Source organism: Mytilus californianus, unplaced genomic scaffold (assembly GCF_021869535.1).
Source record: "Mytilus californianus isolate M0D057914Y unplaced genomic scaffold, xbMytCali1.0.p SCAF_6, whole genome shotgun sequence".
NCBI lineage: Eukaryota > Metazoa > Mollusca > Bivalvia > Mytilida > Mytilidae > Mytilus > Mytilus californianus.
The window spans coordinates 71,418,437-71,678,803 of NW_026262712.1; the positions used below are offsets into that span (position 1 = coordinate 71,418,437).

General features: G+C 32.4%; 5 protein-coding genes and 1 long non-coding RNA gene across 11 annotated transcripts; 4 read left to right on the forward strand and 2 right to left on the reverse strand.

Annotated features, from left to right (window-relative positions):
- Nucleotides 1-13,625: 13,625 nt before the first annotated feature.
- On the forward strand, nt 13,626-44,999 carry LOC127706597 (uncharacterized). Its single transcript, XM_052211252.1, has 9 exons — nt 13,626-13,893; nt 15,298-15,378; nt 15,773-15,967; nt 40,861-40,874; nt 42,554-42,643; nt 43,316-43,460; nt 43,949-44,177; nt 44,466-44,559; nt 44,892-44,999. The coding sequence occupies exons 1-9, from the start codon at nt 13,626-13,628 to the stop codon at nt 44,997-44,999; spliced, it is 1,224 nt and encodes a 407-aa protein (XP_052067212.1).
- A 237-nt stretch (nt 45,000-45,236) lies between these two features.
- On the forward strand, nt 45,237-51,689 carry LOC127704612 (uncharacterized). The gene is made up of 8 exons (XM_052208733.1): nt 45,237-45,361; nt 45,864-45,907; nt 46,127-46,232; nt 47,096-47,257; nt 47,540-47,690; nt 47,972-48,091; nt 49,066-49,117; nt 49,903-51,689. Exons 1-8 carry the CDS (start codon nt 45,285-45,287, stop codon nt 51,111-51,113), a joined length of 1,923 nt encoding a protein of 640 aa, XP_052064693.1. The 5' UTR covers nt 45,237-45,284; the 3' UTR covers nt 51,114-51,689.
- An 11,857-nt stretch (nt 51,690-63,546) lies between these two features.
- On the reverse strand, nt 63,547-109,059 carry LOC127704608 (uncharacterized). The gene is made up of 15 exons (XM_052208726.1): nt 108,933-109,059; nt 101,900-102,031; nt 97,997-100,555; nt 95,428-95,522; nt 94,405-94,484; nt 89,557-89,710; nt 88,763-88,903; nt 85,523-85,668; nt 84,431-84,546; nt 80,749-80,846; nt 79,682-79,747; nt 78,177-78,290; nt 76,615-76,710; nt 67,096-67,182; nt 63,547-66,278 (listed from the first exon to the last, which is right to left on the reverse strand). The coding sequence occupies exons 2-15, from the start codon at nt 101,988-101,990 to the stop codon at nt 66,240-66,242; spliced, it is 3,882 nt and encodes a 1,293-aa protein (XP_052064686.1). The 5' UTR covers nt 101,991-102,031; nt 108,933-109,059; the 3' UTR covers nt 63,547-66,239.
- Nucleotides 109,060-109,073: 14 nt separating this feature from the next.
- LOC127704607 (uncharacterized) lies at nt 109,074-166,691 on the forward strand. Of its 3 annotated transcripts, XM_052208723.1 has the most exons (24): nt 109,074-109,357; nt 109,489-109,577; nt 111,009-111,115; nt 112,913-113,096; nt 113,664-113,803; nt 115,325-115,465; nt 116,240-116,365; nt 117,034-117,150; nt 125,651-125,770; nt 127,710-127,805; nt 128,180-128,314; nt 129,959-130,219; nt 131,548-131,637; nt 134,008-134,344; nt 150,915-151,004; nt 151,271-151,409; nt 154,036-154,159; nt 155,371-155,411; nt 155,744-155,835; nt 158,342-158,468; nt 160,162-160,367; nt 161,640-163,529; nt 164,469-164,576; nt 165,385-166,691. In XM_052208723.1, the coding sequence occupies exons 1-23, from the start codon at nt 109,351-109,353 to the stop codon at nt 164,565-164,567; spliced, it is 4,758 nt and encodes a 1,585-aa protein (XP_052064683.1). In that variant the 5' UTR covers nt 109,074-109,350; the 3' UTR covers nt 164,568-164,576; nt 165,385-166,691. The 3 variants fall into 3 exon arrangements, with proteins under 3 accessions (XP_052064683.1, XP_052064684.1, XP_052064685.1); XM_052208724.1 differs by lacking the exon at nt 164,469-164,576 and having other exon boundaries at nt 109,080-109,357; XM_052208725.1 differs by lacking the exons at nt 109,074-109,357; nt 109,489-109,577; nt 111,009-111,115; nt 112,913-113,096 and adding an exon at nt 113,142-113,178.
- On the reverse strand, nt 137,375-144,019 carry LOC127704615 (uncharacterized). Its single transcript, XR_007983416.1, has 3 exons — nt 143,875-144,019; nt 142,867-143,711; nt 137,375-140,818 (listed from the first exon to the last, which is right to left on the reverse strand). It is a non-coding gene; the product is annotated as an uncharacterized LOC127704615 (long non-coding RNA).
- Nucleotides 166,692-184,265: 17,574 nt separating the features above from the next.
- LOC127704611 (serine/threonine-protein kinase BRSK2-like) lies at nt 184,266-252,835 on the forward strand. Of its 4 annotated transcripts, none has more exons than XM_052208730.1 (20): nt 184,266-184,655; nt 196,905-196,999; nt 203,117-203,202; nt 208,840-208,980; nt 211,009-211,125; nt 212,927-212,960; nt 216,403-216,471; nt 221,027-221,173; nt 221,625-221,659; nt 223,035-223,086; nt 226,576-226,688; nt 227,270-227,370; nt 228,747-228,807; nt 231,735-231,803; nt 233,404-233,609; nt 238,157-238,199; nt 239,216-239,339; nt 240,527-240,704; nt 241,051-241,226; nt 246,570-252,835. In XM_052208730.1, the coding sequence occupies exons 1-20, from the start codon at nt 184,565-184,567 to the stop codon at nt 246,687-246,689; spliced, it is 2,058 nt and encodes a 685-aa protein (XP_052064690.1). In that variant the 5' UTR covers nt 184,266-184,564; the 3' UTR covers nt 246,690-252,835. The 4 variants fall into 4 exon arrangements, with proteins under 4 accessions (XP_052064690.1, XP_052064689.1, XP_052064691.1 ...); XM_052208729.1 differs by lacking the exon at nt 223,035-223,086 and adding an exon at nt 224,256-224,307 and having other exon boundaries at nt 233,404-233,657; XM_052208731.1 differs by lacking the exons at nt 223,035-223,086; nt 231,735-231,803 and adding an exon at nt 224,256-224,307 and having other exon boundaries at nt 233,404-233,657.
- Nucleotides 252,836-260,367: the final 7,532 nt, after the last annotated feature.

The window sequence follows — 260,367 nt, forward strand, 5'->3', positions numbered from 1 at the left end:
AAAATCATACTAAATATTACACATATGTACTTTCATGGTACTACAATCTATCGATACTTAAAGCTTGGCATTGCACAAGGTCATGTTTTTCTCTGACTGTTAATGACATCTTTACGCTAAAGGTAAAGGATAGGATGTTGGATGTTAACTTATTGATATTTTAGTCTTAGATACTTGATTTTTTTTATTAGTTGTTATTGGCTTTGAACTAGCTGCCAGTAACTGCAAGTACTCTCAGATCTGTACTTAGTGTCTTTTTGTTTTGGGGATGTATAAGTACCCGTCCACGTCCACTCTGTGTTTTTGTTAGCTGTATTTCTATTTGTACCCATCTGATGAGTTAAGCCTTTTTCAACTGATTTTCATAGTTTGTTCTTATGTTGTACTGTTACACCACTGTCCCAGGTTAGGGGAGGGTTGAGAGCTAAAAAACATGTTTAAACCCGCCACATTCCTTATGCGCCTGTCTCAAGTCAGGAGCCTGTATAGTTCAGTGGTTGTCGTTGGTTCATATCTGTCATATTTGTTTTTCGTAAATTGGTTTGTTATAAATAAGGCCGTTAGTTTTATCAATTGAATTGTTTCATATTTTTCATGTTGGGGCCTTTTATAGCCGACTATACGGTATGGGTTTTTCTCATTCTTGAAGGCCGTACGGTTGCCTATAATTGCTTACATCCACTTTATTTGAACTTTGGTGGATAGTTGTCTCATTGGCAATCATACCATATCTCCTTATTTTTATATTAACATCTTTGTACATATTGAGAATAACATGATATATTTTCCTTATTATACCATTGGTTTCAACTCCCTCAGGCAAAGTTGACCTTAGATCAATTTGGCTATTTTTTTATGTACTTTTTGGTTATAAAGCTCTGCAACTGTATCAGTTTTATACATCTTCGGCTTTCAAATATTCGACTTTGAGCGTTCCTGATAAAGGGAAATCCAGAAAAGCGCTTCGGACGCATGAAATTAATAACGTGTTGTTTTCATTTTTTTTTTTAAAGTAGTTTATCCCAGAGAGCTTCTATCCAAACCGTGTCGAACGCCTTTTCAAAGTTGACGAACGCGCAAAACAAATATTTTTTTTAAATGAATATATTTAGCTAATAGATTATCAGTTGTCGGGTGCGATTTGCGGAATTCAAATTGATTTTCATTCAGAAAGAGTGTTTCTTCAAGGAACAGACATAATTTTTCATTACGTATAGTAAATAATTTACTAAGCAAGATTAAAAGTTATTCAAGTATTTGGTTGCTTTTTATTGTTTAACCCTATTCAAGAGATTCAAATACTCTTTTGCGTCGGAAATTTTCATAATTTTAAGTTTATTGTATGCATTTGCTTCCTATACTGTTTACTATTCGCATCGAGTGTCTTATTATCTCGTTTTTTTTCTGCTTTTTAAACCTCTTGTTTTGGTGTATCTGTTTTCCTAAACTTTAGCTTTCTTTTAAGTTTGCGATATTTTTATCTTGCAAACTTAAATTCTTCGTATTCTTTATGTATAATAAAAATCTTAAACCATGATTATATATAATATTGCACCAGATAATTTTTTTTATATTAAACAAGGCTTTTAAAATTCTTAAAAAATATTAAAAATGTTATACTTGTATTTTTACCACATTTTAAAGTTTCATTCTACAAATAAAAGTTTCAATTAATTACTTAAAATTAAAATTAATGCTAATATTGTGGTCATTCTAGATAAATAGTTGCACACGACTTTGAGCGCTGTGAATACCAATTATTTAACCCTATGTTCTGTTGTGTTTTTTCTCTTTTTTTTCTCTTTTTTCTTTTGTTGTTGTCATAATCAAATTTATATGAATAATCTAATGAAATGATACTTTTATGACATACCACTACATTATTAAAATAAGAAGATATTGTATGATTGCAAATGAGATAACTATCAACCATATACTAAAGGACTTTTATGTAAGCAACAAACAAACTAAAGGTCATAGTACATGACCCATACCGTATATAGTAAGCTATAGGAACCGCTATCTTGACAAATGGGAACAAATTCAAATGTAAAACCTACGGCTTAATTCATGGTAAAACAATAAGATAAAAACAAATATGGCAGACAGCAATCAACGACAACAAATTTAACGACTGACTTGGGACAATACTAGAACTATCTTTTTATTTGTTCTTCTATTTTTTCTAGTAATTATAATAAGTAATGTGAGCTACATGTGTATGCCATGTTTTAGAAAAAAATCTTTTCTATATAAAAAGCTTAATATTAACATATTATTTTTTTATTATTATTATTATTATTATCATTATTATCATTATCATTAAGTTACCTATGATTTGTACATGCATAAGAATACAGTGCATTAGCTTTTCAAAGATGAAATAGAAATTTGGGTAAAATGTCCCCAACCTCCAATATAACCTAAAGACATCTAGAGGGAAACACCTGGTCAATATTAATAGCCGTGTGCCTATACAATGTATCAAGCTCTAAATCGCCTTAAGTTAATGAATTTAGGGAATAAATCAAACAGATACATTTAAACATCTGACATTTCAAATAGCTAAAAATAAGTGATGACATATAAGATTACTAATAACGAGGTTCATGATTAGGCACAGACATATGAATATGTCACTTTTTTATATCTAAATCTTTCCTTTTCAATCTAGATCAGTGGTAAAACAAAAAAAAGTTGATAAAAAGAAAAAAAGAACAAGAAAAGCGTTTAACTCACTTAATAACCTTTCATTGGGGCATGCATAAGAACAAGGTTAATGAGCTTTTTCAAGAAATGACATTTAAGTTATGTCTCAATGAGACAGGAACCAGACTACAAAGTAAAAAAACAGTTTAAAAGAGACAAAAACACAAAATGATACGCGATGTCATACCGTTTAAAAGATTTCAAGCAGAAAAAAAACTATTTATAAATAAGAAGATGTGGTATGAGTGCCATTGAGACAACTCTCTATCCAAGTCACAATGTATTGTATAAAAAGTTAACAATTATAGGTCAAAGTATTTGTATATAACAGTTACTATAAACAAGCTCATGGATGCTGTAGAATGTGTCCCCGTGCTTGTAGTGTATGCCCTTATATTTCACAGTTATGTGTTTTTTGCTTGTGAGAGAGCTGTCTACTTATAGTTTTGAACTTTATTGGATATTTTTCTCATTGGCAATCATACCACATCTCCTTATTTTTAATGTTGATTGCAGGGTTTGTTGCTCGTGCTGTGTGGATGCTGTAGAATATGTCTCCGTGCTTGTAGTGTGTGCCCTTATATTTTACATGGCGTTGTCAGTTTGTTTTCGATCTATGAGTTTGACTGTCCCTCTGGTATCTTTCGTCCCTCTTTTACAGTTATGGATTTTTTGCTTGTGAGAGATCTGTCTACTAATAGTTTTTGAACTTTGGTTGATAGTTGTCTCACTGGCATTGATACCTCATCTCCTTATTTTCATATTCATAGAACTTTTCTGTTATTAAGAAATTATGCTATCCTAAACTGTAATATCGATTGTTGTGCTTCAAAGAAGATTAAATACGACAACGTGGAGAGGGGGGACTTGGTCGTAACCTTTGGCTAGCGAAGATGAAATAGACACGACCTTGTGCAATGCACGGAACAAACTATATAGCAAAATAAAGTAGCAGTTTACTATGATCGCTATGAATATAAAAACATTTGGGATATGGTATGATTACCAATGGGCAAATATCCACATAGACCAAAGGACAATGGGCAAATGTCCATGGACCAAAGGACAAAGATGTGAAAAATTAAAGATCGGCCTTTAAAAATGAACAAGAGATACACCTTAAAGTAAGTTTTGAAAGGCCCCTGTATGACAAAATGTGAAACAATTCAAACGAAAAAAAACGATGGCCTGATTTATACTACAATAATTAACGGAAAACAAATATAGCAGACAGCAGCCCAACGACAATCACTGGATTACAGGCTCCTAAATATAGCAGACAGCAGCCCAACGACAATCACTGGATTACAGGCTCCTAAATATAGCAGACAGCAACCAACCACAATCCAGGCTCCTTAATATAGAAGACAGCAACCAACCACAATCACTGGATCACAGGCTCCTGTCTTGGGACATTCACATAGAGAATAGGTAGTGGGTGTATCATGTTTGTGGGCGATTCACCCACCCTCCCAATCTGGGATATTGGTGTAGAAGCACAACATTATAACAACTTAAAATCAGTTGGTAGGGCTGGACTCGTCATTTCGGTAAGGACAAAAGACCCACAGTACTGATCTAAGGGTACTAGAAGCAACTAAAACTAGCAACATTAACCCTGTCAAAAACAGGTGCTCCGGAATAGTGAGTAGCTTCTGCTACACATGTGGCACCCGTCAAGTTGCTCATGGTAATTACAAACTCGCTGATTAGTCTCAACCGGGAATGTCACAATCGAGGAAAAGATGTCGGGTTGGGGTTGGAACATATCCGTGTTTATCTGAGACACAAATATTCCATAACGGTCAGCCAAAATATGGGTCATGCTGTTTTATTTTTTACGTCGTATTATGTGTTTGTTCGTTGATATTTTTGTATTAACAAATCTTGATATACTTCATTTAGATTCGTATTTTTCTCTCTTTGAAAACTTTTCTTCGGTGTCTTTTTCAAATGATCGCGTCAATCGTACTAAGCACATCAAACAATATTTTAGACTATTTCTGACAGTAGTAATTTAGTCTAATAGCATTGTTTTAGGCATCCTTACGTGCTTTGGTTCCAACGAACCTTCCTATTTGTTATCAGCCGCTATACAGTGTTTGCATAAAATCATTGTATGTAAATGCCTTTATGACAATGATGTCTTCAAATTTTTACGAAAGTTAAAGAATAATCACGTGAGTCATAGATTTTAGTTTGAAGTAATTCATCTGTGTCAATATCGAGGAGAGATAAATCAGAATCAGACGTTCTAGTTTCGGTAGTTTCCTTAATCTCAAGTTCAATGGGATAAAACTTACTGAAATGTGCGTTATTGAGTGACAGGACATCATCTATACATCTGGAAGTGAACTCAAAGAACCTTGCAAGATGATATTTCATATGAATACAAAACCAAGTCAGTTAGGAGGGGCACATAATTAGTACCGGTCGGCATTCCGACTGTCAGTTGAAATGGAAAATCCACCAAACTGAACAAATGTGTTGCCAATCAAAAAGTTCAGCATCTGAACGAGTCATCATTCAAGAAAGATGATGAGCATCTTAGTTGAGTAAGAATAATATTCAGTTTCCTCGGTCAATATAAAAAGTACTTCGGTACAATTTTATCATGACAACTTTTAATTTGCTTTTAAATAAAGAGGTAGAATCTGTTTTTCGAAACGACAAATCAGTAGCATTCCATATTCTTATAGCTGACGGTATAAATGATTCTTTTGTAAGTTATAATCTACAGAAAGAAACAATAATATTATCGCTGTGTCTCAAAGAATATAATATTGTGCTCTGTTTAATATACTGCTTTGTTCTGTACAATACTATTGTGCTCTGTGCAATATACTGTTGTGCTCTTTACAATATACTGTTGTGTTTTGTACAATATACTGTTGTGTTGTGAACAATACTATTGTGCTCTATGCAATATACTGTTGTGTTCTGTACAACATAATGTTGTGTTCTGTACAACATACTGTTGTGCTTTGTACAATATACTGTTGTGTTCTGTACAACATACTGTTGTGCTCTGTACAATAAACTGTTGTGCTCTGTACAATATACTGTTGTGTTCTGTGCAATATAAAGCTTGCTGTGTGCAATATACTGTTGTGCTCTGTACAACATAATGTTGTGTTCTGTACAACATACTGTTGTGCTCTGTACAATATACTGTTGTGTTCTGTACAACATACTGTTGTGCTCTGTACAATATACTGTTGTGCTCTGTACAATATACTGTTGTGTTCTGTGCAATATAATGTTTGATGTGTGCAATATACTGTTGTGCTCTGTACAATATAATGCTGTGTTCTGTACAACATACTGTTGTGCTCTGAACAATATACTGTTGTGCTCCGTACTATATACCATTACGTTCTGTATAATATATTGTTGTGACCTGTACAATATATTGTTGTGATATGTACAATATACTGTTGTGCTTTGTATAATGTACTGTTGTGATCTGTACAATATACTGTTATGCTCTGTACTATATACTATTGTGTTCTGTACAATATACTGTTGTGCTCTGTACAATATACTGGTGCGATCTGTACAATTTACTGGTGCGATCTGTACAATATACTATTTTGATTTGTACAATATACTGTTGTGATCTGTACAATATACTGTTGTGCTCTGTACAATATACTGGTGCGATCTGTACAATATACTGGTGCGATCTGTACAATATACTATTTTGATTTGTACAATATACTGTTGTGATCTGTACAATATACTGTTGTGCTCTGTACAATGTACTGTTGTGATCTGTACAATATACTGGTGTGCTCTGTGCAATATACTGATGTGCTCTGTACACAAGGTGGAATAAGTTTACAAAGTTAACCCAGTGCTTGCTTCTATTGAATACAATAAAACATTTATAACGTTCGTCTCTCCCGTGAGCTAAAGATTTTCTTCATACACACTTTCTAAAAAAACATTCTAATAAGTAGTTATGCTAGTAGATCGATCGCACCAACTTCTGGTCAAGTAAATATGCTGTTATAATCTTTTTAATCAGAAACTATAGCCCTTCCGGACCAAATGTACGCAAATGGTTGTCACAGAAATTGTTTCATTGACCACGCCTATTCTATCTTATACAATCAACACTATTGATATTTTAATTTTTGAAAATTTACGGCCACAAATATGAAAATATTATTGTCAGTATTGTAGTAACTCATATGTTTTTGTTTTTCAGTAAAAAAACGAACCAATCATTTTCAATTTAATGCCAGGTCTAACCTCTCATATATGACATAATGAATATGTTTATTAAAATGATAATGAACATGACGAAAGCGATTTATAGTATAATCTACATAGTCTAAAAGACATTGAACTATTCTGACAAAAATACTGTCTCTTAAAGAGATTCCACAAGTGATTAATGACATAATAACAAAAATGATAGATTTCCTATCATATCAAAACATGTTATGATATATATACATTATAAGTTCTATTTAAATGATATTTTGTATGTAAATTTCAGATCATGAAATTATGTAATTGTTATAAATGTAAGGCTGCAATAACCTTAGGCAACATTGATTTAGACAGTTAAAAGTTCTCTGTTATAACGCCCTTCTGGTTTTTATCCATAATATCAAACCTTTAATGCTTTGCGCCTTTCGAAGTTTTGGCCTTCATCGTACATGGTCATGTATAATCCAGACTTTTTCTAACATAATCTTCTCATCATATGTGATGCTGCTTCTGGTGCATGGTCAATAAACACAAAACATACTGGTTTATGTGACTACATGTATTATTAACTAAATCTATATTTCATGTTTTTTTTTGTCAGTTGTATTTTATTTTTTATTTTCTTGTGTATTGTCTATTGCAATTGTGTGATAAAAAAAATCAATGTACTGATTATGCCTATAATGGGTCCTCTATTGGAAATAAAATTTATCTTATCTTATCTCTTTATCTTGTAAGGTGATGATTTAAGCATTATTGATAACTGGATAGCGTACATTGATTAATCATGCCCAACTCTTAAACCTCTTTGGTATTTATGTTTGCTTTGGGTGTTTCTGGTGAAGGTAAATCCAAAAATAGGCATCGAATGCTGCAACGTCAGTCAGGCACCAATACAACTAATCAAAACCAAAAGATATCTGAAGATAAACTATCTAATTTGTCAATCCTGAGTCTAGAATAGCTAGGAATGACTTCTACGAAAATCATTTTTCAAATTCAAATCTCGTTAGACACAAAACACATTAAGATAAATGTATAAGTTATTACCGTTGATAAGGTTCCTATTTGGAACAGAGATATGACATACATCAACATGTGGCGCTGTTAAACTAGATTTTTAGCACTCAACCACCTTTTGATCTCAATCATTTGAATGAAAACAGTCATATGTAAAATAAACTATCCTCCTTTTTACGGCAATATTGTTTACCGTGCCCGGAAATTTAGAAACGATCCTGGTAAACTTATCGATCCTTTAAATAAACTTATTGTAAAAGGTTACCAATTCAACACTGTAATTAGATTATTAAATATTGTATTTATTGGTACTAATATTGATTTTGTTATCAGTAAATTAAAAGCAAACTAAATATTATTGTTATATACATATACACATTCATGGATCTACAATATGTCGATACCTGTATCTTGGCATTGCACAAGGTCATGTTTTTCTCTGACTGTTTATGACGTCTTAACACTAAATCCATTTGATGTTGGATGTGTACGGATTGATAATTTAGTCTTAGATGCATGATTTTTTTTATAAGTTGTTAATGGCTTTGAACTAGCTGTCAGTAATTGCGAGTACTCTCAGATCTGTACTTAGTGTCTTTTTGTTGTTTGGATGTACAAGTACCCGGCCACGTCCACTTGTATTTGTAGTATTTGTATTTTTACCCATCTGATGAGTTAAGCCTCTTTCAACTGATTTTTATAGTTCGTTCTTATGTTGTACTGTTACACCACTGTCCCAGTTTAGGGGAGGGTTGGGATCCCGCTAACATGTTTAACCCCGCCACATTCTGTATGTATGTGCCTGTCCCAAGTCAGGAGCCTGTAATTCAGTGGTTGTCGTTTGTTTATGTGTTACATATTTGTTTTTCGTTCATTTTTTGTACATAAATTAGGCCGTTAGTTTTCTCGTTTGAATTGTTTTACATTGACATTTCGGGGCCTATTATAGCTGACTGTGCGGTATGGGCTTTGTTCATTGTTGAAGGCCGTACGGTGACCTATAGTTGTTAATTTCTGTGTCATTTGGTCTCTTATGGAGAGTTGTCTCATTGGCAAACATACCACATCTTCTTTTTTATATTAACAAACGGACGGCATTAGTATGAAAACTGCAAGCATGACAAAACAAAGTTATGGCAAAAATGTTTTGATTCCGACTATGTTAATTTCGTTCTTTGTATATAAATATATACTTCAGCTTCGGTTCTGGTATTGTTTTATTGAAATTTGCTATTATAAAATTTTGGAAATGATTTAAGAATGAAAGCTTCTTTTTTGTAATTTTATTGGGGTATAAAAAACTCCTTAAAGATACCCGGCTTATAATTTGGTACGCCAGACGGGCGTTTCGTCTACATAAGACTCACCAGTAGGGCTCGAATGAACATAGTTTGAAAGCCAAATCAAATACAAAGTTGAATAGCACTGATAATCTTAAATTCCGAAAAGTTTTATCAAAACGACTAAGGCAATCTATACCTTGGGGTAGAAAAACCTGAATATTTGAACATTTCATAAACAATAGATTTACAAAAAATTAAGATTTCAATGATATTTTATGTCATGTCCGCCACAATGTGCCATATACTGGTCTAGTGGCACCCTCCGAGACGAAACGTCAACCAGCAGTGGCATCGACGTAGTGGTTGTAAAAACTCATCTAAGACACCAGGCTTATAATTTGGTACACCTGACGCGCGTGTATATATAAAACTCATCAATGACACTCGAATGAAAACGGTTTGAAAGCCAAGTCAAATACGAAGTGGAAGAACATTAAAACTCTTTAAAACATTTAAACTAAGAAGCATTGACCAAAGCATATTTAGTATGATGAGCTGAAGCTCTTCTTAGTAAACATGTACACACGATCAACACTTTTACAACCCTATCAAAAATTACAAAAAGCATTCAATTCTTATGATAACATTTGTATGCCAGGACCATGAAATTACAAGTTACTTCATGCTTTTTGTTTGTATTCCTATGCAGTGTTGTGACGTTGTCATAATTTTATTGGGGAAATAGAATTCTACTTTAATGCCTCGCGATTGTTGTCTGCCAATCAACACTACGGATTCTTATAAACATACATGTTATGTCATTATTTCAAATTAAGGAATGTGTCTTCCATATGCATATCTCATAATCTTTGTCCCGGTTATATAGTCATTTCCCCCCATGCCAGTTTATCCCCCGGGGGAAAAACTGGCATGATCCAATCTTTCCACCGGGGAAATTTTGGATCATTGCCATTCTTCCCCCGCGGAAAGTTGACAATACGTATACACATAGCCACTTTTCCTCCATGCCTATATTTCCCCCACAATTTGGTTTCATCAAAATTGCACGGCCATTTATTGCATATATTTTCCGTATTTTCTCTGGAATGCCAAAATAATCTGTTTGTCGGCATGGGTTGCATAGTAAAATGTTTGATACAAATTGTGTTGGTTTTGTCGACACGCGTCTCACTTTAAAGGTATAGGGTCATGGAGTGGGGATTCGGCCCTATATTTTGTTACAGGGGTGCTGTTTACATTCGAAAAAATACGTTCATTCACATATTGACTCTGTCCAAAAATCCGACCTATTCGTATGGCTGACATAAAAATGTGTTCCTATTCATATTTACTGTGCATGATAAAATGCTACTGTGAAAATTGGATATTAACACTTTCATCGCAAAAATAAATTCATTTAGTATTCATAAAGATATTTTGACCCATTGATATATGATTGTGTAATAAAATTGCCACCCTTTGACATATGATAGGCTTAAAATTGTATCTATTCATTTATTTAACATCTGAAAAACGGACATCGGTATAAAACTTATTTATAGGAATTGACCCCGTGGTTGCAATAAAACTCATTACGCGGGGTATACATTGTAGTTGCTGAATATTTAGTTATGCGTTTATATAGGGCATTCCAAAGAAAATCCTTATTGGTGAGATTTAATTCTAATTTTGATTTTTCTCAGCTTAAAAGTATTTTCACACTTGCGGGTCAAATGTGAAATGGAACGGATATGGGGCCATGATACGAGGACAGCACAAAATTACCAAATGCAACACGCAAACAAGACCTCAATTGATTTTTTAGTATCTCCAACGCGATGGGACCCTCCTATAATAAGCAGTCATCTCAAGGCGGTCCCGAACAGTTTTTCTCTACGGAAAAATTGGCATCGGGAAAAATGGCTATAGGACACCGGGTTGGCTATTCTTTTGGACCTTTTTTTTTAAGACAACAGCACAATATAGTGAATAACGAATTCATAACAAGTTTTCAACTGGAAAGAAAGAATATGTGATGGATTTATGAAACAAAAGTCTCAGAAAGATTAGACCTTATATCAAAAGCAACGGTTTTGCTGCTGTTCTTCCGCATGAAATTTTTCTGAAAACTCTTTAATGAGGTTCTGAGCTAACAACGTGTCGTCGGCTTGTTCATTACTCAACGGTAACTAATATATACATGTATATCATATTATGTGTATGTCTTTCAAGGAAATAAGCAAATGTAATAGATAATTACAATTAACACTTGGACAATTTTCCAACAAATTTTACCATTCGTTGCAAAACTAAAGATCTTATAACTATAACATTTACCAATAGATTATCTTTAAGCATCATCAACTGACATCTTTTCGGACAATACAAAGCTAAGAGTATTTATATATTTATTTGACATTCAAAGAACAATGTCTGTGTTATTTCAAGAACGTTTATAAGTTCATTGCATTATTGTGTAGACTTTATCACTCGTTCTGTGTCGGTAATTAAGTTGTGTAGATTTTTTCACACGTTCTGTGTCGGTAATTAAGTTTTGTAGACTTTATCACACGTTCTGTGTCGGTAATTCTTAAATATAACGGTTGTCACTTGTGAAGCAGGAACTGTTTACTCATTCCCATTCGTACCACATGAGTTCACCGCAGGATTTTGGTGGGGTTGTTGCTCAACATTTTGTTTTTTCTGTTTAGAATTTTGTGGACTCTTGTAATTCTTTATGTTAATTTTCCCCGAATCTTTTTACCCTTTAATGACAGAAATTATAACAAAGGTTTGTTACATTACAGAGACGATCAAACTCCTTCTAAGAACATACAAGTAGTTAGTGAATCCTAGGGATTTTTTTAAATAATTCAAATCTTGTGTTGTTTTTCACAAGTCAAACTAACAGGTAATTTTAAGGTGATCTAAATAGCGTCAAAAGTTCAGCGGTCGTTTTCATCATGTTTATATTTTTATCATAATAAATAATAATCCTCCTACATTTGTTATGGCTTTTCCATGACCTCATCCAAATCTAGAAAATATTTAGGGGACTGTCAAATTTGAAAAATGTCTAGTTAATTGTTTAATGTTGATTAAGATAGAACGTGACAATTTTAAGATCTTTTATTCCAATAACGTGTATTTTACCTGTAATGTAACAACAAGATTTAAAAATACATGTATGTCATCAATATAGAGCATTCAAGCATGGTTATTGTGTATGGTCCACCTGACGTAATATTCGCCACGGAATTACGTCAAGGTGTGCTAAAATGACTGGACTTGTACAGGAACAAGGAAAAAGAAAACTGCAAGCTAATTGAATAGTTACTGATATAAATTTCTCGCCCAAAATTCAACCAAATCATATTCTACTTATAAGTGAAACTTAATACATCATTTTTCCATAGTAGTAATTTATTTTATTTTTACAATATGTTGATATTTCAATATATGAAAGTATTGTTTTTTTCTTTAATCTTTTTATATGGTGAAGTATCTTCAAATACATTACCATTGAAAGGTAAGATATACATATATATATAATTTTTTTTATAAAATTTACAACTTCTCTATAACATTGGCAATAATTCTGAAAATGACAAGTTCTTCTCTCGCAAAAGATTTTCAAAAATAAATATAAATTTTAGGTTTTTGCTAGTTTTTTGTTTTTTGTCTTTTGTTTTTGTTGTGTCGCAGGGTAGTTGTTTCGTTAACATATACCACATAGTTCCTTTTATCCGTATGATTAAAATAAGAAAATACAGTGATTGCATTGTGAATGTACGAACAATCTGATGGTTGTTTGGTGTTCTTTGTAGAAGCAAAAAATCTATCGTTTTGCCGGTTTGGAAAGAACAAAACTCGCTTCGCATACCTTAACCATTTCTTCGTTCTCACTTTTCGTACAACAATTTTTAAAAAGATTCAAGAAACTAATGCAGATCATACAATTCAACTTCTGACTTCGATTGTAAGTTTTGATTTAAAATGTGTCCACTCGAGAAAGGTTCTTTGGTTGTACGACTCTTTATAAGCAAATTTGTATATAACCATAAAATATGTATTTATTAATAAAAATAAGCTTATGTCGTCAATCTTATTTCAGGATGTCAAGGAAAAATGGATATGATATTCGTGGTAGATGGATCTGTACACAATACTCCATCAGACTTTAACATTCTTAAAGATACCCTTATTGAGTTAGTAGAACGACTTCACATCGGCCAAGGCGGAGCAAGGATGGGACTTATTGTTTTCAGTCAGACTGTAACAAAAGAAATCACAGTCACTGAAGACCAAACATTACTTAAACGGGAGATAACTAACCTTAAACAGATCGGCACAGGAGTTAATACAGCTACAGGACTTCAAACTATGATCAAAATGTTCACAGATACTTACAAAAGTGTAGGTGTACCTAAAATAGGTATTGTTATTGCGACCGAACGTTCTACTGATCCAGGACAAACAATAGGAGTTGCATTTGAAGCTAAAAATGAAGGAATCCGTATGAATTCTATTGGAGTGTCTACTTTTGCAGATAGGACGGAACTATCTGGAATAGCCAATGCAGATGACAAAGTACTGATGGTCAACACATACCAGGAACTAGCAGATGTTGTTGGAAATGTAGTCACATTAGTCTGTCCAGGTAAGTCTATATGTAATAGTCTTTTTAGATATTGATGTGTTGAAAAGTAGTTGGTGTTAGATTACATCTGTTCATTAAAAAGTTATCACTCTTGAAAAGTTTGATTCAGTGTGGATTCACACGAAACAGCGATAGTAGGTAAAATAAGAGATGGAAATAATCAAAAGTAAGAATGTAGAGACCGAGACAATTCAAAGGCACAGAGACTGGTGAATAGAAAGTTGTATACAAACAATTAATATTTAAACCCAATCTTATGTAATGCTAGGAGGAAATAATGTGAAAGAGAATATGGTATATCAACTAATTTATAATATATTAATATATGTAAACTATATATCATAAGAACAACACTTGTATAGCTATATGGTCTATTGTTTCACTATCGTTTAAGCCATTGTTCCTTTTATTTTCGTTTGACAAGTGTATAACTTACTCCTGTCCTTTCATTGGTGGAGTTTATTTTTCGACTAAATGTTTTAAGTGTTACCAATGATTGCTATTTTTACTTTAAGGTATCATGTGGATAGATTTTATGTGACGTCTATAAATGTATTCGAAAATGCCATTTCAATTGGACAGATTTCTTCTGTTGAAAATATAACCTTTAAGCCTGTGAACAAAGTATAATAAGTGCCACTCGTAAAGTGCTCCTGTATGATGAGAAAGTTTCAAGTAAAACAATCTTATTTCGGTTTTCCCTGTATATTGCCATGTTCGTTTTGTTTTACTTGTATGGCATGTTCGTTTTGTTTTACCTGTATGGCATGTTCGTTTTGTTTTACCTGTATGACATGCTCGTTTTGTTTTACCTGTATGGCCTGATGGTTTTTGTTTTACCTGTATAAACTAACCGCGCTGAAGTACGTCCATTATTTATTTTACTGTTTGTTTTACATGTATGCAATAGTAGTTTTGTTTAACCTGTATGCCATGATGTTTTTTTACCTATATGTCTGGATGGTTTAGTTTTATCTATTTGCCATGATGAGACTGTTTTATCTGTTTATCATGACAGTTTGTTTTACCTGTATGGCATGATGGTTTAGCAAATATGGTATTATTTAATCTGTATGCCATGGTGTTTTTGTTCTACCTGTAAGCTATTATGGTTGTGTTTTAGCTGTATGCAATGATGTTTTATGTTTGCTTGTTTACCATGACAAATTTGTTTCAGCTGTATGCCATGGCTGTTTTGATTTGTCTGTATGGTAATGTGGTCCTTTTTACCTGTATAACATGTTGCTCTTATCTTAAATGCATTCTGTGAGGATTTTCTGTATAACGGAGTTTCTGGCGGAGAAGAAAATCAACATTTATATTATACAAAGCTGTTTTCAGAGATAGATTTTCAAAAATAAAGGAACTGTATTAATTAAAATACTATGTATATTTTGTTTTTAGCACAATTTTTAACCACATGGATTCCCACAACGACTACATCGACGACTACAACACAACTTCCTCCAACAACAACAGCTTCACGTACCAAACGGTCACCTATATCTGGTGAGTACCACATCAATTGTAAGATCCCGCTGACTCGTCAAACTCTTTGAATTCGTAATGCTATCCCAGATATTGAGTTAAGACACACACAAAAGTAGCCAAACATGTAACTTAAATGTATATTTTATGAAATTACATAAAATCTTCAGTGACTTAATTATGTAAATTATATGTAAACGACAGTATCACAAGATACAGCGCGGATTTCGTTTACACATACATCCATCTATTAGTCCAAAATATAAATGTACTAACCATTAACTTGCATAAAATCATTACAATTCTCATAATCATCTACAATTATTATAACACAAAGTAGTCACTATTAAATCATGTATATAGATTAATTCAACTTTGTCTTATGTCATAGGTCCGTGTGAGCATTGCGAATTGAGGAATGGAGTCGGCTACAATCCACATCCAGAAGACTGTGACAAGTTTATCCAATGTTACTTTGGTGAAAACAATGAGATAGTTGGTGCTTACAGACAGTGTCCATGGGGACAATATTGGGACCAGGAAGTCCTCACATGTAGACCTGCTGAAAATGTTGTCTGTCAAAGAGGTATGTAAGTTACAAATATACATTCACACAAGTTTAACCCCGCCAGATTCTGTATGTGCCTGTCCCAAGTAAGGAGCCTGTAATTGGGTGGTTCTCGTTCGATGCTGTATATCATATTTGTTTTTCGTTTACTATTTTGTACATACATCAGGCCGTTAGTTTTCTCGTTTGAATTGTTTTACATTGTCATTTCGAGGCCTTTTATAGCTGACTATGCGGTATGGGTTTTGCTCATACGAAGGCCGTACGGAGACCCATAGTTGTTTATTTCTATGTCATTAGGTCTTGTGGAGGGTTGTCTCATTGGCAATCATACCACATCTTCTTATTTTTATATTAAATGCTAATTATCGTAACTTTTTCCATGCAAATTGTACACTTGGGAAGCGTGTTAATTTATTTAGTCATTCATGATTCATGTTTTAAAGTAAATACTTTGGACGTTCTGCTTAATCCTGACTTCATTTACAAGGATGATGTATACTGCGCACGTTATTTACGAGAATGAAAGGTTAATTTCTTTTAATTAGTCGAATTCATTGTTCTGTAATCATATATATTTATTACAGAGAAATGCAGACTGCCTGGCCTGTTATCTTATCCTTACGGTGCAATTAAAAACAATCGTGCTTATTGGAAATGTAACCTTGGAAAGTCTGTTTCTTTGTGTTGTCCAAAGGGATATTTGTACAGACCATATCAAGGATGTGTAGAGTACAATGGAAGAACTGAAACCTGTCCTCCAATTGTTTATCACGAAGGAGCCTGTGATATGAGACCAGTGTTTGGAAATGCAACTTACTACGAAAGACTAGTTCACGGATCATGGATAAGAATGCCGTGTGCACCCGGGACTCACTACGATCCAACCGAATGTGCATGCAGTTTGTTCTATCCAACATACATTAGCAATGGTATGAATTATATATATATATATGTTTTTTGCAGTAATTACTTTGTAGGAAGTACCAACATATTGATGTGTTACATATACCAGTGTCACGACATATGTATCTAGTTATTGACAGTTTGACTATCGAAATTCATAAAAGGTTAACCCGTCCATCAAACCTCGATTATATCGTGCGTTTCTATATCTTCACATGTGCACAATATGCCTCTTAGGATCTACTTTCTTACAAGGTGATAGAAATATTTCAAGATAACGACAAAAGAATTATATAAAGTTATCGTATCTTTATTCTTATAAGTTTTCAAACCTAAATCATCATTTGTCTAGTTTTTCATACTTTCTGTTCAATTTGCTTTCAAGTTGGTTTAGTATCAAGTTTGATATATATGAGGTCATTTGTTTTCTGTTGGAATAAGGATTTTATCACAATAGCACACTGATTGTGACATTATTTTTGTACTATTTCTTAGTTTTGTGGGCGTAATATTGTTATGATTCTTGATGTTTATAATTAGTTTAACGCGTCTTCATTTGCATTAAAGAAAACAAGTAGAAAAATGCCATATATTATATCTTTTTACACCAGTTGTCGAAAATATTTTATTAAAAGCTGATTTGATCTAGTGATTGACATTTATCGATTGGTTTCACATGGTACACATCGCCGCATTGAAAATTTCATTCTTGTAACTTTGAAACATTTCGTATATAGCAATCTATTTTAATCATAGACTGAAATAAACATAATAAAACTGTTATTTTAAGAGCATATTTGATATACGTTTTCGATATTTCATAAACAAATAACCTTCAAATTTTAAACATTTAATTATGATTATTTAAATTCGTATGACTAAACACTTGTATTACAAAAAAACTCGAGATATTAGCGGTGAATTGTGTCGAACTTTATCAAGTTAAATAAAATATGAAAAACAATAGAAAATACAATAGCATTAAACGGTCTTTTTATACTCAACTTTAAATCATACATTTGACCAAAGAAAATACTGATGACTCTCAAATAAAATAGCTTAACACCTTTCTAAAATATATGTATACTAGTAAATAGTTTTTATATTTTTGACAGAATGTAAACCCGAGTTGTTCATATCATTTGATGGTTCAGAAGTCAAAGATGATTCCGGTAAAAACACTTATATAGAAAACCATAACGTTGCAATAAAGAAGATAAACGGGAGTAGTTATGGTTACTTCGATGGAAATGCTAAAATTGTTATTCCAAGATTTGCCAATTTTGAGTCAACAGATTTCGTTGTAAAGATGAATTATTCACACAATCCCAATGACAGATTAGAGTCCCTGATTAGTAATGGTGATGATTGTTGCGATAATATTCCGTCCATGGCATTAGTGAAAAGTAGACGTAATGTTCATTACATGATAAAGACGGTTGATGCAAAGACTGGAGACGATTCAGTGGCCACCTTCCATCTTCCATCAATCGTAAGTAATCTATATTTATGCTTGCGTGTAATGTACAAATATCCTTTGAAAATTATATAGAATAGCAAAATGCAACATTTTCTTGGAAAAATTTGAATGAACCGAATTATTTATTTCTATGAGAACATGCTTCATGTTCTAAACCATACACAGCCACCTTTTATGCATGCTTGCATATTTAAATGAACATCTTTAATTTGACATCGTAATAGAAGTTCTTGAAAGATGTAAACTGAGATTTATTCGTGGTAAAAATCTTTTAAAATTCAAACAAGTTACAGTACAGTGAAAGGAACAATAGTGCAACTACACAATGAAATAAGCGTGTAACTGTACGTGTTTCGAGATTATCTATCTGCACGTGCGCTAGAGAACATTAGCTTTGTTCTAAAAAACATAACTGTTCGGTGTGAGCCAAGGCTCCGTGTTGAAGGCCGTACTTTGACCTATAATTGTTTACTTTTTACACATTGTGACATGGATGGATAGTTGTCTCATTGGCACTCTTACCACTTCTTCTTATTTATTTTAGCAGTATCAAAATTTTAAAAACATTGTTCGAACAGAATATCCACAAGTGTTTGTTTTTTGTTTGGCGAGTTTGCGTGCATAGCACATTAATGCAATTTCGGGTGAGGTCTTACGCTTTGAATTTAATGAGGTCAGCTATACATTGAAATTTTGACTACTAGGCAGTGACTTTTTATCGCCTCTTGGTAAATGTTGTGTTACTTTTTGCATATCCTTTCATCATATTGATAGATCGATCTATTTTTTTTAATTTCAGGCGAACCCTAATAACAACTGGAATGAAGTTTATTATATACATGATAGTCTAAGACTAGAAGGTAGAAGTAATGGTATAAGACATGAGGACTATGCAGTTGGTAAAATAAAGAAAACTAAGGCTGGATTACAAATAGGGGCTGGAAGACTTTTTCAAAATTTCACAGGATTAATAGACTATGTAGCAGTCTATCTATGTAGACCTTCACATCTGTAAACTAAATCAAGATAAATATGAATGAGTCTGAAATACTATTGTTTCGCTGGTAAAGATGCTTTGATGTTAAAAAGTATTAAATTGGATAAAGTTTTAGAGATTTGATGAACCTATAAAATTGCTTATATATAGATAGGTAATGATCTCATTTAAGTTAATTCCAACGTACACGTCTGTGATATTCTATTGTTTATATGTATAAAATGTGCTTTTGATTTATGTATTTATTTATTAAAGTTCAATGCGGGCATAATGTAACAAATACTTACTGTTGTATCTGATTATTGCAGTCGACCATCCTGATCGATTGATTATGTGTCACAAGATTCTTTGCTTCGTTTTAGTCCAACATATTTTATTTTGTACCCCATATAGCTGTAAATAGACCATTAATATTATCATATCAACTATAATGTTGTACAAGTATCATTTTAGTAAATACTCTGTTGTAGAAACTTATTTTTTGTTGATTTTTTTAATAAAAATACATGATATGATTTGTGATTGTTCAATTTGCATCAATATAATCGAGAAAATTTACACCAGGTCCTGTTACTGCATATCCAGTATTTCATTCCCTTTTAGTCATATACCTCAAGTAATAAAAAATCAATGGCTTCAAATCCTTTGTTCTGAGCGTTCCTGTTTAAATCAAACCCAGAAAGACTCTTCGGATGCACCAGATTTATAATTTTATTTACTAGCACGTGGACGCTACCGTTGATGTTGGACTGTAATTACCCGATACCATCATTAGCTCAATTGTCAGTGCTTTGCAGCTTACTGGATTGATACCATCACTGTTCCGTTGATAAGTTAGGAAATAATTAAGAAGTTAAGGTCCCAACTCTCTCTTGCAATTGGCCTTAGACGGTTTTGGCTATTCTTAAGCTCAGCAGTATTTATCTACCATTTTCTTTCAAGCCTTCCAGGTGATGGTTAATATAGAAAAGCGCATTGAAGGTACCAACTTTACAAATTGCAATTTTTATTCATGATTAAAAGTTCCCGCATCTATAGATATCACATTTTCTGTTTTGTTATCTATATTTTAGTTGCATTGCAAAGTTTGTTTGTGTGCGTGTCTGCGTGCTGGTGTCTCATAAAGATATAACCTTAATGCCCCCGTCATACTAGACCACGATCGCACCAAGCTCACCGCGATCTTGAATAAATTCAGATCGTGGTGAGATCGCGGTATGAGCGGCATGAAAATGTAAACTTTCGTTGTTTTCACGGTGCTACTACGTCCTCATTACGCTTCTACAACGATCCCGCTACGATTATACTACGTTCTAACCACGCTTTTTTCTGCGACCTCACTACGATTATCATGATCTTACTACGATTATCACGTTCTCACTACGACCATACCACGATTTTTCCGATTGCAACACGATCTTACCACGCTTTTATTGCGATTATAGCACGCTCTTACCACGATTATACTACGTTTATACCGCGATCTTACTGCGCTCTTAGCAATAACGCCAACATCGTGTTCCATATAAATACTGTTTCATTCCTTCTATTTCTCATTAATACGTAGATTTCTCGGAAACAACACAGTCATGCCACCAAAATCGACCAGAACTCGTTGGCGTGGTGGTAGGGGTAGAGGTAGAGGGAGAGGGAGCTCTTATGTTTTTTAAAAAGAACCCAATCAATTATGTTTACCGTAAACGCCATGAAACAAATACTGCGAGAACCTACTGTTGTCACATGAACATGTTTGTTTCCTCCTATTTCGCCACAGTTGAGATCTAAACAAAAGAATACAAAATAGGTGTTGTATTGTAAAAGTTTTTCCTTACCACAAAACCACCGACGTGCGAAAATAAAATTCAAATGAAGCTTTGTTATTTGAAAAATGTTTATAAAAATCGAAAAACCACAGAAGAGCCATATTTAAATCTGACCTTCTGATCTGCGAAAAGTGAAGGAATTGCTAAATAAAGCATGTTCTGTGGGTTACCACAATGAGACATTACATCATTCACCATCTTCGTCATCGTGGTTATTCTTAGCATGATGCTCTACTGCCATTTAATCATGGAATCTCTGTATCGAACCTGAATAATTAGGCATTATTGGAGACATTATACGTTGGCGGTGTATAAGGATTATTGGTATATCGATAGTTAATTTAAACTTTACTTTTAAATTACGTCAAATGTTAGTTTTATGCATCACTGTAGACACAAAAAAAAGTAAAATGATACCAATGAGAGCGGATCAAAAACCATAAATCATAGAAATACAGACAACACAATGCAAAACAATCCAAACAGCATTCAAGACACAGTTTAGATGATTAAAGATTGAGAAACAACAACCCACGAATTAGTTACATTTATAAAGATGTGATTTTAAAACTAAAATCCAAATACACCAGTAACAAGTTTGATAAATGTTTACTTCAAATAAAAAGAGACCTGATTTTTAATCAGACAACGTACTTTCATTGTCGTTTAAAACGAAGTCCCATCATGTAAATAAATCTTCATACTCAAAGTATAGGTTAAACATTAAATTATATGGATTTCTAGATTAAATGCAAAAATAGATAAATTTCTAGACTAAATGCAAAAATATATAAATTCCTAGACTAAATGCAAACATATATAAATTTCTAGACTAAATGCAAAAATATATAAATTTCTAGACTAAATGCAAAAATATATAAAATATATCTCTACTACTTATTAGATTTATCCTTCTCCTGACCTGTTGATTATTTTTATCTAATCAACGTATGGTATGTTTGATATCATTTCATCATTGGTCAAAATTCAATTATGACGTCAAATGTTCTTCCTTTCCGCTGAATTTTCCATTGTGACGCCTCGGAAAAAGGCAACAATGTCTGACGACGTCACATAGAAAGAACACATGATTTTGCAGATCATTGCAAACGAAGGATTAAGTTTGTATGAGTATCGTCTTACAATCATTAGAGAACAGATTCCACCACCAAATCTCGTGTAATAGGATATGTCTCAGTTCTCGACAGTTAAATTTTAAATGTTCGAATGCTTGGCGAGCCTAGCGTTTTAAATTTGAAAATTTAACTGTCTTAAGTGGAGAAATATCGTATCACACTCGATGCAGTGATATAATCTATAAAAAAATAACAAATATTTATTTATATCTTAAAGTGAATTTCAATGTGTTTTACAAATCAAACTGCTATATGATTTGGAGATTTTGTAAATGAATCAACATCATTTCATAACACGAATATTTGAAGATATCAATAAAAAATAAATAGACTATGATACGGGTTATGTTCTTTTCATATATTTATGATGGTATGATACTATACCCCTAACGGGAGGGATTGTACCTGATTTTCATATAATGAAGACATAATCTATCAATCAGTTTAATTGAGGTCTGGAGCTGGCATGTCAGTAACTGCTAATAGTCCTTTGTTAATTTATGTATCATTGTCATTTTGCTTAGTTTCTTTTGTTACCTATTCTGACATCGGACTCGGACTTCTTGTAAACTGAGTTTTACTGTGCGTATTGCTATGTGTTTCTTTATTCTACATTGGCTACAGGTATAGGGGAGGGTTGAGATCTCACAAAACATGTTGAACCCCGCCGCTTTTTTGCGCCTGTCCCAAGTCAGGAGCCTCTGGCCTTTGTTAGTCTTGTATGTTTTTTATAATTTTAGTTCCTTTTTATGTTTTGGAGTGTAGTGTGACGTCCATTTTCACTGAACCAGTACACAATTTTATTTAGGGGCCAGCTGAGGACCACCTCCGGGTGCGGGGTTTCCTCGCTGCGTTGAAGACCCATTGGTGGCCTTCGGCTGTTATCTGCTCTTTGGTCGGGTTGTTGTCTCTTTGACATATTCTCCATTTCCATTCTCCATTTTATTTTCATATATATTGAAAACGATACTTCAAATGAATATGTCCCTTTTTGTTGTCTTTGTCTTTTAAGTCTCTTTTGAATTATACACAACTTTTCTACACTTTGGCGATTTAGAGCCTGATATACTGTATAGCCATTTGTCGGTCTCGCTAATTTTTGAGTTTAAATGATTCCCAAAGTTTTTGTTTTTTTAGGTTAATTTGTGTCTTCCTAATAAATTTCTGAATTTTGAACATCAGTAAATCACTGTTGCTTCTAATTCATATTTCAAATTGATTTAAGCATTATGAATTTTTGTCTTTTCATTACCACAAATTTAACAATGTTATTGCACTTTTACTGCTAACACTCTACCTAATCTACAGCATCGATTAGGTATCTCTAAATATGAGTTATAGGATATCTAGGAAAAGTATTCAACAAAGTAGACAAAGTTAAATACATTCATAAACTAACCAGATTTGAACAGATTTAGCAATTGATTTGTCAGTTTATTTTCGACTTATGAATTTGAATGCCCCTTTGATATCCTTCGCTTCTTTTTTAATTTGACATTTGTCAGTGAATTAGTATCACGCTTGCATAGAATGATGATAATATTGCTTAAAAGTTAATATTTACGAAAAATATTATGCAATATCATGATGGTTTGTTAGTACTATAAACTGGAAATATCTGTTGATATGATTCATATCTATGTTTTTGGTTGCCAGTAAGGGATGTCTCTTTGATCAAAAATCTATTTTATTGAATTGATTGAAAGATCTAGGACGCCTGATAATTGCGGTTGAATTCCCCTACATTTAGTCATACAGTTGATACATTACACAAGTTATATTTGAGAAAATTATTAATGATAAAAATAGTGATACCTTGCTTAAAATAGATTATAAATTATACAAGAAAACACCTACGATCTGACTAAATATAAAAACAACAACAGGTAAGTTTTTCCATTCTTGTTTGTTTTTATTTCTATCAATTCATCAAGACTATTTAGTATGAATATAAAAATGCATCAATGGTTTATGTTGAATTTAAAATTTATGAACATTTGGATATTGTTTACGACTTGTTGTTTTTATTGTTTATTGCTGCCATATAGAACCAACTAAGAAATCCAAAATATATAATTTGACAAGCTGTAACTATTTAAAAATTAAAAAAAAACAAGCAATAACAAATACCGCAGACATACACAAAAACACAATTTAATGAATTGCTATCAATTTCATATGTGTTCTGGAGTCATCTGAAGTTTAAGAAATTTTACTTGTAATTACAATCAATTTATATTAACTATTAGACTAACAATTAAAACTTTGCAACTTACCTTCTTTCAAATATTGTAGGTCGACATGTCAAGATGAACTGAATTACAATACAAGACAAGACAAAAGCTTTATTAACCTCTACAATATAAACATAAGAAGATGTGGTATGATTACCAATGAGACAACTCTCCACAAGAGACCAAATGACACAGAAATTAACAACTATAGGTCATCGTACGTCCTTCAACAATGAGCAAAGCCCATACCGCATAGTCAGCTATAAAAGGCACGCTAGATGTGCACAAGAGGACAATATGCATATAAACAATAGAGAGCTTTGGAAGCAGAAAATTTATAAAATGATATTTTCATAAACAACATGCATCCATTAGTGACAAGAAAATAAATGATGACTCTGATACGATATATTGTTCTTCTAACAAAATATTTCTAGCATTAATTATAAATTTAATTCAAAATCAAATAAACAATATCCAGTGTCGTATATGTACGGAAGCATTAAGAGACACTTACACAGATAAAATAACTCCCTCGGCCAAAGATGACCTTAGATGGATTTTGTTATTATTGTAAGGTCAATTTTGTTCAATTGTTTCGAATCTTAAAAATTATTGGCTTTAATATATTCGGTTTTGAGCGTTCCTGACGAAAGTAAATACAAGAAGCGCTTCGGGCGCATGAAATATATAAAGTTTTGTTTTTATTTTATATCGGTTTTCCAATCCGATTCTCAAATCAATAATCCATTATCTCTGTTTAATAACTTGGGATCTCGAATAACTAATGCGTTATCAAGTATTACCAATTATTTATCTTGGTTTAATAATCTATTGTATCGGATAACTAATCCGTTATCTCGAAATACCAATCCGTTATCTTTATTTTTGCATTGTCTGAGAAATGCTCTATGAACGTTCAATATTTCGTGCCGACGCGGCTACTAATATGACCGCCACACACACAACCATTTTTTGATTGGTCGAAATTTATAAATAGTTTCTGGAACTATCATGACAAATGAAATGCAACTTTGTTGGAATTGTGTATTTAAGGTCTTCTAGAAAGTTCATTTTACCACCGCCCTATGTGGTTGGGGTATATAATTAACTTCATGTCTGTCCATCCACCCGTTGACTATTGGTTTGTTTTCACCAGCATGTTATGGACTACTTAATAACGTTCCAGCTTACGCGCGATCGATTTCACTTTTATCCAATTATGGCTCTTGATAGACTTGTAAATTTATGCATTTTAGTTTTCGGTGATAAAAAGCGTACCATATTGATAGCCGCGTCAACACGAAAGGTTTGTAGAGGTCATCACAATAAGAAAACCAAAGTAACAGATTGGTTAACGGAGATAACGGAATTGTTGATCAGAGAAAACTGATCGGTTCATCGAGATATATACAAATTCCTTGTTTAAGGTGATAAAAATGCTTGCTTTGGGAAGAACCATACTTAGTCTAACAAAAGAGAGGAGAAAGATACCAGAGGGACATTCAGACTCATAAGTCAAAAATAAACTGACAACGCCATGATTAAAAACGACAAAGACAAACAGACAAACAATAGTACACAAAACACAACATAGAAAAATTAAGACTGAGCAACATAAATCATTAAAAAAACTGGGGTGATCTCAGGTGCTCCGGAAGGGTAAGCAGATCCTGCTCCACATATGGCACCCGTCGTGTTGCTCATGTTAGTATAAACCCGGTGATAAGTCTAATTCGGTAGGTCACATTCGGGGAAAAGGTGATTGTAGTTAAAACAATTAGAACATATCCGTTGTCATCTGTGAAACGGATATTCTATAACAGTCAACCAACTCGTGATGGCGTCCCTAAAATTTACGAAGGGATGATTTCAACTTCACCACTTGGAACTCTTGGTTTAATAGCTTCCTTGTGAGCAGCAACCCCCTTTCAAGGACATTATGATAGGAAATGCAAGTCCTGGAATATCGTATTAACTGGGAGATATATACCCCGTATGCAGGCGCTGCTAGAATGTGGCCACATAAAAATGGAAAGTTTACAATTGGGAAGCTGAAATCATCTCTTTTGTCGTAAAGTTGTGTTTTCAACCGACCCTTATTGTCAATTTCTAGATGTAAGGCAAGATATGAAGCAAACATAACTGTATCTGTTAAATCCTTTATCTCAAGTTCGATGGGATAGATGCGTTCAACATAGTCACCAAATTTTGAATTATTTAGTAAGAGGATATCATCTATATAGCGGAAAATGAAGTTAAAGGATACTGCTAACTTTTTTTTCTTCCTAAGAAGTTCCTGTATGAAGTCAGCCTCGTATGAATAAAAGGACAAGTCGGCAAGAAGAGGAGCATAGCTGGTTCCCATTGGAATGCCGATTGTTTGTTGAAAAACACGTCCTCCAAACGTAACAAATGTGTAAATTAAGAAATCAAGAATCTTGATAATGTCAGTTTCAGAGAATGTTTTGTTTAAATCTGAGTGATTTTTACAAAGTACGATGTATCTATCCTTAAGACAAGAAACTTGTATCTACAAATTTTTATGAAACAAAGCAATTTCTTTTGATTTGCCTTTTAGTTTGGAATGAGGAATACTTTGTGTAAAGTGTAGAAAAGTCAAATTGTTTGATACTATTGCAAGATGAAAGAGTCTTAGATTGTATGTACTCTAAAAGATCTTCGGAATGTTTTAGTATCCACATCTAATTCACGCCACCTCTAGAATAGGTAGGTTCACAATAATTTTGAAGCCCGGCTTTGATTGCTGATAAAATTGATGTTAATAATTGATGTTAACAACAAATACATCAAAGATGATAACATCAAAATACGTGACTTTTGGTCGACACCATATTTGTTGATTTTTGTGGGTAAATATTTCAATGGACAGTCAGTATTCAAATGGGTACTAATTGTGCACCTCTACTAACCGACTTGTTTTGTATTCATATGAAGCAGCATTCTCACGAATTCTTTCACCCTTCGAAAAGACTAAACGAACAAGCATCTTTCAAAGTATTTTTAATTTCTCTTTCAGATTTTTGGTTATGCTCCATGACTGAATAACCCACGTTTCAATGAATGCTTGTATCTCATATATCCCAGTAAGCATGAGATATCTTAAATATTCTTCGATATTGACATAATTGTACGACTACAAACGTGATTAAAGCAACCTTCCCAAATGTCAAATTCCCATTTCATATGCCCAATCGTTTAGCGTTTACATTTCTCAACAAATACGTTACGCTCGTGCATGCTCGCTCTATACGGACTTCTTTTATAGGATTGTGTTCCTTGCACAAAAAATGCTCAAACAGAGTTATAAAGAAGAACGACCTAAATCGACAATGAATAGGTTTATGGTCACTACCATGAATTTTTTGACCGATACTATGTGTCTGTGTCTCAAATCACTATAGACATGTTTTCGTTGTCTTAGATTTTGATACCAAAATATTTGTTTAATCTGTTTGTACCGATTGGGCCTATTCCTGATTGTTACATTTAAACTGAGTGTAGTTTCTACATGCGGGAAATGCATCCATAGCAGGAGACGCGTACCTTGCCACGCAATTAATACTTCATGCGATTCCCTCAGCTTTTTGTGTATTACCTTGGTTAGTATCTTTTTAATCAATTGATAAAATTTTAACATCTATAGACTTTTCTTGTCTGTTGTATTTATCTGTATTTAGTTAATTAACATCAATGCTATTTTGCATTCAAGAAACCTGAACTTTAGCATTTAAAACAATTCGGCACATCGTATCCGCGGTGGATAGATTGTTGCAAATGATACCATAGATATCAAACAGAACTCATGGTTTATAATCTCTCACAATACAAAGTTTTATTTTCACTTATAAGACTTAATTCTCAGATTAAGTAGAAAAATATCAAAATACATACGTAAAATAAACCGAAGACTTACCTAAAGTCAAAAGTCCTGAGGCAGATAGATAATTTGAGAGCAACAATAAAAAAAAAACAAATAGAAGATCAGAAAAATCCAGGAAACGAATCTATTTTAAGCACCGGCATTTACAAAAGACATGTTACACTTATGTCTTTGAAAATATAAAAAGATTGGAAGAACAATTATGCATGAAACTACCAAAAAATGTACTTTTCCACCAATGGTGTGGAGTTCGTGTTGCTCAGTCTTAATTGTCAACAACGCCGGAGATCAAAATGTACATTTGAGTTGGTGTTGCTCGCTAGGAAATTCTAAAAGTAAGTTTTTATGAATCTGATTATTTTCAAACCTAATGAAAAAGATGGTTCTTTATAACTCTTTATCTTCATCAAACAAAAAAGGCTGCCTTTCAAACGTGTCTATATAGTTCACTACGAAATACAAGAATACTATTTTTCTGATAACAATCTAACGAATTATGTCATGCTATACAATTTATATGTCAATATTTTACACCTTGATAACGCTCGGTATGAAGATATTGAAAATATAAAACTATCCATGTTAAAATGAACATAGAGTATGGCATGAAAGAATAATTTCTTAAACAAAATACAGATTAAGCGGAAACACATGTATTAATTTGTGCACTGTATCGTCTTTATATGTAGCATTAAGACCTACATACATTAAAATCTGAAAGACATTTGCTTTATTCAAAAAATGAATGTACTTCAAAAGGAAAAATAAAATGCAAAAACCTTTTTATTCGCAAAGGCTAACTAGCATAATACTTCAATCTGATATACTGGAACACAGGGTTTCAAATCAGACTATAATAAAGCTGAATCAGAAATTACTTATTCGACGACAAATTGACCTTGCTTGTTAAATCAGACGACATAAATTTGAAAGAATTTATTTGATATGTTATATGTATTCTATCATAGCAATCATTTATAGATCATTGTATTTAACATCAATCAATGTCAAAATTTTTAAATCATAAAATATAATGTTTTCAAAATTTCAGTTTATGATTCATAATTATTTTAAAGCGACAGCCCCTTAACGAAAATGTAATAATTTTGATAACTATTTCAATACATAATTGATTACTTTAAATGAAAGATGCCTCTTTACGTCACATATTAATATGTATGCTGAAACATGGAAACTATAGGAAAACCCTTAAGAGTACTTTAAGAACCACTGACCAGATCGTTATATTATTTTTTACCGCAGATATTGTCGTGTGCTGGCATGACGATGTTTATGGTCGAAACTTCAGAAAAATCATAGCATGTGATAAAATGCAGGAAATTAAAAATAAAACACCCTTGCATTTACCCCTTAACCACAGTTACAAAATATTTGTTCTCGAACATGACGTTTACATCGACCTTATTTGCGTTAATCACGTACAGTACACATGGGATACTACACTGCTTGTTTCAGAAAAAAAAGTTAATACTTCATATAGTTAACTGGCGCATTATCATTTTATACGAGTATTTTTAGTCTTTTTAATGAAATTTTTGAGTGATACCCAGGCAAGATTCACGTACAAACACACAAATTCGTTTTTGTCTTTAAGATAATATTTTTAAATAGGTATTAGTTGTTCAAAGATTTTCACGAATGTAAGCTATATACATACACTTTGCATTGTCATATTTTTGCTACACATATAAATATGTAATCACAAAATATATGCAATCGTTATATCTATCTATAACAATCTTTCATGTCATATTTCTGGTATATCCACTGCAGAATAACGCTGCCGGTGGACTTACTATATGTCCCCCAGATGACTTTCCACCTTGTGGTCATTGCTACTGAACAGACACAACTTAAATCATAATTTCTAACTTTGCATCTCGATCCGAAGCTTAAAATTCAATATAGATATATACAAAATCTTCAAATTTAGTACTCAACAAAAATACTTATGATTGGCTTCCTAATGATGTGGCTGATATAACAATTGTTTCAATTTGATGGAATGGAATTTCTTATTGGGAACTGAAACATCGTAGGAAACACAGAAATTCTGATAGTACTACTAGTACTAATAATGGCTGATTCATATCAATACATATTAATGCCGTAGCAACGAAACGTAATAGTCAAGAGTTGAAAATGTGTATAAGGTGAGTTCCCGGAAAACCCTGGATATTACATTCCTTCGTAATTTATAAAAGAAATAGAAGCTTGAATTTAGATAAATAAAAGTATTACACTATGTGTTTGTTGGTTGTGATTAACAGTCTCTAAAGTCTCTATTGTTTGTCTTATGAAATTTTCACATTATCATTATCACAATACATAGTCGTTGAATTGTTTCGGTACCTTATGTTCTCGTTGGGGTCTCTCATTCGATAGTTGTCTATTTTCACACGGATTTAAATTTTATCCATTGTTAATCTTGTTCTTGTATTCTGTTTTTCTGAGTAGTTCCTCTCTTCAATCTGCCCCCTCCCGCGCCTGTCTTGCGGGGGGAGGGGGGCATATTCATCTTCTTTTTACAAGTGTGTTGGCTATTTTGAACTTGCTAGCATCTCTTCGAATCTCCCTTCCATCCTTCTCACCCTTCTAGCACCTACGGTTGAGCCGTTTACTACAAATACTATGTAGAATGCTGGTTCATATGCTGTTGACCATTTGTCTCTTTTGTTATGCTCCAACAAGACGTTATCGCCAATCTTGAAATTGTGTTCCTTTGTATTTCTATTCTCAGCTTGATGTTTGATTTTATCTTTGTAACATTTGTCTGTTTTGTTCATCTTCTTGTCATCAATTATTTCTTCATCATCGTTCGTTCTCGAAATATATCCTAATTTTGTTCTAACTCGTCTTTTCATGAGTGCTTCGTATGGTGATACACCTGTAGCTGGATGAGGTGTGGAGCTATATCCAACAAGCATTTCCTGCACAGCTATTGCACTATCCTTGTTTTGTAAATTTGCTATTTGTTCTGTCTGATTCAATAATTTCATGAATGCTTCGGCTTCTTCATTCGCTCTCGGACGTAAGTGTGTAGTTTTATGATGTTCAAATCCTTGTTCGGCGACAAAGTTGACAAACTCCACAGCATTGAAAGGTGGTCCATTGTCACTTTCTAGTCTTCTTGGTATTCCATGTGTTGCAAAGATCCTCATTAGTTTGTCCTTTGTTTGTCTGCAAGCGGTTGTGTTCAGCTTTTCCACTTCAGGATATCTTGTTCTTTTGTCAATTACTACCAGATTGTAGTGTCTGGATATGGTCCTCTAAAATCTACTGAAACTACTTCCCATGGATTCTCTGGTATTTCTGTCATCTTCAGTGGTTCTTTTCCGTGTTGTTTTGTTGTTACTTGACATTCAAAATAGTTTTTAATTGTTTCCTCGACCATAGAATTCATTGTTGGAAACCAATATTTCTCTCTCAACATTTGCTTTGTTTTCGTCATTCCAATGTGTCCCATGTTGAGTGCGGCATTTATCACTTTTTCTTGCAATGCCTTTGGAACTATTATTTGATTCAGTCTGAATACGAGTCCCTCTGCTACATATACTTCATTTCTAATATGGTAAAACGGTATAATGTCCATGTCTTTCTTATTTCTTTCCCAGTTAGTTTTCAATACACAGTCCTTTAATTTGAATAATTGTTTATCCTTGTTAGTTTCTTCTTGTAATCATTCTAGTATTACAGCATGTTCATTGTGAATAATTGCTTTAATCATCCTCTCAGTTTCATCGTTTTCCTTCTCAGGCAAAATGATGTCTTGATAAGAAGTCTAGCGGGTCAGCTTCATCTTTTCCTGGCTCATACATTACCTCAAAGTCTACATCCTGCATATCCATAACCCACTTTTCTATACGTTGCGGTAGCTTGATCGTAGTCTTATTAAACATTGGTATCAACGGTTTATGTGCTGTGAATTTTGGCGATCCCAGAAGATATATACAGAATCTATTCTTTGCCCATCGAACAGATAATGCATCTTTCTCGGTATGGCTATACCGCTTTTTTGTATCTGACATAGAACGACTAATGAAATGTATAGGTTGTAATCCTTTATGTGTCTTTTGGAATAATCCTGCTGACAGTCCCTCATTAAAACTTGCTTCACAACGTAGCACTATTGGTCTCATAGGGTTGAAAAGTACCATTGTACTCTCTTTTGTAATGCTATCCTTAAGCTTCTCAAATGCCAAATTCTCTTCATGTCCCCATCTGAACTGTGTGTCTTTATGCGTTACTTTTCTAAGTGGGGCTGTCGGTAGTGTGTATCTCGGTATAAACTTTGATAAATAGCCGATCATTCCCAAGAAACTCCTTACTGCTTCTTTTGACTCTGGTGCTTTTGCTTCTTTCACAGCTCTTACTTTTTCGTGTGTCGGCTTTAATCCATCCTTTGTGAATTTGTATCCATAGAATTCTAGCTTATTAACTCCAAATTCACATTTGTCTCTATTAAGTGTTATTCCAAAGTCGTTTGCTCTTTTTAAAACTTCTCTCAATGCCTTGTTATGTTCCACTGTATTGGCACCACCGATGAAAAAACAATTCAAACGAGGAAACTAACGGCCTAATTTATGTAGAAAATGATGAGCTAAAAACAAACATGATACACAGAAACAAACGACAACCACTGAATTACAGGCTCCTGACTTGGGACAAGTACATACAGAATGTGGCGGGGTTAAACATGTTAACAGGCGCCCAACCCTCCCCTAACCTGGAACAGTGTAACAGTACAGCATAAGAATGACTATATTTCATAAATTATGCTGTGTCTATTTGTTATGTATCATGCTGACTTTTAATAAAGCGTAATTTTATCATTATTATTTCTGTTTTATTTGTGGATCTGAATTATACTTGCTTCCAATATTGTGTACGGTATTGTTTTAACTCTTTGTGAACTAATCTATGTCGATTAAACAGGGCAATGGAAAAAAGAAAGATTGAATGCTCACCGGTTTAATGTTAAATTTAAATTCTCTATTAACCAACCTGACCATTCAATAGTACCTATTGAGAATTAAAGAAAATATTTCATTCGACAAATTACCCTTCATTGAGTACAACATATTGCTAAAAAGAGAAGATTCCATTATTGGAGCATTGGGAAAAGATATTCCTTACGGAGGCAATGACTTATTAAAAAATTAAGGTATTTTGTCCCAGATGCGGTAAAACCAACAAATTACATTATTTAACACATCTATTTGACTTAATAGGGAAATATTGGCATCGTTAACATTAAACAACTTAGATTGTTACCCAAAAGCCCGAAAGTTGAGTACTATGATATAAAAATTAGTTAAGTGCGATCCAGATGAACAAAAGGATCAAAGCTGTTCGGCCATGCATTGCAAAGCGCACTAAAATATCTGATGAACCATGAGCACAAGTGTTTCTTACCCATTCGAGAAGCTCGAGGTTGTAGGTGCTTTATCTTATCTTCACAACAGTTGCTCCAGCAGACAAAGTCTCAAACAATATTGTTTTTAAATACAAAAATCCTTTTTAGGAAAGTCTAACTAAAGAACTTAGAATTCACAACAAAACTAAAAATCCCATGGGTACACATACAATATTCACTAACGAATGTATGTTTGAAAATCAAAATTCCGTCTTCTCTTCTTTTGTAATAACTTGAAAAGGGGACTATGAAATCTCCCGTCTATATACTGTATACCTTAACTTCATAAAAATCCTTGTAAAGATTTACACACTTTATACCTAATATTCCTATGCTCAATTGAAAGATCGATTGCATCCTCGTATTAGACGGAGCTTTTTCTGCAAAAATGCGAATCGTAGATTTCGTGTTTAAGGTGATGAACAATCTTTGTTTGTAAAGAATATCACCGACTCCAACAACAAAACACAGACGCCGATATAATCAAAATGTTGGACGATCGACAACATATTTTTTGAGTTTGATAGATTGATATTTCAACAGTCACTCGGTATTCCAATGGGTAACCCCTACTGACCAACTTTATTTTGCACTCATATGAAACAGAATTCATAAAGAATCTTCTCAAGGACAGAACGGAAAAGCAACTTGCACTTTTCTTTAATTAAACCTCCAGACTATTGATGATGTCCTGTCACTTTAATAACCCACATTTTGCATATATCACAGGGAACTTGAGATTAAAGATTCTGCAGTAACTATCATATCTTACCTTTTCAACTAAATTGAGGATTAACGACGGCAAACTAAAATCTATGACAAAAGTTATCACTTTTCAATTTGTCAACTCTCCATTTCGCACCAATTATAATCTCTCTGTCCCATCGTATAGTGTTTACATATTCTTATCAAACATAACGATGGTGAATGTTCACACTATACGGATTGCATTGTCAAGGGTGTGCTCCTTACAATAATTGCGCCAACAGAGATATAGGAAGAACGAATGAAATCGACACCCAACTAGTTTTATGGTTTCCATCAGAAATTTGTTGACCAATACCATTTGTCTGTTTCTCAACTAACTAGCGACATGTTTTTGTTGGCTTAGATCTTTAAATAACAGCATTCGTCTGTTTTGTAATTTTACCCATTGTGCACTTTTCCCGATTGTAACATTTTGACTGCGTTTGTTCGCGTACAGTGTGATGCATGCAGATCAGGAGACGGTTATCCTGTCGACGCACCCGTCATGTTCCTTCTTGAATTCGTGCAATTCCCTTGGACTTTGTTTGGTACCTTGATTGTAATCTTCCATTTGATTATTGGGATTTGAAAATCGATAGACTACTGTTGCCTGTTTTCTAACAAATAATCATTCGTTTTTACATAATATACGAAATGAGATATATAAAGCTCTGTTTACTATAATACGGAGATAAGTATGCGTTTACTTCTGACAAATATACAAAACTATTTATTGTGATAAGTTTTCTGGCTCCTTAGGTTAACGATTAAGCGACAGGCTAACAACATATCCTCGTAAAAAATGTTACAGAAACTTAAACTTGAAGACAGCAAGCGCTAATAAGATTTGTAAAATAAATCTATGTGCTCTACGCGTAATAATTTCAGTTAGGTAATTTATATTAAAAGAACCAGTTTTTATTTTGGGGGTAGTATATAAAGAAAAGAATCACGGTTTTTCAGTTTTCAAGGTTTGGCGCTAACCACGTTGATTACAGTAATGTACACATATTTACAGTAGTGCAGAATTATTATGTAATTCAGAGATCAATTTATTGTGTACTAATTATGATATTTGCTTACTTATAGATATTCTGTAAGGCCAGTGTACTGTAACAAAAATTTTATTTAATGGACGTTATTTGTGTTTTCGGTTTTAAGTATTTTATGTTATATTTTTCTTTCACAGGTCCTTACATCGTGACTCTAAGCATGTTTGGCGCTCATATTCACTTCACACGCACCTTGTGTTATTTAACTTTTTATTTATATTTATATGAACAATATAACTGAAACTTAAATGAAAGTATCAGATATATAAAAACTTATACATACTAATGAAATAAAGACAAACTCTCTAATTTATCCTAGAAAAAAACACGAACACACAACAGTTAACAACAATGTATAATACAACGAAGCAGCCATACCTTTTTTAAAAGGTGACGATTTTTTTATTGTCGTGTTATAGATTAAAAGGCTCTGTACGGCCTTGAAATTTTAGCAAAATCCAGACCGTATAGTAAGCTATCAGAGAGTCCGTTGGACAAAATGTGAAACAATTCAACAAAAACAAGCCAACGGCCTGAGTCATGTTGATGAAAAAAAAAATGAACAAAAAACAAATGCGTAGAAGCAACCAACAATGAACATTGAAATACATGATTCTGACTTTGGACAGGCACATAATGAATATGGATAGGTTAAACATGTTTGTAAGAGCTCAAATCTTTTTGCCTCCCAAATTTTATCTCAGATGTAATCCGGAAATACTTGCCCTGCACTCTTAAATAGGTGCTAAACTTTAATATTGTATTGAAATAAGAAATGTTATGTGAAATTATATAATTTTATCTAAAACGTTCCAAGCATCACCTGAATATTTCCGTCTATGGTCGTTTGACGTTAAAGGGAAATCCCGAGGTTACAACAGAAGTACGTGTTACCTTATGATTCAGAGGAAACCAAAAAATGAAATATGATTTACGTAGTATATATCTATTTACTTGGTTTACCCTAGTTTCCTTTCAAGGTTTTATGAATGCACTACTTATTTGCGTAATCTTATTGCATTAAGACAATAAAAGTATCGTATACGGAAACACATACCACATAATATATCTAGTGTGCATTCTGTATTGTCTACTGCTAGTATTTTTGATTTATCATTTGTATTGACAGATTTATTGAGAAAAAATGTTTGTATCGCATTTCCGTTGGAAAATATGAAATTATAGACATGTTAAAATCAATAAAAGTTTCCTCTCTAACGTAAATTTCTTTTTATTAAATTCTTTATCTTTTGCACCTTCATCTCATTTTTATATTTAATTTAAACTAGAAATTATGAAATAATTATCTTACATGTCAAAACATATCCATTAATCAATGAGAAGTACTCAATCAGTATTGTTTATGACAAAACTTAAATGCTTTGCACGCAAAAGAATTCATTAATTCTAAACGATGAACAATGCTGTTTAAGGGTTAAAACTACGCTATAAATTTATAATAATATATATTGTGTGAAAATTATCATTAAATTAAAGTTAGTATTGACAGTTTAATGCAAAACAAATGTGACTTAAGGGTGAAGTAATGGTATAACCCTGAAATGTCCTATGTCCTCCAACAAGCTATACATTTGCATTTACCTGAATCATTTCAGAGGACCGAAATTTAAAAGTTAAAAGAAAAGTTAATTGCTATCAAGAAAATTAATAAATATACAAAGGTGATTGTACTAGTGGTAAGATTGCAATTCATGCATAGAAGATATTAGACGTAGATGCTTTATCCTTTATTTAAGATAAATATGTTGTAGTGCCAGCAGACAAATCCTTGCATAATATTGTTTATATACATAAATCATTATTTGGATTGATTGTCTGACAAAAGAATCACCAAATCTAGGCACGCCACTTATATGCAGACATCATTCACAAAAGAAGACACTAATCCGTCCTTTCTCCTTTGGTGTCAAAATTTAAAAAAAAGACGATAAAAATCTCCCGTCTTTATATTTAATACCAAAACTAAACAAAAATCATATTTAACAACAATATATAACATGCCGGTTAAAATGTTTTACTGAACATTTTTCTAAATTTTTTACTACCATTCGTTCTACAGTAAAAGATGGAGGTCAAATTTATACTCATATAGCGGTGTCAATCAGAGTGGATTCTTTAAAGTTCAATAGATCTTCTCCGAAAGTTTACAGCACAATAATTACATTATTGAAATAATGTAAAAACTTTTGCTTTTTTTCTGCACTCTTCACTATTATTTCTCATGCTTAATTAAAAAAACGACTTCATCTTCTAATTATACAGTGCTTTTTCTACATCGAAGATTCCAATTTGAAAGAATTGTTTAGGATTAAAAAAAAAATAAGAATATCACATTGTGAAAACCACACTGATTCAACAACAAAATCACCGAGGACGATATCATTAGAGTGATTGGGTTTTTTTTTTATCGGCAACATATTTGTAGCGTTTTGTGGATTGATCTTTCAACAGACAGTCGGTAATCATATGGATACTAAATTACTAATTTTGCACTCTTACTATTCGAGTTTGTATTCAAATGGAACAAAGACAAAAAGCAAAAATTCATTAATGTTACGTTCAGTTGTACAGATGATGTTCTGTTGCACAGTAACTGACATTTCAACAAATGCTTGCATCTCATATATCACAGTCAACTTGGCATTAAAGATACCACTGACAATAGAAGGTCTGCTTCTGTCTGTATCTGTTTTCTGACATTGATCATAAATGGAAGACTTCAAATTAGGACCTATGACAAACAATTTAATATACCCCATTTACAACTACCCCGCTTTCAGTAGCAACATACCCTCTGTCCCGTATGTCTATGGCGTTTATATATTTAGTTGAAACGTTATGCGCGTGAAATAAAAGCAATAAAAGACATGATGAATTAAAGAATTTTTAATTTTTACTTTTAATGTAATTAAGAAAGATAGTGTTTTTGGTTTTTTTTTTTGTCTTTGAGAAGGTTTCGTATGGATTCTGTCTCAAATGAATAGAAAACAAGTCGGCCGTCGGTCAATATGGATACACAATAAGTACCCACGGGTAAACGAAATATCAATCCACCAATCTCGACAAACACTTATATCTCGTCGATCAAACATTTCCAAAAATTCAATAATATCGTCTTCGGTATATTAGTTTTGTTGTTTGAGTAAGTGTTGTTATTCAGAAAAGATGTAAATTATATTCCATTTTAACTGCAATGATGAATTATTTACAGTCCAAACTGTATATGTTGTAGCTTATATTTTTCTTATTTCATACAAACTGGTATTATTAACAAGAATTACTTGATATTTAGATAACAACAGTTGCCAATAAATTCTATATAGAAAATGTATTTAAAATAATATCAAAAAAAGTGGACAACATTCAATTACTTCTGAATAAGTGAAGATAAACTTTATAATAATGAATGATTCGAACATATAATGTTTAGTGATTTTTTTTTATTAACACTAAAAGATCGTGATAGGTATTAGAGACATTATCTTCACAAAGAGTTCCTTTTTAATGTATGTATTAGTTTTAGTTCCTTTGATATTTAATAGCCATTATGTTTCGGTTTTAAAATATCAGCTTGTTGTTTTGCGTTTAAAAGACTTCATGGAAATATTTACGTTTCATTAACATTGTAGTTAATTGAAACGTATTACATATGATCATTTACATGGCTCAATGTCTGGTAAAATGTCATACTATCCCGTCTATATATGTTTTAATTCAAATCTCGATTATGACATTTTTACAGAGTTTAAATTCGCATGGCGGGTAATGCATGCATACCCGTCGACACACCAGTCTGGATCAACTTGGAATTCACCAGATTCCCCCAGGTTTATTTAATTTCTATTTTTGCCTTGATTAGTATCTTCTTAATGGATTTATGAGATTTGATCATCAGTTAACCTCTGTTGCCCCGAATTGCACATTTAAAATATAAAATTGTGATGTCAGTGAAACTTTGATGAAATCCTTGGAAACATACATGAATGCAAAAATCACGGAAGTTATTGCTCACCGCCTAATTATTATTTTGTTTACATGATTACAACATTTGTAAATTATTACAGGAAGGGAACTATATCGTGTATTTTGTAAAATTGAAACAATGTAGCACGTATCGCATAAATTAATATTTTGAATGATGCTTTTATTGTTTGTCTCATTAAGGTAAATCATAAATGAACATACGACTAAATGAATTATAATAAGTAGTGAGGAAATATTTACAACATTTAAATAAAATATGTTCACATTTGATTGGATCATGTGGGTGTTTCAATTCAAGACTATATATATATTTATATGATAATTCAAATCGATAATTAGTTCTGGTTTTAAGTCTGCACAAACTGTGGCACGTTTCTGATTTGGGAATTTATTCTTTATTCTATATTTATTCTAACCTAAATTTGGCAGACTGTTTTAATAATCCATTTATAATCAGACATTCTTGAAATTATAAAAGATTTATGACTTTTGTTCATTAGTGGTTCACAATAAAAGGCGACTATCGGTACAAACGTTTTTGGTGTCAAGGAATGATAATGCTAGGTTTCATTACTTTATTTGGATTTTATACTGCCATCCTTGGCTCTTCAGAATTTGAATTTGGTAAGATACTTTATTTTAATTTATATTCAACTAATTATGTGACTTTTTTTCTGCTATATTATTTTTTAAACATGATAAATGCATGTATCTAGAATATGTAGTTTCCATTTTCTTATAAGTAAAACGAATTAGCTTAACGCATCGTTCAATATGCTTTAAACATTAACCTTAAATCATTAAAGGTTTTAAAATTTTCATAAGTTTATAAATTTATATGAAGATGACGTGTAACTGGTATTGATTTAAGCCTGGAAAAAGGTTATTGGTAAATCAGGTGCCTTCCGACTTGGAAATCCTATAAACCAAAGCCTATTAGACCCCTTTCTTTAAATTTCAACAACAAAACATTGTAACAGGCATTTTTCTACTTATTTATTTCTAGATTTTTTTTATACATTGTATAAAGGCGTCTACTAAGCATGTTTCTAAATTGAATCAAAGTACACAATATTGGTTACAATGTAATGATATGCTTAATATGCTTTTGTTTGAAACTGTACTTTGGTTACAAATACGCCTAGGGTCCTATTCATATATGATAGCAACACAGAATTTTTATATTAAAGCTCTGGAGATATCAGTAATTACTAAATGCATGCATATTCTATAATCTTAAATGTCTGTTTATTTATTATTTAAGAAAGAAAAAGCATACACTTATTTAACGTTCATAATAGTTTATCTTATTTGGCAATAGATTTTGGGACCAAACATGGAATAGCAGTAGTAACACAAGTACTATCGAATAATAACCAGCATTTAGAAAATGAAATGCCTGAAACACTGGATATTAAATTAGACCTGTTGTCAGATGAAGACGGTCCACATGCAATGCGACTTGAGTTAAACAAAGATGATCTAGAGTCTAAAGCAGTATATGTCGTTAGAGAAAATTCGGACGGTCAAAAAACTATTTTAAAGGAGGACATTGCTATAGAACAGGTAGCTTTTTCTAGTATTGTTATTCTTTTTTCTTAATAATTTGCTATTCGTAATTGTCTGTACTCGTTCAGAAATTAAACGCTTGTTTTATTATATGGGATATTTGATATATATCAGAGTTTATTAACTCATAACGATGGTTCGTTAATATTGATGTTGATAATATATATGAATATAGAAAATCAGAGTTTTTCTTGGTCTTTTGACATTTTGTTTCTTTCCTAGAGTATCGCTTGTTACAGCAGCGATTCACTTTAATAGATATATATGATTGCGACGGTTCTCAAACGTACTAATTACCCCAGAAAAAGCTTTATAACGTTTGACTGCTTCTATTGCTTTAACTTTAAAAAAACGTGTTTAACCGTCAATCACCCTCATCACCATGACAGACATATCATAATTATGTCGATATCCGCCCTTTTTCGCTTTTAAGTTTGACTGATGCATAAAATTTTGTGTAATATATGAGTTTGCGGTTATAATAATACTGACTTCTGATTTAAGCTTTACAGGTCGTACATTTACTTGATGAATTTATTGTAACACTAAAACTTGTAAATGTGGTTTATTTAATTAATTCTTGGCCACCTGTGTTCAACATGATTTAGTTACTGAATGTCTTTGTATGTACTCGTTGAAGTTCATTTTACGAATTTCCCAAAAAACTGCCGCTTACTTATCATGTTTATCTCCTGCACATATATATTCCTTATGATAAAGACTAATCTCCTGCACATATATATTTCTTATGATAAAGTTTGTATGTCCAGTATCTTTTACTAATTGTGCCCAGGATAAGGCTTAGTTGCAAAATACATTTTTAGTTTTGGCTTCAACTCCAAAAGTGCATTACTGAAGCACCCAAAATCGACAAAAGCGACTTTGTCCGGACTGTTTGCAATTTATAATAATGTTATTTTCTTAATATTATAATTGAATATTTAGCCTGTTTCATTCATGCAAATGACGAAATGCTAAGCTGGTAGGCTTAATATAATGTTAATAAGTGTTTCATGTTCAAAAAAACAATAAGATGCCATAAGTGCAATATAAAATATAAGACAGACAGCAACAGAAAAAAAGAAAAAGACAAAAATGACAAAACACAGATTACTTAACACAAGAAATGCATGCAAATTGGGCAACACGAACCAAACTTAAACTGGGGTGGACACGGGTGACAAGTCGTTACGAATGATGTCATAAACGAGGGAATAAGAACGGGATTATTTCTACAACAAATGAAACAATTCTGTGGTGTAGTTGAAAAAACATCTATAAATATAGAGATCATATATCTGTATGAATTTTCAGAATGTTGGATTATACCAGTGTCCTGATTCTCTTGCGTCTTTTACTGTAACGTGTGAGGGATTAGAATATGGAATGTGCAAACCTTATATTGTGAGCATTTATTTTACTTATTTTATTTAAGTTTTTATTTTCTTCAATGTTTGTTTTTTCTTTGCTGTTAGTTCGTACGCTTGATGTTAGCCTTGAGAAACCTCTTTTAATATTACCATTTACCATAAATAATAATAACACATATGACATTAAAAGACTGTAATTGATCAACAAAACCAATGTTGAAAAATATTTAGAGGTCGAAATGCGGTCTTCAACAATAAACAAGGTTCTTCAACAAAAGGCGAGGGTCTTTAACAATAGATAGGGGTCTTCACAATAGACAAAGCCTTAGTTCTTTGACATATTTCAAAGTCTGGACAAGTTGTGAATAAATTGAACAGAGAATGAAAAAAGATCTGAATTAACACCTTGTTCTCTAAACGGCAAAAAAACGATGAAAAAAACAAAGGCAGCCACTTTCGTGGTTTTTGACACGGACATAACACATTGCGGAAGTGAGTGGTTTAACTGCTATTTGTGTACTCAAATGTTCATAGATCCTATGAATGTCAATTATGATAAGTGTGTTCAATTAATCTTTTTTTGAAAGTCATTTGTTACGCATCTTAATTTTTTTTGTGATTAAACTTTCAACAATCAACACAGCAACCTTTGTTGATATTTATTTTAATTCAAAATCATAACATTGTGACATTTATCAACTTTCAGTTAGGATCAATCAACCTGAATGGAACGGATTTCGACATAAAGCCAAACCATGACATGGCAAATACTGGCTTTAACAGAAACTATATTTATAACGTATACAACAGAAAACAAGTAGAAGTAGATGGAAAAACTTGCACTGCTGGAGGTACTGTTTGTTTGGTAGTTTTTTAATTTTACAGCTGATGATGATTTCAATGTCAAATAATTGGTTTTTGGTGACATTTGTATGGCCACTCAAAACCATATATATTCTGTTCAACATGTGAATTTCTTTCATGTGCACATTAGATTTTTTCCCTGCAGGTCATACAAATTCTCCTCATGTACAATTTGAAATGAAAAAATAGGATACGAAAAAAAAACCAATTATTTTTTCTTCTTTATGCTTTGTTTTATTTTTCTATATCAATTATTAATTAATCAATTTATGTATTCAAATTATTTCATTTTAATTAATTTGAATTTATATTCTTTTACTTAGATATATTTGTATGTATCGTACATTATTTTCCACTTCTATCAAGGCAGAACAATATGTGTTTAGTAGTCATATTCTATAGATCTTAGTGATATTAATCAATGGAAAATGTACTGAATAATTTTTTCAAACGTTAATTTTTTTTCTTTTATCAGAGGATCAAGAAATTGCAGCTGTTACTACGGCGTTTCAAAATGAGGAAACACAGACGGAATTTGAACATTTTGCAATGAGAAAAAGATTTCGAGTTATCAATAATTCCGTTGGGTCTACTTTCACTGGGCATCAGAACATAGGAATGGGACATCATGGACAGATGTCCGGCTCTTCAAATACATATGCCGTCGGACTACTTATTCTAGTTGATGATGTCATATATAGAAGGTAATGAACCAATTCTGTGTTTTCTATCAGCAAAACGCTACTTGTTAAAGTAGTAATTCTATGTAAAAGAATAATATGTGTGGGTTTACATCCACGAGACAGCAGTGCATTCCAAGAAGATATTCAAACAATAAAAGACCGAGATACTTTTACTATCAATATTAAATTGTATTTTCGTACCTATAACTTATGTTTAAGTAGCATTTTAAGATACTTGATATGGAACCCTTTTGAACATTTACATAAGTTTTCAAACGATTGCTAATTTTTTTATATCTTCATTTTTAGGTTTTACACTATGAGTAAAGGTTATACGCATTCCCAAAAAGAGACTGATGCCAAAGCATTGATTCGACAATATTATGCTCATGTTGTAAACGCTGTAAGTAGTTTTTTTTAATTTTGTCTGAATTTTATAATTCTATATTTATAAACATGGACAAACAAGAAAAACATTTTAAGATCAGTAAACAATGGAAAATAAATTTTAGGTAATATTAACTCCAACAAAGAGCGGTAAACATATATAGTCCACATTCGTAATCTATGGTATCGTAAGTTATCAAAGGCGGTAAAGTTCAAAACGGTTAGAAAAATCACCTTAAAGGGCGTGAAGAAATTAAAGGTACAAAATTATTATTTTGGTATTTCAAAAATAACTAGTGACCCCACAAGAATAACTTGTATCGATATCATATTGTTTTTATTTTTCAGATGGACATTCGTTACAGAAATATCAGGCATCCTGTATATGAAATCCGAATTATTGTTTCTGGATACCTCATCGATGATGTAAGTTTATATATTTTCCAGTTGATATAAAATGAAAATTACATAAATTTTACTTATTTTGTTAGTCTCCTAACCTTTTTAAAGCAGTATATTGAAAAAGTAATTCATTTAAGAAACCAGTTCTACATAGCAGTAGAAAACATATATTCTTGTTACGTTGTCGAAAGTTCATTTCTTTTTTTCTTTTCATATAAATAACTAGTGAAAATAAAAAGCGTAATGTTACCTTGCCTATATGTATAGTTTTTATTTTGGCTCTAGAATCGGAATGTAAACATATGGAATGATCCAGCAAAGGCCGCCGTAGAAGATGCCATGTATAGAGCCATTGAATGGAGGAAAATGATGATATCAGAACTACCTCCACATGATCATTTAATGATTTTCACGGGGTATGTGATAATCAGTTGGAAATAGTTTTCCACTTAGATTTATGATTTTAGAATATTAAACTCAGATATAATGTGCACATCATATTCCGGATTTGTTATAAAACTTTGAACTAAAATGGGATTACCAGTAAACATAGGAAGAACAAATTAACTAAGTGGCTAAAATAAACTAAAGGAGACCAAAAGCAACCAAATTCATTACATAACATGATAAAATAAAATGTAAACATTTATTCCAAAACATGCCGTAATTGATGGAAGATGTCAGCTTTTCCCAAAAATTGTTGTATAAATCTTACATTCATTAACACCACGATACAACTAATGAAACAAAAGCTTTATTTTTTGCGAGTTGGTATTGCTCAATCATTGTTTTTGCTGTGTATGTTTTTGTTTTGTTTCGGTTGGGTTTTTTTATTCTTTTTGTCTTAAGCCACATATTTTTGTATTGCCTTTGCTGTTATTTTTGTACTTTCAAATCATGTTCTTTTCTATTTTGTAGGAGAGACCTTTACACCAAAATATCACGTGATTATTCTGTTACTGGTAAGTAATTTTATGTATTATTGTATTTTGGGTAAAATATCTAATTTGTTATAAAACTTAAAAGAATGGGGCATTTAACCTGCTTCATTTGTACTCTCTTGTCTATGCCTTTAGTATTTGTTTCAATAAAGAATTTCAGCGATTAGGTAAAGATATTGAACTCCTTTCCTCTATAATCTGTTAATACTGCATTCAAGATATTTTCTTATATATGTTTAGGATTTGCCAGTCTCGATTCGGTGTGTAGACAAGATAGTGTTTCCATAATAGAAGACAGAGGCGGATTCGATTGTATAATAACAGCAACTCATGAATTAGGTCATAGGTGAGTGCATTCTATTCATCTAAATCTGTTCATATCCTCCGCTTTTCATATTTTGGTTTTTGACACTGTTCTTTTTATATTAATTTTTCCATTTATTGTCAGCTTATTTCATATAGGTTCAATAAACAAATATTGCAACTTACTACAAATCTTTTTTTAATAATAAAACTTTATAATCATAATTTCTCGATTCATTTTTTACAAATGACATCTGATAACTCAATGCCACGATATTTTATTCTACTATCTGGCAACTGTTTTAGCATTAATATTAAGTATATAATATTTTTAAAAGTGTATGTGTGTTTCATTGATAAATAAATAGGATGATATAACCTGGACATTTAAGCGCAGAAATGTCAGTTAAAATGTCAATTGTGATGCCACTAATATGTCATAAAAATGACATGATCCACCTAAAACTGTAATTGTTTTTGGCAAAATTAGATATGATCCACAACATTACCCAAAACATTGTTTTACAATTAACATTGTTGTCTAAGACATCTTGGAGCAAATGTTTTTTTTTTTTTTTGGAAACTTAAAGGCTGTGGTGCATATCTCAATACAAATGACAAGATATCAACATGAGGCTGTTTTAGTAGTTTTTGCTGTTTTGTTTTAATTGCAAGAAGTTTTTAAATCCTAAGCCAAATATGTTCAGTTTCAAAATGATGATTGAGTGATATTTGACAGACTAATGTCTTGTGAGTATCAGAAGGATGTTTGAAAAATTAAGGATTATTTTGATTTCTTATTTTAAGACACAACAAAAAAAATACCGTATCATACCTTTTCCTTTGAATAGAATTACTATGCTTTTTTACCTGTCATTCAGTTTTTTCATTTGTACTTTATTTCAGTCTGGGAGCTAGACATGACGGGGATAGAAATATCTGTACTCCACAAAACAAGTTTATCATGACATCGATTGGTGGAGGGGATGTAACAAAGCAAACCGTATTGAACCCATTTCGTTTTTCTGAATGCTCAAAGAGTTATTTTCTAGACAGATTGCAGACATTGTAAGATATATTACTGTTTTCTGTTTACTATGCATATTCAGTTTTTACATATAAATAGCTCAAATTAACGGACATAATGGAATCTATTAGTGTCATCTTCATAAAATAAACAGATATTTATCATCAATAAATGTTATGCAGTGTCAGACTCAACATACAATAACGCAAAAATAAGTGTGGGATAAACACTAATAATAAGAAAAAGTAATCTGAAAACATTAAAATAAGAAAGACCTCGATCTCGGTCATTTTTTGTCTATAATTCACAATTTCTATCTACAGAAACAACCAGGGACACAACTGTCTATCTGTGCGAAAATCCTATTACGATCCAAGAGAGTTTGCAGGGTTAACAAGTGTAGCAACTGGTCAGTTATTCAGCCCGAACAAGCAATGCCAAATGAAACTTGGCGATGACTCTTTCTATGGATGGGTGCGTATAAATAATACTTTTCAAGCTCGGACTGCTTGGCATATTAATTCTTATTATTTTATTGATTTTAGCTTTATCCTTTTATTTATTCGTTTATTATCATTCGCAAATTACCAATTACCAGAATTTATTATATTACATTAAAGCTGTTATTATTCATATCCAAATTATATGATCTCATTTGAGATATATACGGTAGAGCAATATCTTATTTATTTATCTTGTCGCAGTGTGTCGTTCATGCACTATATTCTAAAGGTCCGTGTTTTTATTTACTTTAGGGAGGCAATCTTGGATCATTCAAAGATGTATGCACACATATGGCGTGTAAAAGTAACAAATCGTCAACCAGTTATAATCTGTACAATGCAGCAAGGGGAACGTCATGCGGGAATAAAAAGGTAATTGTTTATGATAATGATACCATTCAAAATACAATTCTATGTTATCATCTTTCTTTGTACAATAGCTTAGAAAATACCTGTCTAGCATGGGAATTGAAAATCAGTTTATTAAATCATAAAATGAACTAATGGCTGCATTCCATTAACCTTGTCAAATTTTAGGACACCATACCAAAACTAATAAGACAAAAGTGAAAAGTTTATGAACACCTACTGTCTATCAACACATTCATGTGTTTCGGAGTCAGTCAGCGATGGCTTTTATAGAATTGCTGATAAAAAACTAATGTGAATGGTACTGAAAAATTGATTGGTCAACATTTCATTATGCGAAAGAAAAAAACATAAGCTATTTTTCTTAAAATCAAAATAAAAATAAAATTAATATGGAAGTGATAATATTTTTTTGTCATGTATGACTTATCAGAGACGTAAAAATATCCAGCTTTCGTGTTTAAGTCTATTAGCAATAATAGTATGTAGAAACAAATGTTTCAATTTGGCAGTTAGTGAATAAATTATTTTAACTTTTATATTTTAAAATATACTGGTGTTAATTTGAACAAGACAAAGGGAACGACGCATTTGAATCAACTTTCGTTATTTGAGTGGGATAAACCAGAGGCATATTAATTAAATTGTATTATGTGTGATCGGATAAATTTATCCTTTTATACTTCTTATTTTAAGTAATAGCATGACATAAACAGTATAAAAATAGTCAACCTTATTTTATGCATACTTGCATACTACTGTAAGTAGGGTATATTGAATCTTCAGCACTCGACATCATGAGATTCTTTTATGTTCTCTCTTAGTTGTTATTTTATCTATATCGTTGAAGCTCGTGTATTCCGCTTATTGATTGTTAAACATATCATCTCATAATACCATGATCTACCAATAAAAGTGAAATGTGAAACTAATAGTTTCATACCACGTATTTATTAAAAATCAATTTTCGTTTTCAGTGGTGTATTAATGGTGAATGTACTTACGACCAAAAAGCTCCGGCAAAAGACGGTATGTTTAAATACTTGAATTTCACTGTTGCTACTGTTTCTGCAATTCGATAAAAAATATTTACGGCACATTTTAAAATGGTTCAATAAATTTGACCCCAGCTTTAAATAGAATTGAGCGTTATGAGCTAAATCCACACTTCCCAGACCCTTTGCTCAGCTATAAAGGTTGGGTACTAAATATGATTTAACTTCATACAAAGAATACAAGCACCAAAGAGGTGCAAAGCTATTAGTTTCCTTAGATATTTACGTCAACCTAAAATGTATAACTCAGTAAATATCGGTTTGATGATTGGTTGCCTTAAGGTGTAGCTAAGGTTCTATTGGCTAGAAAGAAATATACAATTGTTAACTTGTGAGACGATATTAAATACGGACGATAAGGATTAAGATTATATTATGGGTACTAGTATTCAAGACCCGATAAACAATTATTGTTTCCTGTTGATGTAACTTATAATACTGCGATGCACTCCGTGCCTTTAAGGAAAGCATTTGTCTATACAAGCGTTTGACGCCTCGCCTCGATTGTATACGTTAATGAGACAGCATCCCAAGATACATAAAGCAAGAGACATTTAGATGTCTTACTGCAACTAAACATACTGACACAAAAAGATGTGTTGTTGAATAAATATCCTTAATAAATAAAAAAAAAATGAAACTGTATTAAGATAAATTAAGTTAAATCTTAGTAGACTTTAATGTATTAAGAAATTCAAAACAATATTCGTAATGTTATGGACTTCTACTAGTATAAAGTCTTTTATCTTTTACTTTCAGATGCATGTATACACGGAGATTCCTTACGGTCCTTTGCGGCCTACTATTCGTGTGCCAATATGATTTCTTCTGATCCATCTAAATGTACGGATAGATATTATCGACAATTTTGCTGTGAGTCATGTAAACAATATGGGTTGAATACATTTACCCTGCCTGGAGTAAATACAAGACGAACGGCACCAAATGTTATGTCTATTCCTATAACACAGCACATGCAACGTGTTTTACCAAATACCTTTTCCGTGAGAGGGCGTCAAGATGGATTCGGAAGACCAAGGGGTTCAAGTCATCACGTGTTTTCAGCTTCTCCGGTCAATAGAAATTTTAACTCTGTAAATCAAATACCCAGGAATCGTGGAAACACCAATGATAAATTTAGAATATTTTCCAGACATAACAACATGCATAGTGGTATATCAGGTCAAACTTCAAATCATCATACAGCTCCGCAACATCATCAGCAACAATATGACCAGAATCATTTCCTATCTGATTCTAACAGATATGGCCTCAAAACCGATTCTAACCAATTTGGACAACGTACCGATTCTAATCAATTTGCACTCCGTACCGATTCTAACCAACTTGGACTCCAGACCGATTCTAATAAATTTGGACATCAGTCAGATTCTAATAAATTTGGTATGCAAACATCTAGAACAGATCCATCTATCTCTTTACCTGACCATCAACGTCTCAGTGCTTTGCAGTCATCATTTTCTTCTATGAATCCTGGTGATTTGTCATCTTTCAGAAATTTAATTATGCGAACATTACATCTCCTGGCGAGAACTGATGGCTCACAGTATAATCAGTATAACCAGGTGCCTTCACATAACCATGATAATTCATATATGCAAGGTACACATCATGATCATATAAATCCATCAAATGGATTTTTCAATATGCGAGAAGTTCCGCGAGTGGTTGTTGAAGAAGTAACTATTGATACAAACGACTCTATCTCCATAGAAACAAACAGTACTTCTAATATGACGGTTAGTTCTAACACGACCGTCGAAACAGAACCATTATCTTTTTCAAAATCGCAACTAGAGGAGGAACTGCGAAATTTTAATTTGAACATTGCTCTGCCAAAAACTGAAGCAAAATCTACCTCGAAAAAAATTCTTAATACCAAATCTCATAAAGATAAAACGCTTTCAAACAGTTTATTAGATAACATTATAGACCCGTTCCTTAAGTGAAAATGTAAAACACTGAAGGGTGAAAATACTAAAAGATAATGCTACCTTCTCGAAGACGATCGACAACCCAGTCGAAGCAATCATTCCGATTGGTTGCCATAACAACGATAGACCAGTCCGTGTTACAAGTGCACGAAGTCAAGGTTAAGTGAAAGGTCGATAATAAGACAATCAGTTACTAGAAAGGAAAAGAAATTCCAGTGATAACATGAATTTTCTAGCCATTGACTATAAATTGGTGATTTTGTTCTGAAAACATTTTAGAACTTTACTGAAATAAATATGAAATATGATGACGTTATTTCTATCACCATGTTCCATCAGAAGTTGAGAAAAGTGCCACATGAATTATCAAAATATTTAAATTGAGTGCGAAATAACATTCTACATGTGGCTATCACTGCAATTTCCAGAAAGATCGAAGTAAGACAAAATTGAAAATGTCATCTGGCAACCAACAGCGGTTTAGCGTTTTGTTTAATCTTAAATGTCTGTGATTTCTATTTATTAAAACTTTCTCTTTGTTATTCTAATTATGTTACATTTTTGTATATTTCTATTAAATTTGTTACTGTTTGTGTTTTTTCAGTCGCCATCATCATTTCTTGGTTTTGGGGAAAAGAAGCCTTCTTATGACCTTTACTGTTGACTTGAGTTACTTTTTGCTTTCCAAGACTCTCACGTCAACCGTTTTGTGTTTTACGTTGAGGAAAAACTCAGATTCTTCATATTGTTTTGTTTCAGGGAGTAGATCAAACAAACAGATATAATCTAAACAACTAGCCATTATGTTTTTACTAAAAATCATCATGTTTTGATTTCTCCCTTTTTAATTTGCGTTTATTTTTCAATGCGGAAAATCAGTATTATGCAATATCTATATTATGCATGACGTCACAACGGGAATTCCCCACTTTGACTGCCTGACTAGCCTGGATTTCGCTGTGTTCTTTTGTAAAATGCAAGCGTTGTTCCGAAATGAAACTATTTCCATCAGATATGTCATTTCGTTAAAGTCCTGACGCGGTGATATTCCCAATCAAAGAGGTAACTTGTATGAAACTTTGATATTGAAATTCCACAAGGAAATGAAAAACCTCATTAGCATGTTGTCCTAAATCGGTTTGTTTATGTAATTAAGCGCATGCGTAGTTTTCTTGTACTTATGTTATACTTTATGGTGCACCTGTCAACGGGAAAATCGACTGAGAATTGATTTGCAACTCAATAGATCGTTTTTGTGTTTTTAATGTTTTGACAGCTCAGCTTAAAAAGGTTTTTTTTTGTATCTTGCTTTTATATCACGAGTGCAGTAATGTCCCTAACATTTAACACGAATAGTATTTGTGAACACCCCCTTAGACCAAATAGAATCTATATTATTGTGAATCCATCTTCGTATTAAGTGTTCACTGTTGATCAATTTTTTTCGAAGTCAAATGCATTAAACATGTTTAGATTAATAAATAATTATCAGACGTATTTTTTTTAATTATTTCTGTTTTGATAAGAGTCCGAATGAATTGGTAATGTAAAAGAAAAGAAAAATAGCTGTGGCCGGACTATTTCATTTGAAATTCTTAAAACTCGTAATTATGATTTCATAATTAATTGCCAACGACCCCGCTCACTTAAAAAGGATGCTTTAAAAACAGTACCATTACCAGAAAAGACCACTTGACCACCAAGGAGAGCTTCTCCCATGATCAAGAAATAGAATCTGAAGAAAAAAGGTTCTTTGTTTTTCCCCGCAATTTAACTTATAAATGGACTAAGTTTTGGAAGTCACTACACTTTAACGCTGACTGCAGCAAACGCCAGAATAAAAGAGATACCAGGCTTATAATCGGTTTACCAGACTCGCATTTTAGCTACATAAGCTGCCTAATCAGAGGTGCTAGAATCAAAACAGAAAACCAAAGCATACACGAAGCTGAAAAGAATAAAATTCGAATTTTTGTGATACCATTTTGTGGCAATTGTTGTCTAGAGTATCAGATAGTTTAAATGTGTCAGCATTTTTCAATGTTTAGTTATTCCTAGCACGTAATTTATTTTTAATCACTCTATAACTTGAAAAAGTAAAAAAAAATCATAAATTTTATAGAAAGGAAAGAAAGGCTCAAAAGTTTATTAGCAGTGTATACCAAAAGGTGTACCCATTATGGATATTTTACAAAGTATTTTCGTTTAAAGATATAGATTAGTGTTGTAAGATGAAACTTCTTGGCGAGTGGGCGCAGAAAAAGATCTGAATTGGTTCACACTGTGCCAATCAGCTGGTATTATACAAGTTATCTATGCAGGAAATGTTATAATTTGTTCTGTTTGTCGTGTTCTTCATTCAAAGATGTTTCAAATTTTACAATATTCTAGTCATGATTAATTTTGTCGGGTCAATAATAACTCTTTAAATCCTATGCTATGAAATTGAGTGGCTAAAATGCAGTCAGTTTGATGAAACAATTAAACCTTGAATAGTATATCAATATATGGGTATATGAAAATTCATCAAAGATACCAGGCTTAATTTGGTACTCCAGACGCGCAATTCGTCTACATAAGGTTCATCAGTGGCCCTCCAATTAAAACATTAGTACACGTGTGCCCTGAATTACATCTTTGACCATTGTTTTCAAATTGAAACTTTAAAATGAAATATGAAAGATGGGGAATATGATATGGGTGAAAGGCGCAATTTGAAGACATACAAATGACCTTTGCAATAAGCATATGCAAATATCGCTAAGAATAATTTCAAATCATTGTGATAAAAGCCAAAACAACTATAGTGGTTTCGCAGATGTAACAGGGCAGAATGTTCAGATCTTAAACACAAATAATAAAAACCTCCTCGGTAGTTTATGGACTCGCCTCCAAGACACATCTAGAACAAGAAAAACAAAAGATTTTGATACCTACTACCTGATAAATGACTTAATGTTGAAATATAATTATCAGTCCCAGTAAGTTCAGTTATCCAATCTTATTCTCGGCGGCAGAAAAGTTCTCCAGTGGAAACTGTCCATCAGACAGATTAACCAAGCAAAAGCAATATATCCCTTTGAAACGTTATGGAGAACATCGATCGAATGAACAAATAATGTGTAATATGAACTATAGAGGTATTGGCCCTGTATTTATTAAATAATTCGATGAGTGTATATGTTGTTCGTAAACAATGTTCGAACACTTTAACTCAAAATGTTAGTATTCTATAAATTTCTGTTGAAGAAAATATCGCAGCTTTTACATGTTTTTGTAAAATTTGAATTGAATGACATATTTGACTAAAACGAACATCTGTATCTGAAATACAACATTTAGGACTACTATCAGTAGAATTTTGGTTTTAAAAAAGAAATTTTTATGCATTTTTTAGATCAACACTCAAGTTTTGCTAAATACATGTGTATAAAAATTCAAGTTTTGAGCAATCTCTAAACATTTAAACTTTGGTCACATCTTTAAATTACGCATTAAGTTGATAAAACCTTGATAAAACACCACCTATGAATTTATAATATAAAAATGTTAATTAAAGTGAAGCCTGTCGACATTAAGAAAACTGATGTGACAATTCAAAGGAAATTCGCCGTTTATAAAGTTGAATCAAATGCTTTAAAATTATCATAAATTCGAAGTATCTTTAATAACGTTAAAGGGTACCAATTTTAACGCAACAGTTTAATATTCAAATTGCAGAAGGTTTTGACATCTTTTTTATTTTGTCCCTGCTGGTGAAATAAATTCATGAGAAATGGGAACACCTACTTTGGTCATTATATTAACTAATATCAAATAAATGGATACGATGATACATGATAGTGTCAGCCAGGGTCATAGCATTTTCATCAGTCACAAAGTGCCTCCTCATCTCTAAAAAAAATGTTTGTTTTTTTTTAAAGTCTTAACAATGAACAAGGTTGATAAAGTATACCTTAAAATATTATTCAGTCCCGGATGTGAACTATGACTTCAACAAATCTGTCTTCAATCATGTTAAACCATGGTTTTTCATCAGATGTATTTGATTTTGTTTACGATAAAAAGAAATAAAAGAACAGCGTTCCAATGTCACCCACCATGAGCATGTTTGTCCTGTCTAAGGGCAAAAAATCCACTTTATTTTTGGCTTGTTCTTTTAAACTCAACTTTCTTGTAAATATCCTACAAGAAATGCAGGTGTCAGATGGCATACAATGCAATTTACATATAAATTTTATTTCCAAGGGCCATAACTCCAGTAAATATAATTTATCGGGACTGATTTTCAAAGTCGCTGATGACATAAAATTGAGAATGGAAATAGGGAATATGTCAAAGAGACAACAACCCGACCTAAGAGCAGACAACAGCCGAAGGCCACCAATGGGTCTTCAACGCAGCGAGAAAATCCAGCACCTGGAGGTGGTCCTCAGCTGGCCCCTAAATAAAATTGTGTACTAGTTCAGTGAAAATGGACGTCACACTCACCTCAAAAACATATAAATGAACTAAAATTAAAAAACAAAGGCCAGAGGCTCCTGACTTGGGACAGGCGCAATATGCGGCGGGGTTAAACATGTTTTGTGAGATCTCAACCCTCCCCCTATACCTCTAGCCAATGTAGAATAAAGAAACACATAGCAATACGCACAGTAAAACTCAGTTCAAAAGAAGTCCGAGTCCGATGTCAGAATAGGTAAAAAAAAGAAAATAAGCAAAATGACAATGATACATAAATGAACAAAGGACTACTAGCAGTTACTGACATGCCAGCTCTAGACCTCGATTGATTAAACTGATAGAAAGATTATTTCTTCATCATATGAAAATCAAGTACAATCCCTCCCGTTAGGGGTTTAGTATCATACTATCATAAAATAAATGAGAAGAACATAACCCGTATCATGCCAACAACTGGTTTTAGAATAAATGTGTTTATTTCCGATGCAACGACCCTATGAGTGAATCAATATTAATACCAAAATATGTAATCCTAAATGACTTGACAACAGTATCGTAACTATATCCTTTCCGAATAAGTCTGCAAAAAATCCACTTTATTTTTGGCTTGTTCTTTTAAACTCAACTTTCTTGTAAATATCCTACAAGAAATGCAGGTGTCAGATGGCATACAATGCAATTTACATATAAATTTTATTTCCAAGGGCCATAACTCCAGTAAATATAATTTATCGGGACTAATTTTCAAAGTCGCTGATGACATAAAATTGAGAATGGAAATAGGGAATATGTCAAAGAGACAACAACCCGACCTAAGAGCAGACAACAGCCGAAGGCCACCAATGGGTCTTCAACGCAGCGAGAAAATCCAGCACCTGGAGGTGGTCCTCAGCTGGCCCCTAAATAAAATTGTGTACTAGTTCAGTGAAAATGGACGTCACACTCACCTCAAAAACATATAAATGAACTAAAATTAAAAAACAAAGGCCAGAGGCTCCTGACTTGGGACAGGCGCAATATGCGGCGGGGTTAAACATGTTTTGTGAGATCTCAACCCTCCCCCTATACCTCTAGCCAATGTAGAATAAAGAAACACATAGCAATACGCACAGTAAAACTCAGTTCAAAAGAAGTCCGAGTCCGATGTCAGAATAGGTAAAAAAAAGAAAATAAGCAAAATGACAATGATACATAAATGAACAAAGGACTACTAGCAGTTACAGACATGCCAGCTCTAGACCTCGATTGATTAAACTGATAGAAAGATTATGTCTTCATCATATGAAAATCAAGTACAATCCCTCCCGTTAGGGGTTTAGTATCATACTATCATAAAATAAATGAGAAGAACATAACCCGTATCATGCCAACAACTGGTTTTAGAATAAATGTGTTTATTTCCGATGCAACGACCCTATGAGTGAATCAATATTAATACCAAAATATGTAATCCTAAATGACTTGACAACAGTATCGTAACTATATCCTTTCCGAATAAGTCTGTTTAAAGGTTTGGTTAGCTTTTGAGGTGAATGCCGACATTTTTGTGCTTTGTAAAGAATATTTCCATAAAATATTTGATGTGAAATACCTGAACGTATAAGATGTCTGCATGTTGATTTATATTTACGAATGATGTCCTTGTACCGATGATAAAATTTAGTAAATGTTTTGACTAGTTTTTGATATCGAAAACCCTGGTGTAATAATTTTTCAGTAATACAGAGATTTCTTTCGTTGAAATCAAATACGTTGTTACATACACGAGCGAATCGAACAAGTTGAGATATATAAACACCATAAGATGGCGACAAGGGAACGTCACCATCTAAAAATGGATAATTAACAATAGGAAATGAAAAATCATCTCTTTTATTATCTGTACATAACAATACAGCTGATATAAACCTTTAGTATTAATTTCATAAAAACCTAAACAAGAAAGTTAGGCTTGAGAGTTTATATGCAATTTTCTATAGATATCACATTTCCTAGGACCATAACTCCTGTTAAGATATTTGTGTGATCAGATCTGATTTTCAAACTCATCCAAAACATTGCAGGTACAAACCTATGGTATTAAATTTAATATTACAAGAAATGAAAACCTGAGCGGGCTTACAATGCAATTTTCTACAGAATTTTTATTTCAAAGGGGCATATCATCTTTAGAAATAATTAATCCACACTGATTTTAAAACTCAAACGAGACATTGCTAGTGTGGCAGTTGTGGTTTTGCCATCGATATAGTTTTCTAAGCAAATATTAATTTGCCTACCGCTAAGTTTCTAATCTTATAGTTATCAGAATTTTTACCTGTGCTTATTTTTATCTCCTGTCATTAATTATTAGGTTTTTAGGTCCAAATTTGTTCTAAATCTTTAAGTTTTCATTCATTTTTTTCTCAGCTGATTATACCATTAAACCGGAAGTGGGAATTAGCTCGTTTAGAAACTTGAACTTTTAGTAATTTAATTTCATCGGTCTATTGATAACTATTTTTGTCGATCAGAGAATACTATGTAAAAACTATTCTAGCCTTTCGGTTAGATAGTTATTTATATATCCTAAAAGCTAGGTATTTTTCGAAGTTTAAACCTGTGAACTGAAGAGGGTTCATTTAATTTTAAAATTTCAGATTTTTTCTACTATACGAGTCTGTATATTTCTCATACTCATGGGTACATGTCTAAAGGCGACAGGTATGTTACCCAATGAGATTGTTTTCAATTCTAGTTTTTGAGACTGTTTACTTGGTTTTATACCAGAGAAGATTGTTTCTATCCATTTTTATTGGTATTTCAACCTGCGCAATTCTGTAGCTTATAGAGCTTTTTTCTGCTGGCATATTTTTTGTTAGATTTTTTATGGAAACTCCCGGTAGGTAAACTGTCACATGAATCCTGGTTTAAAGTTTGAAAATAAATTAAATAAATAGAATTGTTCAATAATTGATGCTGATTTCTTAATTTCGTACTTTTTTATAATAAAATACTTACTTTATAAATCTTTGTTTTCAATACATTACATGGTCCAAGGACTAGTCCCTACCGTACTCCATCGTGTACTGGTACCTGCTCCTGTTACACTAGTATAAAACCTTGATAAAACTTTAATAAAAATGTGGCATGAATTGTGCATGTAAAAGCTCTTACATTTCCAAGAGGCACAACTCCTTTAAAAATAATAAGTGTTGCCAAATTCAACATTTTTACCTATCTGATTACTTAGATTATCTTTCCACCGATTCACCAGTATAAAAGTTCAGACGTTCAAAGAGAATTTTAGAATACTATACAAATAACACATAGCTGAGAGGGTGATAGAGCAGATTGTTACCCCGAGAAAACATTGTCAACTGAGGCAAATCCAAGGTTGACAATGTCTTTTCGAGGGGAAACAATCTGCTCTATCACCCTCTCAGATATGTGTTATTTAATTTATTATACTGAATGTTCTGTTATTACTGTCTATTAAATTTCAAGTTCAAAGTAATAAACTGTTCTGTTATTACTGTCTATTAAATTTCAAATTCAAAGTAATAAACTATGTCGTCTTGTAGTGAGTTGTACAGAACAACCATTCGTTTTTAATAAAGCGCACACTTGATCAAGCATCTCAGTGAAGGGTAATAGAGTATTTGCAATAGGATAGTATATAAATAACACATAGCTGAGAGGGTGATAGAGCAGGTTGTTACCCCGAGAAAACATTGTCAACTGAGGCGAAGCAAAGGTTGACAATGTCTTTTCGAGGGGTAACAATCTGCTCTATCACCCTCGCAGATATGTGTTATTTAATTTATTATACTGAATGTTCTGTTATTACTGTCTATTTATTTTCAAATTCAAAGTAATAAACTATGTCGTCTTGTACATGACATTCATCCGTATTTATTAAAGCGCAAACTTCAGCAAGCGTCTCTGTGAAGGGTAATAGAGTATTTGCCATGTGATAGAGTAAATTGTCTCCCTCGTATTAACCAATCAAAATCTGGCATTTTGACGTGAAGTATAATAAATGGTTATATGATACGAGATATTGAGGTTTATCAGGACATCCTTTCCAAGATCATTGTGTATTGTTCAAGTCTGCCTGCATGTTACTGGTCCAACCAGACTACACTAGATTTGCATTTCACAATTTTTTAATCAGCATTTCACTTGAAAGGTGACCACGATGTGGATGATTGGCATTTTTACATTAACGTTCAAACTATATTAAGTTGAAGTTGAAATAATGAACTAAATTGTAAACCAACAACTGTTCAATTTATATTTATTTCACACAAATATACCTTGTAAATAATTTTAAATTTACATTTACCCCATGCTGATAGGCAAGATATGTCTTAATGCTAATGTCAAACTGGAATGTTTATTGTTAATCAAGTAATCAATACTTGACAATATTGATTCATAATAATCATTTTAAAATTTATCATAACTATTTATGATTTCAATAACAGGGTTTCAGCTGGCAGTCGCTATTTTTCCCATTTTAGGGAAAAAATATAATTGTGGCCATTAAAAATCATGATTGGCAAAAGAATTTGGTGAAAGAAATATAATGTTTGACTTCGTCCATTTTTTTAATTTTGTTTCAGGTTTCTCAGACTTTTTCCCTGATAAGACAGTACTCAGATTTCACCTTGAGCTGGTATTGATTTTGTCAGAAAATCAATTAAAGAACCTTAGTGAGCGCGCTCACATACCCCACGTCCCCACATTGTCATTGTCATTGAAATAAAATAAGTGTAAGAAAAAAAATTGTATAAGAAAAAAAAAAGAATCATAATTTCCTGTCAATATGCAAATCTACATAGTATGTCCTTATTATCTACAAAGTTTCATGAAATTCTGTTGTGTGGTTTCAGAGGAGTTGTGATGACAAACTGTTGCAAAAGTACATTGAAGCAAATAAGTTCAAAGGGGCGTAACTCCTAGAAAAAAATTGAAATATTAATTTCCTGTCGATATGCACATCTACGTAGTATGTCCTTATTATCTACAAAGTATCATGAAATTCTGTTGTGTGGTTTCAGAAGAGTTGCAATGACAAACTGTTGCAGTAGTACATTGAAGCAAGTAAGTTCAAAGGGGCGTAACACTAAGAAGAAAAAAATGAATCGTAATTTCCTGTCGATATGCACAACTACATATTATGTCCTTATTATCTAAAAAGGTTTCATGAAATTCTGTTGTGTGGTTTCAGAGGAGTTGCGATGACAAACTGTTGCAGTAGTACAATGAAGCAAATAAGTTCAAAGGGGCGTAACTCTAAGAAGAAAAAAATGAATCGTAATTTACTGTCGATATGCACAACTACATATTATGTCCTTATTATCTAAAAAGGTTTCATGAAATTCTGTTGTGTGGTTTCAGAGGAGTTGCGATGACAAACTGTTGCAATAGTACATTAAAGCAAATAAGTTCAAAGGGGCGTAACTCCTGGAAAAAAAATTGAATCTTAATTTCCTGACGATATGCACATCTACGTTGTATGTCCTTATTATCTACAAAGGTTTCATGAAATTCTGTTGTGTGGTTTGAGAGGAGTTGCGATGACAAAAGGTTGCAGTAGTATATTGGGCAAATAAGTTCAAAGGGGCGTAACTCCTGGAAAAAAAATTGAATCGTAATTTCCTGTCAATATGCACATCTACGTAGTATGTCCTTATTATCTGAAAAGGTTTCATGAAATTCTGTTGTGTGGTTTCAGAGGAGTTGCGATGACAAAAGGTTGCAGTAGTATATTTGGCAAATAAGTTCAAAGGGGCGTAACTCCTGGAAAAAAAATTGAATCGTAATTTCCTGTCGATATGCACATCTACGTTGTATGTCATTATTATCTGAAAAGGTTTCATGCAATTCTGTTGTGTGGTTTGAGAGAAGTTGCGATGACAAACTGTTGCAGTAGTACATTAAAAGTAAACAAGTTCAAAGGGGCGTAACTCCTAGAAAAAAAATTGAATCGTAATTTCCTGTCGATATGCACAACTACATAGTATGTCCTTATTATCTAAAAAGGTTTCGTGAAATTCTGTTGTGTGGTTTGAGAGGAGTTGCGATGACGAAAAATAGGACTGACGGACGGACGGACGGACAGACGGACGGACGGGTCAAAAACATTATACCCTCCGCAACTTGTTGCGTGGGATATAATAATCAGCTGAATGCAATTGATAGCAATCGGCAACAATGGACTAATTAAACTAGAGGCTCTCAAGAGCCTGTGTCGCTCACCTGATTCTACTTTGGTTTTGGAAATCATGTAAAATTAGATTAAAATCATAACAGATACCCTAATAATGATTGAGGCCAAATTTGGTTTAATATTGGCCCCGTAATTTAATCAAAAGCAGAAGACTTTTGTAAAGTTTACAGAAATTACCAAATAAATTCATTGAAACTGTAGAAAATGACTTTATAAGGACAATAACTCCAACAAGATGTCAATTGACAATTTTGCAGTTTACAGTATATCTCAATCTATAAAGATACATGTATTAAGGTCTTCATCTGCACCTCTTAAGGAACATTTATCCCATGTTTGGTTTCATTTCCCAGTGCTCCTCTAGAAGAAGCATTTGTATGAATTTCCCATAGGGTCTTATGTTAAACTTACTCCCCCTGCTGGCAGCCATCTTGGATGACAAATCAGCTACAAAGTAACAACACTTGGTCAGCACCTCAAAAGAAATTCATACCATGTTTGGTTTAAATCCATTAAGCTGTTTTCTAAAAGAAAGACATTTCCTATAGGGGCCTTTGTTAAACTAAGTCCCCTGTTGGCAGCCATCTTGGATGATGGATTTGCTACAAAGTAACAACACTTGGTCAGCACCTCATAAGGAACATTCATGTCATGTTTGATTTCATTCCATTCAGTGGTTCTCTAAAAGAAGACATTTGTATGTATTGTCCATAGTGTCCTATGTTAAACTAAGTTCCCTGCTGGCAGCCATCTTGGATGATTGATTGGCTACAAAGTAACAACACTTGGCCAGCACCTCATTAGGAACATCCATGCCATGTTTGGTTTCATTCCATTTAGTGGTTCTCTAAAAGAAGACATTTGTATGTATTTCCCATAGGGTCCTATGTTAAACTAAGTCCACCTCTGGAGACCATCTTGGAAGATGGATCGGCTTCAAAGTAACAACACTTGGGCAGTGCCTCATAAGGAACATTCATGCCATGTTTGGTTTCATTCCATTCAGTGGTTCTCTTAAAGAAGACATTTGTATGTATTGTCCATAGGGACCTATGTTAAACAAAGTCCCCCCTGCTGGCGGCCATCTTGGATGATGGATCGGCTTCAAGGTAACAACACTTGGTCAGCACCTCATAAGGAACATTCATGCCATATTTGGTTTCATTCCATTCAGTGATTCTCTAGAAGAAGTTCAAAATGTAAAAAGTTAACGACGACGACAACGGATGACAGACGCCAAGTGATGAGAAAAGCTCACTTGGCCCTTCCGGTCAGGTGAGCTAAAAAGGTGCTAATTAAGTTGTTTTAATGAAAATGAATGGTCAATTGGCATCACATGTCACCTGAAGGATTGTTTTTACAACTGTGATAACAATTATTGTTTTGAAGTGGGTACTTCACAATAGTTTTAGTGGTGCACCTTTTCTAAGCATAATTTTATGTCTCAATTTTTACTCTTAATGATGGTTCGGAAGAGAAAACTATTGTTTTAAAAGATGTTCAAAAGTAACACAAATCTCTGATTTTGTTCTTTGTCCTTTAACTAGACAGGAAGTATCCAATACACTGATTGAAGATGAATCCCGTGTTTCCTGAAGTCAAATTTTACAGTAATTTTAATAAAGTTCAAGAAATTTTGTTCTGATTGTTTATTTATTACAATGTAGGATAAAAAAAAAGATATGTAGAATTACAATAAATGAGACAACACTGCTGCAACCTGAATTTGTTTTCTGTTAGAAAGAAGAAAAAGTTTGAAATAAAAAGAAATTGACCCAGCGGTAACCTTGAATACACATTTATATTAAATCTATTAAAATTGAAAGACAAGTTTGGGTTATCCTTTTAACTATTCCATATTCAGTCCTTCAGATGGTTAATCAGCTCACCAGTTAACAATAACAATAAGGCAATAAAAAGATTAGATTTTTTTTTCAACTTTTTACTAAAACAGTATTCTGTACATCAATAAATCTGATATAGGTACGAATGCAATGGTTCAATAGTAACTAAATGTATATTGGTAAAAATTCTAATCATAAATGAAATGAAATGAAAAGTATTAAAATGTTACCTGAAAAAAATTTCAGTAAACACAAGTAGCAAAACTAAATGAAACTGTAACTGCTACCTACTGTCAATTTGTACAACCACAAAAAATAGCTTTATTATAAAGCATATAAAATACAGACATTTTTTATCGATACAATAATGCAGTAATTAAACCAACTTTATTTCAATTTTCATTCTTTTTTGGCCAAAGTTTAGTATCTACAGAAAAAATATTTTGTGAAAAGAGCTAAATGCATTTCTGAGTCAAATATTTTTCTCCAACTCATCAAAGTTTCATCCACATTATAAAAAGTTATAACATTTTATAACGCTGAGATAGTTGAGTGTGTTGCTGGATTCCTTTTTTGTGTTAAAAAGTTATCATGTGTCCATTTCAGACTGACATAAGGTAAATGATTTGACATAGGATAGTGTTAACTAGTGTGATAATGACAATTGATATAACAGTTAAAAATTCGAAAATAACTTTAACAAAATGACCTAGTTCTTGTTGAAGTACAACCACATATCAGAAATACTATTTTCAATAAAGGAGTATGTTCAGTAAGGCCATATTTGGTCCCAAATATTAAGTCCATTGTTGCAAGACAAAAAGTGTTTCAAGTTGATGAAAAGACATGTAAGAGAGTGAAATAGAATAATTGTTGTCAACCTTTTTTAGATAATGCATTGACATTTATACCCAAGTAGACCAAATATAGAGATTTTTGTGAGATATGACAAACTTGCTGAATACAACTACATTTTGGTCTTGGACTACATAACCTGCAATCTATCATGTTTGAACATCAAAATATTGTTAGGTTCTATACCCCCAAAATTTCAGAAACCAGTAGTTGTTAACATTGGATGACAGTCATGTAACATTATAACTTGATGTTGTGTTAAAAACTAATGGTTAATAAAAATTCAGAACACCATACATTAAAAGTTTTGAATAACAATGTTTTAAAAGTTTTCAGAAATGCTCATTGACCTATAAATGTCCTTCTGAATGTCAGTATTGTAAAAATGGAAGCACCTTTTTCTGCTTTTTTCAATTTTCAGGTATAAATTTTTTATAAAAGAATTCTAGATTGACTCATAACAAAACATGTTGTGATAGTTTCAATAAAATTTTATATGTATTTACCTATTATTAGACAGTTTCTTTGAAACATATCTGGCACACAATGTGGGATAAATTAAATCACACACTTCTGTTTCATAAATAATCTGATGTAATTGAATTGAATAATGACATATGAATGCATCTTAATTAGTGACAAAGATATATATGGCACATTTCCCCCAAAAAAACATACACATAATGAAAATAAAGCTACAAAGCACAACCTTTCTTAGTGATTCTATCTGTTTAAACCACTGAATAAAAGAAAGGCACACTTAAATCCCTCTCATAGGCAGGTATTTTTAAAATAAGGAGAGGTGACACATAACAAATTATAAAACCAGATTTATGGATAGCTATCCTTTTCAAATCCAACGTCATTGTGTTTGTTAAAAAAAATATATGGCACTGAAACTGGGTTTTCTAATAAAACTGAATTTAAAAACTTGCAATTTACAACTTATTCATTTCAAATCCCTGGGTAGTTCTGAATGTATTAGTAGACAAAATGAATGAATTGAAAAAAAATCAATCATTACAATTAAACTGATTACAACAAATTAAATAAAGGGAAAGCGATTATTTCCAAATCTAAGATTGCTTACCTAATTTTGAAATACAAAAACAATTTTATTCACCTGATTTGTTTGAAATGAAGAACTTAATTAACAAGCTACAGAACTCAGTCTCTATCATTACCATTCATTAACAACACTTGTATGTCACTTATCATTTCATAACAATAAACAAAATATCCATTCAACAAATCAAACATGAAATTATAGTATGTCATATTATTGTATAAAAATTTATTTGAATCAACAGTTTTTTAGTGAATATTTTGTAAATAAATTCGCTGATGGCTCTGGTGATTTTGATCTTAATAGTAGACATTAGGAGATGTGGTACAACAACATATGTTTACTGGTCTATTTTTTGAAACAAATAAAACACAATCTTATAGAGGATTCATCTCCTCATCTCTTTTAGTTTAAACAAACCATGAAATGATCTTTTCAACAATAAATAAATTTTACAACTAAATCATAGATTTGTGCCCATTCTCAACATATCAATAACAATATTGGCTTAGTTAAATTCAAATTATAACAGCACATATATATTTAATCCATTAAATTCTATTCTGACAGCAGACATACATCGAGCACTAGTACTCAGTATTCACCAAATCACACATAAACATCAGATCACTATCTCTCACAACACTATGATGAATTTATTGATTGTTTTGTAGAAATGCTATTATAAATCTTGTTCATCCTTTTTCTAACATATTCTTTAAGTCATCAAATATCTGTAATAAAAAAAGAGTTGATTATAAATCAATGAATGAGTTTTTGAAATGTGTTTTTGAAATAACAAAAAAAAAAGCAAAGTATATATTAAACAAAATAAAATTAATGTTGCCAAGTTGTTATAAGAAAAAAAAGCAAAAAAGGTGAAAGGGAAAGGTACAATAGATAAATAAAACATTTACTGTGAGCTACTGCTCCCTTAATGTTCCCCCTTTACTCTATGTTGTAGTCTAAACATGACAAAAATATCATACATGTCAGGTTGTTAGTTTTTCTTGTTTTACATTTGATATTCTGGGGCCTTTTAAAGCTTGCTATGGGGTTTTGCTCATTGGTGAAGGCTGTATGGTGACCCTAGTTGCTAACTTCTACGTCATTGGTCTCTGCTGGATAGTTGTCTCATTGGCAATCATAACACATCTTCTTATTTTTATATTATATGCATGATATTTTAAAGATATCAATTTTCATTAATTAGTATGTAAAACATCGAAGAAAATACAAACATATCACAGAGTCTGGCAAAACAAGATGAAGCGGGATGCTTTATCACAAGAAGCTATTACTTGCAGTTGCTGAGAAAAAAAGTTCATATGTGTGCATGAGATCTTATTGATGAAAGTATTCGTCAATGAAGTGGAATGTGTAAGGACCTGAAAACTGTCATGTATTTGCATATTTATTTTTACTTGCTATATTTAACCCTAAGATTTTATCTTAAACTGGATGATGCATAGTTTGAGTACTTTCATTTTCTTCAATTGTGGTTAAAAACTAAAAGACAATGACTTGAAATGAATAACAGATTATACATACCTTTAGCACCCATGTTCTATTATTTAAACATTTATCTAGGATTTCAGCATTATCTAATTTTGTGTTTCCTTCTCTGACTATATCAACCTATAAAGTATCAAATTAGTTACAACTGTTATCCTAATGCTAGTAAGTTAAAGGTTTGGTTTGCTTGCTTGCTTTGTTTGTATTAAAGTTTGCTCAACCATTGTAATTAAGATTGACATCTGCAAACAATATAAGTAGGTGGAGTTAAACCTGTATATAGGTAAATTTGATTATTTGATAATGTCCAATCAAATTTAAATATAATGTATACAAGTTTAACGCCACCTTTTTATATTGTTTTCAGATGTCAATCTTAATTACAATGCTTGATCAAACTTTAATACAAACAAAGCAAGCAAGCAAACCAAACCTTTAACTTGCTAACATTATGATAACAGCTGTAATCTTTCAAAAGTGATAATGTTAAATTTTTAACAATACACATGATTATATATATATATATATTAAATTGTCACCAATACATTTTAAGGAAATTAATGTCATAAAAAAGTGGTCATTCATTTTCCTTTTTACTTCCACTTTAGTCTAAGCATTATTTCACAATGATGATATGTCTTCACATAATAAAATAAAATGCTTCACTGAGCGCAGCCTGATACGACCGCAGAGGTCGAAATCTGAACAGTTGTGGCAAATTTGGATATAATATTCAAGCTTGATACTGTCTGAATTTTGATTGTGATCAAATTTTTGACATAATATGGGTTTCTGACACAAAATAAATGTGGTAAAATATCTTACAAATCTATTGTGCAATACTGTGCAATTGAAGATTACTTCTTAAAACATATACAAAATTTTTGAAAAAAATATGAATTCTTTAAATAAATTGGAAACCCCCCAAGCAACTTTTGGAATCCCCCCTTGGAGCAATTACCCCAAGACTGGATCCAATTCTTTCCTTTGTAGTATGGAACCTTGTAGTACAATTTCAGAGAGATCCATACACATCTAACACAAGTTATTGTTTGGAAACTAGAATAATGCATGTTTTAGGCCCTTTTTTGGCCCCTAATTCCTACATGTTTGAGGCAATTTCCCCCAAACTCAATCCAAGCCTTCCCTTTGTGATATGGAACCTTATGGTACAATATCAGAGAGATCCATACACTTACACACAAGTTATTGTCCGGAAACTACAAAAATTGTTGTTTTTGGCCCCTTTTAGGCCCTTAATTCCTAAACTGTTTGCCCCATAACCCCTAATATGAATCCCAACCTTCTACTTGTGGTATTAAACATTGTTGTACAATTTCAGAGCAATCGAAATACTTATACACAAGTTATTATCCTGAAACTAGAAAAATGTTTGTTTTGGGCCCCTAATTCCTAAACGGTTGGGACCATCATCCCCAAAGTCAATCCCAACTTTCCTTTTGTGGTATTGAACCTTCTTAAATAAATGTGGATAGTGTCCACATGTGGACACAGATGATGCCCCCGCTTGCATATCATATAGTTATAAAGGGACATAACTGAAGAACAGTAAAAGTGACGCTACCCAAATTTGAACTTGATCTGAGTTTTGTGGTAATAAGCATTGTGTGTAAGTCTCATAACATTTGGTTGAGGCTAACTTAAGTAGAGAACAGAAACTAAAAATTCAGCAATTTTTCTATTTGTAAACACGCATAACTCTAGAATGGTTGTGTATAAGTTTTATAACATTTGGTTGAGACAAACTAAAAAATTCAGCAATTTTTATGTTTAAAAAGGGACATAACTCAAGAATGGTGAAAGTGTCGCCACCAAATTTCGAACTTAATCTGTATTATGTAGTAATAAGCATTGTGTATAAGTTTCAAAGCATTTGGTTGAGGCAACCTAATGTTAAATAAAATGCTCCGCAGGGCGCAGCTTGATACGACCGCAGAGGTCGAACCCTGAACAGTTGGGGGAAGTATGGACACAACATTCAAGCTTGATACAGCTTTGGATTTGGATTGTGATTAAATATTTGACACAGCATAGGTTTCTAACACAGATTGAATGTGGTCTAAGAACTTAAAAATTTTAAATTGGACATTCACCTATTATGGTCCAATATCCAAAATCTAAATACATGGTTAGATTCAGCATATCAAAGAACCCCAAGAATTCAATTTTTGATGAAATCAAACAAAGTTTAATTTTGGACCCTTTTGACCTCAATGTGGACAAAGTTGATAACGGGGCCCAAAAATCAAAAATCTAAATACATGGTTAGATTCAGCATATCAAAGAACCCCATATATTCAATTTTTGTTGAAATCAAACAAAGTTTAATTTTGGACCCCGATTTGGACCAACTTGAAAACTGGGCCCATAATCAAAAATCTAAATACATGTTAAGATTCAGCATATCAAAGAACCCTAAGAATTCAATTTTTGTTAAAATCAAACTAAGTTTAATTTTGGACCCTTTGGACCTTAATGTAGACCAATTTGAAAACGGAACCAAAAATTAAGAATCTAAATACACGGTTAGATTCGGCATATCAAAGAACCCCAATAATTCAATTTTTGATGAAATCAAACAAAGTTTAATTTTGGACCCTTTTGACCTCAATGTGGACAAAGTTGATAACGGGGCCCAAAAATCAAAAATCTAAATACATGGTTAGATTCCGCATATCATCGAACCCCATATATTCAATTTTTGTTGAAATCAAACAAAGTTTAATTTTGGACCCCGATTTGGACCAACTTGAAAACTGGGCCCATAATCAAAAATCTAAATACATGTTTAGATTCAGCATATCAAAGAACCCTAAGAATTCAATTTTTGTTAAAATCAAACTAAGTTTAATTTTGGACCCTTTGGACCTTAATGTAGACCAATTTGAAAACGGAACCAAAATTTAAGAATCTAAATACACAGTTAGATTCGGCATATCAAAGAACCCCAATAATTCAATTTTTGATGAAATCAAACAAAGTTTAATTTTGGACCCTTTGGACCTCAATGTGGACCAATTTAAAAACGGGGCCCAAAATCCAAAAACTAAATACACGGTTAGATTCAGCATATTAAAGAACCCCATGAAATCAAGAATAAAACCCCATTGAAATTGGTCAAGAAATAAGCAATTTATAGGAAGTATCTTCTTTTGCACAATCCTGTGCTATTAAATATTTCTTGCTATTCTTAATGTAGACCAATTTGAAAACGGAACCAAAAATTAAGAATCTAAATACACGGTTAGATTCGGCATATCAAAGAACCCCAATAATTCAATTTTTGATGAAATCAAACAAAGTTTAATTTTGGACCCTTTTGACCTCAATGTGGACAAAGTTGATAACGGGGCCCAAAAATCAAAAATCTAAATACATGGTTAGATTCAGCATATCAAAGAACCCCATATATTCAATTTTTGATGAAATCAAACAAAGTTTAATTTTGGACCCCGATTTGGACCAACTTGAAAACTGGGCCCATAATCAAAAATCTAAATACATGTTTAGATTCAGCATATCAAAGAACCCTAAGAATTCAATTTTTGTTAAAATCAAACTAAGTTTAATTTTGGACCCTTTGGACCTTAATGTAGACCAATTTGAAAACGGAACCAAAATTTAAGAATCTATTGAAGATTTCTTGCTATTGTGCAATACTGTGCAATAGAAAATTTCTTGCTATTGCACAATACTTATTATATAATAATTTACACATCCTGTTTGGTGTGTATCTCCTACCATATCATTATTATTTGATTTTAAATATAAATCAGAAATAACCAACTTAAAATGGAAAATTTTAAAAGAAACAAAAAAGGAAAAAAATAAAAAAAAGGAAAAAAAAATAAATCCCCCCACAAAATTTTTTGAACCCCCATTATGATTCATCACCCCCAAACTCAATCCCAGCCTTCCCTTTGTGGTATGGTACCTTGCAGTACAATTTCAGAGAGATCCATACACTTGAACACAAGTTATTGTCTGGAAACTAGAAAAAAATGTGTTTTTTGGCCCCTTTTTGGCCCCAAATTCCTAAACATTTAGGGCAATTACCCCCAAACTCAAACCCAGCATTCCCTTTGTGATATGGAACCTTGTAGTACAATTTCAGAAAGATCCATACACTTACACACAAGTTATTGTCATGAAACTAGAAAAATGCTTGTTTTTTGCCCCTTTTTTGGCCCCTAATTCTTAAAATTTGGAGGCAATTACCCCCAAAATCAATCCCAGCATTCCTTTAGTGATATGGAACCTTGTGGTACAATGTCAGAGAGATCCATACACTAACACACAAGTCATGTCTGGAAGTTACAAAAATGCTTATTTTTGGCCCCTTTTTGGCCCCTAATTCCTTTACTGTTATTACCATAATCCCCAAAATCAATCCCAACCTTCCTTTTGTGGTATTGAACCTTGTGGTAAAATTTCATAAAGATCCATTCACTTAAACTAAAGTTAGAGTGCGAAAACCAATGTGTCTTCGGACGACGACGACGACGACGCCAACGTCATACCAATATACGACCACAAAAATTTTTTTGGGGTCGTATAAAAATGGAAACAAAAAATTTGTACTTGATCTTAGTTTTGTGGTAATGAATATTGTGTATAGGTTTCATAATTTTTGGTTGGGGTAAACTTAAGTTACAGAATGGAAACTAAAAATTTTGCAATCTTTCAATTTATAAAGGGGCATAACTCAATAATGGTTAAAGTGACACTACCCAAATTCAACTTGATCTGCGTTTTATCAATGGAAGTCAAAATTAAACATTGCATTGTATAAAGCACTGATTGTAGTTGATTCAACTATAATCATGGACAAAGGAAGATAACTCCAATTTTAAAAATTACTTGATATTTAGAAGAAAATAAAAATTTTGCAATTTTTCATTTATAAAGGGGCATAACTCCAGAACGGTTAAAGTGACACCACCAATTTCACGAAAAATAAATGAAGAATGTGTCCATGGGATACAGATGATGCCCCCACTTGCATGTAACATTATAAAGGGACATAACTCAAGAAGGGTAAAAGTGATGCCACCTAAATTCAACTTGATCTGTGTTTTAAGGTAATAAGCATTGTGTATAAGTTTCATAACATTTGGTGAAGGCAAACTTAAGTTAGAGAACGGAAACTAAAATTTTGCAATTTTTCCATTTATAAAGGGGCATAACTCTAGAACGGTTAAAGTGACGCCACCAAAATTCAAACTTGATCTGTGTTTTGTGGTAATAAGCATTGTGTATAAGTTTCATAACATTTGGTTGAGGCAAACTTAAGTTAGAGAACAGAAACTAAAAATTTTGCAATTTTTCCATTTATAAAGGGACATAACTCTAGAACGATAAAAGTGACTCCACCAAAATTCAAACTTGATCTGTGTTTTGTGGTAATACGCATTGTGTATAAGTTTCATAAAATTTGGTTGAGGCAAACTCAAGTTAGAGAACGGAAACCAATTTTGGGACGTACGGATGGACGGACGTACGTATGTATGTACATACAGACGGACAAGGGTAAAACTTAATGCCACAACCGCTACGGTGGGGGCATAAAAATTTCATAGAGATCCATTTATTTAAACTAAAGTTATTGTCCGGAAACCAATGTGTCTTCAGACGACGACACAGACCACATCATACCATTATATGATCCCAAAAAAATTTTTGTCATTGTATAAAAATTAAAAACTTATGCTCTCTAAAGTTTCCTGTAAATGAATATCTCAATAATTTTATCATATTCTATCAATATATCCCTTCTTCTAGAGACATGAACCACAGTATAAAAACTAGAGGCTCTAAAGAGCCTGTGTCGCTCACCTTGGTCTATGTGAATATTAAACAAAGGACGAAGATGGATTCATGACAAAATTGTGTTTTGGTGATGGTGATGTGTTTGTACATCTTAATTTACTGAACATTTTTCCTGCTTACAATTATCTCTATCTATAATTAACTTGGCCCAGTAGTTTCAGAGGAGAAGATTTTTGTAAAAGATTACTAAGATTTACGAAAAAATGGTTAAAATTGACTATAAAGGGCAATAACTCCTAAAGGGGTCAACTGACAATTTCGGTCATGTTGACTTATTTGTAGATCTTACTTTGCCGACATTTATCGTTTTTTACAGTTTATCTCTATCTATAATAATATTCAAGATAATAACCAAAAACAGCAAAATTACCTTAAAATTACCAATTCAGGGGCAGCAACCCAACAATGGGTTGTCCGATTCATCTGAAAATTTCAGGGCAGATAGATCTTGACCTGATAAACAATTTTACTTCATGTCAGATTTGCTTTAAATGCTTTGGTTTTTGAGTTAAAAGCCAAAAACTGAATTTTACCCCTATGTTCTATTTTTAGCCGTGGCGGCCATCTTGGTTGGTTGACCAGGTCACGCCACACATTTTTAAAACTAAATAACCAAATGATGATTGTGGCCAAGTTTGGTTTAATTTGGCCCAGTTGTTTCAGAGGAGAAGATTTTTGTAAAAGATTACTAAGATTTACGAAAAATGGTTAAAAATTGACTATAAAGGGCAATTACTCCTAAAGGGGTCAACTGACCATTTCGATTATATTGACTTATTTGTAAATCTTACTTTGCTGAACATTATTGCTGTTTACAGTTTATCTCTATCTATAATAATATTCAAGATAATAACCAAAAACAGCAAAATTTCCTTAAAATTACCAATTCAGGGGCAGCAACCCAATAACGGGTTGTCCGATTCATCTGAAAATTTCAGGGCAGATAGATCTTGACCTGATGAACAATTTTACCCCATGTCAGATTTGCTTTAAATGCTTTGGTTTTTGAGTTAAAAGCCAAAAACTGAATTTTACCCCTATGTTCTATTTTTAGCCGTGGCGGCCATCTTGGTTGGTTGACCAGGTCACGCCACACATTTTTAAAACTAGATACCCCAATGATGATTGTGGCCAAGTTTGGTTTAATTTGGCCACGTAGTTTCAGAGGAGAAGATTTTTGTAAAAGATTACTAAGATTTACGAAAAATTGTTAAAAATTGACTATAAAGGGCAATAACTCCTAAAGGGGTCAACTGACCATTTCAGTCATGTTGACTTATTTGTTAATCTTACTTTGCTGAACATTATTGCTGTTTACAGTTTATCTCTATCTATAATAATATTCAAGATAATAACCAAAAACAGCAAAATTTCCTTAAAATTACCAATTCAGGGGCAGCAACCCAACAACAGGTTGTTCGATTCATCTGAAAATTTTAGGGCAGATAGATCTTGACCTGATAAACAATTTTACTTCATGTCAGATTTGCTCTAAATGCTTTGGTTTTTGAGTTATAAGCCAAAAGATGCATTTTACCCCTATGTTTTATCTTTAGCTGTGGCGGCCATCTTGGTTGGTTGGCCGGGTCACGCCACATATTTTTTAAACTAGATACCCCAATGATGATTGTGGCCAAGTTTGGTTTAATTTGGCCCAGTTGTTTCAGAGGAGAAGATTTTTGTAAAAGATTACTAAGATTTACGAAAAATGGTTAAAAATTGACTATAAAGGGCCATTTTCCCCTAAAGGGGTCAACTGACCATTTCGGTTATATTGACTTATTTGTAAATCTTACTTTGCTGAACATTATTGCTGTTTACAGTTTATCTCTATCTATAATAATATTCAAGATAATAACCAAAAACAGCAAAATTTCCTTAAAATTACCAATTCAGGGGCAGCAACCCAATAACGGGTTGTCCGATTCATCTGAAAATTTCAGGGCAGATAGATCTTGACCTGATGAACAATTTTACCCCATGTCAGATTTGCTCTTAATGCTTTGGTTTTTGAGTTATAAGCTAAAAACTGCATTTTACCCCTATGTTCTATTTTTAGCCGTGGCGGCCATCTTGGTTGGTTGACAGGGTCACGCCACACATTTTTAAAACTAGATACCCCAATGATGATTGTGGCCAAGTTTGGTTAAATTTGGCCCAGTAGTTTCAGAGGAGAAGATTTTTGTAAAAGTTTACGGACGACGGACGCAAAGTGATGAGAATAGCTCACTTGACCTTTCAGGTCAGGTGAGCTAATTAGCAACCTTCATGAATGTAAGATGACCAAATGTTTTAATGAATCTTCCCAACTCATTTCAGAGCTCAAAATAAAACTTAATGTCATTTAATAGAAGGGGCCAATAATAATGCACTGTTTTTGCAACACTGATAATAAATTTTGACTTACAAAATTCATGTTAATTGAACTGAGGAGTTCAAATTTATTGCAAATTGTTTTCAGAAAAGTGATAAAATATGAAATTTTGTATTTCAACTCCCAAACATGCAGAAAAAACACCTGATACATCTCAAAAAGAAAGCCATTAAAGTATATTGTTTCCATATGTTTACAGTACATAAGAAAAAAGAAATTCTATTCTGTAACATATGCTTTTAACAGAACTGTCACATCTTGATGAAAATTATTTCCTTTTTCAACTAAATAATTATCAAAATAAAGAAAGAGAGGTCCAATGTCCCCTACGTTGCAAATATTTTATCTGTCAAAGGGCAATAACTAAAATCAAAACTTCTTTATTGCTATCAAAAACTTTTCCTAAATATCTTAGCGAAATGTAGGCTTCAGGTGCTTACAATGCAATTTTCCATAAAACTGATATTTCGAAGGGCATAACTCTATTTAAAATAGTTCATTGGGACTGATTTTCGATCTTGTCTGAGAAGTTACTGATAGAAACCTATGATTAAATTTTTAAAATATCTGACAATAATTGTACATGCGAGAGCACATTTAATGCAATTTTCTATAGAATTTATATACCAAAGGTACATAACTCCTTAAAAAAATATTTGATCAGCTCTGATTTTTTATACATGTGCCAGACATTGCTGATATAAATATATATAAATTTGAGAGCACTAACAATGCATTTTTCAATACAATTATTATTTCGAAGGGGCATAACACTTTTATAAAAAGTTGATCTGCACCGATATTTGAACTTGTCCAAGACATTGCTGATATAAACCTTGATTTAAATTCATCAATTATAATTTGGCAAGAATTGTCCATGTGAAAGCGCTTTCAATGTAATTCTCCATATAATGAATATTTTCAAGGGACAAAACTTTTTTAATAGTTGACAGGTAATGATTTTCAACCTTATCCGATGCATTGCTGATATAAACCTTTAGTTTAAATTTCATAATAATCTTGCAAGAACTGTACATACGAGAAAGCCTAAAACACCAAACTGACGCCTGGCATTTCTATGTCCCCCGCAACTGATTTCTACATATAAGCCAAATAATGTCATTTTCTTATGGAGTCTTACTTCTGCTGTTGTTTTTTGGATGAAAATGTTTTCCTGTTTTAAGAATGCAAAACTTCTTCAAAGAGACTTCCCTTGAAGTAGGGAGTAAAGCCTGTCCCATTTTGTTTTCTATATTTACCATCTCTCCCAAAGACATTATTTTTATTAAACAAAAATACCATATATATCGGTAGTACTGGAAATATCATACCTTAGCTAAGCACCTTTTATACAGGTTATACTTGAAATGATGAAGACTATGGTAGGCACCTATGTAATGTGATGCTGATTTTCCTAACAGGTATTCCTACAAAAAATAATATACTTATGTTTTAACTGAACATCAGTAAGTGTGAGTACTCTCAAATAGGTACTTTATGTCTTAGTGGTTTTGTTAGTTGTTTTTTGTGCTTTATGTGGATCTGATGAGTCAAGCTCTTTCAACTGATTTTTATAGTTTGTTCTTCTGTTGTGCTGTTACACCTGTTCCATGTTAGGGGAAGTTGGGCATCCGCAAACATATTTAACCCTGCCACATTCTGTGTGTGCCTGTCACAAGTCAAGAGCCTGTAAGGGCTATTCCATTAAAATGTATGTGGGAGGGTAGGAAGGGACTTTCAAAATATCCCTACAACCAAGAACCATTTTTTAGATAATTTTGCATAATGGTAATAGACGCATACTAAAAAAAAAGACCCATGACCCACATTCAATAATTAAACTTCCTTTCCTACCCTCCCACATACATTTTAATGGAATAGCCCTAAATCAGCTGTTTGCCATTAGTTTCTATATATCTGATTTGTTTGTTTTGTACATAAATCAGACCTTTAGTTTTCTCGTTTGAAATGTTTTATATTTTGATATGTCAGGGCCTTTTATAGCTTGCTATACAGTATGGTTTATTTTATTGTTGAAAGCCTTTCTGTGATGTATAGTTGCTAGCATATATGTTATTTGGTCTCTGGTGGAAAGTTGTCTCATTGTTAACCATACCACATCTACTTATTCCAAATCAATGCTTTATAAAACTAACACTGGTATGCAACAAACTTGAGATTTCTTGTATGCTTAGCATATTCAAAGAAAACATGTGGGAGACTTTCTCAGAGAAACGCTTAAAATTTCATCATATTTCTATGCACAAAAATAACCTCATCATTCTATCTACTGTAAATTCAGAAATTATTGCGAGGTTTTTATTAATGCGAATAATGCGAATGCGTGAGTATCGCAATAATAAGAACTCGTATTTTGATATCTGATACATATATCGATCTGTATGCAGATTTTCCTTAAATCGCAATAATTAATCTTGCATTTTTGTCCATTTTTAAAAAATCGCAATAATAAATGCACGCAATAATTTCTGAATTTACAGTATAATATTTGTGTACATTAGGGCTGGACATTTTGTTGTCTTGGCTGATTTAATGCACAACTTGCACAGATTCAGGATGATGGTTAAACCCTGACATGGTGTAGACACTTGACCATTTGTGAGTACCCTACAGTACCTATAGATATCTATTCCTGAAGTACTTTGTGTTTTCTTGTATGCTGACCCATTTATGTTAACAATCTCCTTTTATTTCTAGCTAATGCTTTATTGAAAGCTACAGTGTAACTTGAGACATTTGCTTATAAGTACTGTGGTTTTTCATTGGTAGCTGTCTCAAGTCATAACATAACATCCAATATGTAAGTTATAAGTTTGTCAAATGTAACTTAAAATGTAAATGATGTGTATATAATAAGTATCAGTTTTCCTACCACACTGCCTTGCTGAGCTGTATTATCTGGAATTTCCTTCAACGTGGTTCTATCATAAGGTTGACCAAACAAGTGCACAGACTTTATGGCATTCTGTGTGGCATTCTCTGTAGCCTGTATAATATGAATTGATATTCCATTAATATAAAAGGTTAAAACAAGAGTGCACACACTGAAATGTCTTGCCTTTTTTACTAATCATTGATATTATGTTGATAGTCCTAAATATAAAGCTTTATTACAACTGTCACATAAACTAAACATTAACCAAATAAACTAAACATTGACCAATGAACCATGAAAATGAGGTCAAGGTCAGATGAACCATGCTAGGCAGGCATGGACAGCTAACAATTCTTCCATAAAACAAATATAGTTGACCTATTGCTTATAGTTTACAGACCAAAACACAAAAACTTAACACTGAGCAATGAACCTTGAAAATGAGGTCAAGGTCACATAAAACCTGTGTGACTGACATTTAGATCATAAAATATTTCCATACACCAAATATAGTTGAACTATTGCATACAGTATTAGAAAAAAAGATCAAAACTCAAAAACTTAACTTTGACCACTGAACCATGAAAATGAGGTCAAGGTCAGATGACACCTGCCAGCTAGACATGTACACCTTACAATCATTCCATACACCAAATATAGTAGACCTATTGCATACAGTATAAGAAAAACAGACCAAAACACAAAAACTTAACTATAACCACTGAACCATGAAAATGAGGTCAAGGTCAGATGACACCTGCCAGCTAGACATGTACACCTTACAATCATTCCATACACCAAATATAGTAGACCTATTGCATACAGTATAAGAAAAACAGACCAAAACTCAAAAACTTAACTATAACCACTGAACCATGAAAATGAGGTCAAGGTCAGATGACACCTGCCAGTTGGACATGTACACCTTACAGTCCTTCCATACACCGAATATACGAGACTGTAGAATGCTATATTTTTAGCAGACTTTAAAGTTTTATGATTTCTAGGACCAAATTTTTAGTTTTCACATTTTTCTTTTTCTGCCTCTGAACTTCCATTACTTTTTAAAATGGACATGTGGATATGAACACTAGAAGAAATTCTCATTGATGAAATTTACAGCATATTACATCTTTATATATGATTTGATCGAAGAGTCAGGGTATTTCTAGATAAATATTCTGCTTATTAGTCATTAAGGTCAGTTTTATTGGAAAATTACTCATACCCATACAAGTTCATCAGGAATGTAACTAGGGTCATAATAATGTTCAGTGTCTAGTTCTTCAGTAGACCCATGTTACTATCTTTTAACCTAAGAAAATCATTTATTAACATATATTTGAAATTTTCAAATAGGAAAGTTAATCATTTCACAAACTGATATATTGTCATCTTTTTTGTTGTTTTTGAACAGCATCATAAATCATATCAGACATGTAGTTTTGAGGTTATCTTATAAAGTATACCTGACACAGAGTTTTGAGGTTATAATATTTTACCTGACACAGAGTTTTGAGGTTAGGTCTGTCCACTTCTCTGATGTGAGGTCTCTTCTCAGCAGTTTTCTGAAACAAATATTACATGTTAACTATTCATAATTTACAACTAATTATTTTTTTTCTTTTATTATGACTATTATGTTTGTCTTTTTATTGAAGTTTACCTTAAGGTGGTACCCAACACTTTGACTAATATTAATTTGGCTCGTTTAATTTTCCTAAAATTTTGACAAAATGTTTACTTTGACCCTTTGACAAAAATTAAAAAAATTCAAATAATTTGAACCAATCACTTTATCAGAAAAATTTCACTGGTTATATAGCAGTTTGACAAACACTAATTTTGATCATTGAGAAGCTTAATATTTCCTTAACAATACAACGTGATTAAAACGTTTAGTTGATTTTTACAGAGTTATCTCCCTGTAGTGTTAGGTACCACCTTAACATGATTGGATGAAAAAAGAATGTACTAGTAATTAAGGTAACAGCTCTAATAAAATACATCAAAGTAATAAAACATTGTCAGGAGAATTTGGAGTTGATGGCAGATCTTCAATAGTCAGTGTTATTTTTTTTCTTTATTACAACTTTTTACACTGGGCAAGTAAGAGATTGAAAACAAACACCTGTTTTGTTATTGTTGAAGACTGTTTGTTGACCTCTAGATTTATTTTAAATTGTTGTACTGTTGGGTTACTCTCTCACTGATGTATACCTTAGATCACCCTTTTAAGGTTTAAAACAACTTCACCATACTAAGATTTCCTTGTTATACCATGTGCATACTGTACCTTATAAAGTAAGAAACATCAAGCATTAAATATCTGATTATCATATTCAGTCTTGCATCCTATATAGACTTCACTGCTGTATAGAGAGTACTTTAATTGTGAAAATATGCACACTGCAAACATATGTAAATCAAGTCTGTACACCAACCAAGCAGGGATAACTGCACTATTTCTGTACACCAACCAAGCAATATCAGGTGAATTCAAAAAAAAAATTAAAGGTTACTTATAAAGTTAGTATTCTATCATTATTAGCCTTTAATCAATACCAACCTTAAAATCAATCATCCATCTGACTTTACTGTTAATTTCTATCAGCTTTTTAGATATGATATCATCAATCTTTTTCAATGGTTTCAGATAGAAATCATCTGGAAAGAAATGGACGTTTTAGTTTAAAACATCTTTACCATACTGAACATTACAACATGACAAGACTGATATCCAAATATGGAACCTAAAAATAATGTGTACAATCTGATGGTCAAGGCTCTGTGTTGAAGACCATACTTTGACCTATAATGGTTTACTTTTATAAATTTTGACTTGGATGGAGAGTTGTCTCATTGGCACTCATACCACATATTCTTATATCTATATATGGTCAGAGTTCCTTCAATATATAAAGAATGTAAGATACTAATTTCTGTGTGTACAACATTTTTCAAAACAGTTATAAATGAAGTAAGGCATGTAAATTAAAGAATATACTAGCTATAGTGTGTAATATCATTAAATTGCACATACAAAATATTTTTGTTTAGAAATGATGGTAGTTATTTTAAGTTATTCACAATAACACTTTTTTCCATACTTAATGCAAGTTTTACAGTTGTTTGAAAGAAGAAGACTTCTACATTTATCCATTATTACATGATGTTACAGTGAGGTGGAAAAACATTTGATTCCTCTTGTCCCACACTTAGTATTTAAGGCAGAACATAATAAAAAATAAAAAAAATAAAAAATAAAAAAGTAACTAGATTTACCATGTTTACTGTGTTTGGTACTAGTTTCCCAGGTTTTTCGATAAAACATAATCACAAACTTAAGTAGTCTAGGATAATTATACTGCAGGCTTGTATGACAATTTTTTTTAAACAATGAAAACAAGTTTCCACAAATCTAACCTATTAGTCACAGTACTCAAATTACATATACATGTATTATGCAAAAATTGCAAAGGAAACCTATAGGTTTTCTTGGAGACTAAACAATTTGTAATTTTATAATTTGCCATTAGACACGTCTTTCAACATAGCTATGTATACTTAATTACATGTATACACAAAATGGTCACATTATATATCAACAGATTATTTTCAGAGAAAAAAGTTAAATGTATGGAAAGGTTGCATGTGACGTCTACAAAAAGTCTACTTTCAATAAAATGCTCCGCTGGGGCGCAGCTTGATACGACCGCAGAGGTCGAACCCTGAACAGTTGGGGCAAGTATGGACACAACATTCAAGCTTGATACAGCACTGAATTTGGATTGTAATTAAATATTTGACACAGCATAGGTTTCTCACACAGAATGAAAGTAGTCTAAGAACTTAAAATTTTTTAATTTACCTATTCAAACCATATCATTATTATTTGCTTTTATATATAAATCAGAAATAACCAATTTAAAATGGAAAATTTTAAAGAAAAAAAATTCGTAAGGGTTCCGCGGAACCCAGTGTCTCGCCTACTTTTGCTGTTAATCGCAGGCTCAACAAAAATGAGGAAAAAAATAAATAAAAATATTCCTCTCTATACTATCTTTTGATTGTAAGTAGCTTCTGTCCAAGTTTGGTAAAAATCCAGGATAGTTTATGAATCTAATAAATGTTTTAAAAACTTAAACTGCAGACTGTATGTAATGTTAACTGGAAGAAAAACAAAGTCCATTTATAAGTAAAATACGGAAAAAATCAAACAAAATTTTAACAAAATTTCCTTCTAGATACTAGCTTTTAATCATAAACAAGCTTCTGTCCAAGTTTGGTACAAATCCAGGATAGTTTAAGAAAGTTGTTAAAATTTTAAAAACTTTAACCACTGAGTGAATGTAATGTTAACTGGCAGAAAAACTAAGTCCATTTATAAGTAAAATACGGAAAAAATGGATTTTTTTTTTACAAAATTTACTTCTGGATACTATCTTATGATCATAAACAAGCTTCTTTCCAAGTTTGGTAGAAATCTAGGATAGTTTAAGAAAGTTATTGAAATTTTAAAAACTTTAACCACAGAGTGAATGTAATGTTTCTTGGCAGAAAAACTAAGTCCACTTATAAGTAAAATACGGAAAAAATGGAATTTTTTTTTTACAAAATTTACTTTTGAATATAATCTTATGATCATAAACAAGCTTCTGTCCAAGTTTGGTAGAAATCCAGGATAGTTTAAGAAAGTTATTAAAATTTCAAAAACTTTAACCACAGAGTGAATATTTGTGGACGCCGCCGACGACGACGACGCCGACGGAATGTAGGATCGCTATGTCTCGCTTTTTCGACAAAAGTCGAAGGCTCGACAAAAATGACATCATAGTCAGACTAAAGGTAAACAAAAAACCTTCATCAGCAAAATTTTATATTGGCAAATTTCCAATGAAGTTTATTATACTAAAATAATTGGCAAATTTCCAATTTACATAATTCAAACATAGTGCAGGTGAGATATTTAAATGAGTTTGAATTACCAACCTTACACTGCTTTTAAATAATGTTCTTTACTCAATTATTTGTCTATTAAAATGGAAACCCTAGTTTTTTAACCTTTTTTCCCCTTATTCCTTAAACGAAAAAAAATAATTACCCCTTTTTTGACCCCCCCCCCCCCCTATGATTCATCACCCCCCCTTCCCCCCCAAACCAAGCTCAATAACAGCCTTGCCTTTGTGGTATGGTACCTTGTAATACAATTTTAGAGAGATCCATACACTTGAACACAAGTTATTGTCTAGAAACTAAAAAATGCTTATTTTAAACCCCTTTTTAGGCCCCTTATTACTAAACGTTTTGGGCAATTACCACAAAACTCAATTCCAGCTTTCCCTTTGCGAAATGGAACCTTGTAGTAAAATTTCAGAAAGATCCATACACTTACACACAAGTTATTGTCATGAAACTAGAAAAATGCTTGTTTTTTGCCCCCTTTTGGCCCCTTATTCCTAAAATTTCGAGGAAATTAACCCCAAAATCAATCCCATCATCGACCCTTTGTGATATGGAATCTTGTAGTACAATGTCAAAGAGATCCATACAATAACACACAAGTTATGTCTGGAAGTTACAAAAATGCTTATTTTCGGCCCCTTTTTGGACCCTAATTATTTAACTGTTGGTACCATAACCCCCAAAATCAATCCCCACCTTCCTATTGTGGTATTGAACCTTATGGTAAAATTTCATAGAGATCCATTCACTTAAACTAAAGTTAGAGTGCGAAAACCATTGTGTATTCGGACGACGACGCCGGACGACGACGACGACGACGCCAACGTCATACCAATATACGACCACAAAATTTTTTTGCGGTCGTATAAAAATGAGAAATTAAAATATGTCACAGACATCAATTTCATACAAAATGCATAACAAGCATGGACTATTGTCAAAGTGTTAAAAAAATGTGAAGAAATAAAACAAAACATTAGTTATTCGAATTTTACAGATTAATTACCTTCACGTTAATTTTCACTTATATCATAATATTGGTACCTTTGAATATTATTGAAAACTTCGTATCAATGTGAACCAATCAACTTTTTTTTTGTATTTATTTGAATGTCTTTTCACAACAAGCATTTGAATTCACTGTGACATCAAAAACTATAGTTCAGTATTTACCCATACCCTTATGTCCAGTTATTTCGTTCCCCCAGTATCTCAAATATTTGTTATTATGCTTCATACAAAATATGTACAAAACTGAATTTCAAATATTTTATAAATATACTTACCACCACTTTCATGTATTGCTTCAAGAAAAGTTGGCTCCATTGCCTGACTTAGGAAAACTTGCATAAAGACATTAAACATGTCCGCTAAAGGATCTTTCTCATATTCTGTCTCTTTACTGAAAATATAGAGATCAACATTTAACATGTACGCTAGAGGATCGTTCTCATATTCTGTCTCTTTACTGAAAATAAAGAGATAAATATTTAAGATGTCTGCTAGAGGATCGTTCTCATATCTCTTTACTGAAAATAAAGATAAGCAATACACATGTCATGATGACCCTTCTCACACTTTACCAAAAAAATGGTTTAGATATCTTACCTCAAATACTCCATTATTTAACAATATGAATAAAGGAGATGTGATAATGACTGCCAATGAGACAACTATCCAACATGTTTAGTTTGAATACAGTAAGTTCACTGTGTGATCTGGGAAAGGTTTTTTTTCAGAATTTTACTACCATACATAAAAGCTAAACTTTATCTGTTACGCTTTTGTCATTAGGATCCATACATGAGGGAAAATAGCATTTTTAATCCTGATTTTATCACATATTTGTCCACAAAGTTATATCATATGAACACTTTAAACATGGAACATCACAAATCATCCTATTGTTCTCTAAATTTGATAAAGAAGTGAATGACATTCATAAATATTTTATTTAGGCCAGGCAGGTGATCCTGAAACCCCTTGTCTGTGTCCACTTAGCATGAAGAAAGATCTAACGCTACCAGATGCTTACAATCAAATCTAGAGTTTCTTGTAAAAAGTGCATTTATTGCAGTTTCCCCTCAAAATGCAGCATTTCTAAGTAGAGAGAAGAATGAGCATATTAATTAATCAATATAAAATGATGGCAAAATTTTGCACAATTCAATTTTTAGTTCAATTAAGAAGATATTTAACTTAATTTTCATTAGTTTCGTCTTTTCCATTCACAATGTAGGTGTTTTCAATAGCTTAAATTCAGAAATTAATTACTGGTATATCATGCAAACCAGTAATGTTAGACTACAATCCAAAATATTACTTGAAAGCTTTTTCCTTTAATATCTGAAATAATTATATAATAGTATTCTAAATACCCTGAATCTAGTTTTGGTTTAGGACGATCCTCTTCTAAGACCTGAACAATATATTGACTATCTTTAACTGTGGCACGAGTATGAGGAATCTGTTTAGTTCTCACAGATACATAGTTCTTCTCCATATTTGGTAGCCAACTGGAATACTGAAATCATATTCAATAACATTTTGAATGGTAATAACAAAAGACCTTTCACTACTTTTCCAGAGTGGCATGAAATTAATATAGAATAATTGCTTTTTATTTTTTGACACTGACTTTATCAGCAAAAAAATCAAGCAACCCAACTAGGGCGAGGTTAAATTCAAGCTGATGAAGTCAGTGTAAAAAACCAAATGACATTATTCTTTATATCAGCCATTTGTCTTAACAATATGTTTTATTGTGGATTAGAAAATGAAATAGGATGCAATAGTTAATACTATTTAATGCATACGCATGTTGAGCCTGAAACTCAAAAAGTTGTTGAAAAATATAAGATTTTAAATCTTGTAGAGTCCAAATAATAATACATTTCAACCATTGACTGTGCTTTTTCATTCTGTCTATTGTTTCAGTCTGTATATTGGGCTCTAGATTGTCTTTCTGTTATCTTTGTTGTTGGGTTGTTGTCTCATTGTCGAGTATCCACATTTCATTTATTTGTATGAATATGAGAGGAATACGACAACGTTGATCTAGAGGATCAACTTCATTCACCAAAATATTAATATGCATGTACATGTAAGATGATATCCTTTGTTGTCTTCTTGTCATTTTCTGATGTTCGTCCTTTTATTTTGAAAGGTAAAACAATTAGTTTTGTAAAGCAGCTTTACACAAAAGACAAAACGATACAGATAATACAAACAAAGATCAAACTAAAAATAAATGATTACCGTATTTTGCGGAAAATAAAACGCACCCCTAAATAAGGCGCACGGCCGTTTTTTGTGGGAAGAAGTGTTTTTTTCCTTACATAAAACGCACCTGAATATAAAGCGCACCCTAATGAAAACGTAGTATGCATTCTACTGACCTTAGAGTAATGAATGTTCACTCGCTTTTGTAACTCACTGCGTAACATGTTTCATTTCTATTTTCAGATTGTTGAGAAAGTTGAAAGGCATTTTGATTATATGTATTTGTTTCATATTAAAATAAAAAATGTTAATAAAATTATTATACTTTTCTTATTGTTTTAATGACGCCAGATTCATTAGTTGTTTTTGTCATCAATGGCCATGTGTTGACAGCGTGGGTGTCCATTGAACTTGTTGTTTTGATTAAAATTAGTTTGGTGTTGATTGCTCGTTAATTGTTTCAATTGGAATCAAGGATTTTAATCTTTCTTGAAAATGTATTCATTAAAGGTCACTCAAGCCATAAAACTGCCATTGTTTACCTTGATTATTACGTAATACCAGGTATACCTGTAGTCACATGTTAACTGGTCACGCATAAGTCAGGGGAAAACAAATTATCAAATTAAATTTGAAGAATTTTATTGTTGTCTATAAAAAAAAGTTTTAGTTTATTAGCTTCAAACATTTTTAAATTTAAACTTGGTTGAATACTACGAACAAAACCATTCAGTTTCTGCAAGTCATTGTCTATTTTTAACTGAAAGTGAGATGGGCCACGGAAAGGGGAATTCAAATAAGACGGCGATATATAAATGTCTTAGCATATTAAATTATGAAAATTAATATTCTTTTCTTCATTTCATACATCCGATAATATGTGGCTACAATATTTCATGAAGATATTTCATTTTGAAACACAATAAAACGAAAAGCAGTTACTCCTCAATAGTATATCCTGTATGGTACCTCTTTTCAATCACGCTTATCTTTCTTTGTTTATGAAACACTTTAAAGGGTTCATTTCAGCACATGGTTATCACCATCGTCATTAAAAGAGACTTGAAATATTGGAAAGAAACACAATCACTTCCTTTAATATTCCTTTAGGAGATTTTATTTAAAAACACATTAAAACAACAAACCATTACATATTTATTGTAAATACACAATTAATATCCTGTATGGTACCTCTTTCAAACACAGTTATCTTTCTTTGTTTATGTAACACTCATGGTTATCAACTTCGTAAGCCAACAATGAAATAAAGAACAAATGATAAAGTATATATATTTTTATTCATAACAAAATATGCCACATGAACAATTTATCAAGTCACTGCAAGCACTTGACAATCTGAAGGTCTCCATAAAAAAAATCCAGATATAATTTTTTTTTCACACTTGCCCTGAAACACTGAAAATATACGTACATAAAGCGCACCTGAGTATAACACGCAGGGACAATGACAGAGAAAAAAACCTGCGGCTTATTTAACGAATTTAACGGTAAATGATATGGAACATCGATGAGAGGAGACTCCAATCAATTTGACGTCTTTTTGGTAATGCATGAAGTCACATTGGATGTCAATGAGAGGGTACAAATTTTGGACACTGATTTGGGAACGTGACATCACATTGGACATCGATTTGAGGAACAGATGTCGATTAGAGACCAGACATCAATCTGAGTCTAACAAACATATTCTGGTTACAATTATATGCAGGATGCTGACCAGGCTTGAGTAAACATTATTCAGACATAGAATTGTATACTAGACTTGCAAATACATATAAATATATTAGCATGCCAAAGGTTAACCACTATATATAGCAGTAATACATTTTTGGTAATGCATGACGTCACATTGGATGTCAATGAGAGGGTACAAATTTTGGACACTGATTTGGGAACGTGACATCACATTGGACATCGATTTGAGGAACAGATGTCGATTAGAGACCAGACATCAATCTGAGTCTAACAAACATATTCTGGTTACAAATATATGCAGGATGCTGACCAGGCTTGAGTAAACATTATTCAGACATAGAATTGTATACTAGACTTGCAAATACATATAAATATATTAGCATGCCAAAGGTTAACCACTATATATAGCGGTAATACATTTAAGCATTATTTATCAGCCATTATTGATTTATTAACCTACTATTAAAATCAACCATGGTGTGACACTAGACCAGTATAATGGAAAGAATTAATTTCTTACATCTGTTTTGTGAATACTGTATATCTTTATGAACTGTCATAGGAAACCAGGATTACAAGAAAACATATGGTTCACAAGTAATCTTTGTTCATTGAACTTAAGCATCTTGCCAATAACTGTCCTTCTTACTTTGCTCAAACAAGCTATCAAGTATACTTACTGTTGATAAGGATCTATGTAAGATTTCTCCTTTCTCAACATATAATTCATATTTTCTCATCATTTTACCAGCTTCAATTTTCCAGATAGGAAATCCTTCAAAATTGTTGAGATCTTTTTTATTAATGACAAATGCACCCATCTGAAAGATATAAAGTAGATGACAATATAAAAACCTTCTTACACTACTGTTAAATTAAACAACTGTGACTAAATAATTGTCAGGACATACTATGATATTTAATATAATAACTGTTTTTGTGACTTTAAATTTAACATCTTCAGAAAAGAAATAAAAAAAAGTTACAAACTGGACCAACCTGTGAAGTTCAACTTCAACAGATATCATCCAAGAGAAAATTGTTGACAAAAATGTTCAATAACTGTGTTTACACTATAACAGAAACGTAGCAGTAAATAAATCATTAATATTCAGTTGTAGACATAAAAAAGAACGACATCAATATGAAACATGACCACAATTCTTCAATGAAAGTAGTTCATCTACAATATAACTAGCCTGTCAACACTTAGGATGTGAGTTTGCAATCAAGACAAAAATTAATAATATATCATTTTTATGTGGGAAATGCACTTGCTAAAATGACTGAATGCTTTCAGAAATTCATTGGAATTATTTACTTATCCGTAAATCTTCAGAATCTGTGATTTTCCAGGGGAGATAACTTTTGCACAAAGTGGAGATAACTAAACTTGGTATTGCTGTAAAGTAACACACTATGAACCATATTTTCTTCTTTTCTTTAATACAACTTAAAAGTTAAAAAGTGTTACCACAAGTGCTGGTGATGCTGTTGTATTTTCCTCGTCTGTATCTTCTGATGATGATTCCATTTCTGGACTAGGAACTCTGGGATATGAAACTCTTTCCACCCTTGGTGATTTAGCAGGTATAGGTTTTGCTGCTTTTGATGGTCGTTTTAGTTTTCTATAAATGAATTTTGAAGTTCCATTACATAAATATATGTATCTATATTATACATAGTTATCATATATCCAATATGTGCCTCACTTAGTCTTGGGCTATTAGATAATTAAAAATTCAGTTATTTGAAATATTCAGAGATGTATAAATGATTTGTTATCGTTTTTATTTCAATTGCATATATTTCTAAATACAATTTAAAAAATAAAACTTGAGGTTTGTATTTCCCCTCTGCTCTTTTCTTTAAAAAAAAATATTGTAAACTCATTATTGAAAGGCAATAACTCCTTTAAGGAGGTGTTTGACAATTTAGGCCCTGTTGACTTTATATTTGTCGACCAAGTCTTGCTGATTATTTTTGCTATTTAAATTTTCTCTTTACGTAGTAAAATTTTCAAGATAAAAAGCAAACATTATTAATATACTGCTTCGCTGAGCGCAGCTGGATACGCCTGTAGAGGTCCAACCCTGAACAGTTGGGGCAAAAATGGACACAATATTCAAGCTTGATACAGGTCTGAATTTGGATTTGACATATTATAGGTTTCTGAATAAATGTAGTCAAAGAACTTAAAATTGGTTATATGAATTGAATTTATATTCAATTAAAGATTTCTTGCTGTTGTGCAATACACTGTGCTGTTGCGCAATACTTAGTAAATCTGTTGTCAGACTATAAACAATTAAAGTTCAATTAATTCTCAATGTCATATTAGAAATTTATGAAAATGTAAAGGGAGCTTACATCAATAGATATAAACAATTCACCAAAGTTTCATGAGAATTGCTGACAGCATTTTTGAGTTATTGTCAGAAAACTGGAAAATCCCCCTTTTTTTAATGAATAAAACCCCATAACTCAGATATATAAAATGTAAAATTTATAAAATTCTAAACGGAGCTTACATCAATAGATATAAACAATTCACCAAGTTTCATCAGAACTGCTGAAAGCTGGAAAATCCCCCTTTTTTATGAACAAGAATGCACACGCTGAAATGTCTCGCCTTCTTTACTAATCATTGATATTATGTTGATAGTCCTAAATATAAAGCTTTATTACAACTGTAACATAAACTTAACATTAGCCAAGTAAACTAAACATTGACCAATGAACCATGAAAATGAGGTCAAGGTCAGATGAACCATGCTAGGCAGGCATGTACAGCTAACAATTCTTCCATACAACAAATATAGTTGACCTATTGCTTATAGTTTAAGAAAAACAGACCAAAAAAAACAAAAAAACTTAACACTGAGCAATGAACCTTGAAAATGAGGTCAATGTCAGACAAGAGTGGACACGCTGAAATGTCTCGCCTTCTTTACTAACCATTGATATTATGTTGATAGTCCTAAATGAAAGCTTTACTACAACTATTACATAAACTTAACATGATCCAAGAAAATGAAGTCAAGATCATATAAACCCAACGAGAAATACATGTACACCTTACAATCATTCAATACACTAAATATAGTTGACCTATTGCTTATAGTTTCTAAGAAACAGACTTAACCAAGAAAACTAAACATTGACCAATGAATCGTGAAAATGAGGTCAAAGTCAGATGAACCATGCCAGGCAGACATGAACAGCTTACAATCCTTCCATACAACAAATATAGCTGACCTATTGCTTATAGTTTAAGAAAAACAGACTGAAACACATAAACTTAACACTGAGCAATGAACCGTGAAAATGAGGTCAAGGTCAAATAAAACCTGCGAGACTGACATGTACATCATAGAATATTTCCATACACCAAATATAGTTGACTTATTGCATATAGTATAAGAAAAAAGACCAAAACTCAAACTTAACTTTGACCAATGAACCATGAAAATGAGGTCAAGGTCAGATGACACCTGCCAGTTGGACATGTACACCTTACAGTCCTTCCATACACCGAATATACTAGACCTATTGCTTATAGTATCTGAGACATGGACTTGACCACCAAAACTTAACCTTGTTCACTGATCCATGAAATGAGGTTGAGGTCAAGTGAAAACTGTCTGACGGGCATGAGGACCTTGCAAGGTACACACATACCAAATATAGTTATCCTATTACTTATAATAAGAGAGAATTTAACATTACAAAAAATCTTAACTTTTTTTTCAAGTAGTCACTGAACCTGAAAATAAGGTCAAGGACATTGGACATGTGACCTATGGAAACTTCGTAACATGAGGCATCCATATACAAAGTATGAAGCATCCAGATCTTCCACCTTCTAAAATATAAAGCTTTTAAGAAGTTAGCCACCGCCGGATCACTACCCCTTTGTCGAGCTTTCTGCGACAAAAGTCGCAGGCTCAACAATAACACCTGAGTGACTGACATATAGATCATAAAATATTTCCATATACCAAATATATTTGAATTATTGCATATAGTATTAGAAAAAAAGACCAAAACTCAAAAACTTAACTTTTTTGACCACTGAACCATGAAAATGAGGTCAAGGTCAGATGACACCTGCCAGCTAGACATGTACACCTTACAATCATTCCATACACCAAATATAGTACACCTATTGCATACAGTATAAGAAAAACAGACCAAAACACAAAAACTTAACTATAACCAATGAACCATGAAAATGAGGTCAAGGTCAGATGACACCTGCCAGTTGGACATGTACACCTTACAGTCCTTCCATACACCGAATATACTAGACCTATTGCTTATAGTATCTGAGACATGGACTTGACCACCAAAACTTAACCTTGTTCACTGATCCATGAAATGAGGTTGAGGTCAAGTGAAAACTGTCTGACGGGCATGAGGACCTTGCAAGGTACACACATACCAAATATAGTTATCCTATTACTTATAATAAGAGAGAATTTAACATTACAAAAAATCTTAACTTTTTTTTCAAGTAGTCACTGAACCTGAAAATAAGGTCAAGGACATTGGACATGTGACCTATGGAAACTTCGTAACATGAGGCATCCATATACAAAGTATGAAGCATCCAGATCTTCCACCTTCTAAAATATAAAGCTTTTAAGAAGTTAGCTAACGCCGCCGCCGGATCACTATCCCTATGTTCGACAATAAAACCATGTAACTCGGAAACGTAAAATCTAAAATATATATAAAAATCGAAAGGGAGCTCATGTCAATAGATATAAACAATTCACCACAATTTCTTGCAAGTTGGTGAAAGCATTCTTGAGTTATTGTCCGAAAACTGGAAAATCCCCCTTTTTTTAATGAATAAAACCCCATGACTCGGAAAGGTAAATTCTAAAATTTATAAAAAACAAAGGGAGCTCACGTCAATAGATATAAACAATTCGCCAAAGTTTTATGCAAATTGGTAAAATCGTTTTTGAGTTAATGTCCCAACATGTTGAAGACAGACAGACAAACGGACGGACAGACAGACAACTGTATACCATAATACGTCCCGTAAACGGGCGTATAAAAAAAATAGTAATATAGAACAGAGTTCTAATGTCCCTGCATTGAACATATTTTATCTATCCAAGGTACAAGGGCAATTATTAAAAAAAAACTCTCTTTTTTGGTTCTTTAAAACTTTTCAAAAATATATTAGAGAAATGAAGGCTTCAGAGCAAATGCAATGCAATTTTCTGTTATAATCAATATTTCCAAGGGGCATAACTCTTTTAAAAATAATTGATCGGCACTGATTTTTAAGTGTGTCAAAGACATTGCTGATATAAACCTATGATATAAGTTTCATAAAAATCTGGCAAGAATTGTACACATGAGAGCACTAACGATGCAATTTTCCATATAATTAATGTTTCCAAGGGGCATAACTCTTTTAAAAATAATTGATTGGCACTGATTTTTGAACTCATCCAAGACATTGCTAATATAAACCTATGATATAAGTTTCATAAAAATCTGGCAAGAATTGCACATGTGAGAGCGCTAACAAGACCAGACAGACGGACTCCCGGTAATTCTATGTCCCCCGCAACGTGTTGTGCGGGGGACAAAAATCATCATCTAAGTGCAACAACTACTATTTAGGAGGTTGTCTGACAATTTAGTTTTCAAGATAAAAAGGAAACATTATAACAAGAGTGCACACGCTGAAATGTTTCGCCTTCTTTACTTACCATTGATATTATGTTGATAGTCCTAAATGAAAGATTTACTACAACTATTACATAAACTTAACATGATCCTAGAAAATGAAGTCAAGGTCATATAAACCAAACGAGAAATACATGTACACCTTACAATCATTCGATACACTAAATATAGTTGACCTATTGCTTATAGTTTCTAAGAAACAGACTTAACCTTGACAAAAGTCGCAGGCTCGACAAAAAAAAAATGGTAAAAATCATCATCTAAGTGCAATAATTCCTATAAGAGGTTGTTTGAAAGTTGATCTTGACACCTCAAAAATTCTTGCCACTTTAAGATTTTGTCTATCTGTAACCGTTTTCAATATAATAGACAAAACATTCATTTTGCCTCTATGATTTAATTTTAGCCATTTTAGCCATACCAGCCAAGTTGGTCGGCAGGAGGATCGTCAGATACATTTTTGAACATGGATACCCTAATGATGATTGTGGCCAAGTTTGGTCAAATTGGCCAGGTTGTTTCATTTGTAAAAGTTTACAGATGAGGAAAGACAATGGAAGACAAAGAGCAAATGATGGTAAGAGTTTAAAAAACAATTTCAAATATTTACGGTTTGATTTTTGTATTTCTTGAACGACCTCTTCTCTGTGAACTACCTAAGTCTCCATCAAATGTAGGCTCTTTTTTTTCCTATTAATGAAAGATAAATATACACAGATTTTTCTTAGATATTTCTAAATTAACAAAACAAATCAACAAATTATTATTTGATAAAAAGTTAAGCAAGGCTCATATTATTTCAGAATGACAGAAAACACTTCTTTTTTTGTCAATGACAATGCAAAGTGTTAAGACCAGTCCAGTAAGCTTGTTTGCTTGCAACTAGGTACAAGATGTGTATTTGATGCAATATCCAATATAGCTATTATATTTGAAGGGTACAGTTCTGTTTGCCATGAATGTTGGTTTTTTTCGCCTTTTCACAAAAAAATTCTTTCAGGCCTATCTTGTACATGTCTTTATCAGATTTAAGTCATTGCTTATCAGCATCCAATGGGTCCTTACCCAAGATAGTTTTTGTTTTTTTTTATTTTCTTTGAGTTGTCGTCTCAGTGAGAAATACCCTACATCTCTTCTAATCTGCTTATATCACAAATCACTTTTAACTTTAATATATCAGTGATTACCAAAAAATACCTTTTTGCTTACATTGATAATATGTCAACTTGGCTTAACTTTTCCAGCATGAAAGAACAATGGTTAATTTTATATACATTTAATAACAAACAACCCAGTTAAAATGAATAAAAGCAGATATTGGGTATACATCGGTTCAATGAGACACAAATCCAACAACACAAAAATTACCCATATGACATCTGGAGGTCAACATAATACTGTAAATTCAGAAATTATTATGAGGTTTTTATTATTGCGAATAATGCCACTGGGTGAGTATCGCAATAAGAACTCACATTCTGATATCTGATACATATATCTGTATACAGATATTCCTGAAATAGCAATAATTAATATGGCATTTCTGTCAATTCTTAAAAAATCGCAATAATAAGTCCACGTTATAATTTCTGAATTTACAGTATGTGCCACAACAGATTGATTGTTGACTTACATCGGCAACTGGTGTCCATGCTGGATCTGAGTCAGAATCGTAGGTCTCAGGAACTTTATCTTCTTCCATATCACTTTCACTGTCTTTATATTTTTCTGCGCAAGAAAATTGAATTCTATAAAAATAACAGCTGCAACAAAATTTGTTTCAGGCAACTGGTTTTGTATCATCACAGAATTATTCATTTGAACAATAGTCATTATACTTATATATGCAAGAAAGTTCAGCTTTACAGCTGTAAATAAATTGCTTCGCCGAGCGCAGCTGGATACGACCGCAGAGGTCAAACCCTGAACAGTTGGGGCAAAAATGGACACAATATTCGTGCTTGATACAGGTCTGAATTTGGATTGTAATTAAATATTTGAAACAGAATAACTGTAGTCAAAGAACTTAGAATTGGTTATATGATTTGAATTTATATTCATTTTTTGCTTTTGTGCAATACACTTTGCTGTTGCGAATTGACCCCCCCTCCCCCACAAAAAAAAAAAATTACCCCCCCCTTTTTTTTTCTTTTGTGCAATACACTATGCTGTTGCATATTAACCCCCCCCCCCCCCCCCCCCCTTTTTTTTTCTTTTGTGCAATACACTATGCTGTTGCATATTAACCCCCCCCCACACACACACACACACACACACTTTTTTGGCAAAAAAAAAAAAATATTTGAAGAATTTTTTATTTTTAATTTCTGAAATCTGAAATGAGAAAAAATTGACCCCCCACAATTTCTCTTTTCACCCCCCCCCCCCTTTTCCCCCAAAAAATTTCTTACCTCAAGATATGGTCATAATCTCAATTCAAATTTCCAATGGAGTTTGCAACCAAAATTACCCAATTATATTTACCATAGTGCTAACTTAATCTATTTTATAATAGAATATAAAACATGGTGTCAAAAATTATCTTTCATATGGATTTTTTTGTAAAAAAAAAAATGATGCAACATTTGCAGATATTTTCACTGGTCTTCCTTTATAAATATGCATTTCTTTAAACATAATTTAAAAGCAGTGTTAGGGAGATAATCAAAACGTTGTGTTTGGATTACCTCCCTTACATTGCTTTGAAATTGTCTTAAGTAATTGTCCATTAACCGTTTAAAAGCAGTGCTAGGGAGTAATTCAAATGATGAGTTTGAATTACCTCCCTTACACTGCTTTAAATTATGTTTTGTACTAAATTTATTGTCCATTAACCAGGACACCCTTGTTTTTCTCCTTTTTTTGCCCCTTTCCTAAACTGTTTGAGCCATAACCCCCAAAGCAACTCCTAACCATCCCTTTGTGGTATGGAAACTTGTGGTATAATTTCAGAGAGATCCATACACTGTTCCACAAGTTATTGTCTGGAAACTAGAAAAATGCTTATTTGGGGGCCCTTTTTGACCCCTAATTCCTAAACTGTCAGGACCATAACCCCCAAAATCAATCCCAACCTTCATTTTGTGGTTATAAACCTTGTGTTTAAATTTCATTGATTTCTATTTAATTATACTAAAGTTATTGTCGGGAAACCAACTGTCTTCAGACGACGACGCCGACGACAACGTGATACCAATATACGACCGCAAAATTTTTTTGTGGTCATATAAAAAGTATTTAAAATTTGCATGTTTGTTAGGAAATATCATTAAATCAAATAAAAATATTACCTTTGCTTACTGCCCAGTTGAAGATTTAAAAATTAAATCATGGAATAGGCAATAATAGACAGCCCATTTTATATATAAATATATATATATATATATTCTGTTTGGTATTAAATCAATAATTAAGATCCATGTTACATCTGGTGATCAGCTTGTATACACTATATTCTGCATTATACTTTACTTCCAATAACATTTAAAGTATAATGTAAACAAGCTGTAGCCCTGCCTATCTATTGATTGTAGATGTCAATCTTAATTACAATGCTTGAGCAAACATTTATACAAACAAAGCAAGCAAGCCAACCAAACTTTTAAACTACAAACAATAGGAAAAAAGATCTAAGATGGTGTTTTTGTTTTTCTTAGTTGTTTAAGTACTTTGATTTTTAATGATATGTTGTTCTAAGTCTCTCCTGTTAATCTTCTAATTGTGTTTGTCCTTAGTTATATCTTAATGTTTTGTCCTTTATTTAATTTGGTGTTTTTGTCAGATCTTTGGTAGTCTCTTTCTGTCATATTTTTTTGTCCATAAATTGTTTTATTATAGATTGAGGTCGTTTTTTTTATGTTGGGGCCTTTCATAGTTGACTTTACGGTATGGGTTTTTCTCATTTTTAAAGTAAAACAGTGGCCTATAATTGCTTAAATCCACCTCATTTGAACTCTGGTTGAAAGTTGTCTCATTGGCATTCATACCACATCTGCTTCTTTTTATCTTATTTTCATTCACAACTTTTTGAGACAATGGACTTTTTAGGATTTGACATTTTGTATTGACACTTTTCTATTGTTGAAAACCATGTAACATGTGTAATAACCCCTAGATGTCTTTTGATATTTTGTATCTTTTTGTTTTGCTGTCTCATTGACATATACCCAACATCTTCTTTTATTCATCTGAATTATACATACTCTGTTGAGCTATTTCTTTAGCTTTCCTTGCTGAAGTTCTTCTAGCTGGTACAACAGGGGAAGGAGTTCTCTCCCTTTCTTCTTCTTCTTCTTGTGAAGACCCAACCTGATATTCTTCCCCAGAAGAACGCTCATGATCTTCATCACTTCCTCTGTAACTTCTGGAACGTTTTTGTTTGACTATTGACTTCCCAGATGTCTTTGACCTCTTTTGTTTTGGAGGTGTTTTTTGTAACTTTATCCTCATTTTTATAGTAGGATGTTCTTTGTCACCAGTGTCAATATTTTTTACAGTACCAGTTAATCCAGTACTCGCTTCATCATCATCTGACATTTTGGTTTTAGAACTAGACATACTAGATGTATCTCCATTTGATAGAGAATTAGAATCAGATTTATTGTCAGTGTCTGGTTTAGGTGTGCTAGCGGCACTATCACTACTTTTTTCTACTGAAGTCTGACGTGGACGTTTTGGTTCAGGGATATATTTAGGAAGTTGCGGTTTTTTGGTAACAGCAGTATTTACACTAGATAATGTCTCTGGTTTCTTTCCTTGAATGAAACTTAAAAACGAGTCCATAAATGCATTATTTTTATTACTTTTAGCAGGTGTTTGTTTTTCTACAGGTTTTTGAGGCTGAGGAGGATCAACTTTAACTTGACCCTGAGGTTGAACTTTTGGTACTTGTGTTTGTTCATTGGTTGTTTTCTCTGTAACTGGTGGTTTTTTTAAATGCTGAAATTCATCATCCTCTTCTACTGGATTTATTACTGCACTTGGTGGCAAAGCTGGTTCTGCTATAAATGGTTTATTTTGTGAAAAATCATCTGAAAATCCTTCAAACAGTCTCCCACGTAGATTTTGCTGCTCTACATGAGGATTATCACTAATAAGACTTGACAATGCTGCTTCATCCACAGTGGATGATGGATTACTTTGTGGATTTGCACAATAATTTTGTTGTGTCAAATTTTGACCATATGAATTAAATGTGTCTAAATTACAAAGGTTACCATTTCCTGAATATACTCCTTGATCCATTTCTAATGCATCAAATTCACTCGAATTTAACTGAGCCACAAAAGAAGATTGATTTGGAGCACCTTCATAGGAATACTGATTATTATCCAGAATCCTATTTTGTTCATGTGGATTTTGCATTGGAGTATTTCCTTCACTGAATCCATGTTGATTGTTTGAGGACATGAAATTATTTCTAGATGAAGCAATACCTTGGGGGTTAAAGTTTTCATTTCGAACAGTAGAATTTCTATATGTATCATTGTTTATATTTCTCTGTCCTAAATTTTCCATCATGGTCCCACTTGCAGCAAAATCATAACCTCCATGCGCCTGTGTAGAGTGTTTAGGGGGACTTTGGGAATATCCAGCACCCATCATATTTTGGGAATGAGATATTAGCTGACCCTGAGACATATCTGGCAGTTTTGAACTTGAAATTTGTGAGCTCTGCATACTGAAATGACTTAAGCTTTGGTTATTGCTTCCGTAATTCTGTCCATAAATGTTACCTGACATTAATAATTGACTTTGCTTATACAGATTTTCCTGACCTCCTTTCTGTGAGAAAACCTTTAATTGTTGTTCTTGCTGAATAAAAGAGTCAACTAATTTCTTCTCGTCGGTAGATTTTGTTTCTTCTATTATAGTTTCTTTCTTTTTCCGACCTCGTCCCTTTTTTGGTTTTGTTGTAGAATCGGCTACTGCTTGAATCGTCACTGGGCCTCGATTAGAAGTAAAAGAATCTGAATTCTCTTCGGAGACCAATATTCTTTGTGAGTTGTAGGTATTTTGTTGAGGATCTGTAGAAACTATTCTTTGATCAGTACTAAAACTTTGTTGGTGTAGTGAATTTGAACCTGGAAAAGACAAATGTTCTGGATTTCTAAAGGAGCTTCCTGTTGAAAAATATTGATTGTAATTGTCTCCCCTGTGGTCAGATAATGACACAGTTGGTCTCACTTGTTCAAATTGTGTATCATGTTTAACACTATCTAGATAAGGTTGTGAAGTAGGTAAAGGATATGTAAAGTTTCCTACTGATGATCTTAACAACTGTTCCCTCCTAGAATTCAAAATGTCACTTTGTTCCTGTTGTAGATGTTGTGAGGTTCTTTCAAAAGTATCTGATCTCTCTGAAAATTGAGAATTAAATGTGGGTGAAAGTGGGGAATTTATAAGGTTATTTTGTGTTGGACCTTCCTGAATAGTACTTTGATGGAGGCTGGAAATTCCACAATGTGCTGGTGGTGGTAAAAAGCGCTGACCCAGGGAAGAAAAATCTGTTGGTAAACCTCCAATTAAGCTTTGTGAAGTCTGAGCTAAATTAGGCTGTCTCCAACTATGATTTCTGTCTTGTGCAAATAATGGTTTTGGAGGTGATAAATCTAGCCCAAAATTATCAGGCTCTCTTTGTCGAACTCCCTCAAATTCAAGTGGAGTTAATGCTGTTGGTTTAAATGGTCCTGTAAATACTGTGGATGAGCCAGAAAGACCTGGTACTGGTCTTGTCCCAGCATGGGGTGACAAGTCTCCAACTGAAAGACAAAAAAATAAATAAATGTACTACTCAGGTTAAATAATACTGTTATAGCTTATTCAAATAAATCAAGTGCTTTCTGGCATTATCAGCTGTAATTACATTGTACCTAGATATCTAAAAATACCTACTGGAATTTCAAGTTCATACATGCATTTATAAATGGTGAATCAATCTTTTTACCATACACCATTTTAAGAGATTAATAAATGTGGTGAATATTTTAGTCTGAAATAACATCCTTTATGTAGTGTAAATTGTAATTGGGCTTTGAACTAGCTTTCCATAACGCTGTCCATGGTGTTAAAACACTAAATCACTGGAATGTTTTTTAATTGATTTTAGTCTCTGATTTTTTATTATTGTTTTTTGCTTTTAACTAGCTTTCAATAAACTGCGAGTACTCTCAATTCATTCTTTCGTGTTAATTTGATCTGTTGACACAATTTGTAATGCATTTTTGTTATTCAATGTTTACTTATTTTGTGTTATATCTCGTCTCACTATTTTAAATAATATACCACCTTTGGTAAGTATTTATTATGACAATAAATTTTCATCTCTGTACTCGTACTGTGAACAACAAATTTATTTTGTAAAAAATATTTCCATACTCCTAACAACAAAATTATCATATCTATGTACCTGTGTACATTATTTTATTTAATGCCATTTTTTCCCAGCTTATAGTTGTCTTTCTGACACTGTTTTACATCTTTTTTTTAATAATAATGTATTTATATTGTGTCATAGATTAAATTTATTTGTTCAGTGTATGTTTACTTGTTTTTGTTTATACATTGTATGTCTTTTTGATCGAATTAAGCCATTTCAATTGATATTTTATAGTGTGTCTTTTTATGTTGTAATGATACACTACTGTTTCACGTTAGGGTGATGGTTGGCGCCTGTTAAGTTTTAAACCCGCTGCATTTGTATGCACCTGTATTGAGTCAGGAGCCTGTTGTTCAGTGGTTGTCGTTATTGGTGTGGTGCAGAAGTGTTTCTCGTTTTTTATATAGATTTGACTGTTGGTTTTCCTGTTTGAATTGTTTTACACTAGTCATTTTGGGCCCCTTTATAGCTTGCTGTTCGGTGTGAGCCAAGGCTCTGTGTTGAAGGCCATACTTTGACTTATAATTGTTTACTTTTTACTCATTGTGACTTGGATAGAGAGTTGTCTCATTGGCACTCATACCACATCTTCTTACTTCTATTAAAAACTGCAAGCACTCTTATATCTGTATTTTGTGTATTTTGACTAAGTTATAATTGTACTTTACACATATGATAATTATTTCAACTGATTTTTAGTTTATTCTAATGTTGTTGTCTGAAATACCTGTTTGTTCAGTAGATATGTATGGATCAAATGTGGGAAATCCTTGTACTAGTGAGTTATATGCTTGATTTCTCCATTGGTTTGGATCCATAACAGGTCTACCTTACATCCATCATGTCTGCAATCTCACAACTACAAATAAATATACTTCATTTATCAATTTCTTAAATAATGTTTCAAGTTTCATGAAGTCAATTATGTCTTCACCTTTGGGTACTTCTAGGGAACTAACAGATATCCTTTTATTTGACATGTGCCTTATTTCTAGCATATCTTGAAAACCTTTCCATTCAATTTGAAATACACTATTGTTGACAGCCTAACTAATTTTGCTTTGATAGCATGGCTCACGCTAGAGTGCAAAAGACTTGTTTTCTCGTCTTGTCACTTCACCATTCAGTGCTGTCAAAGGCAATATCATGTCCACCTTGTCATCAGTATTTCTTTTATTTTAAATTAATTTTCTAGAAATGATGACAAAAATTAACACACAATTTTGGAGATGAGAATTGAGTAGTCAAATAATTAGGAAGGCATTCAAAATTTTAATGAGACCATGCTTATGTTTCAAGTCTTAATTCAGGTTATTAAATTTTTAGTAAAATCAACAAAATAGTGAAATTGTTTTTCTCGCATTTTCTCCCCTTTAGAGACCCTCTAACTGTGGTCCTCCAGTGAAAATAGTAAAAACAAGAGGCTGTCAGAGTGACAGGAAACTGGATTTTCCTGCATGAAAATGATATTTGCAAACCTGGACCCCCAAAAAAAGTTGTTCAGATTCAGCATTTCCAAGAATCCCATATATTCAATTTTTGTTGAAATCAAAGTTTAATTTTGGACCCCCGATTAGGACCAACTTGAAAACTGGGCTCAAAATCAAAAATCTAAATACATGTTTATTAATAAACAATATAAGTTTTAGTTTTTAAAGGAGTTTGCTCCATAAAAAATATATATATATATATATATATATATATATATAGCATTTAGAAATTTAGTTTATACAGAATAACAAACAAGCCTACTACAAAATTCTTCAAAACATTTATCAAAAAAAAAATAAAAACAAATAAATGGAGAATGTGTCCATCATATAAAGTTATAAAGGGACATAACTGAAGTACGGTTAAAGTGACCCTACTGAAATTTATACTTGATCTGAGTTTTGTGGTAATAAGTATTGTGTATAAGTTTCATAACATTTGGTTGAGGCAAACTTAAGTTAGAGAACAGAAACGAAAATTTTCAGCAATTTTTCCATTTGTAAAGGGGCTTAACTCTAGAACAGTATAAGTGACACCACCAAAATTCAAACTTGATCTGTATTTTGTGGTAATAAGCTTCACGTTTAAATTTCATAACATTTGGTTGAGGGAAACTTAAATTAGAGAACGGAATCGAAATCAGCAATTTTTCCATTTGTAAAGGGGCATAACTCTAGAAGGGTTAAAGTGACACCACCAAAATTCAAACTTGATCTGTGTTTTGTGGTAATAAACATTGTGTATAAGTTTCATTACATTTGGTTGAGGCAAACTAATGATAGAGAACGCAAACGAAATATTCAGCAATTTTTCCTTTTGTAAAGGGCCATAACTCAAAAGGGTTAAAGTGATGGCACCAAAATTCTAACTTGATCTGTGTTTAGTGGTAATAAGCATTGTGTATAAGTTTTATAACATTTGGTTGAGGCAAACTAAGGTTAGAGAACGGAAACCAACTTTTGGATGTACAGACGGACAAGGGTAAAACTTAATGCCCCCTCTGCTATAGAAGGGAGGGGGGGGGGGGGGGGGGGGGGGGTAAAAATTCCAAAATATAATTTATCATTAATACTATAAAAATAATTATTATTAATCTTTAAAACTTATCTGTAATTAATTTCAAAATATATAATAATGAGAACTAAATTTCAAACTATATTTACAATGTCCTACTGAGCTTATCATCAACAACACTTAGGAAAAACAAAATTTTCAAATAAATCTGTCACTCCAATTATAATTTTGTTAGTTGATAATTACCACATGTTTGTTATCTTGATAAAAGGTGGAAATTATTGCATGAATAAAACAGATACAATCATTGATAGACTATCTATCCATATACTTATTAATTACAGCATTTATGTTCAAAGGGAAATAACTCAAAATAAATAAATCATATACATTGTAATAAGCAACACTTTTGCTACTGAAAGGTCTACAACTCAACAACGAGAACAGCTAAAATCGTGAAAATTGGAACTTGAGCTTCATTTAGTCACAGAAAACAACATATCTAAATTTGAAAAGATTTTGTCAAAGCATTTTCATGTTAATGAACGGATACTGTTTGGCAGCCGCCCGCCCGCCCGCTGTACATCCCCAAAGCAATAACCGATTTTTCCTTCGAAAATCCAGTTAAAAATGCACTGAAGGTAAATCCAGAAAAACACTTCATAGTCACAAAATTTATAAAGTATAACAGTGTCTTCCCTAGAAAATTTTTCATGCATAGTGGGTCCATGGTGAATTTGCAACGTGGCGCGCGACGCTTTTTCAGAATTAGTTACATTACATAATTTATATGTTTAAAGCCATATACCAATCTAATTGTTTTATTATAGGTACAGCAATTCATATAAGTCATGGAATTTTAAAGTATTTATCACAGATGAGAGTAATTAATGAAAGACCATATAAACAATAATAACAATAATCCAGTCTGCAATAGTTATTTACAAATTAATGTCATATACACATTATTTTGTTGATATCTTCCTCTGTTTCAACTTTCCAAAGGTCACCACATATTTTTCAAAATCAAAAGCTTCTTCCTTTGGTCCTTCAATTGATATATGCATTAAGCAATTGAGCACTTTTTGGCATAGTCTGTTTCTCAAAGGTGATTTTCATCTGTCGGACTACAATTTGATGAAGGAGTAGACTTCTCTTACCAACTTGTCAAAAAAGTTGGGCCAGTAAGGCGATGTTTCTTTGATGGTTGCTTGGACATGGTTGTTAAACTGATGATTGTTCTTCGAATTTTGCTGATAGAATGGTTTCAGCATCAACAGCAAGTTGTTAAATAAAACTTTGAATGTCATCATTGCTTCACAGAGATTTTACAGGAAACAATAAAAAAAAAATTTATTTGCGTTAATTACAGAAGTCGTCAGTGAAGAATACCTGACATACTGACACACGGATGACATATTTGGCAATTACCTGTTTGGAAGCTAAGCTGACATTTATTTCATGACAATTAACTATTTTTTTTTAAATACATCCCTGTCCGATTTATTTATAACGCTTCATAATTGTAAAAATCCTATCTTGCCGAAGTGAAAGAAATTTAGCCCCACTTGTGAAAAAAAACGGCAAATGAATCCGCTACACGTGAAGCTTGTGGCCCATTGAAATTAAAATAGAACAACACAAGTTTATTCAAAACAATATTTCCGTAAATAAATACGTATATTTTGAAAGTTTTCTATCAAATCTTTTAAATATTTCATAAGACATGTCTTTTTCTCGGCCCGGTGGCGGTGATGTGTATTCTTTGATAAAATCAATCAACCGCGACTAATCTAAAAATAACTGATTGTTGTGACCAATCAAAAAATAATTCATCGATGTAAATATAGCTGATGAAGTAACTGAAACTTTATTAAAAAAAAAAAGTTTTTTCCATTCTCGGTGAAATTATGTTAGTTTTATTTTAAAATACCAGAGACTACACCAAATTTTAAATTTCTACTTTTTAAAGATCACAGTAAAATAACGATGTCAAACACCCGGCCGTTTTTGAGGTGAAATTTATACAGTAAAAGGTTAAACTTTTTATTTAGCACAGAAAGATATGCATTGGAGATAAATCTGACTATTTATTTATTAGCTGACTGGTAACTTCTATTATGTAACCGAAGTCTCGATGTATAACCAGCTAATCAAGAAGGTTGTAAAATCCCGGCACGCGCGACGTGATGCATCCACATTATTAGTCGGATGAGTTTAAAACACCTGTGGAGTGTTGTCACTTGTTACTTCACTTTCAAAATATCGATAATAAATATTTTACACAGTTATAATTTTCACACATAGCGGGATGCATTGCGGCAATGATGAAAGCATGGCGGTCGAAATTTATGCGTAGCGGTACCGCAATGCTTGAATAGCCTAGGGAAAACACTGTATAATTTCATTTGCAAAACTTCATGTTAACCACGGATGCTGAAATAACTACACAGGATACCTATAAGACTAAAATTATTCAGATTGATGATGATGATGATGATGGATAGCTGTTTTACGTCCAGCAGCAAATTAAATGCATATTCACAGTCGGAAACCCAGTTGAAATATAACAAAAGAAATGGAGCTCTTTGTTAGAGAAGGTGAAAAAAACAAAATTGGTATATTTGAATTGTTTACATCTGTTTCTATGGTCTTTAAAAGTTTAATGAAGGTGCATAATTTAGGATTTCATTCATCTTATATACATGTTTTTACTTGAATTATAGTATGGACCTTCGAGATATTTGTAAACTTTTAATTTATGGACAAATTTTCATAAAACCTTCAATTGTGGCAGGTTCAAATCCAAGTGGATCTTTTTTGTGCATAAGCATAAATTCTGTAGAAAAAAAATCCACAGAAAGATAATAGTTTGATCTTTCTAAAGCATTAATTTGCATCTCTGCCCCCTGTTTTTGTTTTATTTGTTATTGTCTTAGCAATGTCATTGTGACTAGTTTGATAGCTGTTTGGTATAGTCCGCCTTTCTTTTACAAGTCTTAGAATCGAATGACTTGGCCTTTGATCATCATGTCAATATTCATTTCGTTAAAATAATTCACAATACAAAACCTGTTTACGTTTTTTGAATGTCACTTTATTTTTATACTTAAATACTTATATTTATTCTATAGCATTACACTAACTAAAGCATGATTAAATAAAATGCTCCGCTGGGTGCAGCTTGATACTACTGCAGAGGTTGAACCCTGAACAATTGGGCAAGTATGGACACAACATTCAAGCTTGATACAGCTCTGAATTTGGATTGTGATTAAATATTTGACACAGCATATGTTTCTGACACAGAATTAATGTGGTCTAAGAACTTAAAAAAATTTAATTTACCTATTCAAACCATATCATTATTATTTGCTTTTATATATAAATCAGATATAACCAATTTAAAATGGAAAATTTTAAAGAAAAAAAAAGGATAAAAACAGAGAAAAATCCCCCCCCAAAATTTTTTGAACCCCCTTATGATTCATCACCCCCAAACTCAATCCCAGCCTTCCCTTTGTGGTATGGTACCTTGCAGTACAATTTCAGAGAGAACCATACACTTGAACACAAGTTATTGTCTGGAAACTAGAAAAATGCTTATTTTTGGCCCCTTTTTAGCCCCTTATTCCTAAATATTGTACAATTACCCCCAAACTCAATTCCAGCTTTCCCTTTGTGATATGGAACCTTGTAGTACAATTTCAGAAAGATCCATACACTTAGTAAATCTGTTGTCAGACTATAAACAATTAAAGTTCAATTAATTCTCAATGTCATATTAAAAATTTATGAAAATGTAAAGGGAGCTTACATCAATAGATATAAATAATTCACCAAAGTTTCATGAGAATTTCTGACAGCATTTTTGAGTTATTGTCCAAAAACTGGAAAATCACCCCTTTTTTAATGAATAAAACCCCATAACTCAGAAATGTAAAATGTAAAATTTATAAAATTCTAAATGGAGCTTACATCAATAGATATAAACAATTCACCAAAGTTTCATAAGAACTGCTGAAAGCATTTTTGATTTTTTGTCTGAAAACTGGAATATCCCCCTTTTTTTAATGAATAAAACCCAATAACTCGGAAATGTAAAATCTAAAATATATAAAAATCAAAAGGGAACTCATGTCAATAGATATAAACAATTCACCACAATTTCTTGCAAGTTGGTGAAAGCATTCTCGAGTTATTGTCCGAAAACAGGAAAATCCCCCTTTTTTTAATGAATAAAACCCCATAACTCGGAAACGTAAATCTAAAATTTATAAAAATGGAAAGGGAGCTCATGTCAATAGAAATAAACAATTCACCAAAGTTTTATGCAAATTGGTTAAAGCACTTTTGAGTTAATGTCCGACATGTTGACGACGGACGGACAGACAGACAGACAACAGTATACCATAATACGTCCCGTAAACGGGCGTATAAAAATCAATAAAAAACAGGTACCTTTGATTGGTAATCAAATGTATAATGATTTGTAATCAAATGTATAATTATTATAATGAAATTTTCTACAAAGAAAACAATTTGTTTTCAACTCAAATATTTATGAAATTATTCATTTTTAAGATTTTACAGCATACTGTTTTCTTTAATAATCTGTTGGTAAAATAACCCATATATGAGCACTTTTTAGGTGAAAGTCCTTTTTTTCTTTACTGTTTCATACAGAAGGAAAGAAAGTTATAATCATGATAATCACAATTTCTGTTTTTTTCTCTTTTAAAAACAACTTTCTTTTCTGTATAATTGCTCATTTTATCATTTTGGAATTAATCAAATTTTTTTACATTGTTGTTATAAAATACATTAGAAATTTCCAATCATTATTTTCAAATTGTTTCGAATTCGTAATGTAAGGTCGTATGTTATCGTCAATAATAGAGAGTCCTTTTTTGACACATCTCTGTTTACATACAATATTGGTAATTAGAACTGAGTCGACAAGGTATTCAATGCGATTGTCGAGTGTCAAGTCCCGTCAATATATTATGTCCCAGCCTGGCTTCAAGTACATATATGTCATTCGTGACAGATTTAATTTATAAGTTTACTATAAATCTTATCAGAACAACACAAGCATCTTTTGGTAAATAAATGATCCATAAAATAAAAGATATACATGTACATCTGCTACAGCAGTGTAAAAATCATAATAAACTGACAGCAAAATTATGAGGGTGCATTTGCGCTGAAGGTTTTTATCATGTAGCAAGCATGCACGCGAAAATGTTCTCTACCTTAAAGTTGTTAAGGGTGGTAGTTTATTCAGACTGGTTTACAGTTTAATGCAGTAACAACTTATGTTGTTTCTGAAAGTGTGTATTTGTTTTCTTGCGCCATGTTCAGCCTCTCAAATTACCCAATATCCTTTACCGGAAGTCAGTTTTTCATTGGTTGAGTCGAAGAATGCAGCGCACCGACTTGGAAGGCTTGATTTTTATTGAAAAACCTCTCTTACAACAAATATCACTCAAAATTTAATAAGCTTTACACTAATTGTTTACTACAGATGTAGCAAGCTCTGAAAGCGAAAGTAGATGTCAAGAAATTGATTTATCAAATTTTAAATGACATGCGGACCGGAAGTCGTAAATTTTGCCTATAGTGAAGACAAGCTTGATTGAAATTTCAAATCCCACTGATCTCTTCACCAAAATGGAAGGTAAAATGGCATTTCAAACGAACTTTAATTCATTAATGCAAATGCAGTTTTGTTCAATTTGAGATTGAAGGCATATTTGTTTTGCATCATCTAATTATTTATGCATGTTTATATTATTTCATATTTTTCAGCACTGAGGTCTTGGTGGGAAGTTCCAAGTATTGCTCATTTCTGTTCATTATTTAGAGCAGCATTTGATCTCCCAGATTTTGACATAGAGGTAAACAATTGGTAGAGCATGATCTTTGATTACATTAATCTGAACAATTTAAATGCACACACATTCCATGTGTGTTGAAAGGAACAAAAAGACATGTACTTTCATTTTAATTGCTGTCCCTTTTACATAATTTCACTCAATGCATTTGTTGATATAGGGGTTTTATTTTTCAAAACACCTTCATGGATCAGATATTAGTACATAATTTGAAATATTTTAACCAATTCACCATTAATAAATATTATTTTGAATTTAGATAATTTAATGTTCATTTGTTTTCGAACATGGAATTAAAACTTCAGCAACATAATTGAAGCACAAAGTGATCTATTTTCTTAAAACTAAAGCATTAGAGTTATGGTATTCAGCATGTTCAGCACTTTGCTGTTTAATACTATCATGACTTGTCAATTTCTCACCTGCTTAGGCTCTTGTTGATTTATATATTCATATTGTCATCGTTACTATTTCACAATTAATCATAAGTTAGTAATTATAACCATTTTTTTTTCTTAAAACGCTATAAATTTGAAAAGTAATATGTATCCAAAAAGAAAAGAAAAAAAAAAATGTCTGAACTAAACAGATTTTACTGTACATTTGTATACAAAGGGATGTAACTCTTAAAAACAAAAGTCAATCATCATTTAACTGCTTTCTTCCCATCTTGAATCAGACTAGTCTATTATTGTTCCTTTCTCATTATCAATATTTTTTTTTTTTAAACTGAAATATACAAGTCTTTTCTACAATACCATTGATTCGGGTTTTAACTATAACAGATAAGATGACTTAATACAAGAAAACTTTTAACTAAATCTATTGCCTGACTAGTTCATGTAGTTACTTGACTTTTAACTTCATTGATACTTTTTTTTTCCAGATAAGAATTTCTTATTGAACTTGATGTTTGAAACAGTTATATTTCGTTGATTTCCGATATTATTTTGATGATAAAATGGGCAATTATGTAACACTTATGAGAGGACATTGAAGGGTGAACAGTATTGTGAAAATCAAGAATTCCGCCATTCATTATAATATTGATCTATCATTAGTTTGTTACATGTGCTTTTCATCGAAATGTAAACATTTTAAACATGCCAAAATTAACATGGGGGAATAATAAACATTTCAACGACCATTTTAAGCATTGTAAAATTCTTCTGAAGAACACAGTATATCTATTGGGATTCAAAGTTCAGATCTTTTCCCTGCCCCGTGCTGAACACTTCATAATGACACTACTTTCAACTTTCGTCCAAATTATAAAAATGACAAGTACTGACAAAAGGGCATTTTGGACTAAAGAGAACACTGCATGTGCTATTAAGGACCACTTAGATTTATGTATATATTATGTTTAACCATTACCATATATGATTATATCTCATTTTGATATGCTTGCTGAAAATAAATTTATATTAATAGGATTTAGAGAACTGTTTATATGCCTTCTGTGAAGATCAAGAAAGTCCATTTATAATAGACTTAATTTGCAGACTACTTAGAGGATGCTATAGCAGAAAAGATATTGAGTATGTTAATATTATATGAAATAGAAATGAAATGAAACCTACCTTAGTATGATAAAATGAGCAGAAATACACATGCAAGATACTATGCAGGGGCTAATAAAGAAATCCACAATAAGTTCTTACAATATTTAATAAATACAATTAGCGATTATGATTGACTTTTTTCAATAATGGGCCAGTTTGGCTACAGACTGAAAAAAGATCAAGAGCCCAATATCGAATTCAGGAGCTCAAAATTTGGGATATTTATATATGCAAAGGAGGATGTATGATAAGGGCAATTATTTGGCCCCTGAAATTGCATAATAGTAAAAGTTGTTAAGCCTTTCAAAATTAAGTTAATTTTATTGATAAACGGGTTTATTTATAATCTGGACACTTTAGTGCAGAAATGTCACTATGACGTCATAAACTTGTCAAAATTTATGTATTTTACCTAAAATGACCATTTCATGCAAAGCAATAAATATATGATCAAGTCAGGTTGTACTCAAAAAGATATTTTACACACATTAACATCTTAGTAAAATACGTTTTGTTGCAAAATATCTTTTTGGGTAAAGCTGTTGCTCATCTCTAAGTATTATTGGCAACAGCTTAGAATGAAGATTTTTTTGGCAGTTATTTGCTGTTTTGCACTGTATGTAAGAATTTGAAGACTTAATGCCAATATGCAAGACAAACTTCCAAACTATGAATACTGTTTTACTAAATCTACGTTAGTATATTTTTGTCTCATCCACGGCTGAAGGGGTCATATTCCTGAGTCTACGTAGGCTTCCTAACAGATAATCTTCAATGGTTATGCACATGGACAAAGATGAATATTAGAAGTGCGCATCAAAACATAAAATAGTTTGTCTAACTACGAATGTCCGACAGACTTGTGTCTTATGAACATGGTGAAAAATCACAATTTAAATTATGCATTATGCATACAGTGGGACATTGAAACAATTAGTAAGCCTTGTAAGTATTTAATGTCTGTGACAGTCAGCCTAGTGGATAAGAAGGATGTGCTAAGAGTAAAAACAAATCCTCTTTGTGGTCATTATCAATTACCTGAAAGGTCTTGTGTCATGTATGTGCTGTAATTAATGTAAACTTTAAAACAAAATATAACTGAACTTAATCATTGACTTGGTCAAAAAAATATTTTTATGCCCCCGCTGCTAGGCGACGGGGGCATTAAGTGTTACCCTTTTCCGTCCCGTCCGTCCGTCTCGTATGTCCCCAAAATTGGTTTCTGTTCTCTAATTTTAGTTTGCCTCAATCAAATGTCATAAAACTTATACACAATGCTTATTACCACAAAACACAGATCAAATTTGAAATTAGGTGGCATCACTTTTACCGTTCATGAGTTATGCCCCTTTATAAAAATTGCTGAATTTTCGTTTCCTTTATCTAACTTTAGTTTGCCTCAACTAAATGCTATGAAATTTATACACAATGCTTATTACCACAAAACACAGATCAAATTTGGAATTGGGTGGCATCACTTTTACCGTTCTTGAGTTATGCCCCTTTGTAAATGGAAAAACTGCTAAATCTTTCGTTTCATGCATATTTACAAGCAGGGGCATCTGTGGCCCATAGACACATTCTCCATTTATTTTATATCAATTAAAATTGGGAAATACCAATACTTTTTATTATATAAGCTCTGTAAATTATTTTGTAAATTGCACTTTTTTGTTAAAAGGTTGAAAATGATGAGCTTGATACCTGTATACGAAATCAGAAATCCATGAGTTCATCAAGACTGTATATTGACTGTCTATTTTGTTTTTACAGATCATACAATTATGAAGTTTACTTGAAAGACATATTTAAATATCGAGCTGCTACTGAAGAAAAACAAACCAATCCATTCGTGAATTCCGATTTCAAGTCTTTAGATCTGAGAACTAAGGTTGAAGTACTCCATCAGTTGTGTGATTATCGTCTAGATGCTGTAGATGTTATGGACCAACTCAAGGTATTAAACATTGTATGAAAAGTGTTATGAACCAACTCAAGGTATTAAACAATGTATGAAAAATGTTATGGACCAACTCAAGGTATAAAATATTGTATGAAAAATTTTATTGACCAACTCACTAAAAATAATCAAATAAAATGCATTTTTGATAAAATAGAGATATATGATACCATTGCCCATGCACATAACACAACACAACACAACACAGATATTTTTGAAAGTAATTGTGATTACTGCTTGATTACAAACACTTACAGAATATTCTTTATAAATTTAAAAAGATAATAAAAAAATCATTAGTTTTATTGTCGCCTACTGCAACAGTTTTCAAAAATAGACAGGGGTCTTATCAATATTTCTAGCTCTAAAAATTTCTAAGGGGTCTACCAATATGTCTAGCTCTAAAAAATTCTAAAGTCAATGAAAGTTGTGAATGGATTTAACAGAAACAATCAAAGATCTGACATTAAAACCCAATTCTCAGGATAATCAGATGATGAGAATATTAAAATATTGAAAAATAAAATAAAATATTTTATGTATTAAAATTTGCCTCTTTTAAAGGGATTGGAAGGTGATAACATGCGTGTTTCACCATTGGGATCAGAGGATAGTGGTGCCACCTATTGGTATTTCTATGGAAACAGACTGTACAAGGAAGATCCAGAACCAGTTATTGAGGAAGAAAAGCCTAAAAAGAAAAAGTATACCTCCATAGACTGTATTGAATAAATCCCCCTTCTTCTAACAATGTTTTATTCAGGAATTTTAGTATTTGAATAATAACATTAGTTTCCCTGCATGAATTCTGTTTTTGTTTGTAAATACATCCTGGAAATATGAGTGCATGAATCTAAACATGTATTTAGATTTTTGATTATGGGCCCAGTTTTCAAGTTGGTCCAAATTGGGGTCCAAAATTAAGCTTAGTTTGATTTCAACAAAAATTGAATATATGAGGTTCTTTGATATGCTGAATCTAACCATGTATTTAGATTTTTTATTTGTGGGCCCCGCTATCAAATTGGTTCATATTGAGGTCAAAAGGGTCCAAAATTAAACTTTGTTTGATTTCTTCAAAAATTGAATTATTGGGGTTCTTTGATATGCCAAATCTAACAGTGTTTTTTAGATTTTTAATTTGGGTCCCGTTTTTTAAATTGGTCTTCATTGAGGTCCAAAGGGTCCAAAATTAAACTTAGTTTGATTTTAACAAAAATTGAATTCTTGGGGTTCTTTGATATGCTGAATCTAAACATGTGTTTAGATTTTGGTTATGGGCCCAGTTTTCAAATTGGTCCAAATTGGGGTCCAAAATTAAACTTTTTTGATTTCAACAAAAATTGAATACATGGGGTTCTTTGATATGCTGAATCTAACCATGAATTTAGATTTTTTATTTGTGGGCCCCGCTATCAAATTGGTTCATATTGAGGTCAAAAGGGTCCAAAATTAAACTTTGTTTGATTTCATCTAAAATTGAATTATTGGGGTTCTTTGATATTCCAAATCTAACCGTGTATTTAGATTTTTAATTTTAAGTCCCGTTTTTGAATTGGTCTACATTAAGGTCCAAATCGGGGTCCAAAATTAAAATTAGTTTGATTTTAGCAAAAATTGAATTCTTGGGGTTCTTTGATATGCTGAATCTAAACATGTGTTTAGATTTTTGATTATGGGCCCAGTTTTCAAGTTTGTCCAAGTTGGGGGTCCAAAATTAAACTTTATTTGATTTTAACAAAAATTGAATATATGGGGTTCTTTGATAAGCTGAATCTAACCATGTATTTTGATTTTGGACATTGGACCATAATAGGTAAATTAAAAAAATTCAAGTTCTTAGACCACATTCTTTCTGTGTCAAATATTTAATAACAATCCAAATTCAGAGCTGTATCAAGCTTGAATGTTGTGTCCATACTTGCCCCAACTGTTCAGGGTTCGACCTCTGCGGTCGTATCAAGCTGCGCCCCAGCGAAGCATTTTATTTAACCTTGATTTAGTCACATAAAGCAATAAATATTTCTGTAATGGTCCATTCTCAGAATTGTATCTGTAGGAATGGTTGTTTCATCCTTTCACAGAATTCTGTCTAAAAACCTTAATTAATGTTCCCCAAACTCAGCTTTTACTAAATACACCCCAAAAATCTTTTTACTGATCCAGTCATATTTGTTCATAAAAATTCCGATGGAATAACAGTATTGTTGTTTATTATAACTTAGGAAAAAAGAAAAGGAAAGTAACAAACAAGAGAAATCCAAAGGGAAGAAAGGGAAAGCCCAGAAAAAGAAGACAGAGGAAACCCCCCGTTCTAGAAAAGGAAGAATATTGTCGAAAAAGAGACATTTTGAATCGAGTGAAAGGTATAGACCATGCTATAAATATTTAAATGAAATAGTTTAGTTTAACTAAATACATTGTACAAAATAAGCATAGTTGCCAATGAAGTCTTATGGTATACAAAAAAATCATTATTTGTCAGAATGAATTCTGCCCGTCAATCATTCTGGTATTATGTCATTAGCATGTCAGGTTATCATGGATAATCAGTCATAGTTAAACTTTTGTTTAAATGCATGTAATGTAATAAAACTGACACTTAGAATATTCTACATTACACAAATGTCTACTATTTAAATGCAATTTTGCCTAGGGTCACATAAAAATTAACTAACGAGTGGTAAACCATAGTGATATGGCCTTCATTTCACTGAAAATCTATATAACTAAATTTGATCATAAGTATGCATTTGTGCTTAATTGTTCATGACTTAAATTTTTGTGAAATGAAGACCAGGAACATAAACACATAGGCAACAAAATAGAAAAAAATACAAGTAAAACACATAATATAATATGAATATAAGGAATAGTTGTATGATTGACAATATAATATAACATCATTACTGCCACAAAACATGAAATTGTCATATCTAAGTTATGTTTGGCAGTCCAATAAACAAGACTAAAAGTCTGTAATATTAAATTTTCATGTAAAAAAAAATAAGAACGAACAATGATGGAAAGGATTGCAGTGGTAAGTTTTTCAATGAAGCTTTGGCATGCAAAATATATGGGATAATTTATTAATTGTCAAAAGGGATTAGAACTAATCAAACTTTATAATTTTGAATCAGTGAAATAGAAGAAGCTGAGGAGAGCAGCAGTGAAGAAAAGTATGTTACCCCAGCAAAACAACAAAAATCTTCATCTAAAGGGAGACAATCAAGGTCAACAAGAAAATCTAAGACTGCCGAAAAAATGTATGATAATAGTATATCTGCTATGTAAACTCATTTATTGCAAAGCTTAAAAGACTTTCTCCAATCATTTCTGCATACTTTTCTACTGTTTATCATTGAAGGCAATTAACATATACTGTATATATAGAAATTTTTGCTATGTTTTTATTGTGAAAAAAATGCGACATGATCAGTTTTGCAAATACAAAAACTCGCACTTAATTTTTGATAGCATTGTTGGTATGCCAAATTTTCTGCAATCACAATTATTAATCTAATATTTATGTCTTTTGTTCAGTAATTGCTATAATAAATGCATGTTATTTGTTAAATTTATTGTAAAGTTATGAATACACTTTCTCTGAACACAGTAAATGTTCCTTCTGATAATCACTGTCATTAAATCCAAAAAGTAATAGACTTTCTCAGGTGCTACAAACATTCTGTTAACCCAACGTATTTTTGGGGATACTTTTTTTCACATTCAGCCCTTTCTAGATAACTTCAATAGGATTTATTCTGCAATTTTCTTACTTGATGTATTTGTACACTAGAAGATTCCAGTTCGGACATATTGGCAATGATAAATATTCACATTATTTTTCTACTAGCGAAAATCAGTTGTTTTACAGTAAATATATTGAAATGTTGTAAATACATAATTTATGATGATTGTGTATATCATATAGTGAAGAGGAACCAAAAGATTTGGGAACTAGAAGATCCAGTAGAAGGTTGTCTGCCCTTAGCACACCTGTGAGAGAGAAGAAAACCAAAGGTGGTAGAAAAAACTCTACAGTAAATGGGTAAGTTATTTTTTATACGACCGCAAAAAATTTTTGCGGTCGTATATTGGTATGACGTTGTCGTCGTTGTCGTCGTCCGAAGACACATAGGTTTTCGCACTCTACCTTTAGTTTAAGTGAATGGATCTCTATGAAATTTTACCATAAGGTTCAATACCACAAAAGGAAGGTTGGGATTGATTTTGGGGGTTATGGTACCAACAGTTAAGGAATTAGGGGCCAAAAATAAGCATTTTTGTAACTTCCAGACATAACTTGTGTGTTAGTGTATGGATCTCTCTGACATTGTACCACAAGGTTCCATATCACACAGGGAATGCTGGGATTGATTTTGGGGGTAATTGCCTCAAAATATTAGGAATTAGGGGCCAAAAAGGGGCAAAAAACTAGCATTTTTCTAGTTTCATGACAATAACTTGTGTGTAAGTGTATGGATCTTTCTGAAATTGTACTACAAGGTTCCATATCACAAAGGGAAAGCTAGAATTGAGTTTGGGGGTAATTGCCATAAACGTTTAGGAAAAAGGGGCCACAAATAAGCATTTTTCTAGTTTCCCAGACAATACCTTGTGTTCAAGTGTATGGATCTCTCTGAAATTATACCGCAAGGTTCCATATCACACAGGGAATGCTGGGATTGATTTTAGGGGTAATTGCCTCAAAATATTAGGAATTAGGGGCCAAAAAAAGGGGCAAAAAACAAGCATTTTTCTAGTTTCATGATAATAACTTGTGTGTAAGTGTATGGATCTTTCTGAAATTGTACTACAAGGTTCCATATCACAAAGGGAAAGCTGGAATTGAGTTTGGGGGTAATTGCCCAAAACGTTTAGGAATAAGGGGCCAAAAAGGGGCCAAAAATAAGCATTTTTCTAGTTTCCAGACAATAACTTGTGTTCAAGTGTACGGATCTCTCTGAAATTGTACTGCAAGGTACCATACCACAAAGGGAAGGCTGGGATTGAGTTTGGGGTGATGAATCATAAGGGGGTTCAAAAAATTTGGGGGGGGGGGATTTTTTTTGTTTTCCTTTTTTTTCTTTTTTTCCTTTTTTTTTTCTTTTAAAATTTTCCATTTTAAGTTGGTTATTTCTGTTTTATATTTAAAAGCAAATAATAATGATATGGTAGGAGATACACACCAAACAGGATGTGTAAATTATTATATAATAAGTATTGTGCAATAGCAAGAAATTTTCAATTGCACAGTATTGCACAATAGCAAGAAATCTTCAATTGCACAGTATTGCGCAATAGCAAGAAATCTTCAATTGCACAGTATTGTGCAATAATAAGAAATATCCAATAGCACAATATTGCGCAATAGCAAGAAATTTTCAATTGTACAGTATTGCGCAATAGCAAGAAATATTCAATTGCACAGTATTGTGCAAAAGAAGATACTTCGTATAAATTGCTTATTTCTTGACCAATTTCAATGGGGTTTTATTCTTGAATTCTTGGGGTTCTTTAATATGCTGATTCTAACCGTGTATTAAGTTTTTGGATTTTGGGCCCCGTTTTTAAATTGGTCCACATTTAGGTCCAAAGGGTCCAAAATTAAACTTTGTTTGATTTCATCAAAAATTTAATTATTGGGGTTCTTTGATATGCCGAATCTAACCGTGTATTTAGATTCTTAATTTTTGGTTCCGTTTTCAAATTGGTCTACATTAATGTCCAAAGGGTCCAAAATTAAACTTAGTTTGATTTTAACAAAAATTGAATTCTTAGGGTTCTTTGATATGCTGAATCGAAACATGTATTTAGATTTTTGATTATGGGCCCAGTTTTCAAGTTGGTCCAAATCGGGGTCCAAAATTAAACTTTGTTTGATTTCAACAAAAATTGAATATATGGGGTTCTTCGATATGCTGAATCTAACCATGTATTTAGATTTTTGATTTTTGGGCTCCATTATCAACTTTGTCCACATTGAGGTCAAAAGGGTCCAAAATTAAACTTTGTTTGATTTCATCAAAAATTGAATTCTTGGGGTTCTTTGATATGCTGAATCTAACCATGCATTTAGATTTTGGATATTGGACCATAATAGGTGAATGTCCAATTTAAAATTTTTAAGTTCTTAGACCACATTCATTCTGTGTCAGAAACCTATGCTGTGTCAAATATTTAATCACAATCCAAATTCAGAGCTGTATCAAGCTTGAATGTTGTGTCCATACTTGCCCCAACTGTTCCGGGTTCGACCTCTGCGGTCGTATCAAGCTGCGCCCTGCAGAGCATTTTATTTACATCTTTTGTTTTACAAGCAGTGTTTTGTTACACTTTTAGAACAAAGGGTGAAGGAACCAACACCTTGGAATGGGTTACTTTGGAGGTGTCTCATGATGTTGAAGTATTGTCAAGTTGTATAAAACTGCAACCTCTGGTTGTGTTGTTTTCAATTTATACTGTATATATTTCAAAATCTGGATCAATAAAAATAAGCCAGCATATCTCTCACTACATTGATTTTTCTTAAACAACCCACAATACCTTTTCATATTGTCATTACCTTTTAAAAGTTCCACTTCTTTCAAGCAAAGTAATAGATCCTTTGGTTACTTGCACCTTAATTTTTATGCAAATGAATTCCTAAACTTGAGCATTATAACTATAGTGCCTAACAAGATTTTGGGAGGTAGACGAAATTGACCTTAAATTGATCGTATTGAATTTTGATGTCCCAAAATAGGCAGATCGGACATCTTTTGACTTTATTTACTGACTACTTTTGTTTGGGATTAATTGTAATTATAACATTATAATGAGACTGAAAAATGTTTTTTTTTTGTTAAGATAAACAATAATTTTACCTGGCGTAGCCGTGCGTAAAATGTATTTCGGCATTTCTCTTTGAAAAATGTCTTGTTTTATTGTCGAGCCTGCGACTTTTGTCGCAGAAAGCTCGACATAGGGATAGTGATCCAGCGGCGGCAGCGTTAGCTAACTTCTTAAAAGCTTTATATTTTAGAAGCTAGAAGACCTGGATGCTTCATACTTTGTATATAGATGCCTTATGTTACGAAGTTTCCGTCTGTCATATGTCCATTGTCCTTGACCTCATTTTCATGGTTCAGTGACTACTTGAAAAAAAAAGTCAATATTTTTTGTAATGTTAATTTCTTTCTTATTATGAGTAATAGGATAACTATATTTAGTATGTGCGTAACTTGCAAGGTCCTCATGCCCGTCAGACAATTTTCATTTGACCTCGACCTCATTTCATGGATCAGTGAACAAGGTTAAGTTTTCGTGGTCAAGTCCATATATCAGATACTATAAGCAGTAGGTCTACTATATTTGGTATATGGAATGATTGAAAGGTGTACATGTCCAACTGGTAGGTGTCATCTGACCTTGACCTCATTTTCATGGTTCAGTGGTCAAAGTTAAGTTTTTGAGTTTTGGTCTTTTTTTCTAATACTATATGCAATAGGTCAACTATATTTAGTATGTGCGTACCTTGCAAGGTCCTCATGCCCGTCAGACAATTTTCATTTGTCCTCGACCTCATTTCATGGATCAGTGAACAAGGTTAAGTTTTCGTGGTCAAGTCCATATATCAGATACTATAAGCAGTAGGACTACTATATTTGGTATATGGAATGATTGTAAGGTGTACATGTCCAACTGGTAGGTGTCATCTGACCTTGACCTCATTTTCATGGTTCAGTGGTCAAAGTTAAGTTTTTGAGTTTTGGTCTTTTTTTCTAATACTATATGCAATAGGTCAACTATATTTGGTGTATGGAAATATTTTATGATGTACATGTCAGTCTCGCAGGTTTTATTTGACCTTGACCTCATTTCCACGGTTCATTTCACAGTGTTTAGTTTTTGTCGAGCCTGCGACTTTTGTCGCAGAAAGCTCGACATAGGGATAGTGATGCGGCGGCGGCGGCGTTAGCTCACTTCTTAAAAGCTTTATATTTTAGAAGGTGGAAGGTCTGGATGCTTCATACTTTGTATATGGATGCCTCATGTTACGAAGTTTCCGTCAGTCACATGTCCAATGTCCTTGACCTCATTTTCATGGTTCAGTGACTACTTGAAAAAAAAGTTCAGATTTTTTGTAATGTTAGATTCTCTCTTATTATAAGTAATAGGATAACTATATTTGGTATGTGCGTACCTTGCAAGGTCCTCATGCCCGTCAGACAGTTTTCACTTGACCTCAACCTCATTTCATGGATCAGTGAACAAGGTTAAGTTTTGGTGGTCAAGTCCATATCTCAGATACTATAAGCAATAGGTCTTGTATATTCGGTGTATGGAAGGACTGTAAGGTGTACATGTCCAACTGGCAGGTGTCATCTGACCTTGACCTCATTTTCATGGTTCAGTGGTTATAGTTAAGTTTTTGTGTTTTGGTCTGTTTTTCTTATACTGTATGCCATAGGTCTACTTTATTTGGTGTATGGAATGATTGTAAGGTGTACATGTCTAGCGGGCAGGTGTCATCTGACCTTGACCTCATTTTCATGGTTCAGTGGTCAAAGTTAAGTTTTTGAGTTTTGGTCTTTTTTTCTAATACTATATGCAATAGTTCAACTATATTTGGTATGTGCGTACCTTGCAAGGTCCTCATGCCCGTCAGACAGTTTTCACTTGACCTCGACCTCATTTTATGGATCAGTGAACAAGGTTAAGTTTTGGTGGTCAAGTCCATATCTCAGATACTATAAGCAATAGGTCTTGTATATTCGGTGTATGGAAGGACTGTAAGGTGTACATGTCCAACTGGCAGGTGTCATCTGACCTTGACCTCATTTTCATGGTTCAGTGGTTATAGTTAAGTTTTTGTGTTTTGGTCTGTTTTTCTTATACTGTATGCCATAGGTCTACTTTATTTGGTGTATGGAATGATTGTAAGGTGTACATGTCTAGCGGGCAGGTGTCATCTGACCTTGACCTCATTTTCATGGTTCAGTGGTCAAAGTTAAGTTTTTTGAGTTTTGGTCTTTTTTTCTAATACTATATGCAATAGTTCAACTATATTTGGTGTATGGAAATATTTTATGATCTATTTGGCAGTCACGCAGGTTTTATTTGACCTTGACCTCATTTTCAAGGTTCATTGCTCAGTGTTAAGTTTTTGTGTTTTGGTCTGTTTTTTGTCGAGCCTGCGACTTTTGTCGCAGAAAGCTCGACATAGGGATAGTGATCCGGCGGCGGCGGCGGCGGCATTAGCTAACTTCTTAAAAGCTTTATATTTTAGAAGGTGGAAGAGCTGGATGCTTCATACTTTGTATATGGATGCCTCATGTTACGAAGTTTCCGTCAGTCACATGTCCAATGTCCTTGACCTCATTTTCATGGTTCAGTGACTACTTGAAAAAAAAGTTCAGATTTTTTGTAATGTTAAATTCTCTCTTATTATAAGTAATAGGATAACTATATTTGGTATGTGCGTACCTTGCAAGGTCCTCATGCCTGTCAGACAGTTTTCACTTGACCTCGACCTCATTTCATGGATCAGTGAACAAGGTTAAGTTTTCGTGGTCAAGTCCATATCTCAGATACTATAAGCAATAGGTCTAGTATATTCGGTGTATGGAAGGACTGTAAGGTGTACATGTCCAACTGGCAGGTGTCATCTGACCTTGACCTCATTTTCATGGTTCAGTGGTTATAGTTAAGTTTTTGTGTTTTGGTCTGTTTTTCTTATACTGTATGCAATAGGTCTACTTTATTTGGTGTATGGAATGATTGTAAGGTGTACATGTCTAGCTGGCAGGTGTCATCTGACCTTGACCTCATTTTCATGGTTCAGTGGTTATAGTTAAGTTTTTGTGTTTTGGTCTGTTTTTCTTATTCTGTTTGCAATAGGTCTACTATATTTGGTGTATGGAATGATTGTAAGGTGTACATGTCTAGCTGGCAGGTGTCATCTGACCTTGACCTCATTTTCATGGTTCAGTGGTCAAAGTTAAGTTTTTGAGTTTTGGTCTTTTTTTCTAATACTGCATGCAATAGGTCAGCTATATTTGGTGTATGGAATGATTGTAAGGTGAACATGTCTAGCTGGCAAGTGTCATCTTACCTTGACCTCATTTTCATGGTTCAGTGGTCAAAGTTAAGTTTTTGAGTTTTGGTCTTTTTTTCTAATACTATATGCAATAGTTCAACTATATTTGGTGTATGGAAATATTTTATGATCTATATGTCAGTCACGCAGGTTTTATTTGACCTTGACCTCATTTTCAAGGTTCATTACTCAGTGTTAAGTTTTTGTGTTTTCGTCTGTTTTTCTTAAACTATAAGCAATAGGTCAACTATATTTGTTGTATGGAAGAATTGTTAGCTGTACATGCCTGCCTAGCATGGTTCATCTGACCTTGACCTCATTTTCATGGTTTATTGGTCAATGTTTAGTTCACTTGGTTAATGTTAAGTTTATGTGACAGTTGTAATAAAGCTTTATATTTAGGACTATCAACATAATATCAATGATTAGTAAAGAAGGCGAGACATTTCAGCGTGTGCACTCTTGTCTTAAACTATAAGCAATAGGTCAACTATATTTGTTGTATGGAAGAATTGTTAGCTGTACATGCCTGCCTAGCATGGTTCATCTGACCTTGACCTCATTTTCATGGTTCATTGGTCAATGTTTAGTTTACTTAGTTAATGTTAAGTTTATGTGACAGTTGTAATAAAGCTTTATATTTAGGACTATCAACATAATATCAATGATTAGTAAAGAAGGCGAGACATTTCAGCGTGTGCACTCTTGTTGTGTTTTGGTCTGTTTTTCTTCAACTATAAGCAATAGATCAACTATATTTGTTGTATGGAAGGATTGTAAGGTGTATATGTCTGTCTGGCAGGTATCATCTGACCTTGACCTCATTTTCATGGTTCATTGGTCAATATTTAGTTTTCTTGGTTAAGACTGTTTCTTAGAAACTATAAGCAATAGGTCAACTATGTTTGGTTTATTGAATGATTGTAAGGTGTACATGTATTTCTCGTTTGGTTTATCTGCCCTTGACCTCATTTTCTTGGATCATGTTAAGTTTATGTGTTACTTGTAGTAAAGCTTTATATTTAGGACTATCAACATAAAATCAATGGTTAGTAAAGAAGGCGAGACATTTCAGTGTGTGCACTCTTGTGGAATAAAACGTCTTATTTGTAAACTTTCTCTTTTTTCTTCTGAATAGGCTATAAAAAAATAATTTAATTACTCTATATGTGGAAAATTTTGTGAAAAATAAGAAATGGCAATTATTACCTTTCATACCTTTAGTTTCATTGATAAAAAATAATATGGATTCGTCCAGTGTCCAGTTTGAAGTTTGAATGTCATTTAAGTTACTGTACACATCCATGCATGTACTGATTTAATCATTTTACGTGTATGAAAAAATAAAACAGTTTGAAGGTAAACTAATAATAACTTAATCCAATCAAATTGCATAAGATTCAATAACAATGATCAGTCCACATCATAATAAGTAATAGGGGTAAACTTGGTAGGGAGAAAATGACAGATATTTTAAGTTCATTTTTTGCAATAACGAATAAAAATATGTCAACCAAAAGTTTTGCTATAATTTCAAAAACATGTCGTTCTGTATTAGCATAGTTTTCGGATCTTTCATTTGCGTATTTAAGGCAATAGAAAGTTTGGGCTTCAAAAGTCTACATAATTATTGATTTTATGCAGAAAATACACCCTTTTGAAACATTTAATGCATGGATACAAAGTAAAATCATTTCTTAAACAGTGCAAATAATTCATTCTGATAGTGGTATTGTCATAAAGTGCGTTGAAATGAACCGTGGTGTATCAAACATCCAGTACCCTCACAAAATGTTATCACACACTATAGATGAAGGTTCCTCAGATTATTTTGTGTACATAAAATTCAGTTTCTTGGTCAGTAATATAAATAAATGACAACTTATTGGATGCCAATCAACTATAATATTTTCATATAAAAAATATGATTACAAAGTCCCATCTAACAAAGAACCATAAACCATTTGATACAAAACTTGGAAGAAGGAGCTGACTACTTTGTATTTTGGTGTAAATTGGTTAAAAAAGTTGTTCTGCTAAATAACTAAATAAATATCTGTGTATGAATAAAATGGATGGAAATCAAATTCTTACAACACTCTCTAAACAAGACAAAAGTAAAACAGCAGCATGGTTCCTTGTGAAGATCCCTAACAAATAACAACACTTTAAGGCTAATTATTATTTTTTACCCATATTCTCTAATTACCATTTTTGCTTGTTTGTTTTTTCATTGACTGACTCCACATTACCTTTTATTTATTTATAGTTATTACTTGGTGCAATTGTTTACTTTATGTTATGATTGATAAGTGACTGAATATAGTTGTAACATACATTCAAAAGTTAGAATGATGATATAAGATATAAGTAAAAATGAAAATTTCAAAAATGGAAAACAGGAAGTTATCCCTCTCTTTTTTGGATGTTGTGTGTGAAATTTAAGAAGTAGTCATTGTTATTTTAGGAATTTAACAGATGAAGATAGTGATGATGACTGGAATACACCTTTATCCAAAACAATGGAGAAAACACCAACCTCATCTATAGGGCGTCTGAGAAAAGGTAGACAGACTTCTGTTGAGAGGTGAGTTCCTCAAATATGTTAAAAGGAGGGTTTTGCAGAATGTATAAGCACTAAAACCAATGAAATCCAAAAAACCAAAGGAACCAAAACAATTAATCATAGAACAATCTAATCATAGGGCAAAAACCTTTAGATGTATAAAGATACTTTATACCCTGTACAACCTAGAGGAAATTGTTTTCCAAATAAAGAGGGAAAGTTATTGGACAGAAATGATCTAGAGAAAGTTGCAGATTCAACAAAAATCAGTTTAAAACAAGTAAACTGACAAATTAAGAAATTGTGGAATCATAATTTTTTTAGACATCACAAATTGGTTTTTCATGTTTAGGACATCACTGATTGGTTTTTCAGGTTTTGGACATCACTGATTTGTTTATCATGTTTTGGACACCACTGGTTAGTCTTTCATGTTTTGCAAATCGATAATTGGTTTTTATACGACCACGACCGCAAAAAATTTTGCGGTTGTATATTGGTATGACGTTGGCGTCGTTGTCGTCGTCTGAAGACACATAGGTTTTCGCACTCTAACTTTAGTTTAAGTAAATGGATCTCTATGAAATTTTACCACAAGGTTCAATACCACAAAAGGAAGGTTGGGATTGATTTTGGGGGTTATGGTACCAACAGTTAAGGAATTAGGGGCCAAAAATAAGCATTTTTGTAACTTCCAGACATAACTTGTGTGTTAGTGTATGGATCTCTCTGACATTGTACCACAAGGTTCCATATCACAAAAGGAATGCTTGGATTGATTTTTGGGGGTAATTGCCTCAAAATTTTTGGAATTAGGGGCCAAAAAAGGGGCAAAAAAACAAGCATTTTTCTAGTTTCATGACAATAACTTGTGTGTAAGTCTATGGATCTTTCTGAAATTGTACTACAAGGTTCCATATCACAAAGGGAAAGCTGGAATTGAGTTTGGGGGTAATTGCCCAAAACGTTTAGGAATAAGGGGCCAAAATAAGCATTTTTCTAGTTTCCAGACAATAACTTGTGTTCAAGTGTATGGATCTCTCTTAAATTGTACTGCAAGGTTCCATATCACAAAGGGAATGCTTGGATTGATTTTGGGGGTAATTGCCTCAAAATTTTAGGAATTGGGGGCCAAACAAGGGGCAAAAAACAAGCATTTTTCTAGTTTCATGACAATAACTTGTGTTTAAGTCTATGGATCTTTCTGAAATTGTACTGCAAGGTACCATACCACAAAGGGAAGGCTGGGATTGAGTTTGGGGGTGATGAATCATAAGGGGGTTCAATAAAATTAGGGGGGGGGATTTTTTTTTCCTTTTTTTTTCTATAAAATTTTCCATTTTAAATTGGTTATTTCTGATTTATATATAAAAGTAAATAATAATGATATGGTTTGAATAGGTAAATTAAAAATTTTTAAGTTCTTAGACCATATTCATTCTGTGTCAGAAACCTATGCTGTGTCAAATATTTAATCACAATCCAAATTCAGTGCTGTATCAAGCTTGAATGTTGTGTCCATACTTGCCCCAACTGTTCAGTGTTCGACCTCTGCAGTCGTATCAAGCTGCGCCCAATGGAGCATTTTATTATATTTTAGACATCACTGATTGATTTCCCATGTTTTGGACATCACTGATTTGCTTTAGCATTATCTTAGATCTTGAGACTGCTCAGTGAATGTTATCACAAGCTTAACAGGTGTTTATGGTATTCCTTTGAATATTGTTTACATAAGATTCATTAACCCACGTCAAAAGAGGTGTTCAGCATTTTCATTTTCTATCCTTATACACTGCTTGCAATTTGATTAATTTAAAGAACAAACCAACATTACAATTTGTAGATGTGTTCCTCATTTGATTTAACTGGTATTTAACGCCTGTTGTCATACTTGTATGCCTAATAAATTTAAAATTGGAGAAAACACTGTTTCATAAATAAAATTATTATTTTGTAGTTCTGAGCGTGAAGCAGAAGAGACTGAAACAAAACCAAAAAAGAGAGGAAAACCCAGGAATTCTGTAAAGATTACACCAGATTCCTCAGTTAATGGGTAACTATGACTCCAATACACAAAACAACTTGAACTATTAGCTATTTTAGCCTAACCTCCTTTAAATTTTAATAAATCAGTATTTACTTTAAAATCTTGCAACTTGTCTACCTATACTTTTTGACTATAACTTTCTTTGGAGATTACCATTTATAATGAGTATTGCTGGAAGTTGAAAAATAGGTACATGTGTACCTTAAAATTGAGAAATGTTGATATATCTTAAGCCATTATATATTTTGAAATTTTCTGCATCATACAAGAATAAAGGTTTGTTAGTTTATATTTTGAATACATCCTTATGATATTTTTTAATTGGACATTGATAAATCTATCTTAATCTAAATGTTAAGTATTGTGATTGTATATTATAGTGATGCTGAAGACCAGAACTTAGATGATATGATTGATGAAGACATTGATATGAGGTTTAATAAGATGAAGGGCAAGATCAGAGGTCAAGGTAGCAGCCGTCAGGGTTCAAGGAGAAATAGCCTAGAGAACAAAGAGTAAGTGCAGTACCTTTAAAAGAGGGGTGAAAGATACCAGAGGGACATTCAAACTCATAAATCGAAAATAAACTGACAACGCCATGCCTAAAAAAGAAAAAAACAAACAGACAAACAGTACACAAAACACAACATAGAAAAAAAAAACCTAAGCAACACGAACCCCACCAAAATGGGGGGTGATCGCAGGTGCTCTGGAAGGGTAAGCAGATCCTGCTCCACATGTGGCACCCGTGGTGTTGCTCATGTTTGTACAAACCCAGTAATAAGTCTAAATCAGAAGGTCACATTTGTGAAAAGGGAACAGGATTGTAGTTAAGACATAAGGAACATATCTTCTATCATCCGTGAAACAGATAGTCCATAACGGTCAACCAACTCGTGATGGCATCCGTAAAATTTACGAAGGGATGATTTCAACTTCATCATTTTGAACTCTTGGTTTAATGGCTTCCTTGTGAGCAGTAATCCTCTATCAAATCTCTCTAAGAAACTTGAAATCATTTCATTGAGTTTAGAAATATAATAATGATATTTAATAACAGAATTTATTCAATTGTAAAAACAGCATTTAAGGTCGTATATTGGTATCACGTTGTAGTCATCGTCGTTGTCGTAGTCCGAAGACATTTGGTTTCCAGAAAATAACTTTAGTATATGTAAATAGAAATCTATGAAATTTAAACACAAGGTTTATAACCACAAAAGGAAGATTGGGATTGATTTTGGGGGTAATAGTCCTAACAGTTTAGGAATTGGGGGCCAAAAAGGGGCCCAAATAAGCATTTTTCTAGTTGAACGGTGTATGGATCTCTGAAATTATGGCTTTGGGGGGTTATGGCTCAAACCGTTTAGGAATTAGGGGCAAAAAAGTGAGAAAAAACAAGGGTGTCCCGGTTAATGGACAATTAAAAAGAGTACAATATTATGTTTGGATTACCTCCCTTACACTGCTTTTAAATTATGTATAAAGAAATATTGTATTGTCTTGAGGTGATTAGCTGTCAATTTATTTTTAGAAGTTACTATTTAAAAATGCTGATTAAGGAATATTAATTTTAGTCGTGGTTATGCATGTCATTTTCTATTTTAAGACTTTTATGATGTTTTTAAATGGGTAATTATGGTTGCAAACTTCATTGGAAATTTGAATTGAGAATATGACCCTATCTTGAGGGAAAGAATTTTTTTTTTGGAAAAAGGAGGGGAGGTGAAAAAAAAATTGGGGGTGGGTGGGTAAAAACGAAATTGAGAGGAGGGGAGTCGCAACAGTATAGTGTATTGCACAAAAGCAAAAAATTGAATATAAATTCAAATCATATAACCAATTCTAAGTTCTTTGACTACAGTTATTCTGTATCAGAAACCTATTATGTGTCAAATATTTAATTACAATCCAAATTAAGACCTGTATCAAGCGTGAATATTGTGTCCATTTTTGCCCCAACTGTTCAGGGTTGGACCTCTGTGGTCGTATCCAGCTGTGCTCGGCACAGCAATTTATTAAGCTTCTGTCAGAAATGTACAACTACCTCAAGTTAAAACTCAGCTAGCAAACCATGTTAAACTAGTATAACTCTCATCATCCAAAGAGATCAAATTTTTTGTGGAGATGAATAGTTATGCTTATAAATTTGATTACAGAACATTGGAAGCTGACAATAAAAAAGATGATGAAAAGAAAGAGGCAACAGAAATAAAAGAAGAAACTAATGGAATAGAAGAACCAATGGAAACAGATGACCCTCAAGGAAATGAGGTTAAAGTTGAAGTCGTTGATAATGCAGCAGATATGAAAGATGTTGAACTTATTAATACTAAAGCTGAAATAAAAACTGATGCAAATGAAACTGACTCAAAAGTTGACACTGATAACCATCTGTCAACAGATAAACAGGAGTCAAGGTAATTTTACCATAGTTTTATTTATAATAGACTGAAGATTGTGTTGTAGGTAAGTCAAAACATATCATATATTGCAGGCTATTTCAGTGGCAACTTTTACAAATCAGAATCTCTTGAAATTTCACTAGCTGTCTGATGGTCTGGATGTTATAATGCTTAAAGGGGCACTAGCTGTCAAATTCATGTTCACCGATTTGACTCAAATTCTCATATTTGATTTATAACAATGTAAAACATTTATCCAAATTATAAAAAGTCTAAAATAAACAATTTACAGGGCATGGGCTCGAGAATATGTAGCTTGGTTTCGTGTGTATTTTAGTCTAGGCGCCATCTATAAATTAACTATCGAGTTGACAGCCGAACACATCCGATGGCCATATAAGCGATATAAACATAAATATAGATATAAATAGATATTGAAACTCGTGCAATTGGATTTTTCTAGGTCTGTTTAATTTCATATTATAGATTAAAAATATATGTTAATCATCTTTTTAACCTGTATAAGAATGGTTTTTGTGGATCAAATCAGTCAATCAAATGAGTTACCCTTGTTTCACTTTCAATGTTGACATTATTTTCCTTTAAATAACTCAACACGCACAATGCATGCATTATCTATTTCTAGCCAAGGGGTTAAATTGAAGTTCACATGAATACGGATTCAATGGGGTCGAATTATTCACTTGCAAGTGCATAATTCATCATCAATGTTTTATAGCTTATTTTGACAAAATTGAACCATACTGGCTACTAAAAGCGAATTATTATTTCACTATTCTACTTTCATTAATGATTGAACAAAAAAAATCATATTTCAGATTTTTTATATATCTCGTAGCTAGTGCCCCTTTAACACAGTAAGTGTTTGCCTAATACGGTGGATTTAAAGAAAATGAAAGTTTGTTTACTACTCTGATATTTTGCTCACTTAATCTGAAAGGCACAGAATTGAGACTTGGATGTGCTGTTTTTCGGCCTTAGTGGTGACAATAAATATTAAATGTTTGTTATTAGGTTTATATGCAGTTCAGATATCTTTCTCTGTAAACAGTTCATTAAACTCAGTTATGATAGAAATGCACATTAGACATTGACTGAATATTATTTTAATTTAATAAAGGAAACAAATCCCACCTCTGCATTATGGTCTATATCACTTCTCCACTACCTATATATATTTGTAGAATATGAACTGCTGGTCACTCCTCGCACGGAAATGAAATACATCTTTTTGAATTCTAAATGGGAATGGAGCTCTTTTATTTTTCAATCCATATGAACTTTAAACTAGAAAAAAAGCAAAATATTTTCCTTCATTTTAGGGAAGACGATACCCAGCCTGATATAAAATCAGAACAAGAAAAGAAAGATACTGACATTTCTGTGACAAATACTAATAATAACCATGACAGGTAAATTGTGTAAACAGCTGATATTATAACCTTTAACCTTAGGTTATATTACTTTTTATTCGCCCGTCAAATTTTTGACGGGACTTATTATGGTATACAAATGTCCGGCGTCCGTCCGTCTGTCTGTCCGGCGTAAACATGTCGCACCGTTACTTGAGAATGACTTATCCAAATTTCATGAAACTTAACATAGTTGTTTCTTATGATGGTCAAACGATCTGTATACTTTTTGGTGAAAATAAGATTAAAACTTTTTGAGTTACGGGACTTAGTAACTAAAACAGGTGTGTGTTTTTTTTCACATGTCCCGCCGTATCTCAAAAACAATTTATGATTATTGCTTAAAACTTTACACACTTCTTAGTTATATTAATCTTAAGATCTGTATACTTTTTGGTGCTGATTCAAAATTTTATTTTAGAGATATTGAGTATTTTGTTAAAAAAGGGGGAGGGGTTTTTCACATGTCGCGCCGTATCTCAAAAATGATTTATGATTATTGCTTAAAATTTTACACACTTCTTAGTTATATTAATCTAAAGATCTGTATACTTTTTGGTTTTGATTCAAAATTTTATTTTTGAGATATTGATTTTTTATTTTTTAAAAGGGGGGTTTTCACATGTCGCGCCGTATCTCAAAAACGATTTATGATAATTGCTTAAAATTTTACACACTTCTTAGTTATATTAATCTAAAGATCTGAATTTTTTTTGGTTTTGATTCAAAATTTTATTTTAGAGATATTGAGTTTTTTGTAGTAAAAAAAGGGGATTTTCGCATGTCAGGCCGTATGTCAGAAACTATTTATGCTTATTGCATAAAATTCACACACAAGACGACGGGCGTATCATGCGCTCATGGCGCAGCTGTTTATTAATGTTGGCTTATTTATATGTATATTTCCTTAGAACCATGCAATAATGTTTCATATTTTTCAAATGGTATGAAAAACAGTCCACCTTTAGTTTATTTCAGTATCAATATCACGTCTCTAACTGGACACATTTGAAAGAACGGTGTACTCAAATACTCAACAAAATCTAAATTCTTACACTGTAGTTGGTATTCTTTGGTTGCTCTGTAAAGATTTCATATTTTCAAGAACCATTGGAATTATTATCATATGCAGGGTTCTCACTAAGGATTTTTGAAGGTGAATCCAGGGACTCATCATTTATAATATGTATAATTCATTATTTAAGTCTCCATGACAAAAAAGACAAAATTTAGCTTATTTTAAAACTTTTGATATAAAATTATTATATATGTCCTCTGTTGATACAACATTTAACAATTTTATGCCTCTTTGGGCTCATTATGTTTGAAAATGATGAGTCCAGACAGATCTTCATGAGTCTGGTGTACCATAGTGAGAACCCTGTGTATGTAGAGTTACTTCCCATTGATTTGTTATTGACTCTGATATACCTGCTGAAAAACAACAACACTACTTTATTGGATATGATTAAGTACTTAGATATGATTAAAGGATACATGGCATATACATAAGTAACACAACACCCTAACAACACCATGAGATAAGAAAGACATGTAGATGCAACCATTAAAATAAAGAGATGTTGTATGATTGCCAATGCCCTCAACAATGAGAAAAACCCGTACTGTATAGTCAGCTATAAAAGACCCTGACATGACAAAATGTGAAACAAAGGAAAAAAACCAATGGCCTTTTTTATGACAAAACAATAAAATGGACAGCAACCAATGACAAACTTAATTACAGGCTCCTGACTTCTGACAAAAGTTTACTAAAGCATCAACCAGTACACTAGTCCAAATAATTATGACGTCTTGAAAGGCTATTATTTTTTTTGCTTTGACGCCTTACAGCGAAGTTTTAACGCTGAAGCCATCTTTTTTGGTTGGATTTTGAGAGGGAATTTTGTTCTCTACTTTGAGACTAAATTTAGCCATAAATTTTCATTGAAGGGTAGAAATTTTTTCATATATACAAATTCTTACCTTTTATGTGTTTGTTTGTGCAAAATATTCCCAATAATTCCCTAAAGTAATGATAAAATAAGTTACAATTCCATCCGAGGCGGACGATTATCTACTGCTTTTTTAAAACGTTTATCTGATTTCTTTTTAGGAGAGTATAAAATAAATTTTTGCACCAAACTCGGTAAAATTTGACAGACCCGAATTTCCGGAAGGTTTGTTTTATATTATCCGGAAATGCAGGTTCATCAAATTTTACCGAGTTTGGTGCAAAAATATATTTTATACTCCTAAAGTAAAGCATCTTAAGGAGAAATCAGCTAAACGTTTTAATAAAGCAGTAAATTCTCTCACACATTTAGGTCTTTTACCAATATAGCATTTATACCTAATTGTCTGTTTCAGTCAATCACAAGAAAGTGGAATTAAAGAGGAATTAAAAAATGAAATTAAAACAGATTCTACTGAAGTGAAGGAAGAAAATTCAAATATGACTTGTGATGAAAATGAATTAAATGTTACTGATTCTAATGCACATGACAGTGAAGTGAAATTTGAGGACAAACCACCACCTAAACCGTTATATCATAACCCACGATGGCACCTTGTGTGTTGTACCCTGGAGGAATGGACAGCATTGTCTGAATCTTTGAAGGATAGTACGACAAAGAATGGAAAAGACTTGTTTAAATGCATTGTCAATGATTTCTTGCCAGAAATGCCAGCCATTTTGGAAGCCAGGGTAAGTTTACATTCATGTATGTAGTCATATTTTGTAATTTTTATGGTTAATGGACATATGGCTTTTATAGTTTAATGTTGTGTCCATTTTGCTGAACTAGTATACATTATTGTATAGGGGCCATCTGAAGACTGCCTCCGGGTACTGGATTTTCTCCCTGTGTTAAAGACCCACTGTTTTCTGCTCTAAAGTCGGGTTGTTGTCTCTTTGACACATTCCCCGTTTCCATGCTCTATTTGATTTGTTTTATAGCAAATTTGAACAGTTGTTTATTAGTTTCTATTATTACAGACTTTCTCTTATCATGTCATTGGTTCTATGAACTTACATCAAAAATAATTTTGCTTTTGATAAGATTTTAGTAAAGCATCTCTCCTAAACAAAGAAAATTATGGAGAGTGAGTTTCTTCTGCATTCGAACAAGAATTCCTAATGACTGAATGCAACATATAGAGTTTTTTCTTAACTTTTAAGATGGAAAATGAGCAATTTTTCTAAACTTTCTAAATGTTTTTCTAAACTGAATAGCAATTTAAGCAATATTTTAACATTCATTCGTGTGAGGTAGATTTTCTACTTTGAAAAGAGTACAAATTAACCATGAGATAGAGCTATTTAAAAACCATGAAATAATTTCTTGGAAATATTTATGAAAAGCTTACATATACCTAAATTATAGTTTCCCTAGCAACAACAAACATCAGTTTTGAGAGGTAACTCAGATGAAAAATGTTGCCCTCTTTAAAGTTTGAAAAATGGGCAAATTAAACAATAAGCCATAAGGGCTCATTTCTTGAATTATTTGCATGACATAATAAAAAGGTTTTTCATAGCAATCTTAGTTAATATGTCAATGGCTTTTTGGAATTATGAGGAAAAAATTGGCATCAAGCATCCTTTGACCTCTATTGCTTGTCCATGGTTTTCTCATAAATTTTGACAAGGCATTATATTTAACAGACAAAATTACTTACAGAAAAATGCCTTGAGTGTGTAGGTAAAGGTTATATCTTTGGTTAGCTTGCTTGCTAGCTGAACCGTGAAGTCATTATTAAGTTAGGTATACTACCCTCCTTTAAGAGTAGACGAGTCTGACAGATAACCAATCTATCTGTCTGTAGGACTAGACTACTCCGAAAGGAGGGTAGTATACCTAACCTAATAATGATTTCACTGTTCAGCTAGCAAGCAAGCTGACCAAAGATATTACCTTTACCTACACACTCAAGGCATTTTGCTGTAATAAGCTCTGATTTTCAAGATTACTGAATTAAGGAAATGAACAAAAATTTGAACATTGACAGAAAGAAGTTGTTTTAAACATCTCTATCCATTCATTATGCATGGTGCAGTCACTTACAGTTCATCAACTGGAGCTTAAACATGCTAACATTCTACATCATTTGGTCTCTGGTGGAGAGTTGTCTCGTTAGCAATCATACCACATTAGTATTATTATTATTTTTAAAGTGTTCAGTTTAAAAGTTCCCCATTATGTTGCCATTGTTGATCACATTAAAGTACAATTGAACACATGATAGATAGTATGTAATGCAATAAAATAACAATTATAATAGAGCTAGAAGCACTGTTGCAGATTATTGTTGCCATTATTCCATCATATTGTATCTCATTCATTTAGAAGTGTGATTGTCGTATCTTATGTACATGTAGCATTTCATTGGATCTGGCATTTCAGAGTGATAGGACCTTTTTTACATTTGAATGGTACACCAAGAGATTTTAAAAATAAATAGTCACCTGCTTTAATGATTGCAGATAAACTTCTAGCTGAAGGCATCCCCACTGACTTGGGAACAAGCATTTTTAGATTGTGACATCATTAATGAATGAGAAAATTTGTATAACTTTGGTTACACTATGCTTTTAGGTTATACACAATCTGATGTTTCTGTATTGTTGTCCTATAAATTATACAAGATATTTCATTAACAGGTAACTTGTGTTTTCATTCCATTTCTTAGAAACCCAATGTTATATATCAAAGATGTTTCATCCCTGAATCGCCCTTGCATCATGTGCACATATATAGATTGCTAACTGGAATAGATCTCATACATTTATGTTACTCCGACAGGGTTGATGTTGCTTCTAGTGGACTTGGTCCTAAAAGGTGCCATCCTTTCAGTATACAATACTTTATATTGGCATAATATAATGATCACTTTTATTGTATATTTTAAGTGTATAAATTATCAAAATATTGCATTTTTGTACTTTATTAGGAGCAGTAAGCTATAAAAAGCCCCAATATGACAAAATGTGAAACAATTCGAAAGAGAAAACCAAAGGCCTACAAAGATAACTAAGATTGCAACTCCATCAGCCAAAGTTGACTTTGCGCCCTGCGGAGCATTTTATTTGCTATTCAGATATTTTAGTCTTGAGCATAACTGATGAATATCAAATATTTGCATTGGTTGTTTCATTACATTCAGGTCACTATATCCCACTTTTTATGCTTGAGAATATCCTGTTTTATCAACAATATTTGTTAACCACTGCCAACCTCTTGTTTATATATATATATGTGCATCTTTTTATGCTCTCAATGTAGAATTTGCAAGATTAAGGTCTCTTTAACTGCAAATGATTCAATTCAAATCATTTGTTATTTCAGGAAAAATTCTTCATTTTTGTTCGCCTTGACAATATGGATATTGTTACTATTCCTGAAGGCAACATATTTTAGTGTTTTAGCTTATTTTGTTATACTCTAAGAATTATGAATGAGTAACTCATTACCATACTACATCTCTTTATTTTTATATTAACTGTATCATGGGACTAAGGTACATTCACCCAATGTAAAGAGTATAGAGTTTATGAAATGCAGACATTATGTTATGGTAACATATATCAATAACCAGAAATCTAACTCCCTGATTTGTATATCCAATTCCTGGTACTGTCTCTGACCCCTGATATCTTTCCAGATATATTGTCAGTAGACTTGTCAGCCTGAGGGCAATATTAGGTCAAAGTTTTCATATGGCAGATCAAACAGAATTATACATCACAATTTTATTATCAAAAGATGATACAGATAACAAAAACAATTTTCCATAACAACATACAAATCAATAACAGATATTATAGACAAAATGTTTTACCCAAAGGATTCCAGCTTCCTGCTTCTTGTATATTTGATAAAGTATTTATCCAAACGGGAGCATATGACAATGCGTACTGATTAGATGGTCATGATTTGTCACCAGAAAATGGGAAGGGATATTTTATAAATACACGTTTCATATTTTATTAATTGAAATTTATGAGGGGATAAAATAAACTTGACAACCAGTGGTAAACTTGTTGCATTGGATTCAAATATCATTATCATCATTTAAAATGGTATGAATTATGACTGCAATATGTAATATTATAGACTTATTGGTAAAAAAAGTAAATAATTGATTATCTTATTGACAAATGAAATAGTTTGTTCAGCAATATATATTAATTGGTTGGAAAAGAGAATTAATAAATGTATTATAAATAATGAAAATTGTTCATTCAGCAAAAAAAATTAATTGGTGAAAAAATAAATGATTAATTACTTTATAAACATTGAAAATGTTCATATTTTAATCAATAAATATCCATCATGTGAATTATTGGGTTCAAATCTTTTAAAAACCCCCCCTGTCATGCCTGTTATTGAAGGGAGATTTATATTGGTCAGTATTCATTTGTTCAATTTTTTCACCCATCTGTGCTATGTATTTGCAATTCCTCCTCAGCAATGACTGAATCGTAATGAAACTTACAGAAAATTGTCTGTACAATATGGCATTTTTGTATTACCTTTAATCATGATAATATAATGAATGTTTGAGGCTGCACTGGTTGCCAGGTAGTTCAGATAATGATGAAAAAGGCAATTTTTAGCATTTTCTTGTATGATAATTATAATTGATATGATACTTAGTTATTGGATAAAAATCATTATAACTTCGTTTGAATATCTGAAATCTGGTTTATTATTTGTTTCATAAAATTTTCAGCAAGTAATTAGTTTATATCTTTTTATGTAAGAAAACAATAAATATAATATTCTGTAGACATGCTAAGAAAAATATATTCAGAGTAAAAGTAAAGTAAAATTAGAAATTGGTCTGATCAGAACGTCTGTTCTCAAGAATTCTGGTTTATTGTAAGAAATGACTAAAATTAGACCATAAAGTTTCAAAAAATGTAAAATGCTTTTGTTGTTGTGACCAGGTATCTCCTGGTAGCTTGTTTGCATGAGTACAGACGATTGTGGGTTCTATCCATGACTGAATCAAACCAAAGACTTTAAAATTAGTTTTTTCCGTTTTTTCACCAACCACAAATCATAAATGAGCAAGAACAATGACTTGTTAAAAGTAAATTTGAGTCAGAATAAATAGTCTGTGAAGTGTGGAATGTATTCCTGAGAACTGTTTCCTTGTGAGGTAGCACATTTAAAAAAATTTTAATTCAACTCCGCATGTCAGTCTACACAAAGTAAGATGTTTTAATAACTTATTTACATCTACTTTGTCATTGACATTAATAATCGTGTAATATTTGTTGCTGGATATTAAGCATAATCAATCAGTCAATTTTTTTGTCAATTGGAATGACTTTCTTCTTTAAATTCAAATAAATACTGTGCAATTATCAGTTCAAATGGCACATGATTATTTGCATCACATGAACATGAAGGTTTGCTGAAAAGCAGACCCTCAATGATTTCTTACTCAGGGGCATTTGCTTGGCTGATGTTTAGATATGCAGTCATGTGACTCATGACTGGTCTGAATTGGTAAATTACAGGTAATTACAATCATGACAATTCTGTGCTAGTATTTAACTCTCTCTGAGGGTTGGTCATTTACTGGTGTGGTATTTATTATTGAACCATCACTTCCAGTTTGATTGAAAACATAAAACACTGAAATGTATGGTTTACTGGACATGTTGGAACTAGAAATGACGGTCTTACAAGTTGTAGGTTTGTTCCATAGTAAAACCTGAATCACCCTATTGTTTTCATTCAATTTGCAAAAATCAGGAATATAAAAGTTGAAAACTAATTGTTTTAATGAAGAGAGTTTAAATATATTGCCAATATGTTTTTGATTCTTATTATTCATGGGATACCAATTTTTGTGGATTTCATGGATACAGGTAAACCACAAATTTGAATGTTCAGCAAAGTATACATTGTCAAAAAGCTTGTATACAGACTTTGGCAAATCCACGAAACAAATACCCATGTAAGTTTTTCTCAATACATGAAAATTGGTATCCACGAAAAAAATGCACCTACAATATGTGGACATTTATTTTTTTATAGCCCTGGAAGTTTAAATGATATGTTATTTCATACTTTTTTTTATTATAAACAATATATATATTTATATCAAGTTTTTTGGGGGGTAGGTGTACTTTTCTAGAGGGATGAGACTATTGAGTACATGAGACCTGACTTGCTAAGATCTGTAACAGAAGCTGATATTTACAAGAGGAAGAAGAATAAATATGAAGTGCAAAGTAGTTAAGGAAAAATGACAGTAATTTATATAATATTACATATATCCAAGGTTAACGACTTGTTTATATTGCAGTTTCTAACAACCCATTCCTCAAATAATAAATAACTATAGTCAATTCTGACCCCCCACTTCAAAAGAAATATATTGAATCCGTAATTGACCCTGTAACAATATGAAGGATAAAAAAAGCGAAAGAATGAAGAAAGATGAGAGAGAAGTGAACATTTGTTAATGATATTTATGTTATCTGAGCACATTGTACAGGTAATTTGTAACTGTTATTACTACAACCACTTGCCAAGAAAAATGTCTCACAGTTCCATTTTTGTCAGAAGAATTTTCATTCTGCGCCAAAAACCTGTATTTTACAGAGTTTACGTCTTTGCTGCTAGTTCCACAGTAAGAAATCAACAATTCCAACAGATTTAATGGCTGATATTTTTGCACAGAACCGAGTTTTTGTTTGTCTGCGCCATTTGAACTATTTGGCAATGAACTTCTTTGTTGTGTCGTCTTAGGTGCAGATCTAAACACAAACATTGTAATGATTTCCACATCATTGTCGCTGGAATGCATTAATTTATTGAAAAGGGCACTTTTAGCCAGATCTTCATTCATAGGCGAATGAGGTTTTGTCATTTGTTCTGATTTCCCTGTGAGAATCTTATTTTGATCTCTATTATGGATAGTATTTGAATCACTTAGTATTTTATCCTTATCCCTACTGTTATATAAATCTACACTTGACTTGGCTGTTGTCATTTGTTGATTACTTAAATTTTTTGATGAATTTGATTGGATATTGCACAGTTGGTTGATTTGTATTACCCAATCATGTCCAAGTTTATGTTGTACAGTTTTCATAGTGTCCACAGTTTTACAGTTTGTAAGCAGCACATGTATGCACAAAAGCATTTTCTTGTAGTTTCTGAAATATAAGATGAAACAATGTTAGAAGACCTGTACAAAAAGCATTGTAACCAATTAATTTGACAATAAATTACAATGTATAAAAATCTTTGAAAAAAATATTCTGTTACTAACAACTCTTCAAGAAAGATAACAAGCAGTACAAGACTTATGATTTTTTTTTTTTGAAGTCAGCAATGGTCAAGGCAATGTTTTAGATAAGGTAAAAATTGTTATAAAATAATTTGTCACTATTTTCTTAAATTTTGCTTTGCCCTTTTTTTTGTGATAATTTTTCATATCACGCTACTCAAGTGATGAGTTTTTCTCACTTGAGAGAAAGAGAATTTATGACGTCATGAGCCCCTGTCATTGATGTTGCCTCGGATAAACAGATTATCAATGGTCTTTCAGGCCCTAGGATATTTCACGGCTACGTAACATCTAAGGGCTGTTATCCTTTGATGAGATTGTAGCTAAGAAACACCTTCTCCTTTTAAAAACCATCGATAATCTTTAAGGTAAAAAAATATCATTTAATGATAACAAACCCACAAAAAAACACAGAATGCACCTGTTTTGTACTAATTTTTCTGTAATATTTTAAGTTTTAGATTATTTAAAGTCAGCTTGTCACTTTTGTTGAGTAATTGCTTTTTTATGCTAATGAAGTTTTTTTTGAGTTAAGTATTAAGTAGCATTTGAAAAAAAAAGTGAAAGGTTTTTGCATTTAAATAAGATTCAAATTTCTTCTGAAGCAGTTGAAGACATTCCACACATGTTCTATGTTTGTCCTCTTTGTATGATCTTTCTGGTCATATTACATCAGTTTGATTGTATGGATAGTAAACAGTTAATTGTTAGATGATTATCATAGTGTTACTTTTTGTGTCATTTTCTGCTTCCCATCTGTCATTCTAATTTGCATATATTTGTCAGAGGTTACAGAATCAATATTGAAGCAGGTTTTTTTTTCCTTTTAAATCCATCAGTTATAGTGAAATTAGTTATAGTGAACATTATGTCATACACAGTGAATTTTAAGTCGGTTTTACCAAAAAAAATCTTCTTTAAAAAATATCTTGATAAAAGATAATATATCATAACAAAATATGGTGCTGAACCAAAAATAAAAGGCATTTTTTTGGTTAATTAGAGATTACGATATCTTATTATTTTCTACTTATCTTGAATTACTAAGAAGACCACATACATGTCTGTAATTAATAATGTTTCAATATTTTCCCAAAATAATTGCAGGTTATTGTGAGGTCACAGTCTGAAATTGATGCTTCCATTATAAATTTGATCTATTTTTGTATCATCATATTTATAACATGCAGTCTTCTGTAAAAATTTAATATGTTAATCTCTTTATCCTCTCAAACATATTTTAATTTTAGCATGTGCAGTAAGTGAACATGTGTCATATTCATATAAATTGTGAATAACAAACATGTTATGATAAAAAAGGGCACTTGAAAAAAAAAGCTGTAGCAAATTTCCAATTTTAACAACAATAAGTGTTTCTGGTTTTTTTTGCTTGTGGTAAACCACAGAGGCAGTGATGTGATAGTTTTATATAGCTACTGTAAATTCAGAAATTATTGCAATGTTTTTATTATTGAAAAATGCGACAGGGTTATAAGCGGAATAATTTAAACTCGCATTTTGAAATATTTTTATATGAATTAAACAGGATTTTTCTCAATATCGCAAAAATTAGAATCGCATTTTAGTCTAAAATGACAAAATCGCAATAATAAATGCACGCAATAATTTCGGAATTTACAGTTTCAAATTATACAATATCAAATTGGACAGGCTTCACTTTGTTCAAAACATAAAATATATAAATTTCAGCATTATAATTAAATAGATCAGAAATATTGGAATATTTAATTGCTTGTGAAGAAATTTATTTAAAATCTGGAAAGAAGAAAGTAAACAAGGGAAGAAAGCAATAGCCATTGAAAATATAAATGCTAAATCAAGATGCTACATTGCATGTACTAAAAATCCTTGGATTATCCAATTTACATAAATATTAAATAATATTAAACTTACTTGCAAACATGTGTTACAAAAACATGATGTAAGAACGGATCCTTGGGTTTGATCCCTGTATACTGGTCTACATAAGGTGTAAACGTTTCCATACATTTGTTTAAACGGTCGGAAAATTGTTCATTACAAGTTGTATGTTTCTGACGATGTGTCGCCATACCACCAATCACGGTACATAGAAGTGTAATCATTTGATATAAATTCATGATACCACAGTCTAGTTGATTACTTCTGTATATTCCAGGTAGTATGTACACTGTCGAAATAAATTTCAGTCAAAAGTTACAGAGTAGTTTGTACTGACTCTGTCCAAAGTTGGCTCCTGAACTTCTAAGTTATAATTTGCACTTCAACTGTTCCATTTGCACATTTGAAATAAAGTCCTTAAGGATTAAAAAGCAGTTTAATACATGATATAAGCACATTTTAAGGTTAAATTCCTTCCAATTGTTTCGCTGGAGGTACAAGCATGTTGACAGGAGTCATCATTTGTTTTACACGAACGTTATTGTTTTATTAGATAGTATTGTTTTATTAGATCGTTGTCTAATATCTACAATTTCATCACCATGAAACAATACCTCAATCTATTGTCCTGTGTGAACCAGCTGAATTCTCGCCAGGTAAAAAAGATCAAAACGTAAAGGTAAATTACCTTTAATTTTAACAGTATTTTTTTGACTCCCTCGTTGAAGTTTACAACAATTCAAGTCAAATTCTTATATGAATTGTCAAAACTTATATATTGTTCCTCAGCTATCAAAGATTTCAACTATTGTAAGCCTGATTAGGTTTCCAGTGTTTATCACAATTCTGAAGTGAAGTGTTTTTCCTCCAAGTTTAATCTACAAAAAAAAAATATTTAGATACAAAATTTAAAATTTGTTACATATAAAGCAATGTTTTAAATATCATTCTGAAATTAGAAAAGATTTATTGAAAAAAATAAAAGATATTTTATAACATATGTTTTTTTAACAAAACTAAACAAAACTCTGTTTAACTTACTTTAGTCCCTGTCCCACAATCATAATTACCTCTGAATGACTTGACTACTCTGCCTGTAGTAACTCCCGATTTACCAATGTCAGAATATTGATCAGTTAACATCAATGGATTTATAAATAGTTTGGTCAGCCCACTCTTACCAATATCTCAGGGGTATCAATAATACAATGCTAATTTACGTAATTATCATATTTAAAAAGCAACACTAAAATTGGTTTATTTATTGACACAAAAATAAATTTGTCTGAAACTGTTTAAATTCATTCATTCCAAATTTAAAATGTTTATTCATAGATTCGGTTGTGGTACCAAATAATTAATCTATTCATTTAAAAAGAAGAAAAAGTATAAATATAAATTCATACTTTGGTCTATTGATTGCAAATTTACAAACATATTTATATTGCCATTCATAAATGTAATATTTATTTTCATAGATTACTCATAGAGCTCAGTTGCTACAACTGTTTTTATGCCAACCTGTTCCAAGATTACTTAATTTTCATAATTCAAATCATGTTTGAAATAAGTTAAGTTTTACATGAAAACAGAAGAAATTTCACCTGTACTTTCTGGTGCTGTAACCATCACATTTATGAATGAAACAGGTGAAACTGTCAGGTAATCGGTACATGACACAGTGAAGAATGTGACATATGAAAGTGGGCGTCGTCTTGATGTCATGGGGTGGTATCTTCACCAGATTAATCTTGTTTGTCACAATTTTATTCAGATGATTGCTAACGATGTCAGTTCTAATTAAATTATAACACCCTAATAAGGGTTAGATAGAATGTAGAGGGCTTGGATCAGCTGCTTAGTCTAAACTCTAACCAGGAAGTCCTGTTGAGCCTTTGTTTGGTCAACTAATCAGTGACTATTATGGCTACAGAAAATGTTTGTTAAAGGTATTTGTAGAAGGTGATGAATCCCTGCTGAGGGAATCATTATAAGATGGCCATATTTTTGTAGTTTGAAGGTATAATCAGTGTCAGGAGAGAAATATATTAAAAGTTTTATTTGATAGTTGTATTTTATTTTGATTCTATTTAAAAATGTTGAAAATATCATAATAAAATAAATGCAGCAAAAGAGGATCTATTTCTGTTTTATAACTCAGGGTAATCACCAGCTCTCTTGTAAAGGGTTCTTTGGAAGGAAGTATGGTTAGGTAAAAAAGAGTTTTGTTTCTTGTCTCCATTCTTTCCCTAAATTTTAATGCTAAGCACAACAACACATACATTGTTGTTTCAGTGGAAATAAAGAAAACCAAATATATTTTATAAAATCTCATTTTACATTTTTGACTAATCTGCAAAAGCCTATTTGCTTTTTCATTGTTATTTGAAAATGTTTAAATTCTGAATGTGTAAATGTTTACTTGAACTGTGGTGAAATGGTCAGATGTCACTAAGGAATGCCAAGTTGTTACTCATTCATTAATTAAAGCTTTGTTAACCCATCAGTGTGTTTGTTGAAGAGGACATCAGAATTAATGGACAAACCTCTTACAAATGTTATGTCCATTAACTTTGTATTGCAAATTTGTAACATCTCACAATGGGAAAGCCATTTCTTGTTGAAAAGAAAATTCACCATAGAAAATGAACGAACATTAGTATCTTGTGTTTCAGAAGTGTAGGTAAATGTTAAGTCAAGGCTTTGACATTTTGACTAATTTTTAATACTTTTCCACAGATAAAAAATAAAGATAGAGGTTTTAGATCCAATAAACCTAGTCTTAAGCCGCTACAAGTTCATGTGCCTGTCCCAAACCAGCAAGTTCATCAGTTGTTCTGTTATATCTTTCTGTTTCTGTCATCTATTGAATTTGATATTGATGGTAGATCTTTGATATACTCTGTGTTATATTTATCCAGAACTTTACTAGACTTGTGAGGCAAAAGAGCTTGATATTTTTAAACACTATTCTTTTGCTGAAGACCTGATGTTGACTACCAGATGTCTTTTGGTGTTTTAGTTATGTTGGGTTGTTGTCTCAGTGAAAAGTATTGGGTATCCTGTTACTATACCCCACATCCCCTAATTCATATGTAGGTTTATAAACTGATTCATAATTTATCGTGTCAACTTTTCATAGTTTCCCTTTTTAACTTTGTTCTCACCGAGTTGAGATTAATTTACGGAAACTAATAGTTTTTTATTTGATTTACTTCTAAATATATATGCAGAGTGAAAGAGAAATCGACAGTGATGAATTTTAAAGTAGATGTGTGGGGGAGGAAAATCAGAATTGACATTTTATGAAATGAACAATATTTTGCTGGAGTTCTTTATACAATTAAATATACCAATATTCCTCATCATTTCAGCATCATATTTCTGCCTACTGGACGAATTGATCAATTAACGACAACTCTCTATTGTGTTTTATTGTATTCTTACTTGTAACAATGCTAATTTTGTTTCAGCATGTTGAGTACAGATTGAAAATTGAAGAATAATATTTCTATTAACCTTTTCATCAAACAGGGAGTCTGCATCTCGAGCAGCTTCATCTGTGGATTGAAGTTATTTTCGTTTGTTGTAAGGCAATCCTCTGTTTATATTAACCTTTAAGGATTGGGACCAGACTATGGAGTGGGGAATGCATTGTCTTTGGATCTGAAAGAGTCGTTCTTATTTTTGTTAACAATTTCAGTACTTTTGCATTGTTTGTTAACTTATATTTGTATAATCAAAAGTACTTTTTGGAAAGGCAAAGAAAGAAAAATATGATTTTCTGGAATAACTTTCAGCTGGTAAGCTTGAGACCAACGTTTGCCAAACATGAAACCTTGGAGAGCACAAAAATCATAAGGGCCTTAACAGAATAGCCTAGAAAGCATACTACTGTTGTCTCTTAGAAAGTGCCTCAAAACTTGATTTACTTGAATTAAAGTAAGTTGTACTATGTACAGGTACTGAAAATTCAGAAAATTTTGCAAGGATTTTATTAATGTGAATAATACAGCTGAATGAGTATCGCAATAATAAAACTCACATTCTGATATCTCATACATATAACTGTATGCAGATTTTTGAGAAATCACAAAAATGAATCCCTCAGTTAAGTCCAATCTTCAAACTTCGCATTTTTAGGAAACTTTTTCTATTTCAATTACAATAAAAGGGGGATTATTACAGGTATATGCATTAGGCTCTTCTTGTGTCTAGCTTGTTCTGAACATCATTCATGAAATGTTTGCCACTGGACATACAGCAAACAATAATCAATGAAAGTTGAGTCTGGTATTCTTAAGATCTTGGTATCAGTATTAACTTTTTAAGGACAAGTATTGGGATGTCTTACAAACTTATGAATTCTTTGTCACTCCCACTTGATATAGAACATATGCTGCTAATTTTTTTTTTATGTGCATTAATGTTTGAAGTGTTTATAATTGCTTATTGTGCACAAATATAGATTTTATTTCTTTTGATGAAAAAAATTTATAATAAAATATAAGATAAAAACATAATCATGATAATAGATGGAGATCATGAATTTTACATATTTCTTTTGATCATAATACAAGACCATCCCAGATTGTTTTCAATTGTTTTGATTGGATCAATATATGTATGGTCTGGTATGAAAAGTTTAAAAAATCATTCAAAAAAATTGTTAAAAAGCTTCTCTACAAGAAACCAAAAAATTAACTTGTTTTACAGATTAATAATTCATTAATGTTCAAAATTTTCTGTGGTCTTGATATGATGAAAGGATGTTATATAAATTATTAGAAAAACTAGGGTTCCAAGACCCCTCACATTACCACTGACTTGAAACTAGAAACATAACAATTAAAATGGTCTATGAAATACTATGAGATATGTTTTGATAAGCTTCAAAGAACTATGCCTTGTATATACTAATACCATGCAGTGTTTCCAAACTGATAAATGTATCAAAATGCCCTTTGAGCGACCTAATTGAGAGACTCAAGAGTGGTTGATACCAGACATATAGACTCAAAAAGGAGGGAAATAAAAGTCACCAAGTGTATGATATCCTGTTTGTGGACAGGTTAATTTGATGAAAAACTTCATTGTCTCAGTCAAATAAAGTTAGATTGGTTTGAAGCAATTGTTGAGTAAAATATAAAATACCTTTGATTTTTGGGGGGATAAAATCTGTTTAAAAGAATCTCATGGGTTCAATAGAATCTTCAAGTATATGCTGGGCTAATGTGAATAAACAGAGGATACTGTCAAAAACAATACAAGAAGAAAACTAACTAAAATTTATAATAGAAGTCAGTTTGTTTTTCTCCAACATAATTATGTTATTTATCTTAAGTAGAAGCCCCCAGAATGGCATGGGCTTGATTTCATGGTTCAGTGGTCATGGTAAACTAGTTTGATGTGAAGCAGATAAGATTTCACAATTTAAATTTACTGCAGAAACTATCCAAAGAGATATTGTGACCTTGATTTCAAGGTACAGTGATCATTTGTAATGAGCTAAGGGTAGTGTTAACTTGTGAGCTAACACATTATAAGACCAGCTCAACATGTGCGAGTACTACAAAGCAGGATCATATACAAATTCCTATAACTACCTGAATATGGTTGAAAGAATACCAGCTGTGGATTGACCTTGACAATCCTATCCCAAGGTTGAATATCATTTGTCTTTTATTGATGATTCTGAGAAGATTGTTCACAAAGCGTGACTGTTACTTTTGAAGAGCCATAACTTCCTGAAATACTAGAAAATAATGAAATTTGATTTTTCTGTATAATATTACAAAATGATATTCCTTGAAAAATATATATTTGTTAGTTGTTTCAGAGTAATTTTTGGGTCGATAGGATTTTTATGAGTTGTTCATGTTTGTCTAAATTGTGAAGAACTGTTGGCAAATGGTTATCAATCTGCCATCATATAAAATGATGCAGCCAGTGTAATTGCATTATATCTATATAAAGTAGATGGAGTCATTACAATTGCCTTTTGAAAAGTTATAGAAATAGATAAGTTGATTGTGTTATTGCATGGACCTATATTTAAAGTACAACACAGAAGCCATCTGTTGCAGAATAATTAACTGATAATAAAACATGACAACTTCTGTCATAACTTTAAATAGATTGCCTAATTTATTTAGGAAATTTGTAATGTCTATTTATAGAGCTTAGTCATATAAGTTGCTGAGGAGATTCAGTGCTTATCTTTATTGTCTTTCTTGAACATGTTGAATGTAAAACAAGTTTACATAACAAGTTTACATATATTTTTTAGAGATTTGTTGGGGAACAGATGAGTTCAGCGGTGATTTGTTATTATTGTTCTAGCATAAATTTCAAATTGCTGAATTGCAGATGCAAATATCTTGTCTTAGGGATGTACAACTTTTACTTTTATAAAATCACTCTGATTAAAAAAAAAGTTCTCTGAAGCGGATTTCTTCAAGACCCTTGTTTTTTTTTTTACAACATACCCGGTATATTTGTATTGTTCGGAGAATGGGTTTTTCAACTGTCAATCAACATTCCTATTGGAACCAACTGTGCCCTCTTCTTTCCAACATGTTCCTATATTATTATGAGGCAGACTTCATACAGGAGATTCTTGAAAATGAAAAGAAGCTGGCATTAACCATTAACTTCACATTCTGCTATATAGATGAAGTACTTTCACTGAATATTTCTAAAGTTTGGTGAAATAGTGTTGATGGTATCCATCCTAATGAACTTGAAATAATGGATACCAGAGACACCATAAGTCTGCATAATATTATGACTATCATATAGAAATTAACCATCAGGGTTGTTTTAGACAAAGGAGGCAATTTCAATTTTCTTATTGTGAACTTTCCATTTCTGTGTAGCAACATTCATGCACTACCTACATATGGAGAATATATAGGGATCATGTTAGGGTTGTCGCTTACAAGGGAGCTATTGAACCAATACTTTCAAATAGAGAGTTGTAATCATCCCTTTGATAGATTATGGGCGTAATCATGATTTTTATACGCCCGTTTACGGGACGTATTATGGTAAACCATTGTCCGTCCGTCCGTCCGTCCGTCTGTCCGTCAGTCCGTCAGTCGTCAACATGTCGGACATTAACTCAAAAACGCTTTAACCAATTTGCATAAAACTTTGGTGAATTGTTTATATATATTGACGTGAGCTCCCTTTCGTTTTTTATAAATTTTAGATTTTATGTTTCCGAGTTATGGGGTTTTATTCATTTAAAAAAGGGGGATTTTCCAGTTTTCGGACAATAACTCAAGAATGCTTTCACCAACTTGCAAGAAATTGCGGTGAATTGTTTATATCTATTGACATGATCTCCCTTTCGAATTTTATATATTTTAGATTTTACGTTTCCGAGTTACAGGTTTTTATTCATAAAAAAAGGGGGATTTTTCAGTTTTCATTTTGTACTGTTATGGAATAATTGTGTCACAGATTACCAGATATGTTCTACTATAAGTAGCCACTAGCTTTTCCTTGATTGTGATATTGACATATATGACTTTTCGTCTAATTTTTACCTGCAATGAGTTATGCAACAGATGCCACCAGTAAAGCAGGAACTGCTAAACCTTTTGGTTTACCTTAGTTTCCCTGATGCCTAATGTATGAAATTTGCTGGTTATGTTTTGGTTAAACAAAAAATGGTGTTACATGTACTTTGATAGCAATTGATTAAATTCATTGTAGGAGACTATGAACCTTTTTATTGCTGTTTTTGCAGTAAAATATTGATTGATTGAATGGTATTTAACACCACTTTTGTGCTATTTCTTGGCAGTCAGTTTTTAACGGTGTAGGGAACTGGAGAGAACCACTGACTTTCTGTAGGAAAACTGACAATCCTAGTCAATTAAGATTAGAGTTGAGTGCACCTGCCATGTCTGGGATTCAAAATCACAACCTCAGTGCTGACAGGCTACTAATATAGTAGTTCAACTACTTAGACCACTTGGCCACCGAGGCCCCCTAGCAGTAAAATACAATAATCCATTAGCATGTAAAAACATGTAGTACAGGACTAATGTGGTGTTACAATATCATTTCAGGAGAGAGACAAGAGAAAACGTCAGGCAGAAATGGCTCCTAGGCGTGTGTCAGCAAGAATAACTATGAAGATGAGAGAGTTCCTGGAACAGGTATGTATTGTCCAATTATCAAGAATTAAAAACAGGGAGGGTTGAGACCTTAAAATACTAATTTTACCTCTATTCCATAATAAAACTACAGGTATTAGCTTCTGCATACATGGAACAAAGCTTCATCTGGATATGCCATACTGTGTGACAGATTTTCATTTCCTTTCATAGATCACAAGATTTATACATGTTAACTTCACTGATTTGAACATGTTAACAAAATAAATCTGTACTGAACCTCGTAGTTGCATACCTGTTTGTTTCAGGAAAGAATATTGGAAGAAGCTCATCAGTTGGAAGAACAAACAAGGAAAGAAGAGGAGGAAGAAAGAGAAAAACTGAAGGAAATAGAGCGTCAGGAGGAAGAAAGGAGATTGAGAGAAGAAAGGCAAAAAGCTAGAGAAGGTACATTAAAATTTCTATGTACTGTGGATTCATTATTATTTGTTGGATACCAATTTTCGTTGGTTTCGTGGGAACAGGTGAACCACGAATTCAAATGTTCAATGAATATCATATTTTCAATAGGCTTTGTATACAGAGATTGGCAAAACCACGAAATCAAATATCCACGAATATGCAAGTTTTCAGCAATCCACGAAAATTGATACCCACGAAAATAAATGAATCCACAGTATAATAACATCATGCATTCATTTTGTTAATTTAAAAAAATTGCCTAACCCACAGATATTGTGATGTAATTCCTAAAATTTTTATCCAGATGACAATACTTATGAAAGGAAGGTCCCTTTTGATTTTTGTTAAAAATTCACAAATTTTGAGAATCATCTTTTTGTCCCCATGCAACACGTTGCGGGGGACATAGAAATACCAGGCATCTGTCCGGTCTTGTTAAAGCACTCACGTGTTCAATTCTTGCCAGATTTTTATGAAACTTATATCATAGGTTTATATCAGCAATGTCTTGTATGAGTTCGAAAATCAGTGCCGATCAATTATTTTTAAAAGAGTTACACCCCTTTGAATCATTTATTATACGGAGAATTGCATCGTTAGTGCTCTCATGTGTACAATTCTTGCCAGATTTTTGACTGGCCTTGGAGTCAAAAAGAGAGATATAGGTATGTTGTTTCCGGCGACGGCAGTGGCGGCGTCAACAATGTATTAGTTTGTGATTAGGTCTAGTTCATGATGAACCACTAGTGGTAGGTCAATGATATTTGGTATGCAGTTGTATTACCATTGGCACATCTCATTACCATGGAGATTATTTGACCCCGCCTCCTCACTCAAGGTCTATTGACTTTGAAACTTTGCTTAGTTTACATGTATTAGTTTGTGGTTAGATCAGTTTAAGGGGAACCACTAGTGGTAGGTCAATGATATTTGGTATGCAGTTGTATTAGCATTGGCACATCTCATTACCATGGAGATTATTTGGCCCCGCCCCCTCAGTCAAGGTCTATTGACTTTGAAATTTTGCTTAGTTTACATGTATTAGTTTGTGATTAGGTCAGTTTAGGGGTAACCACTAGTGGTAGGTCTATGATATTTGGTATGCAGTTTTATAGGCATTGGCATATCTCATTTCCATGCAGATTATTTGGCCCCGCCCCCTCATTCATGATATTTTGTATGCAGTTGTATATGCATTGGCACATCTAATTCCCATGGAGATTATTTGGCCCTGCCCCTCATTCATGGTCTATTGACTTTGAAACGTTTGCTTAGTTTACATGTATTAGTTTGTGATTGGGTCAGTTTAAGATGAACCACTAGTGGTAGGTCAATGATATTTGGTATACAGTTGTATAAGCATTGGCATATCTCATTTCCATGGAGATTATTTGGCTCCGCCCCCTTAGTCATGGTCTATTGACTTTGAAAATTTTGCTTTGTTTACATGGATTAGTTTGTGATTAGGTCATTTCAAGGGGAACCTTTAATGGTAGGCCAATGTTAATTGGTATGCAGTTGTATAAGCATTAGCACATCTCATTTCCATGGAGAATATTTTGCCCCGCCCCCTCAGTCATGGTCTATTGACTTTGAAACATTTGCTTAGTTTATATGTATTAGTTTGTGATTAGATCAGTTTAAGATGAACTGCTAATGTTATGTCAATGATATTTGGTATGCAAATTAATTGGCATTTGCAAGTCTTATTTCCATGGAGATTATATAGCCCCACCCCCTCATCATGGTTCATTGACTTTGAAACTTTTACCTAGTTTACAAGTTAATGTTAATGTTTGTGTTTAGGTTTGTTTGAAGGGAAAGACTTATGATTAGTCAATGGTATTTGGTATGCAGTTGTATTAACATTGGCACAACTTATTTCCATGGAGATTGTTCAACCATGTACCTTCAGTCATGGTTCATCGACTTTGAATATTTGCATCACTTACATGTTAAAGTATTGCTATTCTAATTTCAACATTTGCATTATCAAAATTACAAAAAGGTGAGACATATCTCTGTGATAACAGTTTATTACATAACTGGCCTTGTCAAATAAAGTTGTTATAAATCATGAACCAAGAACATATATATATTGATATACTGTTCCCAGCATGAACATAATATTAGCCTTCTATATAATATCTTTTGTTAAAAAATGCATCCTAAGATGATCTAAGATTGAAGCTTCCCATTAAACTCATTAAATCACCTTTTCATAAATTCCCATTATAGATGCATTTGTTTTCTTCAATTAATTATTCAATGGAGACATGCTTACGCTTACATATACATACATTTTCTCAGACATTGATACTTTAAAAAGGATATATATTTTAAAGTAACTTTAAACCTGGTATCAATTTTTGAAAACAAATGGTATAGTTGATGAGAAAAGTGTGTATGATAGTGAAAAACAGATCAGTACAAAAAAAGTGTTTGATATTCAAATGATACTTTGAACTTTTATTATACCAATTGAACATGAAATTATTCATATGCAGCTGCTATGTTTTTATTGAATATTTTGCTTCTAAGTTTCTCACATATAGCCTAGAAACACTGTATAAAAGATCAAGAGTTCATTTTTACACCTGATTTATTTCAGAGAGACAGAACCGTTTACTGCAGAGAGAACAACGAGCTGCTCTGCTGGCTATGGGTAAAGAGATTCCACCAGAACTTATGTACACAGGAAATTCCTCGAACAGTAAATACATAGATGATGACAGGTAAGGATTAATTGTCACTCTGATGAACACACAAGAAATAATTCATGCAAGCCATAGATTTGTTGGAAATTTTCATATGGCCTAGACCAACAGCTATAAAGGCTGAGCCATGTGAAAATGACAACAAATCTATGGCTTCCAGGAAGAATTAATTCTAATATAACAAATACAGAATTTATAAAACAGAAGATATTATACGCGTGCCATGTGTGTGGCTGTTCTATACTCCCTCTAGGATAAAGCTAAAAATTCCAAACTAATGTATGGCTTGCATGAATTATTTCTTCAATAACACCTTGAAAACAAAATGTGTTTAATCCTTATAATTTTCAACCTAAACATTTGCAATTTTTAGCTCAACTGGCCTAACCAGTGAGCTTTTACCATCCTTTAGCACCAGTCTTCTGTTGTCCAATTTAAACTTTTTCAAAGATCTTTTCCTCTGAAACTACGACCAATTTCAATCAAACTTGGGCTGAATTATCCTTAGAAAATCTGATATATAGTTTGTGTTTTTTAAATTTTTCCTTAAAAGGGGCATTAGCTGTCAAATTCATTTTCACTGATTTGAATCAAATTCTCATATTTGATTTATAACATACTGAAATGTTTACCCAGAATGACTATTTTTACTAATTTTATGGATTTTTTGCTAAAACATAGATTGAGAGCAACAATATATAGCATAATTGTTCAGCACAATAGGAGCTACAAATCAGTCATTGTGTCCAAAAATTGTCAACTGACTCCTTGTAGATGTTATTTCCCCTGAACAATGATTTTTATCCATTTTTGCATTTTTGTCAAAAATATAGGTCTTGAGCTAGAGAAACTTTAAAAAAATGAAAAAAAACATCAGCAAAACAAGATCTGCAAGAAAGTCAACATGGCCAAATTATTACACTAGTTAGAGGATTTATTGCCATTAAATGACTTTTTTTATATCAAAAACGTTAATAGATAGGTATAAACTGTAAAACTACAAAAATGACACAAATATTAGATCTACAAATTAGCAAACATAACTGATTGTAATAAAGAAAAAAGAAATATCAGAATGGCATATTTTTTTACAAGGTGAGCGATTCAGGCTCTTGGGAGCCCTTTGTTAATTGTCACAAACTTGTTCCTTTAAAATTTCTATAAAGTCTGCAAATTCACATAAGTTTTTATTTTATGCCTATTTTGATGTATTGTCTTTCTGTTTACAGAGTAGAATTGGACAGAGAAACTTTAGATGATATGGAAAAAAGTAAGTATTGTAGAACTGCAGTTATCTCCCATTTTTATATCTTTTAAATTTTCATTTAGTAGGTTTCATCTTGATAAACTTACATCAAAGATTTTGGAAAACCCTACAATATATACTTTATTTACAGAAAATACACTTCCAGTAAAGGTTATAAGGTACCTTAAGGGCAAGAATATTTGTTTTTATATAGAGCAGATTTTACCAAAAGTATTTATTGATTACGAGTAATAATATTTTTTTGTATTTCATTGTTCTGATAATTACTTTATTAGTTTTATTACACATCTACAATGATCATATTTTTAAATACACATTTTAATGTTACATTTCAGTGATGGAAGAAATTAAGTCCCATAAGGATTCCTGGCCTTTCCTGGACCCAGTTGAGGAAGAAATTGCTCCAGGATATCATGAAATTATAAAAGTAAATTTACCGCAGGCTTGTTTATAATTATATTTAAATTACTTTGTCTTTGATGACAATGTTGTTATTCAAATTTTAAATGACATTTAATCTGAATTTTTAGAATTGGATGTCATTAAATGCATCTTTAACCATGCATTGTTGAAGGCCTTATGGTGGCCTGTAGTAGTTTACATCGTTGTCCTTTTGTTATTGGTGGATTGTTGTTTAAGGATGTTCGCTCCTCTCGTTTTTGAATTTTTGTCAGATATTCGGAATCCTCTGGTTTTATCCATGTAGAGCCATTAAAAAATTTTGCCCGCAAAGCCCTACTTTTCTTTCCAGAATTTTATTACATGTAGTTTAAAATGTTTATCGTTGAAAATCTTATAAAATCCTGGTTATTTTTTCGTCGTTTTTGAAAGAAAAAAGATGCCAATGTTATATATATGAAAAGTCTAGAGAGAATCATTTCCCGCCAAATTTTAAATGGCTTATATCTCGAAAACAAGCACACTTACCCTTCATTTTTTTCCGCTTTTTTAGTTTCTTTATTTATATACTATCAATTTATAACAGTCTTTTAAAAAGCTTGTTATTTTGAAACAGAGTAGCGAACATCCTTAATTGGTTATTATACCACATTTCTTTATTATACCTCCACTCTTGGAGTGGGGGCTATATTGCAATCACCTTGTTTATCTGTCTGTGTGTTCAACAAATATTTTCATCCCACTATTTCCTGAAACCACATAACAGATTAACTTCATAAAAAACAGTTTCGTCACACATTTCTAAAATACAGTTGAACATATGAACTTCATATTTGGTCAGCATCTCAACAGTGAAGAGTAATACTGTGTGTACACTTTTCGGATCTGTCAGACACCTACTGCTTGTTTTCCAGTTCTTTGAATTACATTGGTGTATGCTTAGCATGAAGATTGACATTATTGTGTGTTCTGTGTACTCAATATTTTTCATTGATGGGAAAAATTGCTGAGGAAATGCCTTGTTTATATAGGTTAATATAAAACAAGAATGTACATATTGTCTAAACACTTGTCTTGAAAACGGCAGCAAAAAAATAAATATGATGGCATCCACGGAATATGATACTTTTTTAGCATCAATTTTTTCTGTATTTTTTGTATTCTTCACAGTGATGCAGGAGCTTCTTCTTCTTGTAACACTCCTTATCAAATAAAAATGAGCTGCGACGGATAGAATCCACCTTATGCAAATAAATAGCAATACATCTGTTAACTGATTTCAGGTTGAACAAATCCTAATGCAAAGTCTGTAACTGTTTTAAAAATGAGTTAATATAAGAACCCTACAAAACAGACCAAAATTCCATCTTTTATTTCATACTTGAAATTCCAAAATCAATCAGTCTTATACATGCACTTGCATAAGGTGGATTTCTATCCGACGCAGCTCACTTGTTTATAACATCTACATTAAATACAGTATACAAGGAAGAACCTGCAATATTTTTTAGCTCAAAGTGAGCTTTTGCCAACACTTGGCGCCCATCGTCGTCGTCGTCCGTCTGGTGTAAACTATTTCAAACATCTTCTCCTCTGAAACTACTGAACCAATTTCAACCAAACATAAGCTGAATGATTCTAAGGGTATCTAGAATAAAGTTTGTGTTTTATTTTCTGTTTCGTAAAAAACATGACCGCCATGGCTAAAAATAGAATGTAGGGGTAAAATGCAATTTTTGGCTTATATCTCAAAAACCAAAGCATTTAGAGCTAATCTGATGAGATAAAAATGTTTATTTGGCCAAGCTGTGTCAGCCCTGAAATTTTCAGATAATCTTACAACCCATTGTTGGATTGCTGCCACTTAATTGGTAATTTAAGGAAATTTTGCAGATTTTGGTTATTATCTTGAATATTATTAATGATAAAGATAAACTGTAAACAGCAAAAATGTTTAGCAAAGTAAGATCTACAAATAAGTTCATATGACCAAAATTGTCAATTGTCCCCTTAAGGAGTTATTGCCCTTTAAAATAAATTTTTCACAATTTGTTCATTTAGTTTGCTTACTTTAAAAAATCTTCTATTTGAAACTGCTGAATCAATTTCAGCCAAAATTGGGCTGAATGAGTTTCAGAGTATCTAGTATAAATTTTGTATTTTATTTTCTTGTACGTCAAGAAACATAGCCACTATGGCTAAAATAAAACATAAGGGTAAAATGCATTTCTATGATTTTGAAGAAAATATGACAGATACAAAGAACATTTCAATGGAAGTTTTAAGCCATTCATTAAAATATATGGAATAGCAAAAATAATCATTGATGAAAGATTTAAGCAAAAAATTACAGGTGAGCAATTCAGGCTCTTGAGAGCCTCTTGTTATTTTCAGTTATTAATGGCAGGACAGCAACATCTTAAGGCATTTAAAATTCCAAATGTGAAATTCAAATTATGGGAAAGAAAATTTATGTAAGATTTCAAATGTACAGCATGAACTTATTAACCATCATAAATTTTCTTTTACTACAGAAACCCATGGACCTGTCAACAATTGAGAAAAAGCTGACAAGTGGGGGATATAGGACGACAAAAAAATTTGTTGCAGACTTTAATCTGATGATAAACAATTGTTTCCAGTTCAGTGGGGCTGACAGTGGTGAGTAATTTATTCCCCTCCTTCCCTACAGCTATAAGGACATTAAAAGATTATAAGAAAGTTGAGAGATATTAGTTAATATTAGTATTCATAAACTTCCTGAGCAGAGCTTGCTTTTTTATGTTCACTTTATTACTATGATCTGTCGTCATCCATCTGTAGTCACTTTATCTTTTGCTATCTCTTAGCATCTGTTGTCTGTTTTTTATGCCCCCCCCCCCCCCCCCCCCCCCCCCCACCGTCACCAGAGGGGGCATTAAGTGTTACCTTTGTACATCTGTATGTCTAATTACTTATTGATATTTGCTTGAGAAATTGAAACCAAACTTGGAAGGTATGTTTCTTACAAATACAAAGTTCTTTGACAGTGTTCTAACTTTTGATTGGCTGAACTTTGGAAAACTTATTCACAAGATCTATTAAATAAGATGAAACAAATGTTGACAGATATGTTCCTGTAAAAATTCTGAATAAGCCCCTTATTACTTTGGTGCTTATCAGAAATTCAAAGTTGCTACCAGTGAAAGTTAAATTTAACATTGAAACACTTTTGGAAATTATATATTGTTTGCTTTTCTTTTCAATAAAAGATGAAGTAAAATGAAATAAACCATGCATACATACAGGGTAATTACCCAGTTCTGTAACTTGTCCTAATTAAAAGTCCAACATGGCTTCAAGGGGCCAAAAAGTGATCCAAGTGGACTGATTTTCAAATATCTTTTAAAGCATCACCAAATTAGATAAAAGCAAACAAACCAGAAATTTTGGATAGCCTTATCAAGTAATGAAGTTAAACTTCAGGACTTGATCAAAAGTCATCTGTCAGGTGATAATACCAGTGCAAGTGAATGCATCCTTAGTCTATTATACTCTAGAGCATTAAAACAGTTATTTGTAGAGGGAGTTGTTGTTTATAATGAAATACTGAGCAACAATTTTTTAATGTAATCAAGATTTAGATACTGGTGAATAAAATTGAAATATTATTATTTATTTATTTTAGGAGATTGAGGAAATTTCACTTTTTGAAAGTAACCTAATTTTTATGCCCCCGCCGTAGCGGAGGAGGCATTAAGTTTTACCCTTGTCCGTCTGTACGTCCCAAAATTGGTTTCCGTTCTCTAACTTTAGTTTGCCTTGACCAAATGTTATGAAACTTATACACAATGCTTATTACCACAAAACACAGATCAAGTTTAAATTTTGGTGGCGTCACTTTTACAGTTCTTGAGTTATGTCCCTTTATAACATTATATGCAAGCGGGGGCATCATCTGTGTCCCATGGACAAATTCCCCATTTATTTATTTTATTTTAGTGATTTCTATTAATAATCAGATGACTAGCAAATATGACTGTTTTTGGACCCTTGTTTTGTAATTAGTTTCATGAAAATCTTTTTAAATTATGATACTGTAAATTCAGAAATTATTGCGAGGTTTTTATTAATGCGAATAATGCAACTGTGATAGTATCGCAATAACTAGAACTCGCATTATGATATCTGATACACGCATCTATGTGTAGATTTTCATGAAATCGCAATAATTAATCTCGCATTTGTGTCCACTCTTCAAAAATCGCCATAATAAATGCACGCATTAATTTCTGAATTTACAGTATTGATTTTCTGAGATTCCCTGAAACTTCAATTATAATAGGGTGTCTTTACAATTTTTTGTCCTCTGTAGAACTGGGAAGAATGGCAACCAGATTGAGAAAATACATTAACAAATGTATCAAGATTTATATAGACAAAACTGATGAAGATCAAGATGATGAAGATTTCCATGGCAGCATTGCAGTACAGACAGAGAGAAAATGGCGTCCTCGTAGAGCAGCAACATCTAGAGCCTTAGATACAATTAAAGGGGCATTTGATGATGACAAGTTTGAGGTAGACTCAAAAGGGAATTTTTTCTTTATATATTTAAAAAAGGAGATGTAGGGTATACATCAAGGAGACAACAACAGAAACCATCTTGAGGTCAATATATGGTCTTATAGACAAGACTTAGTGCCTTGAAGTATATCTAGCTTTTAATCACCTAAAGTAAAGAGTCGCCGTTTATAAATTATATATACAGACTCAGAGATCTAACATCAGTACCAAATATGTGGTAGGGTGAAAATAGTGTTTAAAGATATAAAGATAAGAAGATATGGTATGATTGCCAATGAGACAACTCTCTACCAAAGACCAAATGACGTAAAAAGGTTAGCAACTATAAACCACTGTTCGGCCTTCAACAATAAGTAAAACCCATACCGCATAATTAAGCTATAAAAGCCCAGAAATGACAAAACAATTCAGATATGTACAAAACAAAAAACAAATATAATATACAGCAACAAAAGACAACCACTGAATTACAGGCTCCTGACTTGGGACAGGCACATAAAGAATGTTGCTGGGTAAAACTTTGTTTATGGGCGCTATAACCCTCCCCTATCTTTGGACAGTGGTGTAACAGCACAACATAAAAATAAATTATAAAAATCAGTTGAAAGGTCTATTTCATCAGATCGATACAAGGTGTTTAAAGATGTCTACTCTTAATCCCAATTAGTGGACTTTTAAGAGGTACGTAAAAAAATCATTCATTGAAAATCAGTATATGAAAACCAACCAGCTCTTAAATACCATAGCATAAGAGATATTTTAACACAAGTACAGGTAAAACAATCAGATTTGAATTCTCGTAGTCATTGAAAGCAAGCTTGGAGTACTTGATCTGCTGATATCAAATCATGACATACTTCACTCGTATATACAATTTTTGCCTTTAAAATAGATAGTATAGTGTAATGTCATAATTGGTACAGTGTCTAGTATAGTGTAATGTCATAATTGGTACAGAAAGACACGATCTAATGCCATTCTAAAATAAATTTGTACAGAATCGCAATGCAGAAAAAATACTATTTGGTTCAAGCTGTAAATAAGAGAATGGATATTCTTTCCCCAAAAATACAAGACACAGTGAGCAACAACAGTTAAAATATAACTTTGAGCAATAAGAGACTATACAATGTGTTAATTTGGGAACAACAAAGCAGCTGTTTGATAAAGAGATGTTAAAAAAAAATGTTTTAAAATAGATTTTGAATGGAAAATTTGTAGTAATGGCATAAGAAAAGATAATAATAATTGCTTAATATCTTATAGGAACTCACTTCTACTCCTGGGCATGAATATGCTTCTAGCTCGCGAAAGAAAAGACTGATTCCTGAATTATCAGCTGATTCACCTTCAAAGCAGGTCATTAATGGAGAACGCATTATCAAAAACCCTGATACAAAAACTAATTCTGCCTCACGTGTGTGGTCAGAATCAACAGAAACAACCAAAGAAACCAAAATATTAACAGTGAATGGGAAAACATTTGTGTACAAGTTTAATACTTCACCTATGAATACAAAGAAGAAAATCATTGAGAAACCAGCTTATAGTATATCAGAATCACCGGAGAAAACAACAACTATTGAATTACCAACTGTGACTTATAGTGGTATGAATACACTAAATACAGCCCCTAAATTATTAGTGAGACCTCCGTCTGTTGGAGGAGCTATTTTGCCAGTATCATCAATGCCTGTCTCCTCACCTTCAAGTATAGCCACAGTCAATACTCCTACAGGTCCAAAAATCATACGGATTATGTCCCCTAACATGGGCCAGGGCAAATCAACTGTACAACCAACAGTGCCAACAAGTACACCACTGAAGGCAATTCGTATATCAGATGGTATGCTTCTGTTGGATGGTAAACCAACTGGGATTCATATATCTGGAAAAACAAAAATAATCTATAGAGGGGCAGTATCAAGTAGTCAAACTTCTACGACAGAACAAAATGCTATCATGGTAACAAGTGGCCAAGTAAATCCAACAGGAACTACTAATCCAGCCGTCAGATCAAATTCTCATGTAGTTGGTCAGGTTATAACACCTGCCCTTACTGGACAAAACAATAGTCTGTTATCAACAGGACAGGTCAGTGGACTGTCTACAATGCAAGCTTCTGCACAACCTATTACACTTGCAAAAGCATCACCTGTCATGATCAACCAGCCGCTGGTTCAAAGTACAGTACAATCAACAGGACAACAGATAAGTCTTATTACACAACCTGTTATAGCCGCAAGTTCAGTAACTCCAGCAATTAAAACAGTGCAACCATCTTCATTACTTAAATCTGTTCATGGACAAATTTCCAGTGTATGTGATGGAAGTTTAATTACAAAGTCTATAGGGCCAAAAGCTACAACCTCGGTTACTAGTTTATGTCAGACATTTTCTTTATCATCTCCTGTTTTATCCAATCAAAATTCACCATTTCCTCCACACACAAATACTGTTGTAAAATCTAGTCCTGTGCATGTTAGTACTAACCAAGACATAGTCACAGGAAAAATACCAAATATTTCTGTTTTAGAACATAAGACTAATCAATCCCAGGTTTCTGTGTTGCAGACAGAGGTCATAAAAAAATGTGAAGAATCTCTAATGGGACCACCATTACTGGTTCCACCAAAAAGAAAACTGTCTGGAAGTCCAGAAAACAAATCAATTCTGCCACCAAAACTACTACATGTGATAGGGCATTCTCCTTCTAATAATGTTATTGAAAATTGTGATAAATCTGAAAGTTGTGTTTCACCACCCAATATAACATTCATGGGATCCTCTGATTCAACAGATAAGGCAGACAATTTGTGTTGTGATAATGACAATTCAGTCGGTGCTTCTGAGGACAACAAATCTCAAAATATGGTCAATAGTGCCAGTGCTAGTGATATATTTCCACCATATAAAATTGCACATTCAAATTCACCAGATAAAGGCAATCTATTTGAAATCTTAAAAACAAATTTAACTGAATCTTCAAAACCAGTAGAAAGCTCAAATTCACAGGATTCATGTGATTCTGGGTTATCAAAAGGCATGATGGACAAAGTTTCAACATTTGCTGCTAGTTTACAGTCAAAAACTCTGTCTGGTCAACTGAATATTCCATCTCACTTACTGCAGAAATCACCAACGAAAGATGACCAGGTATGTTATCATGTGATTCATGATTTATTTTGTTTGTTTCATTTGATAAGCATGAATGATACATGTCTGGTAATTTCAAGAAATTTGTGATATGTCAAAATGTTGAGAGAAAAAACAGGTTTTTCAATCCAGGGTACATACTTCATACTGAAACATGTCCTTGCTTACGTTGATTTTAAAAATGTAACATAGTGAGAATGGTAGTTTTAACTTTTCAATATTTTACCATATTAAAAATACTGTTATAAAAGAGAGCTCATTTGGTCCAACAGTGGTATGGTTTTGATTGCTTTGATTTTGTCTAAAACAAAGACAAAATATGTTATTGTCATGTTTAAGTGAACTCAGATTTGTATTATTGCTTTCTAAATAAATGTATCCAATTATAATTTCAACAAATGTGATCATTATGCATGGGATGCATGTCATTTTAGTTAAATTATTCACTAACAGATCTACTTACCACTGCTTTATACTCTCAAATAGTATACTAATTTTCCTTGATTTCAAGAATATAGAATAAACATATATATAAGTGTTCAACAAAATACAAAATTCCTATACCATATGTTTGTTTGCAAAATTTGTCAAAACCATGAAGTATAGAATCCATGAAAACACTTTCTTATTCCATGAAAATGGCATCCAGAAGAAAAATAAATAAATCTATACAGTGATTTGATTTTTATTGGTTAGAATTGACATTAGCCATCTGATCAATGGTTTTGCCTTCGTGTTAACTTATAAAATTTCTGTTGCTGCTTGTTGATCACTGATTTTTAAACCATTTCAAACAAAATCATATTTTCTAATAGAAAAGTTCATCAATGCATATATCATTTTAATGACATTTATTTTACTCATCCTACTTGGACTATTTTTTTTTAGCTGTATGCTTCTTATTGCATGGCTTTAACTACAGTAGCATTCCTTTTTCAGCTTATAACAGAATTGATTGAAGATTCCAGCATTGTTCCTGTTAGTCAAACAAACTCTCAAAGTTCTGTAGAAGGTCATCATGAGTCTCCCAGTATATGATTACATTGTGTAAGAAATTTGACATGTAAAAAGCTATTTGTTTTCAACTGTAACAGAGACAGTTTACACTTTGTTAAAGTTGAAGGCATTTTTCTGTCAATGTACTGACGCTCATCAGCATGCCAGCATCATCTCATTCTTAATTGGAAAAATAATACACGATAAAACTTTAATATAGTATTTCCAGCATTTTTTTTATTCAAGCAACATGTTAACATGCAGACTATATGATCTCCCATCGTCTACATAAAGTAATTTAATTCAAATTGCATTTGAAATCAACATTTGTATTGCTAAAGAAATATTTCTGATAGTTCCAGAATGTACATCCTTTTAAATAAAAATCTGTTGGATGGAGGCAACACCCTAAACAATATAGGGGTACTAGATGGAAAAATCAGGATTGATTTATGCTTGCATGAAGAAGGGAGATAATGTCACAGAAATTAACACACAAGAAATACTCATTTAGCCACTTAAAGGTGTCCAATATGAACATATAAAGACAATGAAAGATTTGACAATAACTGCATGTTTCAAGTTTACTAAAAAGAAAAAGAAAAAACACTGTCGAGATTCCTGATTCAGGATACACATGTGAACACATGTCATCTATTAGACAAATGTTTTGAATTATGTGTAGTTTGTCCACAGTAATAAACAATTCCTGTTTTAAGATCTTGTGAATACTTAACAGTGTTGGATTTCTTGTTTTTTTTACAGTTCCTGTGAATGTTCATTTGAAACTGTGACACTTCACAAGAGAAATGTGCAAGTCTAATGTATAAAATAAATCTATGTTTTATTTATTTTTCAGAAAGTACAAAATTTATCTCTGAACAAGAAAGGGAATCTATCATGATGGATTTAGATACTGTGATAACTACACGTCTAGCATATCTTTCCAAAAATTACTTTTATGTCATACTCTGATGTCACAAATATGAGGAAATGTTTGAAATATTTTTTATGTAAAACAAACACAAACCATATTGATAAATGTAAAATTGAGTACAATAATGTCAGTTAGAGGACCAATGATGGAAACTGTTTGACACTGAGTCAACCATGTGGTATTATAAATATCCCATATTTAAACACAAATAGATTGATAAATTGTACCGTACATGTGATATAGGGTGTGTGTAAAGTTCTTGAGATTTACCACAGATAACTTCATCAGTTAATGAATTACTGGTTACAAGAAGTATTTCAAAGGTAGCTTTAAGCTATTTTATATAAAAAAAAAAAGAACTTTTCTGGGTTCTTAGGTTAAGTTTTTCCTAAATTCTATAGGTAAAGCTTAAATTTTCATATTTAAAATGTTATTTGTGTTAAAATGAATCCTAATTTTTCTTATTTTTTTTTTTTTATTTTTAGGGGGGAGTTGTTTTGCTTTCCTCTTTGTTTTTCTTTGACATTTGATTATTATTATTACTTTGAATAAACTTTTTATTTTAACATTCTCTACAAGATTGCATAAAACATTAGTATCATTAAAAAAAATTCATTTTGCATGTTTTAACTTAAATTATTAAGAGAGAGATGTTCATATGAACTATAATGTGATATATGGCATTACTGGATAAATTTATTTGAATAGTAGATTACAGTCTGATTAAAATACAGACCTTGTGTCTACACTTCGCTTACAAGAATCTGATAATATTCCGTTTTACTTTCTGTTCAGGTAATTATGACTTCATCCAATGAAATTTCAGCCTTTTGAAGTTGTGAATCATTACAACAAACCCAGAGAATCCAGAAAGGTCTTTACAATAGAAAGTAACTTGAGCATTGTAAATCCTTGTACACAAAGTGTGAACACAGGATCTGTATTCTAATAAGATTGAGTATATTTTACATTTTGCAGCATTTTTATTCCCATCTAATTCCTGATATTCAGAAGATCCAGAAAAACCATTATGGTAAACTGCTTTTTATTTCAATATAACATTAATCATTTAAACAATTCACACTTAAAAAAGACCATTTTTGTTATTTTTTATTGAATGCTGTAAAATTGTATAGAGAAAAACATGATTTGTGTGTTTTGTATGTTAAGAATGAATTATTTCTTTTGATATGAAGAATATACTTGTATAAATAAACATTTTATTGGTATCTTTTTGTGGAGCTGTTACTGAGCATTGTACTACTAATTATTATGTAGCAGTGAGATTTCTTTTTTTTTTCAATTGCTTTAAACAAATTTATGTTTGCCCACTCTGCTAAATCCCTTCTGAACATATTCTATTCATTTAGCATCTGTTGATTTTACTACTTTACTTGGTTTTTCCAAGTTTTATATGGAAGTGTCTGTAGTGGTTTAGGGTCTAAACAGTTCTGCAAATGAGCTGTTCCAATGTTTACTCTGAAGGTCCAGTGTATGGAATATTTTCTACCACTTATAATTTTTTCAGTATGGCAATCCATGATGGAGAAAACATTAAGCTTACTGTCCAAAGTTTCAAAACATTTTTATTTATGCAATCATTATGTATTTTTTGTAAAGAAAAGATATTTATTTACAAATTAAATTACTTGAAATACAAAATATGATTGCATATGATTAATCATGAATATCTTAATAAAATTGAGAATGGAAATTGGGAATATGTCAAAGAGACAACAACCCGACCAAAGAGCACACAACAGCCAAAGGCCACCAATGGGTCTTCAAGGCAGCGAGAAAATCCGGCACCTGGAGGTGGTCCTCAGCTGGCCCCTAAATAAAATTGTGTACTAGTTCAGCGAAAATGGACGTCACCCTAAACTCCAAAACATATAAATGAACTAAAATTTAAAAACATACAAGACTAACAAAGGCCAGAGGCTCCTGACTTGGGACAGGCGCAAAAATGTGGCGGGGTTAAACATGTTTTGTGAGATCTCAACCCTCCCCTATACCTCTAGCCAATTTAGAATAAAGAAACACATAGCAATACGCACAGTAAAACTCGGTTTAAAAGAATTCCAACTCCGATGTCAGAATAGGTAACAAAAGAAACTAAGCAAAATGACAATGATACATAAATGAACAAAGGACTACTAGCAGTTACTGACATGCCAGCTCTAGACCTCAATTAAACTGATTGAAAGATTATAACTTCATCATATGAAAATAAAGTACAATCCCTCCCGTTGGGGGTTTAGTATCATACCATCATAAAATATATGAGAAGAACATAGCCCGTTTCATGCCAACAACTGGTTTAAAATAAATGTGTTTATTTCCGATGCAAAGACCCTATGAGTGAATCAATATTAATACCAAAATATGCAATCCTTAATGACTTGACAACAGTATCGTAACTATATCCTTTCCGAATAAGTCTGTTTAAAGGTTTGATTAGCTTTTGGGGTGAATGCCGACATTTTTGTGCTTTGTAAAGAATATTACCATAAAATATTGGATGTGAAATACCTGAACGTATAAGATGTCTGCATGTTGATTTATATTTACAAATGATGTCCTTGTACATGTTGTACCGATGATAAAATTTAGTAAATGTTTTGACCAGTTTGTGATATCGAAAAATCCTGGTGCGGTCGTATGTTGGTATGACGTTGGCGTCGTCCGAAGACGCATTAGTTTTCGCACTATAACTTTAGTTTAAGTGAATGGATCTCTATGAAATTTTCCCATAAGGTTCAATACCACTAATGGAAGGTTGGGATTGATTTTGGGGGTTATGGTACCAACAGTTAAGGAATTAGGGGCCAAAAATAAGCATTTTTGTAACTTCCAGACAATAACTTGTGTGTAAGTGTATGGATCTCTCTGACATTGTACCACAAGGTTCCATATCACAAAGGGAAGGCTGGAATTGATTTTGGGGGTAATTGCCTCAAAATATTAGGAATTAGGGGCCAAAAAAGGGGCAAAAAACAAGCATTTTTCTAGTTTCATGACAATAACTTGTGTGTAAGTGTTTGGATATTTCTGAAATTGTACTACAAGGTTCCATATCACAAAGGGAAAGCTGGAATTGAGTTTGGGGGTAATTGCCCGAAACGTTTAGGAATTGGGGGCCAAAAAGGGGCCAAAAATAAGCATTTTTCTAGTTTCCAGACAATAACTTGTGTTCAAGTGTATGGATCTCTCTGAAATTGTACTGCAAGGTACCATACCACAAAGGGAAGGCTGGGATTGAGTTTGGGGATGATGAATCATAAGGGGGTTCAACAAATTTGGGGGGGGGGATTTTTTTTTTTTTCCTTTTTTTTCTTTTTTTCCTTTTTTTTTCTCTTAAAATTTTCCATTTTAAGTTGGTAATTTCTGATTTATATTTAAAAGCAAATAATAATGATATGGTAGGAGATACACACCAAACAGGATGTTTAAATTATTATATAAGTATTGTGCAATAGCAAGAAATTTTCAATTGCACAGTATTGCACAATAGCAAGAAATCTTCAATTGCACAGTATTGCGCACTAGAAAGTTCTTAGACCACATTCATTCTGTGTCAGAAACCTATGCTGTGTCAAATATTTAATCACAATCCAAATTCAGAGCTGTATCAAGCTTGAATGTTGTGTCCATACTTGCCCCAACTGTTCAGGGTTCGACCTCTGCAGTCGTATCAAGCTGCGCCCTGAGGTAGCATTTCATTCAGTAATACAGAGATTTCTTTCGTTGAAATCAAATACGTTGTTACATAATTGAGCGAATCAAACAAGTTGAGATATATAAACACCATAAGATGGCGACAAGGGAACGTCACCATCTAAAAATGGATAATTAACAATAGGAAATGAAAAATCATCTCTTTTATCATAAATTTTGGTATTAAGCTTCCCGTTAAAGATAAATATATCAAGACCCAGGAAAGGACAGTGTTCATTTTTAGTATTAGCTCTATTTAAAGTTAGTTCGGCAGGATAAATCTCTTTAGTGTACATACTGAAGTCGTCATTATTAATGCTTATTAATGATTGCAATGCATGCATACATTACATGACAATTCCTGTATTGAACTACTTGTCTTAAGAAATATGAATTTTAGCTAGAAATGGCTTCCTAGAGAGATATATATAATATAAATGTTAAATTAAACGAGTCTGAAATGTTGTTTCAGTGTGTTAGATGGTCAGATGATAACTTGTGTATTTTTTTTTAATAAATGACATTTTTGTAAATTTTGTTCTATTCTAGGCCAAGCATCTTATTCCATTTGCAATAAATTAAAAAAAGTTGCCTTAATCAGAAAGATGATCCAGTGGGAAGACAAGCACACTACCATTAATTTTGACTTTAAAAAAGTTTCAGTGCAGTTGACCAAAAAGTTTGAAATAATCCTGACAATTTTTTAAAAAGATGATGATGATGATGATGATGATGATGATGGATGGCTGCTTTACATCCGGCGGCAAATTAATATGCATATTCAGGACAAGAACATGTTAATGTAATATGAATATTAACCCTGCTTTGTACAAGACCGACACTCTGAGCCAGATTTTTAACATGCTAGTTCACAAGGTAACAGCAGGAAGACGTGTCATCTTACCAGGACACATTATTCTGACTCCGAGCGGACCAGTCTTTGCTCTCACTCCTTAATGCTGCGTGCTTAGCGGAGAAGCAGCAAATGCCAATTTTAATGTCTTTGGTTTGACCTGGCCGGGGTTCGAACCCACAACCACCCTCAATCGAGGCAAACACGTTTTTAAAATAGAAAAATCCCCAATTTGTACCCACATAATGAGAAAGATAACTGTAGGAAAAACATTTGACACAAACTAGGAAATGTCTAGTTCTATACCATTCTGTGATAATAAAAAATAGAAAAAACTAATTCAAAAATGGTAACCTATGAAAAAATAATCCTCTGACCAGAGTAGGTGTGCTATCAGTACAAAGTTTCAATAATGTGGAAGGAAAACTATTGGGAGTTGCACAAGACACAAACTAGGTACCCTCTCTATTTTTCTGATAGATGAAGTTAAAAGGTTTCTAGACCTGCTCTCTGCTCTCTCCACTGATGTTACAGTTTGAAAACAAATTGACAAAATGAAGATGAGGCCATATAAAATATGATATAGATGAGAGACTTGTTCTTTTAGAACATATATCATTTTAGAAGTAAAATAAAAGCTGAATCAGGCTTTTTTTCCTCTTATACCAGAAATGGAAAGGAAAACAAAACTATTGGTAAAGAATACAACATTACCTAAGATAAGAGAAAGAATACAGTTTTTAGCTCACCTGGCCCAAAGGGCCAAGTGAGCTATTCTCCACACTTGGCGTCTGTTGTCGTCGTCATCGTTAACTTTTTACATTTTGAACTTCTTCTAGAGAACCACTGAATGGAATGGAACCAAACATGGCATGAATGTTCCTTATGAGGTGCTGACAAAGTGTTGTTACTTTGAAGCCGATCCATCATCCAAGATGGCCGCAAGCGGGGAACTTAGTTTAACATGGGATCCTATGGGAAATACATGCAAATGTCTTCTTTTAGAGAACCACTGAATGGAATGAAACCAAACATGGCATGAATGTTTCATATGAGGTGCTGACCAAGTGTTGTTACTTTGAAGCCAATTCATCATCCAAGATGGCTGCCAGCGGGGGACTTAGTTTAACATAGGATCCTATGGGAAATACATACAAATGTCTTCTTTTAGAGAACCACTGAATGGAATGAAACCAAACATAGCATGAATGTTCCTTATGAGGTGCTGACTAAGTGTTGTTACTTTGAAGCTGATCCATCATCCAAGATGGCCGCCAGCAGGGGACTTAGTTTAACATAGGACCCTAAGGGAAATACATACAAATGTCTTCTTTTAGAGAACCACTGAATGGAATGAAACCAAACATGGCATGCATGTTCCTTATGAGGTGCTGACAAAGTGTTGTTACTTTGAAGCCGATCCATCATCAAAGATGGTTGCCAGCGGGGAACTTAGTTTAACATAGGACCCTAAGGGAAATACATACAAATGTCTTCTTTTAGAGATCCACTGAATGGAACGAAACCAAACATGGCATGAATGTTCCTTATGAGGTGTTGACCAAATGTTGTTACTTTGAAGCCGATCCATCATCCAAGATGGCCTCCAGCAGGGAACTTAGTTGAACATAGGACCCTAAGGGAAATACATACACATGTCTCCTTTTAGATAACCACTGAATGGAATGAAACCAAACATGGTATGAATGTTCCTTATGAGGTGCTGACATAGTGTTGTTACTTTGAAGGCGATTCATCATCCATGATGGCCGCAAGCGGGGACTTAGTTTAACATAGGACCCTAAGGAAAATACATTCAAATGTCTTCTTTTAGAGAACCACTGATTGGAATGGAACCAAACATGGCATGAATGTTTCTAATGAGGTGCTGACCAAGTGTTGTTACTCTGAAGCAGCTCCATCATCCAAGATGGCTGCCAGCGGGGGACTTAGTTTAACATAGGACCCTAAGGGAAATACATACAAATGTCTTCTTTTAGAGAACCACTGAATGGAATGAAACCAAACATGGCACAAATGTTCCTTATGAGGTGCTGGTGAAGTGTTGCTGCTTTTTTGCCGATTTACTGTTCAAAATGGCGACCAGGATTTTTTATTAAATTTCGGGGCCAATATTAAACCAAATTTGGCCTCAATCATTATTTGGGTATCTGTAATGATTTTTATCTATTTTTACATCTTTTCCAAAACCAAAGTGAGTCAGGTTAGCGACACAGGCTCTTGAGAGCTTCTAGTTTTCTAACATCTTCAATAACGTTAATGTAAAGGGACTTACAAAGGAACGCTAAGAAATTACAATAAATGTATCAAGCATTTGAATGTTTTTGTGAAGCAGATGACAATACTTGTGTTTTCTGTACCATCCGGAAACTCCCTGTCAGGTCAAATGAAAGATGTTTACTTACTTATTTAATGAGCACTCTGGTAATCATACCACACCTTATTTTTATTAACAAGCAGTCTCAAGCTTTTTTAGGAGTATGAGTTGGACGACTTGTGCTGAACATTTTATACAGCTGTTGGTTTTATGATTGTTGATTCTTTCCTAATTTCCAAGTTCCATTTAAGATCTTTCTGAGAATTAAACCTAATACACAATGAAACAAAACTAATTGTATTGGTATGTTCAATGTGCTTTTACACTAATGCAAAATTGTGACAAACTTATTGCCATATGCATTTCATCTAAGATACATAAATCTGCTGAATCCTAACCAAACAAACTTAATTGAACTATGAGTTACACCACACTTTGTGTATACCTCATATGGTTTAATCCTATGGGAAAGGTTTATTGTAGTTTTATATGAATGAAAAGAAATTTTGGTATATCTTAGTGAGACTGCAACTTAACAACATCATAAACATAAAAGACATGCTCCGTGTTGAAGGCCGTACTTTGACCTATAATGGTTTAATTTTTTAAATTGTGACTTGGATTGAGAGTTGTCTCATTGGCACTCATACCTCATCTTCTTATATCTATTAAGATTAGATGTCCTATTGTTCCCCTATTTATCGTGAGAGGATATCAGAAGGTAAAGGAAAATACACAATGAGAAAAATATCGAAAAAGAACAATTTAATACTCATCTTAGGGAGCTACCATTTGAGTTTTATGGGGGGCTAGGATGAAATTTGAAAAAAATAGGCAGGACAGGAGTTTTGAGTAAAAAAAAAGGGCAGGATGAGACACTTTGCAAAAAAGGCAGGATGACAATTTATGTAAAAAAAAGTCAGGATAAACTAAAAAAAAAAGGCAGGACCGAATAGAGTGAAAAATAAAAAGGCAGGACAGAGATTAAAACTAAAAAAAATGCAGGACAACATTTTTCATCCTAGCCCCCCCCCCCCCCCCCCCCCCCCATAAAAATCGTATGGCAGCTCCCTTACCGGTTCTAAATTGTGGATAAGTTTATTGATTATTGGTGTTTAATGCCACTTTCAGCACTATTTGCTATATTGTGGCGTTCAGTTTTTATTGGAGGAAGCCAGAGAACCACTGACCTTGGACAGGAAAACAGGTAATCATGATTAAGATTGGAATAGAATGCACCTGCCACGTGCGGGATTAGAATGTCACAACCACGGTGTTGACACGCTACTAGGGATACAACTACTTGGACCACCAAGGCCCCTTGTGGAAAAGTCATATCTTGAGTGTATTCCATGTTGTAATTACATTGTGGTATCACAATAACTTAAAACACTTAGAGCAGGACAAACAGATTGACTTATGAACACATGCTATACCAGGTACTAAGGAAACTGGACATCAAATAATAAAATGTGACCAAAGGAAATTAGACATCATATAATTTCATCTGCCCCACTCCCATCCAAAGTCTGCACCATACGTAATACAGCAAACATGTACTTTTGTAAACTGATTATTTTAAGTAATCCTATGAACCACAATTTTGTCAAATCTTTGTATTGTTCATTATAAAGATGAGACTGTGATCTGTGTTATAAAATATCACATAATCTGTTAAGTAACTAGACAATGATCAGATACAGTCGGATCTACTCGGCCAAATTTCACACGTCCGATTTGACAATGAGTAAACAAATGAAGACTAGTTTAAACTGTGGCTAATACATTACCGATTAGTCCCAGGTTTAAACAAGAAAAAAAGTCTCAAAAATGCAGTGAAAAAAGAATCCATGAATAGAGTATCTTTTTCAACACTCACTAAAAACCAAGCTGTTGCTCCCTAACTGAAGTACACAAGTTAACTGGTAATATAGTTATACGGTTATCCCACATAAATGGTAAGTGTGACGGTTTGTAACACTGTGATGCTTTACCAGAGAATCAGTATTCAATGGTCCGGTTAAGGTCTGTCTTCAAGACAAGTTATCACAAATCAACTTGACATATGGGATCTGAGATGATATCATTTATCTTAGCCCGTGTCTGTAGTGACGTTTTGTATTTCAATGAACGTAATCTATATATTACTGGTAAATGATTGAGTCAAGGATTTCGTTACCACAAGTTACTTAAAACTTTTACTTCATTCTTTCATAGATACAAAGATTTAGTTTGGAAGTTTAACTGTACCTGTAGAAAACTTTTTACAAACGGGATAGCACATCCTAATTTTTACGTGGATCACGGCTGTTTACCGAGCCCGTAGATTTAGATACGATCCTGCTAAAACTTGTCCACGTATTTACATTCACGGTCTGTCTCCGGTTAGGGGAGGTTTGAGCGCTCACAAACATTTTTAAACCCCGCCACATTCTTTACAGTTGTTGTCGTTGGTTCATGTCCGTCATATGTGTTTTGTTATAAATTATATGCGTTATTTTTCTCGTTTTATAATGTTTCACATTTTTAATGTCGGGGCCTTTTGTAGCCGACTATACGGTATGTGTGTTTTCTCGTTGTCGAAGGCCGTGCGGTGCTTATAATTGCTTACTTTTACTTTATTTTAACTCTGGTAGAAAGTTTTCTCATCGGCAATCATATCATATCTCCTCATTTTAATATCACCGATCCTTTAATATCCACAGACCTAAAACAAATATGGATCCGTGTATATTCTCTTCAATCTCTCTTCGTTTTATGAAAAACAACAACAAAAAAACCCACAAAAAAAAAACAAGGAATTAAACGTTAAAAAACAAATATCACAAAAATAAACAAAACAAATCATATCACTATGAAGGAAAAAAACCTAAATAATTCTATTTTACCATACCTCTTGCACATTGTTGGCTTTAAATTAAATTCTAAAGGCGCACCTTTATATGAAGAAGGGAGTTGTAGCCTAATTACAAATAAGACACTTCGTATCTAGTACTATCTGCAAAGAATAAAGAAAAACCATGCAAACAACCAAGTTTTTTCACAACTTTTTTTATATATAGGGGAGGGTTGAGCGCTCACAAACATGTTTAACCCCGCCCGCCACATTGTCCCAAATCAGAAGCCTGTATTTCAGAGGCTGTCGTTATTTCATGTCCGTCATATTTGGTTTTCATAAATTGTAATGTATAAATTAGGTCGTTAGTTTTCTCGTTTGCATTGTTTTACATTATTCATGACGGGCCTTTTTATAACTTGCTATGCGGTAGGTATATATGGGTTTTGCTCATTTTTGAAGGCACATGCTATGACCTATGACCTATAGTTGCGAACCTTCTACGTTATTACATGGTTTGTGGTGAAGAGGTGTTTTTCATTGGCAATCAAATCAAATCTTCTTATTTCTATATAATTGCTTTTATCTTCGTCATTTGAACTCTGGTGGATGGTTGTCTCAATGGCAATCATACCACATCTCTTTACAGTGGTCATGTATGGCTTACAATAACCACAAAATGTTCGTCGACTTTCTAATCTTTCCAACGCTTTCATGCTTTACTCTTTTTTATATATTATACATCTGTTCTCCAATTCAACATAAATTATATTATTCAATTAAACGTAAGTTATATCATCCTCAATCAGTGAGTCCTTTTATATATTTTTATGTAGGATACAATCTTAAAACCATGCATTGTTTTATACATTTCCTTTACTAAAACATCGAACCATTCAGTTAATTTTTATTATATCACCTGACCAATAGAGCTAGTCTTAGCTTCTTATGTTGCTTCAGTGATCAGTCGTTCGGTCCTTCTTCCATCGTTCGTCGTCACGCATGCATGCATCATATTCTTCTCTGAAACTACTAAACTAATTAGAATCAAACTTCCCCAGCATTATCTTTGATGCTGCTCAATTTAAAAGTGAGAAGTAGCGTTATGATTGCCAATGAGACAACTATCCACCAAAGTTCAAATGAAGTGGATGTAAGCAATTATAAGCATTCGTACGGTCTTCAACAGTGAGAAAAAACCCAGTACCGTATACTCAGTCTTTATAGTTTTCTATGGTCTGTTTTGTATATTGTTGTATTTCAAATCTGTTTTAAATTCAGATCTATCGTAACTCACACGAGCATAACGAAATTAGAGATCTATATATTTTATTCGTATTGTTGTTTTTCTTTTGATCGTTTTATCGTTCTCTTGTCATAGCACTGGCAGATTGCTTTTGACTTCTGAGTTTGAATATATCTTTGATATTTTTCGCCTCTCTTTTAATGAGTCTACTTAAAAGGACCGTCATCAAACTGGCATATGACTGGTATGGTTAAAATCAGAGCAGTAGCAGAGGCGGATCTAGGGGCTTCACCAGGTGCTCTGCTGTAGTCTCAGTTAAAATTACACATAAGAGTCAAATGCAAGTAATTGGGGAATATCTTCAAACCATACCAGAAGGATAAAATTAGACAGAAGAAGGAATGCTCAGATTGTCAGGATTTTCCGATCGCCTTACATTACCGCAATTGTCAGACAACTCTTTATAGGAGTTATTGTTCTTAGATGAAGATTTCACTCACCTAATTAAGAGTTCTTGTCTGTCATCTTATTTTTTGCCATCTTAATCGGTTTGTTTGTACTATATTGAACTTATATATATAAAAAAAAAAGACAGAAATTAAACACCAGAAATTATCATAAAAACAAGATCTGTAATATTTAATAAGACTGAAAACAATAATTGACTTTTTATAGGAGGTATTGTCGTTGGATTTATGCGTTCCCAACAGAATTGATAAATGTTTGACTGATTTTAGAACATTTTATTATTTTATTAAATAAATATTTAGTAGCTGGTCACAAAAAGACAGTGAACATTTTATAGGAGCAAACATTTCAGATAGTCAAGATCTATACTGGAAACTGGTGCGCCTTTGTTCAAACAACTCCTTAATGTGGGTACATGTATTGTCCTTAAATAAAGAATTTGATTAACTTTTAGCGTTTTCGGAAATTATCTAGAAAAGAGTCATTGAGAGAAACTGTAGACAGAGAAATTGATAAACAATCAAGTCTACAAAATATTTGACTGCATGTTAGTTGATGTCCATCAGTTAATTTTATATATATGTTACAGGCATTTTCTAAATTTAGGCATTTTGTAAAATAACTGAATTTCAGGCAATTTATAAAACGCCTAACCTTGACGATCCCTTGACAGGCATTATATAAAATGACTAAAAATACCTAGTCATTTTGTAAAATGACTGGAATTTTGAAACAAAATTCAACAAATTGCCTGTTCAGTTTCAGGCAATTTGTAGAAAAAGGATATCATTGAGATGCATATGACAAAAGTGGACAAAATTACATTATTCTTCAAAAACCAGCTGGGAAAGTTTGTATGTCATATGATATGTTCTTTTTAGTGAAACTACGTTAAGTATGTACTCAGTCTGTATTTCAGATAGTAAATTTATGATTACTTTGTCAAAATGGCAGAAAGACAAATTGTTCTTTCAATAGAAAAAAATTTACAAACGAATTTTTAGAATTTTTTTGAAAATCCAGATTCAAAACAGTGAAGTGAAACACATGAAGAAGAGAAAAAGAAGTTTGTTTTAATTGACTGATTGCTGTTTGTTTGCTTTCAGTATCAAATATTTCATGCATTTTTAAGACGAGAATAATTTGGTTATAATTCATATGGGTTATTTCTGCAGTGGATTGACCTGAATAAAAGACAGGAATTTCGACTGCCTCTTGACATGAAGGTTTTTTGGATTGGGACAGAAAATTCCACCTGCAGAACGGTCAAAGTGTTCTTAACGTGCAGAAAGTGTTGCACTTTACTAACATGCGGCAATATATTTAATGTCCCCATTCAGAAATAATGAGAATTCATACATCCACATCCAAACAAATTCCCCTTTATAGCATGGGTTTCGCCATAAAAGACCGTGTTTGGTTGTGAAGCAAAAATATGAGTATTTTCGTCTTCGATCACTACCTCAAGGGAATTCCTGGGTCTTTGCAATCTGATGAATTAATGAGACAGTATTTAAATGTGGTTAAAATCTCGAAACTCGACCAAGAAGAGACAAATAACGGTGCATTGACAGGGTAAGCGCAATCTAATTAAAATATAGAACTCGGATTTCGTTATACATACGAGATCTAACAACTACCCGTGTAAGGTTTCACTTCTGAAGGATTTTGCATGTGACTTTTTCAACCAATCAGAATTCTAGTTATCAAATCTGAACAGCGCACGCGGAACATATACTTGAATGAGGTTCTTCAATGAACCATTGAAAGGTCCCGAGGGTATCCAAAAATAAAAACAATGGGACTTAAAATTTATCGCTTCGATTATTAATCGTTTGGAAATAGTTTTTAAATCTCTTTCGTTGTCATATTGTAACTATAGCCATGAATATGTGTGACGTGTGTGCTTATTGCGAAACCCAATGTTGTCGAACGTTAAGGTTTTTATCAGAAAAGGTAATGAAAGAGCTAAAAGTGTCATGATCCAGGTTTCTCAAAAGGTGGTCGAAGCGCTAAAACCAGATTTTACGCCAAACAATGTATTTGCAAAAATTCAGGACAAATATTTGTAACAGTTCTCAGTGTCATCCCACCATTTCAAGAAAGAACAAATAATTGTCGAGTTCTGTGCTTGTGTGAATTTGGAATAATTCAGTAAAATTTGTCTTTGATAATTAAAACTCTTAAAATGCAAGCTTTAACATTCAGTAATTATCAAAGCTTTCAATTGTTTTTTAACATTTCATTCTATAAAATAATTTCAGGCATTTCTTAAAATGCCTTTCATTTTTTCAAGGCACTTTGTAAAATACCTAGAAAAATTAGTCATTAATATGTAAAATACCTGAATTTAAAACGCCTAAAGTTTGAAGGCATTTTACAAAATGCCTAAATTTAGAAAATGCCTGTAACATATATAACTTGACATTAAAGTTAAATGTTGAAGTTGGTCGTTACAATAATATTCCGAGGGAAAATCGTCTTTGTAGATGCTGTAACATTTGTGCTATTGAAGATGAATATTATTTTGTTCTTGTTTGTCCAGCTTATAGATCTGTGCGAACACAATGTTTACCAAAGTATTTTTTGTTTTTTGTCTAATGATCATAAACGTTTGTATTTACGTCAGCGTCTCAGAGTAAGTCTCTCACTATTAAATTATGTAATCATATAAAATCTCAAATAGTTTCATAACTTTACATTTGCCATGATATTTTACTATTGTTTTCTGCTGTCTATCGATGTTTGATATAATGTAATATATGCTGTTAGTTTTGCCATAGCATGTTTATGCTTTTGCAATAAAGATTCATGCATTCATATATTCAGTACGAATAGAGATGACCGTTAATGACCATGCAGAACAGAATAAAGGGCAAAATAAATAAAGAATAGAGAAAAATGATATACAACAATAAAGAATTAAAGGGCCCCCATTCAGATCCTCATTCACTGGCCTTGATTTCACCAGACACATATATACATATACCAGAGACATAGACATATATACATATATATATATATGTCTCTGCATATACATGATATACTTTACACGACGAAAAGAAGAAATTCCTTACAGTTCAGTTTACTAATAAAGGAATTGATGCTATCAACATCAGCAACGTTCTTCATCACAAAGAGGTAACATCTAAAATTCCACTTTAATTTCAAAATCAATCTATTCCTATTGTATCCTACAGTTACACCAAAACCATTGCACCTAAATTATTTAACTATAAGCAAGCATTGCAGGACCTTGATTTAGAAGAACACATAAAAAAACCTCTGACATGTGACTGTTTCCACACGCCTTATATTTACAGCCCCTCTGGTCATGTTATTACTTGGGATCTAAACATAATTCAACATGAACATCTCCGAAAGGTACCGGTGATATCTCATGGTCCTAAGTTCAGAGAACCCCAACACATTAATTGGAACCATAACTTCAAAATAATTATGGATTCCATTGAGGACTACGCCAGAGCATGGGCTAAACGAGAAGAAGTTGAACTGGACACTTTGTCAGAATGAGTCAAAACAATCAGGTCTCTGATAAAACATCGAATTCATAAGTTGAAAAACTGTGTGAATGATCGACCAAAATCCGTTTTCAGAGACAAAGAAGCTGTAAAATGTCTATCATCTCTTCACGATAAATATGTTGTTATATACCTGCGGACAAAGCTTCAAATAATATTGTCTTTATATGTAAATCGTTCTACTACGAGTGTTGTAAAAGAATTAGGAATAAATGAGCACTCGGGTAATCACACACACAAAAACATATCATTTGACAAGGATGAGATTTTGGCGAATCATAAGTCCTTCATGGCTTCAATGAACATTACATTGAACAGTAAGTTCAATGTATTGGATACCTAAGCTTCACAAAAGTCCGTACGAACAACGGTACATTGCCGGCTCATCTGCATGTTCTGCAAAGGAATTGTCCATTAGATTGACAACAATGCTGTCCGCAGTGAAATAGGGTATTCAGAAATACTGTTAACCTGTTTACTCGCGTAGTGGTATTAACCATATGTGGATTCTTAAAAACTCTAAAGAACTTCTGGATAATTTTAAATCTCGATCTTTCTCTGAAATTTATTCTATCAAAACTTTGATTTTTCAACCCTGTATACTAGTACCACCATTCCCTATGTGAAATTGAAAAATTGTCTAAAAGAAATAGTTCACAATGTTTTTCAATATAAAAATGGTAGCATACGCTATAAATTTATTACTTTGGGATACCATACGGCATATTTTGTTAATGGTGAACAAAAGGTAAAACATGCTACACAGGGGAACAAGTGACCAGTATGCTGGAGTTTCTTATTGACAACATATTTGTTGAATTTGGAGGTAGACTGTTTCAACAAATTGTCGGCATTCCTATGTGAACGAACTGTGCGCCTCTCCTTGCCGACCTCTTCTCATTTTCATATGAGTTGGAGTTCCTTCGGACAATTGACAAAAACAAGAAGATCAAAGAAGCCAGACCATTTAATTTCACATTCAGATATATTGATGATGTTCTTTTCATTAACAATCCAAACTTTTCTGTTTAGGTTCCATTAATATATCTTCCAAAACTAGAAATGAAAGAAACAACAGACACGACTTCCTCCGCCTCATTTTTAGACTTATACCTCGAATTTGACATAAGCGGTCATCTCAGTACCAGAATCTATGACAAACGAGACAATTTTAATTATGAAATTATCAATTTCCCCCCACCTTAGTAGCAATATACCAACTTCACCTGCATATGGGATATACATTTCCCCAACTCATTCGGTATGCAAGAGCATGCAGCTGCTACTCAGACTTAATAAAACGTCACCAGTCTGAGCAGAAAGTTGATGAACCAGGGTTGTGTCAATGAACGTCTCGTCCTTTTTCTTAAAAAGTTCATTTGAAGATACCAAGACTTGTTGATAAATATTCTGTATCAACTTCACAAATAATACATGACAGTCTTGAAGTATAGATTCTATGTACTGACGTTGTTTATCATCTTAATTACTTGTTATAGTGTTCTTTTATTTGTCTTTGTAAATTATTAACCTTTACTGTTTAGTCCATTTTTGGTAATATTCTTTTGTCGAGGCTTGGTGCTCATACATCCCGCCATTGTGTTATTGTGCTATGGTCATTTTTTGTATTCTTGTCTTTAATTTTGAAACTCCACTCGCACTCCATCATAATATTGATGACTATGTGTCGTGCATGCGTGGGTAAAATTTACAAATATATATTTACATAAAAAAAAATAAAAAAATAAAGAAATAATAACTTGTTTTTGATTTTCATTGTATATATAAGATAAATTATTTACAAGGTGTTACAATTACATGGTGTAGTACTAGTATTGGTTGAGAACATATGTAGTAATATGTTCTCTGAAGGCTTCAACTGTGGTGCATTGGACAGCAGTAACTGGTAAAAGGTTCCATTGGATGATTGTCCTTGGATAGAATGAGAATTTATATGAGTCTTTTTTTTGCCTGTATGTGCCTGAATGAGTGACTGTGAGTGTATTGTCTTGTTCGACTGTCTGATGGTATTAACAAGTTCGTAGGGTATATTGCTACTTGGTGGTGTATAATTTTGAAGAAAAATATAAGTCTTGTTCTTATTCTTCTAAGTTCAAGCGTTGGCCAGTTGAGATGGTTAAGCATGTTTGTCACAGAGCTGGTGTTATGGTATCGATTGCATGTATACCTGGCTGCTAGTCTTTGGACCATTTCTATTTGTGATTTTTGCGATTTTGTATGTGGGTCCCAGATCATGCAGCTACCATACTCTAGCTTCGGTATCACAAGTGAGATATAGGCCTTTTCTTTAACTGACTGTGACCTGATTTTTAAGGGCATACGATACAGTTTTGATCCCATAATGAAATTTTGATGAAAATGTGCAAATAGGCTATTTTTTATCTGCTTAAATCAAATATGTAATAAAAAATGTACTTTCATGTGCTACTTTTTGAGTAAAATGAGGTCGAAATTTCAGATATTTGCTCAAAATTCGGATTTGTGGACGTATTTTTCCTTCCGACAGAAATGCATAACTTTTTTGTTTTAAAAGATATACACAAGCTGATTTTTGTTAAATTATTAATAATTTCTCTTTTTTTAAAGTTTTGTTTAGAATTACTAGAATTTATCAAATGTTCATGAATGTAGAAAAAAACGTCATTTTTTGCTGTATATTTATCATCAAATTTAAAAAAATTTCATTATTGACTTTTTTCAAGAAAATTGGTACAAATAATCTTCATACGTAATCAAACCGAATGTCATTTTAAAAAAAGAGGTGTCCATGAACTCGTTTAAAAGTTAAATCAGTTTGAATGATAAAAATCAGTCGAAAAATGCATCTTTTCCCGATATGTCACAGTTTGAGGTCGCGAAATAACATTTTACGTTAGCAACGTCATTACCTCCCCTGTAACTGTATCGTATGGTTTCTTTTGATAAAATTAATTTGTTTAGTTGCATTTGCTGTGATGTTACTTATGTGTTTGTTAAATTTTAAATCAGTTTGTATTGTTAAGCCAAGATATTTAGTAGATGTTTCTTGTTGCAAAGTGTGCCCATGTAAGATGTAATCATATGGGAGAGGGGTTTTCTTTGTTGTTACTTATAGGACTGAACACTTGTCCGGATGGAAGGGCATGAGCCAGTCCTCTTCCCACTTTGCTGCTGCTGATAGGTCTTCTTGTAATTTTTCTGAGTCATGTTTATCATCATTTGATGGTTTTGTAAATAATGCTGTCATCTGCGAAAAGTCTTAGAGTGCCATGTTTAATATATTCATAATGGAATTTTATGCGACTGTCATATATAAGTGAGCGGTTTAGCTAGCTATATAACCAGGTTTAATTAATCTTCCATTTTCTATATACTGAGGAAATGCCTGTACCAAATCAGGAATATGGCAATTGTTTTCCATTCGTTTTATGTGTTTGAGCTTTTGGTTTTGCCATTTGACAAGGGACTTTCCTTTTTTAATTTTCATTGGAGATCGGTATTTTTGTTATTTTACTCTACTGTAGATAATCTGAGACTACTATAACACATGTGTTATAGTAGTCTCAGAGATAATATACATCCTTGTTTTACTTTTTTGTATAAATGTCTCTGATTTCACTTGCATCTCTGAGACAACTATACATGTATTTGTATGAACAGAAGTCCGTCAGGATTGACATCTTATAATATTATTTGTCTCTAATAAGATTGCAAAAAAGATGATTTTTAAATTTATAAATGAAACCGCGGGAAATCTTTTCGATTGATCTCCCTTGCATTGTTTTAGCAACAGAAGGCGCTACTGTTTCGGATGCTGAAGATGTTATGATGAATCAGAGACTGGTTAAAAAGGATGCTAAATTTAGTCTGGAAAGTGTTTAATTTATAGAAATTAATGCAATGTCTACCAATAATCTAAAATATTCAAATAGACGCAAAAAACATATTGGATTTACGCGTTATCAACACATGGTTTTGGGTGGAAATTGGAAAATGTTTTCCGGTGAATAGTATTGATCTGTTATATGTTAATGACAGTGGTTCTACTTGGGAAATTTATGTGGCATTTTATTAAGTTTTCTTATAAACGTTTTATGATACAATGTCAAGGTCCCAGCGGATGTCACTTCACAGAGACGAACAGTATGTTGGACCATATAAGCTGGAGAAAACACTCGGAAAGGGACAAACAGGTATCCACATTTTCCAATAATCTGTGTGCCAATGCAATGTGTTTGCACCCTAAACGTCCGAAAAATTCTGATCCACTACACTGATGTTACTGACAGGTTATTGTTAGTACCCTGCTCTTATTTTAAACACAAACCAAATGTATTAAGGTTCATCATAACAAATGGACAAAAATGGCTATATTTACACCTTAAAAACTACTCTGTGTACAGACTTACCTGTCCAGTGTGGAAAGTTTTAAGGCCTGGCATCCACTAGATATATAAAACTTAAATGCATTTTTTGTTTCAGAAAGATATAATCACTTTTGGATTTTGATGGGCATTTTTTTTCCTTTCTGCTGAAGGTGTAAAAATAAACAAACACCTGAATTGCTTTGATACTGTCCACTCAGTTAAACCCTTTAACTCACCTATAGTTGTGTAGATACCTATTGTCTGTCTATTGTCCGTGTCAATCAAGGACAATCAATACAATACAATACAGTTTTTACCTGAGAGGGAGCATCTCAAAGTTTTATCCCAACTTAGTTCATTTTTACACCTTCTGCAGAAAGGAAAAAAAATGGCCATCAAAATCCAAAAAAGATTTCATCTTTCTGAAACACAAAATGCATTTAACTTTTATATATCTAGTGGATGCCAGGCCTTAAAACTTTCCAAAATGGACAGGTAAGTCTGTACACAGAGTAGTTTTTGAGGTGTAAATACAGCCATTTTTGTCCATTTGTTATGATGAACCTTAATTAAGGCAATCTCATTTCATGGTGAAGGAGAAATAAAAAAAATAGCTTCAATTTGCTTTGTTTTTAACCAATGTGTATAATAGGCGATGAAAACTGATGTTCAAGTACAAAAAAATATGAATGATAAACTGTGGACATGTTGAAAATAACTCTTAACCACTAGCATCTATGAAATAACATACCAAAGGTCCACTTTTCTCACAATTCATTTCCATATGCATGGAGTAAAACATATACTACATGTATAAAATGTTGTTTATGTTATTAAACTAATTAATTTTTAATAAATAAAAGAATATCTAGCACATTTTAGCACAGAGAATAATATTTTGTACTAGAATTTCAACTTTAACACTTGACATATTGGCCTGAAATGTTGTGAATGAATCAGGGGCTATCAAAAGTTTGTTATTACATGTATATAACACCAATTCTAATAGCAAAAGACATAAGATATGCATGTATGACATGAGGTAAGCACTGATGTAGTTTCTAACCTGAGACAGAACATCATTATGAACATGGGACAGATTTAAACTAGTTTTTTAAGATAACTACTAAACTGGTCCCATCATCCATTGCCATCAGTCTGGGACTGTTATACTAATATAACTAGTATAATAGTCGTAGCATCAGTGGACTAAAAAAAGTGAATTAAAAGCACTTTACACTTTAATAATGGTATGACAAATAAAGAAAAAATCAAGATCAACCATCACAATGATGAACAATATTAATGTTGTAACTATTCACTAAGATCTATCAAATCATACTTATTTTCGTTCATGTAAAATTTTGTAATTTACATTGAAGTTAATTGACTGATTTCAGGATGATTGAATTGTTGGTATGACATGTAGTATAAAGCCTCTGTACACAGTCAAATGACATGTAGTATAAAGCCTCTGTACACAGTCAAATGACATGTAGTATAAAGCCTCTGTACACAGTCAAATGACATGTAGTATAAAGCCTCTGTACGCAGTCAAATTGATTGTAATTTTTTTTGGCAGAAAAAAGTGAAATTAACTGATAGCACAATCTTTTTTATCACATGTGCATAAAACAGATATCTTACAATTATTTTAAGACATAAAAAGCGTGAGTCAGTTTGTGTAGATACTTTAAACATCTGGTAATACTTTTAATATTCTGACTGCTTCAAACTTTTACAAAATCTAAATTGTATTAATTGTGAGAAAATAATCAGTCTTAAGTCAAAAGTTTAAACCATTGAGGCTACTTCAAAATGAGATGTTATAGCATGTATAGCAACAGAGACTGTGAAGGACTCTGATTCTACAGTCTAAACCAGTTAAAGCTCTTCCAGACTAGTAGGATGAATTTTTTACTGGACGAATGTTTGATAAGGTTTTTATAATTGTCAGTCATATATAATTCAGGGACTACTAGAAACAAAATTTCATAGATGGAGCTTATAAAATAATTTGAATCATTGAATATTTTAAAATTTGTTATACCTTTTGCAATAAACTTGTATACATATATATAAAATTGAGAATGGAAACGGGGAATGTGTCAAAGAAAATACGAGACTAACAAAGGCCAGAGGCTCCTGACTTGGGACAGGCGCATAAATGCAGCAGGGCTAAATATGTTTTGTGGGATCTCAACCCTCCCCCTATACCTCTAGCCAATGTTTATATAAACATACACATGTAATTTTATGACAAAACAATTTAAACTTAATCATAGTGTTTCAATTTATACTGATTACTGTAACAAGAATTAATATCTAAAATTATCTTATATTATCTATCACATTGTGACAGAATATATATGCTGAGAACATCAAGACAGGTGATCCCTGTAAATTATTGATTAACCAGTGAAACTTTGCTAGGACAAGTAAAGCAAAATTAACCCCAGCAAGTGAGATGCATTGTTTACATTATACCACATGGCACAATAAACTAGTGAGAAGCTGTTTCTGAAGTTGTTTTGTACTGAGCTTGGTATTTTCAACCATCATTTGGTCAATTTTATCAAATGATGCCTTCATATAATGTTAGACCATGCTACTCGTGCTACACCTACATAAATTATTGTGTATTATGTACATATGAAAAGTACAAAGTATAACAAACAATGAAATTATTAGTAATTTATCTGTATCATAATATGGTAATTACCACTTATGATAATAGGTTGTTATTGATGGCAGATCATAAATCTTGCATTATAGTTTATACCTATTGATTAACGTGAATGACCTTTGGAACAAAAATTAAACGCACAAGCTAATTTATTGAATATTTCCTATTTTAATTATGAATACCCTTTGAAAATTTTTATTTTGGTTGAGATTGTAATCATTATTGTTTCAATTGTAAGTTGGTTCAGATGTACTCCAAAGATTGTCAATATTCCACCTGTAATTGACTGTGGCAAGGTTCCTGATAGCATATAAGTATGTCATAGGCATCAATGCATTTCATCAACTTATATAAAAAATGGACAATATTTATCTGTCCTTGTTTTAATCCTCCAATAAACACAATAATCTTGTGTAACTCTTGCAGTACAAAATTACGATCTATATCATGTACTTGGTAGCTAAGTCTTTGCTTGAAGAAGACATGGTTTTCCACAAATATGAACAATTTTATGTATCAGAATAAGAATAAGAATATTTATTATTCCAATCAAGGGCCCTTGATGGGCAGCAGAACATGTACACATAAAACAATACATCATGATTTGTAACAGAAAAACATTATTATATATATATATAATATATAGTTTACATGTATGTTGAGCAATTTCCTAGTTTAGAATTGCGCAATGTTTCCAATTTTGCAGGAAACATGATTAAGAATGAAGAAGTTTCAGTTTCAACGTTACATAAATTGTCTTTTGACAGGATATGATACAGAAACCTAACAATATCTTTATGCACATGTAGGCAAAAGGAGATGTTGTAAGAGTTAAAAAAAAATGTTTTAAGTAATAATTCATTTTTTGTTTGTTAAAAATTTGATTAGCAAAAGTGATAAAATCAAGTTAAAACAATGTTGGAGACATCCTCTCCCTAAAGTTTAGGTGAACTTTTAATATTAATGGTTACTTTCAAATCAGTTCAGTTATAATGAGGATTAATTGTTATGAATATCCTGACTTTCCTGTAGTAAGATAAATAAAGAACATATGTAAGATTTTTTGGTAAATCAATTAGCCTTAATATGTTTATGTACTGTTAGGTTACCTATCTGTAATCACCTAGCTAGATGATAAATTAAATTCATATGATCACATGCAAAGTAGAGAGTGTTTCCAGTCTTCTTATTTTCATGATTTTTGTGTTGTCTGACAACAAAGCTGTAGCTGTCATGAAATAGAAATTCCTTCATAATATAAGTTCCTAGAAATTCCTTCATAATATAAGTTCCAAGAAATATTCTGTAATAATATTATTTCCACACAGAATTCCAAAACTGTAGACATGAAGTCATGGAAGTTGAGCAGCTGTTATTTTAATTTTTGATCTCATTGATTTTTTTGGGTTTCCAGACCAAAAAACTGACCACGGTTTTTGTTTGTATTATTTTATATGGGATGGCAGACTCACACATGTTCTTTTTAGTAGTTTCTTTAATTTGTTTGTCTACATACATGTACAATGTAATAATCATAGCTGCACAAAAAAAAATGTGTATATGTAGATATTTCTCAGATCTACAAGTATACACATAGCACTACTACATATATCTATACTTATATATATGAGTGATTAATATTTCATGAACCTACATGTAAACGGTGAACCAAAAAATTACTTTATCAATATTTCATGAACGTTTACTGGGAACAGAACAATTACATTATTAATTAACATTTCATGTGTCTATATTGGGAATTAAAATATGTTCATGATCAAATATTTTGATATGAATCAAAAGTAATGTGTAAGGTGCATACTGTGGATTCATTGATATTCGTTGTGTACCAATTTTCTTGTCTAAATGAACCACAAATGTAAATGTTCTATGAGGTGTAAATTTGTCATATGATTGTATGAAAACTTTGGCAACACCAGAAAAAGAAGTATCAACGAAACAAAATTTTTCTTCAATCCATGAAAATTGGTACCCATGAAAATAAATGAATCCAAAGTATGTCAATGTTGTGTGGCAAATTTTTTATTGACTATTTTAAGCAAAAATTACTGATATTTTTTCCAATCAAAGGGCTGTAGACACCACCCTCAATCTGCCACTGGTTGCTCATCCATTGTCCTGATTGATTAAATATTGTTCCTTAATTTGGGCAAATTGGGTGGGGATGAGATCATGAGGATAACTTTTGAACTCAGCAGAAAGAACCTGATTTATGAAGCAGCACTAGCGTATGAGATGGTACTTATACTTCAAATTTTTTTCTCAAAAAATTAATTAAAATAGATCTGAAAGACATGAAAGAGTAGACACATATGTCATGTAGAGACACTATACATGTATATATGAAACATGTTCATATGTGTCTTAAATTCAAACTTTTTAGGTTTGATGTTAAATCAGATAAAACATTCTGTCCGGTTAATTACCAGACCAATATTAATTTTTAATAGAGTGCATATGACCTCAGAATCACTGTTAATTGAACTAATTTTATTGAAAAGCCTTTGAAAAGTGTGCCTCCATATAAGGATAAAATATTTGATTAAGTTCACAGTGTCTCAATACATACATGAATATAAACTCTAAATATTCAAACAATAATTTAATGCCTGAGTAAATCTACACAGTAAAACATGAGAGAATTAATATGATTTTCCAATAACATAGAGATACATCGATGATTAAATGACAAAAGTGTCCTAAAGGCCAATTTATTGATTGGTCCTGGGTTTTTCCTGTAACTTTCATCAATTATTCCAACTCTATTACATTTTGGTTTTAGTATTTACAAACATTTTATATAATTAGTGAAACAGTTATGTACATTCTCTTATTTACCTTGAACATGGACATGTAGTTTTGAAATACAGTAGACCATGTAGATTAAAACCACCAGTTGAAAAGGGGGGATGAAGAGACTACATATGTACAAAGGTGTTATTACTGATGACAATACATGTATTTACATTCATGACATTTGTCATTTGTCAATTATTCTCATTGTTGAAGGCTGTATGGTGACCTATATTTGTTAATTTCTATGTCATTTGGTCTGTGGTGGAGAGTTGTCTCACCAGCAATCATACCACATCTTGTTTTTTATCATTTTTACATTTTTATCAAGAAAAGACTACTTCTTCATCTATTGTTAATACTGATAGTAACAGGTCTACATGTACGTGTGAAGGGTACTGTTCTTGGTTTAACATAACTGCTCTTCTCTGAGACTCTTATAGAATGAATAACTATAAAATATTGAAAGCAGTGCTTTAAAGATGTGAGTTTCAATCTTGTGGATAACAGAATATATGTGTCTTGCAAATGTTTACAATTTAAAATTTTATGCATGTAAGACGGAAAGAGGATTTGTGATAACGTTAAGTGCAGAATATTGCATGCATATCAGAACAAGAACATGTTAATGTAATATGATTATAAACCCTGCTTTGTACTATACTGACATGATACAAACTGCATCACAAAGTAATAGTCGGCAGGGAACATGTCTCCTTACCCCGACATTTCTGACTCCTATATATAGCTCTCATGACCTTCTGCATGTGAGGGGAGTACACAAAGTACTTAAGTTTTTATCTTTTGAAGTTTTGAGAAATAATGATGTATAAAGATTATTCTCATATTATTTTGACTTATATTTGTGATTGAATGATGGATCAAAACATGCTATTTACATGTATATTCACTATAATGTGTTAATGTTTTATGAAGTTAACCTGCTTTATACTTGATATCTCATTTTTAACCGGATTTTCAAAAGAAAAATCGGTTATTGATTTGGGGATGTATGGCGGGCGGGCGGGCGGCTGGGTGTCTGCCAAACAGTGTCTGTTCATTAACATGAAAACGCTTTGACGAAATCTTTTCAAATTAAGATATGATGTTTCCTGTGACTAAATGAAGGTCAAGTTCACGAGTTTATCTGTTTTTGTTGTTGAGTTGTAGACCTTTCAGTGCAAAAGTGATTCTTATTATATGATTTATTTATTTTGAGTTATTTCCCTTTGAACAGAAATGCTGTAATTAATAAGTATATGGATAGATAGTCTATCAATGATTGTATTTGTTCAATTGATTTTAGTCATTAGTTGTCAAAAATTTCTTTATAACTATTTTTTTTAAGTCATGTGTGTTTTGAAGGTAGATGTCACAGTTGTTATGTGGTATTTTCTTTTTGTTGTGTGTGTTAATGTTTAATTTTTACTTGATCCTGTTTGGGGGTCCAAATTTGCAAATTTCATTTTCATTAGATAATAATCTATTTTTATTCTTCCTATAAAACTACACACAATTTGTATAATAGATTTTTACAATTAACTAAATATACACATTTGTACATGTATTTGGATTAGGACAATGTATTTACTATTAATTTATTCATGCAATAATTTCCACCTTTTATCAAGATAGAAAACATGTGATAATTATATCAACTAACAAAATTATAATTGGAGTGACAGATTTATTTTTGATTTTGGGCCCAGTTTTCAAGTTGGTCCAAATCGGGGTCCAAAATTAAACTGTGTTTGATTTCAACATAAATTGAATATATATGTAAGGATCTTTGAAATGCTGAATCTAAACCTGTATTTAAATTTTGGATTTTTGGGCCCAGTTTTCAACTTGGTCCAAATCTTGGTCCAACATTAACTTTTGTTTCATTTCAACAAAAATTTATGGGGTTCTTTGAAATGCTGAATCTGACCATGTATTTAAAGATTTTGGATTTTGGGCTCCTTGATCAAATTGGTCCACATTGAGGTCCAAAGGGTCCTAAATTAAACTTTTGTTTGATTCCACAAAAATCGAATTCTTGGGGTTCTTTGATATGCCGATTCTAACAATGTACTTATATTTTGGATATTGGACATAATACATACATGTAGGTAAATGTCCAATTTCAAATTTTTCAGTTCTTTGACTACATTCATTTTGTGTCACAGACCTATGCTCTGTCAAATATTCAATCACAATCCAAATTCAGAACTGTTTTAAGTTTAAATGTTGTGTCCATACTTGCTCAACTGTTCAGGTTTGACCTGTGCAGGAAAATCCGGTTTGCTGTCACTCTGACAGCCTCTTGTTAATGTGCTATCTTGGAAGGTAACATTCACTGGAAGACTTGTTACTCATTCTGGACACATTATTCGGACTAAGGTGTGCTTTGGTATATATTCCCCTGAATGTTATCTTAATGCAGAATCAACAAAAAATTGCAGATCTAAGATTGAAAGTCCATTGGACTTTGAACTTGCACTATCATATTTCTCATTTGTGAATGTCTTATCTACCGTTCATTATTTCTTTTTCCTGACTTGTACCCCACTGATTACTAACAATTGGGTAATGTTTCTTCAGTCAAGCCATCATTTACTTCATTACACACGATTGATAAGTATTTAGATGACCAGTTGTGTTTCCTTAACTAGCCTGTCTGGAAATCTAATAAGGTTGTTTATTGCCTGTTGAAACTGTCCAGTTCTTTGTTATGTTTTGTTATCCAGGAAAACAGTTCTGTTTTTGATGGTTGATCAATAATGGAATTGAGAGTACTTGCTCAGTCATATCAGTCCAAAAACTTTTGAACATAATAAAAAAAAAAAGTGCTACACATGCTGTATTTTTCATGCAATGTACATTTTGTAACGTAGTACAGAAATGTAAATTCTGTAGAATGCGTAAGATTGTCAATCTTTAGAAAAGAGAGGCGAAAGATACCAAAGGGACATTCAAACTTATACTGACAATGCCATGGCTAAAAAAGAAAAAGACAAAGAGACAAACAACACAACATAGAAAACTAAAGACTGAGCAACACGAACCCCACCAAAAACTGGGGGCGATCTTAGGTTCTCTGGAAGGGTAAGCACCACATGTGGCACCCGTCGTGTTTTTCAAACAAACTATCTTGCCCTCAGATACTGTCCTGACTACAATCCATATGATTAAGAGGATGGATTTTTCATACCCCTACTTTTGAAGAGGACAGTATAAAGTGAAACAGTTTTTGTTCTTCAGTCCATTGGTCCTTCAATCCACATTTTGTATCCAATAGAACTCCTGAACGGTTTGATAGATTTTTGTGAAACTATCACAGAATCTTACTCGCACAATGTTCTTCTGCTCCTCATTTTTCATTTCTTGATCCAAATGTTTTTTTTATGCCCCCGCCGTAGTGGAGGGGGCATTAAGTTTTACCCTTGTCCGTCCGTACATCCGTACATCCCAAAATTGGTTTCCGTTCTCTAACTTTAGTTTGCCTCAACCAAAACTATTACACAATGCTTATTACCACAAAACACAGATCAAGTTGGAATTTTGGTGGCGTCACTTTTACCGTTCTAGAGTTATGCCCCTTTACAAATGGAAAAATTGCTGAATTTTTCGTTTCCGTTCTTTAACTTTAGTTTGCCTCAACCAAATGTTATGAAACTTATACACAATGCTTATTACCACAAAACACAGATCAAGTTTGAATTTTGGTGGCGTCACTTTTACTGTTCTAGAGTTATGCCCCTTTACAAATGAAAAAATTGCTGAATTTTTCGTTTCCATTCCCTTACTTTAGTTTGCCTCAACCAAATGTTATGAAACTTATAAACAATGCTTATTACCACAAAACACAGATCAAGTTGGAATTTTGGTGGCGCCACTTTTACATGTTTTACCGTTCTAGAGTTATGCCCATTTACAAATGGAAAAATTGCTGAATTTTTCGTTTCCATTCTCTAACTTAAGTTTGCCTCAACTAAATGTTATGAAACTTATGAACAATGCTTATTACCACAAAACTCGGATCAAGTACAAATTTGTGAGCGTCACTTTTACAGTCCTTGAGTTATGTCCCTTTATAACGCTATATGCAAGCGGGGGCATCATCTGTGTCCCATGGACACATTCCCCATTTATTTATTTGGTTAAATTTGGCATGACATGGAATTTGTTGTATCTGCGCTGTACAGTACACATTTGTATCAACTTCACCTAATATTTAAACCCTGTTTAAATTTTTCAGAATATTTTAACACGTGATATTTGCAGGCGTTTGTCTTTGTATGTGTATATAAAAAAGAAGATGTGGTTTGATTGCCAATGAGACAACTCTCCACAAGAGGACTATGGTGGTTAGTAAAGACTGATGTGCTGTCATATATACATTTGTATTTTTGGTGATTCCTGTTGTACTTGTTATGTATTATTGAAACAGTTGGAATCATTGTACATTATAGAAGTTAATGATTGTAACAACTATGACTTCTCTTTTTACTCACTACAGATCAATAAATCTGGACTTTCAAGCATATCAATTGAATTTGTTGCTTTCTAAACGGTGATTTTTATTGTATTCAAGGAAGTTTTCTATAATTTTGAATTAATTACACTGACAGCAGGTGTGCTGTATTAGATATCATACAGAGATATAACTTTTGTTCATTTTACCTTTCATGTTCCAAAGAGCTTCTTTGTCTGTTAGGTTTAAATTGATTGAGTTATGCATGTGAATAAAGTCACTGTTTTAGAATACAGCAGCAAAATGATGCATCATAATATTACCATTATAATCAGTCAATCACAAATCAAAAGCTTGAGAACAAAAGGCAAATTGTCATCTCAAAAATTTTGTCAATTCTATATTTTTATGATTATTTGTTGAAAATTGATTATATAATGTCTTAGTGAGGAAAAAAATCCACATTTTTGGACGCCCTTACCTAGAAGAGACCGACTTCTCAAGGACATTTTATTACAGAGGACAGTCTGTAGCCAGACCAAAAATCACTGTTAACTATTACTTTCAGCAATAACTTATGATGAATCATATTGATGATAGCCCATTACTACCCTCATGTATTAGACAAACCTTACTTCCTTGTTTCAAAAGAAACATTACATAATGAACTACTGTGTACTATCAGTGGATGTGATAAGAAATGTTTTTTTGAGTTACAATGTCATTGCCATATTATTTGATTGATACATAAGGTAAATCAATATTTTAATGTCATTAGTTTTTTTTAAGTCTTTAATATGGATCAATTATTAAAGATTTCCTGACTATACAGGTAAACATTTACAAGTTGAGTTAACCAGCCATTGTTGCACTGTCCCAAATTCAAGCATAGCCTTATCTTGAGAGTTTATGGACCAGCTTACATTCCACAATATAGCATTAGCAAAGTCTTACTTTAATATGAATGTTTCTTTAGAACTAACTTACACACTTATGTATTACATTCTCTAGGGGAGCATTAGCCTTAAATTTTGCTTGCGGTTATTGCATTGTGGGTTTGTAAAAACAGTCAAATGATTGGTTGTGAGTCTTGGATTGTAGTTTTGTGAAACAGTCAAATGATAGGTTGTGGGTCTAGCATTGTGGTTTTGTGAAACAGTCAAATGATTGGTTGTGAGTCTTGCATTGTGGGTTTGTAAAACAGACAAATGATTGGTTGTGAGTCTTGCATTGTGGGCTTGTAAAACAGACAAATGATTGGTTGTGGCTCTTGCATTGTGGGCTTGTAAAACAGACAAATGATTGGTTGTGGCTCTTGCATTGTGGGCTTGTAAAACATACAAATGATTGGTTGTGAGTCTTGCATTGTGGGCTTGTAAAACAGACAAATGATTGGTTGTGAGTCTTGCATTGTGGGCTTGTAAAACAGACAAATGATTGGTTGTGGCTCTTGCATTGTGGGCTTGTAAAACATACAAATGATTGGTTGTGGCTCTTGCATTGTGGGCTTGTAAAACATACAAATGATTGGTTGTGAGTCTTGCATTGTGGGCTTGTAAAACAGACAAATGATTGGTTGTGGATCTAGCATTGTGGTTTTGTGAAACAGTGAAATGATTAGTTGTGGCTCTTGCATTTTGTGGGTTTGTAAAACAGACATATGATTGGTTGTGGGTCTTGAATTGTGGGTTTGTGGTTCTTGCTTTGGGGGTTTGAGGAAAAAACAAATTATTTACTGATCAGACAAATGTCAGTTTATGTGTATACATTACCATTATTAATTTGTAAATTGGACAATTTGTTGGTTTGTATATAAGAAAAATAAATGGTTCGTTGATAAGATCATTGCTGAGTGGTTCAGAAAAAATGTCTTGGTCTAATATATTTAAAGTTTTTATATCCTCGTTTATTGGTAAAACAAATCACATGTTGGTGTGTCATACTTTAAAACTTCTCATAGTTCATCATATGACGTTTGTATTTAATCAAGTATTCAATTTTGTAAATTTGTGGAGAATGAAATCCACTATAAATTATACCACACAAATAATGATAATACTTTTAGAATTTGTCACATTCAAACAATATTGTCTAAAACTTTGATTTATTCTGTTTTTAGGTCTTGTGAAGCTTGGTGTTCATTGTGTGTCAGGAAAACGTGTAGCCATAAAGATTGTCAATAGAGAGAAACTTAGTGAATCGGTTTTAATGAAGGTAAAAATTTTTAAAATTTCTCTAGCTATTTACAAAATGTATATAGAAAATCCTGTTCTATGTATGTACTGGTAGATTCCTCTATTATTCGGAGCACTCCTCAAGAGCTGCAAGGATACAGTGGAATCTGTGTACACACCCTATAACTGTTAATGAAGATGTGTTACTACTTTATGTACAATCTACCACCAAGGGAGTGTTAGAACACTCTGAAGTCTGATATTGTGGTTGAGAAAGCAGAAATACTGAAGAGAACCACAGGGCTGCTCCGGAGAAACAGGCAAACCTGATAGATATTAGCAGATTGATTTCCAGGTCAAAGTTTGGGCCACTTTGACCAACCAAGGCCCCAAAAGTTTGTTGTGTTAACCCAATAAACATGTAAGTAAAAGGACAGTGTGAAGTATACAGCAAGCCAACCACAGTAAAGGTGTGCCTGGGGTATCCTTCAGTAACCTCTAAAAATCACACAACTCATTTGAATAATTTATTTGATGTTCTGTTAACATGGTAACTGTTTTGTAGTCCACTGATTTAAGATTTAGTAGGGGGACGTTTCAGATTCCAAATAGACCTGTCCCAGGTCTGTCACCTTGTCACTGTTGTCTTATGTCATATCTTAAAAGTTTTCTGTCTTGCCTGTGATGATGGTTGCAAACGCAGCGAGACATAGGGATGATAATTCCAGCAGCGACTACATAAACTTTTTGTGTAAAGCTTTATATTTCAGAAGGTAGAAGAGCTAGATACTTCATTCTTTATATAAAGATGCCTTTTTTCTGATGTTTCTGTCTGTCATCAAATGTCCATTGTGCTTGACCTCATTTTCATGGTTCATCAAATGCTTAAAAAAAACTGTCAAACCTTTTATAAGGTTCACCTCTATAAAGCAAAAACTTTTCTTGTCAAGTCACTATCTTCTTGTCTGTTGTATTTAAACTTTTTCATTTTGAACTTTAATTCAAAGGTCACCTATAGTGTAAGGTCAGTGTACTCTGGTCCCAAGATTCACCTTTAGGTACATTTATCTCATAAGATTCTTCGTTATTATGAGTTAGGTTATAGGATAACTATATTTGGTATAATGGATTGTTGCAAAGTCTGTCAGTTTGGGGTTCACCTGACCTTGACCTCATTTCATCGGTCAGTGATATCAGATGTAATACCCAATAGGTTAAATATATTGGATGTGTGGTTTGCTTGGAAGGTGAACATGTCTGGCAGGGTCCTGCCTGACCTTGGCCTCATTTTCATGGTTGATTTGTCAATGCTAAGTTTTTGTGGTTTAGTGTGTGTCTTAGATACTATCATAAGCAATATTGTGTATGGAAGGATTGTAAAGTGTACATGTCTGTCTGGCAGGGTTCATCTGTCCTTGGCCAAATTTACATATAAATCATTGATAATATTAAGTTTTTATGATACTTGTTATCAAATCTTTATCTTAATGACTTACTATCATAATCAGTAAAGCGTGTGAGGTAATTTAGAGGGTGCACTCTTTTGTTTATTTATTCATTTACCACTTTTTAGACAGGTGATTTGGAGCTCGATAGTAAAGAAGCCTGTCTATTGTTAAAGACTGTATGTTGACCTCTGAACTTTTCTGTTTATTTGTGTAAAAAAGTTTTTCTCTGATATGTTGAACAATATCGAGCAATGTTTTACAGTATTGTCTATTGGTGTCTCTGATATGTTGAACAATATAGAGCAATGTTTTACAGTATTGTCTATTCGTGGACTTCTCAAAGTATAATACTTCAGATATCAATAATTAATACTTACTGAACCAGAAAAAGATGTACAGGGTAAAGCAATATTAATTGAATTATGCTAGGAAGCTGTTGGTGATGCATCCTTATAGAAATATTATTTGGTTGAAGATGAACTATATTTTACTGATGAGGATAAGCAGGTGTGGAAAACTTAAGTTTTTTACAATTAAAAAACTAATTGCATCTAGCTGTGATGTTGCAGTGTGCAATATTGGTGTATAACATTCTGTGTAAATTTTGAAATAAATCAAATTAAATAGAAACTTCAATCATTCTGTCATATCTGATTTAAACGTTGATACTGAGTAACATGTTATAATCTTAAGAAATGAGATATATCTGCATTGATAGTGAAATTATTCAGTACTAGTTTCCTATGTGATGGGGAAAATATGGCAGATAATTCAGATTGTTTGATAATTCCGAAGAGAAATTGTGAATCTACTCAGGGAGTCTCCTATAGTAACATCCTTGCTTTGGTCTTATTTGCATGATTTAAAACACAGTAATTGATGTCTGAAAGAAATATTTTTATGAAGAACACATACTTTCTAAAACTTTACAATCTACATGAATCAAGAAAAAAATAAAATCAATCATCTTGGGAAAATATTCATATCAAATCTTTACTTGAAGATTAATTTTAAGCTGTTGTTGTCACATTTTATTTATTTTGTTTCAAATACATTACATCAAATACTATCCATTCTTGTAAAAATTTTGTAAATTAAAATTTTAAATGTAAGAAAAATCTAATAAATTTATATCTATTGTTTATCTAATTAACTATTACTAGAAGGTCTTAGCAATGAAATAAACACACTTGCCTACAATAAAAAAAGATGGCTGTAGTATGAATAAAAGGAGATATGGGGTAAACATATTGAAGAGACAGCAACCCAACAACCCAAATAATCAAAAGACATATAGAGGGCAGCACATACAGTTTTTAATAAGTGACAGGTCGCAATGCTCTAAATCAGCTGGGGTCTAAAAGAAGATGTAAATAGATTTAATAGAAACAACTAAAGATCTTTCATTAAACCAAATCCTTTTTACAAAAACATTAAGATATGACATATATGACAACTACTAATGAGATTCTCGACTTGGGATAACTTTAAAGGATTTCTCATAATTTTTATATAAATGACGCAAGTTTTCATTTGAGTATGTAGAAAAAACTGAAACTCTTAAACAAATATTACACTCTGAAGTACATGTTATTTGTTAAATAAGTGTTCATGCAGATTTTGTGCATGTACCAAGTCTGGATATCTGGACCATGTATCAGCACAATGAATGTAGAGAATTAACTTTAAAGTATTCATGTGTTAAATTATTTTGTTATGGAATTGATTTGTTGCTTGTTCATCTAAAACCTCTGTTAACCATTCTATGTTGAATAACATTCACCTTATGGCACTTAGATTTAAGTTAAAAGGAGAGTATTATTTTTAACATGTTTCCTGTCTTTGAATTATTTCCATAGATATACAATGTACAGATGAATTTAATATAGCTGTGTTTACTGCCATTATTATTAGTCCCCTACCGACGAAGTCGAAGGGGACTTTAGGTTTGCACTCTGTCCGTCCGTCTGTCCATCTGTCCGTCTGTCCATCCGTCAGTCCGGCAAATCAGCTTTCCACACTTTTTTTCTTCGTTCTTGAAGATATTGATTTGATATTTGGTATATAGTTTTATCATGACAAGTTATAGATCAAGTTCAAATTTTGTTCTGGTCTGATGATTTAGTCCAGAGTTATGGACCATAACTCTGGACCATATCTAATGTTAGAGTACTATGTTAAACCATATTTCTGTACAAAGGGAGATAACTCATTTTTTAAAAGGCATTCTTTGTTAAATTATTTGAAGAATTTTTTGGCAGGTTTGTTTGTTATTTAGTATAAACTAATTTTCTGAATGCTATAGATATAAAAAAAATTATGATAATAATCTATTTTTATTAATGTATATATTTCAATACATTACATTGTGTAGATAAATGTTGTTGACATTTTATAGATAAGTTACAAATCTATTTTAGTTTGTAACAAATGAAAGAAAAAATATTTGGAACTATTAATTATATTTGATTATGATTTGAAAATAGATATACACTGTATTACATCATATCTAATTTTAGAGAACTATTAATCATATCTAATGTTTTTTTCACTCATATAATCAGTTTTCCACACTGTTTTTAGTCATGCTTGAAGATGTTGACATATCATGATCATATTTACTTTTTGTTTACACCATGACAAGTTATCGATAGAACAAGTTAGCATTTTGTTACAGTAAAATGAATTTTTACCCGGTAGGGGACTATGTATTGCCATGCAATACTCTCAGAATGCTTGTTTAAGTAGTCATTTGGGGGTCATTTGAAAAAAACTTCAACAAAGTTTTTGGTTACTTATTTAAAAAAAAAAAAACTTTCCCTTATATCTTAGAGCTTATATATAAACCACTGTAATCCAGTTGGAAATCTGATATAAACTATATTACAAAACCAGTTATTGTCTTTGGGGAAATCTGTTATATTACATACAAGTTATTCCCCAAGGAAGTTTTTTTACGAAATGTCTTAGATAAATTAGTCACATTGTACATTGTATAATTATGTTTAACTTTGTATTAAGTGTTTACATAACCAGAATGTTCTGTGATGCCAAGGTCTTCTGCCTACATTTTCCATGGATAAGATTCTGTAGGGAAAATAACTTACACTCAAAGAATATTGTGGTATTTGCTAATTAGAATATATACATTGTGTTATATAGCTCCCTTTATTAAATCTGCCTTGAACTTCAACAGAATCAATGTTGTCTATCGATTAATCAGTTCCAATATAATTTATCAGAGTCTGTTCTTACTTTTATATTTGATAATGTCTGGGAGAGGACTCTTTGTTTTCTTCCTAATTTTATTTTTATTGATAGATTTGTTTTACTTAAAGCAAAGAAGAATTTCTTATTACGATATAATACCAGCAATTCAATAAAATATTACAATAAAAGAATTAGTAATATTTGAAACAAGAATGATGATGAATCAGCATATATTTATTATAGGAATACTGTTAAAGGTTTTACAATGATTTGGGTCAGCAGAATGATAGGTTGTGCGGTCAACTCAAAAGAAAGATGGACATGGCATCTCTTAAAAAAGAATGCCATATTTATAGTGTTTAAATCCCTGGACAGTTACATTTATGGCATATTTATATGAATTCTGATTTCTTTATGTGTGCTGTATACCAAATAAATTCTGGTTTAACACAAACAAGAATACTAATCATTTCAAACAGAAAAAACACACAAGTGTGAAGAAGGAATACACTAGTGCATTTCATATACTGGGAATTCTGCATAATAGAATGAAAAATAAACACACTTAAATAGAGTAAGGGATAGTACCGGTACTATTAGTAGGAATTCTGAGTTTTAGTCATAAAGTGCTGGTAAATTATTTTTTATTCAAATCCAAAAAAATTGTTGGCAATACGAATGAAAGAATATATATGTATATTTGAGATATAAATATAAATTTGTCTTTTATAATAACACAACAAATCAACTACAAATGTACTAATTTGGTTCTGAAAGTCGTTTAAAGCTAAAATGGTGCAAATGCACCTGCTACTAAAGTAAATAGAAAGAAAGAAGGAAGGAAAAAGAATGTACATACTGAATGTTTTGAAAAGTCAAATTCCTTTAAAGGGCAGTGATCTAACTATTATTTAGTATGTGAATACAAACAAATGATTTAGTACTGTTGTCTTAATTACAGAAATGAGACAGATAAGGACTTTATCCTTTTTGTGATAAATAACAAACGAACAAAAGATTTGTGGATAATTGAGAGGATAGACTTCTTGGTATAGTCTGTCTGCATTCTAATGCTGGCTGTCACTTACCAAGTTCATTAATTCATGCTGCTGGCAACTCAGATACTGTTCATTAACTGAATAAGTTTTGTGGTACCTTTGAAAAATCTCGCAAAATACATTATATCGCCCAAGTTTGAATAACCAAATTTTCTCCATTAGTGGGTGTTGGTTTAGGATAGGTAATGGTTTGTGAGATTTCTCCTAATTTATAGAAAAATAAAGTGTTTTTGGATAGTTAATTTCAATTTCTTTTAAAGAACAACAAACCCATTGAACATTTGATATCATAGAAATAAGAGTTACAGCATTTGTTTTCAGGGTTCAAAGGTGATAAATATATGTTCTCCAAAAAGTGCAATCCTAATTTCATTAAGTCTGTAAAATTTAAGAAGATTATAAAAATTATGAATTAACTACTGTTTATTTATTTTATTGTAGGTCGAAAGAGAAATAGCCATTATGAAGCTTATAGAACATCCACATGTGCTAGGACTATTTGACGTATATGAAAACAAAAAATACTTGTAGGTATCATTAACTAGAGAACAAGGAAGTAGAAATGTCATTAGGTTGTCATCTTGCGAAACTTGTTTTTTTTAATTGCAAAATTAAGCTTTTTATTTTCCTTATATTAAGTTATGCTAATGCTTTGCCTTTTGTTGGGCACATGTTTTATTCAGAAGTAAAAAATGATTTATTACTATTTTACTGTGTTGTTGAGTGGAATAATGTACTTTGGTTAACTCGATGACAGATGTATGTTATAACAAGTGCATTTGCAGATGTATAGTTCTACCAATAGATGCTTTGTTAATTTAGCATCTTTTTAATAAATCTAACAATTTTTTTTTAATAAATGTAGAAAATATATTTACTGTTTGGGAAGCTATGGGAACTAATATTGCAGCTGCAGAATTTATTCTTTAAAATTTGGTTCAATTAAGATTAAATTTTTGAAAAAAAGCAGATATATAATGTTTTTTTTCTAGATCTCACTTACAAAGAAAGTGCAGAAAGCTGAACAAAAGTGTGCTGTGTCCAGCTTTGGGGGCATCTGCATCTACAAATGTTGCAGTTTGTTAAGTGTCTCAGTGTCAATATTTGATTTTTATGTTAAAATTAATTATAATAAATTATCCTGTTGAAGAGAATGCTCAAGAGAATCCTAAATAAATGACAGTGTATATTTTTCATAAATCAATTTTAGCTGCAAATTTCTAATAGCAAATAATATGGTGATAACTTGACAATAATTTTAGTTCTTTTGATATTCATAAGCCAGGAACATGATTTTCATAAATCTTTCCTTATCCAAACTTAGCTTCAAGCAAACAATATTGTGTTTTGCATATAATAAATCTGTTTAAAGAACAACAATTATACAAACAAATCCATCAACTATCTTTGCAGACCAAATAGAAAATCTCCTTTTATTTTGTAGCCATGAACATTTCAGTATTGTCTTACAATCAGTTGTAGTTGTTAGATCTTTTTTATAAGAGCCTTTGAACTACATGTATACATGATTATAAGAATATATTATGTCACTGGTCTGTTTTCCAGAGAACAGCACAAAGAAACCTGTATAGAATCATGTATCTGTTTTGTCATCATTCTTGTCTATAGAGAACAGCACAAAGAAACCTGAATAAAAACATGTATCTGTTCTGTCATCATTCTCTTGTCTATAGAGAACAGCACAAAGAAACCTGAATAAAAACATGTATCTGTTCTGTCATCATTCTCTTGTCTATAGAGAACAGCACAAAGAAACCTGAATAAAAACAAATATCTGTTCTGTCATCATTCTCTTGTCTATAGAGAACAGCACAAAGAAACCTGAATAAAAACATGTATCTGTTCTGTCATCATTCTCTTGTCTATAGAGAACAGCACAAAGAAACCTGAATAAAAACATGTATCTGTTCTGTCATCATTCTCTTGTCTATAGAGAACAGCACAAAGAAACCTGAATAAAAACATGTATCTGTTCTGTCATCATTCTCTTGTCTATAGAGAACAGCACAAAGAAACCTGAATAAAAACATGTATCTGTTCTGTCATCATTCTCTTGTCTATAGAGAACAGCACAAAGAAACCTGAATAAAAACAAATATCTGTTCTGTCATCATTCTCTTGTCTATAGAGAACAGCACAACGAACCTGAATAAAAACATGTATCTGTTCTGTCATCATTCTCTTGTCTATAGAGAACAGCACAAAGAAACCTGAATAAAAACATGTATCTGTTCTGTCATCATTCTCTTGTCTATAGAGAACAGCACAAAGAAACCTGAATAAGAACATGTATCTGTTCTGTCACCATTCTCTTGTCTATAGAGAACAGCACAAAGGACCTGAATAAGAACATGTATCTGTTCTGTCACCATTCTTGTCTATTGAGAACAGCACAAAGAAACCTGAATAAAAACATGTATCTGTTCTGTCACCATTCTCTTGTCTATAGAGAACAGCACAAAGAAACCTGAATAAAAACATGTATCTGTTCTGTCATCATTCTCTTGTCTATAGAGAACAGCACAAAGAAACCTGAATAAAAACATGTATCTGTTCTGTCATCATTCTCTTGTCTATAGAGAACAGCACAAAGAAACCTGAATAAAAACATGTATCTGTTCTGTCATCATTCTCTTGTCTATAGAGAACAGCACAAAGAAACCTGAATAAAAACATGTATCTGTTCTGTCACCATTCTCTTGTCTATAGAGAACAGCACAAAGAAACCTGAATAAAAACATGTATCTGTTCTGTCTTCATTCTCTTGTCTATAGAGAACAGCACAAAGAAACCTGAATAAAAACATGTATCTGTTCTGTCATCATTCTCTTGTCTATAGAGAACAGCACAAAGAAACCTGAATAAAAACATGTATCTGTTCTGTCATCATTCTTGTCTATAGAGAACAGCACAAAGAACTTGAATAAAACATGTATATGTTCTGTCATCATTCTCTTGTCTATAGAGAACAGCACAAAGAAACCTGAATAAAAACATGTATATGTTCTGTCATTATTCTCTTGTCTATAGAGAACAGCACAAAGAAACCTGAATAAAAACATGTATCTGTTCTGTCATCATTCTTGTCTATAGAGAACAGCACAAAGAAACCTGAATAAAAACATGTATCTGTTCTGTCACCATTCTCTTGTCTATAGAGAACAGCACAAAGAAACCTGAATAAAAACATGTATCTGTTCTGTCATCATTCTCTTGTCTATAGAGAACAGCACAAAGAAACCTGAATAAAAACATGTATCTGTTCTGTCATCATTCTCTTGTCTATAGAGAACAGCACAAAGAAACCTGAATAAAAACATGTATCTGTTCTGTCATCATTCTTGTCTATTGAGAACAGCACAAAGAAACCTGAATAAAAACATGTATCTGTTCTGTCATCATTCTCTTGTCTATAGAGAACAGCACAACGAAACCTGAAAAAAAAACATGTATCTGTTCTGTCATCATTCTCTTGTCTATAGAGAACAGCACAAAGAAACCTGAATAAAAACAAATATCTGTTCTGTCATCATTCTTGTCTTTAGAGAACAGCACAAAGAACCTGAATAAAACATGTATTTGTTCTGTAATCATTCTCTTGTCTATAGAGAACAGCACAAAGAAACCTGAATAAAAACATGTATCTGTTCTGTCATCATTCTCTTGTCTATAGAGAACAGCACAAAGAACCTGAATAAAAACATGTATCTGTTCTGTCATCATTCTTGTCTATTGAGAACAGCACAAAGAAACCTGAATAAAAACATGTATCTGTTCTGTCACCATTCTCTTGTCTATAGAGAACAGCACAAAGAAACCTGAATAAAAACATATATCTGTGCTGTCATCATTCTCTTGTCTATAGAGAACAGCACAAAGAAACCTGAATAAAAACATATATCTGTTCTGTCATCATTCTCTTGTCTATAGAGAACAGCACAAAGAAACCTGAATAAAAACATGTATCTGTTCTGTCATCATTCTTGTCTATAGAGAACAGCACAAAGAACCTGAATAAAAACATGTATCTGTTCTGTCACCATTCTCTTGTCTATAGAGAACAGCACAAAGAACCTGAATAAAAACATGTATCTGTTCTGTCATCATTCTCTTGTCTATAGAGAACAGCACAAATATCACCATAATTATATACATTGTACTTGTAATTGTTCACTCTTCTCTTTTGCCTTTAGTGGTTCTCTTATTCTCTATAATCTTTATCATTTAGCAAAAAAACTATAAAATCAATTCTATTATAGGCTTTATGTTTTTATGAAGGTGATAACACATTAATTGAATTGTTTATAAATACTTAGCCTTGAGTCTTGGGCAGTCTGTCTCCTGTGTTAATAAAAATCCTCTACAGACATTTTCTGCTAACAAAAAAATAATGACCATAAACTGTTATTGTTAGGTTTCTACATCCAAGGTTAAAGCTGTTATCCTAATGCTAGCAAGTTAAAGGTTTGGTATACATGCTACCTCAATCAATTTCATGTAGCGACGCAAGTCCAAACACGGTATTGGTCTTGTTATAATAACTATTTAACAACTAAATAGAATTGACCACTTTCAAGAAAAACATTATGCTAACCTAGACCTTGTTTGTGCAATGGTGAAAAAGCACAGTGATGCATATATAAGTTTGAGCATACAATGTACTCAAAAAAAAACATTCTATTTTTACAAAAGATTTTTTTGAATGAAAGAAGGGCATTAAAATGCAAGTTGAGTTTCTTCAATAAAATATCATTGATTGGTGATGATCTTTGTATAGAAGCTGACATTTAAATCAATTGAGCAGAAACAGAATATTGAATTTAAATTATTTTAATATTCTAAAATTTTAAACTAGTTAGTGATAATTGAAAATCTTTACTTAAGATTGATTTCATGTCCTCCTGATTAATATGCATGTAGACGTGCAATTTAAATCAGATTACTTCTATCTTTAGTTATGATTAATAAATTGTCAAATAAGTCAGTCATTTTGATTTGTCTCAACCTTTTGCCATTGAAGCTTTCCAAATCACAGATCGTTTTTGCATAGTTCATATTCTGGTATTTGATTTATGTGGAAATAACCATAGTGGATTTTTCTAATGATAAATAGTCTGTAAGGTATGTGGAACAGACTTATTCCCAATGATAAAAGCTTTATACATGCTAATAGCCTCACAATATCAATTGACTTTCAACTTCAAATGACCTTTTTTAATCAAGTATAAATAAAAAGACAAACATGGAACTAACCTATTGTACTATGTACAGTTTCCTTTAACACTTAATTTGCATCTTCACCAATTCAGGTTTTATATCACATCATCCAACTCAGGTTGAGAAATGTTACTTTCAGGTTCATGTGGACCCTTTGGCTAAAATGGCTGCATTTTCACCTCAAAATTTACTCCGAGTACAGACAAACCTGTGTATCTGGAAAAGTTTTAAAGCATAGCATGCCCTAGATAAATAAAATTCAAATATATTTTATGTTTTAGAAAATTGAAAACTTTACAGGATTTTGCAGTGCACTTTTTTTCAATCCTCCAGAAGATGCCAAAATAAACTAAGTTGTGAAAGAGGTTTGAGAACTTCCCCACTGGTAATAATTGAAGTGAACTGTATTAATTGACATGGACAATAGCTATATAGATACCTGACAATAATTGGTGATTTAAACTATGTACTTTAGTGGACCATATAAAGTGAAACTCAACTGTTGGTTAATTTTATCATCTTCTGCAGGGACAAAAAAAGTGCACTGCAAAATCCAGTTAAGTTTTAAATTTTCTAAAACATACGAGGTATTTGAATTTTATTTATCTAGGGCATGCTATGCCTTAAAACTTTTTCAGATGCACAGGTTTGTCTGTGCTCAGAGTAAATTTTGAGGTGAAACGCAGCCATTTTAGCCAAAGGGTCCACATGAACCTTAAAGCACAGTTATAAAAACACGGCTTGCTTGTAATGCTTCTAATAATTCTGATGGTCTGTTGCCAATTTTTCATTGTATAGCTCAGTCTGACAGTAAGATCTGTTCTCAGGGGGTGTCCATATGTCTCTGTGAGAGGTGAAAACAGCATTTGTGGCAAAAAGTTCAGGGAAAAATTGTAGTAAAGTGCCTGCCGTTTCTTTTATTACAGATATCTGGTACTAGAACATGTGTCTGGTGGAGAATTATTCGATTATCTGGTGAAGAAAGGTCGGCTCACACCAAAAGAGGCACGAAGGTTCTTCAGACAAATTATCTCAGCTTTAGACTTCTGTCACAGTCATAACATATGGTAAGGTTTGATGAAATCTATCATTTATTATTACTACAGACAAATTATTGATATAACCTTTTCTCTAATTCTTTGGCAATTTAACCCTTTCTGGACCCATTGTTTAAAAATATAATATCAATGTGTGGTTTTCGATGATCTCGGTAGATGATTTGCTCAGTTAAAAAATCACAACCTTCATTAGTTGTATAATAACCAATAGTTCCTTCAAGTTGGCATGTTTTTAATGAATATGTGGATTAAATTTTATAAACAACATATTAACACCAATTGATGCTCTATGTCTAGGTGTTCAGATATAATACAAAGAGTAGAAAGTAGATAAGTCTACTTAATGTTTTTAAAAAAAATGGTAAATTTTAAAGTGGTATGAGGTATGATTGTGGCAGTTTATGTTGAAAAAATTAAACTATGGTTCAAACATTTACAAAAACATAATATTGAGTAATGAGTCATTATTAAGAGTTAAGAGAAAAGAAAGGATATGGAGTATCCCTCAATGATAGAAAATCAGTACATGCACAAGAGGTCACTGTACAGTCTTTCACAGTGTCAGAGCAAAATCCATACTGTGTAGTAAGCTTTAAAAGGCCTCAACATTACATAATGTTAAAGTATTCAAACGAAGAAACCAACTTCCTGTCTTTTTATATTTATATTAAAAAAATGTATATTTAAAGGTCATTTCCGTAGTTCATTAGAGGGTGTCTAGTCCCAAAATACACATGAATGTTGATACTTTATAAAAGTTCCATGTTTTTTTTATTGGTTCCTATGAAACTTTTGACTTTCTAATATATGTTGAGCATGTTATGAATAAAATTTTAGATTGAGTAATTTGGTGGGCATGGATTTGGCAACTAACGAATGCAGCTTTAAATGCCTAAATTCCATGGAATACTTTGTAATACATTTTGTACTTGTTATTGCTCTCTTCTGTCAGTTCATTATTTATAGAATCAATCTTTAACTTCAACATTGGTAACAAGTGATTTAATTTGATTTTTGTAGTATTTAATTTGATTTTGCATAATATTAAATAGTTCAATGACAATTGGTTTTCTTTTGTGGTATTCAATTAATTCTGTCACTCTGGTCAGACCTATTACCCTTGTCATCATGGTCTAGCTAATAACCAACTATTGATCTCTAGTTTACAGTCAATAAAGGTTGCCAAACCCTTTTATTCTTTGAAAGAAAAAAGACAAATGTGTTCAATAAAAGATTGGCATTATTTGAATTGAGATAGATAACCATGTAGCAGGAAATCTAAAATGGTAAATGTCTGCTGGGTGCAATTTTTTAATGGTGAAATTATTAATATGTAAATAAGGAGATGTTGTATGATTGCCAATGAGGCAACTATCCACCAAAGTTCAAATGAAGTGGATGTAAGCAATTATAAGCCACCATATAGCCTTTAATAATGAGGAAAACCCATACCATATAGTCGGCTATAAAAGGCCCCTACATGAAAAACGAGAAAACTAACAGCCTAATTATTTGTAACAAAACAATTTACGAAAAACAAATATTACAAACATGAACCAACGACGACCACTGAACTACAGGCTCATTTTTGTTCATTATTATTTGAATCTATAAATTTTTTATGAAGTCATTTTATTATTGGTTAACTGTTCGTGTTTATTTATTAGAGAGAGTACAATTTCAAGATTATGTAGGAAAGGATAAGAGTTTTACATACACAAGGCAAATATCCCATGAAATAATATTAGATATAAAATTACTGTAATTGTCTTATTGCTGTTCTTAATCATTACAGTGTCTACCAAAAACTTTGACAGTCTACAGTCTTTTTAAGGTTCAAATGGCAACCAAAATAAAATCAATCCAGAGTAATTATTCAACTAAGTTAGAAGTTGTTTAGATAAGTTAGCTTGGTCGAAGAGAACATCGAGCGAGATGAGTAAAAGTTCTTAAATATTTATTTCAGATAATACTGGCTATCTGCCATTAGAATAAAAATGATTTTTTATTAAACATTTGTTTTATGTCTGATTCCAGTCACCGTGATCTCAAACCAGAGAATTTACTTCTGGATGACAAAAATAATATACGGGTAGCTGACTTTGGTATGGCATCATTACAAGTGGAAGGATCCATGTTAGAAACTAGCTGCGGGTAATATAATTAAGTAAATTTTAGTAATTTGTTATGGCTCAATCAGTTATATATCCCCAAAACAACAAACACATTTTTTGGCTCATATCTCTTTAACTAAAACAGTAAGAGCAAAACTGACATAGATAAAAATTATCAACTAGTCAAGTTCTATTTCCCATGAAATTTTCAGAAAAATTGGACAATTCATTTTAGAGTTATTGACCCTCAAATGTCAACTTTTAGAAAACTTCACAGCTTTTGGTTAATATCTTAGAGAAAAAAACTGCCTTGTTGCCTTTGAAGGGGATGATTTTTACCTTTTTTTGCTGAAACTATAGTAGAAAGAGAGAACCCTTACAAAGTAATTGCTTTAGAAAGATGATTATTAGCTACATTTGCAGAAACCCTAAAAGAGAGAAACTGTAAACAAAAATTGTTCAGCAAAATTAGATCTACAAATAAGTCAACACAACCGAAATCATCAATTGACCCCTTGTAGGAATTTTGCTCTTTAAAGATGGTGTTCACTCATTTTTTGCATATTTTTCAGAAACCATAATGGATAGGGAACTGTAAATAACAAAAATGTCCAGCACAATAAGACCTTCAAATAAGCCAAACATGAGCAAAATTGTCAACAAACTCCTTATAGGAGTTATTACCCCTGAGTGATAATTTTTACTAATTTTTACATTTTTGTCATAACTATAGTAGATAGACATGATAGAGAGAAACTAAAAATGATTATCAAAATAAGATCTTCAAGTAAGTCAACATGGCCAAATTGTCAGACTCCTTATAGGATTTATTGCATTTAAATGATGATTATTTTATAAATTACTATAATTTTGACAATTGTTTTGTAAGTTTAAAAAAATAGGTATAAACTGGAAACTGTAAAAATTATCACCAATACAGGATCCTCAAAAATGCTAATAAATAAGATATAACAAATAAGCAAACATAGCTGATTGCAATAAAGGAAAATATTAAAATGTAATCTTTTTACCAGGTGAGTGATTCAGGCTCTTGAGAGCCTCTTGTTTTATATCAATTTAATTAAACCTCTGCTCCTAAAGAGAATGTAAATACTTGTTTATCTCTTTCCGTATGTGCACACGTCCATAACATATCTGTTGCATTTTTTCAGCAACTACAAATCCGAGCTTTTTAATGTTCTGTAATATGAAAAAGGGAAAAAGTCTTATAATTATCATCAAATTTTCATTTATAAAAAAAATAATACTTAGATTTTTCTTTAAGATAATTTTATGTATTTATAGAAAGACCTAAAGCTAAAAGATGATAAAGAGTTATTGTAGATTTACTGAACTCATTTTTAATGTACCAAAAAATTAATTATTTTATAATAGTGAAAAACTCTTTCAAATTGCATAGCATTACAGTTTAACAACATTATTTCTGTTTTGAAGTCTTTTGGTATTCTATCACCAAAACTTTGAAGGTTTTGTACAACAAAGACCAATTTAGTGACTTTCAATCATTTCATACGATTTACACTAAAATCTATCAAATAATAACATTTTTAATGAAAAAAACATCAATTTAAGTGCAGGGATGCAAAATCTGTGACTTTGTGTATTTTCAATTCCTTGACCTGTCAGAATGCATGTGAAAATTTTTTAAAGTCACATTTTTAATTTAATCTATGAGTTTGGATTGAGATTGATTATGAAACATGGGATAATGATTCCAAAAAGCAGTGACCTATGGCTTTTTTTTTCTTAAATGATATATTGTAATGCTTTAACTGGAAAATATTGAGTTTCATAATTAATCTGATCTAATTATAACACAGGTCGCCTCATTATGCCTGTCCAGAGGTCATAAGGGTAAGATTGACCAATCAGAAGCATGGTTTTTTGATGTCGTGAATGATGTATTTGTGTCTTCTTTGAACATTAATTATACCATGTCATCTTTTGTTGGCTAAATATTTTCACACACATCATTTTTACTCTGCATTTTTATAGATTTTGTGTTTTGAATTGCATCATGTTTCTTGTGGTTTTTATTTTATTTTGCTTCGCCTATTGAAGCTAAAATTTATTGATCATATTGTGAAGGTCCATTATTAATGAAGTTCAAAACTTTAAAACAATGCTTAAAATACATGTTTATTTGATGCCTATTTGCAATGTTGATGTAATTAAAAATCTTTAAAACAGAAATGAAAAGCATGCTGCTCCTGTTAAATAAACCATGTGTGTATAGTTTTAGAAAGTATGTAGTCCTGAATTTATTCAGTTTTTAGTTTATTTCAAAAAGATTGAAGTGGACTAGTAGAGTACTCTGGGGTCCATGTTTGTGGCCGTTTCCATAGCCAGTTCTCAGATAATAGTCTATATATAGCCGTATAGTTTTTATGTTACAAGATTGAAATGTACTACTAGTAGAGTATTATGTTGTCCATGTCTGTGGGCCCTTTCACAGCCACTTCTCAGAAAAATAAACAATAAACCTGCCTTGTAGGAATAAACACCTTTAGTTGTATATGTAGTGTTTTTATCAAAAAGAAAGGGAAATTATGGGTTTATCTGAGTGTCTTACACTATGGACAGGTCTTGTAGGCATAAACACCTTAAGTTGTAAAATTATTGTTCTTGGTAAATTTTATAGAATGCTGGGTATATTTGTTAGTGTTGCCCAAAACTTGACTGAAATTGGAAATTTGTCAAGTCGTTTCAAATCTGTTATTAAAATATGCATGATGATAATTACTGTTGATATGCAGTCACAAATTTTGCATTGATGAAAACATTGTATTTCCAAATCTATTGTTCTGTAGTATAAAACAAGTGATTTAACAGAATAAATCCATACATTGCACAGTAACATGATGTATCCATAAGTAATTTTTACTTCTCTATATCAATGTTTAAGTGAATGTAATTGGAAAAAACGAAACAAAACCACTAAACACAACATTATAACATAAGACAGTCTTGTATAGCATAATGAATAGAAATCATCCATAAAGTATTTGAGGAAATTGTGATGAGGAAGCAATCATTATTGTCAATCTGTTATCTACTAAAATCAATAGAAAATTGTTTATGTGATATATGGCATTTACGATACACAATTATACAGTTGTTTTCTGCCATGTCTAGTTATGTGTTAGTATTCTCACACTTTAAGCTAATGAATGCTAGATATTGTTGGTTAGCTGGACAATGAGACTTTTAAGAAGCATTTAATAGGGAAAGCCTCTTGGAGTTGCAGATGTAATATGTGCCGAGGCTGGGGACATTTGAATGATGTTCTTTTATTGTGTTCTATTTTTAGATTTGAATGTTGTCTGTAGTTTTAGTTTGTGCACATGGATATTTAATTTTTGTAGAAGAATATTTTAGTTTTCTTGTGAGTGTACACTGCATGTATTTCAGAATGATTTTAGAAGGCTTATTTGTGTGGCTTATATTGTCATAAGTTAATCATCATAGGTGCAGCAACATAAGTTGAAGAGCTATCATATAATTTTTCAAGTGCGGGAGGTTCTGGATCAAAACAAAGACTTGAAAATTGGTATTTGCTGCTTCTCCACTAAGCACTTGGCATTAGGGAGTAAGAGCAAAGACTGGTCGGCTTGGAGTCAGAATAATGTGATCAGATAGGGTGACATATCTTCCTGCAGACTATTATATTGTGAACTAGCAAATTAGAAATTCTCTCAGCATGTTGGTCTAGAAGAAAGCAGGCTTAATATTCATATAACATGAACATGTTCTCGTCCTGAAGATGCATTTAATTTACTACTGGATGTTAAGCAGCTATCCATCATCATCATTATCAAATAATTTTAATTTTTTTTTGGGGGGGGGGGGGGGGAGGTGGCTAGTACATGACCTTCTGAGAAGCAAATGGTTAGTTGACTATTTCCTTGTGTTAGAAGTAAGCCATATTGTTTTTTATACCCCACCATAAAATATTATCATTCCATCCTTCTGAAATCAAACAGTTGTCCTATCAAGTTTAAGTGACTATTGAATTCTAATGGTATGTTGTTCTATAGAGATGTTCTGAAATTTTGTGAAAAATTAATACTGAAAATCTTAGATAAGAAAAAAAAAACTTTTTTGAGTTGACTGTTAATGTACTGTATATATTGTATAGATAATTTGTGACAGCTAAATATATAGATATAAGAAGATGTGGTATGAGAGCCAATGAGACAACTCTCCATCCAAGTCAAAATTTATAAAAGTAAACCATTATAGGTCAAAGTATGGTCTTCAACACAGAGCTTTGGTTCACACCGAACAGCAAGCTATAAAGGGCCCCAAAAAATTGCTAGTGTAAAACCATTCAAACAGGAAAACCAACAGTTTAATCTATACCTGTATGTTGAGTGTATGGTGTCATTTTCTTAAAGAGACAAATATTTATTATTTCTAGAATAGAAAAAAATCAGCAAATAACTCAAAAGATGCAATCAAAATAATTGAATATGAGATGGATGCTCCTTGTGAAAAAATTCAATGAATTTCTATTTTTTTTAACCATATTTGAAAGGAAAAGAACATTTATTATCTGATTTGTGAAGTGTTGAACTAAACTAAACTGTTAAATGCAGCATCAGCATTTCTGTTTCTAGACAATAATTGTGGAGTCATCAATCAGAATTTATTTAAACTTGGATAGAAAATATCTCTGGGAAAACTAATGATCCCTGTTGATTTCTCAAGGTCAAGGGTAGCTATAAAAAAAAACTGAAAATTTAGGAAATATGGATTTTGAATAATACATGTTGAACCATATACAATGTATATCCAATCTTGAAAGGAAACTTAGAATGATAATGCACCTTGGAGAGATGTCACTAATTCCAAAGCTAATATCAAAGGGTTAATATTTAGATTTGTAGATTGAATATGGGGAAAACTTGGACCCTATCTTTTTACAATTCTGTAAACTTTTCATTGAACTATAGGGTTAAATTTTTTATGCACATTGCCTTTTAAGGATATGTTTTATGTTTTCCTGTGCAGAGCATATAAGCTAATGTGTTATGTAAGGTTTGACCTTCCAATGACTTTGATGTTGGACTTTCTGAAAGCTATTAATTTTTTGGTTATATAACTATTCTGTCCTGAAGTCATTTTTGTACTTAATAAACATTTCATTGTAAAAATTGTAAGAAAATTAATAGCATTGGAAGAAAATTTTTGATTGTTTCAGTGTATTTACTTATTCTAATTACAGGGAGAAAAGTATGATGGTAGAAGGGCAGATGTTTGTTTGTTTCAGTGTATTTACTTATTCTAATTACAGGGAGAAAAGTATGATGGTAGAAGGGCAGATGTTTGGAGCTGTGGTGTTATACTTTATGCATTATTAGTTGTAAGTGTTATCACCAAGTTAATACATACAGCTGGAGCACTTCAATCCCTTTGTGGTAGGGGTGAGCAGCTAAGACAAACGGTACCAAGGATACGGAAATGATCATATTTGCCAGACCTGACCTAATCTGATACTGACCAAAATGGTTGATTGGGATTTAGGTCACAAATTTTTTTTACATAAAATTTTTGTCATTTCATTGACATCAGTTTTTTTTTCTAACGCGTTATGCACAAATTTTTGTTTTGCAATAATTTTTCAGTAATGAAACTGCCAGAAGGGCCCTCCTAATTACCATATATTAATGCCTCCGGGAGATACTGGCTAATGAATGCTTATCACTTTTTACCTGTGTTCTTCACACCTGACAGAAGTGATCAAGCTAAATTTACATGGAAAAAAAGTAATTTTTTCAAGAGTCAAACATGTGCTTCATGTACTATGTAATATGTCTTCACCAGATTAGACACTTAATTGTAAAATGCAAAATAATTTCATGCCAAATGAAACATGTGAAACTATTATCAGTTATATTCAAACACTTAGCAGTAATAAAATTAATTGAATATGATAATTTCCTGCTATTTGATAAACAGAACAAGCTTCGTAGATAAACCTGGAATCACTTAAAATTTCAAATTCACTTGAATCTTCTTTATTTTAAATTTCATTTCTCTAATTCGAAAGTAGCATTGTTGATTCCTGAGTAATTTGCAGTCTAAAGTCATTAAAATCATTTCAATTTTAAACTGTTGCTTTTCATAAGGGCTGTCCAAAAATTTATCAGGTGGGGGGATGAGAGGCACTCAATAGTTGATTATGGATGGTTGCATTTTCCTTATAATTTGGTACGAATTTTAAGTTGTGGATTAAAAAAGTGCCTCCCATCTTTCCCATGCATTTATTTCTGGAACAGCCCTTAATTGTTTTTTTTTTAAAAAAGAAGAAATTTTATGAAGTGAATGTGGTGAAACCGTCAATGCAACTTTGTTGATGCTGTGAATCTAGTATGAATTTGACAATTTGAAAAAAGGACCCCCAACTTTCAAGTCATCTCAAAATGGCTGAAATTATGTGACAGAATTTCTGGATCTTTTTCCATTAACCCAACCTTTTCATATATTTTGAATATGTAAAAATGCAAACACTTTCATATATGTTTTAGCAAAAAAAAGACCTAAAGCTATATTTTGCTATTTTTTGTTGAGCCTGTGACTTTTGTTGCAGAAAGCTCGACATAGGGAAAGTGACCCAGCGGCGGCATTAACTAACTACTTAAAAGCTTAATATTTCAGAGGGTAGAAAACCTGTATGCTTCATACTTTGTATATAGATGCCTTATGTTATGAAGTTTCAGTCTGTCATATGTCCTTTGTCTTTGACCTTATTGTCATGATTCAGTGACTACTTGAAAAAAAAGTTAAGGTTTTTATGCCTCCGCTGTAGCGGAGGGGGCATTAAGTTTTACCCTTGTCCATCTGTACATCCGTCCGTACGTCCCAAAATTGGTTTCCATTCTCTAACTTTAGTTTGTCTCAACAAAATATTATGAAACTTATCCACAATGCTTATTACCACAAAACACAGATCCAGTTTGAATTTTGGTGGCATCACTTTTACAGTTCGAGAGTATGCCTCTTTCCAAATGGAAAAATTACTGAATTTTTCATTTCTGTTCTCTTAACTTTAGTTTGACTCGACCAAATGTTATGAAACTTATCCATAATGTTTATTACCACAAAACACAGATCAAGTTTGAATTTTGGTGGCGTCACTTTTACCGTTCTAGAGTTATGCCCCTTTACAAATGAAAAATTGCTGATTTTTTTGTTTCTGTTCTCTAACTTGAGTTTGCCTCAACCAAATGTTATGAAACTTATGCACAATGCTAATTACCACAAAACACAGATAAAGATTGAATTTTGGTGGCATCACTTCTACTGTTCTAGAGTTATGCCCTTTAAAAATGGAAAAATAGATGAATTTTTTTGTTTCCATTGTCTAACTTGAGTTTGCCTCAACTAAATGTTATGAAACTTTTAAACAATGCTTATTACCACAAAACTCAGATCAAGTACAAATTTGGGTAGTGTCACTATTGCAGTTCTTGAGTTATGTCCCTTTATAACGTTATATGAAATCTGGGGCACATTCCTCATTTATTTTGTAATGTTGATTTCTCTCTTATTATGAGTATACAACTATATTTGGTATGTGCATACCTTACACAGTCCTCATACCTGTCAGACAGTTTTCACTTGACCTCGACCTCATTTCATGGATCAGTGAACAAGGTTAAGTTTTCGTGGTCAAGTCCATATCTACTATATTTGGTGTATGGAATGATTGTAAGGTGGTCATGTCCAGCTGGCAGGTGTCATCTGACCTTGACCTCATTTTCATGGTTCATTGGTTAAAGTTAAGTTTTTGTGTTTTGGTCTATTTTTTGTCTCGCCCTGACAGAGTCAAAAAGCGAGACATAGGTTTGCTGTTTCCGGCGGAGGCGACGTCGGTGGCAAGGTCAAAAATGTATTAGTTTGTGATTAGGTCTAGTTCATGGTGAACCACTAGTGGTAGGTCAATGATATTTGATATGCAGTTGTATTAGCATTGGCATATCTCATTACCATGGAGATTATTTGGCCCTGCCCCCAAGGTCTATTGACTTTGAAACTTTGCTTAGTTTACATGAGTTAACTATAAGCAATAGGTCAACTATGTTTGGTGTACATGGAATGATTGTATTGTTTATATGTCTGTCTGGCAGGTATCATCTGACCTTGACCTCATTTTCATGGTTCATTGGTCAATGATTAGTTTTGGTGGTTAAGTTTGTTTCTTAGATACTATATTTGATACATCAACTACATTTGATCCATGGAATGATTGCAAAGTGTACATGTCTGTCTGACACGGTTCATCTCACTTGACCTAATATTCATGGTTCATTGGTCAATATAAAGTTTTCATGGTTTGGTCTGTTTCTTGTATACTATAAGCAATAGGTCAACTATATTCAATGTATGGAATGATTGTAAGGTGTACATGTATTTCTGGCTTGGTTTATCTGACCATGGCCTCATTTTCTTGGATCATGATATTAAAGTTAATGTGATACTTGTAGTAAAACTTTATATTTAGAGCTAATAACATAAAATCAATGGTGTTAAAGCAGGCGAGACATTTCAGCATGTGCACTCGTGTTTTATGTTAAAATAGGTCTGACAAATATCTGCTGCATTTACGACTGTTTTTCATCACATCTTTAATAAATACCAACATCAGATTCGGTGGTGTCAGATACTTATGATATAATCAACGACCTTATCATGTATTTAATCTAAATTTCCCGCCTTTATTATATATCATTAAGCTTAAAATAGTGACCTATTCATGCAGCTTATCCCTACCTCTCGCTACATAGTAAGTGGTCTCCCGAGGTCTCAGTGCAGCATCTGTTTCAAATATCAATTGGCTGTTTCTATATGTCATTTTGATATTTTTCTTCATTAGTTCAAAAATGTTAGAAATATGAATATGATTATGATATGCCAAAAAAAAAAAAAAAATACAGGAATTATAAATAAAATATTAGACTACACAGCAAACTGGATCAATAAATTTGTTTAGGGGAAAAGACAGATTTTTCATACAAATGGTTAAACAGATTTTTAAAATGTAGTCATGATGTGAGAAGTTCAACTTCTGGTTTAAGATTTCACATGGTTGATCAAATTTTAATGGAAAAATGCACTAAATACTTAGAAAATTTTAAAGAAGTAACAGTTTTCCACCATTTTTTTTTTTTGGTCAGGCCTGTGACAAAAAGTTGCAGACTGTGAGACCTTAACTTTTTGTATAAAGCCTTATATTTCATAAGAGAGAAGACCTGGATGTGTCATACCTTGTATACATATGACTAATGTTAAGAAGTTTCCATCTGTCATATGTCCATTGTTCTTGCAAATGCTTAAAAAAATTGTTTTTGGTTTTTTGGAAATGTGAATTTCTCACTTATTATGAGTGAAAGGATAACTATGTTTGATATATGGGATTCTTGCAAGGTCTACATGTCCTTCTGACAAGGTTCATCTTTCTGTGATCTCATTTTCAGGATTCATTTGTCAATGTGAAGTTTTTGTGGTTAGGTCTGTTTTTCAGATACTATTAAGCAATAGGTCAATAATAATTAGTGTATGGAATGATTGTAATACCTACATAATCGTTTGGCAGGGTTAATCAGTCTTTGATCACATTCATATTGATTATTGATAATGTTAAAGTTTATATGGTACTTGTATTTAACATTTATCTTTAAGACTTTCAATATAAAAGGGTGAGCTGTCAGATCCTTGTAAGCAAAGTATGGACACAGGATCTGTATTCTAAACAAAATTATGTCCCTTGCACTTATTCTTGTGCATTACTGTCAGAATTCTTGTTTACAGTTAATGTTTATTAGATAATGTAAATTACTTTTTAGAAATGAATTCAAAATCAGATTATGATACTTAGTATTTTTAAACCTTTAAGAATTTATTTTTTTATTTTGCAGGGAGCACTTCCTTTTGATGATGACAATCTTAGGCAGCTTTTAGAAAAAGTGAAAAAAGGCGTATTTCACATTCCACATTTTGTTCCGCCTGACTGCCAGAATTTACTACGAGGGATGATAGAAGTAGATCCAGAGAAACGATTAACAGTATGTATTATATTTCATTTACAGTTACTTGGAAAAGCAGGGGCCCTCAGCTAATTGATACATAGGTTGAAGTTGGTGGCCAATGAAATTACGGAATGGCCCATCATTTATAAAGTCGAATTCAGAATTCTTTCATTGAAATGAAATATACCTTAATATCCTTCTTTTCCTCCATTATGACTTGAACAGAAATATGTTATAAGATAAATAAATTTTCCTTAAAATATGACATAGAAAGACCTCCCCATTGGTGATAAAAAAAGCTGACACCTATGCTTACATTTCTATTTAGGGTTATGATATTGGAATGCATTTTGAAATGAGAAAACACATGTTATCAATTAGGATTTATTAGGTGGAATGAAAAAAGTCATGAAAATTTAATGATAATTTTTGTGCACATTATTTTTGTCCTTCTGCATGAAAATTTACAAATTTTCTTTTTCTTCAGCTAGAAGATATTCATCGACATCCATGGGTGATAGCGTAAGTATCTTAGAAAATATGAATATACCATTGCAATCATCATGGTTGTAGTTATGTCACAAAAACTCATTAAAAGATAAATATTCCAATTGATATTTTGGACTGTCAAATTTTTGGTAATAATACAGTAGGCTTCAATTCATTATATTTTGATTTTATCATTTCATACTGAATAAATATTTAGTTAGTAAGCACATAAGTAAACTAAACTTTGCTTAAAATAAATTCAACTATTCCATAAACATATACAAAATTGTTTCACAATAACACTACATAGATATTTCTTAAGATTCCGTTTTTTGAATTGACAGACAACAATAACAAGGGAATCCAAAATTATGTTTTATTTCCAAATGAAATGCAACATCTATGACTGCATGTGCTTTTCATGACAAGGCTACAATAATGTTTAAAAAAACAAATGGAAAGGTTTATTTAACTCATAATTTCATGGATATAGCATCAAAATATAATTATGAGAATTGAATGCTTCCTTTTTGTAATTTTATTGGTTTGTATACGCATTGATTTTGCACACATTCTTAGCAGAAAGAGCTTCTGTGTTTCATTCAAAATGTGTTTAAGCCAACACTTTTACATCCAATGAAATTGCGAAAAGAATCAATTCAAATCTTATTTAAAAAAGTTTTACTGAATATAAGAATTAATATATTACCTCTCCCTCAAAAAAAAAGTAACTCTGAAATATAACTTTAAAACTCTGACTTAGTCAGCTGTTTCAAATTTAGTTAAAGTTAGATCTTCATTTTAAAAGTAAAAAAAATACATATTTTAATATTCCGTTGTCCATTAGAGCATGATTTTCATTAAGTAATATTTACTTCGGCCTATTCTGTGAAATTTTGATATGGTATGTTTCATAAACCAGTATTGCAGCATATGTTTCCATAAGTTAAAGAAATATTGTGTTTTTTATGATTTGAGGATAGCAGAATGTGGAAAAAAAGCATCAAATTTCTTTAAAGATATCCTTAATTAAATTTTAGGACTATTGTGATTTCTTCTATAAATACCAAATTTTAGATTTTATACACTAAGAAATTTGCATGTATATAAAAATAAATAATAAGATATGACTTTTTGATTTGTCAGTTGACCAATTGGAGATTGGAGCATGGACATCTATCTCCTACTTAAATGGCCATTTATGGGAGAAATAAATGACTTCAATTAAATCTATCTAACTAGAATTTGATTGTGACAAAGATTATGTTTGGTCTAGAATATTTACGTTTTATTAATGAATATTCAATATAAATGTTTTTATACTTGATCTTCTTTTGAAAGGTGCTGTGTGTTAAGTTTTGTTTTAGATAGGGTTTGGTTTGCTTTACAAGAAATGATATTATTTTAGGGGATCAAAACTAGACTTTGAGATGGAACTCCCTGTTATACGTGCAGTACAGGTATACACGATCTACAAGGGGATGATGTTTGCATGCCTTTTTATTGAAATACAGAAGAATTGATATATTCACTAGTAACTAAATACAGATACTTTTTTCGTCCAAACATAGAATGAGAAGATAGAATTTTCCCTGGATTTTTTACTTGACAAATCTTTTTTTTTGTTGATTTTATTTGAATCCTATGACATTTTGTCTCTTAAGGCCCTCTATAGAAGTGAATATAACTTGATTGTTTCATAGATTACCATAGAGTATTGATATTTGATAATCATTTGGTGATCTGTAGATTTTCATTGTTAAATTTTCGATTTTTGCTGGATAATTGATACCACAAACTTTAAATTTTTGCTGGATAATTGATACCACATCTCCTTACATTTATTTATATAGCATATTTCATGAATATTCAATGAATATTATGTAACATTTACTGAATTTATATCCCCAAATGTCGCAAAGAAATTTCATTTAAAATTTTTGTCAATTAATTGATTGATTGATGGTTGCTTCATGCCCAAAGGCAAATATAACACTTAACCTGCAGATTTTTTAGATGTTAGCTCACAAGAAAACAGTCTGGAGACAGTTATGTTCCCTTCTCTCCACATTATTCTAACTATTAGCTAAACAGTCTTTGCTTATACTCCAATTTTTTTGTGCCTGGTAGAGGAGCGGAAATATTTAAAAATTTTAGTTAGGTAACTGTATTCCAATAAGAAGGTACACTAACAGACTTTTCATGATTAACAGCATGTGCATGCGTATTAACAGGGTTGAAAATTAATGGTTATTTTTATGGTTTTTCTTTGCATTGCAATGTTGTTAATGATAGGATTGTAGTTTAATGAAAAAATACCATGCAACAGTCTACAAATGGAAAAAGGGAATTGGAGGGCTGATATAAAATACTATCTAAAAAATAAATACACTTCATTCATATCAAGAAATAATTTTGTTTGTTCTTGAAGTTTATAAAGGCAGTGAAAATACAGTGCAGTTTAAGGTGAAATAGTCACTGAAATATTTATACCCAATCATTTTAGTCATGATGTTCATTTATAGTTTAAAATAAAATGCCTGTTAGTACTTGTTGCATGGTAATAGTAACTATGAATGATAATTAAACTTTTGAATGGTTATCATGTTGCATATTTGATGTTTTGTAGGGATTCTCAAGGTCATATTGAATTAGAACAACCAGTGGCACAGATTGTGCAGGTATACATAGTACTAATCTTTCTGCTATTGTTGAAAGTTACTTTCAATTCTATGGCTTATAAAAGTCTAGAAAAATTTATATAAAAATAATAAGATGTGGTATAATTGCCAATGAGACAACTCTCCACAAGAGACCAAATGACATAGAAGTTAACAACTATAGGTCACCGTACGGCTTTCAACAATGAGCAAAACCCATACCACATAGTCAGCTAAAAAAGGCCCTGAAATGACATGTAAAACAATTCAAACGAGAAAACTAATGGCCTGATTTATGTAAAAAAAACAATGAACAAAATACAAATATAATATACAGCAACAAACGACAACCACTGAATTACAGGCTCCTTACTTGAGACAGACACCTACAGAATGTGGTGGGGTTAAACATGTTAGCGGGCGCCCAACTCTCCCCCTAACCTGGGACAGCGGTGTAACAGTACAAAATATGAACAAACTATAAAAATCAGTTGATAAGGGCTTAGCCTATTTCAAATTGGTTTTTCGGTAGGAGGGATCAGTTTAGGGGTTTAAAAGTATCATATAAAAAAAAAACTCCCCTTCTTTTTCTACCACATGTATCACACAGGCACAAGCAGGTCTAGTTACAACTCAACTATGTCCGTCTTTCTGTCTGGCCGAAAGAAATCTTTCGTTAAAGTTTTCTTTGCTTCTATGAAAGAGAATGATTTAATATTTGGTCTGCAGCTTTATGTTGAGTTGTAGCTAGTAAGCAATCTTTACATCTGGGATGCATCCACTTCCTGTTTGCCAATAGTTTGAAAATTTACAACACTCGTTGTACCAGGAAAATTTTTGTCAAAGTTTCTTAGTTCCTACTTAAGGGAAATATTTAATATTTTGTCTGCAGCTTGATAATGTTGAGTTGTAGTGAGTAAGCACTTTTCTGCCATGTATCCACTTCCTGTTTGTAAATAGTTTGAAATTTTACAACACTCATTGTACAAGGTTTGTGAAGGTTTTCTTGGCTTCAGTGAGCTCCAGTATACATGTTACCTCAAGCAATTGCATGCAGCAATGCAGGTTCAGAACCGGTATTGGTCTTGTTTAGTTATGAGTTATTGAATAGTAATTATAGTCTAGTTGCATTTTGATGTTGAGTTTAGGGCATGATTGTCAAGTTACATTTATTGATGTGACGGATTTTAAAAAGTACATCACAAAATTTTAAAATTTTTATAACACCATGGACATGAACTTCTATGATGAATTATTTGAAGAAAAAAATTTGAAAAACAGTAAAAATTACTTTTTTTTTTAATATAGCTAAGTTCTGTTTACGTTAACAGTTTACTTTTTTTCTTTTGTTTAATCAGACCACTTTGTAAAATTTGACATTTTAAAATTTTTGTAAATCTCCCAATATCCTACAGTTTACATGGAAAGGAACCACATATCACAGAACTACTTCATACCATGTGCATTTGTGTATCTTCTATTTTATTTTTTCATAAGGTTAATTTTGAAGTTTCCTCCAGTAAAACATGGAATTTACAATTTTTGCTGTTGGGATAAAGGAGTAGGCCCAGTAAGACCCCTTTTTGGCCCCAAAATATAGCAGTTTTACAAAATTGTTAAAATGTAAATTTTTAGCTATTCATTGGAAAGAAGAATTCTTCTGTTACATAAATATGGGCTGTTTTTGACAATACAATGCACAGGTATCGGGTACTAGCATCATTAAGTCATGTTAAATTACTGAAATCTTTCGAAATTTTAGCATTTTGGTTAATTTTTAGACGGTTTCCGTCTGAAATGGAAGCGGCCGCATTTGTGTTCATTCTTAATATTTAATTGTATGTTGTATTTGATGATAATACATAACATATATAAAGGTTGAGAATGAACACGGACATATTATGGCATATTTGATAGATTTTTCATATTTAAGCTTGAATTTGAGCGTCTTTAATGACTAAATCAGTTCAAATCTTTCACTTAAACTAATTGAATCGACTGAAGTAGACACTTAAGTGTTTAAAAAGTGTCCAAAATCTTTCATCAGATGAACCTGAATTTTGAGGCCAAAATCTGCCCTTACCGGACCTACTCCTTTGCTATTCAAAATCTACTAGTTTGCATTGACTTGATTGAAATGTTCTTGTTGAAGTAATGATCTTATTTTATCATTTATTAAGATGAAATCAGATCATTATTTTTCTCATTTGCTTTTCATTGTAAGGTAGACACAAAAAAGCAGTTGAGAGACATCATATTTTTGTGTCAACAACAATTTTATAATTTCAGACTTCTATCATACCAGATATACAAGATTTAGACCCTGATGTTTTATCAACTATGAGTTCTTTACAGTGCTTTAAAGATAAAGACAAATTAATACAGGAATTACTTAATTCCAAGTAAGTTCATTGAACCATATAAATACATAATTAGCATTCTTGTAGAACGAACGTGTGTAAATAAAAAATGTGTTCAAATAGCATCCCCATCATTAAATGGGTGGTATAAGGCATAGCATACTGGCTTTGGCTTGTGACCTTCTGAGGCAACACAATTGGACAATAAAAACAAATTTAAAAGGTATAAATCATTTTTCCTAATACAGTTATTAAACCCATGCTTTAAGGATAACATGAGAAAGAAAAAAAACCAACATAGATCTAAGCAAGTATCAAAAATGAAAAGTAGTTTTTGTGTTAACTAGATAAAATTATGTATGGTTTTAAGTAATTAAACAATGCCAAACAGTTATTTGAACAGAAAAACAATTCCATTAAATTAAAATGTAACTATAAATCTATACTTTGCTGAAATTAGATAAAATTGATATATTAGAAGTTCATTAACACAAAGAATACATATATAGTGTTAAAAGCTTTCAATTCTGATTTTTTTTGTCATTTGATATTACAGTTTATTGATATTATAAAAGGATATTTTTTAAATAACCTTGTTTACATGTGGTATATTACATTTACAGACACAATACAGAAAAAGTAGTCTATTTTCTCCTCCTAGACAGAAAACTCAGGAATCCCAGCATTGAAGATGAAATTGATATCAAAACCAGATCTGAATCAGGTTTGTCATACATAAAAGAATGAGGTTTTGTAGTATGATAATGACCTTCATTTTCTGGCATCATGCACCAAATGTTGTGAATCAAGACGTGCAACTTTTACATCTAAGGCATCATGGCTACCATCATTATTACCTTATGTTAAGGTTCTCATTAGGCCCATTTCAAAATAAGTACTTGCAATGGCCCTATGATATTTGAGATACAGTTTCATTAACATCCATTTATCTTGAAGTGTGCAGTGAATGATGCAGCTTTCTGTGTAGTGTTTTGTGGACTTTTGTTTGTATCTTCTGTTTGACTATGGTGTTGTCTCTTAGTCTTTGATTATGGTTTTTGACTATGGTGTTGTCTCTTTTACTTTGATTATGGTTTTTGACTATCCCATTTGTATCTTGCCCCCTCTTTTTAAGTTTTCTGATTTTTGCTTTTTATAAATAAGTACTTAAACTGGACTTTAAATATTTTGCATGGTGTCCCAATAATCTTCCTACATTTCATGTCATGTCATGAAGAACTTGAAGTTTGCATTCTTAGTACAACTTCAATGAATTTGTAACCCTACCAAGCAGGGCTGTAATATTACAGCCTTTGCCACAAATCTGCCTTCTTGGCTGCAAAGGCTTTCCATAATTTCATGGGTTATCTGTTAGATATTGATTTTGAAATTCTGGTATTTCCTTCAATCTAAGACAATTTATTGTAAAATTCTCTAGATTTAAGATGCAGTGTGAACCCAAATTTTAGCTTTGATAATTGAAATAGCAAAAAAAAAGAAACACATTTTTGGAATGGTGGGCTTCTATTCTCTGTCTGGTCTAAGCAGTACAGAGGTCTGGAACTTCTGGAAACAACCTGAAATCAGGAGAATATAACTACCTAACATTTAAATAATTTAAGTACTCCTTAAAGTTTATGGACAACAACTACTTCCTGTTGCAGGTTCTGTAACTGCCAAATATTGGAAAAAGTCACAGAAGTGGGGATTATAATTGAATTGTTCCTCTGTAGACTGCCATACGCAGAATAGGTTTCATCAGAGCTTTGTGGTCATGTGTTCAATAAAACCCACTGTCTATGCAAACTATCCCTATCATCATCACTGGGTTGTCTAGTATATAGAAATAGGACAAAAAATTGATGTTTTTGCACATACATGTATTACCAACTTTGCGGAATCATGCCATACTGTGTGATGGGATTAAACAATTATAGCTCATCAACTTAGGTCTCACTGTATATACTGCAAAATCTATATTTGTCATCTTACTTGATTATCTCAGTCCAAAAAAACTATGTGATTTGAAAATAGTTAAACTGTATAGGGTCTCACTGTATGTACTGTAAAATCTTTAATTGACATTTTTCTCTGTTTCAGCTGATCCTCCAAGAAAAAGAATTGATGCTGTTCAGTTAAATGGGCAAAATGGTCAACCACGGTAAGCTTTGTATGCCAGTAAATGACTTTATAGTAAGATTTAAAGTGTATGTCATACAAGCTAGATTGAAAATGTATTCAGAAACCATCATTTTGATTTAGCTTTTGAGAAAGTAACAGATCTAGAAAAAAACACTTATTGTTAAGTTGATATAAAAGCATCAATTTTCACAACTTCTTTGAAAACTATGATAATGATGGGAAAAAAATCCGGTGAAATGAGTCTATCTTAACAACCCACATTACTGTCAATAGAATAACAAAGAAATATTTATACTTTGTATTTGGTTGGTGAAATTACTTTTCACTGCTCATGATCTTTTATGCTCCTTCTTTTCTCTCAACTGCTTCTAAATAAATGATACAGGCTCTTTGAATTTTCCAATAATTTATGCATGAGGTTTCTAACACTAATATTGTACTAATGTTAAAACTTAAGTAATACAGACAAAAAGATATTGTACCATTGATTTATCAGATATTATTTTGTATGAAACAATAATTTTCTGATTACCAATCTGTTATCTGTGTGAAAACTGCAAGTTAAACGGAGTAGATTTGCAAGAAAAATTATCTCTGAAGGAGAAATCAATTATTTGTGCAAGAAAAATTATCTCTGATGGAGAAATCAATTATTAGTGTATTTTTTTCTTTTTTGGTCCATCAGACAATAAATACATTTAATTCCCTAACTAACACATCTATGTGTCCCCACAAATGTGTTGAATACATTGTTTTTGTTCTGATCCATCTGTCTGTCAGATGGAAGTTTTTCTTCCACATTTGGTATAGGAATGGAATAAAACTTAAGCTAATACTTCATACCATGATAAGGTGTACAACTTCATATTCTTTAGTCAGATTGATTGTTGGGGTTTCCTGTAGCAAAACATTGACATTACCATTACAACATAAAATGACAAACATTAAAAGTGATGTATAGTCTGTATTTATGTTTAATCCACACGCCCTTTTTCACAATGGGAATTCATGGACAAAATTTTTGTCTAGTCGAAAGGGCCAGTGAAACTCAGATAAGTTTAAAGTTTTTTGTGGTTGTTTGCATGTATTCCATGAAAATGTGCAAACAACCACAAGTTCTAAACAATGCAAAACTTCAAGTTCTTCATGATATGAAATGTAGGAAGAATATTGGGACACCATGCAAAATATTTAAAGTTTAGTTTAAGTACCTATTTCATGGAAAACATGCAAATCCCTCATCAAATTATAACAGAATCACTTCATACCATGTGTAGTTGTGCACTTCCTATCCTATTTCCTAATTTTGATAGGATGAATTTTTGGGGTGTCCGATAAAAAAGTCATTTCTGCACATAGGAAGGTTTTGCAATGCAATATATCCTGCAAATGTTTACAATAAAAAAAAAATTTATAAGTATCAACAACAGCATCTTTACTGTTATTACCCATTCTATCTACATGGGTTATCCTTAGGCTATACAGACACACAAATTTGTATATAAAGGTTACCTTTGGGACCAGAAAAAAAGTTTACCTTATAAGAGATATGACATTTGAATTGAGGTTCAAAATGCAAATTTATTACTACAATGGGACTAGAAGAGTGACCTGATTAAAAAAAAAGTTTTTTATTCAAAAGAGGTGACCTTAATAGTAGGTTTGGCTATTCATAAAGACATCTGTCTACTGACGAACCATTCTATCTACACAGGTTATCCTTAGGATATATTCACACAAACATCTGTATACTGATGAACCATTCTATCTACACAGGTTATCCTTAGGATATATTCACACAAACATCTTTATACTGACGAACCATTCTATCTACACAGGTTATCCTTAGGATATATTCACGCAAACATCATTATACTGACTAATCTAACTAACCGTTCTATCTACACACGTTATCCTTAGGATATATTCACACAAACATCTTTATACTGACGAACCATTCTATCTACACAGGTTATCCCTAGGATATATTCACACAAACATCTGTATACTGATGAACCATTCTATCTACACAGGTTATCCTTAGGATATATTCACACAAACATCTTTATATTGACTAATCTAACTAACCATTCTATCTACTCAGATCCTCCTTAGGAAGTATTCCCAAGGTCAGTGGTTCTGTCTAGACACTCTTGCTTCCTCTACCAATACTGACTCCCATGATATAGCCAATAGTGCTGAAAGTGGTGTTAAACACCAACAATCAATCAATAAATCTTAGGAAGTATTAATGAAAACATCTTTAAACTGACTAATCATACTAACCATACTAACCAGACTAACCATACTAACCATTCTATCTACTCAGATCATCCTTAGGAAGTATTCCCAAGGTCAGTGGTTCTGTCTGGACACTCTTGCTTCCTCTACCAATACTGACTCCCATGATATAGCCAATAGTGCTGAAAGTGGTGTTAAACACCAACAATCAATCAATAAATCTTAGGAAGTATTAGTGAAGACATCTTTAAACTGACTAATCATACTAACCATACTAACCAGACTAACCATACTAACCATACTAATCTTTCTATCTACACAGATTATTCTTAGTAGGTATAAGTGAAGACATCTTTAAACTGACTAATTATACTAACCAGTCTAACCAGTCTAACCATACTAATCTTTCTATCTACACAGATTATTCTTAGTAGGTATAAGTGAAGACATCTTTATACTGACTAATCATACTAACCATACTAACCATACTAATCTTTCTATCTACACAGATTATTCTTAGTAGGTATAAGTGAAGACATCTTTATACTGACTAATCATACTAACCATACTAACCAGACTAACCATACTAACCATACTAATCTTTCTATCTACACAGCTTATTCTTAGTAGGTATAAGTGAAGACATCGTTATACTGACTAATCTTTCTAACCATACTAACCATACTAACCATTCTATCTACACAGATTATCCCTAGGAAGTATTAGTGAAGGCTCACCTACTGCCTCTCGACGAGCTTTAGCTGTTCAAAGAGTGTAAGTTATTGTTCAGGCCCTTTTCATTTATTTTGATAGAATTATCTCCCTTGGAATCTGATGTCTCTTGTCAAAACAGTAAGAAGATACTACTGTTGTCAGGCAGACATGAGAATGTACATATTTATAGCTTGCCTGGCTGAAAGTCAAGTGAGCTTTTCTCATCACTTGGCGTCCAGCGTCTGTTCTCCGTCGTCTGTTAACTTTTACAAAAATCTTCTCCTCTGAAACTGCTGGGCCAAATTTACCGATTTTTTGTGTTATTGCCTAATATCTTAAAACTGTAATTGATAGATAGAATCGATAAAAAGCAAAATGATCAGCACAACAGGATCTACAAATAAGTCAACATAGCCGAAATCTTCAGTCGACTCCTTTTTAGAGTTATTGCCCTTTAATAACAATTTTTACCTATTTATTCTGTTTTTGCTTAGTATCTTAAAAACTATGAGAGATAGATAGAAACTTTTAAAAGCAAAAATGATCAGCATGACATGATCTACTAATAAGTCAACATAACTGAAATCGTTAGTCGACTCCTTATTGAAGTTATTGCCCTTTAATGACGATTTTCACCATTTATGCCTATTATCTTGAAAACTGTAATAGATAAATAGAAACTTTAAATATCAGCAAGACAAGATATACAAATAAGCCATAAATGGCTGAAATCTTCAGTGGACTCGTTTTTTGAGTTATTTCCCTTAAATGATAATTTTTAACATTTGAATGTATTTTTTGCCTAATATCTTGAAAACTACAATAGATAAATAGAAATTTAAAAAAGGAAAAATTATCAGCAGGATAAGATCTTCAATGAGTCAACATGACTGAAATTGTCTTAATAGAGATATTCCCCTTTAATGATGATTTATATTAAAAAAGTGGCCATTGTTGAAGATGCAGGTGAGCGACACAGGCTCTTAAGAGCCTCTAGTTTTATAATTCTGATATAAGGTCAATCCCTTTTGATATTCAAATGAACACAAATTTTAAGAGTTAAGAAAATATGTACATCAACAAAAAAATTTAATTTTTAATATTGTCTTCCAAAATGAATACAGTGTTCCATTAGGTATGTGCCTTCTTCATGTTTTTGAGACACAGTTGTTAGTTTCTTTTTAAATCTAGTATATATATTATACTAAAAGCATTTTCATTGAGATGATGTTGTACCTGGTAGAATAGAACTTGAAACTTAGATTGTTTATGGTGATGCATTAAAACATTACAAATAAACATTTCTAAATGCCAGTAGCTTATGAATAAAAAGGCAAGTGACAGTAACCCAACAACACAAGACCAAAGACATCTAGACGTCAATATATACAGCCTACATCAATAGATAAGAAGTCTTTTTCCGTATTGTTTTGTAAAATTGAAATAATGATTTTCTCTTTTAAATAAAGTTTACGTAATTGAGCAGTATTTCTGATTTTTATGAAATTTTTATGCATTTAAAACCTTTTGAAGCATAAGATACTAAAACCAATTTCATAATAATGCTACACACAGTGTTATACAGAACTTTATGATATGGTGATCATACAAATTTGAACTTTCAATGTTTTAAAGGCAATATAAAAATGGTTTATTTCAGTAGAAAAGCCAGTCTGTCAGGTAGTACAAGTAGTTCTCCGGTTACCAGTCCACAAATGTCTCTCCGTCGTATTCCCCCACACAGTCCTTCAGCAACGCCACCTGGTTCTCCGAGCAATGTAGCCAACACACCATGGAAATCAAGACTGCATACGATCAAAAACAACTTCCTAGGATCTCCACGATTTCATAGACGTAAACTACAAGGTACTCTTATGATGAACGGTAATATTATGGAAATGGATTACTTAGAAGGTGAACATTGTTTTTATGCATGCTTGACTGATGTAGATGTGAAACTACCTGTAGGAATAAATTGTTTCCATGGCCATTTAGGGAAAGATTTAGGACGTCAGATTTTATATCATTGAAAGTTTGAAAAAACATTTGATCTCCTTCTTACAAAGCTCAGAAATTGTACCATGTACTAGTATATGTGTATTTGTATATTTGTTAGTTTGTGGGTAACCTCGTCAACACACTAAAGATCAATTGCTTTATGATCCTCAAATCTGGTTTACCTCAATTTTTATACGACCGCAAAAATTAAAAATTTTTTGGTCGTATATTGGTATGACGTTGGCGGCGTCGTCGTCGTCGACGTCGTCGTCTGGCGTCGTCCGAAGACACATTGGTTTTCGCACTCTAACTTTAGTTTAAGTGAATGGATCTCCGTGAAATTTTACCATAAGGTTCAATATCACAAAAGGAAGGTTGGGATTGATTTTGGGGGTTATGGTACCAACAGTTAAGGAATTAGGGGCCAAAAAGGGGCCAAAAATAAGCATTTTTGTAACTTCCACCTATAACTTGTGTGTTAGTGTATGGATCTCTCTGACATTGTACCACAAGGTTCCATATCACAAAGGGAATGCTGGGATTGGTTTTGGGGGTAATTGCCTCAAAATTTTAGGAATTAGGGGCCAAAAAAGGGGCAAAAAACAAGCATTTTTCTAGTTTCATGATAATAACTTGTGTGTAAGTGTATGGATCTTTCTGAAATTGAACTACAAGGTTCCTTATCACAAAGGGAAAGCTGGAATTGAGTTTGGGGGTAATTGCCCAAAACATTTAGGAAAAAGGGGCCAAAAAGGGGCCAAAAATAGCATTTTTATAGTTTCCAGACAATTACTTGTGTTCAAGTGTATTGATCTCTCTGAAATTGTACTGCAAGGTACCATACCACAAAGGGAAGGCTGGGATTGATTTTGGGGGTAATTCCCTCAAAATCACAGTATTGCACAATAGCAAGAAATCTTTCATTGCACAGTATTGCGCAATAGCAAGAAATCTTCAATTGCACAGTATTGCGCAATAGCAAGAAATATCCAATAGCACAATATTGCGCAATAGCAAGAAATTGTCAATTGTACAGTATTGCGCAATAGCAAGAAATATTCAATTGCACAGTATTAATTGCTTATTTCTTGACCAATTTCAATGGGGTTTAATTCTTGAATTCTTGGGGTTCTTTAATATGCTGAATCTAACCGTGTATTTAGTTTTTGGATTTTGGGCCCCGATTTTAAATTGGTCCACATTGAGGTCCAAAGGGTCCAAAATTAAACTTTGTTTGATTTCATCAAAAATTGAATTATTGGGGTTCTTTGATATGCCGAATCTAACCGTGTATTTAGATTCTTAATTTTTGGTTCCGTTTTCAAATTGGTCTACATTAAGGTCCAAAGGGTTCAAAATTAAACTCAGTTTGATTTTAACAAAAATTGAATTCTTAGGGTTCTTTGATATGCTGAATCTAAACATGTATTTAGATTTTTGATTATGGGCCCAGTTTTCAAGTTGGTCCAAATCGGGGTCCAAAATTAAACTTTGTTTGATTCAACAAAAATTGAATATATGGGGTTCTTTGATATGCTGAATCTAACCATGTATTTAGATTTTTGATTTTTGGGCCCCGTTATCAACTTTATCCACATTGAGGTCAAAAGGGTCCTAAATTAAACTTTGTTTGATTTCATCAAAAATTGAATTCTTGGGGTTCTTTGATATGCCGAATCTAACCGTGTAGTTAGATTCTTATTTTTTGGTTACGTTTTCAAATTGGTCTACATTAAGGTCCAAAGGGTTCAAAATTAAACTTAGTTTGATTTTAACAAAAATTGAATTCTTAGGGTTTTTTGATATGCTGAATCTAAACATGTATTTAGATTTTTGATTATGGGCTCAGTTTTCAAGTTGGTCCAAATCGGGGTCCAAAATTAAACTTTGTTTGATTTCAACAAAAATTGAATATATGGGGTTCTTTGATTTGCTGAATCTAACCATGTATTTAGATTTTTGATTTTTGGGCCCCGTTATCAACTTTGTCCACATTGAGGTCAAAAGGGTCCTAAATTAAACTTTGTTTGATTTCATCAAAAATTGAATTCTTGGGGTTCTTTGATATGCTGAATCTAACCATGTATTTAGATTTTGGATATTGGACCATAATAGGTGATTGTCCAATTTAATAAAAAAATTTAAGTTCTTAGACCACATTCATTCTGTGTCAGTAACCTATACTGTGTCAAATATTTAATCACAATCCAAATTCAGAGCTGTATCAAGTTTGAATGTTGTGTCCATACTTGCCCCAACTGTTCAGGGTTCGACCTCTGCGGTCGTATCAAGCTGCGCCCTGCGGAGCATTTAATTTTTTCTAGTCTGAGGTTAAGGTCAAGATTCAGGTCAAATCTTTGTCATTGCAGAGAAATACTATACTCCACTTCAGTGTAGTTTTTGATTCTGTGCATGTCAGACCAAAGTTAATTACAAGCTTGTCAGACTATCAAATTAACTCAAGAGATGGCGGTACCCCTATTCATATTCAAGGAAAGAGGTCAAGCAGAGATCAAAGGTTATGGTTAAAACCTTTGTAATTTGGTACAAACTATATTGCTTGCTCAGTGTTCTTGAAAAAAGGTACACTTAATTACAGAAATCTGTTTAACTCAGATCTTGGAGATTGTTTATAGTAATTTGCCATACTAGAGACCAGCCATTCAATTTTGTTGCATGCCAAGGAGAGTCCCTGTATTAGGTAATATTGATTTTAAGTCACAAGTCAATGAAAACAATTTATTCCTACTGTTCCTGAATACTAACAGTGAGTATACTTACACACAACAGCCTACTAAATAGTACTAATATATTTTGTTAATAGATGAAAGTGAAAAAAGGTGTGATAATTACTTTTACTGTGGTCAAATAATGATTTATAAGACAATGGGTTTTGATTTGACAGGAAAAATGTGTTAAGGGTATCTATTATCCTATTTGGTATGGGACCTAGGGGTATTTATGATCCCATTTTGTATGGGATGTAAGGGTGTCTATGATCCCATTTTCTATGGGACGTAGAGGTATCTATGATCCCATTTTCTATGGGACCTAGGGGTATCTATGATCCCATTTTCTATGGGAGTAGGGGTATCTATGATCCCATTTTGTATGGGACATAAGGGTGTCTATGATCCCATTTTCTATGGGACGTAGCTAGAGGTATCTATGATCCCATTTTCTATGGGGAGTAGGGGTATCTATGATCCCATTTTCTATGGGACGTAGGGGTATCTATGATCCCATTTTCTATGGGACGTAGAGGTATCTATGATCCCATTTTCTATGGGGAGTAGGGGTATCTATGATCCCATTTTCTATGGGACATAGGGGTATCTATGATCCCATTTTCTATGGGACGTAGGGGTATCTATGATCCCATTTTGCATTGGTGTTAGGGGTATCTATATTCCTATTTTGTATGTTACGGGTAGTTGAATCTATGATCCCATTTTCTATGGGACGTAGAGGTATCTATGATCCCATTTTCTATGGGGAGTAGGGGTATCTATGATCCCATTTTCTATGGGACATAGGGGTATCTATGATCCCATTTTCTATGGGACGTAGGGGTATCTATGATCCCTTTTTTGCATTGGTGGTAGGGGTATCTATGATTCCATTTTGTATGAGTTGGTGTATAAAAGAATTATCTCATTTTGTATGGGTAGTGTATTATCTCATTTTGTAAGGGAAGTAGGGTTATCTATGATCCCATTTTGTATGTGTGAGGTAGTTGTATCAATGATCTCATTTTGTATGAGTTGGGGACTTGGGGTAACTGTAATCCCATTTTGTATGAGTTGGAGTAAGTATTATTTCATTTTGTATGAGATGTAGGGGTATCTATGATCCCTTTTTGTAAGGGAGGTAAGGGTATAGATCACATTTTTAATTGAGATAGGGGTATCTATAATCCCCACTGTATGGATAATATTAAAAGGAATGCTTTTGTTTAATTCTAAACTAACTTATGCATGCTTTCCTTAAGGACTTGGTACATTTAGAATATATAAGGTCTAGTTAATTTGTAAATTATCAAAAAAGCACATTTTCACAATTTTCTTGCATTTCATTTAGAAATGTTTGTGATGAAGTCACCATTAATGAGATGTAGTCATTTTGTGCTGATGTTGGGATATCAGTAAAGTTATTGATAAGAAGCAGATTTCAGTTGTGATTTGGAAATGCACACATTTAACAATAACATTATGTGCAGATGTTGCTTGAAGCAAACATTTTATAGGTCATAAACAGTGGCAAAAACTAAATTTATGTGTGTGGAACTTATTTTGCTGCCAAGTAAGAAGCATGTTATTTCTTCCTAATATATGATATGAAATTGAAATGATTATTGATGAATAGAATTGATTGACTCTTAATTGTATTTTAATGACTATTATTATGAATTTCAGTGCCTACAGATGATGTGTCCTTGACACCTGAGTCATCACCTGAGTAAGTTGCTTTTTAATTCTTTACAGAACCAAACTTCAACTCAGTTCTATGAGTAATGTCACATGAATCATTTTGAAAATGTGAATAGTTTCTAATTTGGATAGACGATGCTGCTTTTTTTTGGATTTGATGTGCATGTCCTAAAATTTTGCAAGACCTAAACTGTTGACTGCGTACAACAATTTGGCTAATAATAATGTTACAATGTGATGTCATAGTTTTGCATGAATGTCTTTGATATCATAGCTGTGATGTTATAGTGTTATGAGATTGTCTGTAATGTCATAGTTTTAAGTGATTGTCTGTGATGTCATCATTTTACTAGATTGTCTTTGATATTATAGTTTTACACAATTGTCTGTGATGTCATAGTTTTATGAGATTGTTCGTGATGTCATAGTTTTACGATATTGTCTGTGATGTCAAAGTTTTATGAGATTATCTGTGAAGTCACAGTTTTACGAGATTATCTGTGATGTCATAGTTTTAAGAGATTATCTGTGATGTCATTGTTCTATGAGATTGTCTATGATTTTGTAGTTTTATGAGATAGTCTTTGATATCATAGTTTTACACGATTGTCTATGATGTCATAGTTTTATGAGATTGTTCATGATGTCATAGTTTTAAGAGATAGTCAGTGATGTCATTGTTTTAAGAGATAGTCAGTGATGTCATAGTTTTACGAGATTGTTTGTGATGTCATAGTTTTACAAGATTGTTTGTGATGTCATAGTTTTACGAGATTGTCTATGATATCCAAGAAATTGAATGGTAAATAAATGGTAATAGATAGTATTTCAGCCACATGAAATATGTTTACTTTTCACTGAAAATCACCTTCAAAGATGAGTGGGATAAATAGATCAAAACAATTACAAATTATTATCATAATAAAACTCTAGCTGTTACATATTACACATTGATTTAAATATTATTTCAGTATGATTTTCAGCATCATAGTATAATTTCTTGTGGACATTCCTGTGCAGTAATTGATTTTATTTTAATTTAAGAATGACAAAGAAATCTTGGTTTGGTGCTTTGATGGGATCAGACAGAGAAGAATTCCATTTTCTAACAGGGCAAGATAAAACCATAAGTCAAGTTAAAGCTGACCTCATTCATGCATTCCTATCAGTAAGTTTTAACATAGGCTATGATAAAAAAGTTAGTTATGTGAAAATTAAACTTATTCATGCACTCCTATATGTAAGTTTTGACAGAGAGAAAGTTAAAAGTGAAAAAAGAAACATGAAGCTGGGAAACAGTTAGGGCAAAGTGTCTTTATGTGTAAACCAAAATGGTATTCATAATTCCCATTGTATGCATATGTTGAGGTAGAATTTTCTTTTTTTATTAATAATCCACAAATACTTAATAAAACAAATTATACATTTGATTACAATATTGTGACCTGTGGATGTCTCAGCATATTCTCTCTAAGGTCATATCAGCAAAATTTAGAAAACAAATTAAAGTATCATCATTGTAAGGGAACTGTAGGGTTTGATCTCACATACAACTTTTAAACTAGTCAGATTATTTGGTTAGTGCCCGTCTTTTTCATGTTGACGGTACTACAAAAATATAGTATCCCAAATTAGCTCAGATAAGTAGCAAAAGGTATAGAAGAAAATGGGAGAGAGAGCCAAGCAGGAAAAATACTGGCATTAATCTTTTTATGCCCCACCTATGGGCATTATGTTTTTCGGTCTGTGTGTCCGTTTGTTCGTCCGTCCGTTTGTCCATCCGTCTGTCCCACTTCAGGTTAAAAATTTTGGTCAAGGTAGCTTTTGATAAAGTTGAATTCCAATCAACTTGAAACATAGTACACATGTTCCCTATGATATGATCTTTCTAATTTTAATGCCAAATTAGAGTTTTGACCCCAATTTCACGGTCCACTGAACATAGAAATTGATAGTGCGAGTGGGCAGGTTAAAGTTTTTGGTCAAGGTAGTTTTTGATGAAGTTGAAGTCCAATCAACTTGAAACTTAGTACACATGTTCCCTATGATATGATCTTTCTAATTTTAATGCCAAACTAGAGTTTTGACCCCAATTTCATGGTCCACTGAACATAGAAAATGATAGTGCGAGTGGGGCATCCGTGTACTATGGACACATTCTTGTTCTAAGCTTTCTTAGCCAGCATAAATAGGCAAGACTTATGGTAAGGTTTTGAGCACCTCTGCAGAGCTTTAATTCAGATTAGCCTTTTAGACATACTAAATTTATAAAGTGCTATTTTTGTTATCAACATTAAGGATGGGATTGACCACTGAGTACATGGTAAATTTATGATTCAAGTGGGTTTTTTTCAGACTTCCGATTTAAGTCACAGTGTTGTGTCCACATCAACCTTCAGAGCAGAGTATCGTAGAACCAGTAATACATCTATGTTTTCTCGTAGTGTACGGTTCCAAGTGGACATAACTCCAGCTCATACAACAGGGGTTACTACAGGAACCATGTATTGTTTGACCTTCTCACTTATATCAGGTAGGTTTTATTTTTTGTTTCTTTGAACTAGATATCAATTCTCTTATTGTTGGTGCAATTGAACAGGTTCCTGAGCTTAGATTAATTTTGATATATCACAATTTGATTAATTCTCACATTTGGTATACTGTTTGAGAGAGAAATAGATTCTAAAACTTTTTATTGTATTCCTGAATTTTTGTCAAAATATTTGGCATACCTTGCATTTTCAATTTTTAAATTGAAATATACCTTGATATGGTAATGCAGGCGTCATTTTGTCAGAAATAATATGTCAATATTGAAAGCTAGAAAGTAGAAAAAAATACTTGTTAATCCTTTCTTTTCTAACATTTATATATTTTAGGACCATCACGTAGATTTAGACGAGTTTGTGAACATTTACAAAATTTAATGTTAGGTCCAAGAGGTGATGCTTTAAACCAGAGAAAAGTCAGTACAGATAGTACATCATCTTATTCATCAGAAACAGGACTTTCTCCAACACACAGCTGTTCAGCAAGGGATAATGGGGATGAAGAGGTATTTATTACAACTGTATAGTTTAATATGGAGTTCAAAGAAATTGTTGTTTATTTTGGCCCCCGTCGCAGCAGAGGGGGCACTAAGTGTTACCCTTGTCCATCTGTATGTCAATCCGTATGTACGTCCCAAAATTAGTTTCTGTTCTCTACCTTTAGTTTGCCTCAACCAAATGTTATGAAACTTATACGCAGTGCCTATTACTACAAAACACAGATCAACTTTGAATTTAGGTGGCCTCACTTTTACCATTTAGAGTTATGCCCTTTACAAATGGGTTTCCGTTCTCTAACTTAAGTTTGCCTCAACCAAATATTATGAAACTTACTCACAATGCTTATTACCTCAAAACTTAGATCAAGTTGAATTAAGTTGGCATCACTTTTACCCTTCTTGAGTTATGTCCCTTTATAATGCTACATGCAAGTGGGGGCATCATCTGTATCCCATGGACACATTCTTCATTTATTTTTCATGAAATTAGTGCATATGACCTGAAAAGATTTTTTTAAGCAGTTAAGCTGCTTTATGCGAGCACCCTAGATTTGTGTTCTACCCAATAAATGCTGAAATATGTGCCATTGTAATTATCTGGCTGGCTATTATGTTATTTATAACTAATTGAACACTTTTTTCATACTTTTAATTCTGGAATACAAAAAATATGACCAGAAAAACCTTAAATGATCGTCGAACCACCCAAAAGTTTTGAAGTTGCACATAGGAAGTAGTGCTCAATAGAAATCCATATGTAGTTTATTATCCCTTGTGCTTTTGGCCAAGATGTCAAAGAACAATTGCATGAATTATATCATCGCCGAAAATCTCTAATTACAAGTCGTTTACAGTTGCCAAATGGCACAAAGCGCAGGAATATTGTATAACGGCTGTGACTAATATGACACGGAGTTAAAGTCTCAGTTGGCGGTAATTTTAACTTCGTCGACAAAACGTAAATCAAGGACGTTTTAAATTTGGTGATTTCTGATAATAATCATTTTGTTCAACCGCTAGCTTTATACCGAAAATCGCCAACATGTTATGTGTAAATTCGAGTAAATCGTATCTGACTGACAAAAACAACATTGAAAAACAATGGATGCCATAAACCGGAAATGAAGACCGGATCTAATTCTGGGGGCGGATAAGGGTAATTCCGGGTTTGCCGATCAAATACAATAAAAATAAAAATTCCAGGCATGAGACAAAATACATCTATCATGATGAAATATAAACTCTAGAATTGAAAACCAAAGATTATTGAAAAGAAAGAAAAAGCAGGAAATATTTTATACAGAAACTCAAAATTACTTTTAGTTCACAAATTTTCATGTCAAAAACCAATAAAATGTGACAGTATTTTCCTTATCATTAATAAATATTGATATTACATGTAGATGTTTTTATTGTTTAAACATATTACTACAATTCCATGAGGTAATTTCTTCTCAATTTTGAAGGGCCTATAAAATCTGGAAGTTTCTTACTTTATTTTACAGAGGAACTAGCTAATATAATATATAATATATAGTGCAACTATTGTTATGCGTTTACTTTTCTACATTGGCTAGAGGTATAGGGGGAGGGTTGAGATCTCATAAACATGTTTAACCCCGCCGCATTTTTGCGCCTGTCCCAAGTCAGGAGCCTCTAGCCTTTGTTAGTCTTGTATTATTTTTAATTTTAGTTTCTTGTGTACAATTTGAAGTTTAGTATGGCGTTCATTATCACTGAACTAGTATATATATTTGTTTAGGGGCCAGCTGAAGGACGCCTCCGGGTGCGGGAATTTCTCGCTGCATTGAAGACCTGTTGGTGGCCTTCTGCTGTTGTCTGTTCTGTGGTCGGGTTGTTGTCTCTTTGACACATTCCCCATTTCCATTCTCAATTTTATGATACACTTAAACAGTTTTGAATTTGAACTATTTAATATAATGGTATAATTAGTAATAAATAATCAATTGTTGAGACAACACACCCACCCACAGTGATACCCTCAGCCTCCCTCAGCCTTCCTAATACAAAAAAAAAAGATTATTTGAATTCATAAATTAATATACAAGACAATTACATTTATTATTAAACATGTTAAACGACAGTGACACTGACAATGAAACAAGCTAACTTAACACCAAAAGCACATTAAAGTATCTTACTGAGTTATGAACTATTTCAAGTAAAAGCAGGACCTGGAATTTAGGTTGTGGACCTTTCAGTTTGGAGTGTCAAAGATCCTGGACTGTCCAGTACCAAATGTTAATTTTAACCCCTGCATTCACAGTAAAGCGATTTTGACGTGTATTGCAATTCCAAGTAGAATTTACTTTTGGACATTAAACGTTTCGAATGCGTATTAAACTAATTCAAATCAGTTAATAATGTGAATCGAATTCGAATTATGTGTAAACGCAGCATTGATATATCTAAGAAATGAAGAATATTAAAAAAAGATGGACAAAATATTTGTATTAAATTTGTTGCAATTTTTGTCTTGCCTTGACAGAGTCAAAAAGTGAGACATATATATATATATAGGCATGCTGTTTTGGCGGAATCAACAATGTATTAGTTTGTGATTTTGTGATAAGGTCTGGTTTCTGGTAGGTCAATGACATTTGGTAAGTAGTTGTGTTAGCATAGGCACATCTCATTACCATAGAGAATATTTGGCCCCACCCCCTTAGTCATGGTCTATTGACTTTGAAACTTTGCATAGTTTACATGTATATGTTTGTGATTAGGTCAGTTTAGGGGGAACCACTAGTGGTAGGTCAATGATATTTGGTGTGCAGTTGTATAAACTTTTTCATTTCTAATTTCCATTGAGATTATTTGGCCCCGCCCCCTCAATCATGCTCTTTTTACTTGGAAACTTATGTTACTTTGAAATTTCATTTATTAGTTTTTGATTAGGTTAGTATTAGGGAAACCAATAGTGGTAGGTCAATGATAATTGGCATGTAGGTGTAGAAGCATTAGTACGTCTCATTTCCATAGAGGATATTTGGTCCTCACCCCTCAGTCATATGCATGATCTATTGACTTTGAAACTTTTACTTAGTTTACATGAATGAGTTTGTGATTATTATGATTATGTCAGTTTAAAATTACCAGTAATCTTAAGTCAAAGCTATTTGGTATGCGAACGTATTGGTATTCAAAAGTTTCATTTCCATGGATATTATATAACCCCACCCCCTCATTATGGTTCATTGACTTAGAAATTGAATTTGTGTTAAGGTTTGTTTAAAGGGAACGACTTATGAAAAGTCAATGGTATTTGGTTTGCAGTTGTACAAGCATTGGCACCTTTCATTTCCATAGAGATTGTTTAGCCCTGTACCTTCAGTCATGGTTCATTGACTTTGAATATCACTTACATGTTAAAGTATTACTATTTTAAGTGTAACATTTGCATTATCAAAATAACAAATAGGCAAAACATATCGTTGTGTTAATAGCTTATTATAGATTAGACATGTGTAATTATTGTAAAAATAAGGAGATGTGGTATGATTGCAAATGAGACAACTATCCACCAAAATTCAAATGAAGTGGATGTAAGCAATTACAGGCAACCGTACAGCCTTCAAAAATATATGTTGCATCATTGCTAGGCCATTATAACAACATCAGCATTTCTTGTAATACTAGTATACAAGAAAATTGCACCATTTCAGATAGTTTCAGGTATGATTTGATAATTGTGCATAGTGGCACCAGCTGATCCAACTAAAAGCGCTAATATGGCATATTCAAACTCTAGTACATAGTGGAATTAAACCATACACCACTGTTGGACACCATAATTGAAATTATTATTCTGAAAAGAATATTCCTCCATGCAGTCTGCAACAATTAGCAAAACCTAGACTGCATAGTAAGATATAAACGACCACGAAATGACAAATGTAAAACAATAAAACTAAAGCAGCCTGATTTATGTACAAAACAATTATGAAAAATAAATATGATATACAGCAACAATCAACAATCACCAAATTACTGCGTCCTCACTATGGACAGGTACATACAGAATGTGGCGGGTTAAACATGTTAGCTGGCACAAAACTCTCCCCTAACATGGGACAGTGTATGTGCATAATCTCAGACATTAAATCTTTAAAAAATAAATTGGAAATAACTTTTGAAAGTGGTAGGATTCTACCACTGCATCGAGTGTGATACGATATTTATCCACTCGAGACAGTTAAATTTTCAAATTTAAAACGCAAGGCTCGCCGAGCGTTTTAAATATTTAAAATTTAACTGTCGAGAGTGGATAAATATCGTATTACACGAGATTTGGTGGTGGAATCTGTTTCTCTAATGATTTTCAAACAATATGCAGGCAAACTTATTCCGTCTTTTCGAATGATCTGTAAAAAGATGTGTTCTTTCTATGTGATGTCATCAGGCATGGTCACCTTTTTTCATGCCGTCACAATAGGAAATTCAGAGGAAAGCAAGTAAATTTGACGTCATAATCGGATTTTAACCAATGAAGAACTGAGATCAAACGAACCACACGTTGATTAAATTTTTTTTATACAATGGGTGCAGAAAGAGATAAATTGACGAAGAGTTAGAGAAAAATATTTTCATCCATTCTTCCATAACATTCATCTTAACTTCTGCCAAGTTTACCTTTGATTTTTTTAATTAACTGCCTATAGCGCCTATAGCGCCTTTGGTGCTTTGATTTTATTATACATACAATCCTGATTCTAACATTGGTACCAGTCAGATTTAAATTGGATAATCCATGAATAAATATGTAAGAATCTGTTTTCCTAATGACTATCAAATAAATTTTTATATTTGATAAACCAAAATCCCCTTAAAGTGCCTCTTGACATTCCTGATTTCTGATGCGTAAACACTTCATTTATGCATCTCTGGTCAAAACGAAACACTTTTAATCATTGGACATTGCATTTGATAAAATATATATTCATAAGCAATAGTAAACAACTGTAACATCAATTTCTGAAGGTGGAACTATTTCCGCTAGGTAAAAGATAAAGGTTATGACCTTTTAACTTAGCCAATCATCTACTGAGATCATAGGCAACCACATTTTGATTAATCTTTTTTAAACAATGGGTTCAAAAAGAATTAGAGAAAGTTGTTATATATTACATCTCTTTTACAAAAAAACCAGAGTATGACAAAGAATTGAAAAAAAAAAGAATGACCAAAACTATCTGAATAAAATGAAAAATGTTACATGTAATTAAGTTTCAGTTTTATACCTGAAGAAGAGTTTTCAAGTATTTAAAAAGTTCAAAATTTGTTAAAAACTTTTACATCAGTTCATCTTTATTGTCTTTGTTTTTACAGGTATTTGAGAAGTTACGAGTTTCTAAAACTCCCACACCAGTCCGAAGGGAAGTACCCCGTGTGATAACTAATGGGAAAAAAGTATTAGTCGATCATCATTATCGTAAAGATAAAGTATGACGAAGAATATGCATATGTGTTGAAGCCAAAATGATGGAGTACATGGTTGTGTGTAAGACAGGGATCATTACATTACGTTATCATATTCATCCAAATATTGTAAACAGGACCAATCGTATATTTGGTTTATCTATCTTTGCACACTGATAGTCATCAGTGAAAAGTCATTTAAATCTAAATTACACATAGCATATTTCAGCTCATAAGCTCATATTTACACAGACTCTTATTATCTAAAAATTCAGAATTTAAAATGGATATTTTGCCTCTCCTGTAATAATTATCACTGAAGATGAGACATATGCATGCTGATCTAGTGGGAACAAGGTAAACCTTCTATATAATGATATAGAATTTAAATAAAAGGGCTGACTGATTATAAAAAAAACCAACATTATACTGCAGCTAGCACATTTCCTGTTGTCTTTCTTTATTAACCAAAAATATTCAAGTGATAATTCTTGCAATGTCGATTTTTTTTACATCAATTTTTTATCATCTTCCATATTAAACTTTTTAAAAAATCATTTTCTCCGAAACCACTAAACAAATTTCAACCCAATTTGACTCGAATGATCTTAAAGTTATCTAGTATAAAATTTTTGTTTTATGTCCCCACCAATAGGCCACCATATAATAGATAGAGAAAATCTGATGGAGTAAAAATGTTTTCTTTAGAAACCATCGCACTAGGGGTCAGTTATTTCAAAATTATATTGGTCAATATTCTCATACATCTTATCGCTATTTAGTCCAGTCCAGAAAAATTGTCACTTATACAACTTTCTGGTTGGGTCTTGTGTCTCAATAACAAAGGTCACCAGTAATGAGCTGAATGAGAAAAAAGCTAAGAGAGTGAACATTGTGAAATTTTAATGGTCTATGATCCAATTTTTTTCAATACACAAATTAAGGTCAAAAAATGATTTGTTTGAAGTGTGTATGATGGGTTAAATATGTCTCTTTGAAAAGCTTTATGAACAATACATTGTTTAAACAGGGCCCCAGATAGCTTCTACTGGTTTGAGAAGTTCTGGAAAGCTTTATAAACAATAATTTGTTTAAACAGGGCCCCAGATTAGCTTCTACTGGTTTGAGAAGTCATGAAAAAGTTGTGTAATTTCAGAACTTATCCCTATTTGAATGAATAGCGATAAGATATATTGTCAGGCCAGTTTATATGGACAGATTATTTTAATATATACCTTTAAGTTGAGGAAAATTTACTATTATAAATTGCTTATTTGAACAAGAAATGCTGTAAAATGAGAGTGAAGTATCAAGAAATATGTTGTTTTTTCTCTTGATATATGGAATTTTCTGACCTAATGTAATGTAATTTAAACATGGATTTTTAAAGATGTCTTTTTGTACAATTTATAATGCATTGGTACAAATCTTTGCTGATTGTTAACTTTACTTGCAGAGATTTAAAGAATTCATTTAGCCTGAATTTTTATATATTTTTTTCTGCAGTGCAGAAGGCTATTTTATTCTGTTTTAAATTGTGAGTAGTTTGCTCTTAAAAGTGAAAATGTCTGCATCACCTTATGTTATTTTGCTGTTATTAAATAAAACATAGGAGCTAGGTTAAAAGTGTATATGACATAACTAATCAGTAATACAAAGAATATCTAGAAGTGCAATGAAAGGTTCTCACAAGCAAACTTGTATTTTTTTCAACAGGCAGTAAGCCTCTTGATAAATATTGCTGTCAAAAATCCTTACAAGTTAGCTTTGGTAGTTCCAGATGACTGTTTTGTGAGTCATAATTTAATTCAGTATCTGTTTTGACAAAACCTTTGTGATGTCCTCTTTATGTTATATGGGTAACCATGAGTTGTGATTATATAATACTGCATTTTGGTTAACTGACCATTTACATCGTTCCATAAAAATCATGTCTTGTTGATGACTGCAAGATGGAGAGAAAAATAATATTTGTTAAACCTTAATTACATAAAACCAGTGATAATCAAATAAAACAGTCCAAAGTAGGTCATTTCGATGAATCATTTTGTACATTTCATTTACACTGTGTAGCATCACCACCAGTTAGAGGTTCCCCCCAAGTGGTCAAATTCATCTTAATTTCATTATATTCTACCTTTTGCTGTCAAGTAAAGTTTTGTGATAGTGATTCCTAATAATATAGCTACTATTAAGGGCTGATTACTATCCTTAATTGGCTTTCTATCTCTTCAAATCATCAGAATTGGATAGGGGGTACCTGTTCAACAAAGCATGTGACGAGCTCAAACTTGTTAAAAACACTTTTATCCTTCAACTATTCATTTGAAGTTTTCGTAGAACAAAGGTATATCATATTTAAGCTTGAACAACACTGTATTTCTAAATAAACTATTGTTTACACAGAGAAATTCATGTTAAAGAAGTGGATAAATTGTATGGCGAATAGTTGTTTACTGTATGGGGATTAAAATAGAAACTTTTTGCTATCATTGTTTCCTTGCTTCGAGGGTACCTTTATTCGATGGTGATGCTACACAGTGTTTTATCATTTTTTGCTGAAATTACACCATTTAATATAATGAAAATCACACTTATCATAGTTAATGAATTATGATATTGTGGTAATTGATTTATTTTACTTAAATAAGTGATCACTGATCAAGCAATGTTTTAATAGGGTTTGGTTACATGAGTGTAATTGTTTTATAAGTAAAATTAATTGATGAGATTAATAATTGATGATTGGGCTGATTGAATACAAAACCTTCAAATATAACATTGGTACCGTGAAAATAATTTTCTGTGGTGTTCTTTCTGTTTAGAATATTGTTATGACATACATAATAAGAAAGTATTTACATGTTAGAGCTAATTTCCTTATGCTTGTAGAATATGACTTTGGTTAGCTTGCTTGCTTTGTTTGTATAAATGTTTGCTCAATCATTGTAATTAAGATTGACAACTGCAAACAATATAAATAGGCAGAGTTAAACCTGTATACATTATACTTAAATCTAGCTTATTAAATATGTTTACATGTACAGTGGGTGTTATAACCTCCACGATAACATCCAATCAAATTTAAGCATAATGTATACAGGTTTAACTAGGCCTATTTAAATTGTTTGCAGATGTCAATCTTAATTACAATGCTTGAGCGAACGTTTATACAACAAACAAACAAGCAAGCCAAACAAAGTCTTACTCTTCAAGCATTAGGAAATTAGCTCTAGAAAGCCTGACTGATTGGATTCTATCACTTCTTTTATTTTTTAATTTCAATTTTATTAAAAGACAAATGAGGAGTTATGATTTGGCCCATGAAATTGTAAAAATTGGAAACTTATTCAATTCTTTCAAAATTATGTTTATTTTATTGATAAATGGAGAGGTTAATATAACATGGACACTTTAGTGCTGAAAAGTCACTTGTGATATCACTCTGATTTCATAAACGTTGAAATTTACATATGGTTGACCTAAAATGGTAATTTCATGATTAGTTTATGGTAAAAATATATTAGAACAGCAGCTTTACCCAAAAAGATATTTGACACATTTTAAGATCTTTGTATAATACATTTTGTAGCAAAATATCTTGTTGGGTAAAGCTGTTGCTTATTAGTCCCCTCCTGACGAAGTCGAAGGGGACTTTAGGTTTGCACTCCGTCCGTCTGTCTGTCTGACCATCTGTCTGTCCGTCCTTCTGTCAGTCCGGCAAATCAGTTTTCCACACTTTTTTTCTTCATGCTTGAAGATATTGATTTGATATTTGGTATGTTGTTTTATCATGAAAAGTTACAGATCAAGTTCGAATTTTGTTTCGGTTTGATAATTTTGTGCAGAGTTATGGTCCTTGGACTTGGAAAATTCACTCAAATATTCAGTTTTCCGCATTTTTTTTCGTCATTCTTGAAGATATTGATTTAATAATTGGTACATTGTTTTATCATGACAAGTTACAGACAAATTTTGAATTTTGTTTCGGTTTGATGATTTTTTGCAGAGTTATGGTCCTTGGACTTAGAAAATTCACTTAAATTATCAGTTTTCCACACTTTTTTTCGTCATGCTTGATGATATTGACTTGATATTTGTTATATAGTTTACACCATGACAAGTTATAGATCAAGTTAGCATTTTGTTCCAGTACAATTAATTTTTAACTGGTAGGGGACTATGTATTGCCATATGCAATACTCTCAGAATGCTTGTATTTAAATATTAATGACAAGATCTCAAAATGAGGCTATTTTGGCAGTTTTTGCTGTTTTGCACTTGATATAAGAAGTTTGAAGCCATAATGCCAGTATGTAAGACAAAATTCAAAAATATAAATACTGATGTCTGACAGACGTGTTATAAACAATTCAAGGATGTTATTTGATAGATTATTATACTTTTTGATTTTTAAATTTAAGGGGTAAAAAAAAATGGCCTTATCATACCTCCTTCTTTGCTGATGAGCATAAAAAGTGCCTCAAACTTGCTTATTGGCGTCCACTGATTTGCTTTAAACTCTCAAGTTACACTTTTTCTATAAGATTTATTCATAATGGTTAAAAGAGAAACTATAAATGAAAAATTATAGTGATTATTTTTTTTTAATTTTCATTAGAAAAAATTAAATCAGAAGAAATAAAATCCAGATTTGTGAGAATTAAAAAAAACATGAAGAAAAAGAACCAATTACTTTCTTTAAGACATTCATACCACATATTTTGAAATATTGCACATGTATTAACAATATCCATAGGGTTAAATGTAACCGATTTTAAAGAATTAAATGTAATCGTATGTCAAACATTTCAGAATTATATACAGATTTTGTACACCATTTATGACATTGTATAAGAATGTATTTCTTAGGTCTTTCATTAATATAACAAGACTCAGAACACCCGACCATACTCATGTTATGTACATATGATATAGTATAGGGTTATTGTATGAGTATTTGTGAAAAATGTCCCAAGTAGATTTTTATATTGCATGAGTTTGCAAGTACAATATTTATTCTACCAGGGATATTATTATACCTTACACTAAGATGTCGTTAAATGAATTTGGATACCCTGCATTTATCATGCTTATCATTAACATATTGTCAAATCGCTGAAAGCCCCCTTCCTAAATGATTGAAAACTATCATTCTGCATTAACAATAATATCTTGGTGTAAATTAGTTACACCCATTTGGGCAAACGTGTATCTAATACTTACAAAAATAATGAACAATTCTATTAGGTAACACATTATCATGTGACCATGAATAATTCAGTTAATTTTCATTTGAATATAAGGAAGGAAGAATAACCCTAAAACTTGACACCCAGCGATGAATAACCCTTTTATTCATTAGTGAATAACCTTTTGAGCTTCTTGATTTGTATGCAAGTTATCTCCCATCAAAATGATGTCATAGATGTATGTAAACAAAATGGCAACAACGAAGTAAAAATTCTATCGAGTGACGAGGAAAGAGACTTGGAAATTCTCACTAAGGGCACTTTTCAGGGCCATCATTAATTTTCAGAAAGAGTCTACCTTTGTTGTACAATAAATTCTAAAACACAAAATAATTCTCTGGCGTAAGTATTTTAACAATCTGTTACTACAGTAAGGCACATGCTTCTTTAACATGTATCTAAATACCCTATATAACTGTTAGTTCGGTCTACAGTAAGGTACATGCTTCTTTGACATGTATCTAAATACCCTACAACTGTTAGTTCGGTACAATAAAACAATTGGGGCCCTTAGAAGCTGTGAATATCCAAATTGTCAAACCTAAAAATTAATTTCACTTCGGGCTGTGTTAGGATTGACAATTTTAAATATCCACCTTTACTGTGGGCCAGTATTGTATCATAATATTCACAAATATTCATGCAATAACCCTTTTATTGTATATTAAAGCTTGAACAACTGTTTAAAACATATTTTTGTCACCATAATTTTAATGTATCCTTAAACAATATTTTAGAGTTATCCATACCAAAGGATACAGTATTTTGTATGATTTGTTGATTTTGTACATACATTAACCATCTTGTAGAAATGGACAGGTGTTTTGAGTATTGTAATATTACATTAAACTTTGATAGCTGAGTCATTGTATGCATTAATGATGTAGTGATAAATACATAAATAAAAAACATTGTATAAACAAATGTTTTTTTGTTTCTTCTTCTATAGATAGACATTGAAATGTTATTGGACAATCAGTGTTGAAATGTGTTAGACCTCAAAGTTTGTATCAAAACAAGAATAATAACTAATCAAAGACACCAGGACTTCAATCTGGCAAGAACCATCAGTGGCCAGTGACCAAAGTCGGAATTATAAAATTTCAATCGTCAAAAATACTACACGGCTATATCATATACCATTTGATTCGAAAATATGTGTACTTTGAGATTAATTTGGTCGTCAAAAGAAAATAAGGTGCAGTTTTTTCAGAAATCAAGATCAAAGGTCACATGTCGTTTTCAAGAAAAACAAAATTGAATATCTAATTCCAATTTAAATACCCTTTTTGCAGTAGAATGATTGAAAACGTGAATCTATTTTCTTCCTTATTCAATTTTTCATCAAAAAAGTGGAAACCCATCATTAAATGAGTTTTCCGAGTAAACATATGCGACTTTACAAAAAGGGGAGGTGGTTTTCAGTTCAAAAAGATGTATATTTTTCAAATGATAAGAACAGCGGCCGTCAAAACTATACAAAATGTATAGAAAAATATGAACAAACATGTATTTGTTAATATAACTATCTATTATACCTGAATGAAAGTGAAAACTTGAGTTTTGGACATATACGTTGAATTCGGTACATGAGAAACTGGCAATAAAAATTATTTCAAAACAAACTTATAATTGAGTTTAAACAATGTCATGATGTTTTGTATGAAATAAAATGTATTAATAGGAATATCAATCATTATAAAATAGACTAACAACTTTAAAAAGAAATTTTAATGATAGAACGGCCTTTTATTCGTTTAAAAATTGAAAAAATAGTTTAACATCGCACTAAACATACGTAACTTTAAAAAGCAATTCAGATCTCAAATGACTTTTGTATTTTGGGAACGTTATTACAAGGTTCTGACCCTTGGCTCGAATACATATGTTCATACATGAAAAATTTAGCAAATCTCGAATATCAATATTGGTCCAAATTGGTTAGAGAACACGACAAAATTCTTAAACAACAAATCCTATAATAATATTGCAAATATGAATGTTACGCTTCAGACATTTAACCTGTTGTGCATTGCAATAGAGTGGTGGTCAAATGTTTGTGTACCACGTGTAGCGTGCTTTTATCCAGTATCATTGGACATTTCAAAACATTTTGTCATTTGCAAAATACGCTTTGACCATATCATTCTAAAATTGGGGGACATAAAACAGCTGTAACATCTGGGCGCCTCTAGGACAAATGTCAAATGAACCCTGTCCAGAAAGGAATGGCTTGTCCTGCTGCTTGCAACTCTAAATATCTTTCAACAAAAGTCAAGAAAAAAACCATCTCTGATCGACAGTATACACTTGCCTCGGGTCTGGTTTGTACAATTGATTTGATATCTGAACTAGGGTTAACATTGATATCTCACTGCTGATGGTAAAAAACTTGTTTCTGTAAATTTGTCTTTGTAATTAATGAATAAAGTTTAAATCCCCGTAAAGGTCTAGAGTGGTTGTATTACAAGTTAGCTTTACACAGCCTTTACTTGAATATATTGTTTTAGAGTGTGTAATCCCTTGTCTTGGTTGTAGCTTTTTCTATTACAATATATGCAAGCATATGAAATAAAATGCTCCGCTGGGCGCAGCTTGATACGACCGCAGAGGTCGAACCCTGAACAGTTGGGGCAAGTATAGACACAATATTCAAGCTTGATACAGCACTGAATTTGGATTTTGATTAAATATTTGACACAGCATAGGTTTCTGACACAGAATGAATGTGGTCTAAGAACTTAAAATTTTTTTAATTTACCTATTGAAACCATATCATTATTATTTGCTTTTATATATAAATCGGAAATAACCAATTTAAAATGGAAAATTTTAAAGAAAAAAAAGGAAAAAAAATCCTCCCCCAAAATTTTTTGAACCCCCTTATGATGATTCATCAACCCCAAACTCAATCCCAGCCTTCCCTTTGTGGTATGGTATCTTGCAGTACAATTTCAGAGAGATCCATACACTGGAACATAAGTTATTGTCTGGAAACTAGAAAAACGCTTGTTTTTTGGCCCCAAATTCCTAAACGTTTTGGGCAATTACCCCCAAACTCAAACCCAGCTTTCCCTTTGTGATATGGAACCTTGTAGTACAATTTCATAAAGATCCATACACTTACACACAAGTTATTGTCCTGAAACAAGAAAAATGCTTGTTTTTGGCCCTTAATTCCTAAAATTTTGAGGAAATTACCCCCAAAATCAATCCCAGCCTTCCCTTTGTGGTATGGTACCTTGCAGTACAATTTCAGAGAGATCCATACACTTGAACACAAGTTATTGTCTGGAAACTAGAAAAATGCTTATTTTTGGCCCCTTTTTGGCCCCTTATTCCTAAACGTTTTGGGCAATTACCCCCAAAATCAATCCCAGCATTCCCTTTTTGATATGGAACCTTGTGGTACAATGTCAGAGAGATCCATACACTAGCACACAAGTTATGTCTGGAAGTTACAAAAATGCTTATTTTTTGCCCCTCATTCCTTAACTGTTGGTACCATAACCCCCAAAATCAATCCCCACCTTCCTTTTGTGGTATTGAACCTTATGGTAAAATTTTATAGAGATCCATTCACTTAAACTAAAGTTAGAGTGCGAAAACCAATGCGTCTTCGGACGACCACGACGATGACGCCAACGTCATACCAATATACAACCGCAAAAATTTTTTAAGGTCGTATAAAAATATAAATCGATTTACAAGAGAGACGAAAGATACCAGAGGGACATTCAAACTCATAAGTCGAAAATAAACTGACATCATGGCCAAAAAAGAAATACACGTACCCCAAGACAAACAATAGTACACAAAACACAACCTTCGATACCCATGACTTCGATTTCTTGACTTCAGCCGGCTGCTATTTTATCTGTATGTCCCTAAGAAACATTAGAGGCAACAGTAGTTAACTGATGTTAATTTTTTTCAAACAAAAACGGGGGGAATTCAAAGAACTTCAAAAAGAGGTCAGATCGGTGTGTCAACAGCATGCATCACGTGCCATGCAAATAAAAATTATCAACATGTTACAAACAGGAATGGGACACAAATGGCAAATTTTCAGATCTGATCTGATACTTAGTATGTAAAGATCTTAAACTGTGAAAAGATGCTGCTAGTGAGTTGAGACACGGTGAAGATTAAAGGTAACATTACTCGTGATGTGACCTAAAAACTTATTTTGTGTCGATTTCAGTCGCCGCTTCTTCCTCATAATTCAGTACATATAACAAAATCTGAATTTCCACGTTCCACCGACTCAGGTGTCACATGTGGATCAGAATATGCTACACCTTCCTGGGACACACGAGATAACCCGCATTTTTCAGTAAGGTTCGTGTTGATCTTTTAGTTTTCTATCATAGTGTTTTGTAGAATTTTGTTTGTCTTTACGTCGTTCTTCGACTTTGCCATGACGTTGTGATATTGTCGTCGACTAATAAGTTTGAATATCCCTTTGATATCTGTGGCCTGTTATAACCAGTTAAATGTTAGGAGTGCACCCCTGTTCATGAAGTCTGTACTGACTCAACATGCACGAGTGTAAGGTATCAATTGAGATATGTAAACAACATATGATGGCGCAGAGGATATAGAACTATTGAGACATTGGGAAATTGACAATTGAGTAGTTAAAATCGTCATCCAAAGTTTGTCATAGATTTTTGTTTGGAGTCGTCAATCTGTGTCAATATCAAAGAAAAGGTCAAGATATGAAGCAGACATTCTAGTGTCTGTAGTATCCTAATCACAAGCTCACTGGGATATATGAAATGTAAGTACTGAGTGACTGACATGTGGGTTATGGAGAGACAGGAAATCTTTAATATATCTGAATTTGAAATCAAAGAACTAAGGAAAATGGTTTTCTTTAGGTCTTTGAAAAGGTTCTGCATTTCCAATTGCAGTGTGGACTGTAAAAAATGTTATGTTATGTTGACTTATGCATCATTCATGTCCACTTTTATAATAAACAATTTCCAAACGAATAGAATGAACTAAAGTCACAATCATCCGCGCACTTTCAGGTAAATTTCATCATTACACAGGTATCAACTGTGTCAAAATACCGCGGTTGACTGTAAGTGGTAAATAAAACAATTATCCCACTTCTGCTTTTAAGAAAATAACACTATTTAAGGAAATAAACTTAATGCTTTGCTTCTTTTAAATATTAAAGCCAAATATCAACGGACTTCCCAGGAGTTTTGTCATCTTTTGGGGATTTTGTCGGATCCCTATTTCTTAAATAAACAACTGTAAACTTATTTTGTCTCTTATATAAATAAAACTATATCAACACAACCTCAAAAAAGAATTACGGACACCCAAATAAATCAACAAAACAATAAAACATCAACAAAAACAAGTAATATCAAGTCCTAAATATTTGAGGAAAACTATATTCAGTCCAATCAGGGACGGGACACAACTTTTCTGAATTTTTTTAAGTTAATGATTTAAAAGTAGAGATTTTTGAAAGTTTAAAAAATATCGTTATAAATAATCTTACCTCATAAAAACTTGTGTATATAAATAGAAAAATTGCAGTTTTATTAATTTATAGTAGTTACGATATATTTCATTCATCAGCGCCTTATTGTATGATGTTGGAATCTGGTGAAACACAAAATGTCCCCGTTTACAGTAATTTGTACCTTAGTAATTTTTCATCAAAAGGCTTTTAGGATTATCTTTTTCGCCTAATGAATAAAGAATTATGTGTGACATTTGAATAAAACAAAATAAGAAATATATTTGAGTGCAGCCTTTGCATAAAAAGCCAAACTGCATGCCACTAATGATCTGCATTTGAAGTCAAATTTGCTAGCTAAACGCTAAAATAAAAAAAAATGCACCATATACGACTTGTTGACGACCAATCTTAAATTCAAGTAAAATCATTTTTCTAGGACTGTGCAAATTTTTAGCCGTGTATTATGAGGTGAAATTAAACTCTTTTAATATTCAACTTTTTCCTATTCCGTCACCGCACTATCAGTGTCGTCTGAAGTTGAACAAAAACAATTGGAAGGACGAACCATTTTCAACTGAACCGAATCACTTCTTTACCTTAAAATTCACCAACCAACTTTTTTTACATGTAATTTCATCCCCCTTCTTACTATTTTATGAATAATATATGAAGAAATAAATTTGGAAGATGTATGAAAAAAAATAGCAAGTAATACAGTTGTCCACACTCCGGACTACATTTGTAGACAACAAAAATCAAAGGATGATAACTGTGCTATGACAAAATGGTAAATTAAAAATTAAAATACTTTGTTCTGATGACAAAGATCATGAAATATAGAAATTATTTTAATGGGCCACATTGTTCTTGTTCTTAGTAAATGAATTAAAACTTGAGCACACAATCCAGACATTTTCTCTCAACCATGTTATTACAGCTCGTCTATAAAAGCATGCAAAGCAAACCTTTGATCAACTTGCTTGCTATGTTTGCTTGGATGTTTGCAAACAATAGGTAGGCGGAGTTTCAGTCTGTTTTATATATACTGGGATTTGATTGGACAATAAAAATTGACATGCAATGAAGTTTATGTTTATTGTCCAATCGAAATTCCAGTATTTAGTAAACAGACTGAAACAGACTACCTACTTATTGTTTACAAACATCCAAACAAACATAGCAAGCAAGTTGATCAAAGGTTTGCTTTGCATGCTTTTATAGAAGAGCTGTAATACTATAAATTAGTTCTCTGCTATTTATCCCCTTAATTTACATGAATTTCTCTGTGTAAACAATAGTTTATTTCGAAATGGAAAGACTAATAATAGTAGCTTGTTCTGGTCATTTACATCTTTGTCATACCTTATATCAAGGAATTGTATATTTAAAAGGAATGGAAACGCGGCTCAAGATCAATCGGGATACCCGCCGAGCACCCGCAGAGCTATAATCCATGTCTGTCTCAATCGGAAGTATGATGAATAATATAAAGAATCATAAAGAATCATGACGGAGGTCCATTTCCTGTCATATAGATCGGTCTTTTAATTCACGGGGTCATCTTGCTTGAGAAGATATAAAGGAGAGAGAAACCCAAAATCAAGAATAAACTATTATTCCATGAAAAAGGTAGGGCCTTAGGTATCATTTTAATGCCTCATCAAACATACGTTTGTAATATTGTATTATGTAAATTCTCATTAAAATAGACCTTGGTCTTGAAACTTGAGCGAGTTTCATCCGGATTACAAAACAAAAAATCCTGTTTTTTGAAATTTTTCTAAAAGCTCGACAACAACGAAGTGCAAATCTAAACAGTTGATATCATTATGAAGCTGAAACCTTATTCTATCATTTTGCCTTTTTTTTAAGTTTCTGGTAAAATTTCTGAATTTTCTACGATTTTTCGAAATTTCAGTTTTGAATTTCATTATTCTGTCAAAATATGTCTATCAATCTGGGAGTGTACTACGATTTCTATCAAATAGTTTGTGCTTCAGATTGTATTCCTTTTGTCTTGCAGTTGAAAAACACAAACATAGCAATTTTCTTATTTTTCTGTTGTGTGCTCTTGTGCAACTTCGGGAAGCTGAGTGGTTTAAGTGGTTCATCTACTATATCACTAGCCTGTCAACACGGAGTTTGTGAATTTAAACCCTACACATGACCCGTGCATTTGAATCCAATCTTAATTGACTAGGCCTGCAACAATATAAACAGACTACCACAAAATAGCCAATAGTACTGAAAGTGATGTTAAAATACCCAAAGTGAATCAATCGACCAATCCTGTGCAGCAGTTTTATTCTTTGTTTTCCCTATGAAATGGATATCAAGTCACCTTTACCTCCTTTTCACCTTGAATTTTTACTATTTCACACATTAACATCATTTGAGAATAAATTTGAGCGGTCGCCATTAAACAGATCCAAATTATTAGTTATCTATTTTTCAGTTGTATAACAGTTAGAACAAACTGTTAACACAGAGATATGTCTCACTTTTTTTATTATTTTGATAGCAAGATGCAAATATTGAAATTAAAATAGCAATACTTTAACATGTTAGTTATGCAAAATATATAAAGTCAATGAACCATGACTGAAGATACATGGCCAAACAATCTCCATGGAAATGAGATGCCAACACAACTGCATACCATATATCATAAACCTACCACTATAGGTTCTCCATAAACTGACCTAATCACAACTTAATACATCTAAACAAAGCAAAAGTTTCAGTCAATACACCATAACTGAGGGGGTGGGGCTGAATAATCTCCATGGAATTGAGATATGCCAATGCTAATACAGCTGCATACCAAATATCATTGACCTACCACTAGAGGGTTCCCAAGAAACTGACCTAATAAAAAATTAATACATTGTTGACGACACAGACGCCGGTAACAGAATACCTGTATCTGGCTCTTTGACTCTGTCAAGGTGAGACAAAAACCAAGTCAAAT

Bases quoted from the DNA above. Each gene is read 5' to 3' on its own strand.
- LOC127706597 (XM_052211252.1), top strand. From the start codon at position 13,626: ATGTTCACAGATACTTACAAAAGTGTAGGTGTACCTAAAATAGGTATT. The intron at 43,461-43,948 runs GTACTGTTTGTT...TTCTTTTATCAG, and splicing joins AAAAACTTGCACTGCTGGAG to AGGATCAAGAAATTGCAGCT. The intron at 44,178-44,465 runs GTAATGAACCAA...CTTCATTTTTAG, and splicing joins GATGATGTCATATATAGAAG to GTTTTACACTATGAGTAAAG.
- LOC127704612 (XM_052208733.1), top strand. From the start codon at position 45,285: ATGTATAGAGCCATTGAATGGAGGAAAATGATGATATCAGAACTACCT. The intron at 45,362-45,863 runs GTATGTGATAAT...TCTATTTTGTAG, and splicing joins CATTTAATGATTTTCACGGG to GAGAGACCTTTACACCAAAA. The intron at 46,233-47,095 runs GTGAGTGCATTC...ACTTTATTTCAG, and splicing joins ACTCATGAATTAGGTCATAG to TCTGGGAGCTAGACATGACG.
- LOC127704608 (XM_052208726.1), bottom strand. From the start codon at position 101,990: ATGGATCCAAACCAATGGAGAAATCAAGCATATAACTCACTAGTACAA. The intron at 79,748-80,748 runs GTTGGTATTGAT...TATTTGTTTCAG, and splicing joins GATGGATGATTGATTTTAAG to AAAACTGCTGAGAAGAGACC. The intron at 66,279-67,095 runs GTATGTATAATC...TTTTTATTACAG, and splicing joins ATAGAACATGGGTGCTAAAG to ATATTTGATGACTTAAAGAA.
- LOC127704607 (XM_052208723.1), top strand. The intron at 158,469-160,161 runs GTGAGTAATTTA...TGTCCTCTGTAG, and splicing joins GTTCAGTGGGGCTGACAGTG to AACTGGGAAGAATGGCAACC. The intron at 163,530-164,468 runs GTATGTTATCAT...TTCCTTTTTCAG, and splicing joins CACCAACGAAAGATGACCAG to CTTATAACAGAATTGATTGA.
- LOC127704611 (XM_052208729.1), top strand. From the start codon at position 184,565: ATGTCAAGGTCCCAGCGGATGTCACTTCACAGAGACGAACAGTATGTT. The intron at 227,371-228,746 runs GTTTGTCATACA...TCTCTGTTTCAG, and splicing joins CAAAACCAGATCTGAATCAG to CTGATCCTCCAAGAAAAAGA. The intron at 233,658-238,156 runs GTGAACATTGTT...TATGAATTTCAG, and splicing joins GGAAATGGATTACTTAGAAG to TGCCTACAGATGATGTGTCC.